The sequence below is a fragment of the Pecten maximus genome, chromosome 15 (genome assembly GCF_902652985.1).
Source record: "Pecten maximus chromosome 15, xPecMax1.1, whole genome shotgun sequence".
Taxonomy (NCBI): Eukaryota; Metazoa; Mollusca; class Bivalvia; order Pectinida; family Pectinidae; genus Pecten; species Pecten maximus.
Window position 1 is genome coordinate 23,681,083 of NC_047029.1, and position 251,068 is coordinate 23,932,150.

Genomic DNA, 251,068 nt, shown 5'->3' on the forward strand with positions numbered 1-251,068 from the left:
AAGGTCCAATATAAGCTTTCCAGTTTCCCTTCTGATCCGGATCCAAAGTTCGAAGCATGTCTAGTAAAGTTCTGTTGAAACGCTCACACATACCATTGCCTTGTGGATGGTACGGGGTTGTTCTTGACTTCTCTATTCCCAACAGTAAGCATAATTCATTGATAAGGTCTCCCTCGAAATTGTATCCGTTCTGGCATTCCGTAGTGGACAAAGAAGTTGTTGTAGACAACATCTGCCGTGGTGTGAGCTGACATGTTCCGAGTTGGTATCGCTTGCGCATATCTAGTGAAATGGTCGGTTATCACTAAGATATATTGGTAGTTTCCCTTTGCTGGCTCCAACGTCAGGAAATCAATACAGACAAGCTCCATTGGCTGCGATGTTTGTATGGTGACCAGTGGAGCGCGGGCTCTGGCTGGTGTCTTTGCTCTGGTACAAGGGTCAAACAGCTTGACCCACTCATCCGCATCTTTGCACATTCCTGGCCAATAAAACCTATCTTGAATGCTTGACGTTGTTCTGTCACACCCAGGGTATCCTACATCGTCGTGCAAAGCCATCAGTACCCCTCGCCTCAATGGTAATGGTAACACCAACTGGCGCTTGTCACCTGTTGCATTCTTGTACAGGACTCCCCTTACCAGAGTAAAGTTGTCAAAGTTCTTAGCATAAATCCGGAACTCACTAGACTTGTTCACATGCTTCTTGGGTCTTTGATGATTCCTGACATAGGATGATATATCGGCAATTGCTTCATCCTCACTCTGAAGTTTCCTCATCTGAGCAGGGGTGTACTGTCCCAGGTCACGTCCAAAGTCAAAATCGTCCAAAATATCAGCAGATATGCACATGGTTTCCATATATGGCGAGTCTGTAATAACGGCGTTGCATACAGCATCTACACATTCCCTAGTGATGTGTCGAATATCCGTGGTATGATAACTCTCAAGTCCTGGGTACCTTGATAAAGCATCCGCATCTAAGTTGCTCCTTCCAGGCTTGTAGCGTATATCAAAGTTATATGCCGCTAAAGATGACAACCAACGGTGACCTGATGCATCCAATTTTGCCTTAGAAAGAACATAGGTCAAAGGATTGTTGCCTGTGTAGACCGTAAAGCGGTTCCCGTACCCGTACAAGTCATGGAATTTGTCGGTGATGGACCATTTCATAGCTAGAAATTCTAGCTTATGGGCTGGATAATTCCTTTCCGCTTAGTAAGTCCTCGACTGGCATAGGCTACTGGACGACATTCCCCTTGGTGATCCTGGTATAGAACAGCAACTAGCCCCATCGCGCTGGCATCTGTATGGAGTTCAAACGGTTTTGTGTAATCTGCGAACACAAGAACAGGTGGTGATGACAACGCATCCTTCAAGTCTCCAAATGACTTTCTTTCCTCATCTCCCCACTTCCACTGAACCTTCTTTTGTTTCTTTGTCTTCTGCTTCGTTTGAGTAGATGGAAACAAATTAGTGAGCGGTCGTGCGATCCGAGCAAAGTTCTGTACAAAGGGCCTGTTTCCAAAATGGCCCCTTCTCTGATTCAAATCTCCTGTTGGTGGTGCATTGCCCATGCCGTTGTGGTCACCAATCTATAAAGTATAAAGATTTAGGTCACTTGGTTTATTTTTTATGGCTCCTCAAAGTTGTACCTTTCAGAAGCTGTCTAAGTGTTGATAAAATGATGGTCACCGTAAAGAATATATTCATGGCATGATTGTGACAAAAAATCATGTTTCCATCGCGCCATTTGGCTGTTTTATGGAAGAAACAATCTCAAAAATGCCATTTTCGATGATAGCATTTTAGACACAAAAACTGTGTTTTTTAGAGAATACACCCTTTTATGGGCGTTGGATGCAAACCAATTTTTATCCTATTAAACAGTACGCAATATGCTATTGATGAGCGGAAAAATCATAAACATGTAAGTGGGTGGAACATTTTCAAATCTTGGGTTGAATTAGCCTATGGTTGAATTGCCGATTTTCGACTTTCTTTAGATAATTAACAAAAACACGAGAGTGTTTGCTCGGTATGTTGAGAATATGTACACAGATATGAAAAAAAAGTGAGAGAAACACTTTTTCATAAAAAAAAATCCAAGATGGCTACTTCACAAGTCCCCGTGGTTGAAGAAATTGGCTGACAAATAGACAGAACAACAAACAAAACGTGTTCCTTATGATTTTGGTTGGTTTTCGCATTTACGGGAGTGTTCATAGCTACGGGCGATTGTATAATACCTATATTTATAAGTTTGGTTAGTCACATGGTAACGGGGATCTTTCATATCGAGCCCCAATCATACTTTCGCCATATGCACTCCGTTGCCGCATGGAAAACTATTTCAAGTTTTGTCGGAATTTCTTCACCTGTGGTTGTAATGGTCGAGGGTTTTCCAGCGCCCTGTAATACCAAAGGTAGTACAAGATACTGGAGATGTGCGCACACATTCCCATCGTTCTCTCTCCAACTGGGCACTGGCAGTAGTAGTCCTTTATTGGGGCCTCATCATCGGGTGAAACGGTGAACCGTACCCAAATGTTATATTTCGTTTGGATTTTATGTCGAAAATGTATTTGACATCGGAGAAGGTCTGGGGAGTGCATGCCGAGTCATCAAGAGAAGAAAAGCTTATTGCAAACGCAGACTGTTTCTGTGAAAGGACGTGCGACACATCTAGGAGTTCATTAATGATTACGGACGATTTTGATGGTAACTGAGATTCCAAGGAACCTCTACCATCAAGGACAACCTCTGTAGACGGATCTAAGTCGTTACCAATAAGGTGAATGGAGCAGACGCGGGATGAGGTGGGACACCACAGTTTGTGTGAATAGATCAGGTGATGTCTTGCACGTTTCGGTAACACTGATGATTTTGTTCCATTTATTGCAAAGGTAACAAGACAGAGACAGCATTTGTTGTGTGAAGATGATCCATTCAAAAGATCATGAAGGGTCAGCAACGGCAGGATATGGGACGGGGAGTCGTCTTCTTCCTCTATTTCCTGGTTCTGCTCGGGTTCAGGTTCAGGCTGATTTTTGTTCCGAAGATACTTCATGTAGCACTTCTGGCAAATAAGTGCTTGTTCCTTTGCTGACATCAATCCTTGTTGCACCAGCGTATCTAGGAGCCATTTATATTGTGGACTATTTACATTGCGTGCACTTCTGTTCTTATTGCCACTACGTTTCTTGAAGTATAGTTGACAGCCTTCTCCAACACATTTACCCTCCATCTTGAAACAATAACGATTGGTTTATGAAGCGTCGATAAAGTAACAAAGTAGCAAGCCACCGATGATTGCTGTAAACAGCTAATACTTAGTAGTTTGGTACAATTATGCGAAAATGTGTGAAAAATAACGAACAACTAATTACACAAAATAACAAGACAATATAATGAATCACATTCAATACCTCTAAGAAGCGCAGAATTGATTGATTACTTAGATTATCCATATGAAATACTTTATTTTGTTCTATCTATTCGATGTGGCGTGGTCGGCAGGCACAAAGAAAGTGAGACAAGTCAGGGTCCCAACCCTGACAGAGCCACAACGCTTTGGACAATAAAACAAGGAAAGTGAGACAAGAATAGCTAGCGTCGAGTCAATGATTCCGTAAACGTATAGACAAAGACAAGAAGATACGGATAAATGTACAAGGCCACACGATCAGAAAATTCAAAAAGAGGACAACTTGAGATAGAACAGTATTCATGTATCAGGGTGTCCTCAGTGTAAATCTTTATATCGATACTGTTTATTTAGTCGTTAGATATCATAAAACTGTCATGAAAATATCCGCTCTGATATTCAATATAAAATTTTGTATATAATAAGCTATATAATAGGGTTTCAGACAAGGTTGTTACTAATTTCCCCTTTTCTTTCAATTTACAACCACATTCAGGCGGCGATATGAGAACGTTCCACCACATGGAATTAGCTGATGTTTGGTACACATATGAAACAAGTAAAGCTCTATCCGATTTTGTGATGGAAATTTGCATTCAAAACTATATAACGGGAGAAAATTGCAATTTTATGGCATTTTTCTTCATAATTGCGTCTCTGCAAATGCATTTTCATCCGAGAAAATTTTAGTTTATGTTTTATGAATAAACACGATGTTTTGGAAATATTTATCAAAAGAAATGTATACTATGTTGCGAATTACAATTTCGAGATAACCTTCTTTTATTTACGACCTTATGTCTTTGATGCTCAAAATGACAACTTTATAAAAATACATTTTCACTGACATTATGAAATCTGGGTGTCGGAAAGGTGTAAAATTATTCTTCGGAAAAGAAAAAAAACTGTAGTTGAGCTAGATAAGAAATTATACGGGGGCAGGCTCCTATGGAGAATTAACATTACTGGAAACAGGCCCTTTGCGGTAATATCCTGCAAATCCTAAGAATTTTCTTACATCATCAGGTGTTGTTGGTGTAGGCCAGTCTCTAATCTTGACTACCTTATCGGGATCCGCTTCTACGCCTGCTTCAGAAACAATATGTCCAACATATTTCACCCGATTCTTGAAAAAACAACATTTCTTTGGGGAAAGCTTGAGATTACATTCTCTGAGTCGCTGGAAAACTTGGTCCAACCGACGAAGATGTTCCTCATAAGTATCAGAGAATATGATGAGATCATTAAGATAAATGAGACATATTTTCAAGTGTAAATCTCCGAGGCATTCCTCCATAAGCCGTTGGTACGTCGCTGGAGCGTTGGTCAATCCAAATGGCATCCTATTAAATTCGTAAAATCCCAATGCCCCAACGGTAAATGCCGTCCCGCTCCTATTGTGTTTCATCTATTTCCACCTGGTGATACCCGCTCTTCATATCTAGGACAGGTGAAGAACTTGTTACCGCCTAAGCAATCCAAAATGTCCTCTATCCTAGGCAATGCGTAGGCATCTTTAATGGTGCGATTATTTAGTTGTCGATAATCTACAACACACATTCGTAGACTTCCATCTTTCTTCCTTACCAACACTACATTGGATGTCCATGGTGAATGAGATTTCCTGATGATTCCTCCAGATAGAAGTTTTTGGAGATGTCCTTTCACTTCATCCAGCATAGATGGTGGGATTCGTCTGTGACGTTGTTTGAAAGGCGTTTCATTCTCCAGCTCTATTCGGTGTTGGACCATGGTAGAGTGACCAATATCCTCATCATGTTTAGAGAAAATATCCTCATACTTTTTAATAAGCTCAAGTCCCTCGCTGAGTTGATACGGTGACAAAGGCTTATCCTTTGAGGAAGTAAAGTCTAGAATATCCAAGACACTAGGTTTTCCCTGGATCTTCAATGAAGGTGGTGGTTTCTCCATGATGACAGGTTGAAGTTCACATATCAATGCCCTTGGATGAACGGTCAATGTCCTGCTGGTTACGTTAGACAGCTGCACCATAAACTGACTTGTGGTTATCATCGGAAGTCAATGACCCCTGGTGTCAAATCCAACAATGTCGATATAGTGGCCAACCTGGATGGTTGTAGCATAGCACAAGTCCGAGAATAGCTGATCCCTTTATCGATGTAACCTTTCGGTGTGACAAAACTGTTCGGACGCATTATGATGCTGTTAGTTTCTGCACACCTAACCAAACCTAGTCGGTTGTCATTCCTCGCCAACTCCCGTTTCCCTTAATGACAAACATCTAAAGTGAGGTAATAGGGGGGATGAAGATCGGCCTGCTGCAGGAACCTTGCCCAATACTTACCTCTACAATCATACATCAAAGGGGACAGAACGTTGGTACCAAGCAGCAAAGGAACTACAGAGTTATAGCTACTGTCTGGTACGACCAATAATAAACAGGCTAGTGTCTCGCCACAAAGACCAGATATAGTTACTTCCGTCTCTATATAGCCAGCATATTGCAAGAGGTTTCCGTCCGCACACTCTACATTTAGGAAATCTTTCACAGGCATGAGTTCACAGGTATCTGATAGGAATCTTCGGTAATGCTGTTCCGAAATCGTCGAAACAGTAGATCCTGTGTCTAGAAGGGCCTGAATGTTACTCTTGGCAAGAAATACCGATGCCTCATTTGGTGAACCCACCAACTCTCCAGGTACCTGTTTTCTTCCGTTCTGAGCTTGAAAGCTCTGGGCTCTCGTCTCATAGCCTACGAACTGCCCTTCTTCATAGGCTTCTGTGCGTTTAAATGGTCGATCCTGACACGACATCCAAGCTTGATATGACCTCTCTGTCCACAGCGCCAACACAGCGGGCCATCTTCATGGGGTTGTGTTGATTCAGACTGTTGACTGTTAAAGCGTTGTCGCTGTTGAGGATGTTGTTCCTGTTGGCTTGACCAAAACGTAGTAGCTCCAGGCTTTGAGCTGAACTTCTGAAACTGCTTCGTAGTCTTTTTCATCTTAGCCATGTCAGTAGTCAGCTGTTTGATCATGCCTTTCATCTCCTTGATATCATCTGATGCTTTAACACTGGGAGTTACCATGCGAGATGGATTGGGCTTCTTCAATGCTTCTGCTTGAGGAGCCTTCTGGGTTTCCTCTTCTCTTTTCTTGAGGTCTTGCTCTACCTGGCGTACTGCTATCACCAGGTGATCAAAGTTTGTAAGGCATCATACTTGTGTCCGGTTATGTCCTTCAAATCCCTCCTCAAACCCGTCCAGAACATGGTCCGCAGCATATCTCCTGTATGTGCTACTTCTCTTCTCTTCACAGCCTTGTTCAAAATATCCTCTAATCTGCAACTCAATGATCCATCGTCCTCACCCTCCTTCTGGCGTGCACTATAAACTTGGGCCAACAGTGCCCTCTCCCTTCTCAATGGTGCCGAAGATGCTGTCCATCTTAGTAAGGATATCCCTCACAGAGACCGTCAACCCAAGATGCATTACCACTGTTCCAGCTCTTCCCTTCAGGGATCTTCTAAGTGCGTGGGCCACAACATCTTCCCCGTGAGAAAGCAGTAAGGACTCTACTTGTTCAGAGTGGTGGTCATCCGACTTTTAAAAGGAGACCCCGCCTCTAAACGACCCTGGCTGTTCACGGAGCGATAGACTCATCAAACAAACATCAAAGAAACATAGGTTCACTTACAAATGATGAGAATGAAGTAGAAAATATCGAAATGGAAAGCATAAATTCTTAATCAAACTCAACGCAATTTGAATGAAAGTATTATATATGCCAAGATTTTTGAAGAATGCACAAGGCGGATAGATATCTTAAATACTTAGTAACCTTATACAATAATAACAATTATAGCTTCTTAGCATTTGCAATACAATGTAAGACTATACAACTTTAGCTCATATATTATGGACAAATGAAAGGGAATTGGTTCAAATGATATATGCGAATCAGATGAAGATGGTTACAAGTTCATTATAGATAATTTGTTTTGTATTTTATTATTTTTTTTAATTTCCCCCCCTTTTTTTGGGGGGGGGGGGGGGTGTGCTACGAGTGGAGGTCAGTGCACAATAATTTAACGTAGCTGACTGAGAAAATCATTCAAATAAATCATTTGTATGTTAACGCTGATGACTATGGGGAGTTCGATAGAATTAATCATTTATGAAAAAAGCTGTTATATCCAATGTTCTCCCCACTCTTGATACATGTAATAAAACAAAGGCGATTGTCAGTCGGAAATATGAAAGACAGCACAGGAATTAGCAATATCTGTATTGGTTGTCGAAGATACACTTTAAACGTTACAGTATATGTAAATCATCGTACAAGTTAATTATGAATGACACTGGAATTATCGCATCTGTTGCAATTACAGAATTTTTGGTTGGTAGTAATTAAAAGAACTACGCACAAAAGCGGATCGTTGATGATAGTTAAATGATTGATAAAAGGCTCTGTTAATGAAAATAAGAAAATGCATTATTGTTTTGTTCACCCTGTCAAAATCAACTTGGGCTTTTTCCAATATCCTCTAGCAGTATCAAGTGACTTCTTCGCCTTTGTCGAACAATACGAAAAGCTCGCTTCATGCTAAATAGACCATTTGAGATACACTTGGCTTGTCTTGTTCTAGGGCACAGCCACAACATTACAGAGCGGTTAGTGCTATCAGCTTCGTTAGAAACACATAGCGCAGGAAGAGGAAAGAATAGTACGCTAATATATTATATTTTCAAGCATCACTATGAATTAAACTTTTATTTTAAATTTTTGGATGAAGTATTTTCTAATTAATCCAACTTAATGATTTCAAACCGGAACTGCTTTAAAATTACGAACTGTATATTGTTAGTTTTTTTTCTCTAGCAAATTCTGCCACTATATATATAGAATTTCACAGTCAACAACGTTCAATGTACTGCGGGGACTATTTCTAACAGAGTCATTCCTTATATGGACTCGGCATAGCCTTCTCCGGTGTTTACACTTCAATCTGTGTAAGTTGGTCAACTTTGCCCAAGAAACGAGGAAATGTTATCTACACCAATATTATTATACTACAACCGACCCCTTTCTTGACGTTGATGCCCCTATCATCATGTTCTTCATTTATTTAACAGAAATCCCCGAGTCTGTTGTTTGATGGTCTTAGTACTAATTCCTGATCAAAGGTGGCATTCAACCTTTTTGTCGATCCCTAAAATATATCTTTTTAAATTAAACGGATTTTTATTTGATATTCATCTTTAAAGCCACCCTTTTGACGCTGGATTTTTCACGAGTCCCGACAATATTATATTATTCTTGAGAATTGAGTAATGATATCGTGTTTATGCATTTAGTTTCTGGTTTGATCCGGCGGTACCCACAGCTGTTCTTTGTATGGAAGATGCTTCCCTACCTCAGATGAGGAAAAAAATATCAGAGGGTTTTTTACGGTGATGTCTTTTTGTACACATTGTCATTGTTATGATACCAATTTATCTTTTATGCTAATGAATTACCAATGGTTTGTGATTATTGGTATTTTATAACTAGAGAGGCTTTCGACATATATTTCCTAATCCATTAGACATCATGAGATGCATTTCATTAATGATTAGACTGTGGTGTTCCATTAGACTTTCAGGAAAATGTATTTCAAAATCATTTAGACTGTCGTAAAATATGTTCCGAGTCTACTTAACTGCCCGAGAAATGTATTCCAAACGGTTCAGTTATAATTTGTAATCCATTTCCACTGTAACGACACTGATATCAGGGAAATGCAAGCACTGATTTTGCACACACAAAAAATCAATCGCATATGAAAGCAACCTTTAGTCATCGATCGTGAATGCGATGCTACTGTAACATTTATTTTTTTTTTTCATCCCGTATCTGTTTTCGAATCTTCGAATCAAGCTAAAATCTAAGTGGCCATACGATGCGTTCCTACCCGTAAGTGTTCTCCGGTACCCCCACCATGATTGATATTCATCAAATCGATTTCCGAATGTCTCGATTGTCAACCTAAGATCGAAAGACCCATGTCGCTCAAAATAACAAATACAAATAATAGCCAGATAGTTTGATAACCAGAAACGGACAGATCTGATGCTTAAATGTATACAACACTGTTTCGGTTGGCCATTCTACGTAATTTGATTGACCGTACAATATCATTGCAATTATTGCTATCAACTGAATATTACCCCAGCCGGCCACCGTCAGATCTCTGTAAAGGTAGCCTTCATTGGGTAATTTTCAAACAATCCCTTGTAATTTTCTTCTTTCTTTAAAAATAATATTGTTTGGATATCAAACGAATAAGAGTTGTAAAGTTTCTTGATAAAAGTTTGAAAACGTACACTGCTGATTTTTTTAATTAGGTGGATGGACATGCCATAGTTGGTCGCCAATGGAGGTCGCCGCTATCCTTAACGCCGACATTGCCCAGTCCCAAATGGAGGAACGGGTTTGTGAAGCTGTGGAATATCGTTTCTACTACAGGGATAGTCCACTAAAACCTGACGAATGCACTGCGTGTTACTGCTGTAAATTCGTGTCAGCATTGGTGTCTAAATGAAGAGTTCAGCAATGATCCAAGTCAATCAAATGTTTGCTGTTGTTGACGGCATAAAGCGGAAGTTTGCAGCGTTTTCACGTACAAGACTTTTTATACACATTTGAAATTACATTCTATATCGACTTGTTTTTAACCTTCAAGTTAGTTTTCAAATCTTTTCATAGATAAGCACGCTTGTTAAATTTGCATTGATCACGTTCTTTGAGTTTTCTTTTGATAAATATATACCGAGCACTGTCTTCTATCATATTAATTGAAAGCCAAAGTGTTGATTATATCAATACGTTCCGTGGAATATAATTTTGGTAACTACTTCATCTTTTTGATATTATATGAAGATATAGAATGGACATTGACTCAACAATATCAATGGAAAAATCCATTTTGGCAAGGTGTTATTTTCATATAGTCAGTCATGAAAATAAGATAGTCCCTACAGTTTTCGAAAATTCATTTGCACGATACAAGCAATATGTTTTAAAACCTCCCTATATCATCAAAGACAAAAATCAATATTGTATTGCATTGATGACGATGAATGTCTGTGAAACCTGCGGCAAGTTTTTTTGTCATCAATAAATAACCAAAGCAATCATCGGTATGTTGAAATGCTGTATGGTATGCAGATTAATTAGTTTCCCTTCAACAAACCTTTGATCAACATATGATTAGTTCCAACTTTCGTCGTTGATTATTAATAGGTGTAGGAAACAGTATGTAAAATAAGTACAAACTATTGATCAAATATGAATTGGTAAACCTTAACTAGCAATTATGTTTGACCCTGAGATAGTTTGTTGAAATAAGGTAAAATTACTAATACAGAATTTATTTACAGCACAGGATACAAATTTTGATATATTGATATATGTCAATTGAAAAAAGTTACCTCCAAGAAACTGGAGTTTACTTAAAAATACAGAAGAAGGATACATCGAATTTGAGAAAAAAAATCTGAATTTTAATGAAAAGGAGTAAGTAAATGGAAAAGAAACCACGGCCTCGATGCCGTTGTTGGAAACATAATATTCTTACTTTTCTAACAACGCCTTTCACATACTTATTATATATGCACTTGTTTTATCTGAGTTACGTCATGAACAATGTCTGTTCCGATGGGAAAATCCTAGTAAGAACAAAATAACTGATGGCAGTGCTATAAAACATATCAATCCCTTTGCCAGAGAAACTGTTTGTTAATAAGAAATATTTTTTCCGGTTAAGAGGTAGTGTTCCGTTTTAAAAGCCATTAATAACTTTATAAGAATGTGTTCTTTTTTCTAAGACTGTGATTCCCTTCATTATCATTTAAGCATTTGAATCGCCCATTCTTTTCACTATCATTTCCGCATAGTGATAGTGCGAGTTAAAAACTTCCAATGAAGATTTGAAGGAACATATTAAGTTTTTGTACTATTTTTTTATAGCGATATTCTATAGACATATTACCTCTTTAGGATTTATTTTCAATTGAATTCGCGTGTAAATTTATTTTGAGAGAATTTTGGAGGAGAGCTGAGATATACAGACAATATTCACTACTATATTCCAAAATCCGGTAAGTGTTTTGTTGTTAATTCTCTGGGCTATTTATAGCCCCGAGAACTATAGCTAGCGGTCGAAAAAAATTGCTTCTTTGCACCTTGTTAACAGATTTTAAGCCTAACTGTGCATTCATGGCTGTATGTTGTGATTCCAGATAGTAGATATTGTGTAGTTGCTGTGTTAATAGCAATCAAAATATCCGATATCAACCGGAATTCTTTTAATTTAAGAAAATTAAGTTTTAACATATACGATCAAAGACGTTCATTATATTGGAAATATTTGGTTTGTTTTTGTTTAACTTCCTATTAACAGCCAGGGTTATTTAAGGACGTGCCAGGTTTTGGAGGTGGAGGAAAGCCGGAGTACCCGGAGAAAAACCACCGGCCTACGGTCAGTACCTGGCAACTGTCCCACGTAGGTTTCGAACCCGCAACCCAGAGGTGAAGGGCTAGTGATAAAGTGTCGGGACACCTAAACCACTCGGCCACATAGCGGCCCACGTTTTGGAAATAAGTATTGTATGAAATTTTGATAGAGATGAAATGTTTTAATCAAAGATGTTTATAAAAACGACTTATAAGACATGCGTCAATGCGGTAAACCAACACCTACTATTAAATTGCCTTCTCTTGATAATATCACACAATCAAACGTTAAGTTTCAGTTGAGGACAATTTTATTTTGAATTTTAACCAGAAAGATGAATATCAATACAGAAAATATTTTTAATTTATCTAAGTGTTTTTATCGAAATGTTTGAAGTATGTATTTGTAACGCTGCAAACTACATCAAAGGATGTTTAATTTCAGTTTTACCAAGGCATCAGTTCATAACAGCGCTCCATATATTTATATAAAAATGTATCACTTCTATCGCCGATACAGTATAGAATTTGTCGGCTTTAAGAATTGTACTGAGATTATTTTATCATCTGTGTTTGCCCTCCTGGTGTCAAAAACGATTTAAGACTTAATCGCCTTGTAGTAGCTGGTGGCTACATTATATCGACGAACAATAAAAGGGGATATCCGACGGATGCTTAACATTGGATAAAGTGTCTAGCCCAAGGAATTAATCTCGACGAAACAGAACGGGCGACATACATTTTTGTATTTGTGTAAGAAGCATCAACCGAAGAGGAAAGTAGCCGCCGTGCATATACGACATAACGTATTTGTAAATGTAGCAGACTGAACTCGCTACCAGTGTAAAGATATATAGGAAAAATAGCCTAATTTTAATAAAATTAAATAGAAAATTACTGAAATAAGATATTTCCAATAGGCCTAGCAGAATGGTTTCAAAACAGGATCGGTTTAAAAATATGAAATGCATTTTCATGGCCTTTCTTTTCATGCAAAATGAAGCCACCAAATATGGAGGTACACCAATGTTAAATATATCACAGGGTATATATTTAGCGGAGACTTTCTACGTGGATATTCACTCTTCCTTTCAACAATGTGCCGTGATGTGTTTACACTTCAACCTGTGTAAGTCGGTCAATTTTGACCAAGAAACGAGGAAATGCTACCTACATCAACATAATACAATATCGGACCCCTTTCATGATGTTCATGCTCCGATCAGCATGTACTACATAGACTACAATGGCATCCCTGAGGTATGAAAATAAGTCTATGATATAGTTTTGTTTTTCTTGTTAGGCCATATATCATTTCTTAATTCATATTTGAAAACATTATCCATTTGTCTGTGTGTTTTAAATATTTTATTTCATACAAAACATGATTTTGAGCTGAATAAATGGAAATTGTCTTAAATATGTGAATTACACCTATTGAGTGTACTGCGACTATAAAATATATAGCTTTTAATCAAATATATAGCTTTTAATCAAATATATAGCTTTTAATCAAATATATAGCTTTTAATAAAAATGGGAAGTTAAATCATGATTGTAACACATATTGTTGATTTTGATATTTAATATGTTTACAAGAAACAATATCTTGCGAAGATTTATACTTGATTTGTCAATGACTTAACACCTTCTTATTCTAGGATAATTGTTTCTCTTTGATATGTTATATGTTAAGGAGGGCTAGTGTTACAGGTTAGGGTGTCCCGACACTGTAACACTAGCCCTCCACCTCTGGGTTGCGAGTTCGAAACCTACGTGGGGCAGTTGCCAGGTACTGACCGTAGGTACTCCGGCTTTCCTCCACCTCGTAAACCTGGCACGTCCTTAAATGACACTGGTTTTTAATAGGATGTTAAACAAAAACAAACCAAACCAAACTAAACCAAACCAAAATTATATGTTAATATTTTGTCTTAAGATTCTTGGAGGTGCTTGCGGTAACCACAGCTGCTCCGTGTATGATAGATGTATCCCAACCTCGGATAAGGAATACGTGTGTTTACCATTCATCCATGGTAGGTATTGTTTTATATCATAATGCTGTACATTTTTATGTATTCTCATGATATTCATTATTCTCATTACACGTCAAACCGAAGGCTTGTGAATATTGAAATGTTATCATTATCCATCGTTCACCTAATCAATATAAAACAAAAAATTATGCTAGCAATCAAATGTAACACTTGTATTAAATAAATGAAATGGATCAAAGTGAATAATATCATTATCCATTAGACTCTCGTGAAATTTATTTCTGTTTTTGGAAAATGGCAATTTTGCTGATTGCCTTGACTGAAGGGAGGTAAGCCTTAAACATTAGTCGTATTTCGCTTCATTTTCACGGGGACTTTCTTTCTTCATTATCCATAGAAGTAATCAAATTGACAATACGATTAGCAATCAATTTTTTTATGTTAACGTCATCGGATTGCAAAATGATTCAGCAGACACCGTATGACAAAAGTGCGTCACTAATACGATAACGATATCGAGAACATTACAAAATGACGCACATTTGTCATAGTAGTAGAACAGTAACCAGTAACCTACTCTCGTCACCAAGGCAACAAAAATGTTCCATAAACATTTTGATTACTCGGATGTTGATAATAATAAATATTGCATTTTCAAGATAAAATACTCACTTAAAACACATATTTTACCACATCTCCGTAAATGCGATTTTAATGTACAGCAAGTGTGTGATGTGGTAACATGAGCCACAGCGGCTCGATTTCAAATATTTCAGCAATATGCCTACTAGATCACAACAGTGAATAACCACAAAACTACAAATCCAATATTAACATTAAAATCCATTAAAATCCATTAAAATCTACAAATCCAGTATTAACAGTATTATTCATTCTAAAGAATTTTAAAACAAGATTCGATAATGGTTTAAAAATAAATGAATGATAGATTTCAGTATTGTGGTTATTCACAATTTCACTTATTACTCAAAAACTTAAACCGAACCCTTCTGCCATGAAGCTACAGCACAAGCGATGCAGTGAAAGTGGGATGTTTTCAGAGTTCGAGAACTGTATGGCAATATGGATTTGAAAAGATGATGTAAACAGGGATACAAGTTATTAGAGTAATATTGATTCGGAAATTGGTGGTATTCGGCGGAACTTGTGTCCTCCATTATCGCTGGTTAGGAGTCCAATGAAAGCATTCCGGTAGCGACTTCTTCCTCGATCATAGTATCGTGTTGGTGCCAGCCCGTTCTGTGATATCCAAAAGTGTTATAACTATAACTTCCCATTGAGTCTCTGTTTATGTGACCAGTATTTCATTTGATAACGATAGTTATCAGGAATGGCAATGTTCTCTCAGATCATTTGTATCTAAATTGTGTGCATTATACTGAAATGTTCCGCCATTGTAAACAATGTCAGAAGGCATTCAAACGCCAGCGGTTTTCCCCCACACTAAGATCCGTCGCGTGATTCCATCCGGGCCAACAGGAGTGATTAATTTATACAGGATCTTAAATTAGTTTTCATTTATAAAATCTCATATGAAATGAAAACTCATTTAAGGTACTTTTTATCACATAACTCACAAAACGTACAGGTTTTATAGTCAAAATAAGGCGGCCTTAATCAAACGCTGCGACGTTTAAAATTCATTACGTCATGCCATTTGTCCAAATTATGACGTCACAATCGATTCTTGACAGATGTAGCCAATGGAAATTGCTCCGATGTTTTACTAATGACATATATATGCAAAAATATTTTATGTTTCTAATTGTTAAATAAAATTTATAGATGTTTAAAGCATATTGTTTTCAAATTAGGTGAATGGGCGTGCCATCACTGGACGTCCCAGGAAGTTGCTGTTATCCTGACCCCCGGTAACAGCATGTGGGGGAAGCAGGTTTGTGAGGCGGTGGGACACCGAAGCTACCACGAGAAATGTGAACGAGTTGGATGCTATTGTTGCAAATTTCTTTTCAAAGTTGGTGTCATCTAAATGTACAATGTAGGCCCCAACCAAGAAAATCCGCTACAGAATTCGCGATTCGATTTTATTTTTCCAAACAGAGTATTTATGTACTGCGTTGGCAGAGCAATCGAGTATTCTCTATACCATTAGTTGATGTTAAAAGCAATCATTCTTGAATCAGCACGAATGAGGAAAAAAAACTGTAAGGCTGACACGAATTCAAAAATTTGCTTTTTAATTATAATAATTTCCATTGTGTATCCATTTGTCTTTATGTACATGCATTATTATATATGGCAATGTTGAAAGCTTTGACTAATAAAAAGTAAGTAAACAGATAGTGTTGTTTTTTTTACTTTCATGTCACTTATGAAGATAAGGAATAGTAACCGGCACCCTCTGTGCCCCATTGACCATATTTGCCGCAAACAGATCAAGTTTTTACTTTTGACACAGTTCCGTACTATGTACATATGAACGTAACGTTCTTTTTAAATGTTATATTGAATCGAAAAAATGATTTAATTACGGGGTAATTACTCCTCTCAATCTAGATTTTTGTAGTCGCCTCCTCGGTTAAATGTTTTAACATTCAACAATTTGGGTCCTTAGCATTACTAGTGGGCCCTAGAAGAACGAAACAGCTGTATGATGAAGTTATATTCATTTTTGCCTGAACTGAATCTAACCCTCAGTCTGTATTTAAAGGCGAAATAACGTTGTTTGTCTTTTGTACAATCCATGCAGGTTTATACAGCTGGTTACGATAGTGTGGATAGTAAATAGAAAATGTTTTGAAGCAAATTACCACAATGATATACAATATAATAAAGGTACTCGACATAGGAATATTGATGCAATACATTATTCCATGTAAAGGAAAAAATCAATTCAAAATAATAATAATAAATAAATAAAAAAATAAGTATGTTTCTCAAATTAACGCACGACCTATTCAAACTAATTTGACAATAAATTTGACCATACTCTATTTATAAGCAAAACATACACGTGAGTAATTACAATCATCAATGAGTAATATAACTACAAAGGTTAATGTAAATAGCAACTGAAATATTTTACTTATACCTTACTTTCCACCTCAAAATCCTCTTGAAAGCGTGTCTTTATAGGAAGCCAAAAGAGAGCGTTATTTTCTTGTTAAACATTATATTTTAACTAAAATTCAACCACTTTTAATGACAAAGCAATCCACTCTTGATTAATTAGTATCATATTTATCACTGTATTGTATACAATCTTGTCGAATAATGATAGTTCATATTTAGTTTTTGTGATGTTAGAAAGACAAGGTTCATGATGCGGCATCAACTTCATTCGTACCTTTAAAAAATATATAAATATGATATCTGCTTTTAAAAGCAATTTAAATTACAGAAAATGTTTTAACATAAGTGATGCGTGGAAACCCGATCGCTCGACCAAGTGAGTTGTATATTTGTCCGTGTATGTAGTAAGTGTTATGGTTTTATGCTATATACCACAAGGGGGCCATGGCGACCGAGTGATTAAGGTGTCCCGATACTTTATCACTAGCCCTCCACCTCTGGGTTGCGAGTTCGAAACCTACGTAGGGTAGTTGCCAGGTACTGACCGTAGGCCGGTGGTTTTTCCAGATACTCCGGCTTTCTTCCACTTCCAAAATGGCACGTCCTTAAATGACCCCGGCTGTTAATAGGACGTTAAACAAAACCAAACCAAACCAAACTATATCACAGACGGAGAATCCTGCAATAAGGCTTTCTTTTCTCAAAAGTGGAAGAGAGGGAAGAGGGGAACGGAAAAGACGGACCTTATAAATAAGAATAACACAACCACTCCTTGTATACATTCCCTAAGAAACACAGTTATACATTTGTATAAAAGAGAATATCACCAACTTAAAAGTTTTACATTTAACATTAAATCACATGGTAAAAACACTTCTTGATGACGGCAAATACTGGACTATGAAGGAATACTCTCATTTATCCGATTCACTGCCTTCATGAGAGGCCGATACATTCGAGTTACGTTATACTGACCCCGTGTGACCGTTACATGTATGTATGTACATAATGTTTTTTTAAATTAAGGTAAACTGTTTGCAGATTATAAAAAGGGTGTAATATTAGATGAATAAATTTAAAAAATAAAAGCATTAGTTGTTATTTTTTCTTCAATAAGAATGAGTGACTGCTTTTACTTAAGTACATTATGCTACATATCTCAGATTCTTCTTAACCTGTAATAATGGAATCTAATCGAATTAAACCGTAAAAATATAGCCAGTAACGGTAAGATAACAAGATTGTGAAGACTATGAAGACTATTGCTGCCCGCTGTACAAAAACTCCTGTTCTGAGACAATGCCAAATTTCAAAAAGTTACTTGATCTTTTTATTTACCACACAGGAAAAGACAGTAGGTGTCAATTTTCATGTTCTTAAATATATTGAAGCAACATTTTCATATATAACTACACATCTTAGATTCTTCAAATGTAGATCAGTTTAAACAAAAAAAAAACAAATTCATATGCAGCCTTGGTACTATTAACGGTACAGATTCTGTGCATGTACTTGTCCATTTACAGTGACACGGTTTTTATTTTCGTAGTAGTCTCCCTTTTTAGAGCTCAAAATGGTGTCTTTGGAGCACGACAATCGTGGCTGGCTGGCAGTGATGGCGGTGTACTGGGTCATTGAGACGCTTGGCGTTCTGGCTGCTGTGTTGTTACGGATGTTAAGTTCACGTGTACAGCTCCGACAGCGAGAACGTAAATAAGTATGAACCTGTGAATAACATAATTATCAAATTAAACAAACATTTTCACACAAATAGAGAACGCTACAGTGTGACATGCGAGCTTGATAAGGCACCTAAAAACCCCTTCATCTATGAGCATTATGTGACATATCCGGGGCTGCAGCAGAACATCGTTGAGAAGTTAGTCGCTTTGGCCTATTTTGGCCTCGACCCTCAGTCCTAAGGTCGGTCAGAATTATCGTACCGTCATTCCATGGGTATAATGCCATACCAATAAATGGTGACCTAACCAGAAGACTGATGGCGGACGCTACAGTACAACATAAGCTCCTAAAATTAGCATTTAACTTTAATTTTTAAACAACAAGAAAACACAATTACCGAACCCAACAAACACTATTTATCTTAGCGCCATAACAATCCATGAAAAGCAAGACTTCATTCCTAGCAAAACAGCGGGAATTAGTTACAGAAGATAGAAGTTATCCCTCAGAAAAACGGCAATTGTTCAATCATACTTCTAAGCACTTGATAGCTAAGCTAACATTATGACATTAATTAATTAACTAGGCAAGCATGTATTTATGTATACTAAGAAGGACTGAATTTATCCTTAGTCAATAATCAACTGAATTCACAGCGTCAAAAGTTCAGAACATCTGTATGATGTTAATTATTCATTAGTTCAGTTTCCGTATGTTTCTCTATGTTTTGAATTTGTCATGTTTCTTACATGTCTTTTGTACCATCAATAAATATACATATATTTCTTTACTGAACTTTAACTTCGTAAATATGGTAAACTATTTATTATATTGATATATATATATGCTTACCTCTCCACTTCCAAAGCAGTATATCAGAGTTATGATAGCACCCTGGTAAATATATATATGTATTAAAAAAAATATGATATTGAATTATACAGAAACATAGTTATAGAAGTATAAACAAGCACAGACCATACTGATTATCAAATTTGATAGAAAAGACAATTATGGTCGAGTCTAGATATTATGTATCGCATGTCATGACGGTTATGTTTATAAAATAGGTTTGATTGGTCAAATTTCAACACAACTCTTGTCATGCTGGACATTGATCTTTAAAAAATGTTTATCCTTCGAATCAATTTCAAATATCTTATAGAACACAATGATGAGAAGATTTGTTTTTCCAACTTTTAATAATGAGTATATTAATATCGTATTAAAACACTGATGAGTGTAAACGTCATGTCAACATCCATTCAATTATGTTTTCGATAATTTTTATTTAGTCCACATAATGGATCTTGTATACGTATGAGATAACTAATAACAGAAATTACCTAAAATAATCATGGGCGTCAAAGGTGTTAAAACCATCATTTTATAAATATAAAATCTTTAAATCATACAAAAGAATATGTAACATTTGATTACATTTTTGATAGTTTTCAATTTTCAAAAATATACACAGTAAAGAAAGTATACCCCATTTAATCATTGAATACTTGAAACGTAATTCTGTTTGTCTAGGAAACGTCTATAAATATTGACGTTTTGACAGCATACCTGAGAATCTGTGATGACTTTAGATATGATTTCGTAGAGAAAACGATGAGAGGTTGAGCCATGAGGACGATAGATGATGACGAATATCTGGATACCGAATAATGGCACCAGTACAAAGGTCGCCTTGAGAGCACGTCTGTTGGAACAAGAATATCCACACGTAATTGCTTAAGATAGACTGTTTTACAAATGTAACAGAGTACACATGTTTCAAGAGTGAAAAGTTTGCTGTTATTTCTAATGCAATGGCTATTACGCGGAATATATATTTCTATTTATTTCATTAAGTAATTTTGTTATCTACCTGCACAAATGAACACGTGAGTAACTACAACAGAGTGTCAATTAGTAGAAATGTATTAAAATGAATTCATCCGAAAACGTGTCTGAAATGGAATCTGATGGTCCCATGTTACATGTACCTGTAGCCGCTGGGTTCGTTTGGATGTGTTTGAAGCTGGGATACCATAATCCTCAAAATACTACACAGAAATAGGCAATTTGCCTGAAACAGAAATAGAGAGCTGAATGAATTCCGGTGCTTATTTCAAGGTACATGTACATTAACACAGAGAATACCGACATCATAACGGAACCAATTGTTTTACTCAAAACCTTTAAACCGAGGAAAAAATACGAAAAACAAATTTTCATCTGCATGAAATTGCTCGAATCACAACATCAATTAATGTTATTGATTTCAAAAACAATTTATTAATTGAGTTTTATTAGAATATGATAAAGGTGTCACACCTGATGAACATTATGGCATTTATATTGTTGATAACATGACGGAAAAAACATACTAAAATACAGCTGATGTTAGGTGCATAAATTATCCATTCATAGTAACCCATATTCTTGACCCAGCACCTGAAAGTAAAACAAATAATGACACATATAAACTGTAATATCAACTACCCATTAAAATAACACAAGGCGTCACAGGGCTTAACTTAAGTTATTTGACTGAAATTGGTCACATAAGAAATTGCTTGACATTTTTTTCCCGAGAAGACAATAGTTATAACATATCCCTACTTCTTCCAAAATATGAAACCTCTCTTAATGTTATTTCTAAGCGTGATAATTTTGTTTCGTATGACAGAAATGTGCCACAATATCTGTTGGAAACAATCGGCGGCATTGTAGTTGATGAGACACAGTTGGATAAATAGCACCAAGAACTTGAGAATTGTCTCCCTTTGAATACAAATGAGGATAATATGGAAACATTATCATGTACTAAAGGATTTCTAAATATTTCTTTGAATAACTATTGTGGTAATCAGTATAGTAATTCTGTATTGTTTTAACAAAAGAGATCTAATCATTCTGCCATATAATTTTGTTAAGTTATATATTCTTACATAAAAAGTTCAAAATCGACTTTAACAATCCTGGAAGGTGCAAATGATGTCCAAGTGCTATCTTATCAATACTTAGGAATATTACAAACCCATGGTTAGCGGTTCCAGCTTTGATGAGAGAATATATCAAAACGGGTACAAATGGAAGACCTACAAAAACAAACGTTAAATAGGATAGATAACAAAAGAAAAAAAACCAATGAAACAAGGACAGGTAGATCAGAAATAGCATAATAGCTTAATATCAAGGTTGTCCAGAGGTCCCAGGTTCGATCCTTAGAGGAGGTATTGAAATCACCTCACGCTCTGCAATACATTGGCATCTACATAGGGACTTGGAATAATACTAATCGTTACTTTCGCAAGCATCGTGATAACCTCTGAAGACTCTTGGACCAGTTCTTCCCATGTGGGAAGTATTCAATCCTTGTAATACTAGCCGAGCGGATTATTGTTGCTAGTAGCAACCAGGGTTACACATATCGTTGCTTAGGTTACCTTATTTATCAAAAGACAGGGAAATAAAATATCACGGTTAACGGCTACTTCGCTAGCCAAGGGTGTTCAATACGATACTCTCCTATTGCATAGGAGAGTATCGTATTGAACACCCTTGGCTAGCGAAGTTGGGTTAACGGTGGCTCGTGCTTTCGGATGGTACACAATATGTGGTATACTTTTATACTAATTTTGGTATAATGCATTGTTCCGATAGTAAAAACTCTATTTACCCTCAACTTCACACTTCAGAAACAATGCTTCATAACAATTTTTTTATGCTGACAACAAATTTAAATCATTGCATAGTATTGTTGAAATATATGTGAAATGTTTCCGGATTCAAACATATATGATAATACTAATGGTAAAGTTTTTATTTCTACAATAACGCTTTGTAACACAGGATCATTCTTAGGCAAATTCAAACCATTTCTTATGACAGAATCCGCAGCCTTGTAATATGACCAAGACATTTAAGTGAGGGCCGACAGTGTAAATGTTTAATATCGACCTATTAAGCTCTTAAGTTCTTAAGTTAGCGCCAGATAAATATTTGTACGTCAACACAAAAATGGGATTATCGTGAATGGCATACTATTTTCCTTCCCTTTGACCAGAGTCCATGTATATATCGCTGATACCTCCGTCAGTCTTAAATCGAATTAAATCAAGGTATAATTCTAACAGAATGCATCAAAATGATATCAAGATACTTTCGAACGATACATCTTAATTAATCTTAATGTTATACTCAACATGCTAATGAAAGGTCAGTATCGCCGTGTTTTTGTCTAATAAACATTTTTTGTATTTTCAGACGCAACAGATACAGTTCGAAGTCAATAGTAAAGTGAAATTACAATCACAAGTTACATCTATTCTATCTTCTTACGGATTTGACTTGGAAACAGAAGGCTCGTGCTCTTCCTGAACACCTGATCGTATCACCTTGTACTTTGTAACAATTAACATGCAGTCTACATTCTTTTAACACTTTAACCTCTATGTCTAGGTTATCGATTTTAAGTTTCAGTTAAAGAATTCCGGATGTTAGTATTAATTTCTGTTTTTATTTCACAATCCATTTATTGAATGCCTTTGTCTAATTTTTGGTTTTGTCATTTGAACTTTCTTCCGTTGTCGGTCTTAATAGATATTTAATGGGTCATTTATTGTAGAGCTCTACCGATGCAAGAAACCTTTATTTCTTTAGAGTAATTGCATTTATTTCTAAGGCCTTGCTGAAACCTATCAATCAATTCCTTTAAAATGTAGTAATCATTTTTATAATGAATAAAAAATCCTTTTTTATATACATGTGACTTTCAATTAATAAGCAAGATTTTTTTTTAAATGAACACATTGAAATGAATTCATATAACTTTAGTGTCGCTTCCAATTATGTTCAAATTAAACTTTTTCCTGCTAGCCTTGTAGCTGTCAGAAAAAAAGCAATATCACGGATCGCCAAATACGGCTAACTGGAAAAGACGTGCTCAATATATATACACGCTGCAAAACGAAAGTAATTATGATGTAGAAGCTCTACTTGAAATGAACTTTTATTACATGTCTTAATAGTTAACTGAATGTATACTTAATGTGGCATCATGAAGGAAATTTCACAGTGGGGTGATTAGTCTTCATTTTGCCTTGTTGAACCTTATCTTAGTGCAAGAACAGCTAGCGGGAGGTTCTGATGCAATTAGTGATACATTCTTTTTCAAAAGATTGTATAAGGAGTATTCTATTCGACGGTAAAAATATATCCGAATGTGGTTCACCTTTACAGGATAAGTACTAGCCTTGCGTGCCAGTAAACTCAATGTATAATCAATATTGATGTAACTTGATTTAGTTTTTAAGCCTAGGAGGTAATACCACAGGGAAATCTCAAGGTACTTTTAACTAGGAACTAATAGAAGAAATATAAAAATAGAAATATATTATTTAAAATATGTATCCTAGCCTAGCTGATAATACCACAGGAAGATTTCGACACGTTGTAGTATATTACGGGGACCGCTACCAATTAGGTGATGTTATCAGAAGTTTTGAACCTTTGAAGTTTAATCATTAAATCATACTAAAAATAAGATGCTGATAGCAGAAGTGTCGACACATTGAAGTATATCTCAAAACCTACTTCAAATTAGGTGATGATATCAGATGTCTCGACACTATGAGATATATCATTAAGAAAATACAAATTATGTAATAATACCAGAATTCTCGACAGTTTCTAGTACATTACAAAAACTGCTGCAAATTGGGTGATAATATCAAAAGTCTCGACGCTTTGAGGTATACTATTCAAAATACGTACCCCAGCCTAAGAAATAGTACCACAAGAGAGACCTTGGTACCCTGAAGGCATGTACTATAAGCCGGTGAAGATAAAGGCCCTCGCAGAACATCCAGGAGTAGTTGGCGGAAACTGAATATCTTTTGAGGATGTAGAGCAAGCGACAGCCAAGCTAAAACACAAAAAAATAACCGTATTATAGAGGTAAACAAGATATACCATGAACAGATAGACGTAACAAAATTCTAAGGCTAAAGAGAAATTATCATGAATCGTTAAGAGACAATTGTCATGAACTTTATGACGATTTAACGTTTGATATGTGGTAATGGCGACGCTCATATCAAAATGATACAACTGGTAAGTTTATTATACAACAATCGCGATAAAAGCTGTAATAACTTATATTACTCCTGTTTGCGTTACTGGAGGTACAGGGGGTGTATTACTGTGGGAGGAAACCAGACTAACCAAAGAAAGAACCAATGTGGTCAGGCGGGTGACCCACGTACCTTTTCACGTCCGATTTGAGAATCGAACCCCGGTCGCTTAGGTGAAAGGTGATGTATTACCCCTGCGTCGGACAACACGAAATCAAAATCAAAATGCTTTGTATCTGTTAATAGATGGTACTTATCGAATTTGTGAAGTTTCTTTGACTTACATACCGAATTACGATACATGATCGTATGGTGACGAGGATGATCCAAAAGGTCGCTGTACACAAACAAGTCCCAAAACAAAGTGAAGACGGAGGTCAACATGAATGAGAGGAAGAGACACAGATGGAGGCGGATGCGTTGCTGCGATCTCAACTGTCTGTAAAGACAAATATGTAAGGCAAATTGTCATACTTTTGATAACATGTTATTCTTATATATCGCTTCATCACAGCAATATAGCTGTCTCAAAAGTGGTTAACAAATTATTATCGTGGTTATAGGGTCTTCAGCCACAAGCCATCGTCTTTCTCTACTCTCTAGGAGCATACAGCCGGGGCAGCTATTTCATTCCCAAATGCTTACATACGACATTTCATGCACTGCACAAAATGAAAATTTCCAAGAGAAAACCTTTTTTTTCACAGTCAAAGTAAATGATTTTTAGCTTACAGGACATAACATATTTGAAGTTGAGTATTTCCACATTACCATAACTCATTTGTTAACTCCCAATGTTAATTGTAACTAGCTGGTATTATGTACTACTTATTTAATTATGAACTTCAACACAAATCACTTCTAATACCAACGTTGCTAGAGGCAAAATTATGTTTTGATCAAAGGCGTTTGTTAAGTTGAAGCTAAATTGCAGTACAACATTACAACAGTTCAAATATATTATGGCCAAAAATGAAAGAGGTTTCAAACTATGCACGTGCTTCGGTTGATTGATGATTCCAATTTTTTTCGAATGGCAACACTTGAGAGCCTGTGGAAATTGGCTTATCTTTGATAATGGCGTGCCGATCTTCTGAAATTTTGTAATATTGGAATAGTTCCGGCCACCTTCATAATCAATGAACAATCTGGTAGTGACCTGTTTACCTTATTGATTTTCCTTCTTAATAGTAGCAACACAAGATCAAATGTCAAGTTGAAGACAATATTATTTGAAATTTAAAACAGAAACAAATATAGCATAATACATGAAGCAACATTCAATGGTTGTCTTTGTATTGCTTGATGTATACGCATTCCATACGCTACAAAATCTGACGAGAGTCTAATTTGAGCTCGAATGCAATCAATCTTGATACCAATGGGATGTGTAATGTTTCACATCTCTCGTCAATACAACTTTATATTGTCGGCTTAAATGGGCGCATCATAATTGTTTTGTGTATTTGGTTCGTCGCACTATCAAACAAAGTTATTTTGCAGTTGGAATTTCTTATAGCAATTGGTAGCTACCTCCCTGAATATCATGCAGAAGGCCGCCCACATGCTCTCCCGAAAATTGATATGAAGAACCTCGTCCAAGGACACAATAACGACTGCAAAGGAGAGTGTGTGATCTTGGCGTCTAGAGGAGCACAAACCACTTAATATTAGGATCGAACTTCACTCATTGAATCGTAACATAGGTCGAATAAGCCAAGTTGTTTCGATATTCAAGGGTTTGTTCCCTATAGCGCGACTTCCGTTACAGATATACTGACAGAATACGTACAACGCAGGATTTCAACAGATGCACCCATTGAAAAGCCTGGTTCTAACTTTGAGGACATGACATTATCAATATTCATACAATGGAACAGTAGACATCTAAATTTTCTATCTGCACTACTGTAAACCAACTTATTTTCGCGTACGATTAATTTTCGCGTACAACGAGAGATAAAATCCCCGCGAAGAGTTAGTAAAGCCAAAAGTACGATAATCAGTTGCCGCGAAAATAACTTGGTTTTACCACCCTTATATATTTTCGTCGGTCTTGATTTTGCGATTGTTTTCATATTTATTTTCTTTTTGTGAAAATAAGAATTCGTTACAATGTCGATGTCCTGGTGTTATTTGTATTTCTTTAATTAAAACTGATTTATTGTAACAACACTTTCATATCGTTGTTTTTGTTTAGTGGTTGCTACATCAACATGAACACTTACTTGATAGACAGGAATATGATGATGGCTGGAACAAGGAGAACGATACTGAGGGAGCAGCAAGCTAAGCCTACGTACACCACAGACTTGTACACCTGTTAGTAGAGAATTCAGTAAACGAATTACAGCTATAATGTAATCTTGTTAAATTTCGCGGGGCAAATGTTTCGCGGTTGTCCTAGTTGAAACTATACCGCGGGTATTAAATTTGGTGCAACATTGGCTTTTTAACTTTCTGTATAGGAAAAATATTACCTGGGTATTTATGTTCTCGCTATATTCAATGACCAGAATATAACGAAATTTTCCAAAGTTCTCTACAGAGAAAATCGTGAAAATAATTATGTTATTATACATGATTATGCATTATTAGGATATGTCCGTATTATGATAGAAGGGGCTGGTAAGGTGTTAAAATGAGTTCCCTCTTTCATACACTATCACTACAAATCAATCAACCATGTTAGTAAGTCAGCCAGTCAATTACTCAATCAAGCATATTAGTCAGTTAACCAGTCATTCAATCGACCATCTTAGTTAGTCAGTCAAACAATTACTCAATCAACCATGTTAGTTAGCCAGTCAATATATCAACCAACCATGTTAGCTAGTGAGTCAGGCAAAAAATCAACCATGCTATTCAGTTCATGAATCACTCAATCACTCGACAAACTAACCAACCAACCAATCAGTCAGTCAGCCAATGTAAACCTATCCCTAATCCCTAAGCACTCGTTAATTTATCTCAATTGTTGTATTGAGAATTGAGAATTACAATTACAATTGCTGTTTTGTTTGGAGACGGTCTCTAATTAAGATATGTTAGTTGTTTATAATCTATCATAGAATGTAAGACAAGTTTAATGCCGACTATAAAATTAAGGAACTTTTATACAGTTAATATGGCGTTTAATTGACCTAGTGGAGTCTGAAAAATTGACATCGGCCTTCGCTATAATTGATAAATGAATATAGTATAAAAATGAAGGACACCATGATTTTTGTTTGAAAAAAACAATAAAACATATTTAGTCAATGCCCTTGCCGACGTGTCCTTTTCACATATAAAGACACGCACGTATGTGTGACAAGCGTTAATAATCATGAATACATTGATCCCTGTAAATGGCTTGATTTCAGTCTGCCATTTAACCTTTCTATCATTCCCTAATAACGTTATCTTACAGACGTTGCATCTTGTATTTGTTCTTTAGGGCAGAGACAGAAATTATCTGGTTCTATTGGTGTTATTTCCCAAGAGATTTTCGTATATGTAGCTGGAGTTGGATTTTCCATTTTGTTACTAATGAAAGCATCCTTGACCTTAGCTATACGAGCTACAGAAAAGGAAAACCTTCTCTAAGAACAACCGTGCATGTACGCGTTCACGCTCGTGCTTGCGCACGTTGAAAATACATGTACTCTTTTTTTCCAAGGGAATGGGGTCATCCGCGAAAGCAATACATGGTTATATGTTATATGAGGTAAAGGTACACATATGGAACTATGGGTTCTTAATCGGAAGGAAGCATCCATCGTCTCATCGGATGTCAAACAATGAGGTACAACAATCTTATTTCTTGGAATAGTATCTTATTCCTCTCACAACATCTCCTCGAATACGCTGGATAAACAAGAGTAACACCCCCACCCCCAACACACACACACACGAACCCCCACATCCCGACATTGAAAAAGATCTCCCCATAATTAGACGCCTTTTACGCTTACGCCATATAGTAATATACGATACCCTTGTTTGCTATTGAACATGTATACAAAGACGCATATACATTCAAAAATCAGAATGTGTTGTGGTGAAGTAGTAACGTACAGGTATTTAATTTGTTTTAATTCGGCAAGACACCAAATATTACAAGAGATATTTGGTCATCGATTTAGATATCACCACTAGCCAAAACACACATATCGAGACAACAACCGATCACCTGGACATCACCACCATGCATCAAATACGCCCACAGCTTAGACGCCTCGGCCTGTTATATGACTTAAGTATTCCCTAAAGTGCGTTCAGTCATTCTGAAACACGCCGTGTTGTCATGTAACCTAATTCACGGACTTCAGCCCTTGCTTTTACAAACAGATTACAGTATCCATGTGTCGACTTACAGTGCATCCCTTTAGCAATGAATATTTTATACTGTTGTGCTTTATTAAAAAATATGATATATTGATTTGTTTCTTCATATGAAGCGAAATTAATATACCCTTTTTTCTCAAATGCTCCGGTATCCATCCACATCAATATATTGCTTTTCTGTCTGGTGCAACAAAAGTGATATAATTATATACTTTATTCATTAATCAAATGGTTCCATATGAGTCATCGTGTCTTTATTTTCCTAATTCTCCTAAAATGCAAAAAAAAGTTTATACCTGGATATGAACAATACAAAATTCCATATTCTGCTTTCCTCGAGCTTTACTGGCAACGGAACACCAACAGGGTCATTTTATCACTCGGCTTCATGATCAGCGTCATAATTTCAATCAAGAGTATTTCTTTCCAATTCTGATAGCAACGTTTCTGCTTTCAAAACCTTCGGCGTTAAGTTTACAGTTAAACCACTATTCGGCTGCTGACAGAAAAGAAACAGTGTCTTCTTTAGAAAGGATTCTATATCAACGTGGTTTATGTAGTCAGACTTGTTTGCTACTTATTAATGTGAATCCTTTTCAACTTCAGTTTTCATTATGAGATTGCAACATTACCTGCGTTTGACTGACATCGATCAACATAACACGGTTACCCTTCCGGAACGCGAGGTTTTTATTCACATTGCTCTTGTTATCATCTGCATATAGATATTCATTTCATACACATTTTATCTTCGTTTTATCGATTTGTAGTAAGCATTATAAATTATGATTTTTTTTGGAAATGTCTACATTTTTTAACGTTTTAAAGAATAACTTGTTACTCCTTTTTGTATGTTTTAGTTAGAATTCTACAATGTAGCTTTGTTTGCATCTCCGAAGTTCCTTTTGTGATAATGTAATGTATCTAAATCGGATCAATGTAATCTTTACTTGATCTTATTAAGTGTGTTATGCAATTAGCGTGTACATGTACGGTTTTGTATTGCTTAACGTGCGTCCAACAGCTATTACCATGTAAGGACAACATCTGCTGTGTAAATGTTGTGAAGAATTTGTGTTTATGTTAAGGCTGAAGTATGTTCGTGTTTGTCTCCTCGTGAGAGCGCGATGTAACTGATATCGGCTTTACAGTGCCTTACTGAAGCATACTGTCGAAGAAATCCAGCAGGAAACGACACCCAGTCACCAAAAATACTGAGCTGACAACGAGAGGTTACACTATCAAGAAATGCTGAACGTTAAACTGGATAAGTAACTACCATTTATGTAGACTCCAGTGTGTCTCGGAAAAGGGACAAAGCTCGAAACGAACGTTAACTAACGTCCAAAACGAGAAAAATGTCGAGGAAGACATTATGAAGTTACCAAGAGAAAACATAAGATACCAGATGTAGTCGCTTAATACGAATCATGCAGTAAGATTTGCATTCTATGCCCTCCTTGCAGGACATGTATTGCTAGGGCGAAAGAGATTTTAAACCATATTGACCCTTACTTAAGACATGAGCAAAGATAAAGGAAATATGTGAAATAACGCCTCATAAATGCTTAATATTCATATATATTTATCCAGAATATATTCGTATATCACTAAGGAAACAATCACAGTTACGGCAAGCTCATTGATTCATTTCACCATGAACGTTTGTCTTTAAGATTGTTCTGTTTAATATTAATCAGGGTCTAGTTAACATGATTTTAATCGGTCCTTATCAGTTAATTAGAATCAATTTCTAAAGTTATTGGTTATATTTGACGTTTGACCGTTTATGTCAATAGTGTTGATTACAATGTATACAAACCTTTATCTTGAGACAAGGAGTGTAATCTGTCCATTCTCGATAATGCAGCTGTTCCCTCCACCAGGTGGCGTTATCCGTACATTCCTTGGTCGCGTAATCTAAAAATGAAAGCAAAAAACTTAATCAATTCTTTGTGGCATATACTCGATATATGGTGGTATTTGAACGGGTGTACGACAAGGTAATGACTTTCGCTACGTACCATGGAAGTAGTTAAGATCACAAGTAACGTTTCATACTTAACTCGTGTAGTACACTGAAAATTACATTAACTATAGGCGCAACGTAACATGACTATTGACTGACATGAAGACAAGACCACTTGTTCCCCATTTATAAATCAAAGAGAAAAAATTGAAAGAGTTCTGAAATCTGAGTCATTAATGAACTTTAACATACTATAATGATGTGCATAGCAATTCAACGTTCTTAAGGTAGATTTAAAAAAAAAATCGTATTGAGCTATGAAATAAATAAGAAAATCCACGTTCTAAGGCCAACACAATTGCCGCATTTTATTTCGATAAATATATTGATTTCTTATCTAACTGCTTTGGTTCTGTTTCAGTATTCGTTGTTTACACTACCCATGACTTTATTCAAATTTTTCATATGTTTTGTAAATTTTCTTGATATATGAACTGCAATCCTACACATTTCTATTTACATACTCTACATATTTTTTATATCCTTTAACGTAATAAACATACTTCAAAAAGTATGATACCAATATTGTGGAGTTCTGAAGTAAATTACATGATTGATGACATGACAGTTTGCCAAGTGTCTGAATTATACAGATCACTGTACACAAAAATCGAATGGCTGAATGGGCATCTCCCAGCTGCCGCTTACGTTCATACAAATATATATTCTTTAGGACAATTTATTTAGATCTCTGTCTGGTAGTGGTCATTTAAGTATAGTCATTAATCACCGGATATCAAGTCTGGTCAACTTCTGACCTTCTGTGTTAGTTACACAAAGACCAAAAAAAAATATCACTTTAAAACCAAGCATCATGGTGTTGGGCATGCTGCAATAAAAACATATAAATATAATCTCGATAAAACGATTTATGGTTGCTTTGGGAGGGTATATGTTGAACTCTTGCGTCTGTTCAAGCCTTAGATATGTTGCGGATAAAACCGATATCACGTTTGTATCAATCAGATAGCGTTGCCTTATTTCCATTGATGGTACGTCAAAGAGTACAACATGGTTACCAAACATTGTTTGTCATAGAGAATGGTGTGCCACGATCAATTGAGCGTTTTGATACATCGCCACCGAAGAAGAGATAGGATGTTGCTTTTTTGTGAAGTGATAGTTCCCAGAAGTACAGGACTATAAAATCTATGAAATGATCTGGATTGATGACAAGACGTGTGAATGATAATCAGAGATGTGGGCATCTAGAGCCTGACCGTGTATAGCAATATCATAATATTACAATGATCTTGATATACATGTTTAATAACATTGATATATCATTGTGTATTTTTTGTAAAATATAGAATATATGTTTCTAGAGGTAATGATTGTGTTCTGAACTAGATATATAATATTCTTTTAGTGGCAGTTTCAATGTTTTAGTATATCATTCATTTTGATTATTCAGCACATTCTTTTGTCAGAGTTTAATGAAGAATTTTACCAAATATACTCCAAATATCCTCAACGAAGAAATTCTCACTGATAACGTGACCGAATATGACTAAATCCAATACAATACATAATCTCAAATAAAATAAATGCAACACTTAGAGCTATTGGTACAGTTTGGTTTAGTTTTGGTTTTATTTATTTAACGTCCTATCAACAGCTAAGGTAATTTAAGGACGGCCTCCCGTGCGTGTGACATGCATGCGTGTGATGAGTGTGTATGTGTGTTTTGGGAGGCTGTGGTATGTTCGTGTCAAGTCTCCTTGTGATAGGCCGGAACTTTTGCCGATTTATAGTGCTACCTTACTGAAGCATACTACAGGAGACATCCACCAGGACACCCCACCAGGTCACTTAATACTGACAACGGGCAAACCAGTCGTCCCATTCCCAAAACACTGAGCCCTAAGCAGGAGTACCGATTGCCATATTTAAAGGCCCGCTAGAAGTGGGCCCCTACCGGAGTCAAGCGTGTAATTGTGGGAGGAGGGGCTTACAGCTTATGCTAGCTGATAGCTACAGACTATCACAGTGTAATAATATTTCATACCATATGTACAAATACATTATTTTATTTAACAAACAACTGATATACATATTTATAAATATATTATGATCATTTAATGATTTTCATATAAAGTAGTAATTATTCATCTTTAACTAGTTAACGAAGGAATAGCACATGTGTACAATAATTTGTAAAGATTTACATATGTAGTATCATTAATATAATAATATTGACACACTAGGTATGATCTTGTAAGGAATTTGATATACTGTTATATCCATTTATCTATTAATTGAATATCAAAGGGATAAATCATATTTCCACTGAGAACATTATGTACATTTACCTACAGTGTCCTGGAGATAAAAAATAATTTAGTATGTTACTATAAATAATCATAACTCGCTTATGTTAATTTAGTATGTTACTATAAATAATCATAACTCACTTACACAAATTTACTAAATGGATATAGAGATATAGATAATAAAACATCCATTGATGAGTATAATAGTTGTGGAAGACAGTTAATAAAAGATAATAATTACTGTGCTGAAAAGCATATATCACTCACTGTCTATATTAAATATTCCACTGTGATGAATGTAATAATCACTCACTGTCTATATTCCACTGTGATGAATATCACTCACTGTCTATATTCCACTATAATCATCGCTGTCTTTATTCCACTGTGATGGATGTTATAATTACCTCACTGTCTACTTTCAAGGTTACAATAAAACCAATATACCTAGATTTGGTAGTAAAAGTCTGTAACTTTTTTCCATATTGTTTCAAGGAAAGTGTAACTTTTTGGGCATAATTTTTTTTGTCCAACACGTTTTCTTGGATGCATTGCCTCCTCATATAGTGAAACAGAGCTGTATTCCCTGTCCACATTCTCGTTCCAGTCCAGGACTGCCATGTTTGTCCTCCTCTGGTACTCCCTTTGACCGAACGCAATCCTTTTATCGTGGTATGTCAGAGCAGCATTATTGAATGATTCCAAATAATGAGTATCAATACAGTGAACATAGTCAGATGCACACTTGAAAATTTGAAGTCCACTTATGGCTCTCAGTAGAATTCTTTCAGCATCTGAGTTCTTGATGATGGTCTTTGAAGGGATGTAGTTTCCATCGGTCCTACACCTTGAAGTTTCTAAACATTAGCTATGATTGTTTTTATAATGTTCTACAATATTTATCAGAAGTTCTTTTAATTTGTCTGCTGATTTACCACAATTTTTCATTGCTAAGTAACAGTGGGTTTTGATTGACCCTGCTTTATCTGAAAGTTCACAATGCCATGTCACTCCATGCATCTTTTTAGGTCCCGCTGTGACTACCTTCAGCACTTTCGCAATACCTTTCGTGGCATCGCATTAGTCACAGTAGGTTGTTCAGTGCTCAGGTATTTATTGATAGATGCATTTCTGTCGTGGCCATGAATATTTATATTAATATCATTTTCATCAAAATGATCACATATCTTTTTTGCACCGATAAGTTCGTGTCTCTGACTCACAGGGTCATCATCACGTGTGACTGTGATTGCAGCTAATACTCTATGCGTTGCAGAGCCTAATGCAATGACATCAGACTTGGCTGCATTCTTCCTCCATCCATGTCTTGCATCTGTCAGTATGTTGATGCCTTTATATTCCTCATCCTCTACTTCACACTGGAGGATAGTATGTGCCACTTCATCATCGATTGCATCCTTAATGCATGTTTCGGTTACTTCTCCTGTTATGTTACAGTCAACATCATGTACATTTCCAAAAAAGGATTCTGAGCACAACCCAATATTTGCACTGCTACACATACGTTCATATTGAGTAAATCAAAGTCCACTGCCAAATACAGCATGTATCATCCGAAGGTTGACATAATACTTCCCGCCTTCTATGTGAGGTGAAGTATCGCATTTGAAAGTGTTTTTGTCCTCGCACATAAAAGTAACTTTCCCAGCATGTCCACTGCGACGTATGTCCTTCACATCAATGTTTTTTTCTGCATATCTGACTATGCTGATGAATTCCAACAGACATGTTTCTTATTGCGGAGTTTGTTACCAAGAAAATTTCTTCGTCTGTTTCATATTGGGCACTGTGCAAATATTGATGGAACATAGTGTCACTGTTGTCATCTGTGCTGCTGTCATCATATGTCCTCAGGTACAGGTCAAGAGCTTCATTAAGAATTTCTGTGTTTGTAACATTCGACAATTTTCCCCGAAGCACACGTTTAGCTTTGTCCATTTTGTCAAACATGACTGTTTTTTTATCTTCAGAATTTACGTAAAATTTGATGTTTCCAAGAATTGCCTTGTTAGATTTTTCCTTTCTCCTAACATTTCTACTTCTCATCATTTCACCCGAGTCTGAAACATGACTCTCTCTAGAGCTTGTAGTTGCTGAATTATGTTCTGCCATATTGGTCTCTGGAATTTTTACTATGAATGACCCATATGTAAAACAGGGTTTCTATTTACTATACATTGACCGGAAGGTATCTACTTATTGAAAAGGGGTTTCAGGTAGTAAATTATGTACATCATGTAACTGTTTTAACCTTATTTGTATGATGTAACACATCCTGACACTCCCTATCAGAATGAACTGACCAAGATCCGGTCATCTCCCGCCAACACGTCAATGCGCCAAAAATCTTTCTTTGTCCAGAACAGTTTGACCACAGCAGTCATAAGTTTATCACCTTGAGATATGGAAGATGAAAGGAGGGTTGTACAGCTTAGACTAACACTTGAACAGATAGATGTTATTTCATCCCTATTCACTCATTATGATTGGGACTTTGATAATGCTGTGGTGAGTAACCCCTGGGATATATCTGAGGAGGAAACACAGCATGTCATCACAACACATACTGTTGACCACCATAACCTGGAACCATTAGAAACAGCATGTGACGAGTCTAATATAAAAAATGGTGTGGCTGATAGTGATAGTGATAGAAGATCAAATAGAAGGTTGTAAAGACTGTTTATGTAACCCATGCATTACTACCGATGTGCAGACATGGCTTGGAAATGGTGCACCTGCACATGTACGAAATTCTGCTATAAGAAAAACCAGGTATCAGAAATATCGGACACTATTGTCTCGAAGAGGTGTTTGGACAGACAACATATATAAGCGCAGAAAAAGTGCATTAATTGGTAGAGGTGGCAATGATAAATGTGTGTGGACAAAACGTGAAATAATTCCTGATTGTGTTTGATGCAAGTCAGAAACTTCTATCCAAATCCTCCTGGGACACCATACATGGGACACAAATGGCTGTAGTACTTGGTTTAAATATCACATGAAGACCGATCATCAAGTTTCAACACTATACAGAGTGGAAAATATTTGCTACTTTATTTTTGTGAATCAACTTGAATATGAAAAAACAACTTTGTGATTAAATTCTTGGTGAATGGATATATCGGTATGGGATCATTTCAAAAATTTGGGAAATAATGTAATACCAAACATTTCTGTTATAAGGTATGTAAGCATGCACACAGCATGTGCATGAGATAGGGCCACGTGGGGAAATCTTGTGAATGTTGTTGTATGGGGTTAGCAAAGGTCAATATTCCTTATATGGAACAAGCAACTGCCAAATAAACAGCACTTCAACATTTGTATTTCAAATTGCTACTTTAATACATTTTTTTCAAACATGACACTTAGCAGATATTTTAACCCTACTTAGAGGCAGTTGCATGCCAATTTTCAGCATAATAAATTATTGATGTCTACTGTATACAAAAAAAATTGCCTCTGAGCTGAAAACTGCTGAAAAAGTGAAACATTTTGAAATAAGCTCCGTCCATTTCCTTTTATAGTCTCGGCCCCCCTTTAAAGACTCTGGTATGTCTCGACAAGGAGAAAGAACCCAAAGCCTTCCTCACATGGGCGAACGCTCAACTAAAGACCAAACGTGAGGCATTGGCAAGGGAGCTATTACAGGATATGGTTAAACCCCATCAGTGCGTGTATATACACTAAATATTTCCGATTACTTTTTTTTGCTGCTATTTTACAAAACAAGATATGGATAAAGCCAGTAATATATTTCTTTTTTCCTTTTTTTTTCATTTCATTACCTCTATCCTCGAAAATGAAAGCCCCTGAATGCATACCAGCATAATGTTCTCAATCAGACTATTCCATAAGCATGCCAAATACTCGTATATAATCTATTCTTCAACAGGTCCAAGAAATATATTATTTGTACTGAACAGTGTTATGGCCAAAAGCCAGTGAATTCACGTTTTTACATGCAGTAAATGTGTACCGGTGAATTTAGCAATATTCTTGTATAAATTGCCAAGTATCCGCTTTTAGATGTGAACACCCTTTGTCACGATCAAGTTATGACTAGAGAAAGAACGATACCAAAGTCAGACGCCAATACAATAGATGAATCTAAATTAGTAGATGTAATGATATCCGCTATATATAGGATTGTAACGTCCTTATGGTTAAAGCTTATTTGCAGGTCGTTAAGGAAACGTGCGCAACATACCTCGGGAACCATTGACCTGTATATGGCATGTGGTTAATATTGATTGTATTTTAACGGCTGTTTTAAATGTCAACGAAACCGTTTGATATTAGGCATAAACAAACATGTATGATATAAAATGGTAGTGCACTTTATTATCTTGTGTCACGATCGAAATATTTGAACACCAAACTATAAATGTATGCTAAAGTTTCAACGCAATGGCGTTTCATGGAAGATATCAACAACCCACGCTCTCCGTTTTACATGGGAAGCAAAGTCGGCGTGTGCGAATCTAAAACGGAATGACACTTAATCAGTAAAACCGTTCGGTGTGGGAACATTTGTATTCAAATCGTCAGCAGAAACAAGTTTTAACAACCGTGACAGGTGACAGTGATTAGTGTAAATACACCGACAAGGTAACTAGATGCAATTCAAGCGCAGACATGTTGATGATGAGCATGTCATGATATGCATCTCTGGGATCTGCGGGAAAGTAGGAAAAGCTGAGCACATGCAGCGGGCCGTATCAGTCCTAACAGCAAAATGAGTTTAGCACGTGACCATTCGAAAAAATTAGAACCATTTCATCTCACTGATTATCGAAAACTTGCATGTTGAATTAAGTAACAGTTGTTTTCTATCTCAAATTTGATGAAGAGAGAAAAGATATCGACGATAGATAGTATAGGAAGAACGAAAAGAACATATTGGGTTTTTTTAATCAAAAGATATCAGGACTATCTTTCGAACAGACAACATAACCTTTTTAGCAAAGCCTTCATGTAAATCGATGAACTCACATGTGTAAATGGAGTTTACACAAAAAATAGATCATGGCTAATGAAATGTATCTAACGCATGAATTTTTTAAGCGAAAATGATATGTTATATTCACGTTAAATGGTGTAGATGTCACAAAAATGTAAAAAATATCCTGCAATATTATTTTAGTAATATTACAATACCAAAGAATAAAGGCATCCTATTTTTACAGCTCCTAAACTTTTCATCTCTTCGTTGAAGTATTTTATATTTTTGTTTTAAGGTTCAGGCAAATGGTAAGTGTTTGATCGTACATCATGTAATCTTGCTTGTAACAACTTTTTTCACTGACTTGAAAATAATAAATTCTTTTCTTTTAATTTCAAGTACACGCCCTTTTTATGTTGTTCATTTAACATGGAAACAAAACCACTTTAGATAAATATTTGAATAGATAGGTCACAACAGTAAATCCAAAATATGAAAATGTACATAATTTTATCAATATCAAGCTTACTTACTGGATGGGGTGTCACATGAACTCATCGGGAACTTTGATATTTTCTAGTGAGTTCTGAAGTTTGTTTTCAATGCTAGTTATAGGCCTTGTCTTTCTTTACCATCAAATATTCTAATTTTGAGACCGTTGCATTACAGGAACTTAGGTTTGACTTAGATATACTTTACGGATGTCTCCGGTGAAGAAAGAGGCGCTTATCTTTCCGGAACACCCAGAATGTCATTTTCATTCCATTACATGTTTATTGGGATTATATGAACAGAGCAGCAATGCGGAAGTAATTTTTAGATTTTGCGAAAGAGTTGAAAGCTCCAGCAGAAAAAATAACGATAACTTCTGTAGAAGTTTAGAAGCATTCGAATAATTGGTTTGGTTTATTTTGTTTAACGTCCTATTAACAGCTAAGGTCAAAAAGCTACGGTGAAATGAACTTTTAAATTGAGGAGTTTCTGTTTTGTTTCCTACTCTACAAGTTATGTGGAATATATGACAGACAGAAATATTAGAGAGAGCTTTTATACAAGAGAAGCAATAACTGATCTGCAGACATAAAATTAGCACTGTAATATAAAAAAGCTATGTTCATTAGAGTGCCGTTACGTGCACTGTAACACTAACGGAAAATGTTCGTACAAAAAAACAAATTTCAAAAAAATAATAAAAAATGTAAAAGGTTGAATCAGTGGCATTTTTATTACACTTCATTGTAAAAAAAAGTATCTTATACGGGTAATACGGGATGGTTTTAGGTCGATAGCTTCTTAATTAGCAGACATGGTCGTAACAGTTTGAAAAGCATGCACGTTTGCATTTGTGGAGGCACCTGAATACACTGGTGATACTTTTGTAACGGAGAAACACAGAGTGCATCAGCATTTCGGTATCCAAAAAGGTAATTAATTCTAAAGTCATTTCATGATGAGTTTGTTGAAAATAAAAACTTTTTTGAATAATATTATTTTATCACATTTGAGGCGTGTGTTATAACTTATATCAATTGTTTATGGGAAAATGACAAAAAGTCGAAAACATTCCAACAGTGACAACGGTTTATGAAATATGTAACCATTTCCTTGTAACCATTTGTGCCTAGGTTATGTTGTTACAAAGTATAGTTTATACTTCATGTTTGAAGAGTATTGAGATGATATAACTTTATTAAAAATAACCTTAATAAGTCTTTAACAGTAAGTATCAACATATAAGTTGAGGCAAAATACAGATACGTGTGTACCATGTTTAAAATGGAACTATTAAATGCTATCTAACAATTAATTAAGAAATTTCTATTCATAAAAATAATGTGTTATTTGTTGTTTTAGATTTTTTCATATCTGATTCGGTCATGAATAATTAGAATACTTACATTGTATACTTATGAAACAATAACGATATATCCAGATCAATAAGTTTGCTATGAAACCGAAAGAAGCATGGTAGTGTGTTAGCTTTGTAAAAGGTCACTGATCTATGTCTCAATGTGGACAGTGTTAACCGTATGTGACGTATATGTTAGTATACCAAGCATGATGTAACAAATAAGAAACAGAATTCCACCAGTGTCATGTGGATAGCACTTCCGACGGAAACAGGTCTTAATGGCCGACCCCCGACTTAGTCGTGGCGAGCTCACAATAAGGTGACAAGCCGCATGCGGAGTGACCGACAGAAGAGCACATGATACTACAATAGACAGTAAGCATTGTGACATCAACATGGTATTATTGTTTATAAAACATGTAACTGTCAATAAAATAGTCTAACATCGTTGAAACTAACACTAGGTGGTGTTGTAGAGTACTGTAATATGTGATTGCAAGCAAGGTTCCAGTAAAACAAAAAAAGTAATTTTACACTTTTACAGATTGAAAGTAATTCTCTCGATGGACATTGGGTATATTGTGCCTAAATGATCAATATAGTGCTGATCATCGTTTTTACTTTTGACTGACTTTCATTCCGGTAGAAAACGCACTGCCGTCGTATAATGAAATCGTTAAATACAACTCAAAGGTGATGAAGCTATAGCGATATATGACAAAAACATTTATTGTTATTAAGACTGCCATAAAAAGAACAATGATAAGTAGACAAGGTACTTCGGAGGGCTAGCGTCTTCCGTTTCGTCGACGGTACCCGCAATGTAGATCCATGGTCAAATACATGTTATTTCACGGTTTCAAAATGAAAATAAGAACATTGACAACTGACCCAGAAGACAAATCGACAAGTATCGAGCACGTCTAACGTGATATCGTACAGGTTATATAAAGATACTTGTAAATATACCCATAGAGCACCACCTGTTGGGATTAAGGTCGATATAGACACATAATTACACGAAAAAGAAGAGACAAATATTCTTTGAGTAAAAAGAATGTGAAAAAAATATTTTGAGCAAATACAAGGGTTGTAAATGTGTAAATTTCAAATGTTCTACTTCCGAATGAAAATAAACTGGCTGAATGTTTTTGTATGTTATAAATGTCTCGTCATACAATCTAAACAATCATTTTAAAAGCTCACGCTTTCGTATGATATGACTAATGACAATTTCAAGAATATGTTGAATCATAAAATATGTACCCTAATGATAAAATATGAGGATCATTACCGTACATTTTCATAATTGCAATTACGGGACTCCCTTACGCAGTTTTTCAACTCACTACTATATGCAAATGAGCCGCGGAAAATACATCATACACGCATACTCAGAGTGGTTTGTTTGAAAACAGACGTGCAGGGTGCTGTCGCAAATGACAAAGGAAAATGGAGTTGGCAAAATCACAATATCACCTTCGGCTTACAGGGTCAACACGAGTAATAATAGAAGATAATTTAATGTGAAAAAGACATCATTAATTGGCATTTAAACTTCATGGTGTTTGATAAACAACCCCGTGCGTGTCTGTTTATTATCCGGGAATGTAATTCAGCGCGCGCAAATGTTGATGCACGTTCTAATTTTAGGTGTTTATTTTCCTTATGAATTGTTGACGTATCTGAGTGGACGTGAAGGAAATTAATTAAAGATAAACCTATAGAGAAGTATGAAGTTTAATTGGTTAGGTATGAAATCTATCAGAAAAAAAATGGATCGGCTTTAAGTACATATTTTGGTTTGATGAAAACATATTGATGTTGTATAACACCTGAACCTAATATAACAGTATATGTTAGTTAACATTTTAATGGTAAAATAATTTTAACAAGAAAGTTACCATTTGTCACCGTGATATCCAAAATTAGTTCATGGTTCTTAACAACCGCGTCAGTTTGACATTTGACATTATTTTGAAGCCCCAATAGATGGCGTTAAAACGTCGGGAGGCAAGAGGGTTATGAACTTTTATGACCGCCTTACATGCATTCGAAGATCTATAATCGTCACCATTCCACATGACAAGTAAACACATTGATATTTTACAAGCCTATGAATTCCTACTATGATGTAATTTAACAGAAGTAACTTGATCATCTTTCAGCATGTGTCATGGCAAACCTTGGGACATGTAATTTGTTGTCATTTTTTTTTTTTTTTTTTTGATAAATTTCAACAAAACATGCGAAAAGTACTTTTCAGGGGGACACAATTAGCTCATTTGTATCACATATATTGCACAAAATAGCCATGTCGTTTTCCCCACAAGTGTCACAAAGCACAGAATAGGAGTATTGGTTGGACCAAATTCAACTTCATGCTATATATTTACACTGTTTCTATTTTTACCTCGAATGCAAATGGCGGTTGTGAATAATATCGCACAAATATGCCATAAAAGGAAGTATTTCAAGCATCAAAAATAATCTTATAATTGCTGTCAAAAATTCATAGCAAGAAGGCTGTTTTAGGAAAAATAATATTCACGCGTCACGAGTTTGGGGTTAAAATGCATATTTCTGAAAAGGCCCCAAAACTCACCAATTTAACAATTTGTCTTACATCCTTCTTAATATGATCAGATGTATAAAAAGGATGATATAAGAGCATTTTATTGATTGAAATGTCTCTCTTTATGCCATATTTATGTAATATTATTCACAGCCGCCATTTGCATTTAAAGGTCAAAACAAAATAAGTGTTTATACATACATGTATGTACGTACATAAAGTAAATTCCGGTCAAACAAATGTTCTTATCGTGTGTTATAGACACTCATGAGCATAACAACATGGTTATTTTTTTTTAGATTTGATTATTTGAGTGACTCAGAATTATCGTATGCTATATCTTAGCACAAAATAACTATATAGAAAAAAATAGGCATCTACAGCAAATTATTGGGGAATTTAAGAAATTACTATAGATGACCCTTAATCTACATATCCCATAACAACCAGGAATTCGTAGAAATCCTCAATATTCTTATATACACACATGGTAGGAGAAATGCATGTTTTTGGGGTTTTTTTCAGAACAAGGATTTGCCTCCTTTTTAATGGATTCTAATCCTTCATAAAATCATTCAATGTTAACAACATTAAATTATTCTCTTTGTCAGTTTATCAGTCAAGTTATAACGAAAAAACAGAGCAGTAAATTACAATATTTGTTGTGTTTATCTTAGACAAATCAGCGTCCCCACTTAACCTTGGATTGACTTTAAAGATCTGCAAATGGCGTGTTGATAATTCCAGTGTTTCACAGGACGCAATACCCTATTGACTACAACGTAACAGACTTACACGCACATACGCGAAGGTAATAAGTCCGTCTGTGACCGACCTGTCTGTCTGGACACAGGATCATTAGTAAACAACCTCTGAAAGATAAATGGGGTCACGCTTTTGCACTAGCGATCTTCGTTAATGACCATTGCCGGTGTAACACCATCCCGACTATCCGACACTGCGGGAGATAGAGGATACATTTGCCTGTTAAATATGTAACGATATATTGTCTGGATAGCAATTACCTTTGCTAACGTCTTCTTTATTTTGTAATGTTTTGTCCAACATGGTTGTTATATATGTATATATATATATTTATGTGTCTTCGTTGATTTTATTGTTATTATCATCGATATAATACGTTCTAACCCGCAGGTCATGTCAGATATATATATATCATTAAGTCTGGTTTCTGGTGTAATGATGACCCTCCAAGTCGTGATTGTTTTATTGCGTTTTTTAACCGAAATCATTGTAAATCATAATAATTTGACATGTGTTTCAACAGAATCAGTCGAAAGTTACAGAGGCTTTTTTCATTTTCTTTTTATTTCTTAATGATACAATAGTGACAACCATATTGGACTCTCTTGACGGAATATGTCTGACAAATCTGATTGGCTGAAATTTTGCAACGTCACAGGCCCTTCACGCAGGAGCGTGCAATACAATTTTTATCACTATAGCGCATTGCAATTCGATGTTACATGGAATAACACGCTATCGGATGTAGACCAATCGGCATATGATGCAAAACATAAAATGTAATAAAAGTCTATAATGAAAACAATATCTGTCTATCTTGTCATGTGGTCTTTAAATGTATCATTTTGCATTCCACGTTTCACATTTAAATGAGTGACTTTAATAAAATCTGAAATCTCAAAATCTTAATCACGTCTCCGTTTAGTCCGTGCACAAGTTCTAAAGCTGAATAGACACTATAGCGTAAAACGAGAAAAGCTACATTATTTATTATTTTAGTAGGAAATGGAAAATATGGGTAGAAAGTCTTTTTTGTTCATCTCTCGCCGTCGTTTCGTAAAAGTTACATACTCATACTTAATAAATGAATCAATTAATTAAAATTATTTTGATTTGATGTTTAACTATTGCGATGGTTAACCTTGTGAAGGACGTTTGAGCAATGACAGATAAATGAAACAACAATATCATTTCATTGGGAAGAGCTTAAAAGTTGTAGGAACCTCTCATTCATTTGTAATTTTTGACAATAAAATATTCTTAAATCACAATCAATAATGTATACTTTAAAGATTTTGGTTTTGGCTTTTATACACAATATTACTAAAATTTAAATAGGCCTCTTCTATCAATCGGTTCATTAATGAGTCTAAATGTTTCATCGATATTTCGGCGCCGAAAAAGTAACACCCCTTTGGTCGTACTGGAAGCCTACGGGTGTTCGGGATGAAATGTATTCGGCAGTAAATGGGGCAGACATGTCTGTATGGCAAATATGGCAACCGTTGGTAATCCATACTCGCTGGTATTGTAACGCAACGTTTCAATAAGCGACATTTCTAAAGCAAGCAGCAACGGACCTCAGTGAATCGTCGCTTGTGTATCAGTAGGTTGCATTTTCAAATTATCCACTTGCTCCTTGACATTTCGACGGAGTCTTACCAATGTCGTACAATAATGATTCCACTTAGAAAATTGATTGTTTGACCTTAAGCATTAGGTATTAGTAAACTTAATATTTAGGAAAAAATTCAGTAAATTTAAAGTTTGCAATTTCGCGAAATAGGCCGAAATATTTTTCTTGCAGAAAATCATGGAACAGAAAGAGTTATGTGAAACTTATGTTGGTGTCATCACAAGAAATCTCATGTCATATTCATTGACGTTGTCTTTCAGGATGAAATGCTATTAAAATGTCACTGCTATGAGTTTAAAAGTCTAACATACAGAAATGAAAAACGCCTACATGTACAGTCTAACGGGTTTTTTTTTTAGATTTAATTTGCTGCAATACAACAACTGTACGTTATCTTCACGGAACACAGCTTAAACGGTTACGTCGATTTTGTAGAGAAAACAATTCAAGGAATTAACAAAAAATATTCAATTAAGGAGAATTTTATCTAACAGAAAAGACATTCTGGATTACGGTGTCAATCAACATCAGAATGAGGAAAAGAACAACGACGAGAGATGTGCAGAATGCAAGCTCTAATTTTGTTATAATACATCAATTTCCACTTGGAGGGCGAGACGGCTCAGTAAGCAATGAATAAATCTCCATACTACCTTGTTGACGTACATGTTACCACGGTTTGTACTCATTCAATAAAACTGATCGACGGGAAAACAAATATATGACAGGACGCAACATAAAAATATGAGATTTCGTGAGATTAGTTCCAGTGTTTCTGCCCTGGACAAAATCTCCGTTAATTACAGTACGTAAGGCGGTTAACAGATCCCAAAGTATTCATCAATACCCTTGCTGGAAACTTTGATATATTCTGCTAGTATGTCCAGGACATTTGACGTAATCTTGCATGCCACGTTGAAAATCTTTGGAAAAGTGGCACCGGTTCAGTGAACATCGTACGTATTATACAACCTTAAATGCCATTACCAGCCAGCTACCAAATTGATTAATTTTTCACTGAATGCGTCTTCCCTTTCTATAATTTGACACTAATTTATGCTGTTATTGATTCGCCTCTTGGACTCCTAATCTTGTAGGCACTACTGAGGAGTCATAGAACAAGTGATAAGTAGAAATAAACACAAAGATAGATTTACACGAAGACAATTGAAAACGCACAAGGAAAATACGACCAGGTGTTCCGGCAGGTCAAGTGTCGACGACTTCCGCCATGAAAATTAAGAAATGTTATGATCTCAAAATATGTGTATATATATAGATTGGTGACAACTTGGTTACCATTTATAATAACAGGCATCGCAAACATCCATCTAAGATGAAAACTGCCTTTTCCCTTTTTTATGTTACATCTTTCATGTGTTAAACGTCCTCTAAACAGTCAGAGGCATATGAGGATGGGTGCTAAGGAGACACCTGTATAAGAATACAAAGCCGAACAGACAGAGCAGTAAGGTAATAAAGGAATTATTCAAAATCCCAAATGTAAATGATGTTCAAATAGATTGCATAGTTAGATGGGCTTGATAACAAATTATGTCAAATTGTGCAGACTATAAGTATTATATATTATACAGAGGCTGGCTTTCCTACAAAAGGAATATATACATAGCTTACCATTACTTTTATGTTGTCTGTTCATTTTTTCTTAGTTTCACTTACTACTGGCACACAGGGGAGACCATCCATAAATGACCATGGCTATCGTTAAACAAAACAAAAACAGACCTGCTTAACGCCTACAATTAATATTTTTGTCGGAAAGCATTGTCATCCAAATGACCGAATCCTTACCAAGATTAACGTCCTGTTGAAGTAAAAAATAGCTGAAATCAATGATATGGCTTTTGTGAGATGACTGCTCAGATAAGCAAACTCCAGGAGAAGAATTCTACCAGTTCTGTTAATGCACCTAATGCTTTGATACATGATACTGGAAATCAATGACTGACAGCGGTACTCGTAAATGTTGTGTTTGATTAAAACACTCGTAAAACACTGTTCAGAAGTGGCGTGGTCGGCACATTGGTCTCCTAAGAACACCTTCCGCAAAAACACCGACACCATCAAGTTTGATTGACGACTTGCTGAATGATGTTTTATCCCACTTGTGTAATTTATACGACAGGACTAATTAGGCAAACGTGTTAAACTTAAAGAGTTTAGGTATTTCCTTGGAACAACATATCGTTTCAAAGGAAGCATCAAGTCCATATGTTTGAAAATAAAAACCTTGAAAATATTTTGTTTGAAAATTCTTAATTGTGATAAAATGAGATAATAATGCGCTATCTATAGTGTTATTTATTCCGTAATTACATTTTACATCTTTTTCTGTTTTTCAGATATAAAACTTAAAAGATGCGTACTGATATGAGTCAGTGTTGGCTTTTATTTGTATCAAAATAGAACTCTGACGTTGTCATGAAACCAGTTATTTTGAAGTAAAATTATTAAATTTAATAGCTTTTTAATTATTTTTTTATTATATTTAATTTAATTTCCAAGAAGCTAGTTTTCTTTTGGAAATATATAGTCTTTTTATCGCTCTGTCGTGACGTAACGATAGCCCATTTGTTGATGTTTAACACTTCGTGTACGCCGACAGAGTGATTAAGCCAATTTCATCACAATAAAATAATATCCCCACTTCTCGTCTATAATATGCAGATCAATCTATATTCGTTCCTTGTATGTACATTGTTGACAGCGAGGACCTGTCACAACATATCAAAGACACTCTTATAACAATAACATATAAATAATTTAAAGGTGTTAGTAACAAACATTTTAACATTTTATTGGCTTAGAAATGTATGTTATCAGTCATTAATATAAAAAAAAAATGACGTCGCCGTTTATAACGTCGCTATTGATTGGCGGACGAAGCAGCGTTATGATTTGTAACAAAAAAGAGAGTCCATCAATAAAGTCAATTTTTGTGTTAAATATCATTTTATCTTTTTATTGTGTACTCATAACAACGAAACGTTAGATAAATGTGTGACCTGTATTTTAGTAGTTTTGTTTGTGTGTGGATTAGCAACACTTAATTATGATGAGGATAATTACACTTTCTATGTACTATTTCTAAAGCAGATTATGTGTGTTTTCAGTATACGTAGCTTATCCTTCTTGAACACCATGTCTTATTATCTTTGTTACTCTTTAAAATTACCCATGTGCATCCATATTTGCTCATATTCATCCTTAGTTTTATCGCTTTTTATATAGAATTCGGCTTTGTTCTCATGTCAAAGTTCTCCCTTCTTGATATCATCATGATTGTTGAGCATGGGGCATATTGTTTTCATTATTTTGCCTATATATTCTGAAATATTTTCATGTTTTCCTTTTTGTTGGTTATTCCTTCGGTTTCTCGTATCACACCTGTACGATGAGGCCGACCTATTGTCTAAATAAGTCTACTCGTCAAGGTGTCCATAGAGTCTGTGACATTTCATTTTTGAAATATAAACTGTCACCATACTATCAATTATGTCGCTTACAACTGACCATTTGTTTCGCAGATACCTACTCAAAACAGTAATTACTCAACGCTGTCCGTGCAAAATCGTATTTAAAAAGCTGTAAACAACCCCATGACGTTTATTCCCTTTATCGATATTTTTACGTCAATAAGACTCCATAAGTATCTTAAAACGTTTGAATAATTCTCTCTTGGGCATAATATTTGTTTCCGTTTTGAGACGTATATTGTCTTAGTTACAAAAGTATTATAAACAAGTCTAGAGCTATGACCTTTCCCTGATGTCAATTTTAAATTAAATATATAAATTGTCTTTTTGTCAATTTTAAACCAGCTGAAAAACCATTAATTGAGAAGCTCTTGAAATATGGACTTGGCTAACAGCTGTGTATATTATCTACAAAGACAAGAGAGGATGAGCAAAGCCGATGCTGATAAGAGGACTATAAATCACAATGACTTGGGTAAGAAACAGCGTGATGCAGTCCTAAGATTTACGTCATTATCTTATACAACATGGCAGACATCCAATATGTTATTCTTCTTTTGATAAATCTTTACCAGTAAATAATGAGGAATCGGATAGTGTATACTTAGTGAGCAATTTATCCTCCATTTCATTAGATCATATTGTATACTTATTGAAACGTTAGCAATATTGCAATGTGCCATCTGAAGCATTAAGTGGCAGGAAAGGGGATTGAAGTGTTTTTATCAAATGGTAGTAAGCTCATTAGCTTCATTTCTATATACGTCTCCTGACAGCAATACTGACAGTGCGCACGTGCATCTCTCACATGTCACTAACTGAGATTTGATTAGGCCTGCGGTTTATTTGATTTTATACTAAAGTACAATTAAATAAGGCCAGGCTTTAAACAAATCCACAGCGAAATTACTTAAAATCAACATCTATTGATGATTTAATTGCGATGAAGTAAATGTTACGTAATTCAGTATCCAGGCAAAGCACTCTTGCGACAGCACAGGCCAAGAGAGTATGATGTATATTAAGAAGGGCGGGAAATGCCAGATCCTAGACACTAATTCTTCCTTATATGTTTACATCTTGATATGAATTACGTATCATAATGGAAATATTGGTTATTTTGGAACAGCCCTCACGGATACAACCCTTCTTCTTTGCTCAATGTTATTGGGCAAAACGTCATAGTGCACTAACGAAGGATTCTGTTTCCCTGTTTCGGGGAATTTCGTCCTCTTAATTGAAATACTTTGATAGGTTGATGAATAAATAAGTGATAAATAAAGTTTTCCAGAACGTCATCAATCATCAACATTTAAGAATAACAATAGCAAAATCGGGCTGTTTGTTGCTGAAGATCTCGGATAACGAAGGTTACTGAAGACTGTCTAAGTGATGCTGCGTGCGGCATGTGCTATCTGGCACATTTTACTTTTGATGCATGCACCATGCAAACATGGTCATAATTAAAGCAATATAATTTAAGCCTAGCGTGTTGTTGAATATCTTGGAAGATATGCAGATATATGACACGAACCTAAGAAGAAGTACAGTATGTAGACATAAAAAATAATCTGCACTTCTAAATGGTATATGACTGTACAATTTGCCATTCATCTCTGGTAAATGTTTGGCCTGTCTGCGACAGGTGGTCGATTTTATCCACTGTGTAATGCTCACAGAAAAGAAATTTCCGTATATGAACCAACTTTGTAAATGTCACAAATAGAAAAAGAAACACCGAATTTCTGAAAACCATGGCTACGTGATACCGCCGTGAGAAAAGAGAAATCATATATGTCGCCCACTGAAGATTTGTTTTCCCATTCGACATGTCAAAATGACCGTCTCTAAAATTGCGAAAAAAAGATATATTGTTTACTGGTTGAATGTGATTTCAACATTCAGGTTAAAAACGAAACATAAATAATGAAAATACATGGAAGAAATGAGGAAACAGGAATGAAGGTGTATGTAAGGACCTATTGGTAACTGGTCACTTTTGGCCATTTGGGTTTCAAATGCCCCTTTAACGGAAGATATCGGGGAAACGCCCTCCGATCATGTAGAGGAGGAGCACACAGTTAGTCGTCTAATGCAATACGCAATGCGATACAGCAAGCGTTTTCCTGTTCCTGTGTGGTAAAAACAAATGGAAAATGTCTTATGTATGAATGCCATCATAATTGCTATCGACTGTATGTGTTATCAAAAAGTAAATGCACAGAAATCACTCAACAGTTATATAAGGTCGGAGAGGTTTCTGTACGTTCATGATGTTTATGTAGCTTATTTCAGCAGTATCCGCGAATAGTCTCACGCAAACAGGTCATACAAAGCTAAAAATAATGGCGAATAGCTCGTAAGTTTTATTAATTTCATTTGTCGTTTCGAGACAATAAAGTCCACTTAAAACGAACACTTCATTTCATACGGCACATCATCAATGGAAATTGTCTTCATATTACTTCGGCTTACGTGGAGTTAAATAATTGAATGGCAAGCAAACATTTCAATATGCAGTAAATAATTCAAGGTTATCTTTGTGCATATGTTGATTTTCGTGATATGTCTATCTAACTCGTACGACGAGACAATATTGATATACCTTTATGAATTCTCCCTGACTACCAATGAAATATACACTGTATGAAACGAATACGATTTTGCGCCTAGATGCATTGTCCTTTCCATGGTCTAATGTTTTGAGAAAGAAAGACAAATTTGGCATTGACACTTTATTTGAAATATAAATACAGATGTAATGATAAAATATTATACAATTATAACCTATGCTAAATATCTTACACTCGTTTTACATTTGGTTAGATAAGTTCTCAACAGGTATTAACTAATCCGTCATTTCTTTCGTTTGAGAAACACACTTTGCAAAATGAAAAGTTCGTTGTGTATAAACTTTCGTTGTTTCCTTGGTTATTATGGAGCCATGAAAATCAATACAGCAAAAATTGTTGAATGTATTATCGTTATATTATTGTCGCATGGGCTAACAACAAAAGATTGTACCCACGAATTAATTTGAAAGCTCCAAACCAAGAAATAATGTACACAAGAATATTTGATGCTATCCTTTATCATGAAACAAACTCGAGATCTATATACAGATATCTTAATATTTATTTTAGTGTTGTTTGGTGTCGTTTTATAGATCATATGCGTTGTTTGGTTATTTTTCTCCATACAATTGTAACATTCCACAAACAACACATGCATTTATTATTCCACAAACAGTACATGCGAGCTTATGTAACACACACCTGATATCAATATTTGAATATACAGTCAAACCTCGATGATTCGAACTTCGTTGATTCGAATTTCTCGCTGTATCGAACATTTTGCTTGGTCCCGAATTTTCTCACTATATAACACTACTAACGAAACTATGTATGATTCGAATTTTTATAAATCGAAGTTTTCGATGTATCGAACTTTTTTCATGACCCGTTAGCTATGATATTATAGGTAATGGACATCTCGTGATTCGAACAAAAAATTTACCTATACTGACCACTGGAAAGGTGTTTGTCGTGACCCCTGCGGCAAGATTTCACACCTCTCCCCCAAATGCCCTGACTGACAATAGGGATAACGATAGCGTGTGTTGTCACTCCCGGTCATGGGGTTTATTAATAATCAGACCAAATTGATAGATAAAAGGTGTATTCAGAAGCCATGACATTTAATCACTCCGGTAAAACATTCTGATAATCTCCGCCGCCATTGAAATCAGCGGTCGGTGAGTAAATTTTACGGAACTGTACAACAACCGGACCAATTTTAAACACAAACAATAGCGATGGCTTCACTCATATTCAAAGTGTCACGTTTCAAACTTATACATAAATATCCAAGTAAATCGATTATTTGTCATTCAATCATGCATTCTCCAACCGATCGGCATTCCGTATTTTATATGCACATAACGTAAACGCACGTGTCTTTAGCAGAAAAGCCTAACGACTTACGTAAGTGTGCATTGTACTTCTTTTGCTTTATCTGTTAAACGCGATATAAGTGTTTTGTAACCGATACATATTTTGTTTAATTAATAAAATGCTTAGGTATAATTAATGAAAATAATTTTTATTTTGTTGTGTTTGAGGTATGAATTAACTTAACTTTTCGATGTGAGCCTGACAGGCGACGATCAACACGAAGACACCGAGGACATATAACGTTAACAGATATGGTCATCATCAAGAAAACATCGATCTATTGTCAACCATGAATAATTCGAAGTCCCGCTGTTTCGAAGTTTTTCTGTTAGTCCCTTGAACTTCGAAACATCGAAGTTTGACTGTAGATGTAATATTTTATTACCGTAAACATTATTATCACATTTTCAGTTTCAGAATTGATCTACATCTGAACACATATTTGTCTATTTAACATCGAATTGCACTCTGCGACGGCGATAAAAGTTCGTAGTGCACGCTCGAGAGAGTATTCTGTGACATCACGTAATTTCAGCCAGCCAGATTTGCCGGACACATTCCCCCAAGTTGCGCGAAAGTGCAATATGATGTTTTACCTATGATACGGTTTTTATGATGTTGTGGTGAATGTTATTGAATAAGATGCACTTTATATAGCATGTGATAACACCTTAAGCATTCCCTGGTCTTGTTTTGATAGCGAAATGTAATAAAACATTAATGGCACTTCGTTTCTTTCAATATGATGATTTATGGCGCTCAGATAATCAACCAATATCAATATCGGTTCCGGCCTCTGTAAATGTTGGTTACCTTCGCTCCATAAAAAAATATATTGTATTGTGTTGCAAGTAGATGGTATGTGGGTGATCAAATTCTTTATTGCGCTAATCTGTTCAAATTCGCTTTTGCCCTAAAATTAAACCGTACAAAAATGCATTTGCCGGCAGTATCAAACTCGAATCGCTCACGAAATGTTAGGTACAACATCCTATATTGCATCAAAGACAGATTGCTTCTAAGGGAAAAAAAGATTGAAGGTTTAGGCGATGGATTCTTATTCGACAACCTTTGCCAAATTTCAATGAGGGCGAAAGTCATGGAACCACCTTCTTCAGTCTGTTCCCTAGCCATGACCTTAAATATATAAACGTTCTATCAGCGTAGCTACTTCCGCCTTGTCTGTAGTGATGGTATCATGGGTGCGTCAGCTGTCCATTATCAGACATCGCGCATTGCTGATATTGAACATGAAAAACAAAAACAGGAAAGGAGAGCAGCTGTTAGTTTATAGCGGGGTTTAAGTATAAGCCCTAATTACTGCGACTAATTTTTTAGCGTTTCTACATAGAATCCGGGCATATCCTCTGACATAAGGTTTCACCATCTGACACTAACACTGACATAAAGACCGGAATGCTACTCAGGGTAAAGTAATATCATATTGGTATTATTTGGCCCGATTGCTGTTGAATTTAAGATTATAAATGGTTATACATGGTAGTTTAGTGATAAGCATATATCAGCGTTCTTTCCGCTAAAAGCATGTCACTCATTTTTTATCTACGAAAATAAAATACTACCTAATATGTTGTTGAATTGTTGACAGCTACAAAAGAAGAAATATAGTTTCTTCGTAATCAGCGTTTGCATTATTTGCTCTGGAAGGAACACGTGTGAGTGTCAATCAGATTTGTTCTGGGACTGAACCCAGGCTACCCTATCACGGCAAGTTCTATCAATTAATAAATATTTACAATTATAACATCGTTCTAAGTGTATATATATATATATATATATGAAAAAAAAAATTATCAAGGAAAATACAGATCGAAGTCATTGAGAATCTGAACATTACCCATTTGTTTTCATCATCTCGTTCCCCTATCTTTTGTGACTATACGCTCAGATAATTAATTAAACCCGCATAACGAACATTCTACAACGAAGGATGTTGCAGAAAAAGAGTCCATTCCAACATATTGTATGAAATATATGGATTGATTAGTTTTCATCTTCATTAGCATAAGAATAGCTTCATTAAAAAGACACTTTCGCAAATTAGGACACTTGTTAGAGGATTATCATATCCGTAAACACAAAACTTTCATTTTTTATGGAGTAATTTCCTTTAAATATTGATGTGATTATATTACTTAAACTCATTAATACTCGCATTAATATTTAAAGGAATTTACAATGATAAAAACGTAAAAAATCGAAAACATTTCCCAAATTGCTTTTTGTACGAAAACAACGCCATTTTTATTACAATCTGTATAGATTGTAAGTCTCAGTTGACGAAAACATTCGATGTTATTCCCCTGAAGTAAGCAAATTATAGTGATTCAGCTTCTGGTAGTCCTGTAAATGAGGAGCTCAGAAGAAAGTAGATGTTATTTCCCCAGATTTATGAGTCATAAAAAAGCAAAATTGGAAAATCGTGTTTCGTTCACCCAACTTAGGGATATGAAAGTGAATATAATGATTCAGCTGCACCAGTTGCAAGAGATTTTTTTTAACTTCTTTCCGCTTTCCAACGATCTTGTTTCAGCCAATTTAATTGGCAATAATGTTCGTTTGACCTGGCCGTCTGTGGTTTATTGAAGTGGGGAAAGTTTTGCTCGATCCCCCCCAAAAAATGTAATTACTACTCTCTGCTAGCGTTCAGTTTTACAGAGGCAGTGGAAAGCATTGCTTAAGATATTGTTAGTAAAGTCATACTCAAGATGCCGTGTCAGAGTAACAACATTTTAGTCTGTTTAGTAACACATTGACGGTCCCTACGGAGTCTTCTCTAGGTTTCACTCTTTTGATTCGTGGGTACACTGGCTTTAAAACCTTCGTTTTGTCATGAATATTCCTATTTTTGTCAACCAATCAAATTACTTTGTATAAATGCAACTCATCTTCGTCTGGAAAATAGAAACGGTATAAGATGTTGCCTGCTCCCATATTCCAAACAAGCAGAACATATGAAAACGACGTTTCTGATTGGTTAGATTTGCCGTAGCCATTTTCAGATTTCTGGATTTGGTTCATGAATTATTCAGGCATACGAGACTTTTTGTGCAAGTGCAAACACGGGTGCGAACGGATTTATGCGAAGACAGATCACATAGATACCGATGATGAGTTTAACGTTCTTCTTGAGTATCCCAATCTAACATGAACTGCGTCATAATATGAGTTTAGTAATAGTTATATTTGTTGTATAGTTGTTATTATGTGTATTCCTCTGGTAAAAGTACATAATGTATCTGACGCTCCTCTTTGGGTACTTTACACCGGGAGAACAAACATGTATTGCGTTTGATATTATATTACAAGAGATACCCCTCGCGTTTGTCTTTCATATCAATATTTACTTATACGTAATGGTTGAATGTACAAAGAGCAATAATATGATTAAAAGTCCACAAGCATACGACTCCAGTAACTTCCATAGGCTTAATTGAAATTACAACGGCATCAATTTCGGTTCATAAAAATCCCAAGAGCTATGAAATTGTTAATGGCCACCTGTTACTACCCCGATCTGACAGGGTAAAAGTCGACTACACACGTTTTAAGTCTGTAAAATGATTTTGTTTTCATACCTAAGGAACTAATAGACAGATATATGTTCATATAATTGGAAACATTGTCAGCAAAACCGTCCCATTAACTTGACAAGAGCACTTGGTGTTAACACTAAATACACTATTTTGGATAGTCTCTTAAATAAAATTGATTTTATTTCAAATTTTGAATAGGGTCAAGAAAGACCACTTAATGCTTCAAAAATGTGAGATTATAGATATTAAAGCATATTTTTCTAAAGCGATGTACTGTTTAAAGGGTATATATCCAAATCTCTATGATATATCAAAATATAAGTATATACGCGCGTTCAATAATAGCTTGCACGTAGAGTACTTAGATGATATTGCAAAGATTCCCACGTGTAAACATAGTATACTCACACGTGTCCGGAGCCTCTCCAATTGGCATAAAGCCGAAGGTTCTGGGTTAGAGGTATCATATAGAGTTATGTTAACATGGTGCTTCGTTTCGTTGAGGTTTTGTAGTTGCGTGTATAAATGGTCTATCTGAGTAACTTATTTACATAATTTTAAAGTCATAAGTATGTTTGGCTTCATCTAATATACTTTACTTCAGCTAAACATCCCTAGAGTCAAATTTGAATTGGGGTCATGATAACTGTATTCAGAACCATTTTCTGGCTACATTCTACAGCACGATAAGGTAATTATCACTTTAAATTCCCCATCTGAAATGGAACCGTCTGATTAAAGGCATACGTTCGGTAGTCTTTGGATTGGTTGTTTGTTTTGTGTTTAATGCCTTCTTAATAGTTAAGGTCGAGTATCGACCGATGATTTGGCAACTAAGTGCCAATTTATAGTGCCTTGGTACTGAAATGCCATACTAATCTCGTCTGGATCCGGTAGAATAACACCATGAGGGTAAAAGTTGTGTTTGTGGTTTTTTATTTAGAAATAAAAAAGCAAATTCAATGTTGCTCGAAATTTGATATCCACCTACTAGTTCCGACAACCACGACAGTTGGGAAATAATAACCCCTTGCAATTTAAAAACTACATATATATATGTATATAGGTATTTTAAACTCACATTTAAAGTATTGATTTGAAATTTGATATTAGAAAATTGGATAACTAATGGCCAGTCATTGAAGACCTACGTCACAAAACATTTATGAATTATATACAAATACCAGAACATATGAGTCAAAGTTATTTATGATATAATGAAATAAATAACAATAACGGTGATTGATGTTATATTTAGTAAATAACATATAGAAATATAAGTATTCAGTTATGTTTAATATTACATGTTCGATGTATCTAGGAGCATTATATTTTACCACCGCCATGTTTGAATTTATTATAAATGACAGTTAATGGTGAACGTTTTAATCTCCATGCCTGGTTTAAATCCTACCAGTGACAGAAATTAATATCAGTAAAGAGAGATACGAGTGATGAATCCGAATCCCCTTCGGAGAAGTTACGCTGGAGTTTTCTGTATAAACATGAGTCGTGAAAACTCGAAGGTCTGCTTAATAACAGAAACAATGGCTGTATTGTCTCTATGCGTCAATGAAAAAACTGTTTTAAAATGTTCTGTAGCTAAAGTGTCGAGCGATGATAGATTTTCACATATTTGTTTTTTTTTTTATTTCTCATAGAAAAATGAGTGAGAATGTATTTTCCGAACAAACATTAAATTCATACAACCTCAGTGTGTTAAGTAATATCGATTTGGTGAAATGTGTGATATTTTTTCTTATCGCAATAGTTGTTGGTAGACATTCATTTCATACTTCTAAAATATTTCACATTATTACATTCTCAAAATTGTCATTTCGAAATAAATGCTGTCAAAAACAAACACGAAATCAATACATTTCATACGAATTCAAAAGATAACCGAATTCTAACTGATCACCTTGGCTCTTTTTGAGATACCATTTCAGTTAGCTTAAGTGTAAATATAAGTGGCCTAAAAAGGGTATATAATACACATCACAAAACAATACATTTATATCTATATTTCCATTGTTCTGCTTTGTCACTATATAGTCTTACTTAATAAAAAAGGAAAGTTATCAGATCATAATTCTCTCATTATATTCCCATTGATGTAGTGATATGAAGAACAGTGTTCGTGACGTCGTCACTAAATGGCATCGTTTTGTCTGACGTCACTGTATTACGTGTACTTTTAAGTCACGGTGCTACCGGATTAAAAAACCGATTGATCAATTTACTCTGCCAAAATGTATGTAGTTGTGTTGTATAAAAGGTTAATATCCACACGGTTGAACGTATTAATCACAATGTTGAAATTAAATAGATGATTTGTGTTTATTTCAACGAACTATGTTTTTCCCGGAACGGTAGCTTGTACTCATGATGTCACAAAAACATGCCCCATTGACAACGCGAAATTTGAATTTGGAATGCGATAAGACTGGTACGGGTTTAATGTAGGAAACATTTAAAGGGCCTGTTTCCAAAATGGCCCCTTCTTTGATTCAAATTTCCTGTTGGTGGTGCATTGCCCATGCCGTTGTGGTCACAAATCTATAAAGTATAAAGATTTAGGTCACTTGGTTTGTTTTGTATGGCTCCTCAAAGTTGTACCTTTCAGAAGCTGTCTAAGTGTTGATAAAATGTGCATATTATGTAAAATATTAATGAAAATCTAATCAAATGATGGCCACCGTAAAGAATACATTCATGGCATGATTGTGACAAAAAATCATGTTTCCATCGCGCCATTTGGCTGTTTTATGGAAGAAACAATCTCAAAAATGCCATTTTCGATGATAACATTTTAGACACAAAAACTGTGTTTTTTAGAGAATACACCCTTTTATGGGCGTTGGATGCAACCCAATTTGTATCCTATTAAAAAGTACGTAATATGCTATTGATGAGAGGAAAAATCATCAACATATAAGTGGTGGAACATTTTCAAATCTTGGGTTGAATTAGCCTATGGTTGAATTGCCGATTTTCGACTTTCTTTAGATAATTAACAAAAACACGAGAGTATTTGCTCGGTATGTTGAGAATATGTACACAGATATGAAAAAAAGTGAGAGAAACACTTTTTCAAAAAAAAAAAAAGAAATCCAAGATGGCTACTTCACAAGTCCCCGTAAGTGTAAATATAAGTGGCCTAAAAAGGTTAATATCCTCAGGGTTGAACGTATTAATAACAATGTTGAAATTAAATAGATGATTTGTTTATTTCAACGAACTATATTTTCCCGGAACGGTCGCTTGTACTAATGATGTCACAAAAACAAGCCCCATTGACAACGCGAAATATGAATTTGGAATGCGATAAGACTGGTACGGGTTTAATGTAGGAAACATTTAAATTTAAAACGGAAATATAAGTATTAAACTGTCTTCTATGGAAACGTTATTGTCCAATAATTCTCAAAGGATTGCAGACAAATTAATCATAATGTGCTACCCGCGTAATTCAATTTGTCTGCAATCCTGTGAGAATTATAAGACAATGGCTTTCCGAAGAAGACAGTTTAAGGCTTAGATAAGAGGCAAATGTATAAACTATTAAGAATATGAAGAAATAATTGTTATCAGTAAGCAGCTTAAAGACACCACGATGACAGAGTTAGTATTGCATCAAGTATCTGCCTCGTAAAGAAAGGGATTTAACCATGAAAAGAACTGCTGTAAACCCATTTGAAGGAGCTCCACATATTTAACTGTGATAACGCTCGTATGCTTTTAACGTATACATTAACTTATCTTTATGGTAACAGTTCAAAGAAACCCCAGTCCTGTCTTATTGTGTCTATCCCTGGCTACGGCCCTGGTAGAGCGTAAGAATTGTACTTGCTTTCAGTCCATATTGCATGACCATAAAAGCCTTCTAAAGATATCTTATCTCTATATGCCTGCCATGAAATGGCGTCCCGTCCCGTCCCAATGCAATCTAACTAGCTAATCTCAGGATCTGCTGATGCGATCCTCACCAAACTTTGCATACATAATAAGTCTGATATCTTGTCGTGCACCTTACACTTTTTTCACGTATAACACATCCAAGATGGCCGCTACAGCCTTGATGAATATCAATGAAACTTGATTGCAGAGATGATAACATGACAGTCCTCATTTTATTTGGGGGAAAAAAGCTGAATTATGGCTAAAGAAGGCTTCTGACAAAATTTTAGATAACGTCCGATTTTAATGAAAATTGATATGTACATGTGGTAGGGTTATGCAAATACGATTTGATGAAAAAAAATGGCTGCCATTTATTTCCCTCTAATTGGCCGAAATAATATTTAGTAATAAATATTTGATGCCGATCACAATGAAACTTGGTGGGAGGGATGATAACCTGACAGTGTTCGTTTTAAACAAAAATACTGCTATAGGATTCAAGATTACCGCCAAATATAGGCAAAACAATTAGATATTGTCTGATAATGTACCGTCATAAAATGGAATTCCGTCCAAAATAAATAATAATGTGATATGATGATAATGTTGTGTTTCAGGCTTCCAAGATCAAGGCCAAGGTCACTGTTGCTAAATGTAGAAAAGCATCAATTGTTGCAGTTTTAACATCTCGCAACTACACTCTTTCATTATTTTTCATCAAACTTTACAGAAAGGTCGATAATGAGTATACTTCTGACATTGTTGTGTTTCCGGGTGTCAAATGGCAGCCGGGGAATGTATGTCCTACAGTCATTTTCTAGTCTATTCTTTCTTGGCAACTTTCTATTGTCTTATTGAAGTATAATGAATCATGTTTTTAGAATTCATCAAAATTTCAAGATCTGAAAACAACTGAAAGCAACTGACCGCCTAGTCAATTGATCACTCTTTACTTGACGATTTCAGCATTATACAAACCATGTTATGTACACTCGTTATTTGTCTGTTTCTTCAGGAATAAATATCACGGTCCTAAACAGAATAAAAACTAAATGCACATCCTACTTCGAATCCCATCCTCCTTCTGCAACCATAAACATCATAATCAACCTTATCTCATTGTTGGACATATAAAGTCTTCTTTGGCATTACATCACTTTTGGCCTTTAGTTGAGCGTTCGTCCCGGTGAGGAAGACTTTGGGTTGTCTTCAGGTCGAGACTTTACGGGAGTCTGTTATATTGGTGGTTACTACTCCAACTGGGCAATCAGCATTTTGGGAGTTTTTTTTGTGTTTTTCATGTTTGTCTTCCGAAGTTTATTGCGCAAAGTTACCGTTTACTTAAAGGGACACAAGCATGGCGTGCTGACGCTTATGCAAGGAAAACGTCTGTGGCGGCGTCTCAAGAGAGTAAGTTGCGTTGCTGATATGTACATGTAGTTACTGTCTGATACACTATGGTGACAAAACATACGGAAGAAATTCAGACATGGTGAGCTTTAAACGGGACCTACATAAGCATATCCTTAGCAGAAAATGTATTATTCCATTCCGAAATATCTGTTTCCGCTTATACTCACAACTGAACTGTAGCCAAGACAGTAATCCCGAAAGAGTTATTTTGTTTTCATTATTTATTTAATCTATTTATTTAATTCATTTATTTTGCTTTCTTCTTTTTTGAAAACTATACATAGGAAATGTCGGCTATCCATTGGTTTCTGACACCGCTGACAAATGAATACTAAGGGAATCACTTGTGTTAATGGGTAGCACAAGATCAATTTGCTCTCTCGGTCGGATTGCTACAGCGTCACGTATCTTATTATCGTTGACTGATTGGATATCTATAACGTGGACGCTCAGTCAACCGTGAAATAGATAAAATACAGAATTTAATCAGTAGGTATTCCTTGAATTGAATACCTATTGATTATTGTTCTCACAGATACAGTATCGTATGATAGGGGTATACCACCATGATACCTGTTTGCACTTTGTCGAAATATTTACAATTACCTTATTGTGTAAACCAGATGACAAACAACCCCAACATATATACAATGTAGCAACATATATTTAGCAACCAGCAAAAGCTTCCAATAACAATTCAAAAACAGTCAGACCTAGTGAGCAATGAAACAATAAAAACTTCAACAACAACAAAATCAAGAAATTGCATTCGAGCAGTATCAAATAGTCTATTAAAGAACCTTAATGTTCAGGAGAAACCTATAATTTGTCTTTGGAAATGATCAAGTGACCTACAAATAATGCAAACCGCCAGACCGGTAACGGCGGTATTGCATGCAATCTATCCTATAAAAATCATTTAAAAGTTCAATATCCCAGCTTTAATCAAGTAAACTATGTTGATGAAATGGTATCTTAATAACAGGCTTACTGTCTATGGCGACAGTCCGAGATGTATATGTCTTCATTATGTACCGCCCCGGCTCTTTGTTGATCCTATGATGTGACTACACATTCTCTAAATATATTATCAAGTCTTGATTTATTCCCAGTTTAATAGGTGCGACGTCTTTCATCAGAAGCCCAACATTGGATTGAAATCGAATGTACGGTTTTATAAATTGCCGTCACATGTCTTATTCAATTGAACTAATCAATTCGTGTAAAAGAATTAACAGAAGGCAATATACATGTAGTATTGCTACAACACAAGAACAATACACCTAGAAAACAATTAACTCCTTTATCAAATAATCCTCTCCTTATACGGACTTCTATGTAGAAAGTTACGTGGAGTTTATTCTGTTAAAAATGTATCAGAAAATGATCGTCTTTTAATGGCAAGTTTCGGTTAATATAACCTTTTTATAACTACGTCTACAGCTGATTGTTTCTCGTGAAAGTATTCTGATAGCTACCATTACATTGTTTTAGTTTTAATTTAATTATGTTGTGCCACTATTGTGAAGGCCAGGTTGTAATGCCATAATGCTTTGAAACTGATTACAGATAAGACTTCCATCTACTTTATCTCATTTGCAAACAAAAGAGCGACTGCCTATTCTATCTTGACCAATCAGTTTCGACCTTGACACGTTATTTCCAATCTAATTTTACCTTGACACGTTATTTCCAATCTATTTCGACCTTGACACGTTATTTCTAATCTGCTTCGACCTTGACACGTTGATTTCCAATCTATTTTTACCCTTACACGTTGTTTCCAATCTATTTCGACCTTGAAACGTTATTTCCAATCTATTTCGATCTTGACACGTTATTTCAAATCTTTTTCGACCTTGACACGTTGATGTCCAATCTATTTTGACCTTGACACGTTGTTTCCAATATATTCGACCTTGAAACGTTATTTCCAATCTATTTCTACCTAGACACATTGATTTCCAATCTATTTTGACCTTGACACGTTGATTTCCAATCTATTTTGACCTTGACACGTTGTTTCCAATCTATTCGACCTTGACACGTTATTTCAAATCTATTTCGACCTCGACACATTGATTTCCAATCTATTTCGACCTTGACACGTTATTTCCAATCTATTTCGACCTCGACACATTGATTTTTCTAATCTATTTTGACCCTGAATCTGTATTTCCGATGTATCTTTAAGTTAACGCATTTTTCCCCGTTCATTTCGTCCTCGACCCAATCTATCTCGATCTTGACCCATTACTTTTAATCTAGTTCAAACTTGACGTTTTATTTCCAATCTTTTTTCGAACTTGACGCATTGATTCCAATCTATCTCGACTTTTATCCCTAACGTTTAATCTATTTCTCTATACTGTACTTTTAAATTAGTTCGACTGTTATTCTATGATATCAATTTACTTCTGCTTTGACCCACTTTTCCAATCGTTAACGATTTCAAAGTGACCATTAATTTCAATCTATTCTGACACTGACACGCTCGCATCCCTTATAGCCCATTATAGCCCATTGAAAAATTCTTTTTTTTTTGTTACTTGGGTTCCGACGTTTTTAAAAACTGGATACACTTTGTGTTTATCGATATGTATGAAATTATATACATCTACATAGAACCATTATCACTTCTATATTTAGCATTTCGAGATACGTTGTTTGACGCTCCCTATCCGTGTGGGGTTGTGTTTCTCAGGAAATTGAAAAACTGGCCGATCTTTGCTGTTGTGGTTGTGTCCTTGGGTAAGACACTTAACTCTAATTTCTCTGGGTGGCATGCGACCGGCTTTCCATATGTTTTTCAGTGAGGTAGTCACCTACTACTACAAGGAGACCCGCTTCAAAATGGCCATGGTTGTTCATGGGGCGATAAACCCCTTCACATTTGTTTAACTGCTGATGAAAGCTGTATAGTTAGAACAACTTGGTGATGTTTTAGCATTGAGAGATACCGTGATGTTTCAATCAATAAATCAAAGCAATTTGATATACCTGGTCCAAACAACAAGGTACCAACGCCCTTATCCATATCCATGACTTCATACCGCATATCTTTTATCTTTTAATCAATCAGCAGGTGTGTTCCAAAGTAATATTGAATTATACCACGCACCGTCACATCAAGGTTATTAGTAACCAGCTTTTTCCTCTGAACTCTCCATGACAACTGGCAGACGACGTGTCGACCCGGGTGCTGATCAGGAGAGTAGGTATCGGTATATCTTGACTGGTTGTTATAAAAATGGTCTCACTTAGATAATTTAGATTTGATGGAGTAATGTCGTTTCCCTTAGCGGAATATGTTGTAGGGGCGTTACTGTTTAGTTTATACAGAATACATTACAAATTGTTACGCACGGATTGGGAACGTTATTGCGACATCAAGGTGTCCCTTGTTAAGGCATAGCACAGAATAATGACCACGTATTTCAAATATTATATAAATAACCACAAGTTCTTTTTTAGAAAACAGAGGGACGGCATATGGACAAATAACGGTAGACAGCAGACAGACAGAATGCCTGAGTGTCAATGAATTTTGATCTCAACTTTAACATCCAAAGCAATATTCACCAAAACATTATTGTCCATATGTTCTTCACTTATTGATAAAAAAGAAGGAAGGTACAGTTTATTTAAGTAAACCAACATATATATAACTTTTACGTTGGAAAATGATTTTAATTTGATACTTAATACTGATTCTTTCAAATGAGTTACAGATTTAATAAGATATGAATCATTTTTAGAATTTGGCGTTGGAGTCCAAAACCTATATGAAGCAAATCTGAATTACAGGATGATTGTATAGAATTAAAAAAAAATATTATCTAAAAATATACGTATCTCTCATTATTTTAATGACGCAATTGGAAGAAATAAAAATAAATGATACACATTTCGCTGATTTATCAGTAAATACAAACTATGGATTCTACATAATTCACTCGAAGTTAGCCGTACATAGAATTAGAGGACTGGATTAGGATTAAGTCAATATGATCAATGTCTTATGAACGTTCAGTATTTCAAAAATATTAGTCAGAGGAATCAATTTGCTCATAAGATCTCAGAGGAATGGTTTGCATTTTCTGACTATTTCCTTCGAATCCTCTCCTCCAGCATGTTCTAAAACAGATTAAATAGTTGACTCGATAAATTCTTAAAATCGCATACCATTTTGAAGAGATCGGGATCAAGTAAACTGGATCTTGTTGGCACTACCGTGATAAACTAAAACAAAATATCAAAACACGTTGACGTTGATATGCCTGGTAGTTCCGGTGTCACTGGGGGCCGCGGTGGCCGAGTGGTTAAGGTGTACCGACACTTTATCACTAGCCCTCCACCTCTGAGTTGCGAGTTCGAAACCTACGTGGGGCAGTTGCCAGGTACTGACCGTAGGCCGGTGGTTTTTCTCCGGGTACTCCGGCTTTCCTCCACCTCCAAAACCTGGCACGTCCTTAAATGACCATGGCTGTCAATAGGACGTTAAACAAAAACAAACCAAACAAACCAATTCCGGTGTCACTACACTGGTTCTCAGTTTGAGAACGTTACATGATCTTAATTTGACCTACAAGTGTATCTGTATTAAAGTTTAAAGCAGAAGACGCTTACCATTCCAGATCATCTGGTCCTACTCTTCTCCTGGTACTCTTTTATGCGTCCTATTTGTCGTACCGAGTTTGAGTTAGAACTACTGTATGTATAGGCGTCAGTATTCTCCTGTCGTTTTTTATATAAAATAATTGTGAAAGCAAGGGTACATCACCAGCAATGATCAAATTTGGAGAAATGTAAAATGCACTAGAGATGCACTCCTATTTTACCAAGACGGTAAGGTTTAATTATCTTATCTATATAAAGTAAGGATAATAAATCTGATCTGTTCTTTAACATTAAAACATCTCAGCCAATTCCGTCTGAGCGTTGATTTAATTCCGTACACTTTGAAGGAATTAGCCGAAATTTTACTATTGATCGTGAATTTTATCTAAACTGTTTTATCGCCGTTGAGCTTTGTTTTATATGGATTAATATTGTAACAGATAGCATTCGAAATTTTGTCCATACGAAGTACGGAAGGCAGAAGTAAATCATCTTTAAAAACCTGGTTACCTAGGCAACTGTCGGTAAGATAGACAGCCGTATTTTTTGCTGACTTCAAAACACGTTTATTTAACTTAGTGACGTTTCTAGATGAAAGACTGCATCATAACTCTGTCAAGGATCAGACAGAACAATCCTATGCAATAAGAAATAATAAGAAATATTACGGTCTGTCTTGTTAAGGTCCAATAAACATTCGAATGGCAAGACCTATCTGTTTCACTAAACTTTAAAGCAATTTGTCTCGAGCGACGGTTTAGAAGTTGGTACGCCCTCGCAAAAGGTCGTATGTGTCTGCAAATGGTGGAGTCATTCAAATGCATTTTTATAGCGTCATCATACTGAAATACCACACCAGGGCGCGGTAGCATGCCACACAACCCGGTCACATTAAACTGATAACGGCTAGCATGTCCTAAAAATGAGAGCTTAACGACAAGCACGGGGCAATAAGTATCAATTTTATAGAAACTGGTTTGTCTCGTTAAGGGACCGGTTTCGTTTTCATCAACGTTCCTAATTCACGTTAGCTATTAATTTAAATTCTGTAACGTTTATAGAAAATTTTAGATTAAGGAATTTCTTTAATTAAAAGAGTATTGATGACACTTGGCCCAGAACCCATAACTTTCAATACTGACTGTAATTATACTAAAACCAAAAACGAGAAATGTACGGAAAGGAAGGATTAAAGATATGAAGGAGAAAGAAATGCAGCTCTCAAATTTTGCATTATGTGCTGAAATCATCGGTATCCCCTTGCTAAGGGAATGAAAGCAAATACCAAAATCTCTTCATTCTCAAACCTTCCGAAGTTTAAAACGACTGTATTGCGCCGAAGGGAGTAAAATTATCAATCAACAAAGAAAACTAACGATTACTTTATGTTTTGTTATCTTAAACAATAAAAGGAACAGGTCGTTCTCATATTTAAAAAGTAGCTGTCATAGAACATATTCTGAGTTTGTTTGAATCAGCCGAGTTGTTTGACGTTCAAAGAAGTCGAGTTTGAAAGTAATCTCTTTATGGACATAACTAGGCTTGTTGACATATCGGAATGATGGTCGACATTCATTTTACTTCGTGTTAACGAGCTAAACATCCACCAACGCGAGGTCAACATACATGATCGGATCGAATGGCGCTAATCAATACTACGTTCAGATCTGTCTTGTGATCCAAGGTTGTTTGTGACGTTCATGACAGTGACAAACACGTGTGATGGTAGCAGCTCATGACGTCAGCAGGAAATGCATGCTCATTAATGTCAGTATCACGTCTGGAGCGAAAACGAAAACACCTATTTAAGTAATATATTCTATGATTGAACATCGTAGTCAACGATACATTGTACATAATTGCGATGGTTTTAGGATCGCGATTTTAACTGATCTATTTCCCCATCTATTGCAATATATTTATAAGCTAGATTAAGCCTTTAAAATGCTGAAATCGTGATGCGTTACCATGCAAATCAAAGCCGACCTAAATCTATCATCAGGGAGCCTAAAAGTATTCATATTCTTGCAGCAATATCAAATCCCATTTCTCCTCAGGTCATCTCACGCCCCTATAGCTGTGTGATAGACATATCCCATCTAACACGTCAGGGGCGTTCTATTGTAGGACAGTTCGGATGGTTGTATGAAAGGCATATGCAATCCTTAATGACGTATTCCTCGATTCGAAATTGATTTTTTTTTGTTTTGTGTTGGCGTTATATTTTCAATTCGGTGGTCCCAAGAAAAATAGCTCTAAATCTTATCACCGCCGAATATTCGCGCCAGCGAACTTCCTACAATCAAAACTCAAAACCAGAGCTTGTACAAGTTTTTTAAGGGAAAATACATATCATTTTTATGGTTAAAAACTAACGTTTTAAATGTAAATTTCATCTAGATAATACATTCAAATTCCGGAAATCTCCTTCCATTGACGGATAACCACATGCGCACATGTCATGTTTATCTTTGAGGTGAATACTAAACGTAACAAGTGTTTTTTGTATATTTTTGATAGAGATATTATTTGATATTACTATTCGAATTAGAGTTGTCTCTATTCAAAAACAGATTGTTTAAACTAGAATAAGTGAAAAACCAAATGGCTTATCATAAAGCCGTTTTGGTTTAAAGTATACATACAATGTATCTGTATTTGAAATAGAGATATCTGTATCTAGAATTTCCATTGAATACAGATATCTGTTTATTTTTAAATCAAATATATCTAAACTAGCTATATCTGTATCTAAAATATTGATTTATCAATTTAAATTACAGATTACCCTGTTTTAAATACAGATAGTACTTATTATTAAATAAATAAGATCAGATATTTGAATTTGGAAGGATATGTCTTATTTGAAATGGAGATATCTCTATTTCAACGCTGTAGTACAAAACTTAGAATGTGCGGGTACTGGTAAACCCGTAGCGTGACTGTTTTAAACGGAAACTGGACGAATCATTTTACAGAAAAGAGAGTTAAATGTAGACTTTTATTTATTTATTTATTTATTTATTTATTTTTCCATAGAATGTAGAATATCTAGTTGTTTGACTTGTTACCCGGTATTTACACACACAAAACGTCTACCAGTTTGCACTTTATAATGATGTACCTTTTCTCGCGGCACGGAAAGCCACCTACGATATAATGTTATATGCTTGACCACTAATGATTTGACATTGTCTGCGTTAGTAATAAAAACCTTATCGACAAATGTATTGTAGGTGAGAGTTTCTTAGATCAACCCATCAGGTATCACTGCCACACTTACTTTACTCTTCGCATTTCTATTACTCAGGGACAATGTTTTCATCGACATATGGTTATACAAATACGGCAATTACGATCTTTACAGACAAAGACTTTCCCTTATCGATTGCGACACTTTGACGAGTACTACCAACATAGACAAATGCGTGAACGACTTCACGGATATCCTCCTTTCAACAGCTAAGTCATGTATTTCGAACAAATTTATCACTGTCAGATCGAGTGATCCACCATGGATGACCAACGAAATAAGAAAATTGATACGTAAAAGACGACGGGTACACAATAAGGCAAAAATGACAATTAGAGCAAATTACTGGACAAAATTTAGACATATTAGAAATACTTGCATAAACACCATATGTCAGGCCATTGGTTCCCCCTTTCTTACTAGACATCCTCCCAAATAGAAATTCCGATGTACATACTCATACTACTAGAGACGGAGAACATTTTCGTCCTCTTCTTTGTCATACTTCTTTGTTTCAGAATGCTTCCATTCCCCCTGTCTTAAAATGTTGGAACTCTCTTCCGTCTGATGTAAAAACGAATCCGTCATTGTAAAAACTTAAGAAACACTTGCATGGACCTTCCTCCAAAGTACTTTTATATTTCTCCTCTGGAAGCAGATAAGGTCAGATCCTCCATGCGAGACTAAGAATGGAATGTAGCTCCCTAAACAGCCACCTTTACTCGAAAGGCTTAGTTGATAGTCCTCTCTGTTCATGCGGGCTATCGAATGAAACATATTTCCACTATCTTTTGCGATGCCCACTATACGTTAATCTCCGCACGCCATACTTCAATCAGATCAATCAGTATCACTTAATGATACTAAACGGTTTTGATTTCTTACATAACATGTTCGTTACTTTCATCACTTTGGAAATTACTACCGAAGTTAAAGAGGCTTACCCGCAGAGAGATCAGACAAATTGGCTAATAGAAAAAGATTTTTTACACATGACAGATTGCTGGAATTGTTGAGTTTTTCATTTTATTTTCCTTATAAAACGCTGAAAAGTGATATTAAAACCTCATTTTTTAAATATTATTTATTTAATCGGAACCCGCAATAAGTCCCCGCTATAAAGTGGAGTCTAATTTGATTGACACATCAAAGAAACAAGCACGTGCACAGTGCCGCACAGTGATAACTTCAAAGGCAGCGGCGATTTACAAAGAAGATTTGCCGTTATATTCCATACATTTCCCTCTCAGGTTGAGTTTTAAAACGTCTTTTAAATACATATTCTGTAATTGTTTTCAAGAAATAAAGTCGGAAAGCCTCTAATTTTGTCACATAGAAACGTGTACTGAAGTTTATTTAGTGATCGGAGATGTGCCGTTTACCGGTCCGTCTGCGGGTAAGCCTCTTTAACGAATCATTTGATACCTTGTATTCTTTCTTCTCTAAATGAAGAAAATTATAATCATGAAAGATTTGATGTAGTTAATAATTAAGCTGGCAAGCCCATTGCACTTTCAGCTATCCCCTCCTCCCTGCATACCCTCTCCTTCTAGTTGAAAATATTAAGGTTTTTTTTTGGCTTTTCTCTGTCTCTTTCTCAGATTTCGTTAATTCCAATTGAAGGAAGTGGACTAGTATAAGCTTTCAAGCTTGTTTTCATATCCTGTTTCTGTTTGTTGTTACATAAATGTTGTCATATACGCTATCAAAAGAAACGAAATAAAGTTTGCATCAATGATTTGATAAAGCGATTACTGAAATTGTCTCCTTTTCTCTAGCTGCAAGCATATTCTTAAAAGAGGCATGCGCAACTCCCACTTCCCATTCCATGAAGGGAGTTAACTCTAAACAAAAACACCACATACATGTAGTCATCATTCAATAACCTAATCCGTTTATTACGGAAATAGATGTTATTGTTTGGCTGAATGACAATGTGATCAATGAAAAATGTTTCACAATTGATATGGCACGTGATAAATAGAGGTTACACAATGAGTGGTTGTTGTATATGGTATTTCTTTCACTCGAGTTAGTTATTTTTCAAAAGTTACAAAAACACTAGTTTTAGCGAGTGGTTTTGTTTGTATTTTTTTATAGGACGTTCAACAAAACAAACCAAACCAAACCTTCAAGTGTTCGCCAATCAAATTGCATTGAACCGCATGATTGAAAAAATAGTCCCGATTAAAGGTCATCGTGTCAACCAATCAGAACGTATTCAGAGTTTATTCCACGCGTGGTATAAACTAAATGTTATACAACAGTTGTAATGATTATTTAATGCCTTGGGAGTTGAATAACACTCATATATTGTGGTAGAAAGTCGTATAACAGTGTGTTATTGATTTTGTTTACACACCGCGGAGTGAAACCATATTCAATGTCTCCGATTGGTCATTTCTGACCTCCAATAAATCTGATTGGTTAACCTCTGGTTTTTGGCCATGAACTATTTTTACTACTCTGGCTTATTCTGTTTGTCGTCTGTCATTTAAAAGATCAACATGGATACGTTTTGTTGACTTGCCGGGAGTCAACGTTGCCCCACAAAAACGTGAAATACACACGTGTGTAGCACTCCAGCGCAGTTTCAGAAATATTTATCGAAATGCATGGTGTCTTGAATTAATAAATCCCAGGTGAACATTCAACATCACCATAAAAATGTAGCATTCCCCCGAAATCCAGGATAGGACCGATAATTAAATCTTCCAGTATAATTAGTGTAATAATCAGCTGTGACATTCGACTTCGCAATGTCTTCTTTGAATATTTGAGCGGAGTCATTTAAACAAGTGTTCTATAAATAAAACACGAGGAATGTCAAACTAATATTTAATTTTTTTAATAACTTAGAAATAAAGTGCAAATGATTTTGGTTGTGTATCTAAAATAGATAATAATTTTCCCTTCACTACGAACTATATTTTGTCGCGTAATGATTTGGTTCATAGCATTTAGCTGTTACGCTGGAAGAATTTGAACTCGGCAAATTTACATTTTTTTAAGTTAAGAAGTTATGGGGTAAATATGTTCCCCAGGGAGTGACGGTTATTCACCATGTTTATCTAACTTGGGCTAGTTAATTATCAAACTTGTCTACAAATGACGTAAACAATAACCGCTCGTGCATTTTACATAGTGTCTGCGGGAAAGGGGAACCTACGAGAATAGAAGAACAGAATATACTAGTAGCTGACGAAATACACGTATTGGACAACTTGTGGTGATTTCCCTTACACATAAAATGATGACGTCACATCAGAAAAGAATGGAATCCCCGCGTTTAAGTTGAACCGTACACGTAAGGTCTCAACACAGGAACAAGGATATAATCCGCTTTGAAGTTATAAACACAACTTCGTGTATATTTGAAAAGTAAAATACTATCAATTCTAGTTGAGAGAGCTGCAACAGTTTCCATAAATTGCCCCCCCCCCCCCCCCCCCCCCCCCCCCCCCCGCCGTGTTAATCAGCAAATTCAAAAGACAAACACCAAAACCTAAACAATAACAAAAACACAAGATGTAACATTATAATTTTGACACTAACAGTTTCTCACGTTTTTATTAACATCCTAAATGGTGACGATATCGAAATTTTTTCTTTATAAACCCATTTAAGAGAGACAAAAAATTAAAGCTGTCATATCTATTGATTTCCTATTCTGTACAATGGGCTACCAAAGCCGCCGTGGTTAACGTTGAAGGAGAGAACCGGAAAGTGAAAGCTGGGAAGACATTACGTGGTGAGTGTGAAATAATCTTCCTATCTCCTCCAACCAGAAATATAAATGTGTTTCGTTTTGGGGGTTTAACATCTCACCTCCGTGCCGAAATGATGGAAAACTTTATAAAATAGATAGCGAGCAATATGACGTCAGAGAGCGGAATAGACCTAATGGTCTTAAATATCTGATCGTCAATTCAAATTGTTTACTACACTCAGTAAGGTGTTTCGTAAGTGGCGTTATGTTGATATCCATGCAGATTCATAAGCCCGGTGGAATTCCTTCGTAGCCAAGGGTGTTAGATTACAGAACTACAAGGCTTGTGAGCTTTAATTTTTTCGAATCCATAAGTCATGAACCACATTTTTTCATCAAAATTCGATTAAAAAATACCTTCTCTCTCTGAATCAAATTAAAATGCATAAATTGTAAACAAGATTTTCTGACAAGAAACCATTGTATCGCTGAGTGAGCTTCAGTGTCGGACGACTGGCGTTCCATACTTTTGTAGGAACTGTCACAAGAACTGGATTTATGGTGTAATTTATACGCCACTCAAAACGTGTTATCTAGCCATGCTGTCCAGGGAAAACGTTCAAGCTAATTATGGATATTGCTCTGGCTTTTATTCCTATATCGGGACAAAATAGTATTCTGTAAGATAAAGTACCAGATTCTGCCATAAAATCTTCACTAATATTAATTCACGACTCAGACCTTGATAAACTCAATGAATTCTAATCTATTTTGGCGTGTTCGTGTTATGGGGAAATCCACAGTATTGGCCAAGTCGTGTCACCAATGGAAAAACATGCTAGAAGGGAAATTCAAATTTTAAAAGCTCTACAATTCATGCTGTCTATAGAAAATGGAATCGCGTGAGGCCAGATCTCTCATACATATGTACCCTATGGGGAGACAAAAATCTTCTGAACCTGTATTTATGTATACTTTGTATGCATACCAATACTTTCATGGCCATGCTTCAGATAAGCGTCTGAGCGGCGGAAGTGAGATGTTCCAGAAAGGGTTGGTGGTGAAATGCGTTAGAGAATGGAGGAGTAATATGCTACAAATAAAGATCCAATCGGTTAAATGGGGGAAAGGGGGAGGGGCTTCAGAGGGGCCCCTGGCGGTCAAAGGGAGAAGCTTCAGAGAAGGGGTCCTGGCAGTAGAAGTGAAAAAATTCCAAGAGCGGCGCAGGCTGTGAATATGAGAAGTTTTTTTTTGGAGAAAGTTCCGGGCGGTCAAAGGTCATCGTTGTACCCACGTGATCTGTCTTCGCATGGCTCCGATCGATCGAGTGAAACGTAGGAAAGACTGTTCAGACCAACAATGGTTAAAGGTATAATCTTTGAGATATTCCAAAGAAGATTCCGGGCGATTAAAGGCGGAGAGTCACAGAAGGGTCCGGACGATGAAAGTCAGAAACTTTAAAGAAGGAGCTGGGCGGTGGAGGTGAGATCCTTTTAAGAGATGTGACCGGTCATTGGAGGCGAGAAGCATCAGAGGAGGGTCATGCATGAGAAGTGATGTGCTTCAGAGGTCTGGACGGAGGGAGTAAGGTGGGCTTCTGGCAACACTTTTGGACACCAAGAACCTTTCTAAAATGCATCTGTCGGTATGAAACACTTCAGGTCACAATAAAACGAAGAACAGAAATGAGATGATATACAGAAAGTATTCTGGTCGCTTGTTTACGCATCCTTGGTATTCGTGCCGCCTGTTTTCCGATCCCTGTGTTCTGTTTTCCCGCCTTTTTCTAGTGCAATTTTCTGGTCGCCTGTTTTCCCGCACCACGTAGTCTGGTCGCCTGTTTTCCCGCACCACGTAGTCTGGTCGTCTGTTTTCCCGTCTCCTATATATATTCAGGTCCTCTGATTTCCCTCACCCTGTATTTTGTCGCTTGTTCCCCCGCACCATATGTTCTGGTCGTTGTTTTCCCGCACCCTATATTCTAGTCGCCTGTTTTCCCACAACCTGTGTTCTGGTCGTCTGTTTCCTGCGCCCTGTATTCGTGCCACCTGTTTTCTTGCGCCCTGTATTCGCGCCAACTGTTTCCCCGCGCCCTATATTTGTTCCATCTGTTTCCCCGCGCCCTGTTTCGTGCCACCTGTTTTTCCGCGCCCTATAATCGCGCCACCTATTTTCCCGCTCTTTATGTTATGGCCGCCTGTTTTCACAGGCCGTATATTTTGCTATCTTGTATCATGGTCAACCGTTTTCAACTTCCTTTATTCCAGTCGTCTGTTTTTCCGCGCCCGGTATTTGTGTGAACTTTTATCCCGCGCCCGGTATTTTTGTGACCTTTTATTCTGCGCCCAGTACTCTGGTCGCCTGTTTTCCCCCCAGATGTACATGTTTCATTCCCAGTCTGCTGATAATCTTGACACAAAGTTTTAATTGCATGTTATGGTTTGGGGAAAATAAAATAAATCATGTTATTTCAATTATAAACGGAGAAATAATAGAGTGTGGCGTCATTGAGATTAGATTAATTTCCATTATATCAGAAGTCGTATAAATAATTCATACGGTATAAAGATAAAATTCAAAATCAATAAAAATCTGTGTATTAATAAACATAAAATAAATGCAAATGCGTGCTGAAATCAACACAATACTTAAAGTTGTAATATTTTTTGAAATATATAATTGAAGAAAATGGGTTTGTTTTTCTGTACATCGCTGTATCTCTGGTTCTTAGAACGCAGTTGTTCGAATTACAGGTTGTACGTTCTATAAACACTGAGAGGTTATCAAGGACGATGTTCAGAAATGTTTGATCCATTGACGGACGATTTTAAAATTCAAGCCGTACCAAAAATGTTTATATATATATTCTATATTTCAAGATCATAAATGTTTTTCCATTTTCTATTCTTTTTTTTCTCTCTCTCATTTTAAAATGTTGTGCTACCGATTATGAGTAATAGCGAGGGGTTAAAATACAAAAGATTAACTTGAATATGTGTTTGATGTTATGGAGATATAACAAAAAACGGAATCTACTGTAAATAACCTGCGAAGTGGTTTATGATAGAGAACACTCCGGTTGTTAGTGTTCTAACTCCATAACATTACTGAAAGTATAATGCCGCTATGTCAGTCAGATAAAAGCGAAGTTGCAAACATTTTTTTGTTTGATTTTGTTATGTACATATGTAGATACAACGTAAAATCATTTTTAAGCCAATGAAAATGCTTGTTACAAGTAAGATTAAAAAATACAACAATGATGTAGATACGCTGATATCGATGATATGGCGGCGTTCCCATTTGTCGAAAAAAAGGCCTGATTTTTTTTAATTTGTTTTTCTGGCCCTGAATACAGGCTTACATATTTTGACATCTATCTGTCAGGATGTCTAAGTCCGCTGTCAGGGCTAAAGAGACCAACCAACCAATTGTTTTCCCATAGACTTTAGTGTTAACGTTTTGGAGTATTTCATTCAAATTCTTGAATTCAATATGACAATTATGGTTTATAACAGTTTAGGGTCTGATTTAACACCTAATCAAAAAAAAAGTTGGGTCCTTCAGCTCAAATTTCCTCCAGAGTAGCCATTTTGAAAATGGGTGAATTTCGCAGTAAAAATTCTCAAAAATCTTAAATGTTTACCTGTTAATTGTTATTACCTGAACTTTTGGGAAAAAAATCAATCGGACTTACGAAATTAATACCAACATTTCTTATTGATAGTTACCTATCAGGCTACATATCTATTTTCTCGCTTCATAACATACTGGCCAATCAGTGGCTGCCAGACATTTTATCCTTGGCTCAACTTTCTATACACAGGGGCTGTTTCAAAAATCTAATTTTTCAATTGGTTGGTTGTTCCCTATAGGAAACTTGGGCTAGGTCGGAAAACAGACAAATTTCTCACGATTACCTCACCTTATTATAGTCAGATACAGTGTACAAGAGAAAAAACATTCTATCATTCTATCATCGAAGGCTTTACCTTAATAAAAACCATTTTCTAATACATCCATTACGTAAACTGATGCGATCAGTGTGACGTGGACGCTATGAAGCGAATATTATTTATTTTGTTATTTATTTTGTTATTTATTTTATATTAAAAACAAACAGCATGCTTTTAAAGCAAATATTGTTCAAACACCTTTATGTATATTATGTTTTAAAGAAAGAGAAACACTTATTCACAGTATATGGGAATGTCAAGAAGTTCAAAAATTACTGAAAAGCTTTGAAGTACTATTAAAAATACTAACTATTCCATTCTCTTTGAATAGAACTTCTTACATATTGGGAATACTAAATCGAACTTGTGCAAATGCTAGAGTTGATAATGAAATAATTTTACTTGTTAAACAATATATATATAGAAGAAGATGTCTTCGTAATTCTCCTCGTTTATGAGCTCTGGTTCATACAATCAGGGATAATTACCAAACACAGAAATATCTATCAAGAAGAAAAGGTCAGACTGAATCTGAAAAATTTGACAGAGAATGGGGACAAATACATGGGTTTACTTGAGCTAGCCTTTTGACTTAACTTATAATTACACTACCATAATATCCTTTCTCTGCTCTCCTTATTTCTCCTTCACATGTATATACTAGAGCAAATTCTATAATATAAATAGTTATGTATGATGGTATATGCATGTTTTCTGTGTTGGTTTAAACTGTATTTTATTGGTTATAGCAATAATACAAATATAAGGATACAAAAACAAGTACTTGGTACTTATACTAATCCGTCTCCTGATGTAGATATAGGCTATGGACCGACATTGACAAAATTAATAATACATATGTCATTTTCTGTGTTCTATCTAATAGGGTCATATGTTCATTATCGGAAAATTAGAAGAATTATATATTACCGATAATAGAGTTACCTCTCACTACAGGAAGAGGAAAGCAATAAGGTTAGCTGAGGCGACCTCACCAGCCAATACATTGTCTGGAATCTATACTGTAGTTGAGAGGTCAACTGTATGTCCATTTTAAACGATACAGTAATATATAGACTATTTAATGCATCTTAATCTCTAGGACATGAGTGGTCGGTCTGTCGAATGGATCCCCATCATTGGACCTTAAAAAAATAATAACACTAATATTTTAGTTTAAAAGCCAATCCGATGACTACAGAGGTCACAGTCGAAATCCCAGTGTTTCAACATTGAAGAATTGCTGTCTGTTCAACCAATATCTTTGTCACCTACGTTTGTAGTCATTAGGTTGCTTTAAAACTGTTTTAGTTCAATTTTATGGGAGGGTAGGCCATATACTGTAAATCACTTAAGTTTTGAGAGTACTTTATTTCGCGAATCACTTCTTCAGATATATTCGTGAATAAATGATTTCGCGATCGCTAAGCTATTGGAGTCATGGACTCCAAGACTCCGATATCGTTAACCGATAGCTTGGCCGCCATGTAAAGGGGTATATTCGGACAAATAATCGCGAAGGATTTTAATTCGCGATTGACGCTTCCTGCGAATTAACGCGAAAATAAATCCCACGCGAAATATAAGTGATTTACACTAGTGTTGCCTATGTCCGTCCGTCCGTCCCGCTCTGAATAAATGACATATCTAAAGACATTAAGTTCATATATACCACAGTATAGTATTACATGTATAACGTAAAATCCTAAACCTGATCACATTGTAGTGGTTACCTGTCGGGGTTCGAGGGTCAAAGGTAGGATGTCCACAAAAGGTAGGAAGTCCACCTTTGACCCCTTTCAATGTCATACCTTGAGAACAAATGGACAGATTTAGTTCGTATTATCAATACACAATATTATCATAACATAATTTCTATAACTGGTCCAGTTCTGATGGACACTGGTCAAGCTTAGAGGATCAAAGGGTCCCTTAAGTTTCTAAGGAGACACTTCGGAATGGAACATAATATGTCCTGTCTCGTTCTAAGTCAACTCCTCCCTTGGGACCCTTCAACAGATTCATAACACAAAGTTCTTTGCGTAGGAGCGGAGTCATCGTGTCTTCCAGCCATTCTAGTTTGCAGATTTCACTATGAATTCAGAGCAGGAAAAAATATTTCGGCTTGTACTTGTCCGAATTACTCTAAGGAAATGATAGAAAATACGAGAATATTTGCACTTGCCAATCAGGCAAGTGAAGTAAGTAGTCACCTATTCATATTCACTTGCCTTCAGACCAAATATACTTGCCCCGGCCATTTCCCCCCTGCTATGATTAGACATTCCTTAGGAAAAAGCAAGCCCCATGTGAACTTGTTTCCGTCCTGCTACTCCCCCAACTACTACTGTATAATCATAGAATATGGAATATCATTTATCACTGATGTAGCTGATTTTTAGCCATACAAAAACTTATTGGGCGGTCATTGATAACACTAAAGCCATATTGAACATATACATGAAATCATTTGACAATATTGCACACTATAAGTTAATACAAATAACTGTAAAATGATCTGGTCGGTATGGCTTGTATAAATTCTGTCTTTAATGCAATAACTCAAACGACGGAGTGTGTTTCTCATCACGCTGGAGACCCGGGTTCGATTCTTATTGTGGCGCTCAGAAGAAACGTGTTTTCTCTGATATTTAAGATAATTAATTCTGATAACAATTTTATATGGATGTAAATATATATATATAGAGCCATGCCCCAACTATATATATCATACTACATACGCATTTCCAGTTAAAATAAAACTGAGATAGACTTACCTGATACAAAGCCGTACTCGATGAACTCTGGACAGTGAATAACCGCCGTTTGTCCAGCGTCCGTTTCATCAAAGCAGCCAAACCCATCCCATGTACTCGGACATGTGTTTTTTCCTCTCGGACGAGCACGTGTCTGTCTATGGCAACATGCCTTGGCTGCTTGGCAACAGGACGTCCACCGGACACAGTCCGCGGGATCTAGAGTACCACATATCCGCGAAGTCTCTCCGGGGTTGTCTATATCCGGGACGGCACTAAAGGTACCATTCACAACAACCAGAAGTGGCGAGCCTCTATTCCAGTCAGGATCTAGAATCATTTTCTTTGAATTTCTTTGTTGAAACAGAAACTTATAACACCATGCACATGTCCACATATTAAATACAGAGACATTTAGATATCCCCCGGAGTCGCGACAGAGTTCCATACCTGGGGACGGTTAGGTACAGGCGGGAAGTCTGGTGCTACGGCGGGCAGCTTTGCGCTCTTTTATGGAGAAATCATACAGTGGTCGATATACTAAATCTCATCACCTAGGAATCGTCTGCAGTACGGAATTCTCGACAAAGTCAGCTATAATGCAGTTATGGTGAATTTATTTTATGTAGATTTATTATATGCAAAAAAGCAAAATAATTTAACTAATCAAATTCGAGTGAATAAAATATTCACAAAACAGAAAAATAGCTTGGCATCTGACGCGCATAAAACTGTATGTTGAACCATTCTACACTGTTCATCGATAATCAAGGACAGTGTGTTCAAACGCGTTATAGTTTCACAGACGGGTTACCCAAAAGATGCGTGTGATAAGTATACGAGTAATGTGCACTTAGGTAATTGGTTTGGTATGTTTAATTATGTTTTTATCATAATGCAACACAATAGGCCCATTTAGGGTTTTTTTCCATTGCATACAACGTGAATGATATATGTTCGGTGAGAAAATAGCTTATATGTGGAATATAATTTATGTCTTGATCTAATTTAATTTAAATATTTCTTGCTATTAAGTAAAACTATTTTTTTGTGAAACCAATGCTTTATGATTTGATTATATGTTACGAGTGCCACATCTATAAGGAATAGAATATTATTATATATATGTATTTCTTTTCTTCTCATGTGTTGTTAAGAAACTCCATCATGTGAACGGGTTTATTTTCCTTTTTTTTTTCTTTTTTTAGATGAAACAAAGACGTCTAAAACGAGGTAGAAGAACTTAATTCCTCTATGGGGGATAAATTTGGCTCTAAATAACTCAACACAGCCAAACTAAATATAAATCACACATGACTTCAGAAATGAATAAAATTGCCAATAAAACGAAGTTCCCTCCATTTACCCTAGTTTCGCGGTATCTGAAAAGCATGATGCAAGACGAAATGTTTTAGAGTTACTTCCCTTTATGGAAACTCCGATAACTTGTAAACAGTTTTCGTCTTTCGTCTGCGGAGCGCGTTTGCTATGAAACTTGACCTGTCAATGGATGTTTGATTTGCCTGAAATACTTTTGATATGGAACAAGAACAGGTAATTGAAAAGCATGGTCCCCAGGGGTAAAATCTAACATATTTGGATTTGTATCTAATTCTGTAAAAGCCTTTTGATACATGAACAAGTGACTTCACTTAAAGTAGGCCTATCAGTATCAGTGATGGACCTTAGCATATTCTTATCCTACTGTTTTATATAATTTCTCCTTTTTCATTTTCTGTTCTTCTGTTCGTTTCATTTATTATATTTTTTAAACAATAATAACCTACACCATTAGAGGAAAATACAGTGGTAGTTTTGGAAAAATGTTATTAGTTTTCCGATTCATTGAGTACCTTAATCATAATCGGAGTCCTGTATGATATTGATAAGTAAATTGTCGAGAGCGAGTCTTTTCACATTTAGGCTATCTAGCAGAAAGACGACTCTTTTCTTTGAAATAACTTTCAAAAAATACATATTTGGGTTTTTATTGGTATATCAAAAGATATCGGGACCTCATTTGTTTTGACACATGTAGTCATATAATGCTATACTAGTAAATTGTTGATCAAATTCAGATTGGTCAAATGTGATTATATAACATTTCTTTATCTTTTAAGAATACCTCACAAATAGAAGAGGGCCAAGATTTGCAAGGATATGAAAACAGCACATCGTAAGTTTCCGGCACAATTAACGATAGGCCTAACACCTATTAGCAAGTGTAGTAGTAGTAGAACTGGACTTGGTTTGAATGCTGTTCCCATGTAGCTCAAACGGCTAGAACGTCTGTTTAGAGTTTGCCGGTCCAGGGTTCGAGTCCCAGTATGGTCATAGCATTTTCCTCTCCTTTTACAAAAGTATCTAGATCTACTGTAGATGGCAATGGCCTCTTGTCACAAAATTATGAGGTACAGTACAAGGCCAGGGTATTATTACTGTTTTGTTTTATTTTTCAGTACCCATGCCTGTACAGTACTTAACTTTTGATTATTTGAAGCATGCAAATTAAAACAGCCAAAAACAAAAGAAAAACATCAATTTATTTTTTTTCATAAGCTGTGCATTCAATTGAATGTAATACAAACTATTTAGAAGGAACCCATTTGATATGAAAAAGACTCCACTTATATATGAAACTCTGTTGCATTCATGGCAAGTGGTAATTTAAGGGTTAGGAGAGGATAACAAAAAAGTTACTGCTTTGGTTAAATTAAAAAGTGATTTACCATTGAACAATTGTTTAGCTTTGAATGTCTCATAAATTGATTATTTCACTAGAATTTCCCATTAACTGGTTAATTTTGGACCACCAGCTGAATACAGCGGATGTATAATAAATTGAATGAAAAAATATTTAACAATTTTAAAACCATTTTTATGAATATTGGACATCAATTTCATTGTTTCAAAGTAAGTTATTTTTGATGTTACAGTTTACTTTATTGATAAATCGCCTGTTGACCTTCCATATCTTGTCTAATGCTGTATATTATATTATAAGTATTTTATACAGTTATGATATTGGAAAATATACTTTAATGGAAATTCTAAATACTTTGATAGTGAACTTAAATACCCTTTTAATGAAAAAAGAACATTTCCAAAATAAACGAGATATTCCCTTGACATTATTAAATTCATGTGTTCAAACAAACATTTCAAGGTATTAATTTTATTTTGAAAAAATCCTGCTGCAATTTTTTTTAAGAAACAAACAATATGTCATAAAAATAATCAGATATTTCTTTAGTGATGATACTAAAAATGTACCCAGCACAAACACACATAATCACCGCTAGTGTTGCTCTGATTAATCAATGATTAGTCGTTTTACCTCTGACTATTACTAATCAATCTTGATTATTTGTGATGATCATGGATTGACTATAAATTTGAAATTTTCAAGATTTACAGCTGACTTCAACAATTGATAAATGAACACTAGGAAATTGAAATAAAAATACATTAAATTATAAAACATCATTATAAACATAGCTAGATACCTTAAATATATCTACAGCATTTTACCAAATTTTTGTTAATGTATTTGCAGATATTTCCCTCTCTGTTCATGATCTTTCATTGATCTTTTAAGAAGTGGTGATGATCGATCATGAAATGTATAATGATTCATAACACTAATCACCACACATAGCCATTTCGCTCACTGAGGAGGCCATCATTATGGCCATAGATGATGATAAACCAAATCAAACATTGAAAATCACTTTGTTACATCAATTTCATTGCTCCCAACTAAGTTATTTTCAATGTTAATTGATAAATGGCTATCTGTTGACCACCCTTATCTTGTCTGATACTATTCTCATAATTACCATAATAAATTATGATATAACAAAATCTGCATTGACATAGCAATTGACTAGTAAAGATTTGATTATTTTCTGTAATGTCACTTTTTATTAACATTTTAGCCAAGAATATTACCAGAAACATGGTGATGAAGAAAGTTCCTCATTCAGGACAACACAGAGAGAAGATGGCTATTTACAGGAACAGGAAGTCATTGAGGCCTGTCAAAGTATAAACACGTCACCAAGGAAACGGAAAATAGATGTATGGCTTGGCAAGGACTTTTTTAATTTTCATCACCTGCTACTAATGCAACGTTAAAGTTGATCTAGGTCATGTATGTGGATGTTGAACTGAATACATGTTCATTCAAATATGAGAGTAACAAATTTTGTAAGCCTTCATCCAACAATACTTAAATATACTGGCACAGTATTATGACTCTGGGCCTTTTAGTTAATGGATTAACACATTTGACCTCTGACCTTGAGAGTAGGTCAAGGTTATTCATTTGACCAAACTTTGTAGCCCTTCATATATGTACTGACACATGCTACTAGCCAAATAACATTACACTGAGTCTTCTGGTTGGTGAAAGGAAGTTAAAGAATTTAACACAATTCAGGCTTGTGTGATTATATACAGGACAACAGATTAAAACAAATATGTTGAAAATCATTTTGCAATTCCCACCCACAGACCAAAACCTAGTGTGTATCTCCTTTACCCCCACCTCTTTCTGTTTTAAGTTTCAATTTGATAATTAAATACTTAGGTTTTCATCATCCTTTCAACAGCAAAAGAGTGCAAATATTGACTGTTGAATAGCAATTAACAGAAATGATACCTAATAAGTGTATCATTGATTCCTAAAGCTCTTCAAATTGCTGAATAGGTTGTCAGTTTTTCAATGAAAATTAATTTAATTGAAAATTAGCAACTACTCTTAATTGAAAAAGTAACATTTTGCCTGTACATCTATGTTTCTATTGATTTTTGTGAACTTTGAAGTTTTCTAGGTTAAGACTTTGCTGATGAGAATAAAATCTCAAGTATGTACAGAAATGTCTTCCCATAATGTCCTTTTTTTTCGACAAAGCCATGTAAGGTTGGTTTGCAAAATCTGCGTCATATAGTATTGAAGTAAATGCAGTAATTTTTATGATTGGTAAGAACTTGTTAGTTTCCAATTATGCAGTCAGACTGGTTTAATCAGACTGCAATATCTACGTCCAACGCTATCAAAGTAATTGCAGTAATTTTTAGGATTGGTCAGAACTTGTTCATTTCCAATTATGCAGGCAGACCGGTTTAATCAGACTGCAAAATTTACGTCGCACTCTATTGATGTAAATGCAGTAATTGGTCAGAAGTCGGAACCTCTAACTTTTTTTCAATTATATGGTCAGACTGATGGAATTAAACATAAAAATGTTCTTTCTCTCTCTCTTTTTAAATACAGACTAAACAAATCTGTATGTTAATAATATGATGGCATTGATATTAATAGAAATTCTGCATTTTTATATTAGAAACTTCATTTTTCTCTAAACAAAATGGCCGAGCTTTTAATCAATTATCCATGAGCCAGTTGATTGTTCAATCAACTTTGCCGGTTATTATTTTTTAAGATATTTCTTTTTAATTACTATAGTGCTTAGAAATTTAGAGTAACCAACCAAAAAATAACCAGTCAAATTAACCCCAATTTTGGAGTAATTAAAGTATTATGTGTTAACCAAATCAGTTTTTGTGTCCTACTTTACTTAAAGATTGACCTTAAATGATACAATACAATGTAGTTTCTAATTTATAAAGTTAATCTGCCTCAAGATGCTCTTGATCAAGTGGCTTGACAAGAGTTATCTCCCTTACACTAGTCAAACATGTGGAAGCTATAATTACAACCAGTCAAAACAGAAAAAATAAGCTTTCAGTATTGTTTAGAGGAATAATTTTACATGCTCTGGTGTTGTATTTTCATATTTTTGATAAAACGATGGAGGCAATATATATTTGAATTGATAGTTTAGATTATAACTGAACAGCAGGGAAAATGTTATGAACTTTTATAAAAATTGATTCAAATATTTCGGTTTCTCTTGCAGAAAGATGGTTTTGTAACTCCTGCCACTCCAGATATCCCAAAGTCATCCTGCCACTATGGCCAAACCAAACAAATGAGAATAGATGGCATTACAAACAATGGTAATATTATTTGCCTTATTGTTAAGGCCCTGTATCGAAGATAATGGTGCCCTATTGTAATCACTTTGTCTGTCTGTCTGTCTGTCTAGACATCTGTCTGTCCATCAACAAATTTTACTCCTGGCTATGATGTTAACATTTATGGACTGATTCACATAACACTTGAGTCTAGATGTTGAGTTCACGAAAATGCACAGTAAGCTAAAAAGTCAAGGTCAACTGTTAAGGTTATCAGGCTTTTCACAGATGAACATTTTGTTATCACATGGTGAAGCAAAGTTGTTCAGAATTAAACAATGAGTTTAATGACTAAAGGTCAAGGTTATCAGGTCAGACGTCAAGGTCCAATTTTGACTTTTCACTTCTTTTCACTCTGAAGTAATGTTTTTGTTGGAATTTAGCAAGGAGTCATTTGACCAAAAGTCAAGGTCAAATGTCAAGGTTATCATGCTCAAAGGTCAAAGTCAAATTTTGCATCTTTTTACTGATGGAAATTCTATTATGACACAAAAAAGCAAAACTGTTTCCAATTACCTTCACAAGGAGTCTACTGACCAAAGGTCAAGGTCATCCGGGCAGAGGTCAGGGTCACTGGGTCAAAGGTAAGCTCAATTTGTGTAGCTCTTTAGGTTATTTGGCCGGAAAGGTCAGGATTACCTATAGCCATCATGCTCCGTCCATCGTTGTGGGAAGGCAATCATATTCTATATAAATGAGGCTAGTTTGACCCCTGTGGCCAGAGTGGCAGGGCCCCAAAAGGGCTCTTTGTAACCCTACACCTTGTTAACTCTTTTGATTTTTGATTACGTCCAAATTTGGTGAAAAACATCATTGGGGGAAGTTAATCATTTTATATAAATGAGGCTGGTGTGATCCCTTGGGCCAGTGGGGTGGAGCTCCAAAGAGGGAACTTAATGAAATTTTGCTTTTAAACTTTACTCCTCCTTAACCCTTGGTGGATTATAAACAAATTTTATGTGAAACGTTTTAGGGGAGGACAATCATAAGGGGAACTTTGATGAAATTTTGCCTTTAAAACCCTACTCTTTCTTCAACTTTGAGTGGATTACAACTAAATTTGCTGTGAAACATCATGTTGGGGAGACCAATCATATTTTATATAAATGCGGCTCGTGTGACCCATGTGGCCCACCTGGTGAGGCCCTTAAAGGGGAACTTTGCTGTAATTTTGCTTTCTTTTTCATTATAATCATTCAATAGTCAGATGACCATTAAGGGCCATTTCCCTTTTGTTTTTCATAAACATTTTCTTTTGACACTATGAAGCAGTGTTTGTTAGAATTAAACAATGTGTCAGCTGACCAAAGGTCAAGGTGAAATTCTGTAGTTTTTCACCGACAAACATTTGGTTATGAACATATGAAGCAATGTCGGTTGGATTTTAACAAAGAGTAAAATGGTCAAAGATCAAGGGCACTGGTCAAAGGTCAGACTTGAATTCATATCCTTCCACTGATGAATATTTTGTTTGGATGCTTTGAAGAAGTGTTGGTGAGAAATTAATGAGTCAACTGACAAAAGGTCAAGGTTTCAGGGTCAAAGGTCATGTTCCATCTGTCATGGCATGATGAACCAAAGACACAGATCATTTGGTCAAAGGTCATGGTCAACGTTATATACTGTTGAACATTTTATTATGACATTATGAAGCAAAGCTAGTTGGAATTAAACAAGGAGTCAACTGCCCAAAGTTCAAGGTCTGGTTCAAAAGTGAAGGTAATTGGATTATAGTTTGTTAGTTTATCACCCCTGAACAGCTAGTGTTATGTTGAGGCAGGAATTATTGTAGTAGATAGTGGCTACTTTACTGTATGACATAGTGCCATGGGTAGGAGTATCAAACCACTCACCTGAGATCTTCACTTGAGGTTATATGGCCAACACTATAAGCAAGTGATATGAGCTATATTGTAGCCCCTGCTGGATTAAAGGTCGAAGTGGATCTCTGCCTATGACCTTGGCTCATGATGGGGAAGGTTTTGAAATAAAACAAATAAAAAAAAACAAATGAAGATTGCACCAGTATTTTCATTTCTTTTAGCCCAGCAAATATTGAGGTGGAAGGAAACAATAGTCACATCATAGTAAATGTGAAATGTATATTTTGCTTTCTTGCAATTATTTTTGAAGTCCAAATGTCAAACATCAAATTTAGCTATATCGACAGATGTTTTTTTGATGATTATGGGGATACATTGCCACAATAAGGTACCCTTGCTGACCTGACAGTTTCTAGTTTGTTCTACATGTATATATTGATTTGTTTGAAACTGTTTTTGCTACTATATAGTGTCCTTTGATTGGTTTTTCTATGTTTTTCTTTCCTAATATTACACTAACTATAAACATCGCACTTCAACTTTAGCCAGTTAACAGGTTTACCCCAGTATACATGCTTTTGTTCTTTCGTAAAGACATATTACAGCTTAAATGGCAATACACAAAGAATAGTTAATTATATGTAATCTCAGTATGATGGGCTTTTTAAAGAGTTATTGCCCTTTGATTCTCACAGCGTTTTAGCTTATCCTGCGATCTCCTTTGGACATAAAGTTTGGTTTCAGAAAATAAAGAAAACAAAAACAAAACCAAAAAATATAATAATAGTTGTCACACCAAGGCATTATTGTTTGTTACATAACATCAGCAGAAGTTAAGGTTGATAAAAGTCTCTATTATTTAAACGAATAATTGATAAAAGTACTTTCTTTAATGTGTCAGAAGGTGAAGGATACAGTTTGGATAATGTTGTTAACCACGTCACTGGCCAGCTACAAGACGAAAATTGTACAGTCAATCAGATGCCCTCTTCTTCACAAAAGGTCCTACATTCATTCAAACCCATTGTCGACGTCATGAAAGGTAAAGCAACACAATTGATATTACATTAAATGATGATGAAAATGTTCACCCAAAAGAAACTGTTGACTTTCAAATAAAAAGTTCTTTGGAAAGTTTGCCAGCATCACAACTGTTGGGTTATTATCTTTAATTTTAATATTCATAATATTCAATCTGGTCTGGGTCTGTTAAAAAACTATTAAATAGCAGATACATCACGCCTAAGCTATTGTGCTAGATGGTAGAATTGTTCGAATTGGAATGGAGTTGATTAGAGTTGTCTTTCTTTGCATCGTTTGTGACAACAGTGCATGGCACCAAACGTAATCGATTTCTTCCTGGTAAGGATACCCATTTTATTGTTTGAAAGAACTGATTAAAACACAGTGAAAATATAATAGTTTTTTTTCCCAATTTCTATAATTTTTCTTCTTTTTTTCTCTCTTGATATTTTCAATTTTATTGGAGTTACTTTTTTACCATGGAAAATTGATATTAGTATACTGCAATTGCCCAGTATTAATTCTACTTGTCGCATGTAAATAACATATGCTCATTTCAATTACATATTTACCCCTCACGACATTTGATAGGAAAAAGGGATGTCAAAACCAACTGAATATGATGTAATGGTATAAAGTCCGATATTGTGCATGAAAATACTGACAGTATTTATCAATACAGACTACCACTTTCTAGTCAAGAATTTGAAGTTGTGAAAGTCTAGAGGAATTGACTGTTTTAACTGTTCAAAGAATTAAAGATGCAGATGTTAGCTGTAGGAGTAAAAAGATTACTTATTTCTGTTTCAGATTTGTCAGAAGAATCTAAAAATGTACATGACCAGTTTTCCAATATGTTCAGGTAGGTAACGATACGATATTCATTGCTTATCCAAGCAACAAAATTTTCTTAAGGGGCCTAGGCTAGGCCTATGATTGGAATATGATGACATTTGTTTTATGTAACCAGCTTTGTCCTCTGATAGATCTGAAATTCATACATCAAACACATTTTTCTCCAAATTTACTTCAATGGAAGGAAACTTCACATCTTAATCATCTTCATCCCTAGATCAACAGCAAAACCCAAACAAACAATTATTATGCTGGTATATGTTAAAATGACCCATTTCTAATTACCCATGACTAAGAAAATCCTTCTTCGAACCCCCATTGATGACGCCATAGAAAAATAATATACCTACCTCAAACACGTATCTGCGCACTATACATGAGTGCGCATTATACGCGAATATTTACGGTATTCTATCGCAATCCCTGACCATATTGACACCTCCTGGGGAATTTCTAGGACAATGGGGATCATGTGTTGTAACTACATAAGGGCACAATGAAGAATTCAGAATAGTTTTGTGAAACAGTTGTTTTTTTCAGTTTCTGATTTATCACCATGCCTTGATGATAATGAATGAGTCATAGTGTGGGACGTATGCCTATAGATAAAGCTAAGGTTTCTTGAAACAACCGAATTGTGGCTTAATCAAATTTAGAACATTATCGAGGTTTTTTTTCCCAAACATTCACTGATAAGTGTTACATGAATTGAAACATGAAAATATTCGCTATTTTGTAAAAACCTAAAAACAGCTTACACATTTGGTGCGATAAAAAGATTGCCAAACAATTATGATTACATTAGCAAATGGGGTAAGGACAACAATATCAAGAAACTGTATGCATCATTGCAATAATCATTTTAAGTTTCAGAAAAAGCTAAAATCTTTTCATAAAATATATTAATTATGTAGTATACCAATGGAGCTTCGTGTATTATCGTGCATTTTAAGTAATGTAGTGAATTTTAACTTACATTTTTAGAGAAATACATTATGTTCAAACCTGAATTAATTACAGACGTCGGCGTCCGTAATAGCAATATTCTGGTTTGGTCACTGAATGCTTAATAACAGTTTTATTCTCTCTTTGTTTGTTTAAATCATAGTTTGTTATGTTTAAGTTAAGCAAACTAATTGGGCACAAGTTATGTTAGATTATTGAAGCCCTCTTCTCAATTAATACATATAAACAACGAGACATCGTTAATGTATCTATTTATACACGTTATATAGCCAAACAATAGATTTATCGAAGGAAAGAGAAAGAAAACTATTCTACAATTAATACATACAAACAACGAGACACCGTTAATGTATCTATTTATACACGTTATATAGCCAAACAATAGATTTATCGAAGGAAAGAGAAAGAAAGCTATTCTACAAAAGGCATACAGATAAATCGCATCTTGAAATACGGATTTAATAGTAGCCATAATGTATGCTGAATAAAGAATATAAAATTGTATCATATAGAGGAGATGTTGAGAAAATCAAAATTGACCTGAATAAGATACAGAACGGGAGGTGTTTTAATCCCGTAATTAAATCACATTTTTCGTATTGGATCATTTCAGATAGATTCTGTTGACTTGTTAGACATCTGATAGTTTTATATTGAATTATGTGTGACGTCATTGTTTTATTTGCCAAGTATTTCTGTAATTCGAATCTTCTGTCAATTGTTTACATACTTATACAGACGAAAACTAAGCTTTCCATTGTGAGAAATCTCAACTCGATTAACATCAACAAGTAGATATGCTTTAAAGAAACATTTTAATTGTCAGAATTTCGTAAGATAGTTTAATCCTGGTTATGCAATGGACTGGATGAGAAGGCAAATATGAAATAAAAGTTTATTTTTCAACAATCAAATTTTTGCTTTATTTTAGATAGGATATACTGTAATAAACAAATGACAATTTTATGGCTCGTGTTAAAATTAAATATTTTACACAAATGTGGAAAATTTGCATATGGAAATATCCAGTTTCGTATATTTTAGAAGTTCATTTGTATATGATTTGATGTTTGCGGTTGGAATGTATTTAACTGTGATAGGATATGACATTTTGAGTTTCAAATATTGAACAATTAATCTAAATGGTATGCATATTACACACCCGATGTCGATTTTAAAAGTTCTTTCCTTCCAGGGAAAGTGAAGAGTACGAAACAATTTGTCCGGAAAAGTTGGACAAGCTGATTGGAGAAGCGACAGCACTGGAGGAGAACCTAAACCAACAGAAACAAGTGTTGTGTAGTAGACTGAAGGCGTTGTCGCGTACACTGCAGCTACTGTGATGTTGTCTGTCGTAAACGCTAATGTTTCTCTGAAGTTATCTGTGTAGTTGACTGTCCTGTACACTCTAGTTTCTGTGACGTTATCCCCATCCCCGACAGAAGGAGTTGTCGAGAACTCTTCGCTTATTGTAAGGTTCTCTGTGCCACCAGCTGTAAGATCTGTCGTGTACATATCAGTCAATTTTTCAGTTGCTGTTTAACCTTGCTACCATTTATGTGGTATTGTGAAGGTCATGAGGAGTAATCACAGTTTCCGTTATTTTCACCTCATTGCAGTAATTTTAACATTAAGATAATAGCAATTACCTGTGTTATATAGACTTATTGTTGTTGGATATTTCTTGACTACCGTAGATATGTTTGATTTAAATGTGTAAGAGGCGTAATGTGATGACCTTATGACTATCGTAAACTATTAATAACTATTACATGTAATAAAAATTCATGTTTACTGAATGCAAAATAGAACTAGCATTTATTTGTTATGTATTTGATTAAATTGATTGTTTCCTTTGTCATATTTTATAATAGATAATTGAAAACTTTTGCAATTGAAATATCTATGAACCTGCAACAAACTGATTACTGTTGCATACAATCGCTCGTTTTAGAAACATGCAATCCTGGTTCACTGTACTTTGTTTTTATTACTTTTAGATGTCGGATCTACAATTTATGTTTCAAAACAGAAATTATCCAAGGAAAGAAAAAAACTCGTTTTGATGATAGAATTAGTTCTCTAAAGATAAATATGTAAATGTTATGGTATTCTTACTAATGCAGTGACTATTAGTTCACAATAACATTAGTTCACAGTAACAATAACACTGTGAACATTCGAAGTTTAGACAGTAACAGAAGAAAATATTCATGGATTAAGAACTGTAAGCTATATGTATAGAGGATATCTAACAGTGTCTTCAGTAATACCAAATATATTTCACTCGTGTGGCTAATATTTTGATATTTTTCACGAGTGCGCAGGGAAATATATTTGGTATTACTGAAGACACTGTTAGATATTCTGTTTATTACATTTTTGATCAACGAAAAACCTATCCCGTATGCTAACTAGGCCTACAGCGAAAGTTTGCATACAAAAAAAGTAGTTCTCCCTGTCCAGGTGCTGACATATATGTCGGGCTTTCTGATTGGTCAATTATTTTGGTATTTCCTAATCATTAATTTGATTGGTCAAATCAGCAAAAGTGATATTTTTTACTATAGAATGAATAATTTTTGATATTTTTCTGGTAAAAATGTAATAAATATATTTAGCATATTTTTACGTAAGTACCCCCAACCCCATCCCTTTTATTTCAGGCACCGTTCATGTCACAAATATCTGTCTTTATAATGTAGTAGATATTCCTTACGAAACATAATGATGGCAACTTATACGATGAAGTTATAGATGTAAATCATTTGGCTTACTAAACCAGTTGGAACTTTATATGTCATACAACTTGTATTATCTTAACCTACACATTTGCAAAATCATATTAAAGTTCAAAATTCTAAAAAGGTTGTTTAGAAAAAGGGGAAAAAAGAAGGAAAAAAAAACAATTACAGCGTCTTTTCTCATTATGTTTATCTTCAATTTAATACATGTTTATCGTCATGAAACAAACTTCCTTTAATTATTTCTTTTTATACTGTACGTAACATACCACTATCAAAATGTACCGTTTCATATTTGACCATTACTCCATTTCATGAAAATGCTCCCGTTTCGTTAAAATTTCAAGAGCAGTTTTACAGGTATTTCTCCAATTTGATTTGAAATAAATACCCGTTCATTGGAAAATCAGATGATTGTTCGAAATGCATACACATGAGAACGGTACATTTAAAAAAGTAATTGTATGTCTGATTAAGCTAGTCGTATTATTTTGCTTTGGTAAATAGAACATGCCGTATATTAACGTATTCAATTTGATATATCGTGATGTCATGAAATGGGACGAATGCAGTGCTGTAAACGACTAGTCCAATTAGAGAAGTTTTCAGTTATGTTGGATCTAAAGCGAATCATGATCAGTTCTGGCCGTTGTGTTCAAACACTCCAATTGCTTCTCGTTAACAAAGCTTTTCCGTACAGACTGTTATTGACATGTTGACGTAAGGAAACCAATGGATTAATAAAAACAATGGGTTTTTACTATAGCATTGACTACTGTTACTATTTCCGGTCAGTACTGGCACACAACCTCGGTAATTCGTACTTGTTAAATATCTCCATCATATCAAATATCAACACCCTTTTAGTTTGGTTTAATCGCATCTTACATAAAACCATTCTCTTTTTCTTCTTTTTTTTTTGGCAAAACTTTGAATAAAAAAATAAATGAATTGATATGAAAATATAAAATCAAAAGAATGTTTTCAATGAAAAATCAGATGTAGGATAATGCATTTTGTAGGCTTTTTAACAAACAAATTATATTTATATTTGGTTTGTGTCTCAAAACGCAAAGCCCAAATCAACTTTGATATTATTTTTCTTCTGACGTTTTCCTCGAGTTGTTTAGTATTCCATTACCAGTTAAATAAAATTGCTCGGAATTTAAACTGTACTGTTAAAAAGAGATTATTTTAACACATTTATAACATTAAAGGTACTGTTATTTTCATGTAAATTGGATATTCATTAAATACGTACAATTAATTACCTCTTGGATGTCTCCTGAATAGGTTTTACATGTAGACACTTCCCCCAAAATTACTGTTTGTTTAACAACCGGACTTTATCGAAATCATGATAGTTGAATGATATTTGGTTACACCCCCACATTTCAACATATCCAATAGTAACGCTAGTCTATCCGATCGGTTATAGCATTTTTATCAATACACATATAATGATACTGCCTTTTTATTGCAAGGTAAAGAAAAGAATTGTGGCAAAATATGGTAATTGACAATGTTTTATTTTGCAGTATTTACAACTGTCAGAGAAACATATTGGGCACAGATGTTTCCCATATTTCAACATTAAATATGATTATATTACGTATAATAATGTTTAATATTATTGAATATCTTTTCACTCATTGATTATAAGAATCATTATATCACATATTTGTGTCTTTGATATGATTTTCTTCCTGAATTCGTCGGATATGGATAAGCACTCGAACCGTTTCAAAGTGGTGCAATGTTCTGTGATATTTCCAGGCTAAGTATCAACATGTATTCTGGTTATAAGCATTTGGGGCAGGACGTCGCCGAACACCAAGACTTTCCCATTTCACCCAAGATAGTCTCGCTGTCAGATCTGAAAGATGAAAAGGATATGGTTTCAGTTTCTGTTTAAATATAATTATAATCGACAGAAATTAAAGTACAGTGTGTGGATTTGGAAATAGAAATAAAAACAGAATGTCTGTTTTCGTAATCGCAACATGTCCGAGCTAGACGAACAAGCAGATGATTTATTTTCTCATAATAATTCCTAAAATAAAATTGTAAAATAACAACATTAGGCAATTTTGTTGAGGTTTGCCTGGACACGTTTGATTGTAAACCAGATCAGGCTAAAGATTGACGTCATTTATAATATTTTCAAATAATTCACGTTTTTTCCGAATTCATAGTTCTACAGTTTTACGATTTCAATCATTTATTTGAAAATATGTAATATTAACGATGAACGTAGCAAATATGTTTGAAAACAATGACACTAAAGGGTCTATATGGGATGAGCCTATTAAAAAGCAGTTTTCCTGCAATACAAGTAAATATAAAGTAAATAACAGCATTTAAGCAAATCTGACTAACATTGTGTTTTACATAATTAATTATGAATTTTTAGTTCAATATCTATATTTAATTGTAGTCAGTAGTATTAAGTTATCCTTTTCATCCATAATTATCGATGATGTTATACATATGAATTTAGAAGAAAATAACACCCCAAAAATTACAAAAACTATTTAAAAAATCGTTGAAGCCGTATTTATTTCATAGATTGCCGGATCATTAGAAAGGAAATCAAATTAATAGGCATTATTATTGTCCAATGTTTGATATGCGAATTATCTTTCATTATAATTCAATGTAAAAATGTTGTACAATCATTTTAACGAATGACAATTTACATAAAAAGGTGAAATATAAAAGTATTTTTACTGATGACACGTCAAAAATATCAAAATAAAACATCAACTGAAATATATACGTAATTATAATTTTCATGTTCTAATGACGTTTATCTGGACGAACCCATTAACTTGTAGCTATTACAGGATGACATTAAAACGAAGTTTCGGTTAAAACAAACGGTTATAACTTTTATTGCAATGATAACCTACTGTTCCGTTATAGTAATACTAGTCGAAGTATGATTAACTTTTCATATTAAACATATTACATTATTCGTATTTAGGAACATAATAATCGTTTAACAAATTAACACGTTATTCAATTTTTATAGACTTCATTGTCCATTTTTTGTTTATATATATTAATGATTATAAAAGGTTGCACGAAAGTCAAACTGCAAAACAAAGACTCTTCTTTTCATTTGGAACATAATTTAATAACAAAAGAATGATATGTTGCAGCACGTCTCTTTACTAGAAAAAAAATATTCTTTTTCACTCATTCCTGTTTAATGCGGTACGTATTTTCACGAAAATCTCTTTTTTTTTTCAACCAACTTTCTCTTTATTTAAAGCATAAATGAATAAAAATGATAAAATTAAGACATGTAAAATTCTCAAACATTCATTTAATGTTAAGATATCTAATCTGCTGAAGAACGGAATAATATAATTTTAAATTATTTGCTATTCTAATAATTGAGCGAGAAACATATTTCGTCAATCACAATTAATATAGCAAATGACTTTACTCGACTCGAGTACATATTTCCTAAACTTTCAAATTCGTAATAAAGCCTGTAGAGGGATATCATTTATAGCTATTATACCTGAGCACACAAACACTTAAACAATGGGATTTTATCGTTGTCTTTTGTTCTGTGTAAGTCTAATTTATTGGATTAGATTATTTCAGCATGTATAGCGCCATGTAGAATCAAAGAGATGTTCGCAATAGTTTACAAGTTACTATTATAGTGTTTAATTTCTAGTTAAATAGTATTGAACAAAGCAAACAATTTCTGTAGAAATATAACATTTAAATATATACATATATAAATCAAACGTCCGCGAATCGTTAATCATACAGGTGCTTTTTGGATAATATGGATGATATCAATTAGGGAAATTAAAGTAGGCAACTAACAGTATCCAATGATTGGCATATTTGTCAAATATAAGTAAAAAAAATAATTCTTTTGTAACCAAATATATTTTTGAGTTGATTTTATTAAAAAAACCAACATTGCGCTAAATTAAGATCGCGCAAATTAAAGCTAAAGCACATTGTTTCAGTGGTAAATATCAGATGTGCAAATTCATTATTGCGATAATCGGTTAAAGTTTTTTTTATTTTGCGCTAAAATTTAAAACTGCAAACAATATGCACGTTTTTCCTGTAAAACATGAAACGTTCCTTGCGTATAATGTTTCGTTGTTTTCGCGGCTGCTTTGAAACCACGAAAATAAATACGAAGAATACCGGTGTATGTATCATTAATATATTATTGATTGAGGGCTATATAAGTGTCTTGACACTTGTTTCTGATTCCGTTTTGTATTATTTATAAGTTACATATATATATTGTTAATTGAAAATTGACAAATAAAACACAGTTTAAACTAATCACGAGTTTGTACCCACGAAATAATTTGAAAGCTCCAAACCTACGAAAGAAAGTGCACACAAGCAATAGTATTCATGTTATACAGTAATAGAATTTATCTAATTCTACACAATCTTCTAAAAAAAATGAGCAACATTTACACACTTACCACTAGTATTCCACTGTGCCTGTCGTTGTCCACCCTCACATGTCCTCAGACATTGCTCCACGTAATCCACGGGGTCGTGAGCATCATCATCCAGCATGTCCCGCAACAGCGCTATATAGGCTATAGCAAGACGAAGCGTGTCGATCTTAGACAAACGCTTCTCGTACGGAAATGTTGGTACGTGAGAACGGAGTTCTTCAAATGCAGAATTTATGCTCAGCATCCTCTTTCGTTCACGAATGTTTGCAGCGTGGCGTTGGGGTTGCGTTTGAAATTCGTCGTCGTATTTCAAAGACTCTCGTTGATGACGTAGACCGTCGAGGAAGTAGTCTTCGGAATGATCAGGGCTGCTTTCCTGGTGTTGAACGTAGGGATCACAGTGAGAAGGGCCAGAACAAAATGACGTCGGTAGAAATAATTTGTTTGCAACTCCCTCCAAACTACACGGTCTTGGATCGCACAAGGTTTCGATTTCCTCTTCAAGACTTCGACAGTAATTATAAAATTGTATCGGAATGTCTCTAGCAAGTTCCATATCAAAGTTCAACAGAAAATCGAAAATCTTTACGGTTTTCCGAAAGATTTGAAACCATTATTTCCAGATGTAGGACAATGAGAGTTTTCAAGAAAATTCAACAGTTGCTGCATACGAGACAATTTGTCTGCATGTACGTATAACGAATGAAGAATTAAATTCTAAAGACTGCATTACTTGACTAAAGTTTTCATGACTAATAAAGTTACTTGTTATTCTAAGTAAAACCTAACCGGTATAGAATCTATTTGTAAAATCAGTCCCGCAACAACAGACGTTTAGCAAGATTGCTGGCACATCCAGAACTGGGAGTGTCCTTATATATGCTGGGAATTGTATTTTGATGAGATGTCATCTTCAAATGTGGAGTCAATTAAAGACTTGATGAAGTTCTGGGGTTGTGTATAACGGTAGTGTGTACAAGTCCGCCGCGAGGGGGACAACAACCTTGTTCACTGCTCTAAACACACAATCAAGTACCTTGGAGTCTTTCTGACGTGGGACAATAGGCATTGTCTCCGGTAAGGCACTGGGAACAATACGCCCCGAAGACACCCGCGGTGCAGACACGAGATGGCAGCCGAACGGATATATCGTTAAACGGCCTAATTGAATGTCAGCGATTGGCTGAATGAATGGTCGCGTGCAAGTGATAGCGCACGGGGAGCATAGAAATTTGTCAAACTGGATGGTCTTTCTGAGATAATAATTTGTAGTTTTAGTGAAAAGGCCTTAAAAAGGTGTTATGAAAACATTTCTGAAAACAGATAACGGTTGATTACACTTAATTGTGTTTCAAGCATTCCTACATACGTTTGGAAAACTGGCTGACATGTTGAAGAACTCTCACTTGTGTCAGAGCTAATGTTCCAGCCTCTTGCTGCCATTTCTTGTCGTCACAGAGAATTTAGACTACGACGAAAAACAAAACGCTGTCTTGATCTGCAATTGTGCAGTACATTGCTGATGGCCACAACCATATGTGCAGCCCTATGTCCCTAGTGGGGATGTTCTGAAGATTTTGTTCAAGCACCATCCACCGTTTTAATTAGTGATACGCAGACATCTTTGTTATGATATCATTTACGCTCATACAACACTAGAGATCTGAACAAACTAGAATGATAGATAGGAGCATAACGTAAATAATATAAGTTATCGTCGGGTCAAAATTGTTCTTACTATAGTGACATGCTCTTAACCCATATTAACATATCAACAGTATAACATTTACTACAATATGTATATTAAAATCTTACAGTAAACACTTTACAAATAAACAAATACAAAGAATATCATATTGGTGAAATAATGCCACCAAATCGAATACTGAATTCAGTTACAAACAGTATAAAACATTGTATACTTTGAAATAATATCAGCATCCAAATGACAAACAGTGTCACGGAGACAATAAATATATACCAGACTCTATACACCCGGGGTGTATTAGGGCGACAACAAGAACAATGTCCCTAACTGTTATCGAACACTGACAGAAAGACAAAACCGAAGAATAAAACATGAACCTCGTGAAATACAGAAAAATGATATACCTGGTAAATATACTTTTAGTTGCTACATTTTACGGGGCTAATATTTCGCGGTTGTCCCAGGCAGACCTAGTCCATAGGTATAACATTTCGCAATCAAACATGTCTTGTAAACATTGTTTCAAACATAAAGGTTTAAGTTTAAAGTTTATATATAAATATTTGCAGGGTATTTATTTTCGCGATGTAATTAATGAGCGTCAAGATAGCGAAAATAAGTCCCCGCGAAGATTACAACAATACAGAAAATTCGACAATTATTTGAATCTGAATAATTAATACAAACTGGACTTTTTATTTAGAAATTAATATAACAAAAATATACAAGAAATGCGATCAATGAATATTACCTATTTCTCCTAAATATAAAGCTCAACAGATTCTGACTGCTTTATGTTATATGTATTAATTATTTTCGGATTTTTTAACAACAGGATGTGACAGGATCATTTCTATTTATTAAAAACGCAGATAAATGATTTAAAAAAGAAAGAAAGAAAAGAAAAGAAGCGGCTGTCGGAAACCTTTCCATTTGGAGGTGTACACTTCCACAACATCAGAAAGTATATCTATTTGGAAAATTAAATAGTTACTGCGAAGATGAATAAGTAATTAGATATGCATCATACAAAACACATGGCATTTAATAAAATCATAAATACACTGTATGTAACATTTCTACCCAATTAGCACTCTGGATATTGCATTTACCTTATCTACCAGACAATAAAACTACTTACATTAGTTAATTTTTCATAAAATACTTACATGACATGCATGTCATACCAAATCGATTTCTCGGAAAACGTTTATATAATCTACAAGGGCAGTGAATTTTGTATAACGAATTAGTACTCTCGTCAGTGATACCATGGACCTAAAGTGTCAACACCTGGGGACGAAAAAAACGAGCATTTCAAACATATAGCAACATGTTTGATTCGGAAAGGAAAAATGAGTATCAATCTCAGAAGGGCCCAACTACATATCATAAAAATACATTTATTCAAAGCACCAATAACATATTATAAAAAGATACTTTTGTGTTCAGACAGAATATACCGTAACTTTTAAACATTCAGAAGAAAATCACTGAAAGGCAAATATTGGGTTTGTGTTGAGAAATTGCTTCTATTCCTGTTGATTTAGGATAAGCGATACAACATATACTTAATAGCGAAAATCTTATTCCAACACAGCATAAAAATTGATTCCCATTGAAGGTTTGAATGAAGAATGAACCTGATTCACGTGTGTTTTGCGACTAGTCGGACCTCGCGAGTTTCTAAAGACTGTTTGGCCACACAAAATTTTGGCGATTTCACCAATGATATTCGTGGCTTTAACTGTTCCGAGAATTAGAAAAAATATATAAATACTAGCGAAACTGGAAGATTCAAGATTCGTGCATTTCTCATCCTTAATGGTACAGGAATAAATAAACCATTCGGCGCTTGGCTCATTATCTGATACCGAAGCATGAAACGTTCATAGGAAACTCCCATAAGATGACATCTTTTATCTTAAGAGGATAGGCTAATTTGTTTCAAAACTGTATTAATAAGCTTGTAAACGCCTGCCAATAAACCACTGTGGTCTAACCAACCGCCCACGTAAATCGGACCTCGTGGTTGACCAGCGCCTTGTCATCACCTAGAGGACTCGGCGGTGGCGAGAAGGGGTGGATCATTCTTGTATAACACACTGTTTCACACTCTGATGTGATCTAACGCTGTGGTCAATCTGAGTTAACGCTGTGGTCAATATGATGTCACTTGTCCTTGTGTCAGAACTGACCAGTCTTTGGCACGCTTTGTGATGGATTTCACCGATTTGTTTCTCGGGTAATGTTACACAATTATTAACCGTTACTCTCGCGTATAACAAACCAAATCATCCCCGCCATGATCTGTTCAGCTGCATTGATCGATAAATAATTACAGAATTTCGGTCAAACTGCAATTGTCTCTCTATCATACAGATTATATAAAAGTCGCGCAAAAAGAAAACCTTTTAATATAAATCAAATAAGTTATACAATATACATTTTATGACTTCAGTAATATATATGATATATACCAAATTATTGGAAATGTGGTTTAATGATTGCCATGGTTGGTAATAATCCGAAGATTTCTGATGTTTTGTCAGCCCTTTAGAAATCTGATATAGTCCGAAGGTTCCGGTTGGTCCCAATTAATGACATGTTTACTAGCAAGATATTTTTGTCCGTTTGACAAAACAACAAGAAAATTTTATGAATACCGTAAACGTATTTTTTTTAGCGCTAGTTTAATTTTGGCACTTTTCGGCAGTTTTTGTAGTGGTACTTTATGTACAGCGCTATAAAATTTTGAATTTAAAACTGAACATGTTGAAAGTACGTAGAGTGAAACCTCATTAACGACCATCTAAAAATTACGAGCACACCGCTATTACGCCACTTTTTTCAGTCCCGTCATTTTTCACAATATTCTGATCATTGTTTTAGAGGATTATGCATTTTATGCTTCAATCCCTACAGGGTCTATTTTTTATCAGTGGTACAGGTTTAGGTATAAACAAGTATTTTATGTTATTTGAAATTATCCAATATCCACCAAATTTACAAAATTGAAGGAAACGATTCTGTAATGGTCAGTTTTTTCCTTATTCTATATTTGAACGATGTACAGTGATTTCTATAGTCTTGACTTCCTTCCTATGTCCCAACACTTGGCGTCTAGTATCACATAAGAGTCCTATATGTTCTATAAATAAACTGATCTAGTGTGAGACGGCATTAATACGGAATATAGACTATATGGTCTCCCCGACATTAGACAAGTTGATGTACTTTATCTCATTATTATTGCAGCAATCTGGTCCCTGTTTAATCACGTTCCTTAACTCAACAGTTTACTTATGAAAGCATGACTGGATTTCAGGAAAAATCTTCGGTAAGGAAATGTTCTTAAACTTTGTAATGCTTTCCTCAATAATGGAACGTTTATGAAACTGTTCCAAGGTTTTCCCCATTACTAATCAAGGCAGATTCAAATGTTTGTATTGTTGAAGTTACGACAGTATTTGGTTGTGTGTTCCAGTGGTTTCCGCTAAAGTATGACTGCGCAATTAACTCTTTCTTTATAATGTACGGCACTCATTTTTGGTTAGCCGTTTTTTTTTCGTTTTGTTTTCACTCAAAGTACGGCATTCCGTTCAGCCGTTCAGCCGTACATTAATTTGGTCGAACAATTATAGATGCGCTTATAGTCTAGTTATATATTCGGTAACGCGCTGAAAATTGAGCCCGACAAAGTACGTTTTCAGTATTTCCTTATAAAGAGGTATGGTCACGTACAGCGATAGTCTGGGCTAAAAATACAGATAAAATATCACGAGACCACAGTGATTCCCACACTACCAAAATAGATCGTCATGGTCCATTGGCACGCTGTACTTGGTGAACGGATTATATGTATGTACTCAATCAATACCATATGAAATAAAGTAAAATTGACATGTTTAATATGAATTTTACACTACCGATCCATGTATGCCTGTTGTCGACGCTGCAGTTGGGGCTTGGCACGATTTTCCAAATGATGGTCCATATATATATATATGTATTATAGTGACACTATAATACATATATATATGAACCATCATTTGGAAAATCGTGCCAAGCCCCTGTGCTTCGAATGATACTGGGTAAATCGGTTAAGGTTTTACTCTTTTTTTTTTATCCATGTGAAAATTTTCTATCTCAACATTTTCATCTTTATACTAAATATTTTAAGGTAGATATGCATTTAATGTTGCAAATATCTTTAAAACACGATAAAGAAAAAATAAATGGTATTAAGAAACATAACAAAATATGAAAAAGATACATTTTGGTGATTCAAACTCCAAACTTTTGGGTTGCTAAGCGGTGGTTCTACCATATGAGCTATGCGGACTTATGGCAATGAGATGTTTATGTTATCACAAATAGTCAGTCTAGTTAATGCTGAATTAAAATATTTTATCAACTACGTTTTTTCAATTTTTCGGTACCAGCGCATCGGAGGACCACTTTTTAAGAATAGGATTTTAGTTGTCTTTTGGTACATAGAATAAAATAAGACATTGTAAAAGTTGGTCTTCCGATGCGCTCTTTGTCAAAAAATTATATAAATGTGGGAAAAAAAACCTCGAAAGTTGCAAATATCCCGATAATGCAACTTTACGGTCATTTAATGAAATATCCATTGTAATGAACAAACACATTTTTCGCAAATAAGAATATTTATATGTTATAGATTTAAGGTTTGTATTCAAAATCTCAGTTTTAAACATTTATTTTTTTTACTTTGAAAACGGTCACAGTTAGGTCGAAACAGGCCAATATGGGCCATACCTCTTTAATGTGAAACATCACTTGGGAAATAAATCTCTTCTCTTTTTCCGTTTTGTAGATAATAATGAATTTCACGTGCATTATCAACAAGTACTTGAAGTTTGGCGACGTGTCCGGATGTGATGGCATCAGTCACCACATGTTACAGTTTCCTAGAATTACTTTTTAACTATCATTGTGTAGTCATCCTTATCCAAATCTTAAAAGTTTGTTAAAAGGGTGTTTGGCATAGGCGGTGTTTTTTTTATTGCTATAATTTTTTTTCCTCATCTGAAAAAAAAAGGGGGGGGGGGTCCTGACCCCCAGGACACCCCCCCGGATCCGCTAGTGAATTACCTCAATTTATTCTAATAATATTGCCGATTTTTGTTTTTCGAAATCCGTCACGTCTTTTGGCTGACGATACCTCTATTAAGAAATCTTCTAGACTTTGTATAGAGATAGAAATGATATAAGCCGAGATTCATAGGCTCGAGATAGTTGGGCAGAGATATTGATTGTTAGTCTTAACTCAGGGAAAACAGAAGTTCTATTTGTTACAAATGAAATAGTCAACTTGACATCGTTTTTGGGTGTGAATTTGTAAATTTTAATGAGACCCAAAACATTCAGGCTTTGTTTTCAATTCAAGGAGAAATGGTCTGATCATGAAAATTATGTAGCTTATAATTCTTTAATGAAAAAGATGAATGTACTTAGAAAATCAAACAAATATATATCTACTTGAATCTCGCTGTTGAAAATTCATACCACTTTCATTTCACCAGTCTTTGGTGATGCGTGCAAAGTTTGGGATATGTGTACGGTCCAAGAATCTGATTTACTTAAAAAGGCACAAAGAGAAGCTATATGTATTATTACTGGGCTATATCTATGTCAATTAATTCAAATTAATTTGAAAAAAAAATATCAGAAAGAAGAAAAAGAAAACTTAGTTCTTATTTAAGATAAAAAACGGTATAACTCCGGATTTTTTAAATGACCTTTTACCACCGAATGTTGCCTATAACAATCCTACTTTAACAAAGAGACCAGTTCATTGTTCCACATCACAGGCTTTACAGTACATTTTCCTCCTTCCTACCATCAACTTTACTACCCTGGAATAAGTTGGACTGATACAAGATCACCATTACCCGTCTACACATTTAAGACAGCAATTTCTCAAATGCCAGATAAAAAATCCAACCTTAATACAGTTTTGGAGAACGAAAACTCAACAGTTTATGTACGAAACTGAGGTATAATTGTAGTCCTTTAAATTATGATCTTTTTAGAGTAAACCTTGTTGGACATTCCGGATGTAGTTGTGGTGATCCATGCGAGAATGCCATCATTATTTTATCAAGACACATTTTTTTTTTCAGTTTTAAATGTTATATATATATATGTTGTCGTTAAAACACATTTTTTACTCGTTGGAAATGTAAATCTGTCGTTAAATATAAATACCTAAATTTTTAGAAGCATTGAAAACAACATAAAATTTAACGAAATGTTCACATAAATGTGCTGTTTATATGCTGGTGTAGTATTTTTCTGGGTTTTCTCTCATTCTAAAAATATTCATGTTGATGAAGCTGACATCATTTCTTCTGTTGTACAACAGTGATCTTAGTTTAATTTTAGAACAAGGCGATTTTATTTAACATGTCTGGACGTTCCATCCTCTCCATGTCAAATTTTGACGTATTCCGTTCCATGTTGTAATGTCTCTTTCACAGTGTTTCCTCAGATGGAAATTTGAGATTAAATCCAACTTTTAAGTTATCAGTTGTTTCTGGTTTGGCTGTCATATATAGAGTACTGCTCCAGATTACACTGAATTGTAATCGACGACTAACATGTCATGTTATGTGTGTTAATGTAGACAACAACTAGGGTCATAAAAACATACCATGAGCTAGACTATACTAGCTTGTATCTCAATATCTTTATACTGAATTCTTCTGACTTTAAATGTTCTTAAAATCAATATGTTTTAGAAAGAGAATCATTTACTGTAGCTTTATTTCAGTTACCCGGGTAATTCTGACAGATCAAATTGTGATGTTGGGTGCTGAGTGTGAAATAGACTATTCCATGAGTACAAAGCACAGCCAAGAATCCGGTGTATTGGTGGAGTCCAGTGTGTCAATTCATTCATATATTGATAAAAAACAACATAAGACTGATGTCCATCTTTAAGATTTCATTTGTACAACTATCCAGTGCTCCACTGTACAGTATTGGTTAAACAGAACACTGATAGTCTATATGTCATTCTTTGGTATCTTTCAGTACTCTCACAAGTTAACCTTGCCATAACAACAAGTTATCACTTAACCTGGTTAACAACAGCTAACCTGGTTAATTATCACTTAACCTGGTTAACAATAGCTAACCTGGTTAATTATCACTTAACCTGGTTAACAATAGCTAACCTGATTAATTATCACTTAACCTGGTTTACAACAGCTAACTGAGTTAACAGTAGCTAACCATGGTTAAATCTGTCTAAACATGTTAACATTTTCAATACAACTTATTTAGTATAAAAAAACTACATGAAAAATGGAAGACCATATAGATGAAGGATGTAAAATTGGTACACAAAATATACACAAAATTAGGAGTTTTTTTCCCAATATTTAATGTTTTTGTTTCAAATGCTATAAACAATCATAAGCTGGCAAAATTTTGGTCTTTAGAAGAAACTTTTTTCTTGCTCTTTAAAGGTATTTTGAATATATTTTTTTCTCAATTTTAAAAAAAATTGTTACTACCTTCAAAATAATGAATATTTTTTTATATTTCCAACCTTTAATACAAAGATCTACATGTAACAAAAACATTAAATATCAAAACTGATTCTAAAACATCAGGAGTAAAATCTATTGCAAAAGACCTTTACAGAAGCTCTGTTAAAATTAAACAATATTTACATCATCTTCAAGTCATACATTCAATGTAGTCTCACAGAAAAATCTATAAAGTCTCGTGAAAGACGCAGAAAATGTAACCTACACATGATTGTATATCTATCAAAACTATTTTGTTACTTTATATGGGAATTCCAGTTCTTTCTTTGTCTACGTTACTGTCCTCAATGTAATGTGCTGTATTCCGTTTTAAACATTGCGATATAAAACAGCTCTTCTTTTCTTCCTTGTTAAATCTGCTGGGGTTATTCCCCTTGATAAGGATTTTTTTTGTTAAATCCGCTGGGGTTATTCCCCTTGATAAGGAATTTTTTGTACAAAGTTCAATGAAAATGATTTTCTAATGGAAATATATAATGAGGGGATGGATAATCTCAACATCGTCTAACTAACTCTCTCACACTCTCCCTGATGTATGGAACTTGTTAGTACTGCAGTAATGGTATTATTATGCATATTTATAGTAAAATTTTACACAATTTAACTCAGCACTAATCATAGCGGCAAGATGCAGCCATATCTTACCTACCACAAAACTGACAATTTAAAAACCTTTGCTGTAAATGTAAAAAAAAAAAAAATTACAAGTCATATTTTGGGGCAAGATTTTCCCACTAAACACTTAAAAGATTCCTATAAAAAGGTATTTTTTTTTAGTTTTGCAGAACTTATACCTCAATAAAAATTTTCTCAACAGCTTCTTATGACAGTGAATTTTACTCTATACAGTAGTACTTATTTCCCTACGTATATAGTTACTGGCTAACTGGCCAAAGTGTTGCTTGATTGACGATTTCTGCATTTGGTGATTTTGAAAATTTCCGCCCAGTACTCCAGGGTATGAAAGGGTCATTTCTGCACTGTTAAATTACCCGAACTATGCCTATAAACATACATGGCGATCATTGCTGACAATTATTCTATACACAAAACATTAAGATAATAATCTACAAATGTATTGAGTGACTGCAATCTAACAAAGTGCTGACGGCTGTATCTAACCAATACTACAGTTATTTCCATGCAAGTTTTCAAAACTATTGTCAAAGATTTTAGTGCATGGTGTTTTCATATCAAGTCACTTAAAAAAAGTGTAAGAATATTTTCCAAATGGAAAATTTGTCAATTTAATGTCTAACTTATTAAAATTCTGTTTTTATTCAGAATAGTAAAGTGACAGTGAAGACATTTTAAAATTTAAGGTGTAAAAAAACTTAAAACACACATAGTTTAAGGTGTGGTGGAAAAATACTGGTATTGAGTTACAATGGCCAGCATTGAATTTTTTATATTAACGATAATTATTTGTACTGTAATAATCTATAATCTTTGGACAATACAATGTAAGCAAACTGCACAGCAGCTCACAGAAAAACAAATGTATAATGAATTAATTTTGTGAAATCACTTAAGGACTTTGTACTCTTGTTGAACAGTAAATACATATTTTCAACACTGACATGTTTTAGTAAAAGTAAACGAGACTTCTGTTTATCAAGGTGTGGTTGTTTTAGGCTTTCTTGCCTTTAACAATGATATTTATGTTAGCATTTCTTTATTTCTAAATATTACATACTTCTTCAAACAACAAGATCTTGATTTATATAAATTCTGTTTCCACCAATAATATTATAGGAAAATGAAGCAACCATTCCAAGGTAGCTGGATTGTGTTGCCAAACATGGCATTTTTCATGTGAACAAAAATTCACGTTACAATATAAAAGATAGACAGATACTGAAGTAAATCAGAAATGATTCATCGAAGTCTGTATTAATAAAAGATATAAATAGCCTTATAGCATATTCAGACACAATATTAATTATATAAATATTAGTTACTATTGGTATTGCTGATGAAGTCTGAAAGGACTTCAAACATACATAATTTAAATCTTTTCATTGCACTGCATTTTGAAAATGAAATATTCATATTGAAATTTTTCACACATATATGTCAGTTTTTTAGATCTAGCATTATACTATATATTGATAAATACGCAGAATATAGATTTTGGTAAATTTTGGCCTGTTGTTTTTTCCGCTATTATAATTAAGGACATTTAAGTTAAGAAGCTTCAAAAACTAATCTATGACTTACAATATCCCAAAACAGGTGTTAAATTTTAGGTGTCAGTCAGAAATGTCTACATTTTTCATGAAAGTTTGATAATTTCAGAACTCTGCAATATTTTACATGAAAGAACAAGACAGATAAACACTTGATGAATGTGTATGATTGACATGAGCTTTTAAAAAGTATTTTTTTTTTACGAAAAAAGCGAAAAAGTCATAATAAAAAAAAATACTATAAGCTGATGAAATCACGAATATAAAAACAACTATTCAACAGTCAAAGTCTTATCTCCGTAATAATACATACGTAATCCGATACGTCTCTAGGGAAAACAGCTAAAATTGACGAAGGAAAAATATACTATGAAAGAGCACTGGCAGGATATAAGCAAAACCATGGTAACAAATAATTGTAATATTGGAAACCATGGTAACGTAACAAGCTATCAAAACCATAGTAACCTAACAAGCCATCAAAAATAAAACCATGGCAACCTAATTATAACAAGCTATTGAACTAAAACCACGGTAAAGTCACAAGCTATTGTAATAAAATCCATGGTTACATAAGCTATTTATAGGCAAAACCATGGCAATGTAATAAATATTCATGTAAAACCATGGCAACACACAAATAAAACAGTCAGGTAATTAATGCTTTAGACATAAAACCATTTACAATGTCAACAGGCCAGTTTTATGCCGACATGTATATATAGCATTATCATGAGTAGGAACCACTATGAGCCATCGTGCCCACTGACAAATCGGGAACACTTGCACGTAGACGCTCATTTTGCATCCAGGATAAGAGATTTTGGTTAGCACTAATCTGATAGTCTTTTCCTCCGCCAGGTTGAAGTCGTTCCCATGCCGACATTTTTGACTCGTCCCTAGGCTTGGATAGGGTCTTGAGGGCCTGGAAGTGTTCATCATTTGTACTTCCTACAGTGTGTCTCCGCTTTGTCCTCTTCACCTTCCGTGCTGGCTCTGGACTCGACGACCTAGCTTTTAAAGCTTTGTCATTTCCACTAATGTCAAAAGTTCTTACAAAACTGGTCGGCCTCTCAGCACTGGTTGCATCTTTGACCTGTTTAGACAAAGACACGTTCACTTCAGTTTTTTCAGATTTAGAAATGGGTCGTACCTCACGACTACTGTCCCCTTTGGCTATATTTCTGCCCTGTGACATTCCTGATGGTGAGTAGTGGCGGCCTGATCGGTCAAGGACTGTCACTGGGGAGGGGTTGACCACCATGAATGTGGTACGTGGCTCAGTGGCATGACCAGGGTACGAAGAGCTGGATACCTGATTCGGTGTTCCGCCCATATTCTCCCGACTGTTGGTCGAGCCGGCACTGTTCGCGGGGCTACGCTCAAAACGGTACGCAATGCCGATCTTAGCCTCACTTTTCTGTAAGGGAGACCTGTGAAGACTTGGATCTCTGTATTGTTTTTCAAGCATGTCATTGCTGCTACACAGGCCAAACTTATTGCACAGCGCCAGTGGAAGCTGAGGGGGCAAACGCATGTGAGCATTATTCTCTTTCTCATTTTTTTCACTACGCTCACTTTTGTCACTAGTAACAGAACCAGAACCATCACTTTTGTTGAGTCTGCTTGTACTACCATTTAGCTTGTACTTGGGATTCACCAAGACTTTTAGCTTCTGATCAAACGTGGATGTCAAGTCGCTCAGAAGATCAGACCCATCCTCTGAATCCGAGGAGTTGTAGCCATAGACTTTCTGATCTTGTCTGTCTAACAGGTCAATTAAAGAATCTAATGAACCTCTCCTCACTGAATTACTACGACTCAAGTTGCCACGAGAGCGTCGTATATGTTCACCACTTTCCCGAGTTGCCCACCGAGGCTTTTCCGATCCACGTTTTGTCGTGATTCTTGCGTACTGCCTCGGCTTTGTTTCCTCGTCATTCTCTAACATTGTTTCCAAGGAATTTGTTCGTTTTGTAGGAGGAATTTTAGCACTATTCACACTCTGTATCACAAAATACTTGCCTCCATGCTTAGGGTCCTTATAAACTTTTTCTCCGTTTGCATTTACCAGGGACCCACCACTTGTGTAGTCTGATGCATTGCTATATTTGAGCCATGATGGACCTCCATGTATGTCTGCCCCGGATGACACACTGGAATAATCCGACGTCGCCGAACCTTGTCTCACATGACCAGTTGACGAATATCGATGAAGTTCACTCGCAGAATGCCACACTGACGGTGAATTGAGTAAATCGTCTACATTCTGACTGTCTTCATATTCAATTTCCTTCTTCGTTCTCTGAATATCTTGTTCAACTTTCTGTCGTTCCAATTTTCTCCTTTCGAAATCTCTCCTCCGTTTTTCCTCCTTTTCCCGCAGCGCTCTAGCCTCCTCTTCAATTTTCCGAAGACGATCTATTGTATCACGACTCACACTAAAACCCCCACTGAGACCACCATGGGACGATAACTCCATTTCATCATTTTTATCAAGAGAATCTTCCGAGTAATGTCTCGGTTTGATTATCATACTTTGAGATTGTCGCTCTGCATCTATATATTCCCAATCTGGATCTAAAATCTCTTGGGACTTTGCCATTCGACGATCATTGGGGTTTTCTGTTTTGCGCACTACCACTTGTATTTGTTGAGGCATAGTCTTCAGGACAGTTGTGAGATTGGGACTGCTCTGTGTGGTCTCGTTTTGTGTTTTCATGCGGTGTTTCGCGACCTCCTGATCAATGTTTCTCTCTCTGTACGGAGGAGCCGGGGCTTGGCTTGCGTCTACCTCGTCCGCGCCCTTTACACGGTTTTTCGCTGCTTGTACAAATGATGACACAATGTATTTTGGATTGTTGGCATTGTCTGGATGTAAGAAAGAAATATTTGTCAGCCTCAAAGTAATTGTGACAATTTTGCATTATGTAAATATCTTACTGTAGCGAGAATGTTCTAAAACAGCAAATTCTTTAGTAGTTCCGTAGGAACTGGAAAATCTTCAGCTTTGAATGCAGCAAACAGAAAGGACTGTTTGATTGGTCAGTAATAAAATGATATTTTTCACCAAGAAAGGGGAAAAAATTGCAATCTGTCACGGGTGAAATGAGAATCTTTAGTAGTTTTATCAATTTGATAGGTTCAAAAATGTCAACAGCAAATCATATTATAAAAAAATTAATATTTACTTAATTATGCGACAAGAAACGTACCATCATCATCACAAGACATCTTTGAGAAGGAGGTGTTGGATGGCCGAGAATTTTCCTCATAATTCTCATCCAAAGGGACATAACTGTCCTGGTCCCAAGAGCTGAAGAACCATTCATACTGAAACAAAGAAAATAAAAATAAAAATTTGTTAAGTCAGTTGAGACAATCACCAAGCTATTTATAGACATTTCTTCCTGAAGTTTTTTGTTTCTACATGTAACTCATAAGATATGTACATTGAAGCAAATCAAATCTTCAAAAAAACTTCAATGATGTCAAAATTTTGTTCTGACATATATAAGTTGATTGTATGAAGCGCCCCACAATAAAAAAGTAATTTATCTTTAGAGAATTGACATATTATGAACAGGGAAGGCATGTCTTTTTAGTCACTGCCTGATACACAAGGTAAGATTTACTCTGGAACAACTTACATGGCATATAATGCTCTCCACAATGCGACACTGGTCCGACATGTCCTTAACGATGGTTGCCATGTCGTCGTTGTTTTGGCGAATCAGTGTTGGACCAAACATTAAAGCCAAATTTCTCGTGTCCATCTAAAAATAATCAATATTAGTTTAAGGCTATGGTCAATTGCATAGCAATCTCTTGTTGAGGAAAATCTCTGTTTATCCAATGAGGAATATGTTTAAGCTGAGGGAAATTCAACTCAAATGTTTAATATGATGAAAATTCAACTCAAATGTTTAATATGATGAAAATTCAACTAAAATATTTAATATGAGGGAAATTCATCTAAAATGTTTAATCTGAGGGAAATAAAGTAAAAAGTTTAATATGAGGGAAATTCATCTCAAATGTAATATGAGGGAAATTCATCTAAAATGTTTAATATGAGGGAAATTAAAAAAGTTTTAAAGCTTAGGAAAAGCTCAATCAATATCAACTAAATAAGGAATCTTGTAATTTAAGTAAAACTTAGGAAATGTGAATATCAAACCAATGTAAAATTTCGACCCATATCATTCCAATGATAAACATCATCCCCTCACCTTATTAACTTGATCGTAAGAGGCCACTTTGTTGAGATGCTCAGCCAAGTGTCTGAACGTCTCAAAATGATGTTCAGGAAGGTCGTGCAATAACCTTTTGACCTTGAGCATACGTCTCTCGGGGTCCTCTGTCCTGTTGGCGTTTATAAAGCTCTGGTACAGCTCTGGAGATACAAATACAGATACATTTGCTTGGTATTTATTACAGCACATAGGGGATGTTTCTTGGTATTCATTACAGTACATAGGGGATGTTTCTTGATAACTTAACAGAGATCTGAGCTATATCATTTAACCCTTTCACCCCTACAGACCATATTGGACTTCAAATGATGAATGAATGGCAGAGTCCACTAAAGTTTCTTAGGGTAGAAGGGGTTAATGATTTTCAAAACTAGGCCATTCCTGCATAGGATTAGTTTAGTCAAAGAGTCTAAGAGGAATTATAGCCAAGTTTATAATTGTCAAAACCTGAAATGCTACATATTAAAATTTACAAACCAGTTAGTCTGCAAAAAGCTAGACTATTCTAACGAAAGGGAATCGGGTTAATATTCCCGAACCTGGCATCGGAGTTTGATACCTTTAATCTAAAAGAGTCTTCAAAAACTTTTATTTATCTTATAAATGACAATATGAATAAATTTTAAAATATTGTTTGCCGTACCTGTAGTAATCAGTGGATCTGGTAACTTCCTGAAGAAGGTCTTCAGTAGACTGCTGATTACATTGACGTCGCACCACTTCTCATGGTCCACGTTCATGTTATCAATGCCCTGTAAAACATCACATATGTCTGGTTTTTAGGACGCTTTATAAAAATTGAATTTGTTCTATAAATAGCTTTTTCTAAGCCGTTTTTATACTGTTTCAATGCACAGCATAAAATCAGATTTCCTGTATCCTTATTTGTAAACAAAGCTGTAATACCTTCAAAATTGAGTAAGTTTTAAACCAGAAAGACCGAAAATACCAAATATCAATAAAGCAAGGACTAAAATATTAATAAAATACCAAAATTAATTAATTAAAAGAGAAAGATTATGAAAAATGAATCCAACCTTATTGAGTTCCTCTTGCATGTGGTTGACAGCAGCTGAGTTACCAGGAACTCTGTACACCCCTGTAACCTCCAGACCACGCGCCTCTACGATTTTAGTGCACAGGTCAACGATCAGGGGCACGAACTACAAATGTACACACGTTTTCGTTACAAAGTACACAAATTCCAATTACAAAGTACACAAGTTTTCATAACAAAGCACACATCCAATTTACACAACATTTTACAATTTTTTTTTGTCATGTTAATGTGAAAGATGATAAAAAAATAAGGGAAATATTTGAGGGTTCTTCATTCATACAGCAATTTAACAAATTTTTGTGGGTACTCTTTTAATATTAAGAAATAGTAGTTGTAGTATTTTGGCTTTGTTGTATCTATTTTTGAGGTACGTTTCTTAACAACCATTAAATCTGTAAAAGTTTATAAACAACAAATATTTCATGCTATATAAAGCATACATGGGATAAACTAAATGCATTGGAATGTATCCTATGGTTCAATCTGCTACTATCAGAGAAGTTTACAGATCTATTCACACTCGTTTAATTTCTATACTCTATATAAACCCTTACATCATTGTTAGGTGATGGTATACAACAGGACAGAGGTACTGCGAACATTCCAGAGTTCTCATGCTCCTCAGAATGACCAGATCCTAATACACCATATTTACGGAAGCTCTTAAGCTTCCCTCGAAGCGTCTTAGCTTTGGTGCTATCGTCTGAAACAACAAGTCAAATATTCAAGTCAGGAACATTTTTTTTTAAATGGATATATATGTATATTCAAGTCTTAATAAAATGTTGCATATAAATTGGTTCTATAACTATGTGTTATACTATATATAGCAAAGATTTATGACTCCTGAAACATATACAATAGAAAAATTCATTACGAATCTGATCTTGAAAACGTAACACGTTGGTGACCTACCTTTGTTTTCTGCCTTCTTACGTTTCATGCTGGGGGAGTGTGGTATTTTGGGTTTAAGCGAGAGCACCTGCAGCTTTTTGTTGGACTTGGGTGGAGCCTGCGGCGAGGTCTTGTTGGCAGACATGTTGGGAGGGGGTTGGGTTGACTCGTACTGGTTACTCTTCCTGATGATAAGGTCCTTGCTGGCTAGACCTTTCTCCTGTAAATATCAACATGTCAACTCATTGATATTTGCTTCAGTAGCCAATCGTAAGATTACATAAATAATAGGTAGTTTTTTTTTCCTTTTTTTTTTATACTCAAGACAATAAAATTTAACATTTAATTACAGCTTTTCAACTTTTCTTTTGAAAGATTGAAAATTCGACAATTACCAGAAATATTTTGAATTTTTCTATAAAATAATACCCATCAGAATTTGATCTTCAAAATTTACATTTGTACAGTGAAGTGATTCTTTGATAACATTCTTAACTTGTTTATTTATATATATTTACTTTGATATAATTATTGAATTAAAATACAAATAATTATCACTGTAAAATAATTAAAGAATAAGTCGGGTACAAAAAAGTATTTTCTATTAATTTAGAGTTTAAGAAGTGCACAACAGAATCACAGAGTTGTCATCTCTTTGACTTCTATAATCTTTCAAATTTTTTTTTACAAAAGTTGTTTCCAGCAGAAGAGCAGCCTCATGTAAACTAAGATAAGTACTACAAGCAAGCAGGATGATTTTTTCCCAATGATTGTTAAAATCATATAGGTACAGCACAGCAAAACTGAAACCATATTTGATTATACATGTTGGGAGGGGGTTGTAGATTATACAGTGTATCTACACCTGAATCGTGATCAACAGTAAAATCATCAGGACACCCTAGGATATCAGAACATGATTTATATAGAATTTCTGTGACTTCATTTAAGCCATTTTCTTATTTAAAGAAAGGATTCTGGGTCAAAAGTTGAATTTTTCAGATTTTAGTTAAATCAAGTGAAAGTTAGCCTGAAGATGGTAATGTAAAATGGAGGCATTTCCTTGAATTATGTGAACCAGGGAAAAGCATCTAGGAGTATTTCCTGATAGATTAATCATTTCTCAAATTCTCAGAAAAGACTTGGATTTAAGTAAAATCATCTAGAAGCTATAGCCTACAATGAAGATTCAGAGACAATAACACAGAAAGGAAGAATTATTTGAACCAGGGAGAATTTGGTGATGGGTAAATCATTTTTCAAAATTCTAAGAAGAGACATCGGGGAGGATTGTGCTAGAGGCTGGATATTGAGAAATCTTTGATCAATGAGGATCTAGCCAAAAAAGCCAATAAGGTGATAGGGTTGCGAATGAACCATGACAAGATGGTCAACACCATAATGAGAAATCTCTTTGCTGATTAATGTAGATCTATCCAGAAAAGCCAATAAGCTGATGGGTTGTGCAAGAAGCCAAAACAAAGAATCCATAGAAAACACTGTACCCGGACTTTACACCTCGAACCCCTTACATCCGAGTCTGGGTCATTGTTCTCCTGAATAGCTCGTATCCATGACAACATGGCCTCGTGTTCATCTGCTTGGAACAGGTACTCTGAGCCATTGTAGGTCTTCAGACGAAAGACGTTTTTCTTTTTCGTGTAGTCATAGGCAATGTCGACAATTGAAGACTTGATAGAGATTGGCTGGTCTTCAAAGGAGAAAGGGTGTGACTGAAATGCAAATGAACTTTCTTATAATTTGTACAATGCTACTGATATTGAAAACTGTGGTACATTTTGAGAGTAATATTCAATTTGAATATAATATTAAATTACCTGGTATGACTGATATAATATGTCTAGATAACATTTCTGGAGCTACTCATTTTGATTCTGGATCTGTGTATCTTATGATTTGGTGTTGAAGCGATGGGAAAATATTACCGTATTTACCCTCTAGTAACCCCGAGTGACCAACACCTCAACTTCAACTCAAAGAATAGGCTACAGCTGATTACCACACAATTGATTTGTTAGCAGTTTTCTGAATCACAATTATAGACATGTATGGGCTAATTACCAGGCATTGGCTTATTGGTGGATGATTTAGAAATTGCAGAACATCATCTGAACTCCAGCTATTAAAGATACATACCACTCCTACTGTTTCCTTCCTCTCCTTGTGTAGGTACAGAGCATGGCCTCTCAGTTCCACCCAGACTGGCTTCCAGGACCTATCACTGCTTCTCTGTAATATAGATCAACATAGATAACAAAACACAAAGAAATATATTATTTGACACCTACATTATTAGCAATATTGATATCATTTCAGGAATCTGTGCTGTATATCTTGAATTGGTGATGTCTGATGAAGAAAGCCTATACATTATATTTCACAGTATTAAACGTCTGTGACATACCTTTCCGTCAGTGATGTCTGATAAAGAAAGTCTACATTATATTACACAGTATAAAATGTCTGTGACATACCTTTCCGTCAGTGATGTCCGTTTTTAGGTGGAGTGTACCTTCCTTCACCACTTCCTGTATAGGACTGGCAGGGTCCTGTCTCTTCTCGGTCGCCTCCATGATCCGTGGCGTCTAGAATGGCACAAATGAAAACATAGTCAACATCAATACTGTAAAATATCCCTAACTTGACCTCCGAGTTACTCCTTCCTCAGTCAAATTCTAATTTTTAACTCCAATTTTACTTTCACTTCATCTATACAGTACCACTTTCTTAAGATGCCAAAGTAATACCATTCCAATGGAATTAAGCTTATTATACTTTTACAAAACGATCTTGTTGATAAACCTCATCCAAGCAGATGACTTTCTACAGGAGAACAAATACTGTACTCTAACTTCTTTGAATGTATTTTTCAATGATTAATTGCACACTTTTAATGTTCCTGATAATTTCAGTGTGAAACATCACCGGTTTGGTGGTGTGACATCATAGTTTTGTGTGCTTGGAGAAGGAGGAAGAAATTATCAAACTTGTCAGACTTTACATTCTCAAAAGTGAATTTGTCTGAAAATATCATTGACTGCAATGTATATATGGTATAAATTAACACGAAATTGCTAATTCATGCATAAAATCTAGAATGAAATTTTAAGACAATGTCTTACATTTCTGATTTAATTTTTTTATGAGAATTGATCCTTACCCTTTCTCCAAAGAAGGCTTTCAATTTCTTCATACTGTGATGTTTATTTGGAGTTCTGAAAGATAATTAATATTTCGCCATTTAGTTGCAAACTAATAATCAAATTTCATATCACTTGTAAATTGAGAACAAATTTATTGAATCAAATCAGACATTTAATTATATATAATGTGATTTTTCTGCTTATCAAACACCAAATGACTTCCAAATTTTATGATCAAAGATTTTGGAATGAAGATTATAAGAAATCACTTTATGCACATTTTTTCCCCTTCTTCCTCATTAGAAAGATATAGAACAGACCAATTTTCATTAATTGTCATTCAGTATAAGTATTGTATCTATTATTGAAAAGAAAAATACATTGAAATTTTGAAATACTGTATCCTTGAATTTACATACTGCATTGTCATCTCAGCTGATTGGTTGGGAGATTGTGATTTGTCCAATGACAGCTTGTGACTGTCTCTGTCCTTGGCTGTTGCCATGAGATACGATGTTCTCCTCTGCAATTTGATGGCTTCCTCCTCTGGTGTTGCTATAAGTAATAAAAAAACCACATCACTATGTGGGTCTACATGTGAGTACATCAGGCCGAGAATGGGATGTTAACTTCCTGTTTTCTAGGAAGTTTAGTGATTTTCAGAGTGATATTTATGCTATCCTAATTATTTGTTTAAATTTAATGTTTCAGTGTTATTTTTAAATCAAAAATACATGCAGCATCAATTGAAATAAAGATTAATCAATATCTGTTTAGTTAATTAAGATACTTAAGTTTGACTTACACTCAGATTTCTTCCGGAGAATGACGGAAGGAGTGGAATCTCGGATAGGAGTACTAGTCAGAGCCAGGCCTGTATCAGAATTAGGAGGAGGCAACACAACTGGAAACGAGACACAACACCACACTAGTGTTAAAGGGGAGGTAACTCTAACCACCAGTAAAGAAATCAAGATTTCAAGAAAAAAAAGATAATGTTAGAATGTAACTTTGCATTTTACCATGAAGACTAAAAGTATACCTACATGATAGTTTGTTTCTTTTTGTATGGATTTTTTTTATACATATTAATCTTAATAAATTAGTGATCAGACATTGATTCAGAAATCAAGGATTTTCAGTCTCTCTGTCACATTATGTAGCATACAGCCTTAAGTTAGGTCACAATAACCTTATAGACATGTAGTTACCTGAGGATAAAGAAGAATACGGTAGCAGTCCAATATTGCTGGAACTTGAGATGGAGGTATGTGAGCCCATCCATGGACTTGGGCTGATCGGTGGGGAATCCGGGCTGGGCAGGTCAGAGACAGACTGACCATCTGAAAGATAAAGGCCAGATGAATTACAGTTTTTTGTCTTTTTGTTAAAGAGCATGTATAATATTTACAATGGGTATTTTCGTAGATTCAATATTCAAGTGTCTTTATCATATAAATGAATTTTCTGGATACCGTAATTTTTTTTGGGGGGGGGGGGGGGGGGGGTGGGTGGAACTTCCAACAACTAATTCACATTTTGGCTTATTGTTAACAATTATTCCGTTTTATTCAAGGGATTGTAAACTTTGAAATTCATATATACAACAATGGTTAATATCAAAGTGTCTTGTTCATAAGGAGTTGTTTTATACTCACATCTTGGTGGTTGGTTGATAGCTGCCAGGAATGAGGGCTTCCGGACTGGTTTGTTTCCTCGGTCCTCATCATCAGACATTCCATCTACATCATCATCTTGCATACGAATGGAAGCTTTGGATGTTGTCATTTCCATCGGCTGAGCATTCTGCATTGCCGAGTCTTGGTATATAGGCATCTGCATGATCTCAACCAGCGGAGAGGAAGAGGAGTGAGGTGTACCCTGGGATACGTAGATTCGAATTGGGGCCGTCTGCTGCTGTGGAGGCGGTTGTGGTTGGGGTGTGCTACGCTCCGACGAGTGGGAATGTGACGTATGTCCTGACGAAGGTTCCGGTGACGAATATCTCTCTGTGGATGACATCCTTCGTACACAGATTCCTTCTTTTTCAAAATTTTGTAAACGGTTTGCGACAGTCGCAAATTTCCCAGATGTGATTTTCTTAATTTCCGTTTTGTACCTGTTGAGATTTTGTCCCTGGTTGTTGTCATTCTGTCCAGTCTCAAACTGTTGCTTTCTGTACGACACTATTGGAGGTCTATCCCTGTTATCTTTTTGCTTGATTTCAATTTGAGCACCATGAGGAGATTTAGTCAGAGCAAACGTGGAGCCATACTGATTTGACATCTGTACAGCACCACCACTTGACATTTGACCGTTTGTCGGATTATTTCCTCCCGTTTCAATGGTCTTATTGCCGATTTTCACAATAAAGGTTCTAGCACTACCATTTTGATTTTGTTGCTCATACGCAGGTGAGCTATAATTTGTCCGTAGACTTCGCTCCGTAATGTAGTGACCAGAGCGTGACGAGTCAAGTCCGTCGACACTCGAGGATAATTTCGGACTGATTGACACACCAGAGGTCTGTGACACAACAGGAACGTAATGCCTAGTTAAGTGTTCACTTTTCAATTGATCACCTGCCACGTTAGTTTGGGATGTGTACGAGTGAGGTATTGCTGTGCTCTGATTGGCTAATGCTGATGACGAATCAGGGTAGCTGTGACGTGAAGATGAAGATGACAAAGTTGATGCGTATGTTGATGAATTTCCGACATTATATGATTCCTGTTGTGATTGATTCATACCTTCTCTTGCAGAAGGGCGTTGTTCAAGGGGAATAACTCTGCCCTGTGGTTTGACAGTTACAGACCGTGTGATATTCTCTAGAGAATCGTTTGACTGGAGGATGTTGTCTGTTGACCGTCTGTAGTGAGAAGAAGCGCTTGGAACACCTTCGGATGTTTTAACTGGGACGGACTCCTTTTTTGGTGCAGGATAATACAACCCTAATGAGTATGTCTTTGAGGGCCCCTTGAGATTCTCCTTTGCACGTGACTCAAACTGCCTGCGTCTGTCATTAAACACGACCTTGTGAAGGTCACCCCCACTTGCATTGCTCTTGAGCTGGGGTTCCCTGTACATACTTAATCCTGAAGTGTAAGAAGTTGAAGATTTCATTTTTCTACTTTTTTCAGAAGATCCAAGATACCTGTAATTCAACTCGTCTGAATCAGCATATTCATCCAAAGACGATGCTGAAAATCTTCGTTCTGGTCCTCGATACCTTCCTGTCTCGCCGGAGGTTGATATCCCCTGGGATGACGGAGAAGGGTAGACCTGCTGACCTTTGACTTTTATACTGTTACCACTAATGTTACTGCTGCTGCTACGACTGTGATATAGGGGCTCCTGAAGGGAATTTCTGTTTGAATTTTGGTAAGCCTGGAAAAAAGTGAATAAAATCAAAGTTATCAGAAGCAGAAAGGAAAATAGTCATAAATTATCATCAGAAATACCAGCAAATTTGTTCATTTTCTGCCTGCAGGTGTGTCGTACATTAAACGCCTGTGATTTATGCAATAGAGTGAAGGTTTTTTTAATTAATATAAATCTTACCTGTATCTTTTTTATTATTTTAGTGACAAATTAAGCATATATACTGTATCTACAAAGTAAATTTACATATTGGTTTTCAACAACCCTGCTATATTGCAGGTTTTGATGGTCATCACATATAAACGACACTACCAAAAGCTGATGACACTTACAGAGTTATGTCCCGTTGACCATCTATCCTTTTCCGTGTGCCCATCCTACACGAGCAAATGCCAACAGAGAAGTGACTCTACATTACGGACCGTCATGTTTATATACGAAAAGATATTAAAATATCACTTCATTATGGACAATGACTAATGATCTCTAAAAATATCCCTTCCACAAATAGACCAACATAACACTCTACATTATACCGACAGGACACCTCTCTTCTAAAATCTAAATGAATTTTTTAATCTCCCAATTTAAAAAGAAAAACTTTGATGGGAACAACTAAAACGGATGTTATGAATATTTAATTATTTAAATTCTGAAAATGTGACAAACTGAAGACCAAATTAAAACACAATACGTTTGATATGGAACAGTGAAGAATTGTTAAACTTCAAAGTGATTTAAAAAGTTAAAAGGGCACACAACATGTTGTCCATCTTTAGATATGAACTTCACCGCAAGTCCTGTCATATTTACATAACCGTCTCTGACACAATAGATTATTCTGACTCAATGTGTGACGCGGATCTGTATTTACACCTCAACCCTGACTGACTACCTGTAGTTGTGAATAGTACGACACTCTACATCCATGACATTGTATAAATTACTAAATATAGCTGGGCTTCCACACAAAGTCAAAGTCACCCAGGGCATAGGTTTATATTATAAACTATGGGCTTTGTTAGCAAAACAGAATACGAAACGAAGATACATTACATTTAAAATACAAATGTATATAAATAACAGTTTTTTTATTAACTGGTAGTTAAAATTTTAACATATTTTGATGTGCATTTAGAATAGCAAATCCAAAATCAATAAATTAGTCAACATATACAGTTTACATCAATATAATATTTTTCTGATACTGAAAAACTATATCGGAGGCATGATGGTTATTACTCAATTTGTGAAGGCTTGTATTGATAAACAAAACAGCATCTATATATACCAAACCTCGTTATACCTCAAAGGTGATACAACTAATAAAACATTTAAATCTTTTAAACAAATCAATTTTCTGACAGAAAACCTAAAAAATATCCTTTACAACTAAAATATCTGGTTCAAACACAGGTGATCAAGTTTAAGATGTTGTGAATAACATTTGAAACTTTTCATAAAAGTGGTTTTGTGATCAAGATCTTCCTTCTTCAATAGACAATACCATGACATGCTTCAGTCAGATATTAACTTTGAGATAATTATAGAAAAGACTTTAGATACTTTAGAGATCCATTGGAAGGTGTGTCGTGTTACAGTAATTACAACGAGAAAATTTCAGTTTGAGCTGCCGGAGATTTATCTGTCTACAAGGACACTATACCAATGTGCAAGAATCTGTCTGCATATTTCCGTGCACCTAGCAATGACCTTGGAATACAATTACAGCTACAGGTAGCACTAGAATGATGTGAAGGATAGGTGTAAAGATATATAAATAGCTTGTATATTTACGGTAGACTAAAACTAACCAGTATTATATATACCCGTACTACTGCTCAGGCATGGAAAACTAAACATTAAAGCGACCAAGATTTGACAGGCGGACAGGGAACTTCTTCTATAGCAACCAACATTTCATGGCTTTGAATACTATTAAAATATTAAAAATAGCAATTGAATGTACAAGATATGTTCCAACAGTCAATTTTAGACTTATATTAACCCACTCTCCTAATTAAAACTTTAGTATTTATGTCTGGTGAGGACAATCTTATCTATGGACAACCGATAACTTTGTTAAAATGAAGGGGCTTATTTGTGGATAAAGTTTTTTTGTCAATCATGTATGATGACACCTATCATGATGTCATCCGTGATTGGCGAAGACAAAACTTCAGACTTAAGGTCGTTTTTATCATGAAGCATGGGGACATTAAAAATCGAATGTAACCCAGCCAACAGGAGAACATCTTGAAACTTCAAGAAGATTCATTTATTTTTCCTGAAACTTTAGAAACATTATGTAACAACACCATTTTATGAAAATCGTAACAGCGTTGTTGTACTCACCATCTGAAGAACATCCTCGTCTCTAGGTAAAACATCTAGTTTGAGTACTGGCTCATTGGACGTCTGTATCAGGGAGATGATTTGTGGGTAGGACTGGCCGAGGATGGGTATATCGTTAATGGACAGAATTCGGTCTCCTTCGTTTAGACCGGCGTTCTGGGCAACACTGTCTTCTTTTACATGCTTAACAAAGATTGTTTCCATAGGCTCAAGTCTACGCAGCTTGGGCCGCTTACAGGAGATTCCACGAGGGTAATCCTGGGAGTCATCGCAGGGCTGAGGAAGAAAAGGAAACCATATTATAGACATTGGTGGTATCTACAACATGTACGGCCATATCACAATCATCCTCATTATAGCAGACGGAGACCAGGTAGTAATAGACTCTGGTTACACAAATCGTGATATAAAACATATCTTAATTGAATTATGGAAAAATACATTTTATACTGTTTTTGGTAACATTTTGACAGCTATTTGGTTTTTGAGGAAAAACCTAAAAAAATATTTGCAATCCAGCTATATTATTTCGTGGATTTTACGCAATTTTACTGGATAAGCTCAGCCGGAAGATGACAAGCCCAAAATGATTTTAGACACAATGTATCTAATTATAGATCATGACTTTCTCTGTAAATATACTTATATCACAGGAAAGGCAAGACTGATAAGCTGACCAGTCATATATACAATTAGGACAGCAAAGACAGGTAGCTATATCCGGCCAGGTAAACACTGTTATCTATTAATCAATACAGGACACAAGAGCAATGGATTACATCCTAGATCACGGGTCTGCCAGAGTGTGAGGTCTTTGAATGGGAAAACACCTTTGTAAGATAACACCCCCAGATCACAGGTTTGTGAGAGAGAATGTGAATTCTATGAATGGGTAAAACACTGTCTCCTGTCGTAATCCGTATGTCTGGACCTCGCCTCGAGTTCACTGGTTCATACACAAATCATTGACAGCCACACCCATATATAGCGACGGGACATATACATGTAGTATATTGTACAAATAGGCCAATAATGAATGTCAATATCTGTACCCTGTGTCCCCGCGCCACACACCGCTGGATAACAGGATTATTAGGGGAGCTGCTTATGACATACAAATATTGAAGGTACATAGGTACATTTCTGCCAACCTATTACTAGGGTATGTAATAACGTATAATATCAAGAACAATAATGATATTGCATATTGCATATCACAGGTCCCCTAAATCCCACTATTCCATCCAGGTCCCCTAGCTCACCCAACACCTACCTACCTATCACATATCCTGTAACATCCAAAAGGCTCGGCCACATCATAGGTCCCCTAAAATCCAACTTTTCCATGTATTCTAGTTCACCCGACACTTCCCTACCATATCTCCTCAGGCCCATATCTGAGGTCCCCTTCAAGCCCTCATTTCCACATCCCCTTGCTCTCTCAACACCTCCCTACCCGCCAACATCTCAGGTGCCGTAATATCCCAATTACCAGGTCCCCTCCTTATTCTAGCCAGATCTTTTTTTATGGATGATCATTCACATTCTTTTCATTTCGATGTCACTATTACAACATAATTAGTATATTATATCCTGACAAAGATGGATCATGAATATATAACTATTCATTAGAACAATGTGTATAAAATTTATGCGGTTTTTGTATGCGACGTGGTAAATTGGGCCGGGGTGGCCTCTATTGCATGGATACACACTCACATTCTATAGACAGTCAGTCTTTTATTGTACAGAATTGTATAACACATTCCATCTGCTGAAAAAAATACTTCCCAATAATAGATATTTTTTACCATTAGTTATCTCTGACAATTAAGTAGGACATATGGGTTTTAATTCTCTGCTCGGTTCCTAAAAGACAGTTACTTCCTGCATACTTTAGACACAGACTCACATTTCAAGGTACGTACATCACACGGTTAGTCCTGTCTGGTGTTAATCAACCTATTTACAACGAGGAGTCTTTATTCCTTATTTTCCTCCAATATTAAATGATATAATTACAATGAAGAGTCTTTATTCCTTATTTTTCCTCCAATATTAATTGATATACAATGTACATAATAATACATGCATAAACCTAACAGGAAAATTCAGATGGTTTTCTTTTCTGCTGATTATTATACTTTTCAGATCAAGAAAATAGTTTTTGACCAATTAAGACAAACAGACTGTTAATTAGTAGTGCTAATTAACTAATGTCTCTCCTTCAATCTAAGGTGTAATGTCTGTAGTATTGATGTTTCAATATAGATACTGAATATTCAATGTATTAAATATTCCATATTAGGCCCACTTCAGATTCGTTATACAGAATATACTGCCGGCTTTAAATATTAACCTGCTATATGTGTACAAGGGAAGTTGAAATCCCTAAATTTGGCTCAACCTTCTGATTTAAGTTTAATAACGTGTAGTGAATTTTGGTTATAACAAACTACTTCCTCTGGTCCTGTGCACATGGGTTTCATTGTAAACAAGTTTTTTCTTTATTCAATGATAGTGTACCAGATTTTAGACCACAATATTACCCCTATTTTTATATAATACTCAACCTAATGAATACGCCAGTGGATCCCTTAAACCAGTGGATCCCTTGTACCAGTGGATCCCTTACACCAGTGCATCCCTTGTACCAGTGGATCCCTTACACCAGTGGATCCCTTGTACCAGTGGATCCCTTACACCAGTGGATCCCTTACACCAGTGGATCCCTTACACCAGTGGATCCCTTGTACCTGAGTGGATCCCTTGTACCAGTGGATCCCTTAAACCAGTGGATCCCTTGTACCAGTGGATCCCTTACACCAGTGGATCCCTTACACCAGTGGATCCCTTACACCAGTGGATCCCTTGTACCAGTGGATCCCTTACACCAGTGGATCCCTTATACCAGTGGATCCCTTGTACCAGTGGATCCCTTACACCAGTGGATCCTTTATACCAGTGGATCACTTGTACCAGTGGATCCCTTACACCAGTGGATCCCTTGTACCAGTGGATCCCTTATACCAGTGGATCCCTTACACCAGTGGATCCCTTGTACCAGTGGATCCCTTATACCAGTGGATCCCTTGTACCAGTGGATCCCTTATATCAGTGGATCCCTTATACCAGTGGATCACTTACACCAGTGGATCCCTTGTACCAGTGGATCCCTTATACCAGTGGATCCCTTGTACCAGTGGATCCCTTACAACCTTACACCTGTGGATTCCTTATCCCCATGCAGTGGATCGAGCAAAGTTATGATCCAAATTCACTTCACAAACTTTAACAAATATTTTACTGTACTTTCCAAGGAGCTCAAATTACAACATTACAATCCCCCCCCCCCCCCCCCCCCACAAATACTGGAATCTAGATAAGTTAATTATGTAACACAAAACACCTACAATGAAATTATGTTTTCATTGGTCTCCTCTATAGTCATGAAGGTACATTATTACCGACAGGTGTAATACGGAGTCCCTCCAAGTTATATTACGGGATGGAAGTACATTTAAATTACACCAACAGGGGTTTAATTTACCTTTCTCAAAGAACGTTTGTGAAAATTATCCAATTAAAAAGTAAATCATGTTTTTCAAATTATTACAGCTTAATACCATTAACAACAGAGTCATCTACTTTAAGGAAATTATTCAGAAGATAATTTCACATAATGACCATGAATTAGAGGTCTTCGTTAAACCTAATTGCTGCATTTTGATACATTATCTTAAAATGACAATTCAATTATGGTTGTGCAATGTTTTATGCTTCATGAAATTTATCGGTAATGCAACTGACCTAGATTTATAAGGTATATCTAGTATTTTTGAATTTTATGTTTTTCTGTAAGTAAATTATTAATTTTCTAATCTTGTTTGTGATATACATATTTTTTAAAGTCTCTTTATGATCATTAATGTAAAGCTTAATACTCATTTTATGACGTATCAGAACATTTTAAAAAGATTTCCTATAAATAAAAACAAAAGTCATGAAATATCAGTTTTAACATGAGATACATGCCATCCCATTCCATTAACAGGCTGACAGTGACTCACTCAGAAGCCATATGATTTAAGAAAGGGATTATTCAGATTTTTGTTTAAGAAGATTCCGACATCCACCAATTTGAAAAGCTTGTAGTGTTTAAACATCATCAAGAATTTGAAAAAAAAAATGTTATTTTCGAAAGTCCTCCCCTCTAGCAATGAATTCCATTTAACAGATTCCTTTCACAGGGAAATTCAATCTTCTCATTAAGAAAGTGTAAAGTATTTTCATTACTGTGGAGCATGTATTTTTTCAGATGAAAAAAATGTAACTTTCCTTTGTTGGTATGTTCCATAATATCAGGACAGCTGCATGATTTGTAAACACATATACAATATCATAATGTCTTCTTATTGGTGCCCAGAATATTAGTTACATTATCATCAAGAATACCAGCAACACCTACACTTGAGAAACTATATAATTATATCTACAATCTACTTGGTTAGATGAAATGCCTTTGTCTCCGTCAGAATACAAGATATTTTCCTTCATCTAAGTTGAACACAATTTCTCGGACGTCTTTGTCCTATTAACATTACGCTGCATGCATAAAGACTCTGAGACAAGGCGCTTCATCACCGCTAATTTACGGCTGCATGCGAGTTCCAAGTGAGCAAGATTGCATGGAAAAGTTGATGACAGCATGTGCAAATGCATGTGAAAAACATGTGCGATTCTGTTGTGGTGTTGAAATGATTGGGCAAGAAGAATGCATAATTATGCATTGTTTATCTGCTGTTCAGCTGACATGGTGATCTAATTGTTTTCCCACGAATTATACCACCAGCCAAGTAGAGGACGTTCAACTCTACAGCGTCAAAAAAAATATAGCTGTTAGTACGGACAGACCCATGTGGCAATCTACTTTAAGTTATGCTCCTTTGAATTTTGCATGCTAATGTTTGTTTTTCTATGACGATCCCTGGATTTAACTTTTATTACAGAATTTGACTAAAAAATTTCAGAAATTAATCAGGGTCCAAATGATTAAATCTTGAAAATACTACCACACTAAACCCTTGATAAACAGACTGTTCTACAACTTTTTCACCTCAAACTTCATCATGATACATTGAAAAATAATCCTATCTTCAGTTGTGAATGGATTTTGAAAATTAAGGGGATGGAGTGTGATACTTTATTTTTCATACTTTATTTTTCATTATTTAAGTTTTCATCTGTAAAGGGTTCATACAAATTCAAACTCCTCTCCTTTTATATCAAGTGCAATTGAATAATATGCCGGAGATTTATCTGGAGGGGAGGTAGACATCTTAGGATAAAAGAAGTAGTGCAAGATAGCAGAGACTGATAAAGAGGAAGGAGCTCTTATAAGAGAAGGGAGATAACTCTACAACAACAGGGAAACTAGTAATATAAATACTAATTAGTCTTTAAGTTGGACTGACTATTCCCTATTAATTCTTAGTAAAGAATTGCCCAGCTAATGTCACAAAACTTATCTCCCTTTGATTTGTAACTTAAGAATCAGAAATACTGTATCCTAGAGACCAAAATTATATACAGTCAAACCTGTATTTAGCGGCCACCCAAGGGACTGACAGATATTGGCTGCTTAAGACAGGTGGCTGCTTAAACCAGGTTGGCCAGAAACGGCCTGTTGCCCAATTCTGTTTTCAACAGTTTATTGAATTTATCATATTATAATGCACTTATTGATATTGATAACAACAAAACATGTACAGTGTATTTTGAAATGAAAACCAACAAAGATCGAAGTTTTGATGAATTTGATAAAAATACCTGGTCATGTGATCGTTGCCGATGTCTAATTCAGGACAAAATGGCTGCTTAATACAGGAGGATACAACGACTCGGGACAGATTTTTGTGGCCGTTGGCCACGTTAGACAGGTGACCGCTTATTTAAGGTTCATTATATAGTGTTTTCCATCGGGCGGATCACAGACTGGCCGCTTAAGGGAGGTGGCCGCTTATTCAAGGTGACCGTTAGAGCAGGTTTGACTGTAAAATTCAATTTTATTTATAATTTTGATAGTCAAGATATAGACCAGCACTGCAGCATTTTAGGTTAAATGCCTGGAAATGTAAACAATTTAAATTATAGCATCGATGGCTCCTACTTCATTTTTATTCCAATCAAACAGTGAAACATCATCTTTATTTCCCATTCTAATCAAACAGTGAAACATTAACATCATCTTTATGTCCCATTGTGTATAAGTGCCTGATGTTGGGAGGGATCTTTATGTCCCATTGTGTATAAGTGCCTGATGTTGGGAGGGATCTTTCATAAACTCTTATACATCCTGTCACATTTAAACATCACAGAGCTGTTTCTGATGGGTATATACAACTTTTTATGTCAGCTTCCAAGCTTTTTAAACTTGCCATATGTTTTCTTTCCAATGCTACTGTTACAAAACAGACAGACCCCCTCAAATCTGCTTTCTGCCTGTCTACATTGTAGCAGAGATACCCGAGATTATTCCTCAACAATGATTTTCTTTCAGCTTAAAAGCCAAGAAAACCAATGACAGAAAGGAGCTCTCCTATCAAAATCTCCAGATGTGAATTTTCAATACTTGACTACGTTAAAATGTCTGTGTTCTGTCTATGTCAGGTAGTCGTGCCAGCGTGAAGTTGTGTAAGTTGAAAGGTTCCCTCTGTTTATAAATACAGACAGCCAATCGTGTGGCCTTCTGTGAGATGAATAAAACAACTGTTTATTGCACTAGAAAAGTTTATTGGTTTTCAAACGAAACTTGGTCAGAATCAAGTTGGTAAAAACTTCAGTGAAATCTAGATCTGAGCGTGTACTGTAAGCTTTCTCTAAAAAGATCAGGAGCCAAATGGATATGTGTGCAGAAGATAGGGAGGTAGAGGGTATTCATAATAGTTACACAGACAGTCATTATCAATGTATTAAAGAGTATCGCCTATTCTTAGGATTATGACGTCACTAATAGGCTACGTCATTGTAACCTGTGTACCATCTATGACGTCAACTGTAAACAACATGTGTAGTTGCTAGGCAGATGTACTATATAAGTCCTGTATTTTGAATTGTTCCACTGTTCTGAGGACAGCAGACCTAGTATGCCGAAACATGTAAACCATTAACCCAGTTGAAGATCTTCCTACGGATGTTGTCTGGTCATCTTTACTTATTATTCTTAGGATCGTACATAGAGACTAGACTGGTCCTTGCTTACAGGGCATTAAGATTATAAAATATAATTGGGCTTTATTTTAGTATTATTAGAATTCAGTATTAGAATTCAGCTGGACAATTATTTTACAAAAACGTAATGGCTGGTGGCCAGTCTAACAGCGGTACACATGTCAATTTGCTTTCTTCCCATAATGCATTAGTATTAATAGCATAATAAAATCTTTTTTGTTGTTGATGTTGAAATTCTCATTGAAATTCACATAATGTACAGGATGTTCTACAGAAAAATAACACCCACTTTCTTCAAGGAACTACCACCCACTTTCTTCAAAACCTTGAAATTTTCCTATCAACAATGTGAAACAGCTTTAGTTGACTTTCTGAAGTTCTGAGTTGTGATCTCTACTTATTTGTGGCTTGAAGTCAGAAACCACGTCACTCCCAGTATCAAACTTATAATCCATCCATACATACATAAAATTATAATATTGTGTGCAACCTATATACCTGATATTGGTCTCGTACAGTAAGGTCTGGGGGGTACTGAATACATATATGTGACCAGTACCTGATATTTGTCTTGTACAGTAAAGTCCGGGGGGTACTGAATACATATATGTGACCAGTACCTGATATTGGTCTCGTACAGTAAAGTCCGGGGGGTACTGAATACATATATGTGACCAGTACCTGATATTGGTCTTGTACAGTAAAGTCTGGGGGGAACTGAATACATATATGTGACCAGTACCTGATATTGGTCTTGTACAGTAAAGTCTGAGGGGTACTGAATACATATATGTGACCAGTACCTGATATTGGTCTCGTACAGTAAAGTCTGAGGGGTACTGAATACATATATGTGACCAGTACCTGATATTGGTCTTGTACAGTAAAGTCTGAGGGGTACTGAATACATATATGTGACCTACCTGATATTGGTCTCGTACAGTAAAGTCTGAGGGGGTACTGAATATATATATGTGACCTACCTGATATTGGTCTTGTACAGTAAAGTCTGAGGGGTACTGAATACATATATGTGACCTACCTGATATTGGTCTCGTACAGTAAAGTCTGAGGGGTACTGAATATATATATGTGACCTACCTGATATTGGTCTTGTACAGTAAAGTCTGGGGGGTACTGAATATATATATGTGACCAGTACCTGATATTGGTCTTGTACAGTAAAGTCTGGGGGGTACTGAATACATATATGTGACCTACCTGATATTGGTCTCGTATAGTAAAGTCTGGGGGGGTACTGAATACATATATGTGACCTACCTGATATTGGTCTTGTACGTTAAAATCCGGGGGATAGACGATGAAGTGGCGGAGGGTGAATCCGTAGCCTTGGTCAGTTTTAGGGATGACCACTGTCCGTGGGCCGTTCCAGGGTGGAAGTAAGGGACTCAACAGGCGGTCATCTTCACTCGGCTGAAATGACAAAAAGATTACCAGAATAAATATACAGTTCAAAGTTACCACAAACTTAAGTTTCAAATTAAACTGTTAGAATCTACATCTAAGTAGACCTCATTAATTCTATCACCAGCTAGTCCAGCCAGTGTTTCCAAGGGCATAAGATGCCTGTGTAATACAACTGCTCAGAAAAACACTTCTTGGAATGACAATTTAAGCTCAACAGATTAAGAATAATGAATTTCATTAGATTCTGGAAAAAAAGGGAAGTTGTCTTTTAAAACACTTGTCATTGATAAAAGGCCACCTCTTAGTAACATAAACCTGCCTAAAAAGGCCACCTCTTAGTAACATAAACCTTCCTAAAAAGGCCACCTCTTAGTAACATAAACCTGCCTAAAAAGGCCACCTCTTAGTAACATAAACCTGCCTAAAAAGGCCATCTGTTTTGGTTCCTCATGTAGCATATATCTCAATCATTGTATAGAAACCTTTATATTGGGCCACCTGCCTATAAAGACCACTTTTCTCTGCTGCTTGACCCTGAGTGACCTTCATGAGGTTTGGTGACTCTATGTTATAAGGAGATGTATTCTGAGTGACCCATAAGTGCTTGGAACCAAAACAACCGTGAAACAGTCAGAGAAACAGTTCACAGTCAGAGAAACAGACGTGATCTTACAGCATCAGAAATCCTATACACTGCAAGTCACCAGTCCCGCTATTGATCATAGCGTGAGGTGACCTGTTGACCCCTAGGTCACTGACCGGTGATACTTATAATCAGGATTAGGTCACTTAAATGATGTAACACCTTGAGTATTTACAGGTAAAACCCATCCTCATTGGTCAGCGACAAAAACATTGGTTGTACATTAGGTAATACCATTGTACCTGGGGTAAGCCCCATCTGTTTGTTGATGTCTGATCGTCCCAGGTAAAAACTTATCTAATTACTCCAACAACACTTATATATAAGCATGAGGCATTGAAAACTCTTGACCTTTCGATCGAGTGGACAAGTGTTTCTTGGAACGAATCATCAAATACACCTGTATGGCTAACATTTTTACATTACATCAGTTACACCAAAATACACCTGTACGATGATTACCTGAACTTAATATACCTGTACATTTTCCAATGTACTATCCTGTTATCTAGATTGAAAGACAAATGGAAACACACTTTAACTGATTGCTTTACACTGGAAAACAATTCACGCTCATGTTCACCAATATAAGATTACTTTTTTTTTTTTCTCTCCAACTATTTTTAAATCGATGATAAAAATATTGTAATATATCAGTAATTTACTAAATGTCTTGAATTTTCTTATCGAAGAAAGATATATGTAGATATATATGTACTTTGTTTCTTTAAAACCAATATTAAGATTCAAATATAACTTACCTACCTAGAAAATTCTCCAGTTTATTTTCAACATCATATTTAACTGTGAATTGAATAAACAAACAGCTCAAACTTGACCTTCACAGTTTGCACATATCATATATCCACACTTTGAAATAACGATTGCACCTTTCCTAATTAATGCAAAACAAATCCACAAATAGATGATGTTTCTTTGTAAATGAAAAAATTGCAAAGCATCGATCTGAGGTGGAAGACTAATACCATGATGCAAGCATCTAAACTTAAAGGTAAATGAATTTACCTGAGGTCAGCAAGGTTGAGATCAGCTATAATGTAGCATTAGGTTATACAGAGCCGACCTATATATAGTCTGCGGTCATCAAACCTTAAATTACCTCTAGGCCTAGTACTTCATTAGATCCGTCCATTACAATCCAAAGTCATTACAACTAAAATGGCTATCCACTCTCATCACAACTTAGATATATAGTATCCATGTACATGTCTATTTATGCCTCGCTTAAGGTCAGACCCAAGAGTTAAGGATGTATCTAATTGCATGTTTGTCAATCGTACAATACCTAGAAACATCTATAAGATATCAGTTGTACATTTTATGTAGTAATTCAGCAGTATCACATTCAGTCTGAGAAAGTGTTGAATGCTGGGAATTTTTTATTTTAGACAAGAAATAAAATGTAAGTAGAGAGAGTGTCTGGGTAATTTTTTGTACAAAATCCTCCGGGGATTAGGTACATGCACGAGATTACACAGTTGATCCGAAAGTGAAGACTACATCAAATGGATCTTATTCCCTAGCTGATCCCTGGTATCTCCTCATCTGGGACACCGTAAACACTGATATATTATGTAGGCGTCGTAATCACGTTGTATGTAACACTGTAAGCTGGACAATTAAACACTGTCTTTTTTTTCTGTAAATTTATCATTTCAAAATGGAATGAAAAGTCATGACAACATGCATGTATGAGACAATATTAAGATGTGTTTTACATGAATTAAGAATATCATTATCCACTAGCAGGTCTACCAGTGAAAGGATTTGAAAATTCAATACTCAAAATAAAAAAAATACTCACAACTTTTCTGCAATTTGACACTATAATTACAACCATGAATTCCATATCCTTGAGAAACATGTCTCGCATATTTCCTTGAAAAAAATTTCCATATTTTTATGAGAACTAGATCTCGCATATTTCCTTCAAGGCAAACATTTTCATCAAAAAGCAAATCTTCAGAACAATATGCAGAGTTTAGTATATATATATACCTACAAGTCAAGCTCCTGTACATGTGACTCTGGTCTGTTGGTCTGTCGGTGTGTACAGACACCTCTGATGTTATATGCAGTTTTCACTCATCAGCTTACGAAATATACACATTCCATGTCTACAAACCATATCTATCACACCACAGCAAAAAAATAATCCTGTAAAAACGGTAAAATCACTGTAAAGCTTTTCACAGATCCAGATCAATATCTAAAAGGTTGAGATTATACAAATTTTTTTTGAAAAAGCCGTTTTGAAACAGCACAATCTACATCATCGAAAAAACTTAACATGATCTTACTCATCTGTGATGCAGACCAAACACACGATAGATACAGATTGGTGTATTCCTGCAAGCCCTGCTCAATGGAATCGCATGAAAGTGCCAGTGATAATCTCACCTGACAAGGTGCCCCTATCATGTGGAGATTCACACATACCATTTATCTGAGTCTCCACATAGGAATCACAACACAGAATACCATCATCACATATGTAAATCTCAAACAGTTATTACCGGTCGATATACAGTATATAGTCTTGATTATCCCTATAAATACTACTGACTATTAAGACTTAATATATAAGGCCATTTTGTGGGGTCGCGGTGGCCGAGTGGTTAAGGTTTCCCTACACTTTATCACAGTTTGGTTTGTTTGTTTTTGTTTAACGTCCTACTAGCCAGGGTCATTTAAGGACGTGCCAGGTTTAGGAGGTGGAGGAAAGCCGGAGTAACCGGAGAAAAACCACCGGCCTATGGTCAGTACCTGGCAACTGCCCCACGTAGGTTTCGAACTCGCGACCCAGAGGTGGAGGGCTAGTGATAGAGTGTCGGGACACCTTAACCACTCGGCCACCGCGGCCCCTTCTTTATCACAGCCCTCCACCTCTGGACTATGAGTTCGAAACCTACGTGGGGCAGTTGCCGAGTACTCCAGCTTTCCACCACCTCCAAAACCTGGCACGTCCTTAATAGACCCTGGCTGTTAATTATATAATAGGATGTTAAACAAAACAAACCAAACCAAACCTAAGACCATATTGCCTTTCGGATAACATTCAAGGTCACCTGCTCTTGATGGATAATTTCCATTGTCTGGAGCTCAGCTCAACTGTTCTATTAGACTAAGGTAGTCAGGTGGCACTAGAAACACAATCGCCTCTCACCTAAGGGACTGCAGTTCAATTCCCTGGTTGATCAGAGGTTAAAAAGTGTGAGGTCACCCTGCCTAAACACACTGCTTTTCCTGCATACTATCCTCCCTCACTAAGACCCCTTATTACCAGCTGGGTCAACAACACAGATTACTATCAGTTTAATATTAGCTTGATTGTAATTGTTATAAATAATTGAAAGTTTACAAATTGTTTTGATTAAAAATTTTCATGTATAAACTAAGGACTCTCAGTCCTGTCTAAAACATAAACATGTAATTTCTTGGGAAAATTTTTTTCTTTCGAGCAGTCGTGCACTTTCTCTTCCCTTATACTCATCATGATATCATCTAGTAGGTATGTGTTTCATATGTTATATATATGCCGTCTCTACGAATTTCATAAAGGTTCCAGCTGTCTTTGAAAGAATCTAGAATCAAAATCGCACAAATCTAGTATAAAAACACTAAAGAGATATCCAATACTTGTATTTTGAGATTCGTATGAGTCATCACTGATAAGAATAATATTGTAACTAAGACAGCCTCAGTATATATCACTTTTACCATCAAGACAAATTTTCATAAAGAAATTTCAAATCATCTGAGGATAGAATAAAAATCATCAAGTAAGTAAAAATTGACAAGAAAATGCCGGTGCACAGTGAGCAAAGAGCATGTTGCATAATTCTGATTGTAAGTAAAGTGTTAAGTATGTAAATTTATAGGGCTTTATAATGCCATAAAGTTCTTTCAGATCCCCATGAGAAGAAATTAATGCATATTTCCTGCTTATAATCATACCCAGACTAATCAAATACACAGATAATGCTAAGTGTGGAGAATGTCGTTTGGCCTGGGCCCCCACACTTTCTATATATACACACACCCTGGTATGTGTCCTCACAGACATTTGGCATCACAACATGATTGTCATTACTTTGTACTGTTACTAGTGCAGTCCTTACAGATGTGTACTCAAAGGCACTAGTATGATATTCTATTGCTCATAGTTCAGTATAGTCCTAAAAGGTCATACTGTTATTAGTGCAGTGAACAAGTCCTTACAGATGTGTACTCAAAGGCACTAGTATGATATTCTATTGCTCATAGTTCAGTATAGTCCTAAAAGGTCATACAGAATTTGATTGTGTGGTACAAGTACGATATTCTATTGCTTATAGCTATATATAGTTTATTAGTCAGAAAATGTCATACAAATGTGTGCTGAAAAGAAGAAGTATAATATTCTATTGCTCATAGACTTAGTCATATATGGTTATGCGTTGATGTTTATATATATACTGAGTGATTCAAGTAAGATATTCTATTGCTCATTGCTCATGCAGAGCAGCAAAAAAGGCCAATAGATTCATACCTGATCATTTCTATTGCAATGTTGTTTGGTACAGCAGAAAAGCTACGTCATTTAGATGTGACTAGTGGGTGATACAAATATGATATTCTATTCCTCATTGTTCAATACAACAGGGAAAGTTATACATACATGAGTATAGTGATACAATAGTTATGTTCTGTTGATCGTTAAAGTTCATTACAGCGAAAAGGTCCTACATGTACAGTGCATTCCACTTAATCGGGTAACGCTTAATCGGGTATTTCGTTTAATTGGGTAAAATTTCAAAAACCAAAACCATTTTCTCTTAAATCATGTTAAAAAAATTCGTTTAATTGGGTTGGAAAAGTCGTATTTTTCGGTTATTCGAATAGAACAATCGGGACAAAAAATAGAAATGCTCCGATTTTCACGAAAGTCATCGCGTATTTCTTTAAGTTTTAGACATTTATCAACAAATAGTGTAATTTTGATGGTTCAAATGTCAAAAAACAGTTAAATATTACCTTAAACGGTAATGTTATGTCGGGGTTTTGTCATGTTCAGAACTGTGTTGTTGTTGATTCTGCCTCGTGTGGTTTTTCCCCAACAGGAAGTCGACTAAGAATTGTGGGTAAAATTAAATGTTATTTTTAGAGTCAGCAGCAGGCAAAACGTAATGGGGTTTTAAAAGCATAATTAATGGACTAGACAATTAAACTTTTACGTCTGGGATGTAAAATCTTCGAAGCAAAAACCAAAACAATAGGTTTTTACCTGGGTCTGATATTGCTACAGATCGATTGATATCACCGCTTACTGTATGTGGCGAATCCAAAGTGAGGGGTTCGCCACGGGGAAATGTGACGACACCGATACACAGGTGAGTTAAAAATCAGTAGCGAGCAGTAAAAGGACAGACGCCCGACGTTAGCTCATAATTCCTATTCAGGTTAGGATTAGAACTGGTTAATAAAAACATTACATTGGATTTCGTGTTGTTTTATCAGTGACTGCCAGTGTCAAGTTCGTATAAATTTATACCACAGGAAACGACCTAAATAAACTCGGTTTCTCCGATCTCTGTGCTTTGGAAATAATATAGAATATTTTAAACTTCAAAGCGAACATAAGAATGTCTCTATGATAAACATAAATGATTTTAGATGTAATTGTCGGCGAGTCCTTAGATCGTATGTCAAATTAGGAACACACGGATGAAACAGGGATGTATGACCCCCCGATTTGAGGTGCTACGATGGTACTGTGCCGCGAATAAGAAAATCATTAAGGTTTTGTTATTTTAATACACACATTTTTATACAATTAGTAATAGTAATCTGACATCAGTAAAAGCACAAACAAAAACACCGTTTATTAACAATAATAACGCAAATATTTTCATCCAAAATCGACCCAAGTCTGACTACCATTACGGACCAAATCCAAGATGGCGACGTGCATTTCGGCTTATCGGGTAAGTCGGTTAATCGGGTAAAAAGTCCCCGCAAATAGGCAACCCGATTAAGCGGAATGCACTGTATATCAGTATCCACTTGTTTATTTAATTATAGATAAGTATGAAGGGAAAAGGTCAATCATCGATCATGTCAAACACATGTTATGTTAGTATTAGAAAGAGAAAAATTTGTTTAATAATTAATGCAAACTCACATGGCTATTACAGGTACATGATTTTCCTTGTCACACAAGTATATTCTCACTATTACCCTCAATAATTTAAACTGTATATCCCTGTTAAATATGTTGCATATAAAGTTATTCCCATGCAGCTACAATCTGTCACCAACAGGAACAGAAAAACACAGGATTATATTACTGAAGTGTAATGTCTCATAAGGTAATTAATATCCATACAGATAAGTTATGTATGTAAGATACAGACATTGACCCAGGATGGCAGTGATGTTCCAGTGATAATTAACAGGAAATACACCATATCTGATCTTGAATACGATGTCAGTCAGTACTAAGGACTACAGAGTACACGCATGTATTATAAATGTGTTAACATTTCCATACCAGGTGTATTGGTTTAATGTAAATATCGGGACCAATATATCATTCTGGTCCACAGGGATGAAAATGTTAATTAAGTATTCATTAGAACTTTCATTGAAAGTGAATAGGTCATTTGTATTACACTATAAAGTGGTCGGGTGGCAGAGTGGTTATATCACACACTTGCCTTTCACCTAGACGGCCAAGGTTCGATTCCCTGATCAGATGAGAAAGGCATGACCATGTTAGGTTTCCCCGGTTCTCCAGTTTCTTCCAACAATAAAACCCCTCACACTATACACTTCTATCACACTTCCATCCAGGCTAATAAGTGTGATCAATAAAGGCCATATAACTTGTTTCGCGATTGTTATACAATAAATAAAATTTACATATATACAACAAATACTGTTTAGTATAATGCTCATTGTGGTATATGTTGACAAACACGGAGAAGAAATTCCAGAAAATCCTGCTGGATGACGGCTAGCTATCTCATCATGACGCATAAGGTTAAAGTAAGTAATGAAAGTATCGCAATAATACCCTCATCAAAGTATACACTTGACGAGTGGAGTACACACTCCCCAAAATACCACCAACACTCTCGGGGAAAGTTCCAAAGCCAGTTACATTATAACTATAATTATGGAACGATAGAGTCAGCATCACTCACCAAACATCCACAAGTGGGACCATCTTTAAAGGAGAGGAGAAAGGAAGGGGAGAATGTAAAAGGATGATATCACAGCTTTACAGGAAAGGATGGAACGAAGGGGAGAATGTAAAGGGACGACATCACAGCTTTACAGGAAAGGATGGAACGAAGGGGAGAATGTGAAGGGACGACATCACAGCTTTACAGGAAAGGATGGAACGAAGGGGAGAATGTGAAGGGACGACATCACAGCTTTACAGGAAAGGATGGAATGAAGGAAATAGGATGTGGAAGGATGACACCACATGTAACCTTACATATGTAGTTAGAGAGGACTGAAGAAAGGAAAGAGAAAATGAAAGGATGACACATCAAGCCTTATAATTGAGAGAACTAGAAAAGGAAAGAGAAATTGAAGGGTAGACACCACAGCCATACAGAAGAGGGCAAAATGAAGGAATTAGACTGCAAAAGGAAAACAATTTTTACCACAGTCTTATAGAAGAGGATGGGAGGAAGGAAAGAAAATGTGAAGGAACAACACAAGCCTTACAGGAAAGGAAGAAAAAAGGAAAGAGTATGTTAAAAAGTCTAATGGTGATTAGACACTTAAACAACTCTACCAGCCAAGACTGATTTACACACGTTACACTTAATTAAATAGAGACTTGGACCGAGTGTGTATCACATAACTTATAGACAACAAAATTAATCTCGAGTATAGAAGAATGGAAGCTATAACACTTGTGTTTGTCTGTGAGGGGGGTTGTAATGACACAATATATGTGTACACTTGGACCTATGGGGTAACGAGATATAGACATGAAAACAGTTCCTAGTGAACAAAGGGCCTTTAACATCAGAGGTTGGTGTAGGAACCTACTTCTGGGCCTATCATGTGGAGAAGGAAACCCGCAAGTGCTGTATAGAAAGTATAAAGGAGATATGTTGATAACCGCTTCTTAATTGCTGTAATCAAACATTTGATATAAAAAAAACCGTAAAAACACTAGATTTTATTACATTAACATCCTTAATATCCTGTTGAATTTCTGACAAGCTAAAGTCCATCTTTACATGTATATATGACCCCCCCCCCCCCCCCCCCTCCTCCAACCCTAACAACTCACTTCCCTCCCAACAGCAATATTGACATTACCCTGTAGCACTTCAAAGTCAATTTTGAATAAGACATGGTACACACTGCAGATGTCTATACCACAAGTGTACATTACATATTAGTACCAGCTAACGAAAGTTGAAACATGAAATCAGGTACCGGGTGTCTAAGAGTTACTTGGGTGTTTTAAAAGTTCTACTCAGGTCAATACAAGTATTCCAAATCTATATACATATATACGATTGAAACAAACTCATTTCATATTTGGTAGTGATTTAAACATGAAGACTATTTTTAGACAAGTCTTGACATATGCTTATAAACATGAGATTTATTTCAAAGATATTTTTAAAAGATAACATTTTATGGTGTACATGTTTTTGTCAGATTGAACCTATGTATCCCGTTATCAGGAAATTGATTACACAATCGAGATCGAACCTGAATGTAGTCTGCAATGCAGGTTATCAGGAAAGTGTCCACATAGTCTATGCACACAAAAATTACATGCTATATTATCCTTCAAAAGTGGATCTTAACTTGTAACTCTAAAACAACACCTTTCACATTTAGGTGATACTCAGAAACCACCAATACCAACTTCCTCAATCACAGCCTTACCACTTAATACTTCTATGTACTATGTACAGGAAAGTATAACAGTCATATTGAATTATTTCGAATTCAGATAACATAAAGACACTGTTTAGTTAAAGTGAACTTTCAGTCCCGACAGTTAAAAATCTATGTCAAATACTCAGACACTGTTTAACTTGAAGTGAACTTTCAGTCCCGACAGTTAAAAATCTAGGTAAAATAATCAGACACTGTTTAACTTGAAGTGAACTTTCAGTCCTGACAGTTAAAAATCTAGGTAAAATAATCAGACACTGTTTAACTTGAAGTGAACTTTCAGTCCCGACAGTTAACCTTTGAAAAATATACTCTGTTACTCTAATAACCGGAGGATTTCTGGATATATTTTGACGAGCTCAGACTTCCAGATTACCAGGTTTGACTATATATATGTATATATATGTCTAGTAGTCGTATACTTTGACTTCAAAAAATGCAGACTAAATATGTTACAGTATCAACGGGGACTGCAGCATGATATTACATAATACACTTCTACTGGTTTTAAAACCAGCTATCTTCATGTACCATCACTTAGGTATAGCAGAAACATCAAATGGTCACAGGCCTAGGACAGGCCATGTCAAGTCAAAAACAGTTTAAAGCTAAAAAAAATAAATGTACTCACAACTATTTATAGAAAACATTTCAAAATAATTTTTTGGAAAAGTAGAGCATTCCTCCATTGCTATTGAGCTTAAGCAGCTGAATTACACATATGTACTTACACATTCCGGTGTGCCACAGTTTGTCTACATGATCCATGTTGGTGCCAAGCTTACATAAGTCAGGTGTAATATACACTAAAATAGGCATAGTGACAAACATTGTTGTGAACAAGACATAAATGTCACAGAAATCACCTAAATATTCCTAAGTCCATGTACACAGCGCAGAACACTCAGGCAAACTAATTCCAATACACACCAACAGTGTCCTTGCAGTCACATGGAGTCAGTATTTGCATTCCAAGACACAGGAGAGAGCCGGGAGAGACAGAAAGCCAACAGTAGATCCTCCATGGCCGGTAGTGGTCGCTTAACTTATCCTTTAAAGGGCATTTAAATACGGGTTTAAAAATAGCACATAAACACCAAAGCTGGCAGGAAAATGATTCCAAATTAGAGTAATACACCTCCAGTTTATGCGGAGCACCACGTGTGAGCGAGAGTCCTGCGGATCAATGGAAGACTAAGACGGGACACACCAAGTGTTTATAAATAACACACAAACACCATGCAGAAACATTTGTACAACGGATCAAGTCCTTATATCAGCTCAGGCACACATTCACAAAGCCCCACCTATCCTTCATTCAACAAAACTCCGATAACGATCTACCAGCAGCTACAGGTACTCCTGGTGGCCAGGTAGTCAGTTAAATGACCCCGACCCCAGTAATCACCAGGTACAGACACTGTCGTTTGTAGCCGACCTTGGAGGTAAAATCCTCCACAAACACTGTTATGTCATTCCCCAATGATTATTACACCTGAAGGACCACCTCCCTTTCACCTACAGACCGTAACAAACATGGGATGGTTCAACCGCAAACAACTGTGTATTGTACAACATTCCAACGAACAAGCTTGTCACATAATGTGTTAAAACTTTGTAATCTTCTCAACCCCGTTACTCTTAAAACTTGTAGTAGTGAAGATGGGGACTGTTTCTCAGCTCAATTAAAGGAAACAGCAACTTCAAAACATCTGTACTGAACACCAATGAACTAGCTATTTGCTTGTTTCATCAACAGCAACATTTCTTAACTTAAATTTAAAGAACAAATCTTAGTTATAAATAAGGAACTTGCTTGAAATTCTGTTTTGCTTTCCTATGGAAAATTTTATGTTCATAAGTCAGCAACACTCTGACTTGTGGTAATTCATAATAATTTATCTGTACAACCTTTTGTTCAGCATCTGCAACTGATTGATGGAGATAAAGACTGGACAGTATTTGTTATGTAGGGGGCATAAAATGGACATAAAGAACACACATTTTTATCCTAACATATAATTTTCCCTTATTGATTGTGCCTACACCACGAATGAGAACCACTTGTTTTCCTAAGATCCACTGATAACTAGATTTTAGATCAAAGGTTCAGAATTGTTTGTCAAAAACTTCCTCATTTAATTACCAACGGAGTCCAACAATACAAACCAACGGAAGGCGATTTTCCTTGTTTACATTTACCGTAATGCATTAAGGTACATCGTCAGCAAACAACACAGGTTATACAGGTAGATAACGAACAGGTTAGGAATCAAACGCTCACAGACGGAAGTTTTTTATAGAATCTGTTATGTAAAATTTACCCAAAGAAGATTGTGAAGAGCCAAAGTATTGGCAGACAGACACCTGATCAATAACTTGGCACCTGTATCTTGATACAGGGTCCTAAATTATAATAATGTTCACCAAATTTTAATCAAAATCAGAGACAACATTTAACAAATAAGAAGCCATCGATAATGGCCATCTTGGATGTTAAATTTGAAGAATATTCTCAATGGACAAGTACTCATGTCTGAGCTTCAGTGCAATTTTATCAGAAATATCAAATTTCATAGAAAAATGTCAGACATAATAATATGAGAATTAAAAAAGAATTTAATATGATGCAGTTCGTTGGTGATATTGAAAAGACCGATATAAACCTACCTGCACATAGGGTACAACCTGAACAGCGTAAAATCTGTGGGACTCCATGATAGTCCGGTGACACTGCGGTGGACAACCCAGCCCAGTCTACATCACTTAAATCCCTATCCAACGTCCACACCGGTCAACAAAACCCTCAACACTGATAAATATCCGTTTCTATCCACCAAATCATAGGTACGAATCTGTGTCAATGTGACTCTTGCCTTTGTTAAATGTCCTTAAAGATGACTTTTAGTCAAGGTCACTGTCACCCGATACTGTCATTTACATCCACAAAATCTGAAGTATTTCAATACAAACATCTAGCTCTCTTTTCATTCCCCGGTTAAATTATGTCAGTGCGTAAAACAAGATTTATCTTCATCATATATATAATGTGTTGAAAAATGCCAAAAAAACGAAACAGCCAATACTTCACCGACTATATAAACAGTAGCACAGATCCTTAACATCTAGATGACTCCTTCAAATGTTAAACAACAATTACCACTAGGTTAAGCTATAATGGCATATATTTCATTTTGTATATATACACGTCAATAATGCTTCAATTTTGATGACACAGATATAATACCACTATTTACCGCATTCCACAAAGTTTTCATACACATACTTCAGGGGAGACTTTAATACATCAGCCCTGTAAAATATTTTGTGTATAACGATTATAACAATAATTATTTCTTATAAGGAATGTTCATTTATTGTGTAAAGAACTTAAATTTTTATTGTTTAGCCTTTTTGCCTGTTCAGTATTTAAAGTTCCTTATGAATGTATCATGCATAAAGGAGACTCGATGATCGGAACAACGCTGACTTTAATTATTGAAATACAGTTTTTGGTCTAGCTTGGTGCAAAGAGATAAATCTTCCTAAAGATGACAATTTGTTAATTTAAAAGTTATAAAGATGAAATTTAAATAACTACATGTATATTTGTCACCATCTTGTCATAATATAAAGTACACATGTTAAATCAAATATACACCGAACAATGGTGTGTCTTATATCTGGCTACTGTACAAGGCAAATGTGGTTAAATTCATTTCAAATCAAAATCTCATAAAATTTATAGCGTGAAATTTATTTCTCAATTAAATCTAAACAAATGTAAAATTAATAATACATTTCTCATTTCACAATGAAACCTTTGCAAAACAAAACACCAGAACCAAAATTTCAAATCATTTCACCTCCAATAAATTGAATTTCAGATTGAATAGGCATAGATTGCTCATTAGACTGCCCCCCCCCCCCAAGTTTTTGTTAGTTTTCTTTAATTGCTCCATTATAGATTTAAGTACTAGATCATTACCCCAGGATCAGACATATCCTCGGGACAAAATTCATAAACCTCAATTTAATTTATAACTTTAATATTCAAGAGACAGGTGACAAGTCTAGGTACAGATTTGCAGTATGCTTGACTCTACACACAAAACAAAAATTTGTTTTAGAAGAGATAATGATGTTTTAAAAACTTTTCTGCAATCAATGGTTGATAAATTGATTAATATATATCAACATCATGTTATTTAATTATAAGCCTTCCGATCATTAATTACTATACAATCACTAACGACGTGTTGAATTAACAGAACTTAATGCTATAAGCTGCAATACGTACCTGTTCGCATGACCTAGTGCTAAACTCGGACCTGCTATATATAGCCCACTCATGCTGCTACGATTTGTCCAGGTCAGAGATGAGTTGCTACCAGAAATGAACTCTCTCTCGATCTAACATCCAGGCAATCGTCTTTTAAGATTTAATACCAGAAATGATCATCATTTCTGACAAAAAAAATGATAGCCATTCCCCTCGGAAACCAAAGTCAATACCACACATATGTCACTGCCCAACACCAAGTAGGATTTGGCAAAATCTCAACATATCAACCTCACATAACCCGGTTCTATAGCGGAACTCCTAATCTACAGGTCTTGTACATTCAAGGTTTGACGTAACAAGATACGGAGCGTGCTTGCCGTGAGGAAATAGAAAGCGTCATCAACTGATGCTCCTTGTAGTGGAGAGGAAGAATTTGACGTAAAAAAACAGACCATTGATTTCTGTTATGCGACAAACAGCACTATAGCTCTCTGCCACTGCTATCTAAAGATAGATCCCCAACCCACGTCATAACCATCGCCACCTGATCATAACCTTCAACGATCTAAAACTACGCTGAGAGACCTTAAATGTGTGAATTGGTAAATATCTTGCCACAGGGCAGGGTACAGACTATGATGTCATCGATTCTTACGCACAGAAACATATCTAACGATAGTAATCTTCTTTACCAATGAAACAGGTTTCAAAATGGCAATGAAGATATTATTACTTACGACAGCATGACGGCCACAAACTACGTAAGCTGGTAAAAATGAGGCATCAAAACAGATCAGAGTTATTCCACGAGAGCTACACTCTCTCTGCTAGGTACACACAAAAAGCTGCATGCGACGGTTACCGAAGATATACATGTTTTGGCTGTGACTTGGTGTGCCTGCATGTGTAATGGATGTGCATTTGGATGCTAGTGTCTGATCATAAGATGCTCATCTCTCCAAAAACACATCACACATATATGTCAGGGGAATATATAAATATGTGATAATCTACATTGCCGTCCGTCTACTGACACATCAGAAATAATCTATATGCAAGTCAACTGTATCACACATCAGATAAATATGATAAAAGCAACATGCAAAACCTGATGAAATGTAGACTAACATGTGTATGGATTATCACAGAGCACAGGTGCAGTACATAACATTATGCCAGTGGTATCAGATATATTACTTACCACATAAATCATATATCCTCCTTTGTACTTGTGAATATTACCCTGCTAACAGGCTTAAATTCTCCATGGTTCACAATAATAAGATTTTGGTGACTTGAGCAAGTCTAGAATATCATCAGAGGAGGAAATTTATAGATTGGGGAGAAATTAAGAAAACAATAGACCTGTTATGCACACATATATCCTCTACAGATTAAATGTCACCATAGTAAGAATTTGTTGACTTGAGCAAGTCTAAAACTTTGATCATCAAGGGAGGTAATAACTGGGGCAGATACCGAAGAAATTATTAAGAAAACACAGAGAATGCACTATAGACAGTCTACACATGAGAAAGTTTAGGTAAAAGTTCCTTTTGGTGTATAGTCATTTTACATGGCATTAAAATCCAATTTAAGTGCAGAATCTTGTTGTGATATTTAAAACACAATCTTCACACCTGCTACTTTACAGTCACACAGTGTATGGGTTATCACTGGGACTTCCCTGGTGTTTTTGTACGTGAATTTTTTGTTCGCCCTCCTCATCATTTCTGAGTGTTCACAGTGTTGTTAGGATACAGGAAATCCCTGCAGTCATGATGTATCCAACACCTAACCCAACCAGACACAGAAAAACATGTCTGTCACTGAAACCAGGTGTCTGTTCAGTTCATAAAATCTCAGGCAAAACCCATCAAAGTCAATCAAGTGCACTCTCTGTATCAAAGGAAGAAACACTCGTAAAAATTATCCTTTTGCCGGGTGCTGTCCCAGTGAGAGGGAAGCAGATTCCTGCACTCAAGTTATGGTAAAATGAACACATGTTGATTTGTGCCGTGATCTCTCCCTTCCAAAAATGCAGATGAATTTTTTCTGTCCAGAAATCCTTTAGCTCTGAATAACATTGTCTGTATCTATACGTAGGTAGTTTTCAGCTTAGAATCTTGTTATCTGTATGGGGGAGTTGGGGAATCAGCCAGGTAGTGTGGGAGTCCAAATCACCACTATCTCCCCAAAACAACCCCAGATAAATCCTGCTTGGAAGCCAGTTTCCACTTGGCTATCTCCACTAGAGATGAGTCAGCCTTTCCCATTACAGGAAACATTTTTACACCAACAGCCAAACATCGGTTTCTAAGAGCCTTAATCCAACTTCAGGTCTAATGTATTTTGAAGAGGAAGCTACAGGAGATGGTGACTGAATTCAAAACCAAGTGTGTTTTTTATTGGATTTTTATGAACATTTTCATGTGTAATTATGTAGTTTATGAAGGACAAGCAAATGTTGTCTAAAACAGGTTCCCATGATATCATTGTTCAAGAACATAAAACCTGCAGGTGAAATTTGAAGATTTGATATTTTCCATCCGAGCTATCAGCAGTAATATATTGATATATACAGATCAAAGATTAATCATCTGATCTATTTCCTCGTATAACAATTCTAATTGGAAAGAAACAACATTCCTTAAAATTAATCACGATTTTTTTAGCATTTTTACTGGACATTAAAGAAATTTGTTGTCACCTGATTGATATTGAATTTTTTTGAGAGTAACAGTGATGCTGCCCTCTCATCAAATGTAACTGATTGAGAGATTTGGGTAATTTTGATTACTATCTTGAGAAAAATAAACAATATACATATTTCAGAATACAACAAATTTTTAAAAACAATTTTTTTCTGAAAGAAATGAATTTTTATTTGGATCCAAATATATAGGCAGGTAAATCACCTTTCTGTACCCATGAGTAATTATAAATCTACAACATAATAGCCAAGGCAGTTTTAGAGATTGTATATATATATACAGCATCATTTTTACTCATGTGCACATATTATAATCATTCTAATTCAGAAATAATTAAGGTTTTGTAACAAGATGATGGAGTTTCCATGAAATGTAACGGCAGATCGAAGTCGTGACTCTGGGTTTGAGGAACTGCCAAAACAGTAACACCAAGTTATCTGGGGAGCAGCGCTGACATGCCGAGAAGATTGATGGAGATTGTGTCGCATGCGCTGCAGTAAAGATGTGCATCCCCTCACACAATGAATCACTCACAGTGCATGTGTTTGGGGAATCTTTAAATGCTCAGAAAATCAAATTTAGGTCGTATTTCCTCACAATTTCTCACCTTTTATAATTGTAAGATCATTACATTCATGAGAAAGGAAACTTTTATTTTTATTCTAAGAATTCTATTTTTTAGTTTCTTTTTTAAGAAAATTGAAATTTTAGCAACAAATTTGAAAACAATTTTTCAGAAAGAAATGAATTTGTACATTTGATGAAATATGACAGTTTATAACGACTAATTTCATCCCCCCACCAGCACACACACTCCAATGTACTATGTACTGTTTTCTCATTATAAAGCATGATGTTAAATTTAAAACAAATAATTTACAAACACAAAAACAGTGCTTTATATGCAAGAGTTAATTTAAGATACAAACCCATGATGTCCCAGTCCATACCTAATTTTACTCCAAATTTTTAATTAAGGTAGGATCTTTTTAAAGGACTTTCAAATGAGGTTTTACAAAATGAGTCCTAGATGTTTTTATTGTTGTGAGACTTCTTGAAGAGTTAAAAAAAAGATCTTCAAAAAAACAAAACAAAAATCAATAAAAAATAACACTTTTTATCACAGGATGATTTAAAGTTTATAAAGAAAAATGTACATGCAATGTATGTTGCAAAAGTGTAAAAGTTGAAGCGTAAAAGTTTATTACATAACTACAGTGCTAACCTTCACATGATCCTTAAAGCTACAGGATCACAGCTTCAGTTGCAGAGCTTATATGTATAGCTATCACGACTTGGATGTTTGTCAAATTTCACCCTAGAATAAACCAATGAACTATATTTAATTATTTGTAAATAAAAAGTAGGATGAACACTAATTCAAAACGTGCTATTTGACCTGAGTACATATTCCTGTGGTTTCTGTATATTGAGGTCAAATCTCCATATCCACCATCAAATTGTTCATTTCGTACACCCATAAATATACAGGATGTAGGTATGTAGGTATGATGGTTATCAAAATTATGTTTTTGATGTGGATGTTTGGGTTATATATTGATATAACTTTTTTAACAGCGTTTTAATTAAAGTGAAATGTGACTCGGTAGAGACAGGCATACAAAGCATTTAATGTTGAAATATCACTGTAATATTCATTCATTCATTCATTTTCATTCATAAATATCTTGCCACAGTGTATATATACCTTTTTACAAACACATAACCAACAGCATTTCGTAATTTTCACCAGAATTCATTTTTCATATACCTAGCTGTCTACTTGGTGGAAATTTCCACAAACTTATCAAATCTCCAGAAAAGTAAACTGTATACTTGGAAATTTTAAGATTGATAATCAATCTACTGCAATTTGATACCCAGTTAGTCTAATAATTTCTTTCTTTATATTTCTAATCTTACCTGGTTAAATGATTTGTGAACAATGCAATATATAATAAATTGAAGATCTGCCATGAGAGAAACCACAGCTAAATAATGATCGCGCTGGCATGTAATTTTCCAGTCCTGTACCTTTTTGCCGTTTTTATTATGGTATGCTTAAAGACACACTGACCTTGACCTGAGTGCACCTAACATATAAATGTTACTCGTGTTACTCGGTACTGCAGTGACAGCCACTGCAGATTGTCAGAGCAGATTGCTCTTTTTTCAAGACAAGATAAATATGACTGGGTTGACTGTGACAATAACATAACTCTTTGAAAGCAAGGGCATCAGGTACAAACAATACGATTTTGTAGACAACAATTAATTACTTACTCATGTTTCACTTCATAACCTCAGAACAGTGTTGTCTCCCTTGTTTCTCTCTGTGTATCCTGCCCATTTTTGGGGAAATATTACAACCTAGCTCAAAATTGGGATAGATTAGGAATTAAGGGGGAGAAGGGGAGGGGGGGGGGGGGGGGGGGGGGGGGTTGCAGAACAAAGATTGCTGGATTTTGGTTTTGGATTTTGGTCATTTTGAGGACTAAAATTGGGGGAAAATAAACAATGCATACATAATTGAAAATGAGAAAATTATTAAGCATATTTTATGACAGAAAAATACTGTTTTCTGTGCCAAGATTTGTATCCTGTACAACTTGCTTTTTGTAAAACAATAAATGTCCAGTACGGTACCTACACCCGGTAAGATTTATGGGTCAAACAGAGGCTGTGATTATCTCCCTTCCCAGTCACCATTTCTGAGGAATTGTATACAAATTACTGATAAAAATGTGGCATCTGGTCTTTGGCCAATACTTTGGAGGGTAATTGAGGAGGAAGGGGAAAAAAACACTTAGAGACTTGTTAGATACTGTATCCAGGGATTAAACAGATAATCAGTACCCTGTGTGTATCACACAGACAACAGGGACTCCCTATCTGTCTATAATCTTTCTCAAATAACTCCAACAGCTTCCAGCAAACTCTGTGGACGTTCTGTATGTAAAAATAACTTCAAAATACCTATTACTGAGCTAGGTTGTAAAATCAGGCCAGGACTGAATTTATTTTGCTAAATCTAGATTAAAATATCATGATTTACATTAAAATGAAGTGAATAACTTGTTTATTTCTCAACAAAATCATGGTAATACCTGATTTATGAAACCACAAATATCTGTTTAGCAGTGCTTTAAGTTAATTGTTTCATAGTATGACATAAAGGAAGATTTTATACTCACATTAATGTTCAATTTCATCTTCTTAGACCTCTGATTCTTATAGAAAACTCCCCAATCTTCATAACTAATATACAGACTAGCAAATTTCCAAGTGCTATGGGAATAACCATGGGAATAACCATAATTCATTGAAATTCCTTTTTATTTAGAATTGAAATACTTATGCAGAAATTAGACCTACCAAGAGATTTTATATTCTGTAACCATGGTGGCTGGCTTTAACTACTTTAGAGACACACACAGACAGCCTGATTATAGACTTAATCTTCTAAATAAGGGTTTGTATCAATCAAATTAAACAGTCATCAAGTATTTCTGGGTCCAGACTTTAACAGTGGGTTTAATCTGCGAAGTTTTACGACAGGTTAAATTTAAGTTTTAAGCTGTGACCGTCCCAATGTGGCATTTAAGTCTGACCATTTTCTCCCATAATTACAGAAAACTTAGTGGAATTCATTGAGGGTTTAGGTAATGGAGGTTATGCACCCAGGTAAACATTGATTACAATATTTAGGTGTACTACAGGTAAAAAAGGTTCTACTTCAGTTAAATCTTCAGTGAGAACAACCCATGGGAGCAAATACATAATTAAAAGTCTTGAGATTTATCAAACAATCTGGGTTCTTTTGAGGCATGAAGATAAAATTTTTTCTCTGATTATCATGTGACTCAGCAATATCAATAAAAACACTGACATATCACTCATCTCCTAAATGGATCCAGAATTATGACAATTTTTGTCATTCCAATGGTAGAAAGCCGAGATTCTTTGATCCAGCTCATTGACACAAGAATTCTGTTCTATGCAAACATTGTTCTAACCCAGAATGGCTGTTCCACATACATGACATACCTGCCAAACAGGCTGTTCCCCTATGTAAGTAATTCCTCCCAAACAACTGTGGAGGTGCGAGGTCATTTATCACAGCCAGACTCCTAGACAGTGACATAAACTCTATGCAACTCAAACATGTTTCCTTTTCTTGTTCCTGTGATAAAATTCCTCTCGGGGTAAAGCTTCCAAATCTTTTAAACATTGATATAATTTCTTATGCTTTCAAGCAGGAATATTGATATACGCGGTCGCAAATTTATATATGTACAGTCTCAAATTAAAAGTTTTGCTTAGTCTTATTTTTCCCTATTGAAATGGTTCAAAGTGCCACTCATTTTTCACTGTTTCAAATGAATGGGCCCAATAAAATGCTCTTTCACATGTCGATGTACCCAGTTTCTAATTCATTTGAAAGATAGATGTATAAGTTTTGGTTCCATGTTCACAGACTTGGAAAGACTTTCTAGAGTTTATTTTGCTAAATCAAGTTATAATTAACTGAAGGGAAGATAATCAGGAATTCCAACAATACTTATATAAGAATAAATGAACACATGACATCAGAGTTGTCTCCCCCTAAAATAGCCCTAAACGTACCCAGTTTGGATTATAATTTTCTTCTGGTTGATATCTGTATATGGCGATAAGGAATTGTCAAATGAAGGTTAAACAGTACAAATACAACAAAGAATACAGACTTAATACCAAAACCATAACTGAAGGTCAATATATTGATTTAACATCTACGAGAGAAAAATATAAACAAAAGTTACTGGAGGCTCCTGAAAGCATCTTCTGCTTTATTGACGACATCCGCCATAAATCTAGGTCAAATCCAGGTAAAGTTACAATCTCGAATGAAAGGGAGGGTGCATGCACGGTGACCAGGGAACCACCAGGCATTTCAACAAACATCAAATATGTCTGACTTCAATTATCAAATATGGAAATGGAATACTTCTAAATGAGATCATGACAGTAAAACTTCCCTTAGTCTTCATCAACCTGCATCTCTCAAAACAGTGTGTTATTAATTAAAACATATTTACAACTTGCATAAACTTCATTACATACCTGGTAGAAGTCTTACATTTTACTAAAGCTGTGATTAGTTTCTGAACCTTTATTTACTGTATAATATAGAGTTGACAATCTTAGATAAACTACCACCTTCCTAAATAGAAAATCCAATCAAACCACTATTAAACCTAAATCTATTATTTAGAGAAACATTCCACTGATCTGTGACAAAAGATGGAAGACTTGTGGATGGAGATCACATATATATGGTGACAGTGTATAATTGGACAATGATAGATCACCATAGAAACCAGAGACACTCTCAGGAAAGTAGGTCACTGGAGCATCTCCTCATCAATTACAGGTGATACACATGTTCAGGTGATACACATGGTCAGGTGATGGGATGTCAGATTGTGAGTGATTTACACCTTAATTAGAACAATTATCATACTGTTAATCAATATCTGGGCTGTCATTATGTGCACAGACATATAGATATCTGGGCTGTCATTATGTGCACAGACATATAGATATCTGGGCTGTCAGCATGTGTACAGACATGATATAGTACATTCAATATACCTGAAGATAAAGTGTATCAATACTATTATGAATATGTTTTTAATTATCCTTAACCTTTGCTCAGAGAACTGTTGATGTAATTTTAAGTGCATGCATCCAGTTATGACAGTACTTAATAAGAATTGTTTCTTCCGTAATGTAGACAAATCAGGATTGAGTACAAAAAAACTGTCTCCAGTATATGACATCAGTATTAAAGTCTTTTATTTCCATATAATATTATATCTATATAGATAAACATTCTTTCATAACATCCCATAATGTTTCTCTTGAAAATAGTTTCGTTTTCATTTTAAACTTCATCTATATTAATGCTTTAAATCTACAACCAATGCAATACCTACTATTTCATACTTCAATCATTTAAATCTGATTGTTGCAGGATAAATGATATGCATATTGTTATACTGATATGTATATAGATACACAGCTGTCAACATCGTCACATGCACACAGCTCCTATCTTATTTCTGTATAGTTGTATTGATGTGACTGGGTGTCAGTAAATATCATACGACATACAAATACACCTGCTATATACTTAATGGTCAAATATCATTATAAATTCAAATTTTCACAGTAATAAAATTTCAGTCTGTAAACTGATGCATATAAACTGTTATTCTATTTTCAACAGCAATCCCTTCCTCTATGCCATCATTCCTCTTAAACTTCCATTTTTATTTTTAACTATTACCAATATACCACTACATTTTCATTTTATTAATACATTACCATAATTATGTAATTAAAATATTAACTGCAAAGTAAAGTCATGGTAGCATCATGAAAATTGGTTTTACCAGAAAAAAACTAAAATCTATACTACATGTATTAAAAAAAAAATCTGGAGAGTGACATTTTTTAATATAATGCAACCTCAGCTTACCTAACCCCTGCATAGGTAATTTCACCTTTTCCTCGGGGGAACACTTTTAGCTGTCCAGTTTCTCAGGGGAACACTTTTAACTGTCCAGTTTCTCAGGGGAACACTTTTAACTGTCTAGTTTCTCAGGGGAACACTTTTAACTGTCCAGTTTCTCAGGGGAACACTTTTAACTGTCCAGTTTCTCAGGGGAACACTTTCAACTGTCCAGTTTCTCAGGGGAACACTTTTAACTGTCCAGTTTCTCAGGGGAACAATTTTAACTGTCCAGTTTCTCAGGGGAACACTTTTAACTGTCCAGTTTCACAGGGGAACAATTTTAACTGTCCAGTTTCTCAGGGGAACACTTTTTACTGTCTAGTTTCTCAGGGGAACACTAAAGTTTAGCTGTCCAGTTTCTCAGAGGAACACCGTATTCACCCCTGTATAGGGAATTTCACCTTTTCCTCAGGGGAACACATAAGCTTTTAGTTATTGCCTGCAGTCTGTACTATGTGGGGAACATTACATTCCTGTGTACAGGAGTTTCCACCTGCTCAAGACACCCACTGTACATACCCTTGTAGGACACTGTTCACCCCTGTATGAGAGTTTTCACCCGTGTCTAGGTTACTCTATTCACCCGACCTGGCCGGGGGACGCTGTACATGTCCAGAAAATGTACTCACCAGACTTTCAGACAATACCATTAGCCCTGGCCTCCTGGAGATGTTGAGCTGCAGTACTCAACACAAATGAGAAATACATTCCACCCAACTTTACTGATCAATAACACTTATATTACCATATGTACAATTCTAAAGCAGATTTCCAATCCTCCATTGTCTATATTTCAACACAACTTGATGAAGACACCAGACCTTATGACCTCTGACTGGTAGGTAATCTGGCAAGCTGTCACAGACTTAAAACTTCAATCTCACACTCCCAGAACAACCAACAATTTGTTGAGATCTGTTGTACCGATTTGATGAATGTGTAATACAAGTCTGGGGAAAATCCCCAACACTCTGTGGCTGTATAGTTTTACAATGGTTTAATATGTCCCATCCTTACAAATGTCTTTTCCATGGTTAAATCTATGACTCTATAGGCCGAGATAATTCTAAGTGATATATCAGGCAGAGTATACATGTGATCACCATATAGAAGATGGATAACAAGACTGCTTTCCCTTCCAAATCTCTACTTATGCATGTCCTTACCAACACCGAATCAGGACTCCAAAGGGAGATGATTCTTTGTGATAAATTGTTATAACATATTTTCAGCATCTTGTGAACTTCAGCAGCTGCAGTCAGTGATCTGGGGTCAGGGGTCACATATGCACACCCTAGCGGTGTTAATGAGATCCCTGTGTAGAAGTTTGGGGGTCACAAACCTGACTATCACTTTCTCACTGGATATGTGCACATCCTCCTCCTCCTCCAGGATGGGAGGGATCTGGGAGTAATAGGGGAGGGATGGAAGAAGGATGTACTGATAAAGAGGAGGTGTGTGGGAATGGGAGATTTAATTAGAAGGAAATAAAGTAAGCATTGGAAGACAGAAAAGCTGAGTGAGATGGGAAGAAAAATAATAAAGACAAAAATAAAAGATGACAGTACTGGTGATAAAGGAGAGAAAATAATGATATATTGTGGTAGGGAAAAGTTGAAAAGTTTTTTTTTTTGTTTTTTTTTTGGGGGGGGGGGGGGGGGGATCCTACATGACTATATTCATTTGTTTTATTATTTTATGCATACACTATAAATGATAACTGTATTGGTCATAATACAAATTTGTGATAATTATCCAAGTGGATGCTATTTATAGACAGTTCCTTTCAGTTGTGCAAGTTGATAGGGACATCTGGCTAAATGTGGTGCCATATGGAATATACAGTGAGGGGCATGAAAGAGATCTCAGGTACAGAAAAGTATTCCAGATATTTTGATAGGTGATAAAATTGATATGATCCAAACACAAACTGGAGCTGATCTCGATCCATCCTTAACTAAGGGTATCACTTGTCAGAGTGTCAAACAGTGGATAAGTTATCTATAGTCTCCACTCTATATAGGTATACCTTGTATTTACATATCTGTACAGGGAAACTGAAAGTGTTTAACACATGGTGGTGATATACCCTAAAATCACTGGATATATGGTCCAGTAAATCTATGTTATATTTATATCCACATTTTCTCCTGACATATAATCTATGAACTCACTTGACTTCAGATTAGGTTATATATCAACAGCTGGCCATTCATGGAACAGTCAGACTATCATAAAAAGGGATCCTGATCACCCATCAAAATATTTCCCATGCCTCCATTGACACAGAGCAGAATTATCTCCCTTGCAAAAATGTCAATTGCCTCCCCAGATTGTGTAAACAGTTTTGAAATATACTTTTAAGTAATATTGGTTGGTCTAAAAAGTGCAAAACAATGCACTTATCGTATTTTAGAATTATGCTGTCCCATAAAGAATTGGTAATTTCTATTACTTCTATTACTAAAGACACAAGTCAAAATTATCTCCCTTGAAAAAGAGTACATTACCTCCCCTAATTTTAACCCTGGTTTAGTAATGTGGATATATATATACATTTAAGTTCAATAGTTTTATCTTTCATAAAATTGTATGAAAAAATTACTTGATCTACCGGGGTATGCTATAAAATATTCCTCATTCCTACTGGCCTACTGGTAATAAAACAGGATTATCTCCCTTGTGTTACTGTCAATTATCTCCCCTGATTTCACAATTATTATTGTATAGTATTGTTTAAGTCATTATATTGTTTTCTTTTGTTTTATGTTTGAATTGCATTGAAGGCAATTCATACCTACACTCTACCATAAAAATATTTGCCATACCAGCTTTTTGTCCAGAGGGTTCAACAGATTGACTCTATATATAATTAAATTACAGTAAGTGTTACAAATATGCCAAGGTATGTGTTACTTGGTGATTACAGTGTTAGATAGCGTAAATACTTGTTATCATTTACGGTACATTACACATTACAATGTACCAGTATGTACACACCTGTAAAAATATGTAGGTATGTATAGATCTAAGTAAAGAATTCTATGAATTTATATCATCCTCAAATATTCACTCTCATGATCATTTGCTTTTTAATTGCCATAAATGCTCCAATAAGTTTGTACTTTCATTTCATTTCAACACATTTTATTGTTATAAAAGAAATGCTATTCTTAAGATATAGTTTTAGCACATAACCACCAGTATTTCTGAACCTTAGTTACTCTAAACGACATTAAATTATTGTAAAACGTTTCTATAGGATATTCTTATTAACAGTTCATATTCAATGTATAATTAAGTTGTCAACAATCCATGCACTTACCAGTATTGTAGCAGCTATCAGTTAGACCCAGCAGGTGAATCTTGTTATAAATGTCCAGCAAACATGTTTTACTTAATTCAGCTGTGATATGTATATATCCATGTACCATATCTATATCCTATTAGATGTGTAACTTTCCCTTCAGCTGACGTAGCCTACGATGTATAGTTCTACGAATGTCTATATCTGTAGGATCATGGGACTTTCCATAGTCGAGGACCGTGTGAATGAGACATGGGATAGGAATAGCCACAATATACAGGATATCTAAAGACAGCTACAGGATATTCTCAGATTTCCTACTATTGTCAAACAGGATGTGCTATTTTCTGTTCAGGTGTTACGGAGTTGACGAGAACATCAAAAGATACATACAGTATCTACAGATGTCTTTTGATAACAGACACAATAGAAAAAGTCTTATTACCAAACAAGGTGACAACAAATATATCACAGGTGTTATACTTACATTTCCTTCTCAAGGTACAATAGTTAAACAGTTCAGAAGTCCAATATCACTATTATCACTCAACCTCAATTATGAAGACACAGTTGACATGCAGCATCGTTAACTGAAATCATTGGTACCCTGAACTATCTCATATACCGCTGTATCCTTCCTTAATGACCATAGCTGTTGATCAGACATTAATGAATGACACAAAACCAAATCCCATACATCCCCTTGAAATATTAATCCAATTCTTGTATTATATTAAGTTCTTATTATTGAAAGTTGGTATTAATATCACAAAACTATAATGCACAAAGGCTTATTTTAATTCCATTTAATTTTATTTCTAATTTTTTACAGAAATTCACACTATACTGTATATGCAGGGGACACTTGTAATATTTCAGATGTCATTCACCCAAAGTAAAGGTTTAAGATGTTATGTAAAAACCTATCTTTTCAGACAGACAAAGATCCGGGTTTCTTTCCAAACGAATCCATGCTAAATATAAACAGAAATACTTGATGAATCATAAATGACATACATTTCCATTGAACCCAGAGACCTCAGTTGAACTTTACTGAATGAACACAGGACAAACGGTCTCCAGATCCATTATCAATTCCTGGTCACCATTTCTTGAAGATTTACACGTTTGTTTACAGAACCAACATGATATCAGACAAGAAATAAATCACCTTCCTGCCAAAATCTCTGTCAACACCTACACTTGTTGTCTGAATCCTCCATTTTGTTTGTCCTCTCCAGGACTTGATCGCAGTGTAAACAAACACAAGTTTTAATCATGTCTCCCGACACATTAGCCATACAGAGGAGAATTCGGCTTTTGTCCTCAACAGGAAATGACAGAAATAGACAGACACATTTACTTGTGGAATTATTTAGAGATTAAGATAAAATTAAACCATTAATACTGGCATGGAATGTATTTCATTCATAGTATAAGAATCACCCATAAGAATACTGAGTAGCCTCTATATATTGCAAACTTTGGCCAGGCCCCTCGGTTTCATCAATATTTCTTTTATAACTTATGGAAATTATTGAACTTAAAATTTCCTGTAGCAAAGCATTACAGAATTTAAGGGAAAATATCTTAGATAAGGAACCTTCTTATGTTCTGTATTGCAATGTTTTAATTCTTATAGAAAATTCTAACTTAAGGAATTTGATTTGTAAGTTAAGAAATATTGGTGTGCAGACAGGACATGCATTTTTGTCATCCCCAACCCCTGCTCCTATAAATATTGATCATTGTTTCAGACGAAAGTGAAAATCTCCATAAAATAAAGCTGATAATCATTGTTATAAATACATCTGCTCTTCTGTTCTGTAATGGATAATTTCACATTAAAACAATGAAGATCAAAATGATTGAAAGTCAACTAATTTGTTTTTAAGCCCTAGCTGAGAGCCACCACAATATTCCTCTGGGGTATGGATCATGGAGATAAGATATTTTCATCATGTTTTATCACACAAACTCCCTCTACCAACACACAGTGACATCACCAGGGGAGATAACAACTATCTGATCCTGGCCAGCTTATCTTTGCCCTGTGGTAACATTAGCAGCAGATGTAGGAATCAGGGTGGCATAAAGATTAATACTATACTGCCACCCCTAGCCTGACCTTCCCCCAGCCCTGATCCCCAAAAGATACAAGGAAACGCATATGACCTTGACCTCCACCATGTAATGTCAAAAAAATTATATATTCTATGCATATATACTGTCCAGTAATAGTCTACATACCTACTTATTCAGATTATATCAACTTAGCAATTCCCTAGGGTCAGGTCATAATAAGTAATGATTAGCTTACTTGGCGTATTTTAGTTATCTCAACCATAGTCTATATATATTTAGAGTGTTCAAACAAGAAAGGTAATTTAGGATCTAATTTTTACCTGTGATATCTATTTTTAGTGAAGAGATCCGACATGATTGATTGATGATGTTCCAGGAAGATTAGGGGAACAGAGATCTATGATAAGCAAGGTGGGGCACTCAATAAATGTTGAACGAGTTGTAAACCTTTAAATGATGTTATGACAGAAAGTTACATAGATATGGTGACTCTTTTTGTTAGATACAAACATTTTTCTTTGCTCTAATTGGCACAAATTGTCCTAGAATGATCAAACCGAAACATTATTCTACCGCTGACTGTCTCAACCTGCTTGGCTTCTCTAACTCTATCCCGATCATATTTGATTCATAAATTATACATAAATTAATGGGTTAAAATGACTTTAGAGACTTTTTAACCTTAAAAGTACAACTATTTATAAACTTTTATAATTATTTTAACAGTACTATATGGAGGTCATTCCAGAGTTAAAAGTATTATCTGGATGGAACATATTTCCTACTGAAACCTCTAGGGTCAACATTTCATTATTTGTCAAAAGCTCTTTCACACAGAACTGCACCCAACATAAAAAAAAATAACCCATTATCTGATGTGTCGAGTTTAAAACAAATTCATCATCTCCTACATGACTAGTCAAGTAGAAAGAAATACAAACTGTGGCAACAATGTTCACAGGTAACGATCGAGACTGAATTCACGTCACAAAAAAACGACCCAATACAAAGTTACTACAGAGTGAAAACTTCCCCAATCATCAAACTCCTGGTATAGTTATTACGGTAGATAATAACGTGGAATGTTAATGGTATGTGGTATTTCTCAATCAAAGGGATGGACATGTAACTATGACACTGCTTTTTAAGGACAGATCTGAGGAATTTACAATCAAGAAAATTGCTTCTTTTATTTAACAAATTCAGTGGAAAATATGTATTATGATACAGCTGTGTGACATTCCTCCTCCATTTTTACAGTTGTTATGTAAATGATGTCTGGTAAAAAAGCTGTAAAAATGTACAAGTGTAACAGGAGAGGAGAAAATGTAGCGGCCGGAACGGGGTTCAAACCGGGACCTCCAAACACTAGCCGGATGCTCTACCAATTGAGCTACCTGGTCACCGATGATCGACCCAGTCCAGTCCCGCTACACACCTCCCTCCTTTTTTCCAAGTCTTCGCCCTCGAAGACACACGAGACCCTTATACCACCACCGTGGGTATTTTAGTTGGGCGCCAATTTTGTAACAGGAGAGGAGAAAATGTAGCGGCCAGACCGGGGTTCGAACCCGGGACCTCCGAACACTAGCCGGATGCTCTACCAATTGAGCTACCTGGTCACCGATGATCGACCCAGTCCAGTCCCGCTACACATGGATCGTTATGTCTCTCCATGTTGTTTATTTAGAATCATTCACCTTTTCAATTAATGCATTACAGGTACGTATTAAAGAAAAACATTATAATCGACATCTTCATTTTTCATAAACTCCAAGATTTGCAAAATGAGCAGTGATGACTAACAAAAATAAGCCATGAGAATAAATGATGATTTAAAAAAAATTCTCGTAAATGAATTTTTCATAATTTGAAAATTTGATTCAGCCTATGGTTAAGTTTACAATGCTTGTTATGGTGATTAAGCTATATACATGTTTATAGGTACGGCAGAACCTTGAACTTTAGACAATCCGGGACATAACATGTTGTACATATATCTGTAATTTGAATCAGCACCCTTGTGAAACATGACAGATACAAATGCATTTTAAACAGCATGTGTGCCGGTGTTAAAAGGATATAAGAAATACATATCAATTATGAAGCCGTTACGTTAACAATTATTCAATGTACTTATGTTATAAAACTATTGTTGAGTTACGTACGCGTACTGTTACAACAGGATCTTACTGTGTGTTTTCTTCTTAAGATCTTTTAAGAATCTGATAAAACACTGAAGTACAGAAAACATCCGTAAAACAGAAGTCCAGGGTGTGTTTGTGATAAAACTTCATTGGAAATGTACTTTAAATCCAAAGTACAATAAATACATTAGGTGTGATCTCACGTTTTAGCCACGAAGACCTATGTCTCTGTCTGATATCACAAAATAAAGACATTATGAAATATTAAACCAAATATAGTAATTCAAACACGAAGATGTAACCTTATAAAATCACTGAGGGAGACTTCATATAAGTCAGACTGTCATTGTGATGGGACAGTCACGGAATCTACCTGACAGAATTAAAATGTCTTCTAAATCTTTTTTTCTTAGCGGCCCCCAGGGATGTACTTTAAATGTTCGCTGTGTGAAACGTTAGAACCAGACTAAGTAGATAAAGTTGTCAAAAGTTTTAAATCTCTGCCGGCATGTGAACAGTTAATCATACGATTGTGTTCGCAGATATAATCAGGGGGTGTCAATCGAATTTCTGTTACTTTTTGAACTCTCCTGTGTGTCGTAGTGAGCGCGCTTTGTTGTTGTCCCCTCTTAACATCCATTAGAACTAATTGGGGTGTTTTGGCCCCTCGGGGGTCAAAATAACCGAAACCGGTAACAATGCTGGCCATACAGGTACATGAATACAGGGGAGGCCCGGACAGCGAATTCACACCTTTACAAAGTGTATTGGTCGTAAACAATTTGCAGGTTATTGCATTCCCATACCTGTCAGAATACATTGATATTATATTGTTGTACTGGGGTACAACCCTTCACCCCCCCCCCACAGCCCCTGAAAAGCAACACAGACCTGGAAATGCTTCTTGCTAAACCAACTGTCCACAAAATAGAGCTCCATGCTATGTATAATTTCCTAGCTTTGTAATATCAATTGATTTTTTTATATAAGAGAACAGATTTAATGTTTAACCTGTTTTTGTATATAAATTCTCTATATCAGTTACAGCCTTTTGATCACCAAGTCTATACTAACAACAAATCACAATCTAATATAAATTGAATCAAGCCGATCCTTTCCACTGTTCAACTATACTGGACTTAAGTCTACTCATAGCTAGTGTATATATAACCATAACAGTTTTATACCCAGATTGAATACGGTTTACCTTAGTACAACCCATACATCTGGGCCCTGAGACATACATAAACATAGTCAATCTATCCTTCGATCAACAGGTAACATTACAAATGGCTAGTACATTAATGTGGACGAAGCATTAAGGGAGATTTTATGACCCCCTAAAATATTAATACATTGTTACCTATATATGTACTTGTAGGTCTTAAAAACCATATCTTGGTATACTTACCTTTTTTAAAAGTCGATATCCAGAATATCACAGTCAAATCGATCCAGTTAACACTGTGTGTATACATCCATGCTGGGCCTGTGGCAATATGTCCCACTAATAATCTAGTACCACAAACTCTGTCACGCTTCCCACCACAATCAAACACTTCAACCAATGACACTTTGGTATTTTATCAAATACTCACAATAAAACAGGTGAGAAAAAAACTGAATTTGCATGTAAACATCCAACGTTCACACAGGTGAGTTAGATTTCACACGTAAAGAATTTACAATTTTAAAATCCAGTTTTCCACTGCCGCGACAATTAAAAGGAAGTTAAACTTTCACCTGGATAAAATTTGCATAGAATTAATATCAAATATTTCAACGGGGCTGTTGATTTAGGTCCACCATCTACCTGTTGGATCCAAATTACAGGTGAGGAACTCCGAACTCTCTGTTGCCGGGGTTAGACGAGGGTTAAGGGTAACCGTTCAATACAATCCACGTTCTATTTTCACCGGCTGGGTATACGTACCCTATGATCTGACTGAAGTACTATGTAGTACTAGAAGAATGAGCTCAGGTATATCAGTACTGTCTGATCATACAGAAACCTTTAACATTACAAACCAGACAAGTCCTCATTAATGGTCTACCTGTACAGGTAAAACTATACATACACCTGGACAGGTAGTAACAGATTAGGGCTGCCCTACACCATACCTTAGGGCAAGGACTGACACCAACTAATCAGGGTCACACAAATGCTTAATGGTGCTTGGAGGGGTATAAATCTATATATACATGTATACGGTAAATATATATAGAAGTACAATTATTCCTCTGCACACAAAATGTCACATTAACAATGCATCACAGACTCCCTTATCTATAATTTTTACTGTATATTCCTTCTGTGAATATTTTGTCATTTCAATTGAAAGCAACATATTAAATGTTCATATATTACATTCTTGCCAACTTTTTGAAATTTTCATGGGGAAATTTTATAAACTTTCAAGCTTCAGATAAAACAATTTATAGACCGTCTCATGACCTACGAATACCTTAGAACACTAAACCTGTTATATCATATACTCAAAAAGTCTTTATCTTTTTTTAATGGAATTTCTACAAATTAAAATATTCTACTGACAATTTAACTGACAGATTTTTCGGGTCCAAAATCAGGAGCCTCCCTCCCATTTATAAGGATGAATGGCAAACACAAATTGTATATACAGTCAAACTTCGATGTTTCGAAGTTCAAGGGACTAACAGAAAAACTTCGATACAGCGGGACTTCGAATTATTCATGGTTGACAATAGATCGATGTTTTCTTGATAATTAAACAGAATATGTATCGGTTACAAAACACTTATATCGCGTTTAACAGATAAAACAAAAGAAATACAATGCACACTTACGTAAGTCGTTAGGCTTTTCTGCTAAAGACACGTGCGTTTACGTTATGTGCATATAAAATACGGAATGCCGATCGGTTGGAGAATGCATGATTGAATGACAAATAATCGATTTACTTGGATATTTATGTATAAGTTTGAAACGTGACACTTTGAATATGAGTGAAGCCATCGCTAATTGTTTGTGTTTAAAAATGGTCCGGTTGTTTTACAGTTCCGTAAAATTTACTCACCGAACGCTGATTTCAATGGCGGCGGAGATTATCAGAGACGACTACCGAAATGTTTTACCGGAGTGATTAAATGTCATGGCTTCTAAATACACTTTTTATCTATCAATTTGATCTGATTATTAATAAACCCCATGACCGGGAGTGACAACACACGCTATCGTTATCCCTATTGTCAGTCAGGGCATTTGGGGGAGAGGTGTGAAATCTTGCCGCAGGGGTCACGACAAACACCTGTCCAGTGGTCAGTACAGGTAATTTTTTTGTTCGAATCATGAGATGTCAATTACCTATAATATCATAGCTAACGGGTCATGAAAAAAGTTCGATACATCGAAAACTTCGATTTATAAAAATTCGAATCATACATAGTTTCGTTAGTAGTGTTATATAGTGAGAAAATTCGGGACCAAGCAAAAAGTTCGATACAGCGAGAAATTCGAATCAACGAAGTTCGAATCATCGAGGTTTGACTGTATATATAGGTTAATTGTCTCTGCTTTGATCGGTGTGTGTATTTAGTCAAAGGTCAGAGGATTTAGATATATCATCAAATTAATCAAAATGTCAGATCTAGATCACTGTTCATATAAGAATACAATAAACCCCTTGCTGACAATACACAATATACATCATTGTAATTGATCAGCTCTCTACCTGATACTATATAGAACCCCTAACTTCCTCCGTCTAATCAGGATCCTGGCCATACACTTATAACCCTTTAGACCTTTTATTTTTTGAGATTTTGAAATTTTAACATATTTATAAATATGCTGTAACAATGATAAAAAAACTGAATCAGAAACAAAAAAGCAAAGGCACTAGAACGTGACCTTGAGGAATGCCAGCTGCTAAATATATCTGCAGGGTATACGTAGGGGACCTTGGGCAGGGACAATTTTGTTCATATAATCACACTGCCTAATCATCTAGAACACTCTCAGCTGAATAACAATACAAAATTTTCTACCGAGAACCAATCAAGAGTAAGCGCTTTATCATAACATTTCCAACAGATATTTGATCGGAAAATTTTCAGAAAGAGTACGTGTCGTTAATAAACTAACTTGTGACTTTACAGTTCTGCAAATTAGAGTCGGCCTTAAGTCAAGGCTGACATTAGCATAATTCATTCTACAGGGGTACAAATAAAAGACATCAAACTGTCTTGACAAGAACCTCAGTCAAAACATTTGTTTGACCATGACTATAATGAGAATTTGATCGATAACAAAATGTGTGTATAATTTTTTAAACACGTTTCATACAAAAGATCTATTTTTATGCTGTCATCAACATTCTTTAGAATTGACGAAACATTATTTCTTTATTATATAAATTACAAGCCAACTGAGCAAATTGTACTACATGGTTATATCACTGACTTATAGAGAGGCCCTTTATAACCCTCTGGTTTCTGTCTCAGAATTCCAATCTCATTTGTCGGGCTATTAAAGGCATGTAATAGGTAAATACCAGAAATAACCGATGTTTAAGTCGCGATTAAACCACAATGAGGCTGGTTGTCCGCCATATCATACCTACCTACTTACCACTATAAGAATTAGTAACGAGAGCTCGGGTCCACAATGGGATATATACAGAGTGTGTGTAATAATACGATCAGAAATATTTAAGCGTATAAATGTACATACAATGTCGGATCATTTGGTCACGACTAATCTAATAAACAGGAGGCATTCAGTAGTGTCTACAATATAAATAAGCTTACTGACTTTTATGAAATTGCTGTAACCATATGGCTAACTATATATTACATTGACTTACAAGAGGCATTCCTATCTAACTTACTCATATTTTTACCCCTAACTAAATATATCATAATTCCCATGTTGAACAACTTCTTCTCATCATGGGTGATCATGTTTCCTAAAATACTAAAATAGCTGGTTTTTCATAGACATAATATCCAGGAAATCATTTCTAAAATATTGAATTTCGTACTGAAAACATTCACCCATGCCTGTGTGTTTTTTATGTTCCATGAATTACCACAGAACAACACTTGTCTTAAGTGTAGCCTGGATTGTAATTTAAGTCATATAACTGGATATAATTTAACATAACCCTTGTCACATTTATCAAGGTTGATGGAAGACGCAATTGGTGTAGTTATAATCAAAATGCCATACATTTATTTTCATTTCCGTAACAATAACTGATTTTCATTTCACATTTTTATAAAGTAAATCAATGTAATTATGAGGGGATATTTAAACGTTCGACAGGTGCTTTATATCACCTGAAATTGTTGTGATTATGATACATGAAGATCTGGGTGAATTACACCAGGAAACTTGTTACATACTAATTATATCATACTATCAATGTATCACCACATGTTTTACAGACCCTGACAGAGCCGAAATCACAATTAAACACATGACCCAAACAGTTATTAGATTTCATATGAATATTCATATCTCATAAGGTATTAATTTCATATTCAAATTTTTTGCACTTAAATTCTTGTCAGTTTCAAGGAAGTAGTTTGCTGTATTGTATATGTAGATTATAATGTATTATGTTTGTCACTTAAAAATGTGTCCTCAATACCAAGCTTTAATTATCAAAGCACTTCATATACAGGACCCCAGTACATCACAGGTTTACTTATTCTCATCGATGGAGCTAAACATTTAAGCAGCTTTCCTGATTTTGTAAATTGCATTAAAAAGTTTACAAACAACAATTATATATATATATATAGAGAGAGCTAGCTATCAACCAGAGCTTAAAAATCTTTGATTGTTTTAAATAAATTAAATCGCGAGCTGAACTTTGAATTGTTGCCTCTTTTATGGCCTGTCAATATAAACACTCCATAGACCTAAGATGACTTTCAGAGTGCAGGTCAGCGTACTGATTTTCAGTAATGTATTGCTATACAAATGAATTTTGTGATTATGGCCAGGTTTAACTGCTCTTTCTAAATAATAAAGATATACAAAATTTAATGCATCTACATCATTTTGCTTCCTGATCATGAATATAAACATATAATCAGACTCCTAGAATGTATCTAGGTGGTCAGCCTGACTTTACAGCTCCCATATAACCAGCTGTGGCCAATTTGTCATACCATTACACTTAAGGCAGATGATGGATGGCTAGAATGAAAAGTTCCTAAATCAACAATCTGTGTATCTCTCCATTCATGGAGGTTATGATTGACATGTACAAAATGTCTACCACTAACTGGCTTTCTCCTGAGGGCTAATTGGACTTGGACATTCCTTCAATAGGTAGCTATATATATATATGGACACCCCTTTCCTGAAATATCACACGAAACAAAGTATGAACTCAAATTCATAGACTGGCTAACAAGCTTTCAATTTTTTTTTTAAATTGTCTAACAAAACACTATAATACTAACCTATATTTCCTAGACAGGTCTCAAAGATCAAAATTATTTTTATCATTTTTCTTTTCGAATTTCAATATTTTAGAGACTAGGGCCAGTTTATCACAACCAAATGAAGTCCAGAGCTCTATAGATAAGGTCGAAGGTCAGGCTTTTCACCACACATGCCCTGGCCGTGGGCAATTTTTTTATGAATTAACAACAAAAGTTATGTTTTCACCATTTGGTTAAAATGTATCCTAGCTCAGCTTTTGTCACCTGTATTCATTCAGCTACTGCTCATGTAAGAATGCTTTTTAAAAAAAACATAATTCATGATCATGATCAGCACCAAGAGCTATTACATGTTCTCAACACAATACAGCAGCCGAAATGTTTAATTTAATACAGACAGCCTGTAGTATTTGGACCATTGATAAAACATGGCCATGCATGCAGTGATGGAGATGCAATGTACGCCTGCTGAATATTAAAACTTTGATCTCGAGTAACACATCCTCACAGAACAGTGTTAATTCACCTCAAATCAACCAAATCTTGTCTGAAAGCGAGAACATCATATCTAAAATCAATGTTCACCTCAAATCAACCAAATCTTGTCTGAAAGCGAGAACATCATATCAAAAATCAATGTTCACCTCAAATCAACCAAATCTTGTCTGAAAGCGAGAACATCATATCTAAAATCAATGGATTACTAACATAACAGTTTATATTGTACAAATCTGTAAGCAATTGATAGCATGTGTGTAATCTATTGAAACGATGGAAGTAAACTTATGGTTTATAGACGGACATTGTGGAGTAATATATTTATCATCACACTTCAACAACACTTGAATCAATTCAATCCTGAATTTATTGCTTAATTAAAATTTTCCTTGGAAAAGAATTACAAAACTTAAGGAGAGTACCTTAAACTTAGATTTTATCCTTAAATACTAATCCTATGGATTTTTTTTTAGGAATTTTCCTAATTAAGCCATGCTGGTGAAACATGGGGGCTTGAATAACAGAAATACTGGTACTGCATGTACAATATGAAAGTTGTATATCAACTGTTTCTACATGAATTCAGATAACATTATTAAATGATAACGATATTAACATTTCTTTGTATATGTAGTTTCAAATTCGTACTTTAAACACAAATCAAAGAAATCATCTGTAGTATTACTATGTCAGGATCCAGGATGATATCTGTAAAACGGTTTCAAACATGTTTTTTTTTATTCCCAAATGAAATTTAATTCTCTTTATAGATATTGAACATCGAAGATTCAAATGTAAAAAAGTCTAGTGATAACTAGGACAGTTGCCTACTAGCTTCTCGCTGGAGGGAATTTCCCTTTAGCTTGATCAGTAAGAGCAGAGGATGCCACAAGCTGGAGGTCATGGGTTCGATCCCCAGTGGAGTTTGACATCAATATACTAGTTTTCCTGTATTACTAATTAATTGGTGTGGACAAAACCTGTTATGATGACAGACAAATTAACCTTGACCATTATCGTAAATATAGAACAAAAGTATTGTAACAAAACAAGAACAAGCTGTCTTGAATTTCTCTATAATGGCCTGTCGAACAGACGGGATTGAAAACTGAGGAAATGTTGTTGTAATATGACCCTACTGATCTACAATGAAACTTGGGTGACAAATAAAATGGCTGACAAGTGACAACTGACGAGTGACCTTATAACCTCCCTACAGATGTTGTGTTACATACATCGGTGAATACAACATACCCACACCTGTTTGTACATTAAATCATTAACCATCAGACTGAGTCCGTGACATTTAAGTATCCTCAGTTACACATCATCATCAGACAAATACATAGCAACGCTTCAATACATACCGACCGCTTCAATACCTACCAACCGCTTCAATACATACTGACCACTTCAATACATACTGACCACTTCAATACATACCGACCGCTTCAATACCTACCAACCGCTTCAATACATACCAACCGCTTCAATACATACTGACCACTTCAATACATACTGACCGCTTCAATACATACCAACCGCTTCAATACATACCGACCGCTTCAATACATACCAACCGCTTCATTACATACCGACCACTTCAATACATACCGACCGCTTCATTACATACCAACCGCTTCAATACATACCAACCACTTAAATACATACCGACCGCTTCAATACATACCAACCGCTTCAATGTATACCAACCGCTTCAATACATACCGACCACTTCAATACATACCAACCACTTCAATACATACCAACCGCTTCAATACATACCAACCGCTTCAATACATACCGACCACTTCAATATATACCGACCACTTCAATACATACCAACCGCTTCAATACATACCAACCGCTTCAATATATACCGACCGCTTCAATACATACCAACCGCTTAAATACATACCGACCGCTTCAATACATACCGACCACTTCAATACATACCGACCGCTTCAAAACATACCGACCGCTTCAATACATACCAACCACTTCAATACATACCGACCGCTTCAATACATACCAACCGCTTCAATACATACCAACCGCTTCAATACATACCAACCACTTCAATATATATACCAACCGCTTCAATACATACCAACCGGTTCAATACATACCAACCACTTCAATACATACCGACCGCTTCAATACATACCAACCACTTCAATACATACCGACCGCTTCAATACATACCAACCGCCTCAATACATACTAACCACTTCAATACATACCGACCGCTTCAATACATACCAACCACTTCAATACATACCGACCGCTTCAATACATACCGACCACTTCAATACATACCGACCACTTCAATACATACCAACCACTTCAATACATACCAACCGCTTCAATACATACCAACCGCTTCAATACAAACCAACCGCTTCAATACATACCAACCACTTCAATACATACCAACCACTTCAATACATACCGACCGCTTCAATACATACCAACCGCTTCAATACATACCGACCGCTTCAAAACATACCAACCACTTCAATACATATACCAACCACTTCAATACATACCAACCGCTTCAATACATACCGACCACTTCAATACATACCGACCACTTCAATACATACCGACCACTTCAATACATATACCAACCACTTCAATACATACCAACCGCTTCAATATATACCGACCACTTCAATACACATACCAACCACTTCAATACATATACCAACCACTTCAATACATATACCAACCGCTTCAAAGTCAGGATGTTTAATACCAATATTATTAGCATGAAGAGTTTAGTTTTATTTAATCCTCTTAAATATCATAAACCATTTTTGAAATTTGATCATAAAAGTCATGCATGATAAAACCAAATTAAGTTCTCAAACTATATGTTTATGGATAATGTATGAGAACATTTTAAAGCTAGGTTTTCAAGGTATCTGACATTCATTCAATGAACATGATTTTTATTCAACACCAAATGGGTTCAAGTTAAAGAACTCTTAATACCAAAAAGTAATGACATTAAATGTACTATGACAAATATGAAGTCAAAACATGACAATGAAATCCAAGGTCAGGGCCCAGTTGTTCAAAGGTTGATTAGGCTAATCACAATTTAACAACAATCTAAAAATCCTGATAAAATCATTTCTGGTAAAACAAACTTACTAATTATATGAAACTATAACACTCGTCATTCTCTCCCTTTCCCGCCCTAATTTAAGGAATACACACACTTAGGTTTGGAAGTAAAGGAGAAATGAAAGGATGTGGTAATGAGCTATCTTTTTTACCACCTACAGGTCTTGTCTGTATATAATAAGACAGGTTCTCTCAAAAAAGTGTCGGTCCGTTGAGTTAATTTTAGGATAAATATGACAATATTTTCCACCAAAGATGTAGTTGCTGGTCTTGCTCAACTCTATTAGTATATTTGGACTGGGGCGACACGTTCATCCGCTGTAATTATAGTGTGACTGATTGAGGTATCCTCCTGGTTGTTTTTTGGCAGTATGCTTCAGCGAGACAGCACTATAAAGTGGGCATCAGTTCTGTGCTGATTCACAAGGAGACAAACACGAACATACCACAACCTCCCAAAACATGCACACACACGCATAAACTACATGCATGCATCTTGCACACAGGGGAGGTTGTCCTTAAACGACCAAAGCTGTTGATAGGAATTATTAAACAATACAAACCAAACCAACTCCTACAATGAACAAAATTCTGATTTTCTTGTGAGGAGACTTGTTATTCATTCATTTTTTATGGCCTCTGTAATCCTTCCTTCACACATACATACACAAATGGACATAAATATATATTGTACATATCTTTAAGCTACAAAATATGACACTATCAGCCATACAGATATCAAAATCCCAGAAGGAAGTACTGTTTTAAGTTGCTATTCCTAATAAACATGTGAGTTCCCTATTCCCTGACAGCTGTTTATAGTAAACAGATGATAATATTACTAGTCATGTTTTGTCTAGAGTTCTCTTGCCTACTACACCTTAAAAAAATACACCACAGCTAAAACCTACAAAGTACAATCCTACAAATTACACATAGCTGATGGATCCTATACAAAACACACGTCACACTTTCGTACAATCACATGTATATATATTGCCTGATGTAATACTGTATATGATTTCACATTTTACTTACCTGTGATTAAGTTGTCTTGATTAGATCCAGCCGTATTTCATTAAAATCATGAACTATATGAATGTTATTGATTAAGTATAGTATATCTGCACAAAATAAGAACAGGACTAAATTTAAGTCCCAGTAATGATACAACAATTCACCCTCCGTCACAGCAGAACATGTAAAGCTAACATGTGTTACGAAAGTATGACTGACGAAGCAGGCCCTTCAGCTGTACTTGAAGCATCAACATCGGAAGTTAAAGGCATATCGCCACAGAGAGGCTTGGCTCACAGGTACACAGCATCAGTGGACGGCTCACGTCAGTGACGATGATTGAGTAAGGAAACATAATCACAAAGACATGAACATAATCATCTCTCTGTGGTAACCTGCCTTGTGTAACAGTCACCAACAAAAACAATTAGGACACTCCTAGGCAAAGTGGTGTCTGAAGCCGAAGATATCAACACGTTTTTGTAGTAGTAATTGTAACGAATTGTCACAATAATAGAGTGGTCATGGTAACAAAATGTCACAACAATATAGTCATGGTAACAAAATGTCACAACTCTATTTAGTAGTTATTAGTGCATTAAAAGTAATCCCCTTGACATTGATCATAATTATACAATATACAAGGTATGTTTTGCCCAAATTTAATTTTTACGATTATATCAAAATCTTTATGAGTTACTTCCCTTGTTCTTGTATGTCAAGGTCATCTCCCTTCATTCGATAAAATAAAAGCCTCCTTTAAACATTTGTATGTATGTCGTGTTACAAAGCAACTTGTTAAAGATGACAATGTGGAAAATGTTTAGGTCCCTGACAACTTCAAATGTGACTGAATCTATTGATTGTGATCATCAGGCTGAAGATATAACTAGACATCATGATTAATTGATTCAAGTGTGAATTGCTGTGACTCATTAGAGCTCATAGTTGTAAATAATCCTATATAATATCACTTCAATACATACCAACCGCTTCAATACATATACCAACCGCTTGAAAGTCAGGATGTTCTATACCAATATTATTAGCATGAAGAGTTTAGTTTTATTTAATCCTCTTAAATATTTTTTTTTCGTATCATAAACCATTTTTGAAATTTGATCATAAAAGTCATGCATGATAAAACCAAATTAAGTTCTCAAACTATATGTTTATGGATAATGTATGAGAACATAAAAGCTAGGTTTTCAAGGTATCTGACATTCATTCAATGAACATGATTTTTATTCAACACCAAATGGGTTCAAGTTAAAGAACTCTTAATACCAAAAAGTAATGACATTAAATGTACTATGACAAATATGAAGTCAAAACATGACAATGAAATCTAAGGTCAGGGCCCAGTAATGTTCAAAGGTTGATTAGGCTAATCACAATTTAACAACAATCTAAAAATCCTGATAAAATCATTTCTGGTAAAACAAACTTACTAATTATATGAAACTATCACACTGGTCATTCTCTCCCTTTCCTGCCCTAATTTAAGGAATACACACACTTAGGTTTGGAAGTAAAGGAGAAATGAAAGGATGTGGTACAGAGCTATCTTTTTTAACACAAACAGGTCTTGTCTGTATAAAATAAGACAGGTTCTCTCAAAAAAGTGTTGGTCCGTTGAGTTAATTTTAGGATAAATATGACAATATTTTCCACCAAAGATGTAGTTGCTGGTCTTGCTCAACTCTATTAGTATATTTGGACTGGGGCGACACGTTCATCCGTTGTAATTATAGTGTGACTGATTGAGGTATCCTCCTGGTTGTTTTCTGGCAGTATGCTTCAGCGAGACAGCACTATAAAGTGGGCATCAGTTCTGTGCTGATTCACAAGGAGACAAACACGAACATACCACAACCTCCCAAAAAATGCACACACACGCATAAACTACATGCATGCATCTTGCACACAGGGGTGGTTGTCCTTAAACGACCAAAGGTGTTGATAGGAATTGTTAAACAATACAAACCAAACCAACTCCTACAATGAAAAAAATTCTGATTTCCTTGTGAGGAGACTTATTATTCATTCATTTTTTATGGCCTCTGTAATCCTTCCTTTACACATACATACACAAATGGACATAAATATATATTGTACATATCTTTAAGCTACAAAATATGACACTATCAGCCATACAGATATCAAAATCCCAGAAGGATATAGGACTGTTTTAAGTTGCTATTCCTAATAAACATGTGAGTTCCCTATTCCCTGACAGCTGTTTATAGTAAACAGATGATAATATTACTAGTCATGTTTTGTCTAGAGATCTCTTGCCTACTACACCTTAAAAAATACACCACAGCTAAAACCTACAAAGTACAATCCTACAAATTACACATAGCTGATGTTTCCTATACAAAACACACGTCACACTTTCGTACAATCACAATGTATATAATATATTGCCTGATGTAATACTGTATATGATTTCACATTTTACTTACCTGTGATTAAGTTGTCTTGATTAGATCCAGCCGTATTTCATTAAAATCATGAACTATATGAATGTTATTGATTAAGTATATATATCTGCACAAAATAAGAACAGGACTGAATTTAAGTCCCAGTAATGATACAACAATTCACCCTCCGTCACAGCAGAACATGTAAAGCTAACATGTGTTACGAAAGTATGACTGACGAAGCAGGCCCTTCAGCTGTACTTGAAGCATCAACATCGGAAGTTAAAGGCATATCGCCACAGAGAGGCTTGGCTCACAGGTACACAGCATCAGTGGACGGCTCACGTCAGTGACGATGATTGAGTAAGGAAACATAATCACAAAGACATGAACATAATCATCTCTCTGTGGTAACCTGCCTTGTGTAACAGTCACCAACAAAAACAATTAGGACACTCCTAGGCAAAGTGGTGTCTGAAGCCGAAGATATCAACACGTTTTTGTAGTAGTTATTGTAACGAATTGTCACAATAATAGAGTGGTCATGGTAACAAAATGTCACAACAATATAGTCATGGTAACAAAATGTCACAACTCTATTTAGTAGTTATTAGTGCATTAAAAGTAATTCCCTTGACATTGATCATAATTATACAATATACAAGGTATGTTTTGCCCAAATTTAATTTTTACGATCATATCAAAATCTTTATGAGTTACTTCCCTTGTTCTTGTATGTCAAGGTCATCTCCCTTCATTCGATAAAATAAAAGCCTCCTTTGAACATTTATATGTATGTCGTGTTACAAAGCAACTTGTTAAAGATGACGATGGAAAATGTTTAGACACGTCCCTGACAACTTCAAATGTGACTGAATCTATTGATTGTGATCATCGGGCTGAAGATTAACTAGACATCATGATTAATTGATTCAATTGTGAATCGTTGAGACTCATTAGAGCTCATAGTTGTAAATAATCCTATATAATATCATCATAATAACTTGTAAAATTTACTTGAAACAAATAAATCTAAGTGTTGATGTCTGAAAATAATGTATTTTCAATGTTAAATTTTCAATGTTCTAGAAAATTGAAATCGCATTAAAAAATAAAAATTTTAGTACATTTCTATGATTTTTGCAAATTGACCGAGATACATATACAGTGATCATAAGAGATTTGAGATTAGAATACTGTGACCTTACAAACTCCTATACCTCCAACACGACTCCCCCATATGTTTATTTACCATTTCAATCACCACATCTATAAACCTCAGTAGAGTATTATCTCAGAATAACAATAAATCATGGTCCTTAGACAGACAATAACAACAGTCTAGCATTACATACTCCATATCATCTGTTGTTTTTGTCCAACACAGCGTGTATAACTAGCTGCACCAAAACAACCCCCAGTGATGATACAGGTTAACAAGTACAGGTCAGCCTCAGAAGCTAAAGGTCAAACAAGGACCTCTGCTGATTTGAAATCCCCTCAACAGATTCTTAATTCCTGGAAAACCACATGTGGTGCAGGAACCAATGTTTTAATGTCCACTGGAAGATCTATTTTATAATCTGGTATTTTAACAGAAGTTTGAATCTTAAGTTGTTTATGTTTGACATAATGGTATTTTAATGGAATTTTCTAGAGTTTTATATTGCTTTAATGGAAGTTTGCAGTATTTTTGTTTTTAGAGAGCTATTTGTGTTTTTTGTTTTCATATAAATTTGTTTCTATTTCTGTTGTTTTTCACACAAGATTTTATTGTTTTCTACACAAGACTTTACTGTTGTTTTTTACACCAGATTTGCTGTTTCCAAATCTGGTTTGTTAACAATTATCCTATTCTAACCTTGCAATTGCACCATTACAGGAGAGCTCAAGCAGATTTGAATATATACAGGAATTCTGTCTCAATTTTTCAAAAGAAGCACATTAGGAAGCGAATTTTCTCATTTTATGATGGAAAGTCGTTTAAGTAGCTTGAACTTTAGTACATTTTATCAGCACCTTGGTTTTCTTTTTCTCATCCATCTTTCTGTTTTCCCCTTCTAGAATTTGCTCTTGATAAATCCAGTGTTTATCAGTTTTTAATATGCTGAGCCACATCCCTCAGCAGGTGAAACAGAGGTGTTGATTTCTCAGGTTGTACATCTGATCATTTACATCAGGTATACACTATACAGACATAATTACCAGTACACGGTTCAGCATCATAAACCACATTTTTACATCATTTCTTCAATATTCTGCCAACACCCCTGGGCAAATGGAGCTGGTTATAAAGCATTATCTATGTCTTCAATAACATTGAAGTGTTCTAATCAACTGGTTTTTTATCTTCACAGGTTGAGGAGTGATATTCATCCAATATCTCATCACTATACTGAGACACTAAAAGTTATGATTTAGTGATTCTAAACCTCTCTTAACATTCCTATTTATATTCTAAAGTAACATTTTATAATCTCTATAAATGTAACTTTCTATATTCCCTACGATGTTACTTTTCATCATATATGTTACTTTTTAACCTCTCCAAAATGTTACTTTTTCTCATTTCTTAAATGTTACATTTTAAGGCTTCTAAGATGTTCCTAATTGATAATCTTTGAAAAGATATTTATTCAATTTCTTTGAAATGTTGCTCTAAATTATCTAAAATGATACTTATATAAGCTGTATGAAATGTTACTTTAAATATTTATGCTCTCTGAAATGTTTCGTATCAATGTTCACTGAAATGTTACTTATTTATGCTCTCTGAAATGTTACTTATTAACGGTCTCTGAAATGTTACTTATTAACGGTCTCTGAAATGTTACTTATTAACGGTCTCTGAAATGTTACTTATTAACGGTCTCTGAAATGTTACTTATTAACGGTCTCTGAAATGTTACTTATTAACGGTCTCTGAAATGTTACTTATTTATGTTCTTTGAAATGTTACTTATTAACGGTCTCTGAAATGTTACTTATTAACGGTCTCTGAAATGTTACTTATTAACGGTCTCTGAAATGTTACTTATTTATGTTCTTTGAAATGTTACTTATTAACGGTCTCTGAAATGTTACTTATTAACGGTCTCTGAAATGTTACTTATTAACGGTCTCTGAAATGTTACTTATTAACGGTCTCTGAAATGTTACTTATTTATGTTCTTTAAAATGTTACTTATTTATGTTCTTTGAAATGTTACTTATTAACGGTCTTTGAAATGTTACTTATCAATGGTCTCTGAAATGTTACTTATTAACGGTCTCTGAAATGTTACTTATTAACGGTCTCTGAAATGTTACTTATTAACGGTCTCTGAAATGTTACTTATTAACGGTCTCTGAAATGTTACTTATTAACGGTCTCTGAAATGTTACTTATTAATGTTCTTTGAAATGTTACTTATTAACGGTCTCTGAAATGTTACTTATTAACGGTCTCTGAAATGTTACTTATTAACGGTCTCTGAAATGTTACTTATTAACGGTCTCTGAAATGTTACTTATTAACGGTCTCTGAAATGTTACTTATTTATGTTCTTTGAAATGTTACTTATTAACGGTCTTTGAAATGTTACTTATTTATGTTCTTTAAAATGTTACTTATTTACGGTCTCTGAAATGTTACTTATTTATGTTCTTTGAAATGTTACTTATTAACGGTCTCTGAAATGTTACTTATTAACGGTCTCTGAAATGTTACTTATTAACGGTCTCTGAAATGTTACTTATTTATGTTCTTTGAAATGTTACTTATTAACGGTCTTTGAAATGTTACTTATTTATGTTCTTTGAAATGTTACTTATTAATGGTCTTTGAAATGTTACTTATTAACGGTCTCTGAAATGTTGCTCAATTCATGCTAGACTGATATTCTTGACTTCCTTAATAATTTTCATTCTATTTTTAGATATCTTAAACGCTATTTTCATTAGAGTCTAATGCCCTCTTAATTTACTTACTTATCTCGCAAATTTTAGGAAAATATTCTTCACAACAAATTAAGAAAAATAGAAAGTTGACGCCCAAACTATAATGATGTATTTCTGTTTAAATTTAGATTTTATCTCCGTAGTTGTTGCATACTGGGGTTTGTTTCTTTTACTCAGCCCATTTCAAATTTGATGTTCTCACTTGTTTGAAATAAATTTACTGATAAAAGAAAACAGTGCAGCTATTATCACTGTTATCAATGCAGCTGACAGCAGGCTTGCTTCTCAATATACTTATCTGCTACTTCAAATACTTAAAGCCATCAAAATCCTTATTTTTTGTCTTTATTTTGTAAATGGTGAAAGGAAAATGATTTTTATACTTGGATACATACAGCCAGATGGCACATAACTTTGATCTTTCTTCAGTTAAAATTGTGTTTTAAATTTATAGTACAATTGAATTCATAATTAACAAATTAAGTTTCAATTATACTGATTTCTAATTATATATCTATAGCACTATTTTCTCAATAAAATTTGTACTGAAAATAAATATTCCCCCAAAATATCACAAATAAACTCCCTGTTACAATGAAACAATTATATATAACATCAAAAGTAAGACCTTCCTTATTACTCATCAATCTTAAAAACGAGATTTATAACTTGAACCTGTTGACTCGCGAAGCATAATAATTTTTTGTGAATAATTTACACATTACCGAACGCATGGATTAGGAAAGTTTTTTAAAACTCACTCCTCGGGTCAGGGATTGAGAGAAGAATAAGGTCAGGGGTTGAGAGAAGAATAAGGTCAGGGATTGAGAGAAGAATAAGGTTTGGGATTGAGAGAATACAGTCAGGGATTGAGAGAAGAATGAGGTCAGGGATTGAGAGAAGAATAAGGTCAGGGATTGAGAGAAGAATAAGGTCTGGGATTGAGAGAAGAATAAGGTCAGGGATTGAGAGAAGAAGAAGGTTAGGGATTGAGAGAAGAATAAGGTCAGTGATTGAGAGAAGAATATGGTCAGGGAATGAGAGAAGAATAAGGTAAGGGATTGAGAGAAGAATAAGATAAGGGATTGAGAGAAGAATAAGGTTAGGGATTGAGAGAAGAATAAGGTCAGTGATTGAGAGAAGAATACGGTTAGGGATGGAGAGAAGAATAAGGTCAGTGATTGAGAGAAGAAGGTCAGGGATTAAGAGAAGAATAAGGTCAGGGATTGAGAGAAGAATAAGGTCAGGGATTGAGAGAAGAATAAGGTTAGGGATTGAGAGAAGAATAAGGTCAGGGATTGAGAGAAGAATAAGGTCAGGGATTGAGAGAAGAAAAAGGTCAGTGATTGAGAGAAGAATACGGTTAGGGATTGAGAGAAGAGGTAGGATGAGAGAAGAAAGGTCAGGCATTGATTGAGAGAAGAATACGGTTAGGGATCGAGATAATACAGTCAAGCAGTTGAGAGAAGAATAAGGTTAGGGATTGAAGTGAAGAATAAGGTCAGTGATTGAGAGAAGAATACGGTTAGGGATGGAGAGAAGAATAAGGTCAGTGATTGAGAGAAGAAGGTCAGGGATTAAGAGAAGAATAAGGTCAGGGATTGAGAGAAGAATAAGGTTAGGGATTGAGAGAAGAATAAGGTCAGTGATTGAGAGAAGAATAAGGTTAGGGATTGAGAGAAGAATAAGGTCAGGGATTGAGAGAAGAATACGGTTAGGGATCGAGAAAATACAGTCAAGGATTGAGAGAAGAATAAGGTCAGGGATTGAGAAAAGAATAAGGTCAGGGATTGAGAGAAGAATAAGGTTAGGGATTGAGAGAAGAATAAGGTCAGTGATTGAGAGAAGAATATGGTCAGGGAATGAGAGAAGAATAAGGTAAGGGATTGAGAGAAGAATAAGATAAGGGATTGAGAGAAGAATAAGGTTAGGGATTGAGAGAAGAATAAGGTCAGTGATTGAGAGAAGAATACGGTTAGGGATGGAGAGAAGAATAAGGTCAGTGATTGAGAGAAGAAGGTCAGGGATTAAGAGAAGAATAAGGTCAGGGATTGAGAGAAGAATAAGGTTAGGGATTGAGAGAAGAATAAGGTCAGGGATTGAGAGAAGAATAAGGTCAGGGATTGAGAGAAGAAAAAGGTCAGTGATTGAGAGAAGAATACGGTTAGGGATTGAGAGAAGAATAAGGTTAGGGATTGAGAGAAGAACAAGGTCAGGGATTGAGAGAAGAATAAGGTCAGTGATTGAGAGAAGAATAAGGTTAGGGATTGAGAGAAGAATAAGGTCAGTGATTGAGAGAAGAATACGGTTAGGGATCGAGATAATACAGTCAAGCATTGAGAGAAGAATAAGGTTAGGGATTGAGAGAAGAATAAGGTCAGTGATTGAGAGAAGAATACGGTTAGGGATGGAGAGAAGAATAAGGTCAGTGATTGAGAGAAGAAGGTCAGGGATTAAGAGAAGAATAAGGTCAGGGATTGAGAGAAGAATAAGGTTAGGGATTGAGAGAAGAATAAGGTCAGTGATTGAGAGAAGAATATGGTTAGGGATTGAGAGAAGAATAAGGTCAGGGATTGAGAGAAGAATACGGTTAGGGATCGAGAAAATACAGTCAAGGATTGAGAGAAGAATAAGGTCAGGGATTGAGAAAAGAATAAGGTCAGGGATTGAGAGAAGAATAAGGTCAGGGATTGAGAGAAGAATAAGGTCAGTGATTGAGAGAAGAATACGGTTAGGGATCGAGAAAATACAGTCAAGGATTGAGAGAAGAATAATGTCAGGGATTGAGAGAAGAATAAGGTCAGGGATTGAGAGAAGAATAAGGTTAGGGATTGAGAGAAGAATAAGGTTAGGGATTGAGAGAAGAATAAGGTTAGGGATTGGGAGAAGAATAAGGTTAGGGATTGAGAGAAGAATAAGGTCAGGGATTGAGAGAAGAATACACCTACTGAAACCTATTGCCTACAAGCTCAAGTATAAGATGATACATGTGAAATGTCTTCATAATTGTAGGTGATTAATACTTTCCTATCTCCGCTTACTTATATACTGTTAGTACAGTAAAACCTGACTTTACTGACCAATGACTTAACGACATCCTGTAACATCCGTATATCCAAACATCTAAACACTCAACTGTCATTGCCGACACTGGCTTACCAACACTGGCTTAACCAACACTGACACATTGACTCGGTCCCATACAACGTGTTGGTAAAGACAGGTTTCACTGTATCTGCTGTCCATTTGCATTCAGTATTAATTGATACAGCTGTAAGGGACTCGGGCTAGCCCTGGTATTGGCATTTCAGTGTGTTGACACTTTAAAACTGTCATTGAGTTACTCTATCATCGACTGTCTTCATATCATAGGTTTATAATCCCAGTTCCATTAACTTAAGGAAATTCAATTTTTTTCATACGAGGCACTTTTGAATATAAGAACAAAATCCTAGTGCAAAAACTTTTATTTAATTCTGTTTTCAGCATTCTTATTGAAAATTTCAAATTAAGGAATGATTATGAAACTGTATAACTCCTGGGCCAAGTTATACAAAAGGTGATAAGACTAATTCACAGTTTAACTACAATCTTTATGTACGGAAATTCTGGCAAAACTATCTTGACAAAATGTTATGAAATTCTGTAGTACTTTTTCTTAATTCCTATACCTGCAGCCTATTTTAAGGAATACACACACACATGTTTGAAGTAAAGGAGAAATGAGATTTTCACTAATCATGATAAAGCTTAATTACCTTTTAAATAACTTGGCCTTGGTGAGTCACTTTTCTCGACGAACTCCATGAACTGCTCTATTCCTATTGAAAATTTTATGTTAGGTAATTTTCTCAAGTTAACAAACGTTGATGAAACTGAATAGGGCCTGGTTGTTAGGGACGAAGTAAAAACCCCAAACAAAACAATAAATATATCATTTAAATTGTTTTTTGGTGATTTTAGTCTGGTATGATGTACCATATGTCTTGACAAACATACTCCTTAACCTCTGGTGGTGTTTGCTGTAATTTTCTAATTCTTCCTCCAGCGTCTTTGATCCGAGGGCCTTCTTGCCAAATTTCTTTCCATCCCACGTTTGTTGACATAGTTTACAACATTACTGGTACAGAGGCTGATATTTTTCAGCTGTTCATTGCTGGATGAACGATGTAGATGTGTGATTCAGTCCAAATCATACATAGGTTAGTCTTACCATTATTCGTTACACCTTTATTCCTCCGATTAATTACATTGTTTTCTACTCAATTTTGCCCAGGTAAATAGCCTATGATGTCATTACACGTGGTGAAGATGTCCTATAAATACATTTCATGGGTACGGAGTTACGGCACTAATAACACCATAATACTCATGATTACGTATAATGTCTATACCATACATTCTTACATCAGTAGCATATTTTCTCATGCCCGTCAAAGTCTGTGTATATATTCAGCACAATATACACGAGATAATCACAGAGCATTCTGTAAATTATCGTCCTCTCTTAACAGAACGAAGATCTTCTAATTTCTCCTTGTAAGAGCTCTAGTGTCTTTGAGTACAAATATGATTTCTGTGTAAACTAGATGAATCTCCGACAATTATGACAGCAGACATTACGGGATGGATAAACAAATATTTACTGTAAAAAACATGGTTGTCTGCCAAGATTAGTCCTAGAAATGATATCATTCTCGTTTCTTTAATTCTGTGTGAAGTCTTTCGGTGCATTGTTTAACTTAATATAATGTATTTATTATCATTCCATAAAGACTCTTTGACTGCATGCACAGAATTGTCCTATGTAAAGACAACCACAGTGTTTTTATCCTTACAGACACCAAGGAATGAAAAGCCAAGCAAATCCTTTCCAGACATATGAAGTACATTAAAAATGTTCTCCTTCCTTGCGTCTTCAATCTGAAAATTCCTCAGTGACCGTGATATTCTTAGCCCTGTAGCGCTGTTTTATTACTGCCAAAAAACAGACTGCTTTCCAAGGATAAAGACATAAAACTCTATATCTTCCCAAATTAAAGAAACTTTTACTAGCTTGTCATGCAGACACAGCAGATATATATAGACAGTTCTGAAAGGGTCTTGCAAAGACATGAGGAACAACCTATTTTATTTTACTATAGTTTGGTTTGTGTTGTTTAACGTCCTATTAACAGCCAGGGTCATTAAGGACGTGCCAGGTTTTGGAGGTGGAGGAAAGCCGGAGTACCCGGAGGAAAACCACCGGCCTACGGTCAGTACCGGCAACTGCCCCACGTAGGTTTCGAACTCGCAACCCAGTGGTGGAGGTCGAGTGATAAAGTGTCAGGACACCGTAACCACTCGGCCACCGTGGCCCCTTACTATAGAGACTAATAAGCACAGGGTATGTTCACTGTGGGTCCGAAACATAACACTGAGTGACCTCCCTTAGTGGCTCACCACAAAAACATTTAACCAGAAAATGGTCCTAATTAAATGATCTTAGTGTTTAATGATAGGAAAAGATAAGTAAAAGAAATGAACAAATTGTATCCAATGTATTATCTATAGGGGGTGGGAGATCAGTAAGCAGTAGCTTAATTAGATGAAGTGGTAATAATTATTTTTCATCATTACCAGTTAACAGAACAAGAAAATTTTCTTGTTCTGTTAACTGGTAATGATGAAAAATAATCCTTAAGGAATGTTCTTTTCTTTTTCCATTTGTGCATCATGAAAGTGTCTAAAGATTTGTCAATAAACTTCATTTTGGCTTTTGTACTTGGTGACTTGTGATTTTTGTCATAAATTATTTGACAGGTTACTCCAAATTAGGCCAATTTTTTTTATTTGACAAAAGATAAATAACCGGTTCTTTTATAAAATGAAAGCACATGATATATAAGTTTGCAATATTGCATGAACATGTCTTTGGAAAGATTTGACACTCAACACCTGCACCGGTTAGTGATTTCGTTCACTTTCTACACCCCACCACCCTCTCAGTGACGTGTGTGCCACACGATTCATTAACTTTCAATATATCTGCCACACGATATTCCTCGTATCTTATGTCAATAGAAATATTTCTAATATCCTGTATCAATGGCACCAACAGTGTAGCTTTCTCCGTATAGAGTTAGTGCATGGGTTAAGTCATTCATAAATCTAGTGTGAAATTGTCCCTATAAACCTCCACGGTCATTCTGTTGCTAAACTTTTATTGTTTTCAAAATCAACTCTCCTTTGTCATGCTATTGTCTGAACTAAAATATGCAATACTTCTGCATTTTCTGCTAGTTCTTTTTAAGCTTATGTCCCCAATATTCATATTTTATTAAAAAAATATAAAAATATGTCTAAAAAAGATTAAATGTCCCCACTGTCATATGACCTTTGAAAAAAGTTTGAACAGAACTCATGAAAGAATCAGCTGATGATATTCTATATATAGCAAGTGTGACATTGGCCTTGACACCTTGAAAAACAACAATGTCTGAAGTTCATGAATACTCAATGTACTTGACCTTTGCATTGAATTTGAACAAAATCTGTCAAAGAATAAAGTTGCTAAGTGCTTTTTTATGAATAATTTACATCAATGGAGGCCTCCAACCATACTAATGGATAGGTGATGGGGTTTTTATGCGACAAATACGGTACCTGTATTTTTTGTTATGAATATTTTACATCAATGGAGGCCTCCACGCATTATTACGGTAATCTATAGATGAGGGGGCTTATCTGAAGATAAATACGGTACCTGTATTTTTTGTTATGAATATTTTACATCAATGGAGGCCTCCACGCATTATTACGGTAATCTATAGATGAGGGGGCTTATCTGAAGATAAATACAGGACCTGTGATTTTTATGAATATTTTGCCTCAATGGAGGCCTCAATCCAAGCGTCATTAATTAATCTAAGAGGGTTATTTTGAGGATAAATGTGGCACCTGTGTTTGGTTTTTTTTATGAATATTTTACAACAAGGAGGCCTCCAAACATTTTTGAGGATAAATATGGTAAGAGTGTTTTTTATTATGAATATTTAACATCAATGGAAGCTGCCATGCATTATTAATCCATCTCTTCCTGTTGACATTCTTGTCTTATTCATTTCGGCTTTTAATTTCTCAGCGTCATCTTTTCTGACGATGCACAATTTTGACAATTTCAATATTAAGTTAATTCCTTCATTCAGTGAACTCCATCATACATTACCCTTGGTTTTGATTTCCTGATGATCCAATATATATAGCAACCCACCCAGGTCTGTGACACCTGGTCTACGTCATACATACCTTCGTAAGTTTTCCTCACACTTTCGTTCACACCAGTAATTCTGAATAGGATGACACCACAAAATACATCAACTCCGACCTATATGTTACGAACATTAGACAGAATTCACGGGTCACCAGCCATTTAACTCGCCCAATGTCATGCAGCACTCCCTGACTCACAGCTGCCCGATATGGTATTATTATATCACTCTCACACGATCCTACATTAATTTTGAGCCTGATCAAAATGTGCAATTTTCTAATTTCCTTGTTTATTTCATTTTCTAATTCAACTAAAACACTACCCCTGAAAACCTGAGAAATATGTATTTTTGTTTTTTTAAATATAAATATTTTCAAATTTTTTTAATTTTTTTTTTTATATCAATATCTTATAATATATTCACTGTTCAAAACGGTTTTGTATCAGATTGGTTTTCCATTGGGAGTCTGATACTAAATTGTCAAAAAAGACGATAAACAATCATAACTGGAAAGTTTCATTTCACCTCTTTAAACCATAAGGCTTTCAGAATAAAAAGATTTGGCAAAATGAAAACATTGTGTCACATCATGACCACTCAGAGCTTCAACACAGCTATGACAAAATTTGCATTAAAAGAAATTTAAAAGTCTAATATTTGGAATCAGAAAGAGACTACAACCTTGACCTATGTGTACACCACGGGAAGACGTCCCTGGCAGTTTCAGGGTAGAAGGTTATACCCAGCACTATGACTCATACAGAACAGCTGTGTGAATGACATAAGGGGCAAAATCATTGTGATTTTGCACTTTTTTGAAAAACCACAACTTTTTCAACCTATTTCGAACAACCACAACTTTTTCAACATATTTCGAACAACCACATTGTATTACATTCAAAGCAGAATCATCATTAATAGTTTCAATATAAAATGTACATATCGTAGGTAATATCTAAATATAGTTCATAACCTTAAAACCTGTTTTAAAGTTAAAAAAAAGGTGGTGTATTAGGGTAAAAAAAGTAGGTTTTATATATAAAAAAAAAAATTCCAGTTTGTATAACAATATTACAACAATATCACAATTCATTAAACCTATATCTAACAATTGACAGTATTGTTGCAAATTTCAGGTAGATAAATATTATCTTCTGCATTTAATAACAATTCATGAAAGCTATTCAATGATTGACATGACTACATGTATGTTGCAAAATTTAGGTAGACGAACATCTTTTCCTGCATTTAACAATTCATGAAAGCTATGCAAATGATTGACTGACTACATGTATGTTGTAAAATTTAGGTAGACAAACATCTTGTTCCTACACTGTATCATCAGCCAGATGTTTATTGGCATTCCTGAACAAGTTTTTTTACCTGGCCCAATGAAATGTTTAGGAACGTCTTACATCATCACCCTTTGGTTAATCCATTATTCTTTTTGTTAAAGAAAATCTGTAGACATACCACCCACAATACTTTGACAAGCTGGAACAGATGACTTTTAACAAAGTGAGCAATTCCACAAATATGTGCCGAGTTGATCATAAAAAATACGGCTTTAAACACCAGCATTTATCACTAATAGTAAAACTTCAGATTTTTACTTACATTTTTACAGAGATCAAAAGACTTGTCGAAAAATGCATGGCACACTTCATCGCCTTGAAAACACAATGTAGCACGAATGAGACAATTACTGAAATTGTTACGTCACCCATGGCTATTGTTTTGGAGGACACCTGTAGAAATTACCTGGATGATTCATCCTCATATTAATTAAACCATATCCCTACGCAACAGAAAAGAACATTTTCCCCTTTTCTCAAATTGTTATTCTTTTTTATTTTACAAGAACTGGTTACCAAGGTAATTGGTTAGATTCTGTAGTGCTCATGTGAGAACTCCCTTGACAGTCTCCTCTACGGAACAAACCTCATGCTTTCAATGTTATTTGTATGGCCATTAAGATTGCAAGCCTTGCTAATTTACTGTTACTAAGATTTCTTGTATTGCCGATATTCAGAGGCCCTAACTCTATGAGAAAGCAGGCTTACAGTGGGATCATTCTTCGGGCCTTGGTGACATTAAGACATTCGATATTGTTTTTTTCCCAGAGAGACATGTCATTCTCCAGAGTGAGTTGCAATCCTACATCACACCCAGAATAATGTCAACCTTGTGTTGTTCATCTAGTCCTCTTTATACAGCCTATAATTCAAAATGTTTCACAGTGACTGGAGTTCAGATTGAGGAGTAATTAATTGATAGATTTCAAGAATTTTTTGTACCCCTATATCCGTGGTTTAAATATAGCTATCGCAGCCCTGGAAACTTCAGTGGCCCTATGCCTTTTTTTGTTTCTTTTTTTTTTTTTCAGAAAAGTTGATGAGTACACTTAATTAAAGCCCATACATTGCTTATTATATTTATGGGATATACAGTTCATCTTTTAATATTCATTAATCAGCAACATATCCATCTCAAAGTGGTTCACAAATGATTTTCATCAAAAGAAAGACTATTTCAGAGAAATGAGGAAAAAAGACAACTTATTATGTTTTAAATATATTTCTTTGTTTTTTGTTGATGTTTTTTTTCAGTCTTGATTTCACATTTAAACTTGATTGTCCCTGTATACTGTATGTAAAAGTACTAACAGTATGTAGAAGGATTTAATTTTGGTGTACTTAAATTTTAAAGCAATTTACAAATTCTAAGATTACCGGGTATTGCAATAATGAATCTGTACACCTGAATATTATTTGCTATAGAAAAAGTGTATAGGAAGTTTAATTAGTGCACTCATAATTCAGCGCAAGGCGTAAAGCATGACAAGCCCTGAAATAAGACGACTGCTAAATCAAGTACACCCCAATTGTGTTTTTATAACTGCACCTTGTTCTCCTCATGTTCAATGTGCACGTGGTACTGTAAACGTTATTTTTACAGGGGGTTAATTTCGCGATTTCAAAATGTAACTAAACGTTACAAGTTGGGGTAATTTTCGCGATCGATCCACCTTCGTTTGTAATTCGAGATTATGCAAATTGATATCAAAATAATATGCGTGGGGGAAATTTTCGCAATCAAAGGACAGCGTAATTAGCTGAAATTTCCCCTCTTGTAAATTTCCACGTTTACAGTATACACACAATCCTGATATACCTGTACCAGACAATTACAGACCTGTACAACAGACTACATACAACTATATCATAGCTCTGACAGCTTCGTTTTACATTTGTCAAAAATATGGAAAAACCTTTTCTCCCTTGAACTATAATATGTTGGTACACAAGGGAATTGGTTCTTTAACGCTAACCCTAAATGTTCATTTTACTAACATGATATATAAAGGATATGTACATTTCCGTAATTTGAAAAGAGCATTTTAAGAGCCAACAATCTGTTATTTATGCTGATAAGATTTTACAAATCTAATAGACGTTTTGGCTGGTTTGTCATAATACGTTATGTAACATTAAATAAATCAATTGTCAGACGAGATCTAGAACATGGAGAGAGTTGAGCCTCCAGACTGACAGGAAATGGAATTCTAAGGTATAATTTCACAAAACCTACAATTACTCTATGTTAATTGAGTTTCAAACAAAAGGCAAATGGAGAAATTGAATTCAACATCTCAGGAAGATACAATATCTTTCATTGGCAACAATTTATTTTACTGTATGATTATATTCGATTCCAACAAAACATATTCTGCATGTAAATGCTTTTACTAAAACAGAATCAATTTCAGCACTGCTGCTTGAATCTTAACAGACAATGATATATCCATGCATAATTTGCCAACTTCTAGGGACTTGAATTGGAAATTCAGAAGTCTCAACTCAGAACATTTATACTAGACCTCCTATTGAACAAGATTAGTGTATTAAAATAATAAGATACAACCCATCAAATGGACTTAAGTTGGATTTTTAAATTATGAGCAGTGAAAAAGTTTTACAAATAATTTTTGTCTTTATAAAGGGTCCAAAATAGAGGATCTACCTCCGAAATTGGTACGGTGCATGCATAAGGCATGCATAATTCTATTACCATAGGATTCTTTTCAGGAAAATAATGACAAAAAAATAAAGATTCAAGACATTGTTAAAAAGTGATTGCCATCCTGTGTTATATGCCAACAGTAAAACAAGCACAGGATGCATGTTCTTCCACCCGGACATTACTACAGAGTTCTGCCATCTGATGGCATCTAGCGCGGTGCAGTACCATCCCCGTCCACAATATGGATACCTGACACTCGTGTCAGAAAACTAAATTGTACAGAGAGATGTCCTCAATTTACATGACAGATGTCAGAACAAAAACACCCATGACCAATCCTTAAAACACTGCATGTAAACTAAAACATACAATGAATTTATTCCTATACTCTATAAAAGGCCATATCCTATGACTGCTTTATCCTGTACTGCATGGGAAGCCACACACCATATGACATAGCTGTGTTGATCATAACTTAACAGTGACCATGCTTTTGTTTGCTTATTGGGTTTATATAATTGCCCTTTAAACGAACACGGTTATTTGGAGGCAGGGTCACCTTGTAGTAGATGGGAGCTACCTCACTGAACAACATACAAGAAGCTTGATGTAATAGAGCAGCTATGCAGTAACTAGCTGTGTCGATATCAATTTAACAGTTACCATGCTTTTGTTTGTTTGCTGATTGGGTTTATTGCCTCATGAACAACCAGGGTCATTTTGTGAGTTGGGGTCAAATTGTAGTAGCTGGTAGCTACCTCAATGAACAACATACCAGAGGCCTGATGCATGCCCAATCCAGAGCAATTAGTCTTACCCATGAACAGCCACAACCATGACACCACGTGTAAATTAAACATGTCCTTCATCGCTTCTCTATTTATATGCATGTTGTTAATTAGAGCTTCTGTAGACCGCACAGTGACACACAGATACATTAAAACACAGGTAAGCTATACACCTGTCCAAACTATACACCTATACATGTCAGATCTAGCTCATCAGTACAGGTATATAAATCAGGCTGACCAGCACATCAAATGTTCAACACTTCTTCCCAAAACTGACTGACCTCATTATGGCCACTTGATAAATTCCTACAATTAAGACCAGACTGTGGAGCTGGACAGATGACAAAAGTGTCATATTTTGTACCACATAGACTTAGCACTTGTACTGTTTATAGACAAACAGTGATTATTTACAACCCTCTCTCCAAAGGAGGAGGGGATCACCAACTGACAATATGTTGATGTTACTTACCTGGAGTAGGAAGAAGAGGTTATAACCTAAATCAAGACTTTAAATCTGCAACATCAACGCCATCATGCACCCTGGTTTGATAAATGGTTTATCAACTAGCAACGGAAGCTTATCGCTAGATAGATGAACAATTTCATATTCATTACAGTCATTCAATACTTTAATTTAATAGGTTATGTAGGGTCATATAATTAAGTAACCATAAATTTTACAAAAAAAAAAAAAAAAACAGTAATAACTCCTTAGATTACACAATCTAAAATTTCAGCCAGGAATGAAAATGAAAACTTTCTAGACCTGAACCTTTAAAAAATACAATCCCTGTCAAGTTTTAATTGTTAATTGCATAAATTAAACACATCTAACATGTTTGAATGCATGCCCAATTTGTGCTTGTGAGGGAATTTAAATACACTTCATGGAGAATAGACTAAAATCTTATACTTGTATATATGTCATCATCGAGTGTTGGATATATTTAGTACATCTGAATGTACACACATTACTTAGTGAACAGCTAATTATATAAGACATCAAAAATCAGACTATGGAATTAGAAGATTAAACCAAATATAAAAAAAAATTAAGTTATCTAAGCTCTTTCAGAAAATGAAAAATGTCTACAAGTCTTATAGTCATTTATGGTACTTGCAAGCCCCTCTGTTCATCCTGTGTAGATTTTGATTTCAATCAACAAGGAGACTATCCACATATACATTTATCAGTTTGTAGGTCATAAGGTTAGTACACTTCAGTGTCTTTGAGAAAAGTCGGCCAGCAATAACATCCTCAGATATTCCTCAAGGGCTAGTCACAAAGGACAATGGCCAAAGCTTCACCTTCAAGAGGAATCAATAGCCCTGGACATGTAAGTAAACGGACAATACTACGCAGTAAATGCCAAATGTCAGCGAGCCAAATGCAACCAGCAATCATCGATCTCAGACTTGACATTCAATCGCAGATAACAAGAAATGTTACTGAAACTGAAAATTCTATTTGCAGACAAATGGCTGATGGAGGATATAAACTGGGATATTCAAGATCACTCACTCTGGAGAAAGCGTCAGTAAATGTACTAGTACTTAAGGGTGTATGTCGCATATATGTTTATATATGTATAAATGATGTTATATGAGAGTGAATGAGGTAGTAATCAAAAGCTGTTACAATACAGAGAGTATCATCATAGGTATCCAGAGTATAGTCTCTGCTATGCATCCTGCACAAATTAAATCAACTTGATGATTTCATATTTATTAAAAATATTGTAACAATGATACCTTTAACTCTTTACGTACTCATTCAAATTTCGCGGTCGCTACCGGAAGTGAATGCTGGGTAGGTCCTTTGTGTATTGGAGCATATGGCTATCACATCAGACGTCGATAAAACGATCTTTTACTGATCTTTTACTGTTGTATAATGCTTAATATTAAATGAAGTTTATCATATGGAACAAGTACTGAGTACGGAAACTCTTTTACCCAATTTTTCCTTTAAAATACGGCGAAATCTCCAGGCAGAATCGCGGGAAATGACATGTTAATCGGCACATGTGTCACACATGTGCAAGAAATCACGCAGCCAAAACATCGTTTTTTCGGTGTGTAAAAATATTTTACGTATTTCTTACTTATTTTGATGATAAATGTTACTCAATTATATATATATTATCGTTTTTAATTGTTTTATTGTGTTTAACACCTCAACAATCTCGCAGAAAACGAAAGTAAATTTGAGGCCGCCATTTTGTAGCTATGTAAACAGCTCGGCATGAACCGGCGGAATTCTTTGAAATAGACAATCTTAACGAATGAATTATGCTTCTGGTACGTAAAATATACCATCAATACAATATTTACATTGCTTTTTATTTCTTAAAAACATCATTTCCGTGTCAATTCCTTCGTATGACTATGCTAAACCAGCAAGTAATATCAACATCTTTCGCGATGTTTTACGACGATTTGAGTCGTCACAAAGGATGGAAGGCATGTTAATTGTGACGTGTGTAGTCGTCATGAAGGATACAAGAGCACGTTTTTGTGACGTCTGTAGTCGTCGTGAGTACGGAAAGAGTTAATAAAACCAACAACAAAACTTCATAATTTAATTTTGTATGAAACGCGCATTTTCATTGGCTGAAATAATTTTGTTATACCTCCATAACAAAATTTTTGACGTTGCGAAATATAACGTCATTTTTGATTGGCTGATGAAGTTGCGTAATAATTTATCACAGAAAAGAGTTCGCCAAAGAAAGTGAAATATCTTGGTGTGTATAAGACGAAATTAAATTATAAGAATTAACATTAATTATTTTTTCTGTTATACAGTCATAACATAAAAAACTGGAGTGTACTCTCTTCATAAACTGCTTCGCGGTTTATTTAGAGTACACTCCAGTTTTTTCTGTTATGACTGTATAACAGAAAAAATAATTGATGTTAATCCTTAAATAACAGTATTGTCATCATCTGTTCAGGATTCTGCATTGGCACACATAACATCAAACTGATGTGTAATTGAATCCATTTCTGGATTTTTTGTGTTTCACAGGAGGCTGACATCACAGGCTGCCTGATGCTGCCATGGTTGCATTCTTGGGAAAGGCACTCGGCCGCAGTTGCTCTGAATGGCTTGTGGCCGACTTACCTATATTTTGTTCAGTGAGGTAGTCACCAGCTACTACAAGGATATCTCACCTTAACTTTAAATGAACATGGCTATTCAAAGGTCGATTCAACCAGCATATAAAGAAATTGCCCAGAAAAATGAACTGACATTATACAATCAGGAGTTTGGAGATATTGTGAAAGGTCAGTAGGATGGTTCAGTCTGTTTGTTGTAGTTTTTAACTGACAGAGTAACTCTGGAGAGTTAGTTAGTGAGATACAGGGATTTAATTCTGACAGAGACCCAGCTTCCTTTCCTATTGAAGCACTTTATAGGATTGTGTTTTTTCCCTGTTCTATATCACACAATTTATTAGGGTGATGGCATTCACAAATTGTTAGGAAAAAGTGAGAAAAAAACATCCCAGACATTTGGAATTTGCTGGCAGTGAGATACATGACAAATAATAATATGACGCAACCTTGTATTAGGTCATTGCAGTGTGATCTTTTCCACAGAAACTCAGATGTATTAATTAAAGTGTTAAAATGTTATCTTTTATAGTGATTTATCTTCCAAAGTCTTTGTCATCGAAACTGTCACAGAAAACTCTAATGATAAATCTAACATAAAATCATTAAAAGAATCAGGTGTAAACCTGTCGACCAACAGTATCAGGCCAGCGAGAAAACTTTGATGAATTAAATTGTCAATAATGAGATCATTTATCGGATTGTGTGCACCGTGTGCCGGCCCTTTGATCTACTGTAAACACTGTCTGTGTGGGTATAATCTCCGGGTCTCTCAGGTACACTAGCGCAATATGTCTGTGTGTCCCAACACTGCCGATGAGAAACCTTCTCACGAAAATCAATAGACTGTACACAGTTGTGACCTGCTGATGACAGGAAGTGTAACTCTTATGAATTATGTATAACACAAGCATACATCCTCATATCAAATCATTATCATTTTTTTTTTTCATTTTGTTAAAAATGAATATGAAGAAGTGACAACATAATGTATTCATTCTGTATCTATATATAATGGGAAAATTGGTGTGAAATATCTCATGGTATGGCTGGGAAAGTTAAGTATGGTATACAATATGGCCCATCTAAACAAATTTAAGTAGGAGTTCATTCATGTAATACAAATAAATAAAAAAATATATATATATTTGTTTGTTGGGTTTATCACTCCGTGAACAGCCAAGGTCATTCTGAGAGGGGGTCTCCTTGTAGTAGTTGGTGACTACCTCATGTCACTGCATGAACAACATGTGGGAAGCCTGTCGCATGCCATTCAGAGCAATTAGGGTAAAGTGTTACTTGGCCATATAGGACACAATCATGACAGTACAGACTGTCCTGTTTCTCAGATTCCTGAGAAACACAAACTGCCACAGGAAGGAAGCATCAAACCATGCATCTCAGATCTTCACCTGAGGTTACGTGGCCATGGCAGCACTCTTAAAACCAACTGAGAAATCACAGCATCATATTAAAAGAAAAGGTCATATTCTTGAAAAGTAAATCAAATCATTATATAAACACCAACAATTTTAAGGCAAAAATATGCATTTTCAAATATCAATATATCTGATAACCATGCAAGCTCTTTATATCCAAGCTTGTATCCCGTTGTTCTATATAGTTGTTGGACAGCTCGGTTTTCAAGGTAACAGACTGAGCTCTTGTATTCAATACTGCGCAGAGTAATCCTCCAATGGTCTTAAAACCCTACAACTTTTTATAGAAATAATACTGCACATGGTCTAGATTTTTGTAATAAGCCATGGCCAATGGCCAACACATCAATTTAGACAGGTATTAAATTATCATGTAATAATTATAAGCCCATGCAGGGGGTCAACACATCAATTCATACACTGTCTTATTATAATTCATACACCATACTTATCCTGTAATCAGCCCATTCAGAGGCCCAAAACATCAATTTTTACACCATATTTAATCCTGTAGGATATCCAGGGGGCAAAAAACACATCAAATTTCATACCGTATTTATCCTGTAATTTCATACCGTATTTATCCTGTAATACTATTATAAGCCCAGGGAGCCGACAAATCAACTTAGGTAGTGTCTTTATTCTGCAATAAACTCACAGGGGGCCAACACATAAATTTTGACTCTATGGAAGCTGGATATTAACTTGAAGTAGACATGGGTGCACGAGCTTATTACCAAGCATGGACCTATTACTGGGTTAATACGATAAACACGTAAATATTTCAATATTATGTAAAACTTGATTATTTAAAAAAAAAAAATACTTTTGTGATCAATTTGTACCCCACCACCCCTATAATTCATACATCCATGACCTAGTTTATTGTTCCTGTAACATCACAGTGACATTAAATATGTAGGTAAGGACGATTATCTCCACACAAATCTTCACACTTCACTTACACTAAACATAAATGCTCAATTTACATAAGTATAAATATTTGGCGTAAAGGGAAACCCTCTCGGATATGCTGGCTAGGATACCATGCCAACAGAACCATGTAATTAGCTACAATTTGATTTGACATGTTGGTATGCAGGTCAGTCTTACATCAAACTCGACTCACTTCTCTAGAAATTCCTTCTTTCCAAGTCAACATAAAAAATTAAAGATAGGCAAATTGAATTAAATCTAGAACTGTGCCACATGCACTGTTAATTCATTTGTTTACAAAAATTGGATTTAGTTTTATTTTTCCTTATCTGTTTTGTTATCATGATTGCAAAACATCATCAAAAAGAAAACCGTTATTTTATCCCCTGGCAAAATTTACTAGTACATGTATATGTAACTATTTTCTGTAATAATAAATGTTATCGACATTATCAAAGGACATTTGTTTATTATGTAATGAGCATGTAAATAATACTGCCAATGACCTTATCATGACCTTCAAATGTTGGCATGTCTATCTAATGACCTTCATACAAAACCGCCAAGGTCGGCCCCGTTACTTGCGTCACATGTACTGTGTTGTTACTGCATCACACTCATGACTGCGAAAAATGCAACAGTTGCTCGCATCATTGAAAATTCTCTGCAACATGACCCCCGCGGTTACTATCTAGGCTTCGGCTTAGATATTTTTCTATCGAGAACAGATGTTTCAAACTGTTTTGCAATTTTTTTCAAAGTAGATAAAATTACCTTCAAGTGAGGTTGCAACCCTTACATAAACAAGTCTTGGAATCTGCAAAACAAGCTGGAAATTTTAACGAATATTTGTCTTTCTAAAAAATGCATCCTGATTATGTAACTTTTTTCCAATTAATACACTTTGAGCTATAAACTCGGTAAGAATGTTTTCAATTATTTCTGTCTATGATTAAATTTCAAGGTTATCTGTCATTTGGAAGATAATTGTATTGCGTGGATTTCGAAGCGTTTGTTAAAATGACTGGTATAAAGAATTGTTTGGATAAGTAGCAGTTTACTGTTGTGATATGGCTGGCACAGTTATACCTGGTATAATAGGCTAGGTTGATCATAAATACAATCACACACCTGTCTATCTTTACAAACCTACCTATCTCATTGTCAAGTACTTATACAAATAACGATGAAATAATACTGTAAAGTTTAACTGACCACTGGGCAGGGAAGTAAATATTTGCTTAAATCTGAGTCAACAATTACCACACACCCGTTTATCCCTACTCTTCAATACATTTAACACTACCTGAGAATTCCTTGGCCATTTCTGTCAGTTGTGTAATGGCCATTTTCTTGCAATTTACAGATTAAATGTTAATCTCTTCTTCCCAGTGTTAATTACACCAAAACAAATTCATCTTAACCAGTATAGTTTTCTTAGATAAAAACAATGTTCAGAAAATGTCAGTATAACAAAATTCATTTTGATGAATATCATGGTGGCAGCTATGGTTCGACTTCAGGAGATTCTGTAGAGTCAACTTGGTCAATATGTATTTAAATTCTTTAGATAAAGTCAACTAGCGGCTTAATCCCACTGTTTATTAAATTCACCACCGATAGATCTGTTCACACTTTAGGAGGATCTACTGTTTACTACAGCTGTCCAGACACGATAGCACAGGTCATTAAGGAGGCCAGTTATCTCCCCTGATCGACATGTTAGCATTAATAGGTAGCCTAAGTTTCCTCTGGCCCTGACACCATTTCTGGTGTAGGGCCAGAGCGCACTTCTATAACAAAACGTGGAATTCTCCGACACCATGTGGTGTCGCTGAGATATTGGTGCAAATACAACAAGTGCAATCAATGATTGCGAAAGCTCACCGGTGGCAGCAATCACAATATTTTTTATGTATGTATAAGCATGTCATTTTGAAATTGTATGTCACATAATATCGCTCCTAGACCTCTGATGGATGTATAAACCAAATAAGAAGGGTGTGGACTTACAACCTTTCCAAAACTAACCCCCAAAATCTTTAAAGGGAGTTTTTATGTCAAAAAAAGTAAGTCCACTAAATAGTAAAATGCCAAAATGCCAATTTTTTTCCTCTATGATTTTCCACAGCATCACTCCTGGATCTTTAATGAATGTATAAACCAATTAGAAGGGTGATAGGTGTATACTTTTTGACTTACCCCAAAAATTTAAAGCGAGTTTTGGTGCAAAAAAAAGTAAAGTCCACATAATGGTAAAATGCGAAAAAATCACAACTTTTTTCCGCATGATTTTGCCATAACATCACTCCTCGACCTCTAATGAATGCATAAACAAACTTAGAAGGGCCTGAGGTGTATACTTTTGGACTTACAAGCTTTCCAAAAACTTACTCCAAAAACTTTAAAGTTTTGGGGTGGGACGCCGGCGCCGACGCCGACGCCGGGGTGACAGCATTAGCTCTCGGTTATATACTCGTAACCGGTGAGCTAATAAAATCGGGTGTGACATAACACCAACCTTACAAATGTGGATAAATAATCTATTTAACCCAGAACACCCATTTAGTCCCATCTAAGTGTTTTATTCCGTCAGTATTCCAAACGGTGTCGGAGAATTCCATGTTTTCATATAGTAGTGCGCTCTGGCCCTACACCAGAAATGGTGTCAGGGCCAGAGGAAACTTAGGCTACATTAATAGGTTGACATCTCCAAGGCAAATCTTAAAATAAATCTTAATAACCTTTCCCAGGTACCACTGAACATTTTTAAAACATTTGAGAGTGTGACTTTGATATTGAGAATCAAATATCATATATGACAACCAAATGCACTGTACCTTTCATTTAAAACTGTGTTATATAGGAGTCATAATTACAACAAAAATACAATATGCATCCATGTCATCAGTCATTCTCTTTTATCCTGCAACTAGCATCGGCATTGTCAGAATACACCTACCACATATATATTTTTGATGTATTCGGCATTGACGAAAAACAGCTGTAAATTCGGCTGTCCTACTTCCAAGTGAAACAATGTTTAAAAGGCAAACATATTTCGAACATTGTTGATACTCACGGTTTCACTTAGAATTGCTTATTTTTGATGATAATTGCATGATAAATAGAATATATACATGGTCAGTGTCTTAAAATATAAGCTTTATTTTTGGCTTGGGACAGAAAGACAAAATTGGCTCGCAAAGACTCACCACTTGATGTGTATTCTAAATATATCTATAATATCAAAGATGAAATCAATAGCCGATAACCATAATAGAGAGTCTTGAGAAAGCAGAAATGATTCACAGCAAGCTGAGGCCTACTTGGTGTTATGTATATACAAATATTTTCCTACAACTCCAGCTTATAATAAGTTGATCTAGGACTACCACAATTAGTATCTTTCTGACCTGGTATTACATTTATAATGATCATCAACTTGAAATTTCCCATAGGAAGCATTATTGGATTAAAGAAAAAATTTCCCATAGGAAGCATTATTGGATTAAAGAAAACAGTCTTAACTAAGGAACATTCCTTAAGTTCTGTAATGATTTCCTATGGAAATGAATTTCCTGAAGGAACATTAATGAAAGTCCATGGGCAATATTGCTTTAAGCAAGCTTTCCAATTGATTCTTGAACAAATTTCACTCAAGTTCCAAATTACTTATTTAATTATTAACTATCAAGCACAAAATACATGTAATTACATGTTGAGCAATATATAGCTTTACAAATTAAATCTATGGTGCCAACAGCACGAAAATGATCAGCGTTACTAATTATAGTTCAGAAGACTATGATGTAATTCATCACTATGAACTGGGGTTCATTTGATATGAATACATATAACTATGATATTGCTTCCATAGCCACATGAATGCACTGGTGATGATCAGCTGACCCGTTATCCTGACAGACAGCTGACCAATATCATTGCATGTTATCTAATACTGTCTGGACATTAGACAATGATTACATGTAACGACAATGTGGTGATGCCTAAAGGTAGATCGTAGACAGGTAACATGTTAATGTTGACCAATAATACGACTAAGTCTTGGACAGCAGTTACACCTGATTATGTAAACGATTTACAGACCAGATATAAATAGAGTATATACCTGCAGGCTTATACCTGGTAAACCAATATATCTGAACAGGTGTTAAATTAAATTCACTGCAGATCAAGATGCAATCATGACGATAGCATGTCTGGTGTGGCCTCGGGCGACGGATAACACAAATCTGGACAGGTGTACACCTTTATAAACCTGTAAACCAAAGATAAGCTATGCCTCATCCGATACCACTACTGTGACGACCGCATGCATATGAACCACTGTACATGTTGGAACACCTGCACAAAGCTGATTTATGTTACCAAGAAATTTACATGGAGTTACATATATATCTACAGTTGCAAAGTTTTCCAATTTGTCATCTTCTCTTTTTTTCTTCCTTTGTAAAATCTGCGAAATTCAATACACCTGCATTGATTTTTTTTCCCCAGTTAAACTAAATCTGCATAAATGTTCTTATTCTACTTAAAGTGATATTCTTGTATTTTGTCCAGTCAGGGCATGCAGTTGACCCTTGATCTTTAGTTATTATAGAAGACAAATCACTACTGGTATTTCTCAGAAATCAGAAAAGTCAAAACATGTCAAATAGACATGTCCCTTTAAACCCAAGAGTCAATATCATTTTGGGAAGTCAAAAACTCTTCAGGGTTTACTAGATACCCTGAAAGTCATTTAAGTTTTTTCTTATTAATTTTACTTCATTGTTTCCCTACTGTAATGGATGCTGGTTTTAAATTATTTATCCTGTAATAAGTCCAGGGGTATAAAGCAACTCAAAATAGGGAAAGAAGGCCTAGGGGCTGGGCTTATTGTAGGACAACTATAAATAGCTCTTGTTAGCAGTTTTACCTTATATATGGGTGGGCTTATTGTCAGATAAATCCAGTACAAATGTACAGAAGGCCATGCCAACACATACACTGTTGGAGATAGTCTCACAAACTCAAGTAATTCAATCCATCCTCAGATTGCAGCAACTGTATGTTGTACAGTAATTACTTGATTATCGGAAGATTAATCTATTTCAAGTTTCCAATACAATACACTATTAGACATTTTCTCTGGTTTGGATATAAATATGACAATCGCCCTGAAAAAACTAAATGTGTAAATCGAAAAAAAGAACATTAATGAAACAAACATACCTGTATTGCTATAACAATACATGATACATGTCCCCTACCTGCCCCCTCTAAACATATGTGAACAGTGAACTTGACTCAAGATGCCAGAAATTTGAAATTGTCTGAGATATAACGGTTCTTTATCATTGTGTAAAGTTTGATCAAATTCTCTCAAGGTGTGAAGGCGTTGAAAAACTTTGGCTTTATGTACATACGTATGCATGTACATAAAAGACGGATGGAGAGGAAACCAAGTCCCCCCAGTTTCACCATTTCACTGGTAGGGTATTAACAAGCAGTCTTCCCTTCTTTAGTTCACATTCACACAATCACAAAACCCATTTTCATTTAACATTTAGAGAAAATTCCAATATAAAGCTGCACATCTAACCATGGGGGATGTTCTTCTTCAAATATTCTGCCCTGGAGTTTTCTGAAATCAAAATACATACCTCTCAACTAACTAACCAAACACAAAGTTTCCTGATTTGACAAAAGCTTACCTGTGTATCCATGGTTACCAACTTTGGTGAGATTTCACAACATACATCATGCTCATGTCCTCAAATTTGAGTGTCAATATGGTGTGTTTGAATTCTTCTCTGGAATGAAAATGACATTACTGTTGTATTAACTTTAATTAATTTTAATTAAGAAATTGTATTTACTTTAATCAATTATAATTAAGAAAGTTAGACACATACTGTGCTGCATATATATACTAGCCATAGATACATATTGCATCAGAGTTGCAGATCACTGCATAAATTCACACTTCTACCTCAGGCCTTGATTGAAAGTTGTCAAAGATATACATAGGGACACATGCATGTAAGGTGGATAGGGGGTCTCCAGGGGCGAGAAATAAGGAATCGGATAATATATTGCATGACATACCAGTACATTTTGTAGTAAAATAAGATGTGTTCGTTTTAAGATATGTTGAGTTATGTCCCTTTAAACAAAAACTTGATAAGAAGAGTTATGCCCCTTTAAAAAAAAGAAAACCTATGATGCAATTCTGGTAAAAAAAAGTGATGTTTAAAATTTACGAAATACTGTTCAGATGGACTACATAGTTTAAAATCTTGTTTAAAACTCTATCTACCACAGTAGCAAGACTTATATATATAGTTATTACACATATTTCAGATATATTCCTTTAAAGCTAACCACAATCTCATTAAAAATCATATCCTAATTTTGGTTTCTATACAAACTCACAGGGCATCCTTGGAAGTATTATTAGATTTGATCCTCAAAATTTTCATTCTTTGGTTTTACAGGATATGTCTTTCTGACTTACATTTTAACCATTCAGAGTTCCTGAAAATAAGAATGATTACATTTGATTTAAAATTCAGAAACTGTTTAAACCCAAGGACCAGCTGGAAACCCTGAAATGATTGTGGGGTTGGGAATTTGAGTAAATTTCGTGTGTCCATCACTGTCCTACCAGAAACTTGTGTCAAGTAAAAGGGGAATTCCTACCAGCAGAAACTGAAAATTAATCATTTAAATAACCTACAACATTAACTGTAGTTACCATGTTGATGCATAATGAGGAAAACCACCAGCCCCAGCTGGTACATCATTGGGGAAACAATCCAACATCACTCTCTACTGTCTTTGTACCTTAATCTTATGTTCTAGTGCATGGGGATGATATGATGTTCAAGCTGGAATGCACAGGTGACACTGTCCTCATTTGAGTCATTAAAACAGTGCAAACTGTCAACGATCATGGCTATCGCGTCATCAATGACAGTAATTATAAGACAACCTAAAACCTTTATAATAAATTTATTTACATTCTGTACACACTGAATTTGATGCCCAGTTCTGTGTATTTATAATCAGGATAACTGAAACATTCACATGATTCAAAATAAATACTAATCAGTAATGAACAGAAATAGCCTAATTACTTTTTACTAAAGGCTATCTTTTTCTAGATGCAAATCTATAAATAATCATTTTGTATTTTAAACAGTATACTATTGTAAAGTTTGCTGGTGAACTGAAACAATTTAATATTTTATACAATATTGTAAGTATGTATACAAGTACAATGTTTTTATGGAACATATGCAAGTCCAAGTTTCCTCTGGCCGTGACAGCAGTGTTGGACAATTTGGGGGATGTGCAGTGCAGCTGCAGTCTTACAGGAAAGATGAATAAGATCATCTTCTTGCATCCTTATTCCTTATTCGTTTGAATGTAACATTGCAATACATTAACTGATGTCAGTTGCCTCCTGCTATATCAAATTATCTAACTTATTAAATAAAATCCATATTACGTTGGGCCCGGGCCCCGTAAGTATGATCCCCTGGACCTATATATATATTTAGACTGTAGTGTATATATATATATACAAATGTATATGCTATCTATTGCAAAGGGTGTGGGTTTGAAGATAGAGAAAAAGTGTATTTTATTGGGGGATTTATGTTGTGTCTGACTCCTACATCATGAGCGGTTTATAACTTATATTCAGCGTATGTGAGACACAGTGTGGTATCCCATGAAAAAAGACATAAAATGGTATTGATTTTGAAATCTTGACAGATAAGTCGAGTGCCGAGTGGTATCGATGTTCGATCGGCATGCATAATACTTCCGTTGCATTTCAGTCAAATTAGTAAACGTACAAACAAAGCGACAGCTCGTGTGTCTGAACATGAAAACATGTTTTCTTAAACTTACAAAATCGCCAGTAGTATTCAGAATGAAGATGATTACCTGTGTAAAACTTTCTTATAAGAATCCACTCAAAGTGATTGTCTTCTTGTAGCCATATTTGTTTACTTGGCAAATGGAATATGTAACGAACATTGTGATTGGCTGGTCTAAAAATAGAAAGTTACTAAAAATTGCGTTATCTACCCAAATGTCTCCTGAGGACAAGGAACGTCACTATACTAGTACATCGCTGTTAAGATATGACATCACTCGTTAAGATAAACTGAGGAAATAGATGCATGAAAAGAGAAATCCATTAATTTTAGAACAGCCAATCAAAACGCCCGTCATAAAAACGTGCACCTTGCTACAGGTATTTAATTTTCCAAATATGGATATGTCGCAATTGAAGGTTATAACCGGAACAAGGACGTTAAGCCCCATCAATCAATCAATCAATGTCGCAATTGAAAAGATTTGATATTTAGAAAACCATTTGTTGTGGTCAAAGATAATTACATTATCAACATCAAATATTTCTGATGCAGATAAACAACAAACACTTTAATTAATAACTGTTTTATGAAATTTATTATAAAATTTTCAGAGTATTCTCAAGAAATGAAAAAATGTCAATTTACAATTGATAGAATTAGATTTAGTTTTTCAGATTCAGACAGGTGAAAAATTACACATACATGTACATGCATTTACAATGCAGTTTAGTGATCCAATTTAAGATATATAGTTTTACTTCATCTTCATGTCAACTTCGCTAGCCAAGGAATCTGATTACATTTCACTCCACGAACAATGTAGAGTGAAACATAATCAGAAGTTTTGGCTATATAGCGAAGATATATGTCTTCAGGTAGGCAGGAAACTTGTAACTAATGAAATTACTCCGGCCATTATACCAGTGACACATACATATCTATATACATGAAGGTTCATGATTATGTGTTATTGTTAATGATATGTGTTAATTACAAACAAATATGTTTATTATGGCACTTTCTATTATATAAAAATATCATATGAGACAATGTTTTTCTGTATCGATTATAAAATAGTCTCTACAAATGTTATTTAAATTAATATACAATGAAATATATTTAAAAATATGAATTATGAATGTATAAAAATTATCTCTCTCTTGAATTATTTAATATATACCAGCGACATGAAATATTAAAAATGGATCACAATCAATTAAACTTGAACAAGGAATGGCTTGTGTATTAACTGACATTTATATACTGTGTAGTGACATCACTGGAATAGCTTCACGGGGATTGGAATCCCTGGTCTGAGATAGGTATAATACACCTGTCTCTTCCATAAGTACATATCACATGTATGCTTCCATATTAAAGAGAAGAGTTACAATTTTTGTATGCATATATATATATATATACACAAATATGGCTCATTTCATAATTGTTTGAATCACATTAGTTTGAATTAAATAATCATTAAAAAAAAAGATTAGAATATGTGGAACAAATATCATTAAATACTGTGATACAAAATATGAACGATTTCCAATGAAATATGTCTTCATTAATGTATACATTAATGTAAATGTAAATCAAAACAATTGTTAGTAATGTTTCTGTTTCTCCTTGACAAGGAAATGTATCTGATCCTGTTTATCAATCACAGTTGATGTTTGATTATCACATTTGACCCAATGACCTTTTGGTCATTTCTGACCTAGAGCCCTTGAACTTATGTTCTTGTTGACCTGCGACCTTTTTGTCGTCACTGACATATATAGCTATGACCTTATCTAGTCTGATGATATAGCTATGACCTTATCTAGTCTGATGTACTTGGGTCACATTTAAAATCTAGTAGCTAGGTAATTCTCTAGCAAAGAAATATTGATTGCATCTGTATCAGAGTTTTGATTTTTGTAACATGTGTCCCATCTCATCCAGATTTTCAAACAGGGCCTCACAGAACTTGACGGCATCTGTATGAGGGCTGGACTTCCAGACACTTATAGCAGGCACAATTCTGTAATGGTAAACAAGTATTTATTATATACTGTTGTAATTTTATCTGAACATAAAGAGATACCATGAAATATTCACAGGGACTTGACATAAAATCCTAATCTACGGTACACTTATATAATACATACACTTTGTATCATAAATGTAGACTGGGACCTGAGAACATACGTCATGTGGGCATTAAACCAGTAACTAAAAGAAAGTTGAGAATTTGTAACAAGTCCCCATGTGACATTATGGTACATTTGAACAATAAACTAATTATCCAAGAATCAAATTTGCAAACAAAGTCTAACTTACTTACTGTAGTAATTAAGTGAAGTACTTCATATTTTTATAAAAAATATAAACTCTGTATGACAAAATTGTATTACATTTTACCTTTTAATTTTAAACACTGATACATTTTATACTAAATCAGCGGAAAATTCATTGTCGGGAATCCATGAGAGACAAACATTTGAGTCTGGGACAATGTGGAAGATCATAAAAAATGATTTCTGAAAATCTGAATATGAAAATCACAGGATATACATACTTGGTACAGGAAAAAAACTATACTCCTACATATTATACACATAATTGTAGTGATCAGCAATTTTCAGAGGCAAACATCATCGTACTTACTTATTGGCTTCTATCTTGTAGAATGCTCCATATCCATGCTCCATCATCGGCGCCACACAGCCATAGATCGGCGTGTACCCCACAAAACTGGTGGACAGCACATAGGAACCTCCCCCTCCACTGAAACAGTAAGATGGTAGGCTTCGTTTATTCTCAGTGGCATATTAGGCATATATACATATAACCTGTCCCTCCTTTCTTTATACAAGACTGTATTTATGAAATGAAGATATTATCGGCAGTACCAATGTGAAAAATTCTAGAACATTTGTTCTAGAAGTGTTCTGGAACAGGTGTTCTAGAACTGTTATTCACAGGTTCTGGAACAGTTCAGAACTGATCTAGTTCACATGTTCTTGAACAGTTCCACATTTACTGATCTAGTTAACATGTTCTGGAAAAGTTCTAGAAATGATCTAGTTCACGTGTTCTGAAACAGTTCCAGAACTAACCTAGTTCAAAAGTTCTGAAACAGATCTAGTTCACATGTTCTGAAACAGTTCTAGAACTGATCTAGTTCACATGTTCTGAAACAGTTCCAGAACTGACTAAGTTCAAAAGTTCTGGAACTGCTCCAGAACTAACCTAGTTCAAAAGTTCTGAAACAGTTCTAGTACTGATCTAGTTCACATGTTCTTGAACAGTTCCAGAACCGACCCAGAATTCTTAAATGAGATAAAACACTGCATCAAAAAGAAATTGTTCCATATAAAATTCCTATGCTGATTTCCTAAAAGCTAAATGTGAAGATAATTTTCTCATGTGATTTGGTAAAACATTCCACATAACATCTTCTGCATATCTAAACATTTTAAAAATTGTTTGTCTTGTGTGATGGCAAGTTAAAGAGTTGCCAATGAAGATCTTGAAGAACTATCATCAGACATAAATGTAAACATTAGTATCTAAAGCATTAACAGCTTGATTGTAAAAAAATTGTTCACTAAAAGATAAAATTTAGGCTTGAACATGTCACACAAGGTATAAAGAAATCACAGTTTAAAGTAAGTCTGGCTGATTTCTTCTGTGATGGTTCAACTTAATAACATTTTTGTTTGCACTTTTGCCCCAGGCTGTAGATAAGTAAACCATGTGTGGGTTAATAAAACAGTTCTCAAAGTTATATATGAAATATTTATGTAACATAGGAACTTCATACAGTCAGTTCCGTATAATGACCTTTTTGTGAAGGACGGATCAGTAAACAGTTCTGGTACAGGAAAGCCTTGTTCCTTAGCAACACAGGACAGGCCCAACATGTGACGGTCACACCCTATAACATACAAAACATTTGTCAATTCTGATCATCCTATACATCCCAGCAGCATCACACACAAAATCCTTCATAGTCAGAGGTTTGGTTTGTCTTTTGTTTAACGTCCTATTAACAGCCAGGATCATTTAAGGACATGCCAGGTTTTGGAGGTGGAGGAAAGCCGGAGAACCCGGAGAAAAACCACCGGCCTACCGTCAGTACCAGGCAACTGCCCCACATGGGTTTTGAACTCGCAACCCAGAGGTGGAGGGCTAGTGATAAAGTGTCGGGACACCTTAACCACTCGGCCACCATAACCTCAATTGAGAGATAATATAAATGAAAGAAATTTTAGAGGTAAATTTAAAGATATACTTTAATTTCCCCTTATTAGAGGTTAAAAGATGGCTCAAATGATACATACCTCCATTATTGCCTCAAATAAGTAAGATAACGCCAAATTTTGTCTTCAAAACATAATATGAGAGGATGACTTATTTTCAAGATTTTAGGGTATCTATCAGATTACCTACTTAACATTGACTCAGGACAATGTATAAAATACAATGTAAATAATTATGTACTACTTTTACTAGATATATTTCAGTTTAAACTGGCCTACCGTTGAGGTGGTTTGCCTCGTCCATGAGACTGTTGTGTTTGTTGGCTGCTGCTAGGTACAGTTGTAGTCGTTGCTCGTCCTGGAGAAATAAAAAAACAACAACAAAGATCAAGGGTATTCCTTTCATTAAGTGAAGGTATAAATTGTATGTAGTATACCTTGTTTATCTTGCAGTTGTATACATCTATAGTACTGCTAATTGAAGACAATTTTAACAATAAAAATTAAATACTGTAATCTTCTGTTTACTAGTCCTCTTCATTTGAACCCTATACAATTGTGTGAAATCAGCCAGCCATAATGTCATTAGGAGGAAACCGAAGGATTCCTTCCATGTGATATCTCCTGGAGACAAAATTAGAACTTCCGTCCTTTTGATTTCGTTGGGAGGGAACAGAAGGATTTCCTCTATTGTGATGTCATTATATTAAGAGGAAACAAGGATTTTTACCTTCTGTTGTCATTGGGAGGAAACAAGGATTTTTACCTTCTGTTGTCATTAGGAGGAAACAAGGATTTCACCCATGTGATGTCATTTGAAAATAACATGGATTTTAACTCTTGTGATGTCTTTTGGATGGAACAAGGAATTCAACCCCATTGAAGTAAATGGATGGGAACAGAAGGATTTCTTCCTCACTGAAAGGTATAAATAAAATTACTTCCCTCATATCAAAGGGGTGGAAGAGCTGGATTGTATCTTTTCAAAAGTCAAAAACAATTCCTCCCTCATGGTGTCACAGAGAGAACAGTAGGATTACCTCCCTCATGGTATCATAGAGAGAACAGTAGGATTACCTCCCTCATGGTGTCATAGAGAGAGAACAGTAGGATTACCTCCCTCATGGTGTCATAGAGAGAGAACAGTAGGATTACCTCACTCATGGTGTCATAGAGAGAACAGTAGGATTACCTCCCTCATGGTGTCATAGAGAGAACAGTAGGATTACCTCCCTCATGGTGTCATAGAGAGAACAGTAGGATTACCTCCCTCATGGTGTCATAGAGAGAGAACAGTAGGATTACCTCCCTCATGGTGTCATAGAGAGAACAGTAGGATTACCTCCCTCATGGTGTCATAGAGAGAACAGTAGGATTACCTCCCTCATGGTGTCATAGAGAGAACAGTAGGATTACCTCCCTCATGGTGTCATAGAGAGAACAGTAGGATTACCTCCCTCATGGTGTCATAGAGAGAGAACAGTAGGATTACCTCCCTCATGGTGTCATAGAGAGAACAGTAGGATTACCTCCCTCATGGTGTCATAGAGAGAACAGTAGGATTACCTCCCTCATGGTGTCATAGAGAGAACAGTAGGATTACCTCCCTCATGGTGTCATAGAGAGAGAACAGTAGGATTACCTCCCTCTTGGTGTCATAGAGAGAACAGTAGGATTACCTCCCTCATGGTGTCATAGAGAGAACAGTAGGATTACCTACCTCATGGTGTCATAGAGAGAGAACAGTAGGATTACCTCCCTCATGGTATCATAGACAGAACAGTAGGATTACCTCCCTCATGGTGTTATAGAGAGAACAGTAGGATTACCTACCTCATGGTGTCATAGAGAGAGAACAGTAGGATTACCTCCCTCATGGTGTCAGAGAGAGAACAGTAGGATTACCTCCCTCATGGTGTCATAGAGAGAACAGTAGGATTACCTCCCTCATGGTGTCATATAGAGAGAACAGTAGGATTACCTCCCTCATGGTGTCATAGAGAGTACAGTAGGATTACCTCCCTCATGGTGTCATAGAGAGAGAACAGTAGGATTACCTCCCTCATGGTGTCATAGAGAGAACAGTAGGATTACCTCCCTCATGGTATCATAGAGAGAACAGTAGGATTACCTCCCTCATGGTGTCATAGAGAGAGAACAGTACGATTACCTCCCTCATGGTGTCATAGAGAGAACAGTAGGATTACCTCCCTCATGGTGTCATAGAGAGAGAACAGTAGGATTACCTCCCTCGTGGTGTTATAGAGAGAGAACAGTAGGATTACCTCCCTCATGGTGTCATAGAGAGAGAACAGTAGGATTACCTCCCTCATGGTGTTATAGAGAGAACAGTAGGATTACCTCCCTCATGGTGTCATATAGAGAACAGTAGGATTACCTCCCTCATAGTATAATAGAGAGAGAACAGTAGGATTACCTCCCTCATGGTGTCACAGAGAGAACAGTAGGATTACCTCCCTCATGGTGTCATAGAGAGAGAACAGTAGGATTACCTCCCTCATGGTGTCATAGAGAGAACAGTAGGATTACCTCCCTCATGGTGTCATATAGAGAGAACAGTAGGATTACCTCCCTCATGGTGTCATAGAGAGTACAGTAGGATTACCTCCCTCATGGTGTCATAGAGAGAGAACAGTAGGATTACCTCCCTCATGGTGTCATAGAGAGAACAGTAGGATTACCTCCCTCATGGTATCATAGAGAGAACAGTAGGATTACCTCCCTCATGGTGTCATATAGAGAACAGTAGGATTACCTCCCTCATGGTATAATAGAGAGAGAACAGTAGGATTACCTCCCTCATGGTGTCACAGAGAGAACAGTAGGATTACCTCCCTCATGGTGTCATAGAGAGAGAACAGTAGGATTACCTCCCTCATGGTGTCACAGAGAGAACAGTAGGATTACCTCCCTCATGGTGTCATAGAGAGAACAGTAGGATTACCTCCCTCATGGTGTCATAGAGAGAACAGTAGGATTACCTCCCTCATGGTGTCATAGAGAGAGAACAGTAGGATTACCTTCCTCATGGTGTCATAGAGAGAGAACAGTAGGATTACCTCCCTCATGGTGTCATAGAGAACAGTAGGATTACCTCCCTCATGGTGTCATAGAGAGAACAGTAGGATTACCTCCCTCATGGTGTCATAGAGAGAACAGTAGGATTACCTCCCCCATGGTGTCATAGAGAGAGAACAGTAGGATTACCTCCCTCATGGTGTCATAGAGAGAGAACAGTAGGATTACCTCCCTCATGGTGTCAGAGAGAGAACAGTAGGATTACCTCCCTCATGGTGTCAGAGAGAGAACAGTAGGATTACCTCACTCATGGTGTCATAGAGAGAACAGTAGAATTACCTCCCTCATGGTGTCATAGAGAGAACAGTAGGATTACCTCCCCCATGGTGTCATAGAGAGAACAGTAGGATTACCTCCCCCATGGTGTCATAGAGAGAACAGTAGGATTACCTCCCCCATGGTGTCATAGAGAGAACAGTAGAATTACCTCCCTCATGGTGTCATAGAGAGAACAGTAGGATTACCTCCCCCATGGTGTCATAGAGAGAACAGTAGGATTACCTCCCCCATGGTGTCATAGAGAGAACAGTAGAATTACCTCCCTCATGGTGTCATAGAGAGAACAGTAGGATTACCTCCCTCATGGTGTCATAGAGAGAACAGTAGGATTACCTCCCCCATGGTGTCATAGAGAGAACAGTAGGATTACCCCCCTCATGGTATCATAGAGAGAACAGTAGGATTACCTCCCTCATGTTGTCATAGAGAGAGAACAGTAGGATTACCTCCCTCATGGTGTCATAGACAGAACAGTAGGATTACCTCCCTCATGGTGTTATAGAGAGAGAACAGTAGGATTACCTCCCTCATGGTGTCATAGAGAGAACAGTAGGATTACCTCCCACTGACATAGCTGTAGAGAGTTGAATACTTCCGGATTACATTTCGTTCAATCCTGATTTCTTTTATTTTTACAGTTTTTCGTGGTTTTAAGTAGAAATGATTACAAATATAGCATCATGTGATTTGATATGTTTTCATGTTTTCATAGCATTAAAAAAATGATAATAATAAGTCAGTGATAGTTAGATATTTTATTCATTGTAAAAGTTATGTAAGCTTCAAAAAATAAAAAATTGATGTTCAACCTTATAATTTAACTAAATCACAAGCTACTTCAAAATACAATATATATTGAAAACGAAATATGTATGCATAATACTGTATAAAATGCTTGGCTTGCAATAATTTTCTTCTTTCTGGTGGACCATATAATTATACAAAAAACAACAACATTTGTTTGTAATAATCATCTTTCCTATTATAATATCATACACAAGAGGCCCAGAGGGCCTGCATTGCACACCTGGATATTTTGAGCTGTCACTCCCAACTATGGTTCAAACCAAATTTGAACTGAATCCTATCATTCTTAAAGAAGGAGGATTCTAAAGAATTCGCCAGTATTGGGCCAGTTCGCTACTAATACATTTGATCTCCTTCAACCAATAATGATACAGACGAAAGGTGATCAGAATCCATTCAGTTGATCATGACTAGTAGTATTTTAATAGATTTATCTATCTTTCCCTAGTTGTGACCTGCCCCTTCAGTCCTAGAGGATTAACACCCATATTTTATACAAAATTTGATCGTTTTGATCCTTTGCCCATTAATAAATCAGGCGAAATTTGATCAAGTGCTTTCAGTCGTTCAGGAATAGAAGTGATTTAAAGGATTTACTTTGGCCCTTGGGTAGCCAGACCTTCGATCCTTTGATACAACATGATGATCTGCAATGTATTACCATAGTGATTGGCCTCCCTAAAATCCTATGTACCAATTTTTAGCTAAATCTGACAATATCTTAAGTTTCGACCAATCAGAAGCATCATTCTCATTACTGTGGCAACAAAATTTTGTTATGGTTTCAACTTCATCTAATAGGCAATGCCGCAGCAATTAAACAAGTTTGACCAAAATCAGTTTAATAGAACAGCTATTATAGCCAATAGTCTGCGAAACTGGAAGGAGACTCCATCAACCATTTTGGATTTCTGATCAAGTTAAAAATAGCTTGATGAACATATAGAATCCCTAATGAATATGTCTGTGTAGTTTGATGATGATCAGCCCAGTGGTTCTGGAGAAAAGCTCTGGAAACATTCATGGCTTAAGAAGAAATCCCCAAACTTTGTTTGAGGGGCTTAATAAGAAAGAGAGTAAAACAATACATCCGTAAGTTTCATAGGTACAGCTGAAGAACTGAACCTGCTGCCCCCATTGCATGATCATAAGAGACGACTAAATTTGGGATCTTATCTTTTCTCTCCTTTCTTAACAACTTTCTTCTTCCTAATGGCCTTTAGTTATAGCATTTGCCCATGTGAAAAAGACTTTGGGTTCTGTTGACAATGGCATAGTAACAATAGCTCAACTGGATTTTGTCTCGGCCAGCTAATGGTAGTTGCTACTTCTGAGTATGATATAGTAGCAGGTGGGATGTCAAGCTAGGTGTCTTTGGCAGTATGTTTCGGTGAGGTAGCACTATAAAGTCAGTATCAGTTCCACGCTATCACAAGGAGACAAACATACCGGTCTCCAAAAAACACATACTCTACACACATGCATCTTACACACACAGGAGGCTATCGTTGGCTGTTGATATGATTTTAAATACTAAACCATACCAAATCAACATGTATAATTAAATAAATACAATGATAATGAATTTAAACTACATTCATTATCGGTGTAAGTCTATATATCTGTACTAAGTGTAAAATGTAAAATTATTAGCACATGCATTCTTACTTCTTTCATGAACAAATGCTAAGCTTAATTTGAAATTATACAAACATACAATGTAACATTTTATCATATCTATTAAATGTACAACACATATATCTATTATTTCAGCAAAGTCGATATTACAAGGCCATACAAGTGACCTTCATCACTGTAACCAATGACCTTTACACAACCTTGTGTATCTCAGCAGAGATTGTACAATAGGAGTGATGTTAATTCTAAAAATCATTTACAGAGTCCTTTCTCCTTTAGAATGTGATAATGACCACATCACCCCATTGTTATCTGTATTAGAGTTTAGACTGGGATATGTTGAACAAGTCTCCCATCTCATCCAAACTCTGAAACAGCAACTCACAAAACTTGGCAGAATCTGTCTCGGGGCTGGACTTCCACATTGTGATGATAGGCACTATTCTGTAAAATAACAGTTAAGACTAAGGTTTAGATTGTCACACAAAGGCCACTGAATATTCTCTGAATATAGATGTTGTTTATGAGAGGAGAGATAATTTTCATAATCTGATTTTTTATTTCCCAAGGTCAGATTCAGTTGCTCTATGACAACTACCTTGTATGTGTTGTGTAGGTTTTCATTACAATTGATGTGTCAGAAGTCTTGACATGCCCTAGCTCCCGACTTTATCCCAATCCTCAGATCCCATAACCTTGACATGCCCTAGTTCCTGACTTTACCCCAATCCTCACATCCCATGACCTTGACATGCCCTAGTTGCTGACATTACCCCAATCCTCACATCCCATGGCCTTGACATGCCCTAGTTGCTGACATTACCCCAATCCTTGCATCCCATGACCTTGACATGCCTTAGCTCTTGACTTTATCCTAATCCTCATATCCCATGACCTTGACATGCCCTATATCCTGACATAACCCCAATCCTCAAACCTCATAGCATTGACATGCCCTAGTTCCTGATATTACCCAAATCCTCACACCCCATAACCTTGACATGCCCTAGTTTCTGACATTACCCAAATCCTCACACCCCATAACCTTGACATGCCCTAGTTCCTGACATTAACCAAATCCTCACACTCCATAACCTTGACATGCCCTAGTTCCTGACATTACCAAAATCCTCACACTCCATAACCTTGACATGCCCTAGTTCCTGACATTACCCAAATCCTCACACCCCATAACCTTGACATGCCCTAGTTCCTGACATTACCCTAATCCTCACATCCCATGACCTTGACATGCCCTAGTTCCTGACATTACCCAAATCCTCACAACCCATAACCTTGACATGCCCTAGTTCCTGACATTAACCAAATCCTCACAACCCATCACCATGACATGCCCATGACCTTGACATGCTCTAGCTCTCGTTTTTACCCCAATCCTCACACCCCATAACCTTGACATGCACCAGCTCCTGACTTTAAACCAATCCTCACATCCCATAACCTTGACATGCCCTAGACCCCGACTTTACCCCAATCCTCACACCCCATGACCTTGACATGCCCTAACTCCAGACTTTACCCCAATCCTCACACCCCATAACCTTGACATGCACCAGCTCCTGACTTTAAACCAATCCTCACACCCCATAACCTTGACATGTCCCAGATTCCGACTTTATCCCAAGCCTCACACCCTATAACCTTGACAGGCCCTAGTTCCTGACATTATTTCAATCCTCACGACCCATGACCTTGACATGTCCTAGCTCCTGAATTTACCCCAATCCTCACACTCCATGACCTTGACATGCTCTAGTTCAAGATTTAACTCCCACCTCCATATCCTATACCTTGACCTTGACCCCAACCCTCCATCCCCTAATCTTGACCTTTACCCCCACCACTCCTTCCCCTGACCTTGAACTTTAACCCTCACCCTCACATTATTTGACCTTCCCACACCAACATCCTCTCCAGACATGTACCTGTCATGTCCAATCCTGTAGAAGATCCCATATCCATGCTCCACCATTGGCGCCACAGCCCCTGATGTTGGTGTGTATCCGGCAAAACTCGTGGAGAGAACAAAGTTACCCCCACCTCCACTGTAATCACAGGTAAACACTGATGACAAGGTTTGTTCAGTTAAAGAAGGCATACCAAACAAAAAATAATCTTGATCTCCTCTACGGTTTCTAAGGATACGGGAATCCAAACATTGCAAAAACTTAATTTTGTCTTTTAGAATACAAACATTGCAACATCCTACTTTTGTCTTCTGACAGATAACATTGGAATCAAAATCCAGCAAATAAGTTCACCCAAAAAAAAATTTCAATGAAAAATCAAATCAATTATCAATCCACATACATCCTTACCATTACTACTGGGTATGTTTTATAATATAAAACAGATCTGTTAAAGTTATATACAACTGTGCAAAAATGACTGAGAAGTACCACTTACAAATTGTGTTCTGGACCGACACACACTGAATGGACCAGGAAATGATTGGTCAGTCATGCTCACCTCCTGGTAAAAGCAGGATCCTGATAGAGGTCTGGTGTCCGGAGAGACTCCTCTCTGGCTATACAGGATAAACCCAGGAGGTGTCGGTCACATCCTGTAAATAAAACTAGGTCACTCACACATGCAACATTTGGTCTATTATGTTGAAGTATACATTAAATATGGTCAAGTCTATAGGAACTGTGCCTGGTAAGTTATCAAGATTGATAAAATATTTCAACACTTATCAATTGTTCTTTTAAGTATACATTCCAAGCTCCCATGAATCAGGGTTGTTTTTACCGTATGGTCATTTTTACGGTATGGCTGTTTTTGAGAATTTAAGGAAATACATTGTCCCATTACTTTGATTTTTCCTTTTTCTTAATTTCAATGAATTTGTAAATTTTAAATTTAAATAAATGAAATGGAAACTTCACATACACAAAGTTTATTTGAAAGATTATGAAAACATACTTGTATACAAATACAGACATAAAAATATTTCATTAGATAGTTTTATTTTTAAGATACAATTATGCTATCACGAAAATAAAGTGACACTAAAAATTACTGTATTTTCAGTACATTCATAACAGCTTGAAATGCAACTGTGTATGTTGTACAAACCATTAAACTATAACAATAGGATTTTTTTAACTTTTTTAAATGCCCTTCTCACCTACCTTTGAGGTGTTTAGCGTCTTCCATCAGGCGGTTGTGCTTGCTGGTCGCCACCAAATACAGCTGTTTTCGCGTCTCGTCCTGGGGACAAAATAAAACGGTAGTGTCCCCTTGCCGTAATACTGCTACAGAAGCTTATATAGGCCAAAACGGACAAGAGGAAGACATATAAAACAGGGGTGTGTTAAGAGGTTAAAAAACGTGGAAATTTACATGAGGGAGAAATTTTACATTAAACACGCGAAGGTCTTTCAGCTGCGAAAATATTTCTCCCTATTTTCTTATGTATGTGGTATTTATGGAACAAGTGCAATGGAAAAATTTTGCAGAAATACTCTCTACGCATATAATTCTCCTCGTTAAAATCAGATAATCCCCCCCAACCATCACCTTGAAATATCCATGTTACAATATCAGCTACAGGGAACTTGAGTTATTGTGTGGCGTTTTACATTTTCTATAACACCTACATGTAACACCAATGGAATTGATCTCAACACTTTAAATGCAATCACATGTAAGCACTTCTTGTAAGGAAATAGGTAAAGACATTTTTAGTTTCATCACCATACATGAAGAAATATACAATGTTTGATTATATATCGTATATAGGAACTTGTGTTCAGGCAGGACGGATGAACGGACAGACGGACAGGAGTACAAACTTATTAAATTGCCCCCCTCCTGTAACAGTGAGGAACTAATAAAGGGAGATAACTACCTTCACCGTGGGGTCAAGCATCGCCTTGCTCCAGTCCAATGCCTCCTGTGTACAGGACCTCAGTGTCTCTGTCCTTGCATGGAAGTATCTTCGTGTTGTTGCTGTCTCATACGTAGGAGCTGGCCTGAAAAATGGCAGCCATATTGGATGTCCAACAAATTCTTCTGTTTTGTGTCTTATTCATGAGCTCAATAATTTTCAAATTGATACATATCATTAATCATTTTAATAGACGATCCTTCTTTATGATAATTCTTATGCAGTGATTTAGTGGCTCAGATTTCTAACATATATATAAGTATGGAAATTAAAATTTTTGGGAAGGACTGACGTCTTCCTACCATGGTAACAGTGACCTGTAATTTTAATCACCAGGATCACAGTGACCTATTTTAGAGACAACATTTGAAATGTTTATGACAATTCTTATTTGGTGATATTATAATAACGTTAGTGACTTATTTTTAAAAATATCTTAATGTGTTAAAATCTAAATTTTGGTGAAGGTGACACCTTCATAACATGGTAACAGTGACCTACTTTTTGTACATTTTGTAGTAGGTGTACTGAAGAGCCATCTGCATATGAGTACTCGGATGTAAGTTCTTTGACCTCAGGAATGTTTTGCCATATTTTGTGTATTCACGGGTAAGGCATACTAGGTTGTCTGCCTGGAAAACAAACAACAAGAGTATATTTATTCTTAAATCACCATTCGAGAAAATCAAAGGGCGTTCAAAATAATGATTTCTTTCTTATTAGGATATTGCTAGGTAATTACCACAGAGAATTACAAGTTCAGAAAATCTGAAGATCAGAGACCAGAAAATGTGTAAACACCAGACAAATATGAGGTTTTTTTTTTTTTTGTTTTTTTTTACATTATCGAGCCTCTGGTAAGGTTAAATCAAATATTCCTGATGAATTTCATCAATCTCATCTGAAATATGGAAATTCATGTAAGATCCTATTTATCACATAAACAAGATATATTTTTAAATATTCATGAAAGCAGCTTTATATCAGCCTAGTATGAAATCTAGAATGGTGATATTTTCATTTCCTGCTTCTTTTATTGGTGATTTCACAAAGCATGTGGTGCCAGGAGGTTATGACTACAAAAAAAAGACTTGAAAACCTACACACACAGCTCTGCTAGGTGTTATTACACAAGTGTGCTCATAACAAAATCTAAAAAAATTATATCATTACACTGATTACAGGGAAAAGATCATTCTATCTTAGTTTCAGTACCTAAGCACTTCTGTCTGGAGGCAAGTTTTCAGGATAATGAGGATATATTAATCTTCTACAGATTACACTTACAGATGTCTTGTAGACCATTTTTGCATGCTCTATAGCCGACAATATATTGTCATTCACATGGAACTCTAGCTCCACAGGCAGTGGTTGTTCATGAATCTCCTTGGTTCCCTGAAGGTCAAACACAGCTCACTTAATTTTATAATCATTGCAATAAATATACAGCTTCATAATTATGAAACACACCTTACTAATTCCTAATTATGCAAAATTATGATAAATTTGTAGTTTGATAATTATACACGTACAATTATTGTCTTTATGGCTGAGGTAATAATATGAATATTTATTAACAAGAAAATTGCTATATTAATGCCTGATTGACTTTCCAATGGCGATGTCCTTGTGCGCCTCCATAGATTACCAGTAATCATTTCCTTTTCAAAACTTGAACCTTGACCTCTAAATGACCTTTTATAGTTTAGGCACAACATAGTCAAAACTTTGTATCAACCTTGACCTCTAAATGACCTTTTATAGATTAGGCACAACATAGTCGAAACTTTGTATCAACCTTGACCTCTTAATCACCTTAAATGACCCCTTACCTTCCATTGTCCTTTACACCTCATGATGTGAAGGTCAGTATACAGCAGCATGGTAACAAACATCATACCATCACAAGGTGCATGCTAGAACAAAATGGAGACAGCATGTTTTAACATGACAGACACAAATCAGAAACAGAGCTATTACATGGCTTTGTCTGCTGGATTTAATCTCTCTGTTGACAACCTGGCAGTGTTTACATACCATAATTATCCTAAATAAGCCCCAGGGTCCAGTGTAATAAGTCAGGGGTGGGCTTATTGCCAGACATGGGCTTATTGACATTGACATTACTGACATATAGATATGGTATGACAGCTCTCTGAGAACATGCTGTAATATTAGCCATACATAATTTCATATTATATACAGGACTATATTTCAAATCTAGAATTTTAAGAGTCAAGGTCCCCAGTGAAACTATGGCATCCTAAAATTTTACATTTCAGATTAGTTATTGAAATGAATTAGTTTATGATAATTTTTTCTTACTTAGGTACACTAGGCAATAAAGATAATTGTAAGATATCACAACGTTCTTCAAATAGAACAGAATTGAAACTTTTGGTTCACAATGTTGAAATCGAGTTTGAGACTGTAAAGGTCTGTAGCTACACTGGATAAGAAATAAAATTCACAGTTCAGTTAAATACGCTGAAAACATTAATTACTATATACCATATTATTTCTACACAGGAAATCATCTGATTATCAATGCTTCAAGGAACACAAAGAGTAAAAGTGAGTATCGAATGTCGAGGAAGGATGCAGTCGATACAAGGGGGATAACTCATTTGGTAAAGACAACTTACATCACAGTTAGCTGCTCCCAGGCCATTCTCATAGAAGACAAAGGTATTACTCTTGTCAAACCAGCGATTTACAGGATTACCGGCTAGTGTGACATAGAACATCTGAAACAAAGGACCTTTATGATATAAGGACATCAACAAACGATCATATCCAAGTATGTGATAATATCAATATTTATATCTAAATCCCATTTTAGTAAAAAGGGGGAATACAGCCAACACCCACTTATATTTGTTTAATAAGAGAATACTGGGTTCTTAGGCCCCTCACTTGGATAGAGAAAGGTATGCAGGCCTGGGCGATCAATGGAAGAGGTAAATAAACCTGGTAGAATCACAACAGGCGAAGAGGCCAGGTTCAATTTGTTTTGTCAACCGGTCTCGTCCAACTTCAGGACATAAATATCATCAAAATTTTTACTCCTTTAGTACTTAAAAAGAGGAGACCTATTACAGTGTTTTTCTGTGACATCCCAACAAGAAGCGTCTAATAAAGAGGCACAGCTCTAGTTTTATTGTGGTTACTTGACAATTGATATGTACAGTTGTGTATTGTTCAATTGTTATTATTCTTATTGTATATAATAATATCAGAACTTCAGCGAAGGTATTTTAGGTTTATTATCCCTCATGGTGATATCAAGGATATATGACAATAAAACACACCATTATACAAAAAGGATCAACATTACACAAATTTACAAATCACATCTGTTAATTGCAGTTTTAAATTGAAGATGGCTATTCTACCTTCACTTCTAATTGTGTAATAAGACAATAGATTGAAAACCTGACAAACAATGCATAGAAATGGATTTCAAAATTTCTTGTACAACAATTCAGAATTGTCAGAGTACTTGTCAAGTTGTCATTTCTTATCATTATCATTATTACTTCTTTTGTAGATAGAAGAACATTCCAAAAAGGACATCCCTTTCCTTCAAATTTCTGATGAAGCTGCAAAAGTTGGAACCAAAGGAAATCAAATCTACCTTTACAGTATATTATAAAGAATTACTGGATACAGGTAAATTATCAAGATCTTACGAAACTTACCTCCGAGTTGTCCTTCGGCTGGTTATCATCAAGGGCTACATTGATAATGCTGGACTGAATGAGTTCGAGGTTTGTGTAGTTGTTAGGGTGGAGGGCAGCCAGTTGATTTCTCGTCTGCAATACAGAAAGAATTTAAGAATGGTCCATGAAGAACTTTCTGAGAAAGAAAGATAAATTCAACTGTCAACATTCAAAATGGCCACCTGTTGGCCATCTTTCTTTCCAATCAGTCTCAAAATTGATCATGCACAATAAGTGTCCAATAGGAAACTACAGATGATATAAGAGAGAATTATAAGGTACTTCTCAAGAAATTACAATAATTAGGTTTGTCTACGGATGGACAGAGTGACGTCGCATTGCGGACGTAAGGCATCTCATGATGGTGGGGTAAATACAATCCAATGTCTTCAGTTACAATAAAGTACTGTTGTATTAAACAGTGTATTTAAAATGAAGACAACAGGCCTATCTTCTGGTAATGAATGTGGCTTGAATAACAAGGCTCAACTTCCATGTTTCTTTGTTCACAATAAATTCTAATTACAAATTCTGGTTCTGGTTGATTTGGGAATCATGACCTCATCTGAAATATTCTATTTCCTTGTGTGATATGAAGTCAGATGTGTACAATGCTTGTTGATATGCCAAGTGGTTCCAATGTTACTGCCCTAGTTCTCATTTTGAGAATATGACTTCACCTGGATTTGACCTAGATTAGTATGTCGTGTGTCGTCGTGACCTATATTTTTATGTCCGGCATCGTCAAAGAAGCAGAATGCTTAAACTCCTGGGACACTTGAACTTATTCTCCTTGAATTTTTTCAAAGGCTTTCATGTAAAAATATTTTTGTTTATATTTTCCCTAACTGTATCAATTTTGAATTACAATTACAGATTCGTTATTATGCCAGTATTCTCTACTGTTATTGTTTCAGTACCTTTGCCCATGTTGTGCGTTCCTCTGCTGTCAGGGCCCCTAGTCCCAGGCCCTCTGGCTGATTATCACACTTATCCTTGATCCTTTGTAACTGGGACTGGATTGCAGGTGGGGTCAGAATTTCACCGTCAGCATCCACAGCATCAAACACAAATATATGTCCCTTGCACATCACAGTCAGGTGGCCAGGAGAGGTTCCCTGTGAGTCTGTAACCAAGGCAACAAAGGGCATGTACAAACAGCCCTAGTTGACATCAAAGTATGGAGTCTGTTACCAAGGTAACAAAGGTCATACACATGACAGTATGGAGTCTGTTACCAAGGTAACAAAGGTCATGCACAGGACAGTATGGAGTCTGTTACCAAGGTAACAAAGGTCATACACATGACAGTATGGAGTCTGTTACCAAGGTAACAAAGGTCATGCACATGACAGTATGGAGTCTGTTACCGAGGTAACAAAGGTCATACACATGACAGTATGGAGTCTGTTACCGAGGTAACAAAGGTCATGCACAGGACAGTATGGAGTCTGTTACCAAGGTAACAAAGGTCATGCACAGGAAAGTATGGAGTCTGTTACCAAGGTAACAAAGGTCACGTATAACAAAGTACAGAGTCTGTTACCGAGGTAACAAAGGTCATGTAAAGCAAAATTCTACCTCCATATAAAGCAATTGCAGTGATTACCTATATAATCAAGTTAATTAGATATTTACCTGTTAGGAAGTAGGAGAGAAGTCTGTCCTTGTTCACCCCAGGTATTCGACAGGTGTTAAATGCCCTCTTAAACTGTGACATACAGAGTCGTTTCCCCTTGTTATCCTTCTCAGACTTCAGCCTCTCTCTGATACAGCAGAAACAAAATATTTCAGTAGGTGAATTCCTCAGATTAAAGACATATATATATGTTATTTATATCCCTGCTCAGATTTCAGTGAGAAATTTATCAAAGAACATTTAGTAATTAAGGACTATGAAAACAATATCTTTATCATAAATATTTTATGAATGACATACAATGTTTTCCTAGATATCAACTTAATTTTTCAAAATAGCATGAATGTTTGACCTATAATACACCACTGCAAGCAACAGTGACCTACTTTCTGATGAGCTCCCAGAACTTGGCATTTTCCGAGATATTTACATAATTTTTCAAAATAGCATGATAGTTTGACCTACAATACACCACTGCAAGCGACAGTGACCTACTTTCTGATGAGCTCCCAGAACTTGACATTTTCTGAGATATTAACTCATTTTTTCAAAATAGAATGAATGTTTGACCTACAATACACCACTCCAAGCAACAGTGACCTACTTTCTGATGAGTTCCCAGAACTTGAGTGTATAATGAAGGATCATCCCTGCCCGTTCGATCTGTGTTCCAGCCTTGGCAGGATAACAGTGGTTAGCATAGGGAAACAATCCCCCAAGGTTGACGAGTGGTGCAATAGGGTAACGACCCTCAAAATAGGCCATGTCTTCCCACCATTTCTCCAGCTGGGGGGATATCAATTTGAAAGTTAAGTTGAAAACAATTTATTTTATTATAAAATTCGGCAGTTCTTTAAGGTACAGACTTTTGATTATGCTTTCAGTCTTTTAAGTTGCATGTAATCTGATTTACTTCAACCTTACTTAAACATAATTAATTCTATTGTTTGTTAAAATGGTGACCATACATTTTTTACATTTTTTACATTTTTGCGATTTTGCTTTACCGTATTTGATCTATCTATCACACTACACTTGAAAAAACATCAATTGCATGTGCTTAATAAAACCATTTACAGGGATATACTTCTATGTAAATCAAGTTAGAAAATTCAAGAAAGATAATAACTTCAGAATAAGTAGACTGTTTTTGCATTTCTCAGGAAATCTTTAGTCAAAAGATTGAGGATTGTATCAACATATAGGACACAAGCAAGTTTACATGTTATAATTAAAGACATCTATCCACACTACTAGGAAAAAGTCAGAATTCAGAATACATTATGTACTCAGATTTTGGCGTATTAGACACACAGTGTATCATAATAGGGTCATACCCAATTCCTGGAGTTCTGTGCCTTGTTTTGTAGTTTCTGTTGAAGCTCCTGGCCCACCCCTGATCCAAACTGGTGGACGATGGACTCAGTACGTGTGTACTCTTCTGGTGTTACATGGGGCTTCACTGTGGAATTAGACACATAAATAAGAGGAATTCAATGTAAAGGTATTATTTCTGGGATCCAATTGTAGAGAATTACCCGGTATCTATAATTATTTGGAAATTCATAGGTAATCTTTTTTACCTTATTTGGTTTTGTGTAATCCTTTTTACCTTATTTGGTTTTTTATATGTAATCATTTTTTACCTTATTTGGTTTTTTATATGTAATCATTTTTTACCTTATTTGGTTTTGTATAGGTAATAATTTTTTACCTTATTTGGTAATGTAATAAAGTAGTCATTATCTACCATATTCAGTGATTTTTTTATTGTTATTTAAACCTTATTTGGTGGAGTACTACCCTTAAAATTAAGTAACCAACATTTACCTTATAATTTGGCAATTGCAATTTGCACATTCAAGTAATCAATAATGCAGCATATAATTATATGGTAATCAATTTTTGTCTAAATTTACTCATTTGTTTTCTTGTGTGCTGGGTATATCACCCTGTGAAAATAAGACAGGGTCGTTTTGAGATTGGGGTCTTCTTGTAGTAGTTGGTGACAACCTCATTCAACAACATGCGGGAGGCCTTTGCATGCCATCCAGATCAATTAGGGTAAAGTGTCTTGCTTAAGGACACAACTCCAACAGCACAGACCGGTTCATGTCTCACCTTCCCGAGAAACACAAACTGACATGGTTGGGAGTGTCGAACCACGCATCTCAGATCTTCACCTGAAGATATGCGGCCAGCACTCTAATTAGTGATTTACAGAGTACAATCTGTCCCTTATTTGGTGTTGTATAAATTATACCTGAATCGAGGTATTTCCTGAGTGTATTTTGTAGGTCTGGAACAGGAAGTGAGGGGAGACCACTCTGAAACTGGAATGTCTTCTCGTCATCAGATGCAAATATTACGTCAGGATCAGGTATACGGGCTGCCATCTTGTCTGGACTGTAAGCAAGCGAATAAAATTACATCTGTTCAGGACCAATCAGCATATGATAGATTTACTACAACAGACTTAGTTTAATTATAATCTAGTTATAATCATTCAATTATTCTTCCTGTAGAAAATTATTATAATAGCTAGCATATATAGTGACATTTTTAATAAATTATTTTCCATTGATCTTTACAAGCATCAAAAAATGGGTAGAAAAGCAAGAAAAGAAACATACCAGTAGTTAATGGCCTTGTTTCATTCCACTGGTAGTATAATATACTACCTAAATGTACAGATATTGTACACCCGAAGGATATGTTGATGGCCTGACACACATAAGATACGTATCACTTACTAAATCACAGATAATGTTATCATACTGGTGTAGGTCACTAGTCTTATGTTTGTGTTACAGATATTTGTTATTTATCAGAGATTAAGCTGTTTAAATCTACACACCTGTATGTAGAACGGCTGGTCACTGACAGTCAGACAGGTAAATCATAATTAAAAATGAATTGTTCTTTAATTTCTATTATTTTTTTGGTGGTTTAGAAATATATACATAATAAATAATACTGTATTTCAATATCAATCAATGCCAGATGTCAGTGACAGCTCCACCTATCAGATATACAGTATCAACGATGACCTTAACTTCTATGATGATGTTCTATCTAACCTTGTGTGTGGACTCTAGTTTTAATAGATACAATGTATATAAAATATCTGGTCATCGAGAAGTGGGACTTTCAGCATTGTCAATATGGCCAACAATTTATGTCAGGCTAATCTGCCATTGGGTAGCTGGTCATTGCATTTCTATATCTATTATACAATTCTGTACTCTTTGTAAATACCACACAACTTAATTGTGACATCTTTTGGTGCATCACTCTGTATTAATAGAACGTTACTAGTAAAAGTATCAAATATGTTGACCAATCAAATACTGCTGAGTATTATAGTAATGTATACTGTACAACATGAAACTTTCATTCTTTTCTTTCCTCTAAGTCATTTGAAAACAAGGGAAATCTACACATAAAATCTGAGAAAGATCGACCAAGAACACTCTGAGAAATCAGTATAGTACTTAGCTCCCTTTCTGAGAAATATTAGCAATAACAAACTTCAACTCTCAACATTCAAAATGGCCACATGGTGGTGATCTTGGTTCCCAATAAGTCTCAAAGTGGAGCCATAATCATAAGAAATTCGAGAAAAAGTTCATCAAGAACTCTCAGAAATAGCAATAACATGGACTGTGTAACGACACGCAGATGAAGGATGGACAGTGACAATAAATGACAAAACTGGGCTTTTTGAACAGTTCATCCTCTGATGAATCTTGCTGGGCCGAAAAAAAAATGGACTAAATTCTATTTATATTTTTTCACTGATAGGTAAACAGTTCAAATTATTGATTTTTTCTGATCAAATACATATATACAGCACCGATATATGAGTCATTAGTAGAAATTGGCCTATTTTCATTTGGCATAAAGATAGAAATCATCTTGTCAGAATAGAACTTTTTATGTCAAATTAAAAATCGTAAAACTAACATTCAAATTAAATTATAACAGTGGCCTGTCATCATAGAAAATAATATTTTTTTTGCATATTATAATGAAAAGATGAGAGCAAATATACATCCAAAATGTCTGTGTTGTTACCAACTTTCATAATATGTCTAGAATAAGATACACTTTAATATATATTTTTATAGATGATTCAACATTTTCATATATATCTTACTTATTTATTTACTTTTCAAAATTTCTACTTGCCTCTCATTAAAGTTAAAATAGAGAGAACTTGTTTTTGTATTAGTTTACCTAATTGTTTCTATGTAAACATATATATGATCATGATACTCTCTGACAGGTGACAACTGCATCTGTCAGAAACTGTCCATCAGATGGTCTGTCATATCAAGACTAGCTACTATATATATTTATTATCACAACTAGATTTTATCATGTTCATTACAAATATCACTTATTTTCACTTATATCTAAGTCCATGCAAAAAATATTATAAATAATCAATGAGGTAAAAACTTTACTTTGACATTGTAATTAAGGAAGTTAATTCGCTTATATTTGTAAACATTTTAAATGCTGCTCAGTTTTTGTATTGTTTTCTTAATATTTTATTGTCACTGTAACAGACAGTATCATTTTGGTCGTCTCCAAGTCAAATAAGGATATTAGACCTTAAAAACTAACTATAGCTAGTAGTCAAAAGCCTAAATGTCTCTAAACACAGGGGTTTGTAATGAACGTTATGATACAAAATGTAGTTAATTAGGCCTATATAACATGTGTTATATATATTTATATTGATCTCGACTCTATATTTTATGATGACCTCTATCATAGTCTTAATCATCCATAACAAACCCGTGTGTTCCGAGTCAAATTAGGAAAAGCGTTTGTCAAAGAATCTTGGTAGGAGACTTAACTAGCTAGGCCAAAGTCTGTAGTCTGAACGTCGGCCATTAACTGTAGATTGGTCTTTTAACAGCTAACATGTTAGAATTGTCTAGCTTACCTTGCACTGCTGCACAGTCTACTACAATATATGGCTGTATTACTTCTGGTCTGCAAGTCCACAGGAAATTGTCGCCATCTCGTCAGCAAACATCCTGATCTGATCAGATACACCGACCTGCTGACGCTCATCGTCACCCCGTCACACACGACTGACCGACGGCCTACTTACTATTGACATAATGCAAAGTACAGGGAAAACGAAAATTAGGACAAGGGAGATAACTCTTACTGTCCTACTATATTCGAGCGAATTCTAAATTTTTTAAAATCTAACTCAATATCAAAAAATCATTTTCTGATTAAAAAAGCTGTTAACAAGGCGCCTTTCTACTGTTCAATTATTATTTTTGATATAAGAATAAGAAAATGACTGTTATCAGAAAATAAACTTGATTTTTACATCAAAAATTCGAATTTGATATAAAAAAAATACATAGAAATATCGAAAAAAGGAGATGGTAAATAATCCCCTTTATCTTATATCAGATAGTTGTTTTTTATCATATCTTTGATAAAAAAAATCATAAGCATTCTTTTATAGTAAAAAAGCCATGATATTTGGTGGTTGAATGTATTAATTTAGATTATAAATAAATCACACCCAAAAATAAAGAAGAAGAAAAGAAGGAATAAATAGTAAAATGGCGCTCCATAATGGTGGGGTACATTTTTTTTTTCAGTATTATTTTATTAAAGTAAAAGACTGGAAGTATTTTTAATTGTGAACACCATAAAAATATACATTTTGTTTTAATGGCCAGTAAATCTAGATAAAATCTATTTGTTGGTAAAATTGTAGAATATGTTAATTTATTTTACACTGAAATCCATTTGGTCATTTGCTAAACAATTTGTAAAAAAAAATGTAAAATATGCTTTAAACTTCCAATCTGATAACAAACACTACAAATAAGTGCAACACATTTTACCCAGTGACCTTGACATTGGATGAGGTTGCCTGGTCATGCACTGCCACAAATTTGACATACCCCCTAGCAACTGTTATGAGAAGGTGTTTTCACAATATATTCCCGACAATAGTAATATGCCTAAATGCATTGTAAATAAAATGTAAAATGAGAACTGAAAACTGTTAGGCCATCGTGATCATAACTTGATCAGAATATGTAGAAAGACGAGACGTCGACGCCAATAAAAAATACTTTTGCCGTGACGTCATATATTATGACAATAACAAATTTTATGAGACTAAGTTTTTTAATTCATTATATTGATTGGGTATTGGACTTATTTGTTCGACCGGATACTTATATGGTGTGACACTACATTTAATATAAGTAAATATAATTAGTCAGATTTTCATTCCTGTGTAAATCTTAGTGCAAGCAGAGACGGATATATATATTTATATAGAAAATGGTTTTGAAGTCCGTATGACAGAAAAAAAAGTACAGGAAAAAAAAAAAAAAATAACAAGAAGACAGGCTGATTCCCAAGGACTTTCGCTTGATAGGTCTTCAGGATATTTAAGGATTAACATCAATTATTTTTTCTGTTATACAGTCATAACAGAAAAAACTGGAGTGTACTCTAAATAAACCGCAAAGCGGTTTATGAAGAGAGTACACTCCAGTTTTTTATGTTATGACTGTATAACAGAAAAAATAATTAATGTTAATTCTTATAATTTAATTCCGTCTTATACACACCAAGATATTTCACTTTCTTTGGCGAACTCTTTTCTGTGATAAATTATTACGCAACGTCATCAGCCAATCAAAAATGACGTTACATTTCGCAACGTCAAAAATTTTGTTATGGAGGTATAACAAAATTATTTCAGCCAATGAAAATGCGTGTTTCATACAAAATTAAATTATATAGATATATATATATATATAACGTTATAAATCCGAGAACGTGATATTTTTCCAATTCCGAAGGCCGAGGGAGGTCTATCACCGATATTGTATGACATTTTCCATTATTTTAACTTTTCGAAATGATAATTTCCCGCCATTCGATATCTAGACATATATATTATACAATATTCTCTTCTTTTTTTTACATCAGGCATATCACTTGATGGATAATAAAGTTAGTGATCGGAATCATGCAGCAATAAAAATGTGAAGAGAAACAAGAAATATATCTTCAAAAAAGGTAAACGACATAGTTTTAATGCTGGTGGTTATAATGTAAAACTGCTGGTGAAATAGATCAACGAACTAATTAATAAATCCGCAGTTTCAGCACGGATAACAAAATTATATCAGTTTGAATCATTTTTGGTTATAATAAGACTGCATTTGAATCAGGAATATGACTTTATTAATGTGTCATTTGAATAGATACATCCAATTATTCAGCTTGCATTGAATCTTAATTTTGTTTCGTTTTTAACTGCATATCTGCATTTTGCATTTACTGCTACATTGACCAATCACATATTTCATCTTGACCAGTAACGCCACCTTTCACGTTATATACTGTTGAAAATGCAACAAAATTTAGTTTAAACAGTATTTTATTCAAAATATGGCAGTGACAAAAAAATACAATAACCAACAAAAAGGATTCGAAAACAAGTACATAAGTACTTATATCAATTCGTCTCCTTATTAATAAATCTGGCAGTAGGACGGCACTGTTACATATATTTTGATAGCATAATAGACAGAAAAGAAGAAGAAGAAATCAGGGAGGGGAGGGCAGAAAGGGTGCATCGAAAGAACAAAATTTAATAGTATATCAATGATGTCACCGATCACCGCTATATAAGATTTTCATAAGAAAAATCAAATGATACAATCAACAAAAACGAAACAGAATAAATCCATTTTCTATATGTTTCCATGAAAATGTAATGTATTGTGACGTTTAAACATTTGATTTTTCATAATTCTGTTCACATTTACACCGCTGTTAAAATTTGGCGCATTACATTTTCTACATCTAAATTTATCATTAGATCATCTTGAAAGCGTCATTTTCAATTTGCTCATCTTTTAAAGCATTCAGAAAATTGGTGAATTGTGATCCAGATCCAGATAATTGGTCCATTGAAACGAAACTTAATTCTAGCGGATGAACCATATTTATGTGAAAATAAGGAAAGTAGCCCGAAGGGCTGGCGAGCTCGTGATCAATGAGCATGTGCTTTTAACGACGGAAGGAACAGACATTGATATAATACAGTGACACACGTGTTCAAAATAATTTTGTGTGGTACATCCCACATGTCGACGGACAAAAGATTGATTACATTAGTCCCGGCCGTACGGACGACACGTATGGACGGATTTGACTAGTGGGGTGTAATCTCGGTAATCTCGGAATTTGCCCCACAACTACCCCTACATCCTTAAGGAGGTCCGTCTGTCCATCCGTCAACCATTCCTTAATATTGCTACTAGTCATAAAGGACATAATGGAGTAAACAAAATTAGGTTATAAACATCCTTGAGGAAGGGAAGCAGATTTTGCATATTTTTCTTATGATCAATCTGTATAAAAACAGTTTTCATTGAAATCGGACGATATAAAAAACTAATTTCTACAGAAAATGTGATAACTAACTAGCACTGTTTTCTCTATCAGATCCATTCCTACATGGACAATTAATGACTACTACGGACAAAGAAGAACCTAAATAAGAAATTGGATAATGTTACCCATCCAGTACTTCAAAAACAATCAATATCTATCAAATTCCAAGATGGCAGCCTATCAGCCATTTTATTTATCGGTTCAGTCGAAAAAAGATTAATTGTACAATTAAGGACCAAGGGGAACCTAATATGAAATTTAAAAAAGATCGATCAAGAAATAGGGAAAACAAAGTATAAGTGTCAAAATCCAAGATGGCTGCCTGTCGGCCATTTTGTTTTTGGGATCAGCCGAAAAAAAAAAATAAGGCACAACTGGAACACAAGGGAATCTACATATGAAATTTGAGAATGACCCCTTTGATATTTTCTTAGAAATAGCGATTAAAATATTAGAGTCAAAATCCAAAATGGCTGCTTGTCGGCCTTCTTGGATTTCAGATCAGACCAAAATAGGTACAATGCAAACATAACGGCACAAAGGAAACCTACAAATGAAATTTGAGAAATAACCATGACAAAGTGTTAGTTTCAAAATCCAAGATTGCCACCTGTCGGCCAGCTTGGATTTTGGATCAGTTGAAAGAAGATATAATGTACAACTATGACCCAAGGGGAATCTTCACATGAAATTTGAGAAAGATCCTTCAGGTACTTTCTGAGAAATAGCGATAACAAAGTATTAATTTCAAAATCAAGATATCTGCCTGTTGGCTATCTTAGATTTCAGATCATTCTAAAAAAAGGTTAAATCTACATATGAAATTTGAGAGAGATCCCTCTTGTACTTTCTGAGAGAAGGCGATAACAAAGTATTACTGTCAAAATCCAAGATGGCTGCCTGTCAGCCATTTTTGATTTCAGATCAGTCCAAAAAAGGTACAATGCACAACTACAGCCAAAGGGGGTTGGTGATTTGAATAGCTCACCATCTGATGACGGTGGGCTAAAATTGTAGATTAATATAATTTAAAAACATAAACGACATACTATGGTGGCTCGTTAGGGCCAAGTATCAAATCTCGCATTCTCGCACTCTCGACCTTAATTTATTACGGAAATGCATCTTGGAAACAAACAGGTAACGTACGCAATCTGATCATTTCGATGACATTTTTGCACTGTGATACATACTTGTTATATACTTATACTGAATACCATTATATCAGTTACGGACTGTAATTATTACTGTACTTGGAGTGATCTTGTCTTACAGTGTTTTACATTCGTTTGCATAGAAACAATTATTGAACATTACAGGTAAAAGTGTTTGGATTTTGTTATATCGTTATAACATTAGAAGGGCTCAGGTGAACTTTTATTGTATAATGAAGCATTAACCGCTTTGTATAGATAAAGTCTAGCACATAAGTACCTGTTCATGCAATTGATAACTCAAGACTCCAGGGGTACCATGTGCACATCTTTAATACATGGATACATAAGCCACGAACAAATAGTTATCTTTGAAATCAGACATTGTACGAAAGAAATGTGATAAAACGTAGGTTCTGTATCTTTGTCTGTGTTCCGTGGGCGTTATCGTTTTGATAATGATGGCAGTTAAATATGATCGTGTGGAAACACGATTTTGGAGTTCGTGGGAGCGGTTAAGTAACCCTAACGAAAGTGCGTCAATTATTGTTTTTGTTTGAAGTTATTGCCATAATAAATACACATTCCCTTTCTTCAGCGGGAATACTGTAACGACATTTGCTTTGTTAAAAAACATACCTTTTGTATGTAGTAGTGTCATTATTTTACAATACTGCTTTTTAATTGTTTATATTTATTTTATCTCTACGCGTGCGTGTATACCGGATGTCAGCCGTCCGCGAAATACGTATACCGTATGTATACGTATCATACGCATTGCGACATGGCGTTAGCGCGCGCGCGAAAGTAGCACGTGTGGATGAATGGGAGCCACTGGACGGATGTGGCGTATCGTTATGTAACTTGTCTATCTATTATGTATATTGTCCATATATGGTGTTGTCTACATGAATGTTTCGAATGAATGTTGGGTCATTTTAGCGGGGTTCTGGTCGCTTTTGGACAGAGCGGCCGATGCGACAGCACCTATATCTATGCTACAGAATTATACCACTATTTGAATCTATATATCGACGATAAGGCCATTCTGAGATTAATGTACTTGTCTAAATTATATAAGCGTAATATAATATAGTATTTATTTAATATCTTTGATAAGCGTTATAAGTTTATTATTGTTGGTAAGTTTGTACTTGATTTAAATATCGGGCGTGGTCAATTTAGAGAACGAGTTGTTTCAGTGTAGCGTTAATATTATTTTAATAATTAATATATGTATTGTTTTATTTAAATAGTACGACTAAATATTGGACGAGTCGGGAAGCAATGACTCGGCGGACTTGGTCCGGGAAAAGCCCTCTTCGCATTGAAGAGGTGGGTATTTTTATAATGTAACGTATTTTGTAATTATTCATGTAATTGGTAATAGATATACATGTAGCTATCTTCTATATAATTTATGGAATGAATAATTAGCTGTAAAGTATATATATGTTTAACAATTTCAACTGATTACGATCAGTTATTAGATGCTACATCATGTATAATTGTTTGAATGTATTATGCTGTATTGTGTATTATTGGTAATATGATTTATTCATGTTACAGGGTTTTTTGTATTGGATACAATAAACTTCGTATGAAAGAACCCTAGGAGTTGTGTTATCATGGGGAAAACAGCTACTACATGTATAAATTTGCAAAGAGGGTTTTAACGAAAGTTGGCCGGGTAAAGGGAAGTAACTCGTATAATTGTCCCGCACAAAACATCAGATCAAATTATTCCCCTTGCAAAAATATACACGGGTAAAAGCTACCAAAACCACTATTGCGTTTATGTGTTGTAAATTCAGTTAAATAAATTTCAATTGACACTTAAAAATAATAAATAAATAAATCAAATACATTGTAGTTCAAAAAAAGTTGCTTGAATGCAGCAAACACCAGAGAACATAGTTTTAAACAAAAACTATTCGACTTCTAGAAACAGCTTGAAGACTGTTGAGAAATACGAAGAAATGAATGAAAGCTGATGACAGATTGTATCGTGTCGTGTTCTCGCTTGATTACAGTTGTGAGAGTTGGGGAATTAACGATACAAATACTTGTTCCAGTTCCACATGTTCTCATTTTATTCGCCATCTTAGTTACACACAATTTCAGAGCCGGATCCGGACTATCCGGAACCCGGTACATACTAAAATATAAAATTAATATTTTCCGGACTTTCTTATAAATTCTATGGTCATATACAGTACAAGATGTTACAATGCATTAAATTACAAATATTTTTATTGAGATATTGGGAGGAGATATGTATACAGAGGGTGTAGATTTTGTTTTATAATTGAATTTTTCTGGGATGTGAAATTTATAACGGTGTTAAACTCCTGGAGGAAAACAATTGAGGCAGTAAGACAAATGTTTAAGGCGCAAAATCCTATCTCTCTTTTAGCTTCACCATTGGACAAACGTTTCAGTTGCGTATATTTATTTGTGAAATCCACCACTTCCAAGAGGATGAGAGAGCTCTTAAACAGGCCACGACAATCCAGCACCATGTATATATATAGGTGGATATATTGCATGTTCAGCAATAACTAATCTATCGTTGTGCGGTGTTGATTTCATCGTTGGATGTTTTCACTGTTAAAAACAACGAGCCTTTGACGGTCTCGCATATTATATAAATTTCGTTACTAATATGGCTTGGTCGATGCCTCTATAATATTTATTTATATGTTATTTATCTGTTTTCTATGTCAATGCCATGAAATTGCTGGCCCTGCAGGTAGGGCGTAAGAATTGTACCTGCTGCCCCCATTGCATGATCGTAAGAGGCGACTGAATTTGGGATCTTATCTTTTCCTTTCTTTCTTACAAACTTTCTTCTTCCTAATGTCTCCCTTGACAATGCCTCACTTTTGGCCTTTAGTTGAGCGTTCGCCGCTGTGAGGAAGGCTTTGGGTTCTGTCCCCTGGCCGAGACATACCAAAGTCTTTAAAAATGGTAGTTGCTACTCCTGCTTGGCGCTCAGCATACAAGGAGTGGGACGACTGGTTCGCCTGTTGTCAGTATAATGTGACCGGGTGGGGTGTGCTGCTGGGTGTCTTCGGCAGTATGCTTCAGTGAGGTAGCACTATAAATCGGCAAAAGTTCCGGCCTATCACAAGGAGACTTAACACGAACATACCGCAGCCTCCCAAAACACACATACGCACTCACCACACGCATGCATGTCGCACACACGGGAGGCCGTCCTTAAATGACCTTAGCTGTTAATAGGACGTTAAACAAAATAAACCAAACCAAACCATGAAATTGCGAACAAATGGGGGGACGGAGTTATGAGGCCGAAATGATACAGACACATCAGAGCTGTATATAAGTTTAAAAGACATGTCGAATGGTTGAGATTGTATAATTATATGATATAAAGTATATATCGCTGTACTGTCTGTCTACAAATCAGTGGTCCCTATAAAGCTACATGAATGTAATATAAATAAATATGTAAAATCGTATGTATATAAATAAAGTAGGCCGTGACACTATTTACCGTTTCTATAGTACTAGTATCTCATGCTTGTATTATTAATGAAACATATTGTATACTGTATTACTTTATTATGCATTTATGATAAATGTATATGAATATTATTTATACTTAATAAATATGTCAGTGTTCATATAGATTTTATCCTGGGGCTTATATCGAGGATTTGTATGAAGAATTTCTTTTTAAAAATCTTGAAACTATAGTGGTCAATGTAATGAATGTTAAAGTACCAGTGTATAAACACTGATTATCATTTAATATGAATGACATCATTTAAGTAAATGTATTGCATTCTGCTATTATTTAATGATATACCATCAGAGACCTATATACTAAATATAAGTTTCTGATACCGTGTAATGTGTTCTTCTATATAAAAATATATATACATAAATTGTTGATTGGTATGATTGTCCATCGCTATCTGTACTATTGTATTATTGTATATGTCTACTCTCCAATGTGTCCATCGCTATCTGTACTATTGTATTATTGTATATGTCTACTCTCCAATGTGTCTTGTTACACAAGGAAATAAAAGAATCTGAATCTGAGAATACCGGGAGCTGGCAATGGTGTTTGGTGGGGTTAAGGTATTTGCCGAAACGGACTTAGAATTACCGAAACGGAGAAAAAATGGGGTCTAAATTGGCATTATTTTCAGAGAATGGACTCAAATACCATCATTACACGACTGTATCATATGTAAAATGTTAGGGGTTTACTTGACCGAGAAGTATTTAAAATCAAATTCTAATCATTCGTGATTCACAGCCCGATTTTCTTCCGGGTTGAATATTAATTTAATAGTTCTAGTTTAAACAATATTTATTTATATCCAGGACAAGTGTACATATACATTTCAAATTATACATTGGTGAGGGATCTAGAAACAAGCTTAAAGCTTATATTAATCCATTTTCGGCATATTGGTGATTAGTATGGTGGTCGAGATACAAATACTGTTTCATAATAATTAAAACAGAAAATAATTATTTTGACAAAAAGGTAAATTATGGTGAAAAGTGATGAACAGTGGTGGAATACAAATAAATCTATGTTATAACAATCTAATTGGAGAATAGAATACTTGGATATATAATTATGTAAATTATTTATGTTAATTAATGATGTCGATGGGGATGTGGATAAATTACGATGAAGCTAAGTAGTTCATAAATATTTGGTCGAACCTTTTGGAATGTAATATAAATTTATGTACAGCTTCAATTATTATTTCATTTTCTTCATTTGACAAGTCTGGGTTTCCCGATAATAGAATATCAGTATTCAGATCAAAATTTAAACTAAATACAAACTGATTACGTTGATTAATAAATTTTTCACACATAAATAAAAAGTGAAAATTATCTTCAATATATCCACATGAACAGAAAAGGCTATCCGTTAGATTTCTGTTAAATAAATGTTCTTCAAGTTACTGCAATTTAAACGAAGTCTAGTACATTTTTTGTATGTAGTATTTGTAAGTTACGTGTGCCAAAATTTCTATAACATGGTGGGGTTTTAATGTCTTTATTTAGGTATTTTTTTAGGATAATCAGAGAGGGGTTGTTTCTGATGTCTGCCGGTATAGAATTACAAAGTTCGATTGTTGAAGGAAAAAAGGATGTTTTATAATAATTTGATTTAGAATGAACAGTTAATAATTGATTGCCTTGTCTGGTTCTGTAATCATGCAAATCTGAATGTTGAGAAGGAACAAGTGAACAGAGATATTCTGGTGTTATTTTGTGAAACATTTTGTGAAACTGAATAATTTTATGTTTTTTCCTTCTATCTGATAACTTTTCCCAGCATAGATCGTTGTATAATAATTGTATATTTACAAGTTTAGTGGCCCCCGTTACTATTCTACCGGCCTCTATTTGAACATGTTCTAATCTCTCAATTAAATATAGTGGTAAAGAATCCCAGACGACATCCGCATATTCTAAGATTGGTCGTATAAAAGATGTATATAGAGTTTGTAAAGAGTGTCTGTCGAGAGAGAATTTTAATTTCCTGAGTATTCCTAGACGCTTGGAAGTTTTACCTAGAATATAATTAATGTGCTCAGTCCAGCTAAAATCAGCAGAAAGATATACACCAAGATGTTTATGAGAGGTTACGTTTAATACAACTGTATTGTTCATTAATACTGGAGGATGGTTTGGCCTGTTTAATTTTTTACTGACTAACAAAGACTCTGTTTTAGTAGGATTAAAGGTTACCAGCCAATTGTTAGCCCAATTATCTATCTTCGCTAAATCGTTGTTTATCAACTGATTTGTTATTATTGGATTATCTATCATCATATAAAGAGTGGTGTCGTCCACAAAGAGTTTAATTGTACTGTTAATGTCGTTAACAATGTCATTGATGTAAACAAGAAATAATAGTGGTCCTAGAATGGATCCCTGGGGAACTCCTGCTGTAATTTTTTTTGTAAGATGATGATTTCCCGTTTATAACAACCCTTTGATGTCTGTTTGATAGATAATTTTTGAACCAATCGATTAGCTTACCAGAAATTCCCGCCAGTTGCAATTTGTAAAGTAGCCCTTTGTGCCAAACTCTATCGAAAACTTTACTAATATCACAAAATATAACCTGAATTTCTTTACCATTATCAAGAGTCTTACCGATATCATTAGTGATAGAAATTAATTGATTTACAGCAGAATTTCCAGGGATAAAACCAGACTGTGACTTCGTGAAAAAATTAGTTCTGTGCAGAAAGTAATATACATATTTAAAAACACATCGTTCCATCAACTTGCCCAGAATACTGATAAGTGATATCGGCCTATTGTTGGCAGTATTACTTTTGTCACCTTTTTTAAAAATGGGGTTATATTAGCATTTTTCCATTTGTCAGGATAGCAAGACGATTGGAGAGATTTATTAAACAGCAAGCATAATGGTTCAGCAGGCTGGTTTACACCTTCAGTTAGAAACTTAACACTTATCAAATCTGGACCAGAAGACTTAGAGGAATCTAAAACACTAATTGCATCTTTGACATCTTCTATAGTTAGTATAATATTGCGTAGAGTTTCGTTAGGTGGGTCGTTTTGTGGAGGGGGAAATAAGTTATCGTCGTCTAGATTTGTTTGTTCAATGAATTAGTTATTAAGTAAGTTTGCTTTATCAACGTCATTAGTGTAGTAGGTGTTATTTTCGATTAAGACAGGAATAAAAGATTCTTTGTTAGAAAAGTTAGTAAAGTTCTTCGCAATTTTCAACCAATCCCTAGTTTTAACTGATTTTTCTTTGAGTCTGTTAGTAAGTCAATCTAATTAAAATCTAGATGGTCATTATCACTACGTTACATGCACATCTAACAACATCCCATAAGGGGTCACGTCAGGGTGACCTTTTGGATTAACCAATCAAATGACTACTTCCTGAATCTTGGAAGTGAATTTTATATGTCCGAATTAGCATGACTGGAGTGCATAGCTTGTATAATCTGTCAATTTGTTTCAAGTCATTTCCTGCTATAAAGTAATAGCTATATACTGTGCCGAAATGGTTTGCTTCAGATGCATGCTGTGACGAAATGTTTTGCTTCGATGACATCGACAAAATGCCAATTCGTCCTAAAATTGAAATACACACATCTCCGAGGTCATCAGAACGTGACCCCTTATGGGATGTTGTTAGATGTTCATGTAACGTAGTGAGAATGACCATCTAGATTTTAATTAGATTGTTAGTAAGTTTGTTATAATAGTCTTTTTTAGCTTGTCTTATAGAATTTACACATGCATTACGGGTTTGCCTAAATGTAGCCCAGTGGTTTGGATTATTTGTTATTTTTGCCCTTCTGTGTGCTCTTTTTCTAGATCTAATTATCTTACGTATTCCATTGTACATCCATGGTGGGTCATTATTTCGTATCCTGATATTTTTATGGGGGATTGTGTTAGTAGCTATTTCCAGAATTTTGTTAGTTAAGTAAGTGCAACTATCATTTACATTGTTATTTTCAAAACGGTCTTGCCAATCAATAGATTTTAATCTTTCCCTATAATCTGAGAAGTCACATTGTTTAAAGAGCCATATATTTCTCATCGTATTAACAGATATTACATTGTTTTTTAAATTCATGTACATATATATTCGACAATGATATCTCTGGTTTGCCGATAGGAAAGGATCATCAACTGTTATATTAGAAGTTAAAAACACATTACTAATAAATAAGTAAAATGAGTAGGTTCGTTTATCAATTGAGTAAGATTAAAATGATTCATAATGTCACTTATATATCTATTATTGACAGAAAGCTGATTTTCGTTAAAGTCACCGGTTATTAAAATTTCTAAGTTTGTATTGGTTGCATGTTCAATAGAGTAGTTGATACGGTTCCACCAGTCTACGGTAGAATTAGGGGCTCTGTAAAACGTTCCAAACAGGAAATGCACATTTTTGACCATAATCTCTAACCATATACATTCTGTATTTTGAACTTCTAAATCTAGACGTCTTTTAGCATAAATATTGTTACGGACATAGACTACTATACCACCTCCTAAACGATCTGGTCTGCTACAAAAGAAAGGGGTTTGATATCCATCTAATTTTAGGTCTTGTGGGGTTTCTCTTAAAGGATTAAGCCAAGTTTCTGTAAAAGCTAAAATATCATGGGAGTTAAGTTCTGCCCAAAAATATCTATTTTTGGTAGAATACTTTGAACATTGTAGTGTACGATACTGATATTGTTTTTTAGAGGATTTGATGATATAGAACTATTTGAGAGCGGTCCGGGATTGGTTTCAATATCTCCACATAGAGATAGAAAGTCACATTTATGTATATTATTTACTATAGTGTTCTGCTGTATTTATGAGGGGCCGCGGTGGCCGAGTGGTTAAGTTGTCCCGACACTTTAACACTAGCCCTCCACCTCTTGGTTGCCAGTTCGAAACCTACGTGGGGCAGTTGCCATGTACTGACCATAGGCCGGTGGTTTTTCTCCGGGTACTCCGCTTTCCTCCACCTCCAAAACCTTGCACGTCCTTAAATGACCCTGGCTGTTAATAGGACGTTAAATAAAAACAAACCAAACAAACTGTATTTATGTACATGTATTTCGAGATCTACTTTTTGAATCAGTAACTATAGCGATAAGGATAATAAAAAGCAACGTTATCTCCCTATAACAGGTAAACATATTAGCATACAATACTGTAAGAATATCAAGTAATTTTCTCTGTGGTAAGATGCTGGATTTTGGGTAGAATAATCCTGTTCTAACGCGATGCGATAAGAAATCAGTGGACATTAATTAGGTAATACCATCGACATAACTGAGGAAACAACATGCGCTATAACAGGACCCACATACCCAATGAGTATCATACTTGTAACTAGTGTACACTGTAAACATACTTGTAACTATTGTACACTGTAATGATCCTTGTAACTATTGTACACTGTAAACATACTTGTAACTAGTGTACACTGTAAACATACTTGTAACTATTGTACACTGTAATGATCCTTGTAACTATTGTACACTGTAAACATACTTGTAACTATTGTACACTGTAAACATACTTGTAACTATTGTACACTGTAAACATACTTGTAACTATTGTACACTGTAATGATCCTTGTAACTATTGTACACTGTAAACATACTTGTAACTAGTGTACACTGTAAACATACTTGTAACTATTGTACACTGTAATGATCCTTGTAACTATTGTACACTGTAAACATACTTGTAACTATTGTACACTGTAAACATACTTGTAACTATTGTACACTGTAATGATACTTGTAACTATTGTACACTGTAATGATCCTTGTAACTATTGTACACTGTAATGATACTTGTAACTATTGTACACAGTAGTGATACTTGTAACTATTGTACAGTGTAATGGTACGTGTAACTATTGTACTCTGTAATGATACTTGTAATTATTGTACAGTGTAATGGTACGTGTAACTATTGTACACTGTAATGATACTTGTAACTATTGTACACTGTAATGATACTTGTAAATATTGTACACTGTAATGATACTTGTAAATATTGTACACTGTAATGATACTTGTAACTATTGTACACTGTAATGATACTTGTAAATATTGTACACTGTAATGATACTTGTAAATATTGTACACTGTAATGATACCTTCCGATAGCATCAATTTTTTTGATGAGTACTATCCCTGTGCCTTCTGCTACTTCACCTGATCTGCTTTGAATAACATATATAAAGTGTTACCCGTTTGGATTAAGGCTTGTAATAACATTTGGTGCTATACTTTATCCTGATACATCGTAATAATACTTGCTATTATTAGGCATTGTGTAAAATAACATATTACTTAATAATGATCTTACATGCTGACTAAATGGGTGTACAGAAAAGTGATCTTCAGATTATATTTTTTTTTTCTTTTTAAATAATTATCATTTCTTAGCACGATGACTTATCGATAAGATAAATGCATTTTTCAGGTTTGGCTAGTGGAGGTGCCCAGACTTACTTAGATACTGCCAGGACGCAGTATTACAAATACTGATGGTCCCCCCTTTATAAAGTCCTTGGGGGATGTTTCATGGTTGTTTAGAAGCTTAGCAGTCGAGTAAGCCATTATGATTGGATTATTTACAGTCTGGGTACACACTACTTTCCCGCATTTGTGATTGTATGTTTGTATAACAGACGTCGGCTTGCAAATAAGTACAAAGTTAGAAACCGGTTACAAATTCCTAATCGGTCACGTGGTATTCTCACTTTTCTGTAATTACATGTCCGAACTCTACAAGATCACTTTCCTTTTTAATCGTAATCTTAGAGACATCAAGTTTTCGAATGAACATTTTGCCATCTATTGTCCATACTTGGTCAATTTTGTGAGTCCTCACTAGTTTCCTGGCGTAGTATCAAATGGCATCGCGTGTTTTAGTCAGGTTTTCATTGACAGCAACGTTGTTGTATCCGGGGGTATCGCGAATTTTTTTTCTCGACGTGAGTAATCGACGTTTGGCATCTCGGCTAACTAGTCCAACTATAATTTGTCTAGTTTTATTAGCCTTCGGGGGACCGACACGGTGTGACCGCACTATGTCCTCGAATCTTAGGATTGGGTCGCCCTTCGCTGATTTTTTTTTTGACAGCATCCAAGACTAAATCTGTAGTGTTCTCTCTTTCAGATTCTGGAATGCCAGAAAACCTCACACATTCTCGTCGGCTATATTGTTCAATATCGTCAACTTTCATTTTCAGAAATTCATTCTCTACCTGAAGTTTTTTAATATCGGCTTTAAGAGAGGAGAGTTCTTCGTGAAACATTGCTTGACTGTCAGGTAGAATAATGGATTTCAAGATAGTGGCCATACGAAGAAGGTCGGCTTCCGACATACCGGCAGTTTCAGCAGTTGATTGCTGATAGTGAGTAGTAGGGGTAGACGTTACTAAATCTTTGATGGTCACGATTCTCATCACCACATTGAGCCGATTGAATTAGCGCGGGAGAATTGGTATCATTCTCATGGAAATGTTCGGGTGGCGGATGACAATATATTACATATTGTCATTATGGCGGATTATGTTTTCTTCCGCTCACCTTTGCTGATATTCTAAGTGTTTTTGTTGATTATAAAATATTTGTTAATTCATTAATAATAAAGTTCAAGAAAGATAAATTACATTAAATTGATTATAACAACTCTTCGATTTAAAATTAAAATGTTTTAAAAATAAATATTGCGGCCACTTCTAAAAAGTGAGCCATTATTTCGCCACATATTTGTTTTCTGGTTTTTATTTCGTCATATAAGGTAGCTAAACACAGCAAACAGAGCTCACAGCATGGAGATTAGAATATACAAAGTGTATATTTGTATGAAGAAGGAGGGTTAGCACACTGATGCTTGTCCGAGTATTGACAGTAAAGGCAAAAAATACAGTTTGTAACAACAAACATGTTTTTGCACAAACTGACATTCCTTGTAATACTAAATCAACAATATGGGTAGCCACGCCTCTTGACCCATATATGGTAAGCGTCACATCCGGGGTCGTAGAGCAAAGGTCATCGCTCATTGGTCAGTTCAGCTGGTCACCCCAACACTTAGAAAAAAATTTCAGAAGACGCCATCGTATCTAGAATTCAACCATCAAAAAGTGAAATTTAAATTATCAGTGTGCTTACCCTCCCATATATCCCTCCCTCGTTTATGTATCCAGGTTTGTTTTTTCTTTGTTTTTCTTGTACACTATTATATGGTTGCACCTTCCACAGTGTGACCACATTCTACATGTGAGGAAGTCTTAGTTATATTTTTATGCAGATTTGTTGTATGATTGTGTGTAACCTATATTAGGCGACATTCTACATGTGAGGAAGTCTTAGTTATATTTTTATGCAGATTTGTTGTATGATTGTGTGTAATATGGCGGATTATGTTTTCTTCCGCTCACCTTTGCTGATATTCTAAGTGTTTTTGTTGATTATAAAATATTTGTTAATTCATTTATAATAAAGTTCAAGAAAGATAAATTACATTAAATTGATTATAACAACCCTTCGATTTAAAATTAAAATGTTTTAAAAATAAATATTGCGGCCACTTCTAAAAAGTGAGCCATTATTTCGCCACATATTTGTTTTCTGGTTTTTATTTCGTCATATAAGGTAGCTAAACACAGCAAACAGAGCTCACAGCATGGAGATTAGAATATACAAAGTGTATATTTGTATGAAGAAGGAGGGTTAGCACACTGATGCTTGTCCGAGTATTGACAGTAAAGGCAAAAATGCCATCGCACTGCTCCCATTGGCTGCAGCCTTTTGACAGGTAGAATTGTTACAATCAATTTGATCTAACACATTGTTTGTTTGTGGGAACAACACCAAATTAACCAAATCAAAGGCCACTGTAATTATATTAGTTATAAAATTTATTTGAGAGTATGAGCAACCTGTGAAGCAGTCTAATTTAGTGTTTCTAAAAATCGAAACTCCGAGAATATTTTTTTTTTAAGTCAGACATATCTTTTCTTTATATCATCTATCCACATTTATACAGTAATTATATGGAGCAGTAGAATGCTAAAATGAATAATCCGCAAAACGTTAAATTATGTTTTAAAATCTATTCAGGACTGTCTTTGGCCCATTTAAAAAGTTTTGGAAAGAAACGACAACGTCCTTTTTGGCAGAGACGGCATGCCCGGTCACCCATGCCAATTTCTTCCGACTGGTAACAAGAGCGTGGGATAAAATCAAGCCAGATTACTTGGTTAACGGCTTTCGAGCAACCGGTATATCCCTGCAATCCATCTGTTATTCCAAAAGAGGCCTTTCTACCTTCAACAGTATATGCAAGTGTGTCCTTGAAGATTTTGTTCTCGAAATGCTATTGTGAATACACGTTTCGTGCGATTAATTTGTAGCATGAACTTCATTTCTAGACCGAGTCAATCCATCACTCGTTTAAACACACACATATATATGTACACGGTTCGAGTGGAACGGTAACTGTACCAAGTCCCTGTGTTGTATTTATAAGTTACAAAATGTACTTGCATTCTTCCGTTCTTGTTTTCTTAATGTCTTTAATGCGTGTGTATCCGTCCTATAGGTGAAACGGGGGAGAAATGTGATAATTGGACGGTCACGGAACAGATGACATCATCCGACCAAACTCCCACAACATTTCAAAACGTATGTCGCGGTCTATCTCAAACTTTGACCTGCCTCAGCTTAATGAGCTAGGGGACCAGACACAAGGCACCTTAGTAGATTTGGGCATAGCTATTTCAGACAGTGGTGCCGTTACATCATCTGCTCCCTTTAAATTTGATGCCGATATAGATAAGGATTTGGCAGATATTAGTGACAGCATCAGGGACAGCGTGTCACAGGACCCTCTGCCGATCGCGTCCACGTCAGATGCTTGTCCCCCTGAACTGGCATTAGCTGCCATAGAATGTAGCTTAAGTGAGACCAGGAAAAGCCAGTACGAGAAAGCTCTCTCTGCTGGAACAGATGTGGTCGGTGACCGTACGTTTCAGCACAGGTGCCTGACTCGTTTTATAAAATAATAACATATAGAGTACATATAAATTATATGTACTCTATATGTTATTATTTTATAAAACAAGTCAGGCACCTGTGGTTTCAGACTTGGAAAACGTACAAAATCAAAACGTGCCCACAGGTATTCATTCATTACGATATTAGATAATCCTGAAAAAAAGCAATAATGATGAGTTCACATGAAAAATCAATCATTCCTTCCCATTTGTTATAATCTTTCTCATACAATAGGTATTATAAAAAGACTATATATAAGTCTGTGTATATAAACACTACAATAATTTCAACTTTTTCCCTTTCACAGACCACACGGAGTGACGGAGTCCTCTGATTCATGGCTACTGAAGATACCGTCTGTGTCAGTGCCAGCAAAAAAAAAACCTGCAAAAGGCGGCTATTTTGTGATTTCGTGCGTTGTGTTTAAAGAAAAGAAAGATGCGGAATTGGGGGGCTCGCCACTTTTACATATTATATGTAAACCTATGCTAATTGACAACTAGCATGATAATAGTGTAGAATGGCCCAGGCCTTTTGGTTATTTAGAAAATATATTAATGCAATTCATTGATTCCTGACTTCAAAGAGGGTCACAGTGCTTGATTTGAACAAACTTTATTATGCTAATGGTCTGACCCTTTTGTACAGCTAGTCTCTTGGTTATTCATAATTCTGTTGTTTAACAAATACATTTGACCCATATGATCTTAAAAACAGGCCAAATTTAAGTTATTCATCTAGACTAAAATTTAAAACACTTCATCTCAGCATTAATACCACAACAAAAATTCTAGTAACAGCTGATTTTTTAGGTGTGTACAAATTTTAAATGTCTTGGCCCTTTTGACTGGGTCATCAATATACACAAAATCAAAACAATAAACACTCAAATATAAAAAGTTGCATTTTTTTATTTTCATGTTGCATTACATAACAGCATTTAAATGCAAAAATTGCATTTAAGATTTCAAACAACTGAATTAAATCATGTTGTTTTAATTGGTAACCAACATACGCAGATAATTTTTAAGGCAAAATTCGTTAAAATTCTAAATGGTGATTATACAGTATTTATCCCCGAATAAGTACTTTATAATTTCTAATTTTTAAGTATAACAAGTGTGAACTACTTCAAGCTAACCTATCTAAAATTGATGATTCTGCAAAAATGAAGAAGATGGCTTATTTGTGAGTGGGGTAGGCAGGGCTTATTTATGGGTGTGGCTTATTGTAGGTGGGGCTTATTTGTGAATGGGGCTTATTTGTGGGTGGGGCTTATTTGTAGACAGAGCTTATTTATAGGTTGGGCTTATTTATTGGTTGGGCTTATTTGTAGACAGAGCTTATTTATGGGTTGGGCTTATCTAAAGTACAAATGTACATACATTATCAAAGTTTTAAGCACATTTGTGTTTGTCGTAGGTACATACAACACATCTTGTGTAGAAAATTAAGATCTATGGGATATGTAATGAAGAGCTAATGTGTACCCCCTGCAAACTAGTATGAAACAAGAAAAAAATTTGTAATTTGACCTGCCATTTAGTTCAGACAAACTACTAAAGTAATAAAATTCCTAGTTTCGAAAGAGATGTGTGATGATGAATATTTTAATAAAATCATCAATTACATGTATAATGAAGTCATCCAAGAAGCATTAAATATACTAAATATATCTCTACTTTTTTTCCTGCTGTGGATCAGACATTCATAAATGGGGGATGTGCTTATGCATGCAGAGATAATGCGAAGAAAAAATAATGGGGGGGGGGGGGGATGAGCTTATTCCTGAGCATAAGTTTATTACAATGTATTTGTTTCACTTATTTCATGTACAGCTGAATGTACGTGTATCTACATGTAAAACCTATGGTATATTAAACATGTTCAAAACTAATTGAGGACAAATAGTCCCAGGCAAAATGATGTATAT

The 251,068-nt window shown here is 35.3% G+C and overlaps 5 protein-coding genes across 14 annotated transcripts; 1 reads left to right on the top strand and 4 right to left on the bottom strand.

The window, feature by feature from the left end:
* Nucleotides 1-18,270: 18,270 nt before the first annotated feature.
* Nucleotides 18,271-80,279, bottom strand: LOC117344314 (calcitonin gene-related peptide type 1 receptor-like). The gene is made up of 11 exons (XM_033907025.1): nucleotides 79,838-80,279; nucleotides 30,917-31,014; nucleotides 26,994-27,085; nucleotides 25,054-25,204; nucleotides 24,407-24,557; nucleotides 21,669-21,729; nucleotides 21,016-21,082; nucleotides 20,632-20,714; nucleotides 20,210-20,345; nucleotides 19,490-19,531; nucleotides 18,271-18,679 (listed from the first exon to the last, which is right to left on the bottom strand). Exons 1-11 carry the CDS (start codon nucleotides 80,262-80,264, stop codon nucleotides 18,440-18,442), a joined length of 1,548 nt encoding a protein of 515 aa, XP_033762916.1. The 5' UTR covers nucleotides 80,265-80,279; the 3' UTR covers nucleotides 18,271-18,439.
* A 982-nt stretch (nucleotides 80,280-81,261) lies between these two features.
* Nucleotides 81,262-92,838, top strand: LOC117344277. Its single transcript, XM_033906969.1, has 7 exons — nucleotides 81,262-81,370; nucleotides 81,937-81,992; nucleotides 83,755-83,896; nucleotides 85,741-85,840; nucleotides 88,583-88,723; nucleotides 89,515-89,566; nucleotides 91,721-92,838. The coding sequence occupies exons 1-7, from the start codon at nucleotides 81,356-81,358 to the stop codon at nucleotides 91,866-91,868; spliced, it is 654 nt and encodes a 217-aa protein (XP_033762860.1). The 5' UTR covers nucleotides 81,262-81,355; the 3' UTR covers nucleotides 91,869-92,838.
* Nucleotides 92,839-94,777: 1,939 nt separating this feature from the next.
* LOC117344278 (helix-loop-helix protein 13-like) lies at nucleotides 94,778-98,763 on the bottom strand. The gene is made up of 2 exons (XM_033906971.1): nucleotides 97,748-98,763; nucleotides 94,778-95,145 (listed from the first exon to the last, which is right to left on the bottom strand). Exons 1-2 carry the CDS (start codon nucleotides 98,280-98,282, stop codon nucleotides 95,054-95,056), a joined length of 627 nt encoding a protein of 208 aa, XP_033762862.1. The 5' UTR covers nucleotides 98,283-98,763; the 3' UTR covers nucleotides 94,778-95,053.
* Nucleotides 98,764-106,395: 7,632 nt separating this feature from the next.
* On the bottom strand, nucleotides 106,396-206,711 carry LOC117343900. 8 transcript variants are annotated; one of them, XM_033906451.1, is made up of 20 exons: nucleotides 206,638-206,711; nucleotides 204,396-204,494; nucleotides 132,831-132,983; nucleotides 124,320-124,595; nucleotides 120,242-121,970; nucleotides 119,795-119,926; nucleotides 119,389-119,487; nucleotides 119,003-119,138; nucleotides 118,601-118,655; nucleotides 117,915-118,025; nucleotides 117,577-117,669; nucleotides 116,925-117,152; nucleotides 115,441-115,639; nucleotides 115,080-115,228; nucleotides 114,503-114,628; nucleotides 114,109-114,217; nucleotides 113,442-113,605; nucleotides 112,860-112,985; nucleotides 112,425-112,542; nucleotides 106,396-112,080 (listed from the first exon to the last, which is right to left on the bottom strand). In XM_033906451.1, exons 2-20 carry the CDS (start codon nucleotides 204,405-204,407, stop codon nucleotides 109,940-109,942), a joined length of 6,156 nt encoding a protein of 2,051 aa, XP_033762342.1. In that variant the 5' UTR covers nucleotides 204,408-204,494; nucleotides 206,638-206,711; the 3' UTR covers nucleotides 106,396-109,939. The 8 variants fall into 8 exon arrangements, 7 of the variants coding, with proteins under 7 accessions (XP_033762342.1, XP_033762343.1, XP_033762346.1 ...); XR_004536097.1 differs by lacking the exons at nucleotides 132,831-132,983; nucleotides 204,396-204,494; nucleotides 206,638-206,711 and adding an exon at nucleotides 132,231-132,811 and having other exon boundaries at nucleotides 106,396-106,564; nucleotides 106,604-112,080; XM_033906452.1 differs by lacking the exons at nucleotides 204,396-204,494; nucleotides 206,638-206,711 and adding an exon at nucleotides 174,767-174,926.
* Nucleotides 206,712-207,149: 438 nt separating this feature from the next.
* LOC117343902 (peroxisomal carnitine O-octanoyltransferase-like) lies at nucleotides 207,150-231,041 on the bottom strand. Of its 3 annotated transcripts, none has more exons than XM_033906457.1 (16): nucleotides 230,878-231,041; nucleotides 228,184-228,326; nucleotides 227,258-227,382; nucleotides 226,525-226,706; nucleotides 225,920-226,047; nucleotides 225,202-225,407; nucleotides 224,261-224,374; nucleotides 223,205-223,306; nucleotides 222,392-222,475; nucleotides 221,847-221,954; nucleotides 221,061-221,191; nucleotides 220,521-220,644; nucleotides 211,103-211,181; nucleotides 210,405-210,498; nucleotides 209,226-209,345; nucleotides 207,150-208,599 (listed from the first exon to the last, which is right to left on the bottom strand). In XM_033906457.1, exons 1-16 carry the CDS (start codon nucleotides 231,006-231,008, stop codon nucleotides 208,479-208,481), a joined length of 1,992 nt encoding a protein of 663 aa, XP_033762348.1. In that variant the 5' UTR covers nucleotides 231,009-231,041; the 3' UTR covers nucleotides 207,150-208,478. The 3 variants fall into 3 exon arrangements, 2 of the variants coding, with proteins under 2 accessions (XP_033762348.1, XP_033762347.1); XM_033906456.1 differs by lacking the exons at nucleotides 207,150-208,599; nucleotides 209,226-209,345; nucleotides 210,405-210,498; nucleotides 211,103-211,181 and adding exons at nucleotides 214,942-217,090; nucleotides 218,593-218,712; nucleotides 219,137-219,230; nucleotides 219,802-219,880; XR_004536098.1 differs by lacking the exons at nucleotides 207,150-208,599; nucleotides 209,226-209,345; nucleotides 210,405-210,498; nucleotides 211,103-211,181 and adding exons at nucleotides 218,600-218,712; nucleotides 219,074-219,230; nucleotides 219,802-219,880.
* Between the last annotated feature and the right edge of the window lie 20,027 nt (nucleotides 231,042-251,068).

Coding starts and splice junctions, on each gene's coding strand:
- LOC117344314 (XM_033907025.1), bottom strand. CDS start 80,264: ATGGAACTCTGTCGCGACTCCGGGGGATATCTAAATGTCTCTGTATTT. Junction 25,205..26,993: donor ATCATATTCCTGTCTATCAA/GTAAGTGTTCAT, acceptor TTGTCTTTACAG/ACAGTTGAGATCGCAGCAAC. Junction 18,680..19,489: donor ACTGCTTTGGAAGTGGAGAG/GTAAGCATATAT, acceptor TGTTATTCACAG/GTTCATACTTATTTACGTTC.
- LOC117344277 (XM_033906969.1), top strand. Junction 81,993..83,754: donor GGATATGAAAACAGCACATC/GTAAGTTTCCGG, acceptor TTAACATTTTAG/CCAAGAATATTACCAGAAAC. Junction 83,897..85,740: donor CAAGGAAACGGAAAATAGAT/GTATGGCTTGGC, acceptor TTTCTCTTGCAG/AAAGATGGTTTTGTAACTCC.
- LOC117344278 (XM_033906971.1), bottom strand. CDS start 98,282: ATGGAACTTGCTAGAGACATTCCGATACAATTTTATAATTACTGTCGA. Junction 95,146..97,747: donor GGCACAGTGGAATACTAGTG/GTAAGTGTGTAA, acceptor TTCATCTTTCAG/ATCTGACAGCGAGACTATCT.
- LOC117343900 (XM_033906448.1), bottom strand. CDS start 132,578: ATGTATTCAGTACCCCTCAGACTTTACTGTACAAGACCAATATCAGGT. Junction 117,670..117,914: donor CGGACATCACTGACGGAAAG/GTATGTCACAGA, acceptor TCTATATTACAG/AGAAGCAGTGATAGGTCCTG. Junction 114,629..115,079: donor TACCATCACCTAACAATGAT/GTAAGGGTTTAT, acceptor GTACATTTGTAG/TTCGTGCCCCTGATCGTTGA.
- LOC117343902 (XM_033906456.1), bottom strand. CDS start 231,008: ATGAGCGTCAGCAGGTCGGTGTATCTGATCAGATCAGGATGTTTGCTG. Junction 227,383..228,183: donor CAGGAAATACCTCGATTCAG/GTATAATTTATA, acceptor CTAATTCCACAG/TGAAGCCCCATGTAACACCA. Junction 218,713..219,136: donor GATCCTGCTTTTACCAGGAG/GTGAGCATGACT, acceptor CTGTGATTACAG/TGGAGGTGGGGGTAACTTTG.